At 54.6% G+C, this 213248-nt stretch overlaps 7 protein-coding genes and 2 long non-coding RNA genes across 26 annotated transcripts; 3 read left to right on the top strand and 6 right to left on the bottom strand.

Annotated features, from left to right (window-relative positions):
• Window positions 1–19615: 19615 nt before the first annotated feature.
• On the top strand, window positions 19616–35862 carry LOC122213976. 2 transcript variants are annotated; one of them, XR_006199713.1, is made up of 5 exons: window positions 19616–19721; window positions 20009–20204; window positions 28040–28147; window positions 32468–32615; window positions 35824–35862. It is a non-coding gene; the product is annotated as an uncharacterized LOC122213976 (long non-coding RNA). The 2 variants fall into 2 exon arrangements; XR_006199712.1 differs by having other exon boundaries at window positions 32137–32615.
• On the bottom strand, window positions 22708–25366 carry LOC122213977. The gene is made up of 3 exons (XR_006199714.1): window positions 24872–25366; window positions 24608–24720; window positions 22708–23112 (listed from the first exon to the last, which is right to left on the bottom strand). It is a non-coding gene; the product is annotated as an uncharacterized LOC122213977 (long non-coding RNA).
• Window positions 35863–36632: 770 nt separating the features above from the next.
• On the bottom strand, window positions 36633–39511 carry TIMM29 (translocase of inner mitochondrial membrane 29). Of its 2 annotated transcripts, none has more exons than XM_042928446.1 (3): window positions 39414–39511; window positions 38443–38556; window positions 36633–38361 (listed from the first exon to the last, which is right to left on the bottom strand). In XM_042928446.1, exons 2-3 carry the CDS (start codon window positions 38534–38536, stop codon window positions 37673–37675), a joined length of 783 nt encoding a protein of 260 aa, XP_042784380.1. In that variant the 5' UTR covers window positions 38537–38556; window positions 39414–39511; the 3' UTR covers window positions 36633–37672. The 2 variants fall into 2 exon arrangements, with proteins under 2 accessions (XP_042784380.1, XP_042784381.1); XM_042928447.1 differs by lacking the exon at window positions 39414–39511 and adding an exon at window positions 38681–38693.
• Window positions 38696–43493, top strand: YIPF2 (Yip1 domain family member 2). 2 transcript variants are annotated; one of them, XM_042928445.1, is made up of 10 exons: window positions 38696–38785; window positions 38979–39039; window positions 39440–39597; window positions 39699–39776; window positions 40719–40806; window positions 42101–42217; window positions 42331–42497; window positions 42574–42756; window positions 42860–42972; window positions 43074–43493. In XM_042928445.1, exons 2-9 carry the CDS (start codon window positions 39009–39011, stop codon window positions 42953–42955), a joined length of 918 nt encoding a protein of 305 aa, XP_042784379.1. In that variant the 5' UTR covers window positions 38696–38785; window positions 38979–39008; the 3' UTR covers window positions 42956–42972; window positions 43074–43493. The 2 variants fall into 2 exon arrangements, with proteins under 2 accessions (XP_042784379.1, XP_042784378.1); XM_042928444.1 differs by having other exon boundaries at window positions 42845–42972.
• Window positions 43494–44189: 696 nt separating this feature from the next.
• CARM1 (coactivator associated arginine methyltransferase 1) lies at window positions 44190–82914 on the bottom strand. 3 transcript variants are annotated; one of them, XM_042928441.1, is made up of 16 exons: window positions 82695–82914; window positions 58027–58152; window positions 56365–56471; window positions 55333–55437; window positions 54389–54499; window positions 53022–53199; window positions 50792–50882; window positions 50529–50610; window positions 46648–46733; window positions 46371–46460; window positions 45787–45924; window positions 45611–45700; window positions 45414–45526; window positions 45242–45319; window positions 44911–44979; window positions 44190–44748 (listed from the first exon to the last, which is right to left on the bottom strand). In XM_042928441.1, the coding sequence occupies exons 1-16, from the start codon at window positions 82912–82914 to the stop codon at window positions 44606–44608; spliced, it is 1827 nt and encodes a 608-aa protein (XP_042784375.1). In that variant the 3' UTR covers window positions 44190–44605. The 3 variants fall into 3 exon arrangements, with proteins under 3 accessions (XP_042784375.1, XP_042784377.1, XP_042784376.1); XM_042928443.1 differs by lacking the exon at window positions 82695–82914 and adding an exon at window positions 82443–82601; XM_042928442.1 differs by lacking the exon at window positions 44911–44979.
• Window positions 82915–84367: 1453 nt separating this feature from the next.
• CA2H19orf38 (chromosome A2 C19orf38 homolog) lies at window positions 84368–104658 on the bottom strand. Of its 4 annotated transcripts, XM_042928435.1 has the most exons (9): window positions 104329–104658; window positions 100022–100149; window positions 96871–96971; window positions 95463–95765; window positions 93135–93227; window positions 92204–92231; window positions 91194–91237; window positions 89976–90013; window positions 84368–84977 (listed from the first exon to the last, which is right to left on the bottom strand). In XM_042928435.1, exons 3-9 carry the CDS (start codon window positions 96899–96901, stop codon window positions 84831–84833), a joined length of 684 nt encoding a protein of 227 aa, XP_042784369.1. In that variant the 5' UTR covers window positions 96902–96971; window positions 100022–100149; window positions 104329–104658; the 3' UTR covers window positions 84368–84830. The 4 variants fall into 4 exon arrangements, with proteins under 4 accessions (XP_042784369.1, XP_042784370.1, XP_042784368.1 ...); XM_042928436.1 differs by lacking the exon at window positions 100022–100149; XM_042928437.1 differs by lacking the exons at window positions 100022–100149; window positions 104329–104658 and adding an exon at window positions 85711–85817 and having other exon boundaries at window positions 84890–84977; window positions 96871–97146.
• A 292-nt stretch (window positions 104659–104950) lies between these two features.
• On the top strand, window positions 104951–107788 carry TMED1 (transmembrane p24 trafficking protein 1). Of its 2 annotated transcripts, none has more exons than XM_042928438.1 (4): window positions 104951–105225; window positions 105897–105994; window positions 106137–106320; window positions 106910–107788. In XM_042928438.1, exons 1-4 carry the CDS (start codon window positions 105043–105045, stop codon window positions 107126–107128), a joined length of 684 nt encoding a protein of 227 aa, XP_042784372.1. In that variant the 5' UTR covers window positions 104951–105042; the 3' UTR covers window positions 107129–107788. The 2 variants fall into 2 exon arrangements, with proteins under 2 accessions (XP_042784372.1, XP_042784373.1); XM_042928439.1 differs by lacking the exon at window positions 104951–105225 and adding an exon at window positions 105580–105782.
• Window positions 107705–197043, bottom strand: DNM2 (dynamin 2). 8 transcript variants are annotated; one of them, XM_042928429.1, is made up of 21 exons: window positions 196738–197043; window positions 164531–164604; window positions 152748–152897; window positions 151210–151413; window positions 148543–148641; window positions 142726–142886; window positions 139535–139677; window positions 136256–136391; window positions 134941–135008; window positions 134176–134314; window positions 131734–131820; window positions 130032–130102; window positions 126488–126539; window positions 125539–125550; window positions 121877–121990; window positions 117271–117380; window positions 114458–114569; window positions 113772–113936; window positions 111323–111555; window positions 110072–110314; window positions 107705–108093 (listed from the first exon to the last, which is right to left on the bottom strand). In XM_042928429.1, the coding sequence occupies exons 1-21, from the start codon at window positions 196896–196898 to the stop codon at window positions 108054–108056; spliced, it is 2574 nt and encodes an 857-aa protein (XP_042784363.1). In that variant the 5' UTR covers window positions 196899–197043; the 3' UTR covers window positions 107705–108053. The 8 variants fall into 8 exon arrangements, with proteins under 8 accessions (XP_042784363.1, XP_042784365.1, XP_042784360.1 ...); XM_042928431.1 differs by lacking the exon at window positions 134176–134314 and adding an exon at window positions 132809–132947 and having other exon boundaries at window positions 196738–197040; XM_042928426.1 differs by lacking the exon at window positions 107705–108093 and adding an exon at window positions 108560–109444.
• A 1405-nt stretch (window positions 197044–198448) lies between these two features.
• QTRT1 (queuine tRNA-ribosyltransferase catalytic subunit 1) lies at window positions 198449–206849 on the bottom strand. Of its 2 annotated transcripts, XM_042928433.1 has the most exons (11): window positions 206295–206849; window positions 205991–206059; window positions 205754–205892; window positions 203299–203377; window positions 203062–203177; window positions 200398–200536; window positions 200073–200148; window positions 199834–199943; window positions 199658–199745; window positions 199369–199554; window positions 198449–198467 (listed from the first exon to the last, which is right to left on the bottom strand). In XM_042928433.1, exons 1-10 carry the CDS (start codon window positions 206535–206537, stop codon window positions 199402–199404), a joined length of 1212 nt encoding a protein of 403 aa, XP_042784367.1. In that variant the 5' UTR covers window positions 206538–206849; the 3' UTR covers window positions 198449–198467; window positions 199369–199401. The 2 variants fall into 2 exon arrangements, with proteins under 2 accessions (XP_042784367.1, XP_042784366.1); XM_042928432.1 differs by lacking the exon at window positions 198449–198467 and having other exon boundaries at window positions 198471–199554.
• Window positions 206850–213248: the final 6399 nt, after the last annotated feature.

Raw genomic sequence — 213248 nt, 5'->3', positions numbered from 1 at the left:
GAGAGAGAGAGGGCGCACTAGAGTGAGGGGCAGAGAGGAGAGACAGAATCCCAAGCAGGCTCCAGCCGTCTGTGCAGAGCCCATTGTGGGGCTCGAACTCACAAACTGAGATCGTGACCTGAGCCGAGGTTAAGAGTCAGACACTCAACCGACTGTGCCACCCAGGCACCCCTGAACTTTTTTTTTTTTTTTAATTTAAGAGAGACAGAGGGAGAGAGAGAATCTTAAGCAGGTTCCACACTCAGTGTAGAGTCCAAGACAGGGCTCAATCCCATGACCCTAGGATCATGACCTGAGCCCAAACCAAGGGTTGGATGCTCAAGCAACTGAACCATCCAGGCACCTTGGGAGTGAACTATCGATTCCTGCAACAACCAGAATGAATGAGTCTCTGGGAAATTATGCGGAGTACCAAAATCAAATAAAATAACATCAATTTCAAAAAGTTACAATGTATCTGATTCTTATATAACATTTTTGAAATGGCAACATTTTTTCAAGACCAGGGGCAGAAGAGCAGTTGGAAGAAGGAGGGAGGGGGGGTTCTAAAAGGGCAGTACGGGGGATGGTAGCCGTGTTGGAACAGTTTGTATCTTGACTGTGGTGGTGGAGATGGAAACCCACACACGTGATAAAATTGTATGGAACTTAATACATGCATGCAAACAAATGAATACAGGTAAACCCGAAGAAATCGGAGTAAAATTAATGACTTGTATCAATGCCAATATCTTGGCCGATAGGTCTCAGGACTCTAACCGACGTTTGCACATCGATGTTCCTAGCAGCATTACTTACAACAGAGAAGATCTGAAAGCAGCCTAAGTGTCCGTCAACAGATGACTGGAGAATGTGATGAATACATACATTATTCATCGGAATATGAATAATTAAACGGAAGGAAATTCTGACCCCTAGTACAACACGGGTGAACCTTGAGGACATTATGCTGAGTGAAATAAACCAGGCACAAAAGGACAAGTATTAATATGATTCCACTTCCATGAAGTAGCAAGAATCCGTAAATTAATAGAGGCACAAAGTAGAATGGAGGTTTCTAGGGGCTAGAGGATGGGAGCTGGGAAGTTGATACTGAACGGTGACAGAGTTTCAGTTGAGGAAAATGAAAACGTTCCGGAGATGGTTAGTGGTGACGTTTGCACCACAGCATAGATACAATTAATGCTACTAAATTGTACACTTAAAAAATTTTTTAATGTCTATTTATTTTTGAGAGAGACACAATCTGAAACAGGCTCCAGGCTCTGTGCTGTCAGCACAGAGCTGGACACAGGGCTCAAACCCACAAATTGTGAGATCATGACCTGAGCCAAAGTCAGACACTCAACAGACTGAGCCACCCGGGCGCCCTAACTGTACACTTTAAAATGGTAAATTTTAGGGGCAGCTGGGTGGCGCAGTCAGTCATCCGACTCTCGATTTTGGCTCAACTCACGATCTCACAGTTTGTGGGTTCGAGCCCCACGCTGGGCTCTGCACTGACTGCCCGGAGCCTGCTTGCGACCCTCTCTCTCTCCCTCTCTTTCCCTCTCTCTCTGCCCCTCCCCTGATGCTCTCTCTCTCTCAAAATAAATAAATAAACTTGAAAGTGATAATTTTATGTTACATGTTGGGCGTGTTCCGTCTCTCCTGTGCTTGTGAGTGAGTGTGCGTGAGTTAAATCACACTTCTTGTGTGGCCTTTCTGGGTCTTCTCCCCCGAAGGCGCCGCAGAGCGGCATTGGGATCTGGCCAGCACACCCATCCTCCCAGCTTCCCCTCCCTCCCAGCCTGTCCAGGATGAGGGAACACTTGAATCTCTGGTTCTGTCACACTCCCTCAAGGTCTGGAGGAACAATGCACAGCATTCTGCGGTCTGTAGAACTCACTGCCCAGCTTTTATACCACGAGCTGTGTGTAATGTCTGCTTAGTTAACCTCACCTGGCCTGTCAGTGCTTATGTGAATTGGGGCCAATGAATAGACCAGTAGGTGCATCTGCTTATCAAATGATCTCGTAAGACATGCTGGCTCTCTTCTCAGTCATAATCCTACCCCGATTGCTAGAAGAAAATGAAAAAGGAAAGAGGTCCTCCCCTCTGGAAGCTGCAGTCACATTGGGCAGCAAGACAATTTAAATTAGGGGCGCCTGGGCGGCTCAGTCGGTTAAGTGTCCGACTTCGACTTGGGTCATGATCTCAAAGTTCATGAGCCCACGTGGGGCTCTGCACTGACAGCTCAGAGACTGCTTGGGATCCTGTCTCCCTCTGCCCCTCCCCTGCTTGCGCTCTCTCTCTCTCTCTCAAAATAAATAAAAATAAACTTTAAAACAAAAAGACAATTCAACCAAAATGAGTTGATTTAGTCCTATGTATTGCACAACTCCTCTGCCCTGACGGAGGTGGTGTTCTCGAGAGATCAACAGAGAACATTAGCCTGTGCATGCTTCCCACCTTCGCCAAGAAGGCACACTGGGAAAGGGGGCTTGTTCAAAACACAAGCCTGGAGAATCTCCTGGAGGCTGAGACCCTCTCGGGTGGAGCTCTGGAATTTTTTTTTTTTTTTAATAAAAAGTACCCAAGATAGGGGTGCCTGGGTGGTTCATGATTTCAGTGCAAATACACAAACTCCCCAACTTACCCTGCAGGCTCGCCAAATCTCAGAGAAAGACAGCAGACCTCCAAGGAGGGGTTCCCAGTTAGTGTGACCACGTGATTAAAATTACCATTTTGGGGGCCGCCTGGGTGGCTCAGTCAGTTAAGTGTCCAGCTTCGGCTCAGGTCATGATCTCATGGTTCATGAGTTGAAGCCCCACGTCGGGCTCTATGCTGACAGCTCAGAGCCTGGAGCCTGTTTGGATTCTGTGTCTCCCTCTCTCTCTGCCCCTGCCCGACTCGTGCTGTCTCTATCTCTCATGAATAAATTAAAAAAAAAAAAATTTTTTTAAAGAAGAGATGAACTTGCTAAAACTGATTCTCCCTCTGCCCCTACCCCACGTGCATGCACGCTCTCTCTCAAAAATAAATAGAACATCAAAATATATATATACATATATATATAAAGTCTATTCATTTAAAAACCATATGTCTGAGGGGATGTGGGTGGCTCAATTGAGTAAGCATCTGATTCTTGGTTTCTGCTCAGGTCCTGATCTCTCGGTTTTGTGGGTCCAAGCCCCGAGTTAGGGTCTACACTGGCAGCACAGAGCCTGCTTGGGATCCTCTGTCTCCCTCTCTCTCTCTCTACCCCTCCCCCATTCACTCTGTCTCTGTCTCTCTCAAAAAAATAAACTTAAAGAAATAAAAATAGGGGCACCTGGGTGGCGTAATCGGTTAGGCGTCCAACTTTGGCTCGAGGTCATGATCTCACGACTCATGGGTTCGGGCCTCACGTCAGGCTCTGTGCTGACAGCTCAGAGCCCGGAGCCTGCTTCAGATTCTGTGTCTCCCTCTCTCTCTGCCCCTCCCCCACTCTCTCTCTCTCTCAAAAATAAACATTAAAAAAATTTTATAAAAATAAATAGAAACCATATGTCCATTGACATAACCCTCACCACACCCTATGCTATCTCGTATTATCACCCTAAGTTGTAGTTGGAAGTGAGGCACAGAGAGGGTTAATAATTTACCCAAGGTCACACAGTCCTGCAGGGCTGACCTTATTTGTAGCTAGGCCGGTGGACCCCAGCGTCCAGGCCCTTAGCCACCACACTCCTCCGTCTGCTACAAACACAACACTCCAGATGGGGTAGGAGCCGGCTGCCTGCAGGTGGTACCTAACACCACAGACCCAAGGGGAACCCTAGGCAACCATTTTCACCTGCTCTCAGTCATCTATGACAGGCAGTGCTGGAATTTGCTTTCCTTTTTAGAAGGTCTTGTCTCCCCTCTATTAGGGTTCTCTGGAGAAACAGAACGAGTTGGATGGGCACATAGATAGAAAGAGATTTGCTATGAACTGGATCGTGTCTACCCAACTTGATACGTCAAAGCCCTAACCCCCAATGTGACTATATTTGGAGATAGGCCTGGAAGGAGGTAATTAAGGGTAAATGAGATCATAAAGGTAGGGCCTTGATCTAACAGGAGTAGTGCCCTTGGAAGACCAGACACTGGAGAACTCCATCCCTCCCTCTCAATCAGTCTCCTACCCCCTCTCTCTCTTCCTCTGTCCACCATGGAGCACACAGTGGGAAGACATCTGTCTGTAAGCCAGGAAGAGAGCACTCACCAGAGGGTGAATTTTCTGGTACCTGGATTTTGGATTTCCTAGCCACCAGAACTGTGAGAAAATAAATTTCTGTTGGCTAAGCCACCTAGCTTATGGGATTTTGTTATGGCAGCCCCATTGATTTTAAGGATCCAGGTTCAGGTGATTATAGAGGCTGCCGAGTCCCAAAGGCTGGAGACACAGGAAGAGTCAATGCTGTAGTGCAGGTTCCAAGGTCGCCTGCTGGCAGAACCCCTTCCTGTTGGGGGAAGGTCAGTCTTTGGTTCTGTACAGGCCTTCAGCCTATGGGATGAGGCCCACCTGCATTATGAAGGGCAATCTGCTGGGGCGCCTGGGTGGCTCATTCCATTGAACGTCTGCCTTTGGCTCAGGTCATGATCTCACGGTTGGTGAGTTCAAGCCCCACATCGGGCTCTGTGCTGTCAGCTCGGGGCCCACTTCAGATCCTCTGTCCCCCTCTCTCTCTGCCCCTGCCCCACTCTCTCTCTCTCTCTCTCAGAAATAAAATAAATAAACTTAAAAAATAAATAAATAAATAAATAAATAAAATGTAGCATTTCTCCCCCTTCTGTTTGGGTACAGTTTAGCAGGCTGTATATGTAAGATGATCTAAAGCAGGGGTTCTCTGCCTCAGCATCACTAATGTTTTGGATCCAGTAGTCCTCTGATTGGGGGGCCGTCCTGTGACTGTAGGGTGTCGGGCAGCAACACTGGCCTCATCCGGCACTGAGGACTGCAGCCTGGACCCTCTCCTGGGGGACACGTTGGAGCTCGGGCCTTTATCCAGCCTTTCCTGTGGAGGCCTCCCCTTGTGGCAGAGAGCGCAGTGTTCTGGGTCTCTGCTCTTCCTCTTTCGGTCCTTCACCGACACTGAGCACCACGTGACTGACCATCCCACCGCTGGTGGCCGCTCACGTGATGGCTGGCTTGGTGCGTACTGGCGAAGGAGAGAGAAAGTTGGGGTGGCATCGCTCTCCTCTGTGTCCTCTCTCTGACATGCCTACCCTCTAGAACTACCCGGGTCTCTGCCACCAGGACCTGGTCATTTATTTGTTTGTTTATTAAAGTTTATTTATTTATTTCAAGGTAGGGGAGAGGGGCAGAGAGAAACGGAGAGAACCCCAAGCAGGCTCCGCACTGTCAGTGTGGAGCCCGATGTGGGGCTTGAACTCAGGAAGCGTGAGATCGTGACCTGAGCTGAAACCAAGAGTAGGACGCTTAACCCACTGATCCACCCGGCCTCCCAACCCTTGGGTCTTTTTTTTTTATTTAAAAGGCCAACGATGAGAATAGTATTCAACCACGAAAAAGAAAGAAAGAGATGCCATTTGCCACAACAGGGGTAGACCTTGAGGGCATATAAGTCAGATAGAGAAAGACAAATACCAAATGATCTCAATTATATGTGGAATCAAAAAAAAAAAAAAAAAAAAAAGACTAATCTAAAGCAAAACCAAGCTCATAGATACAGAGACCTGATTGGTAGTTGCCAGAGATGGGGGTGGGGGCAGGTGGACAGGGTGAAGGAGGTCAAAAGATACAAATTTTCAGTTACAACGTATATGTTACAGGGATGTAATAGTCACTATAGTTAATACTGTATTGCGTATTTGAAACAGTAAACCTTAAACGTTTTTATCATAAGGAAAAAAAATGGTGGTTTTATTTATCTTTTAATGTTTATTGTTTTTTGAGAGAGAGACAGAGTGCAAGCAGGGGAGGGGCAGAGAGAGAGGGAGACACAGAATCCAAAGCAGGCTCCAGGGTCTGAGCTGTCAGCACAGAGCCCAATGGGGGGCTCGAACTCACAGACCGCGAGATCGTGACCTGAGCCAAAGTCGGATGCTTAACTGACTGAGCCACCCAGCCGCCCCTATATCTCAATTTTTTAAAAAGGAAAATACTCCTACAGAGAAACAAATAAACAAGGATGAGAAGGGGTGGCCGCAGGCTCGCTACTAGCAAGTCCCTTCAGCCTCCCTGGGGGCCAGTGTCAGGGACGACCCTTCAGAAGCGTCCCCTACCCTGTCTCCCCCCTTCCCGTAGGCACAGATTCTAGGCTATGAAGCCCCTACCACTTGTGGGTGTCTGTATGCCGATGTCAGGGCAGAGACGGGGCCAAGTGAGGGTGGGACTCTCTCTACATATTGGACGTTCAGAACCTTCAGTCCATAAGACAAATTGAGTCACCACCCTTCCATGACTAGTATCTAACCTTGATCTACAACTATAAAGTGTTCTGTATTTATGTGACTTCAGAGGCTTTTCTGCAAAAACAGACACCCTCCCTGCAGTGTCTAACATCCAACTCCAACCCCAAGGGTGGAGCAGATTTTCCTATTTCTTTGTTCTGTAGGCCTACACGTCCAGGATCCTGTTTAAGGTTTTAGAATGCCTTCAATACTTGCCAAAATAAAAATAACTCCCCCCAAGGTGCCTGAGTGGCTCAGTCGGGTAAGAGTCGGGGCTCTTGATTTCAGCTCAGATCATGATCTCACGGTCATGAGGTCCAGCCCTGGGGAGGCCTCTGCTGTGGGTATAGAGCCTGCTTAGGATTCTCTCTCTCCCTCTGCCCCTCCCCAGCCCCCCCCAATAATAATAATAATAATAATAATAATAATAATAATAATAATCGTTCCCATAGGGAGGCCTGGCTGGCTCCTTCAGAAGGCTATGCGACTCTTGATCTCGGGGTCGTGAGTTCAAGTCCTATGTTGGGTGTAGAGATTACTTAAGTAAATAAAAACTTAAATAATAATGGTCATGAGAAAGAAATTCCCACTGCTCTCCATCCCCAGGGTTCTGACAACACAAAAATGTCTCCAAACACGGCAGGTACCCTTTGGGGGACAAAATGGTCCCCCTTGAGAAGTATTGATTTAAAGTAGTTTCAAACCATCGTTTTTCCTTTACTAGTTCCTGGAGAGCCATAGCAGGAATGACTGGTTAGCCCAGCCCTGGAGTTTGTATAGACACACATGTGTGTGGCCAGAGGACCATGCGGCAGGGGGAGGGTATGCCACAACCAATTGCCTGTCCCACCCGGCCCCTTTCCGTCCACCTCCTCATTGCCTCTCCTGTGCATTCCCCTCCCCGTCTTTCACTGACCTCATTCTGCAGTGCAGGTCGGGCCTGGGAGTGGCATCTGTGAGATTGTGGCAGAACAGGTTGTCCAACCCTGAACTGGAGAAAGGAGAACCTGTCTCTGCCCAAGCCGGTGTTCCCAGAATATCACCTGCACATTCGCTCACAGGGTGACCTTGGGAAAGGAACAGGGGGTGGGGCCTCAGGGGCTCTGATTCTCCCAGGAGAAGGGTTCCACTGTCATGGGTTTATCTGGCTGTTACTTCTCCTTGGGGCTGCTCACTTTTTAATCTTTCATCTAATTACTTTTTTTTTTTAAGTGTTTATTCATTTTTGTGAGAGAGAGACAGAGCCAGGGAGGGGCAGAGAGAGAGAGAGAGGGAGACAGAATCCGAAGCAGGCTCCAGGCCCTGAGCTGTCAGCACAGAGCCTGACGTGGGGCTCGAACTCACGAACCATGAGATCATGACCTGAGCCAAAGTCGGACGCTCAACCGAGTGAGCCACCCAGGCACCCCAAATGACTTTTTTTTTTTGAATGTTTATTTTTGAGAGAGAGAGAGACAGAGAGACAGAGCCTGAACGGGGGAGGGGCAGAGAGAGGGAGACAGAATCTGAAGCAAGCTCCAGGCCCTGAGCTGTCAGCACAGAGCCTGACATGGGGCTCAAATTCATGAACCATGAGATCATGACCTGAGCCTAATAAAAGAGACACTTAACCGACTGAGCCACCCAGGCACCTCTTATCGAATGACTTTATTAACCCAAGACAGTTCTATGAAGACAGAAGCAGCCTCTTAACACTTGAAAGTGACAACCACCCAACACCCCTTAGAATGGCTGCTATCTAGAAAACCGAAAACAGGGGCGCCTGGGCAGCTCAGTCCATTGAGCGTGTGACCCTTTTATTCAGCTCAGGTCAGGCCGTCATGGTTTGTGAGATCGATTTCCGAGTCCAGCTCTGTGCTGACAGCGTGGAGCCTGTTTGGGATTCTCAGTCTGTCTGTCTGTCTCTCTCTCTCTCAAAATAAATAAGTAAACATTAAAAAAATAAATAACAAGTGCTGGCGAGGATGTGGAAAAATCCGAGCCCTCGTACCCTGTTGGTGGGAATGTAACACCTGCCGTTGCTGTGGGATACAGTGTGGCAGTTCCTTGGAAAATTAGAAACAGAGTTACCATATGATGCCGCGGTTCCACTTTGGGGGGTAGAACCAAAAAAACTGAAAGCAGGATCTCAGAGATGTTGGTAACATCCACGTTCAAAGCACCATTATTCATCATAATAGCCGAACAGTGGAAACAACCCCGGTGCCCACCAACAGATGACTAAATACCAAATGTGGCTCATATTCAGACTTAAAAAGGAAGGACATCCTCACACAGGCTACGATGTAGCTGGACCTTGAGGACATTATGTTAACATTATGTTAAGTGCAAGAAGCCAGACACAAAAGGACAAATACTGTATGATTCCTTTTCGATGAGGTCCCTGGAAGAAGCAAATGGATAGAGATGGGCAGGAAAAAGGTGGGAGCCAGGAGCTGGGGGAGGGGAATGAGGATTTAGTGTGTCATGGGGACAGAGTTTCAGTTTTGCAAGACAGAAAGTTCTGGAGATGGGTGGCGGTGATGGCCGCACGACGGTGTGAATGTGCATAATGCCACTGAAGTAGACACTTAAAAACAAAGTTTGTGGGGCACCTGGGTGGCTCAGTCGCCTGGGTGTCCGACTTTGACTCAGGTCATGATCTCGTGGTCCGTGAGTTCGAGCCCCGTGAGTTCGGGCTCTGTACTGACAGCTCGAAGCCTAAAGCCTGTTTCGCATCTGTGTCTCCCTCTCTCTCTGACCCTCCCCCGTTCATGCTCTGTCTCTCTGTCTCAAAAATAAATAAACATTAAAAAAAATTTTTTTAAGTGGTAAATTGTATGGTTTGCATACTTTGCCTCAATTTGGAATAATCCTCATAAGCAGTAATAAATCCATGCCCCCCAGCTGACCTCCCCCAAGCCCGCCCGGGGTCCTCACGACCAACCCCAGGAACTGGCTGGCAGATGGGAAGATGCTCCCAATGAGAAGCATCAGGCCTGGCTGGTCATCCCCGGGGAAAACCCGAAGGCTGCTTCCTCTGGGCAGGATCACGACAGCTGTATTTATGGAGGGGGCGTGGAGGTCCTCGTCACGAAGCTGTCTGTCGTCCTCGGCCCTCCTGAGATCAATCGCTCGGCCCACATGGCAGGATGGAATTAGGAGGGCCCTGAGTCAGCGTGCACAGGCAGTAGTTCCTGCCCAGAGCCTTGCTTGGCCCACAGGGGAGGAAGAAAAAAGCCACCCTCTCAGCGGCTGGACGCCTGGTGCTCCCTTTAACAAGCATCCGCTGGCCCCTTTGCTCTGGTGTTAATCAAATCTGGCAGAATGGCCTGCCGTGCTACCAGACACTGCTAGATGCCTGGATTTGGATTTGTTTCCCTTCATCTTTAAAATCCCCCCCCACCAAAAAAAAAGAAAGAAAGAAAAATAGGAGAGGCCACGGATTATGTTTCTTTTTTTTTTTTTTTATTTTTTTAATGTTTATTTTTGAGCATGAGAGAGAAACAGAGCATGAGCAGGGGAGGGGCAGACAAAGAGAGGGAGACACAGGATCCGAGGCTGGCTCCAGGCTCCGAGCTGTCAGCACAGAACCGACTCGGGGCTCGAACCCACGAACTGTGGGATTATCACCTAAGCTGAAGTCAGACACTCAACCCAACCGACTAAGCTACCTGGGAGCCCCAGCCCAGGGATTGTGTTTCTCTTGCAAGATGAAGATAGCATTTCTTCTGAAATCAGCCTCTAGAATCTTCTTAAGCTAGAAGGACTGGACCAGTGGCTGCACTGACCTAAGCTGAAGTCCTTACCATGCCCCCACAAGACCCCTGCCCTCACCTCTGCAAGTCCCCACTCATTGGCTCACGCCAGCCACACTGGCCTCCTCACTGTCCTAACAGCCTGCCAGGCACATTTGTGCCACAGGGCCTTTGCTCCTGCTGTCTTTCTGCCTGGAGCATTCTTTCCCCCATCCCTCCGCTCCCTCAGACTTTTACTCGAATCCCAACTTCTCTAATGACTCTGTTTTGTATTACAGCGGCTCCCTCAGCACCCTGCTCTCCCAGCGCCCTTTTCACTTTTCCATTTCTCTAGGGCATGCTTTCCTTTTATCGCGGCCTCTGGTTTACTTATGTGCCATGCCGGCCATCCGTCCCCCATGGCCCTCACGTGCCTTTCCCATTAGCGTTAGAGCTCGATGGGAATGTGGGGTCTTCTTTTTGTTCCTTAGTGTGTCCCATGTGTCTGTAATAGTGCCTGGTGTATAGTGTGTGCTCAGTAAACATAGTCAAATAAACGAATTCACTTGTGCCGCCAGTATGACACCGTGTATTAGAATTTGCACAGTATTCAGTGGCCAGGAAGGATTCCCAGACTGTGAGTGATTTGTAATTATTTTTAAGTTAGCATATACTATATTTAAAAAAATTGTGGCAGGGGCGCCTGGGTGGCGCAGTCGGTTAAGCATCCGACTTCAGCCAGGTCACGATCTCGCGGTCCGTGAGTTCGAGCCCCGCGTCAGGCTCTGGGCTGACGGCTCGGAGCCTGGAGCCTGTTTCCGATTCTGTGTCTCCCTCTCTCTCTGCCCCTCCCCCATTCATGCTCTGTCTCTCTCTGTCCCAAAAATAAATAAAAAACGTTGAAAAAAAAATTAAAAAAAAAAATTGTGGCAAACGTGTGCATCGGTCAGCAGCAGCTCCGTCCCTCCAGGGGCTCGAGGCCAGTGTCTTTCACATCCAGCTTCTCTGTCAGTTTCTAATGGTTCTGTTCTGTGATGTCGTGATTTTTAAGAAATATATATTTGGCTTTGTCCCATTTCTGGCACAGAGCTCCTAAAACCCTTGGGATGTCACAAGCGGTAAGAGGGATAAAGGTGTTGGGACGCCTGGCTGGCTCAGTTAGTAGAGCATGCAACTCTTGGCCTCGGGGTTCTGAGTTCGAGCCCCACGTTGGGTAGAGATTGCTTAAAATCTTACCAAAAAAAAAAAAAAATGATAAAAGTGTCTTGATATTAATCATAAGCACACCTGGATTTATATTAATGAGGTGACTTTTGGGGCACCTGGGTGGCTGAGTGGGTTAAGCTTTTTGGCTCAGGTCATGATCTCGCAGTCTGTGAGTTCGAGCCCCGCGTCGGGCTCTGCACTGACAGCTCAGAGCCTGGAGCCTGCTTCCAGTTCTGTGTCTCCCTCTCTCTCTGCCCCTCCCCCGCTCACACTCTGTCTTTCTGTCTCTGTCTCTCTCTCTCTCTCTCAAAAATAAATAAAATTAAAAAAAATTGTTTTTAAATGAGGTGACTTTTGGAAAGCACGGGAGGAGGGGGGCTGGTTGTCCAGGGAACCAGTGCTGTGATTGGAGAGCTGGCACATTCAGTCCCTCCCCACACCAGCCTCCGGGACAGTCGAGGGACTGGAGAGTGAATCTACCGCCAGCAGTCAGTGATTTCATCAAACAATGCCTATGTCATGAAGCCTCCATAAAAACGCAAAAGGGTGGGGTTCAGAGAGCTTCCAGGTTGGTGAACCAGATGCACTTGCCTGCTGAGCCCCAGACTCTGCAGGGACAGATGCTCCTGGGTCTGGGACCTCACCCCACGTATCTCTGCATCTGGCCGTTGATTTGTATCCTTTCTTATCCTTTGGTGTAAACGGCTAATCTAGGAATTACACTGATTCTCTGAGTCCTGTGATCTGCTCCAGCAAACTGCTCAGACCTGGGGAGACGGTCGTGGGAACCTGTGATTTAAGGCCAGTCCATCGGAAGCACAGGTGACAAGCTGGATTTGTGACTGGTGACAAAGGGGCAAGGAGGCAGTCTTGTGGGACTGAGCCCTTAACCTGTGGGATCTGATGCCATCTGTAGGTGGGGTGTGGGGAGTAAATGGATCTCGTTCTCAGAGAACTGTGGTTGTCCGTTTTGACCTGCCTTCTGTCCCCACCCCCACCAAGGGCTTGCTTTCACGTCACCTCCCTCAGAGTTGTCCCAGGGCTGGGGCAACTTCCCCGGGCGGCATCTGCCAAAAGCTGTGAAGACATCTGCTACCCTCAGCCATCTGGGGCGAGGGATGGCAGAGGGGACAATCAACAGAGAGATCGAAAAGCCTGGTGAAAGGAAATGACGATGGCCTCCAGATGGGACATGAGGAAAAAGTCAATCGAACACAAAAGAAGGCAGTAACAGAGGACTTAGGAGCAAAACAGATCCAAGATGTACAGAAAAAAGTAGTCCTGTGTCTCTCAGCAAACGTTTCTTCAACCTTGACCGTGGCCAGACACTGGAGATTTAACATCCAGCAGCTTTCATTGTCCCCGGGGAAACATTTTCCTCCCAGCACATCGATGTGTGACCATATATACAGGTTATTGCTGACCAGGGAAGCGCACCCAAGTTGCAGAGTTTTTCCCGGTGACTGATTGGATCACTGGCCACATGGATCCATCAAAAGCACGTCCCCTCCCCTCCCTAGAGGTTGGGGTGATAGCACAGAGCTCAGCTCCCGCCATCTGATCACGCAGTTGGTCTTTCTGGCGTGGTCAGCCCCCACCCCGAGTCATCTCCTAGCGTAAATGATCCGGGGCCGACCATGAGTCATCAAGTCGCCGTAAATTACCAAGTGGTCTGAGGTTCCCACCATGAGTAACCAACAAGATCCTATCGGGGAAGTCCCGACGGTTTAGAGGTGACCTCCGGAGAGCCAGGACGGACACCAGACCTCTCTTTGGGTAAATCTTCACCATACGGTCTTATACCTCAATTTAAAATTTATCAAAATAGGGGGGCCTGGCTGGCTCAGCCAGTTAAGAGTCAGACTCTGCATTTTGGCTCAGGTCACGATCTTGGAGCTCATGGGTTCCAGCCCTTCACTGGGCTCTGTGCTGACAACACAGAGCCTGCTTGGGATTCTCTGTCTCCCTCTCTCTCTGCCCTTCCTTCGCTCGTGCTCTCTCTCTCTCTGTCTGTCTCAAAAAGAAATAAATACACATAAAAAAATAAATAAAGTTTATCAAAATAATAACTCCACATGTAGGCCAACTGTACTAAAACCTAGTCATCAGAGAGAGAGAGAGGACTTTAGGATCAAACAGAATAAAAGCAACAACAATCATATTGACCACTGACATTACAAAAGCAACATTGGAATTCAGAAGACAGGGAATCACATCTTTAATTCACTGCTATTAAAAAACAAGAGGGAACTTAGCACCGAAAACCATTTTCAAAATACAGCGAAAGGAAGACGTTTCAGGCAAATAAAAACTAAGAGTTTGCCACCAGCAAACCCACGTCAAAAGAAGTTCTAAAGGATGTTGTTCAAGCAGAACAGAAGAGAAGTGATCCCAAGAGGGAGAGGGCTGAGAGCCAAGAAGGAAGGTTGAGTGAAAAAAGTGATAAATGGGCGTAAATCCAAATGAAGGTCGAATTTGAAATACTCATAATAACGCAATGTATTGTGAGGTTGATACATGAACAGTTTAGAGCTCGTTTTCTTTTTTTTTTAATTTTTAATGTTTCTTTATTTTTGAGAGAGGCAGAGACAGAGCACGAGTGGGGGAAGGGCAGAGAGCGAGGGAGACACAGAATCCAAAGCGGGCTGCAGGCTCTGAGCTGTCAGCCTAGCTTGGGGCTCGAACCCACGAACCGTGACATCATGACCTGAGCCGCAGTCGGACGCTTAACCGACCGAGCCACCAGGCGCCCCTAGAACTCATTTTCTTAAAAAGCAGTATGGTGGCCAGAGTTCAGCACATGTTTCTCGAGCATAGAAGGCAGCAGCCCAGATCCCGACGTGTCCGGATGTGATACGAGAAACATAAATGCGGTGATCACTGTACGATCTCCGAGCGGCAAGTGCCCGGGACGCAGGGTGTGGGTCGGGAAGCTAGACCCCACAGGGCACCCGCTGCAGGAGCCCCAGAGAGGGGAAAGGCCGGCAGCCTCCCAGCACAGCTGGTTTCTGTGAAACCAGCTTCCGAGGTGTCGCCGGTCAGAAGTGATGGGGCAGCTGGCCACGTGACCTTCCCCAGCCGATGACCTCGTGAGGCTGGGTGCCCTGGGCCGGCTCTGTTTGCACACGGAGAGCCCAGCCCAGGTGTGTGGTGCTCCCATGTCCGCTGCCAGTGTGTGCAGGGAAGTGTGCCCTTTTTTTTTTTTTTTTTTTTTTAAAGAAGAAGGCCTATTTCAGCACAGAAGGTGGGTAAGAACCAACCTGAGTATCACCGTCACCTCGGGACACAACACGTGGCTGTCTGTTACCTAATTTTGGATGCTTCTCGCTAGCCTCAAAATAATTCCTAGGTTAAAAATATTTTCTTGGGGCGCCTGGGTGGCTCAGTTGGTTGAGCGTCCGATTTCGGCTCAGGTCATGACTTCACGGTCCGTGGGTTCGAGTTCCGCGTCGGGTTTTATGCTGACAGCTCAGAGCCTGGAGCCTGCTTCGGAGTTTGTGTCTCCCTCTCTCTCTCTGCCCCTCCCCTGCTCACACTATCTCTCTCTCTCAAATATAAATAAACATAAACATAAATAAATAAATAAATAAATAAATAAATAAATAAATAAATAAAATATTTTCTCAGTAATGCTAATCATTAGGGAAATGCAAATCAAAGCCACAATGAGATACCCCTTCACATGCATTAGGATGTCTATTATATAAAAACAAAACAAAGAAAATCACAAGTGTTGTGAGGTCCTAGAGAAAAGGGAGCCATCTCGGGGGCCTGAGCGGCTCAGTTTGGTTGAGCATCCGACTCTTGGTTTCGGCTCAGGTCACGATCTCACGGTTCCTGAGTTCGAGCCCCAAATTGGGCTCTGTGCTGACAATGCAGAGCCTGCTTGGGATTCGTTCTCCCTCTCTCTCTGCCCCTCCTGCACTAGAACGCTCTTTCTCTCTCTCTCTCTCGAAATAAAAAAATAAACGTTAAAAAAGAAAAAAAAGAAGAAAAAGAAAAGGGAGCCATCCTGCACCGCTGGTGGAAATGAGAAGTGGGGCAGCCACTGTGGAAGACAGTTGTCACACATTGTAGCAGGTGGCAGAATTTCCTTCCTTTTTAAAAAAAATTTATTTTCGATGTTTCTTTATTTTTGAGAGAGAGAAAGATAGAGCGTGAGAGGGGGAGGGACCGAGAGAGAGAGAGAGGGAGAGAGAGAATCCCAAGCCGGCTCCACACCCAGTGCAGAGCCTGACGCGGAACTCGATCTCACGACTGTGAGATCGTGGCTGGTGCCGAAATCAAGAGTCTGACGCTCAAGCAACTGAGCGCCCCCCCCCCCCAGGAGCCCCCGATGCCGTTGTTTTTATACCAGCCAGTGATACCTGATCGTTCTGCAAGCATTTCAACTCCGCAGCAGCTTTTATAAGACTCCTACAGGGTCGGGTTTAGGGGATTATTTCAAAAGCCGACAGCCAACCGCTAACTGTTTTCAGGAGGAAGAGAGACTTTTCACAGAACACCACCAGGTCAGCAAAGCCACGGATCAGCACACCAGCGGAGATAAAACAGAGCCGCAGACCCTGCACGCACCTCGACAAAGAGCAGTGCGGCCCCTGCAGGGAAGGATGAGAGATTCCCGGAGACGACAGTCCCCGGAGTGCAGTTTGAGCCAACCTACCGTAATTGCGCGAGTCGTAACCGGTCAGGGCTTGGCCGGACTCGAAACATGGAAGCTGTAAAGGTTCTGGCGTGAAGAGCGGCCAGAGGAGCTAGGTTCTCAGAGCACCCGTCCCTGTTCTTGACTCAGAGGGTTATGAGAATTTCAAATATTGTTCACTTCGTGATTTGCTACGAAGGGTTAGACGCCACTAACCGTTGTGACACAGTTCCCCCAAGACTGCCCTCATTTCTTCCTTTTTTTTTTTTTTTTTAAGGTTATTTATTTCGAGAGAGGAGGGCGAGCAGGGGACGGGCAGGGAGAGAGAGGGAGGGAGAGAATCGCAAGCAGGCTCTGCCCTGTCAGCGCGGAGTCTGACACGGGGCTCGAACCCCTGAACCGTGAGATCTCGACCTGAGCTAAAATCAAGAGAGGGACACCCAACCGACTGAGCACCCCCAGGCGGCCCTGCCCTCGCTGGTGACGTCAGCTGCAAGTTCAGGTTTTCTCAACACCACCTTTGGGTTTGACAACTCACCGGAAAGACAGAACTGACTGGAAGCTGTTACACCCACAGTTACAGTTTATTACGGGGAAAGGATGCTACAGATTCAGATCAGCCAAGAGAGAGGCGCCCAGGCCGCGTGTGGGACAAGTGCCGAACGTGCAGCTTCTCTTGTCCTCTCCCTGTGGGGACAGGACAGATTTACTCTCCCGGCATCGGTGTGTGATACGTCCGGAAGACTGGAGCATCACCAGCCAGGGAGGCTCACCCAAGCACAGGCGGTGAGGTTTGCTGGGAGCCCTAGTACGTGGGGGCATTTGACCAATTAGTCGATGGCCCACAAGGTTGATCTCAGTGTCCAGATGCACCGATGCCACGTGACCCCCCAAGCCCCCACGCAGACCCCATTGTGGGTCTTTCTGGCCCCCACCCTAAGTCATACCATTGGAGTCGCCAGTGGGACCCGAGGCCTCCCGGCAAACAGAGACCCTCCTCTCTGGCATGACATCTCAGAGATGACCTCCCAGAAGTGGGGGGACCACATGAAACCCTACTACACAGTCTCCCGATCCGTTTCCTCCAGGAAATGGTAAAGTGTGGGAGGGCAGACTAGAACCACCTTTGTCTCCAGGGACCAGGGATGTTGTCGGATGCAAAGAGTGGGGACTACTGAAAAATACAGTTCTTCCAGTATGGAAGTATTCGCGTCATCCTCGAAGGAGAGGGTGTGAATTTGCCACTGAGGAAGGTCTGAGCGCTCGGCCTTGGGGCTGCTTCTGAGCCGTTGTTCATAGAGAAGGCTCGTCCTCTCAACGTGACTGTCACTGCAGTGGGATGAATGTCGATGCCCCCTGCACTCACCCCTGTGTTGAAATCCTAAGCCCCCCACCAGCGGCTGGACCGGAATCACCTTTCCCGCACCAGGGGGTACATGTCGCTGGTGGCACGGGAGACACTTAGAAGGTATCGGTGCTGTGAGGGCGCTGCGCCCTTCGGAGTTGGGGCTGTGTTCCTTATCACCTGGCCCCCTGGCTGGCGTCCCCGTCTAACGAGGTCGTGGCAGGGCTCAGGCATAGCAGCCTCAGTGGGTAACAGGGTCCAGCTAAGATGCATCTCACTGCTGGCTTTTTAAAAAATATGTTTAGTGTTTATTTTTGAGAGAGAGAGTGAGAGACAAAAAGACAGAGTGTGAGTGGGGGAAGGGCAGAGAGAGAGGGAGACACAGAATCGGAAGCAGGCTCCAGGCTCCGAGCCATCAGCACAGAGCCCGACGTGGGGCTCGAACCCACGGACCATGAGATCGTGACCTGAGCTGAGGTCAGGCGCTTAACCGACTGAGCCTCCCAGGCGCCCCACATTGCTGATTTTGAAAACTAATTTTTAGAAATCATGGTTAAGGGGCGCCTGGGTGGCTCCATCGGGGGAGCGTCTGACTCTTGGTATCGCCTCAGGTCGTGATCTCAGGGTTCATGAGTTCAAGCCCCACGTCGGGCTCTGCGCTGACAGCACAGAGCCTGCTTGGGATTCTCTGTCTCCCTCTCTTCCTCTTTCTCTCTCTCTCTCTCTCTCTCTCAAAAATAAACAAATAAACATTTTTTTAAAAATCAAGGGCGCCTGCGGGGCACCTGGGTGGCTCAGTCGGTTAAGCGGCCGACTTCGGCTCAGGTCACGATCTCACGGTCCGTGAGTTCGAGCCCCGCGTCGGGCTCTGTGCTGACAGCTCAGAGCCTGGAGCCTGTTTCAGATTCTGTGTCTCCCTCTCTCTCTGACCCTCCCCCGTTCATGCTCTGTCTCTCTCTGTCTCAAAAATAAATAAACGTTAAAAAAAAAAAATTAAAAAAAAAAATCAAGGGCGCCTGGGTAGCTTAGTCAGTTAAGCGTCCAACTCTGGATATCGGCTCAGGTCATGCTCTCACGGTCGTGAGATCGAGCCCCACGTTGGGCTCTGCGCTGGGCACAGACTCTGCTTAAGATTCTCTCTCACGCCTCTGCCCCTCCCCCTCCTCAAACAATTCACAGTTAACATAAAATTGACCATCTTACCCGTTTTTAAGTGTGCTGTTCAGTGGCATTAAGCACATTCACACTGGTGCACGGCCATGCCCACCATCCATCTCCAGAACTTTTCCATCTTCTGAAACTGAACCTCTGTCCCCATTGAAACTAACCCTCCTTCCCCTCCCCCGGCCACCATCTACTTCCTGTTTCTATGAATGTGCCCATTCTACATACTTCATAGAAGTGGAATCACAGTATTTTTCCTTTTGTGACTGGCGTATTTCACTCAGCATAATGTCCTCAAGATTCATCCATGTTGTGTCAGAATGTCCTTTTTTTTAAGTTATTTATTAAAAAAAACTTTTTTAGGTGTATTTATTCACTTAGAGAGCGTGCAAGTGGGGGAGGGGCAGAGAGAGAGAAAATCCCAAGCAGGCTCTGCATCGTCAGCACAAAGTCCAATGCGGGGCTCAAACCCACGGAACTGCGAGATCATGACCTGAGCCAAAATGGTCGGTCAACCGACCGACCCACCCAGGGGCCCCTTATTTACTTATTTTTGAGGCAGACAGAGACAGAGAGAGTGAGAGCAAGCACAAACGGGGGAGGGGCAGAGAGAGAGAAGGAGACACAGAATCCGAAGCAAACTCCAGGCTCTGAGCCGTCAGCACAGAGCCCGACGCGGGGCTCGAACCCACAAACTGTGAGATCATGACCTGAACCAGGGTCAGACGCCTAACCCGCTGAGCCACCCAGGCACCCCAGAATGTCCTTCTTTTTCAAGTCTGAATAACATTCCATTGTATGGATGGACCACATTTTGTTCATTCATTCATCCGTTGGTGGACCCTAGGGCTGCCTCCACCTTTGGGCTACTGGGGACCCTGGTGCTGTGACCATGGGTGTGTGGCTATCTCTTTGGGACCTTTCTTTCCCCTCTTCTGGGGAAGAACCCAGCAGGGGATTCTTGGGTCCTATGGTAGTTCTGTTTTGAATTCTTCCAGGAACCGCCATACTGTTTTCCACGGCGGCCATTGTCACGTCTGTTTTTACTGTCCTCTTCTAATTAGAACAAGTGGCCCTGGCTGCCCCGTATGATAATAGTAGAACATTTCTTTCATTAGATGAAACAGACCACTGAAATAAATCTCAAAGTCCGCTGCGATGTCTGGGTGCAGAGGCCTACCCCCATCTGCTCTGACTTGGCTTCAGGCTTGTAGGCTGGATTTTCAAGGTGAGCTTTTTTTGTTCTTTGCTTGCCTGCTTGCTTTTTTTTCCTTCGCTAATGGCACCAACACTTCTCCTTTCTCCTGCTATTAATCTGGCACAAACCTTCAACAGGGGGGCGGACTGCCAGGTTTTTCTGACATTTCTTTCTGACGATCCTGCATTTACCATCTTCACGATGCTTCCAGGAGCTCTTTGCCCGTCCGTCCCTAAACACACAAACTAACCCAGACCCTGTAGGAGTCACGTGTCCTGGGCTGCTGGCGCATTAATTTCTTCACACCCTTTTTGCAGGGATAATGACTAGCAAGGCTGCAGCTAATAGAGCTAGTACCAGCTGTCTCCATGGTAACGTTGTACCATATCAATGTCACCTTCATCCCGCCAAGAACATGGTTCATAGGACCAAGCCCAGTCGTCTCCATGGTAACATTGTCCCCTATCAACATCACCTTCATCCCTCCAAGAACATGGTTGCACAGAGACCAAGGTAGAGCGGGTGTGTGTGTGTGTGTGTAAGATATTGGTGTATTTTTAATCTCCACTTAAAGAATTTTCATCTCTGTACATCAAGTTAACAACGTTTTAGAGCCGGAAGGCTCATGATGGGCTTTGACTGTATAAGGCAGCATTTGAAAGCAGAGTATCACAGAGCAATGGCCTCAGATTGTACGGGCAGAGGGACCTTCCCCCAACCACATGACAAAGTAGAACAGAATTCAAGTATGGTCTCAAGCATAGAGGCTATTAGAAATCATACTCTTTGAAAAAAAAAAAAGTAGCATAGGGGTGTCTGGGTGGCTCAGTGGGTTAAGCATCCAACTTCGGCTCGGGCCACGGTCTCGCGATTCATGGGTTCGAGCCCCGTGTGGGGCTCTGTGCTGACAGCTGGGAGCCTGGAGCCCACTTGGGGTTCTGTGTCTCCCTCTCTCCGCCCCCTCCTCCACTCACGCTCTCTTTCTCTCTCAAAAATAAATAAACATTAAAAATTAAAAAAAAAAGTAGCGTTATGATGGCAACAAATCTAAATATAAGCTATGGCCACCAGCATCTAATGGCTGGGGTCCAGTGAGTACCGGTCGTGACTCAGTGAACGGGCGGGACTTCGCATTTGCAGCCACCCAGGCTGTCATTTGAGGTCACCTCGAAGCCCTCTCTACAGAACATAAGGTGCAGGATGTAAAGTCATTCATTAATTAATGACGATCCGTAGCCTACTCAGCCTGCTGTAACCAGATACCATAGACTGGATGGCTTATAAACAGCAGAGATTTGTCTGCGGGTTCTGCAGGCTGGGAAATAGAAGACTGAGACAGCGGCACATTTGATTCCTGATGAGGGTGCGTTTCCTTGCTTGCACAAGTATTGTGGTGTCCTCACCTGGTGGAGACAGAGCAAGAGAGCGCTCCCTGGGGTCAAAAATCCCGTTCATGAGGGCCCTCGCCTCGAGATCTGACCGCCTTCCAAGAGCCCGACCTCCCTAATACCATCACTGGCGGGGTTAGGATCTCAACATGGGAATTTCGAAGGGACACAAACGTCCAGCTCGTAACCTTGACTGAGTGTGTGCTACGTATCAGGCACTGGAGAAGGGGTAGTGAACAAGAGAGACAGATCCCGGCTTCCGACCTTCGTTCAGCGTGGGGGATGGGCAGAGAAGAGACCAGCGAGAAGAACCTGGAAGAAAGGCAAAGTGGGGCATGGGGCTACACAGTGAGCTCAGACAGAGTAGTCAGGGAACACTCTTTTAAACAGGTGACCCTGGGGCGCCTGGGTGGCTCAGTCGGTTGAGCGTCGGACTTCGGCTCACGTCATGACCTTGTGGTTTGTGGGTTCTAGCCGCATCAGGCTCTGCGTTGACAGCTCGGAGCCTGGAGCCTGCTTCGGATTCTGTTTTCTCTCTCTCTCTCTCTCTGCCTCTCCCCGGCTCGTGCTGTCTCTCCGTCTCTCAAAGATAAATAAACTTTACAAAAATAATAAAAATAAAAAGGTGACGCTAAGCAGAGCCCAGAATGAAGGGATGGAATCAGTCAGGTATATGGAGGGGAGGGAGCTTTCAGGAAGAAGAAACGGCAAGCGCAAAGGTCCTGAGGTATGACCGTGCTTGGTGTGCTTATGTTCAAGAAAAGCTTTGAACTCCGTGAGCGAGTTGGGGGACAAGCAGAAGACAATCCAAGGGGAGTTTTTAGGACACGGTGAATACCTAGGTGGCTACTGGATAATCTGTGCTGCCTTCATGGGCATCTATCTGGAAAGCATGTAGCACGTTTGAGGGCTGAAGAAAAGGTCACCTTGATTCCCTTCTCCAAGGTGTTATATGCTGAAGCTTAGTTTCCTTAAATGCTTTTGAATGTGACGGAGACAGGTTTTTGTTGTATTTTTTGTTGTTTTGTTTTGTTCTTAGGCTAAGGCGCATGGTCTCACTTAACTCGTGTTACCTAACAGTCTCTTGCCTCCTGGCCCCTGTATCCTCTTACGTAACTAACCCAGCAGTCCCAGGGTGACCTGCTCCACAGAGGTGAACTATGTAGAAGCCATTGCCAAGGAGAATCAGTGGATAAGACCTCAGGTCGAACCAGGCTGCTTGCGCCTGAATTCAGGTCCTGCCACTTGCATGTAAGATGGGAACAAGGGAACAGGAACCGTATCTGTATGAACACAAGGGAAATATTAATAAAGAGTTAGAAAACCTAGGGGCGCCTGGGTGGCTCAGTCAGTTGAGTGTCTGACTCTTGGTTTCAGCTCAAGTCGTGATCTCATGGTTATGAGTTCAAGCCCTACGTCAGGCTCAGTGCTGACAGCACAGAGCCTGCTTGGGATTCTCTCTCTCCCTCTTTCTCTGCTCCTCCCCCTCGCTCTCGTGTGTACTCTCTCTCAAAATGAATAAATACGCCTTTTTTTAAGGAGTTAGAAAACCTAACAGCAAAGAAAAAAACAAAAAACCTCAAATGCAGATTTGAGCAGCCAGACGAAAGAATCAGCACAAACGAAGATAGGGACGATAGTATTTATTGAGTCTGAGGAACAGAAAGAAAAAAGAATGAGGAAAAGTAAACAGAGCCTTGGGGACTTGTGGGAAACCATCACGCAGACCAACATACTCCTCGTGGGAGTTCCAGAAGGAAAAGAATGAGACAAAGGGGCAGACGCGGTGCTTGAAATGATGGTTGCAGGCTTCCCAAATTTGGCGGAACGAACGTGAAGCGCAATGAACTCCGACACAGCGAACTCAAAGAGACCCACACCAGGACGGGTTCTTACCAAACTGCTGACAGCCAGCGGCGATGCGAATCTCGAAAGGGGCAAGAGGGAAGCAACTCATCACACGAAGGGTCCTCCAGACCGCAAGCAGATTTCTCATCAGAAACTTGGGAGGCCAGAGAGTGGCCTGATATGTTCTAAGTACAAAACAAAGAGAAGCGTCAGTCACATAGCCTACATCTGGCAAAACTGTCCTTCGAAAGCGAGAGAAAGGGGCGCCTGGGTGGCTCAGTCGGTTGAGCGTCCGACTTCGGCTCAGGTCCTGATCTCGCGGTTTGTGAGTTCAAGCCCCGCATTGGGCTCTTTGCCGTCAGCATAGAGCCCGCTTCGGATCCTCTGTCTTCTTCTCTCTCTGCCCTTCACCTGCTCATGTTCTCCCTCCCTCCCTCCCTCTCTCTCTTCCACCCTCCTTCCCTCTCTCAAAAGTAAACAATGAGAAAATTTTTTAAGTTTATTTATTTTTGAGAGAGAGCAAGAGAGAGCGTGTGGGGGAGGGGCACAGGGAGCAAGAGAATCCCAAGCAGGCTCCCCCGCTGCCACCCAGGCGACCCTGTTGATGCTTTTGCTTTTGGACACACGATGTACGACGATGTGATTTAGGGACCCCGACAACCAAAAGAAGTGGGAAGAAAAAGCTCCTGTGAAGGAGCTTTTGTTCGTTATCGTTATTAAGCTGGTATGAATCCAAATTAGTGTTCTAACTTCAGGATGCTGAATGTAATCCCCCGGGGAACCACAAAGAAAATGGGAATGTTTCACTACAAAAAAAAACATAACAGAGGTAGAAAATAAGGCACCAAACAGCAACGTGACAGAAGGAAGTCCCTCTTAGGAGTCACCCTTGAGCGGGAAGTAAATTCCAGCACCCGCTACAACATGGATGGCCCTCGGGGACACTGTTCTCAGTGAAAAAAGCCAGTCACAGAGGGGCAAATACTGTACGATTACATTCATATGAGGTCCCTAGAGGAGTCAAACTCACAATGACGGAAGTAGAAGGATGGAGGGCGGTGGCTGGGGTAGGGAGCCAGGGGGCAGTGTCAGTGTTCCATGGGGACAGAGTTTCAGCTTTGGGAAGATGAGAAAGTTCTGGAGATGGATGGTGGGGTTAATGCCACTGAACTGGACACTTAAAAACGATCACAATTATAGGGGCGCCTGGGGGGCTCAGTCGGTTGAGCGTCTGACTTCAGCTCAGGTCATGATCTCGTGGCTCGTGAGTTCAAGCCCCATGTCAGGCTCTGTGCTGACAGCATGGAGCCTGCTTGGGACTCTCTCTCCCTCCCTCTCTGCACCTTCCCCGCTCAGGCTCTTTCTTTCTCTCTCAAAAATAAATAAACGTTAAAAAAATAAAAAGAATGCATGAAAATCAAAAGAAAAAGAAAGAAAGAAAAGACACTCAAGGGGCGCCTGGGTGGCTCAGTCGGGTAAGCATCCGACTTCAGCTCAGGTCACGATCTCACGGTTTGTGGGTTCGAGCCCTGCGTCTGGCTCTGTGCTGACAGCATGGAGCCTGCTTCGGATTCAGTGTCCCCGCCCCCCCGCTCCTCCTCCACTTGTGTTCTCTCTCTCTCAAAAATAATCAAGAAATATTTTTTTAATAATCAATAAATAAACATTTAATAAACACACCCTTAAGAATCGATCAGGCACTCTGTTCCCTACAGAGCCTTAATCACACGGGGTGAAGACAGGGCATCGCTCTGGTGGCCGGTCCCACCTGCATCGGAACTCACCGGGGAGCCCTGTGCACACGTGACAAAAGAGCTCTGTGGGCAGCTGGCCACAGCCCTCGCCTCACTGTGGTCCCCTCGCCTCCAGTGGGTCCCTCAGACCAAAGAGAAACCACTGGGTTCCCACGCCATCCCCTCCTCTCCTCAGACCCTGCTTTCTTACAAAACCAGACACAAGTATCCTTGGGCACAGGGACGGTGGCGTCGCGCTCGGGGGAATCGGGGCCCGGGGCGCTTTCTCTCCCTGCTTCCGCTACGGCCGGGCTCATGTCTACAGACGGCAGGTCCGGCTGGCCCTTCCGTTCGTTAACTTCTCCGGGCGGGATTCTGGACGAAGCCCACGACTGACTCCGGCCGACTTCCAGATCAGCCCTAGCCCGAGGCAAAGAGGAGATCAACTCTAGTGCAGGGAACGGTGGAGGGGGACGCACGGAAACGGTTGGCCCGGACCTGGTGGAGGAGAAAAGGGGGGATCTGGCTCCCTCTGGTGGCCAGCACGCGCCACACACTCAGCCGCTGCGCCGCTCCCTTGCCGGCCGCCCCCACCCGCCAGGTCATCGGGGAAGTCACCAGCATGTCCTTCAGTAGGTGCGTAAATAAAGCTGTCCCATAAATAATGGGGTCTATAGCTATGTATAGAATCTGTAGAGACAGTGAAAAGAGCCGGGGTTGCAGGGGAGGGACGGGCCTGATGTTCAAGGCGGTGAAACTATCTTCTGCACGTGCTGGAGTGGATCCAGGACATTATGCCTTTGGCAAAACCCACAGAGCGTTCGACACTAAGAGGGAACCCTAATGTAAACCGTGGGCTTCAGTTAATAATGTATCAAGGGGCGCCTGGGGGCCTCAGTCGGTAGAGCATCTGACTTGGGCTCACGTCATGATGTGGTTCATGAGTTCGAGCCCCCCATTGGGCTCCCTGCTGTCAGCACAGAACCCGCTTTAGGTCCTCAGCCCCTTTCTATCTCTGCCCCTCCCCCAACTTGTGCTCTCTCTCTGTGTCGCTCTGAAAATACATAAACTTAAAAAAAGGGGGGGGGGGCGCCTGGGTTGCTCAATTGGTTAAGTGTCTGACTTCATGGGGCGCCTGGGTGGCTCAGTCGGCTAAGCGGCCGACTTCGGCTAGCGGTTTGTGAGTTCGAGCCCCATGTCGGGCTCTGTGCTGACGGCTCAGAGCCTGGAGCCTGCTTCGGATTCTGTGTCTCCCTCTCTCTCAGCCCCTTCCCTGCTCACTCGCTCTCTTCCTCAAAAATAAACATTAAAAACAATAACATTCTGGGGCGCCTGGGTGGCTCAGTCGGTTAAGCGTCCGACTTCCACTCAGGTCATGATCTCACGGTCCGCGAGTTCGAGCCCCATCGGGCTCTGTGCTGACAGCTCAGAGCCTGGAGCCTGTTTTGGATTCTGTGTCTCCCTCTCTCTCTGACCCTCCCCCGTTCATGCTGTGTCTCTCTCTGTCTCAAAAATAAACGTTAAAAATAAAAAAATTAAAAAAAAATTAAAATAACATTCTGACTACTCTAAATTCCTCCCACACAGTATTTGCCCTTTTGTGATGGGCTTATTTCACTCTGCGCGACGTCCTCAAGGTTCGTCCGTGTTGTAGCAGGTGTCAGAGGTTCCTTCCTTTGCACGGCTGAATAATAAATATTCCATTGTATGGATAGACCACAGTTTATCCATTTCTCTGCAGATGGATATTGCTTCCGTCTTTATTGTGAACAATGCTGCTGTAAACACAGGTGTACAGATCAGTCTGGGTCCCTGCTTTAAATTCTTTTTAAATTTTATTTTTTAATGTTTGTTTATTTTTTGAGGGGGGGGAGACAAAGCGCGGGCGGGGGAGGGGCAGAGAAAGGGAGACACAGAATCTGAAGCGGGCTCCAGGCTCTGAGCTGTCAGCACAGAACTCGACGTGGGGCTCGAACTCACAGACTGTGAGATCATAACCTGAGCCAAGGTCGGAAGCTTAACTGACTGAGCCACCCAGGCGCCCCTCCCTGTTTTCAATTCTTTCAGTTGTATACACAGAAGGGGAATTTCTGGGTCATGTGGTTGTTCTAAACTTTTTGAGGACCTACCAAATTGTTTCCACAACGGTTCCACTGTTTTACGTTCCCAACAACAGCGCACAGGTTCCAATTTCTCCAGCCCCTTGCTAACACTGGTTATTTTCCAGGCATTATTATTATTATGGCCACCCTAATGGGCGTGGATCCACCATGCACACATCCTTTAAGCCAGCAGTTCAACTCTGGGGAATTTATCTCCGCCCCTTCTGAAACTTGCTTTCGCTAGTTCAGTGCACACCCTGGACATCCGTCCATGTTGGTGTCTGTGAATCTTGCTCCCTTGTTAATGACTGTGGTGTTGCATGACAAGAATGGACCTGGGGTAAACTGCTGCTTCCACGTGTTCATTTTTACTGGTTTCAGTTTTTAGACGCGGCCACCCTGCAGCAAATATACCCTTTAAGGAGATACTCCAAGAAATACAGTCCTCAAAATCTACTTCCAAAACTCCAGCCTTCACTCCTTGGTTTGCTAAGCACCACTAAAAGGTTGGAGTTTGTGGGCTATTTGCTCTCAAACTGTGGTTCCGTGAGAGCTCTTGCGTAATAATTTGGTCTCTGAAAAGTCTCCTCCAAAATAGTAGAGCTTCGGTGCCTGGACCCATATTTCCCCTCAACACTTCTGCCAAGGGGACATTAAAAAGAAAACCACAGGCCCCAAATGGCATCACTTAGGTTCAGGCCCCAAGTCAGTAAAGCAAGAGTTGATACTTGACCTAACTGCAGTTCAGCCTTCCAGAAATGTCGCCTCCGGCCATTGTCTGGTTAGCTCTAGGAAAGTTACTGAAAGACTCCTGCCATTCCTCCTTAGGAGGGTGACTTTGCCTAAAACAATGGGTTCTTTGCTGATATTTTCCTTAATGCCGCTCCCTCTCTACCTCTAAAAACCTTTTGTTTTCGGGGTGCCTGGGTGGCTCACTTGGCTAAGTGTCTGACTCTTGATTTCGGCCCAGGCCATGATCTCATCGTTCGCGGGATCGAGCCTCGCGTCGGGCTGTGTGCTGACAGCACGGAGCCTGCTTGGGATCCTCTCCCTCCCTGTCTCTGCCCCTCCCTGGCTTGCATTCTTCCTCTCCCTCTCTCTCTCTCTCTCTCTCTTTCTCTCTCTTTCAAAATAAATAAATAAACTTAAAAAACTTCCCTTTTCCGTAAGTCCTTTGGAGCTCTGCTCCACTTGCTAGATGGGAATGCTGTGTGATTCTCGAATCGATTAATAAAGCCAGCTGAAAATTTACTCGGTTGAATTTTGTTATTTAACAGGCATAAAGGTAGTTTCCCGCTTATCTGGACGTCAAACCGTGACTCCCCAGCGACCCTGAACTTGGGCAGTGTTGAGGGAGCAGCGGCTGATCTCATTCTGTGAAAAACGTAAGTCGAGCCAGGCACTCAGCTGTCCTTCCCTTAACCCTCCCCCCGGTTTTGTTTGATGTTCTGTGTTTCGCTCTGCAGAATTTAAGAGATAACAAGACATATGAAGGTGAATACAGCAAACAGCCACATACCCACCTCCTAGCTTTGCCAATAGAGCGAAGGTCTCCAGCATGCACCTCCCCACTTTCCTGCCTTGGACCCCACCAGAGACCGAGACCGTTCTAAGTCTGGTGTTTAACATGTCTTAGCACGCCTTTATGTCATTACAGAGAAGTGGGTTTTGCAGGCTTTTAGATTTTACTGATTTTTTTACTTTTCTTTTTAATGTTTTTTTTTCTTTTTTTTAAACATTTTGCTCTTTTTTTAAAATTTTTTTTTTAACGTTTATTTATTTTTGAGACAGAGAGAGACAGAACATGAACAGGGGAGGGTCAGAGAGGGAGAGGGAGACACAGAATCTGAAACAGGCTCCAGGCTCTGAGCTGTCAGCACAGAGCCCGACGCGGGGCCTGAACCCACGAACTGCAAGATCATGACCTGAGCCGAAGTTGGACGCTTAACCGACTGAGCCGCCCAGGTGCCCCAATGTTTATTTATTTTTGAGAGAGAGGCAGAGGGTTGAGTGGGGCAGGGGCAGAGAGCGAGGGGGACACACAGAATCCAAGGCAGGCCCCAGGCTCTGAGTTGTCAGCACAGAGCCCGACGCGGGGCTCGAACTCACGAACTGTGAGATCGTGACCTGAGCCGGGGTTGGACGCTTAACTGACTGAGCCATGCAGGCGCCCCACTGGATGTCCAATATTTGGGTGAACCAACAAAATATGCTAGATCCATACAGCGGAATATTATTCATCCAGAAAAATGAATAAAATCCTACACTTGCTACCACCTGAATGAACCTTGAAGACATTAGGCAAGAAAAGAGGTCAGACGCCAAAAGTCACATCTTGTGTGATTCCGTTTATATGAAATATCCAGAATCAGTAAATCCATAGAGACAGAAAGCAGACTGGGGGGGGGGGGGCAGGGGCTAGAGGGAGGTGGGGAGTAGAGAGTGACTGCCTAATGGGTACCGAGCCTTATTTTGGGGTGATAAAAATGCTTTAGAAATAGGTCGAGGTGGTGGTTGATGAGGCTTGGGGTGATAGTGGGGTTCGTGGGGTCAGGAGCTGACGGCCAAGAAAGAATTCTGGAAGATGTCTATGGCGCAAAAAGGTGATTTTATTAAAACACGGGCACGACGGGGCTGCCTCCGCGCGGGTGCAAGGGTGTCCTGTGTGCATGCACACACGCGCGTCGACATGGAGATGGGGTACACTGCTCCCCGCTTCAGCCCCAGCCCCAGTTTTCCTATCCATGCAGTTAGGGACTTAATTTAAAATCCCTATTTTGTAGGTTCGCCGCCTTCAAAACACACTGCTACAACATTCTAATAAAGGCTCCTTTAACCCCCTCAAAAAACAAAAACAAAAACAAACAGGGGCACAGGACCGGCGGGCAGGAAGAGCTGCCCCAGGGACCATGAAGAGACACTAGTTACACACTTGGGAGCTGGGGGAGGTGAAGCCAAGGGGGAGTTTCCAGTGGGATTTCCACAGACTAAAGCAGACTCCCGGGGTACTGGAGGCCTAGCGGTCGTCAAGCCAAGGTTGTTTTTCCCTCTGGCAAAGCGTTACTACTAAGTAGGGAGTTCCGGGAGAAACGTTATCTGCCGTTTCCTTCTGCCTCCTTTTCCCACACCACTGGGCCTACAACCATGCGAATGTTCTAAATCCCACTGTATGGTACACCTCGAACGGGTCGACTTGATGTTATGGGGGTTTCACCTCCGTCAAAAAAATAAATAAATGGACAGCTTAAAAGCCTGGAGCCTTACCCGTGCCAACTACCCTAGCAATTTTTCCCTTATTCAAAGCGGGTCGAGTAAGAGAGAGGGGCGGGGTGGGGGTGGGGGCTGGAAGGCCTGGGACATCGCTGACAAGGGCAGCGGCTCCAAGGAACCGGTTTCGGCGGGCCCTCCGGGGCTGCCGAGGGTGTTCGCAGCGCGCTTGGGAGCTTCTGGGTCCAGCCGAGTCCGAGACGGTCCCTGGCGGTGCCTGTTCTGGCCTCAGCTGGCCCAGGGATGGCCATCGTCACAGGTGTTGTCCGTAGCAATGAGCGACTATTCGAAACAGCTGCCGGGTGGGGAAGAGGCCACAGCAGCCTTGCAGTGGCCCTCAGGGAAATGCTTAAAGGGCAAGCCCAGGACTTGTCATAGGGGAGGGCAGCGAGTTCTCCAGAAGCTCCATCTGGTAGGTCACGGTGACTCGACGGCAGTTTACGTGGGATGCTGGAGTCTCATGAGCCCCAGATACGGTGACAAGAACAAAAGTATTGGGGCGCCTGGGTGGCCCAGTCGGTTAAGCGTCAGACTTCAGATCAGGTTCAGGATCTTGTGGTTCGTGAGTTCGCGCCCCGTTTCAGGCTCTGTGCTGACGGCTCAGAGCCTGGAGCCTGCCTCGGGTTCTGTGACCCCCGTCTGTCTCTCTCTCTCTCCCCCCCTCCCCCACTAACGCTCTGTCTTTCTCAAAAATAAACATTTAAATACATTTTTTAAGTTAAAAAATAAAAAAAATCCTTAGATGAAAGGCAAAGAGGACACCTCACCCCGGAGGGCCCTGTCGGAGACAGCCAGTCATGGCATGCCTCCCAACACGTGACGCGGGACTAAGCCAAAGTACCCACCGGGAAGGGGCGTGCTAGAACCTCCCGACTAGTGGTTCCAGGCTTGGTCGTTTATTGACATCACCTGGGAAGATTTAAAATTGTGGTTGCGGGCACCTGGGTGGCTCAGTCGGTTAAGCATCCAACTCTTGATTTCAGCTCAGGTCATAATGTTACAGTTTGTGAGTTTGAGCCCCGTGTTGGGCTCTGTGCTCATGGTGCAGAGCCTGCTCGGGAGTCACTCCCTCTCTCTAAATAAATAAATGAACTTAAAAAAAAAAATCCATCTATAAATAAATAAATAAATAAATAAAAATTGTGGTTGCCTGGAACCCAGCCGACAACAAGCTGACCAGTCCCTCATGTGGGCTACATCTCAAGATGGTTAAACTCATTTTTCCAACAGGTCAAAGCTGTAGGGGGCGGGGGGGGGGGGGGGGGGGACTTCTCTAGATTAAACAGGAGTTAAAACAACCAAACAGAGGGACACCTGGGTGGCCTAGTTGGTTGAGCATCTGACTTTGGCTCAGGTCATGATCTCACTGCGAGTTCAAGCCCCAAGTGGGGCTCTGTACTGACCGCTCAGAGCCTGAAGTCGGCTTCAGATTCTGTTTCTCTGCCCCTCCCTCGCTCCTGCTCTCTCTCGAATATAAATAAATATTAAAAAAAAATGTGCATTTTGTTTGGTTCTAGATTCAAACAGATCAAAGTTTGAGAACACGTGTTAAGACTATCAGAAAAATGATCACTGGCCTCAGATGATTCCAGAGAATTACTCTAGATTTTGTTTGGTGTGACAATCACTTTGTCACTGTGTAAAAAAGTGCACGCGGAAACTATAGGGGTTTGTTGCTGCGATGTCTGGGATTTGCTTTAAAATACTCAAGCGGGGCGCCTGGGTGGCTCAGTCGGTTGAGCGTCCGACTTCGGCTCAGGTCATGATGTCGTGGTTTGTGAGTTCGAGCCCCGCGTCGGGCTCTGTGCTGTCCTTGCAGAGCCCACGGCAGATCTTCTGTCTCCCTCTCTGTCTGCCCCTTCCCCACTTGTGCTCTCTCTCTCTCAAAACTAAAAATAAACATTACTCAGCTACTCTGTCAAAGGAAACCTTAAGAAGGGACACCTGATGCAAACGTGGCTCACAGTCTTCACCGTTGAGTTGGGTGACGAGTACGTGTGGAGGTTCAGACATAGGTGTGTGTTTGGAATTTTTCAGACAAAAGAGCTTTAGAGCTTTGTTGGCCGTTCCCAAGCCTTAACGTCCTATTGGCTCTCTCCTCTTTCAGGTGTCTCCCAAATAGGTACCTCTGCTGTAACCAAATTCGGACGAGGGTGATTGGCTGAGAGCTCTTAAAAAGTCACGTGCTTCCACCTGTGGCTGTGAGCACGGACCTAAGAAGAGCTTGTGGCCTCAGGGAGGAGCGAGTCTGGAAAGCACGCTCTGGTGATCCCTGCCGAGCTTGCTGTGAGGTCTGGACTCCAGCCGAGTGAGGCCCCTCGGTCGCAGAGTTTAAGGAGGCGTTGCCTCCCAGGGGCCGCCCCTGCGCTGTTGCCCCCGGGGAGGGAGCTCCTTAAAGCCTCTGCCCTAGGCACCCCGCTTGCCTTCCGCTACCCCAGGTCCTACTGCGTTGGATGCCTCAATACAACTTCCAGAACACCAGGGGACTGGAAGGGCTCCCAAGGCAAACCAGGCGACCCTGCCAGTCTGTCCGTCCGTGCACTCCAGGAAGTCTCAAGGGGGAGCATCAGGCCTCCTGCTAACAAGGTAGGTGCAGGGTCGAGGGATGGGTGTGGCCCCTCCCTGCAGCCCTGACCTTGGCCACCATCTACCAGCGTCTCTAAAGACCAGTGTGTGCTCTAAAGGAGGGATGTGTGCCCACGGCACTACCTCCTTGGCTGCTTCTCAGAACAAAAGCTAGTGGGGGGCTAGCCGTTCCCACTGGGGAGGAGCCAGCCGGCTTCTCTGAGCCCCGTCTCCGGTGCCCTCTGCTGGTCTCTCTGATTACAACAGCCTGCTTCGAGCGCCTGGAGCCAACCCCGGACTGGCTGGGAAGGCCGAAATCATTAAAGCTTGTTAAGAATAAATTTGAGGGGCACCTGGGTGGCTCAATGGGCTAAGTGGCCGGCTTCGGTTCAGGTCATGACCTCACAGTTTGTGAGTTTGAGCCCCGCGTCGGGCTCTGTGCTGATGGCTCAGAGCCTGGAGCTTGCTTGGGATTCTGTCTCCGTCTCTCTCTCTCTCTCTCCCTCTCTCTCTCTCTCTCTCTGCCCCCACCCCCCAGCTTGTGCGCGTGCTCTCTCTCTCCAAAATAAACATTTAAAAAAATAAATTTTAAGAAAAAGCGAGAACTGGCCTCAAGAAAATGAGCCTATTGTATCCAGGTGTCTTTGGGCCCCGGGGGACAAGTCCCAGGCCCTGTCCATCCTCTGTTTACTGAGCCCTCCCCGTGGGCAGCCCTGGGCGGGCTCCATCCCTGCAGGCTGGGCTGTCTGCAAGGCTCGGGGGCAGCAGCCCTTCCAGGTAACAGGTAATTGTGGGGCACAGATTGAGAGCCATGCTCTCACCCATGAGATCCGCGGACACAACATGCAATGCAGATGCGTGCCGGGTACCAAGTGCTTTCTGGTGGCTTTTGATTTTTTTCTAACAACCCTGGGCAGAGTCCTTTCCCATTTACGGATAAGGAGCTCCACCTGTCCTAGGTCAGTCACAAAGTGTGGAAGGGGAGATTCAAACCCTGCTTTTAAAAAAATATATTATTAAAAAAAAGTGGTTTTGGGTTTTTTTTTATTTTCTTTTAGAGAGTGAGAGGGAGCATGAGCTAAGCAGAGGGGCAGAGGGAGAGAAAGGGAGAATCTTTAAAAAAAATTTTTTTTTTTTACATTTATTTATTTTTGAGAGCGCACAAGTGGGGAGGGACAGAGAGAGAAGGAGACAGAATCCGAAGCAGGCTCCAGGCTCTGAGCTGTCAGCACAGAGCCCTATGCAGGACCTGTGAGATCATGACCTGAGCTGAAGTCGGATGCTTAACCGACTGAGCCACCCAGGCGCCCCCAAAATATGCCATATTATTAACCATGGTCACTATACAATATATTATATGCCCATGACTTATTTTATGACTTGAAGTTTGTACCTTTTGACCCCTTTACTCATTTTGCCTCCTTTACTCATTTTGCCTCCATTCTCTGGCAATCACCAGTCTCTTCTCTGTATCCGTGAGCCCAGTTTTATTTTTTCTTCTTTTTGTTTTTTAGATTCCACACATAAGTGAGTTCCCCTGGCATTTGTCTTTGGCTCACTTATTTTATTTGCCATAACGTTCTCAAGGTCCATCCATGTTGCAAATGGCAAGGTTTCCTACTTTTTATGGCTCAGTAATATTCTATCATACATCCATCACATCGTCCTTATCCGATCATTCACTGATGTTTCCATATATTGGCTATCGTAAATAATGCTGCCATGAACATAGGGGAACATCGATCTCTTTGAGTTAGTTTTTTTTTTTTAACATTTAATATTTATTTATGAGAGAGAAAGAGTGTGAGCAGGGGAAGGGCAGAGCGAGAGGGAGACAGAATCCGAAGCAGGCTCCAGGCTCCGAGCTGTCAGCACAGAGCCCGACATGGGGCTCGAACTCACGAACTGGGAGATCGTGACCTGAGCCGAAGTCGGACGCTTAACCTACTGTGCCACTCAGGTGCTTCCCCGCCCCCCCCCCCCCTTTTCTTAATAAATGTTTATTTTTGAGAGTGCCGTGCAGAAGCTTTTTAGTTTGCCTTGGTTCCACTTTTGTTTTTGTTGCCTGCACTCTTGGTGCCAAATCCAAAAAATCGTCACCAAGACCGATGTCAAGGAGCTTCCTGCGTATGTTTTCTTGTTTTATGGTTTCAGGTCTCCTGTTTAATCCATTTTGAATTACTTTTGGTATGTGGTATAAGACTGTGGCCCTGTTTCGTGTTTTTTGAATGTGGTTGTCTGGTTTTCCCAACACCATTTATTGAAGAGACTGCTCTCTACCCACTGTGTGTTCTTGGCTCCTTTGTTATAAATCAATTGACCATATATTCGTAGGTTTATTTCTGGGCTCTCTGGTTCCATTGAGCTGTGTCTGTATGATACTGATACCATGCTGTTTTGAATACTATACCTTGGCAACATACTTCATCAGGAAGCATGACGCCTCCAGCTTTGTTCCTCCCTGAGATTACTTTGGCTATTTGGGGTTCCCTATAAATTTTAAGATTTTTTTTTTTTTTTTTTTCCTGTGAAATGCCATTGGAGTTTTGGTAGGGTTGCAGATTGTTTTGGGGAATATGGATTTTTTTTTTTTTTTTAATGTTTATTTCTTTAGAAAGAGAATCAGTGGGAGAGGGGGACAGAGGACCCGAAGCAGGCTCTGCATTGACCGCAGTGAGCCCGATGTGGGGCTCAAACTCACAAACCTGAGCCGAAGTCAGACGCTCAACCAACTGAGCCACCCAGGTGTCCGGGAATATGGACATTTTAACAATATTCTTCCCATCCATGAGCACCGTATATCTTTACATTTATCTGGGTCTTCAGATTTTTCATAAATGTCTTTTCACTTCCTTGGTTAAGGAAGGTCTTTCACTTTTTTGGTTAAATTTATTCCCAGGTGTTGTTTTTGATGCACTTGTAAATTAGATTGTTTTCTTAATTTGTTCATTATTAGTGTATGGAAATACAACAGACTTTTTGCATTTTGTATCTTTCAACATTAGTGAATTCATTTCTTCTATCCGTTTTTTCATGGGGTCTTTAGAGATTTCTGTAAATAATACATTATCTGCAAATAGTATCAGTTTTACTCCCTTTACAATTTGTTCGCCTTTTTTCTTAGGTAACTGTTCTAGCCCCGGTCAGTTACAAAACCAGTATGAAAGCTGAGACTTAATTGAAATAAAAAATAGGGTTTTAATGTTTTTGTTTTTGTTTTTTTTTTGAGCGAGAGACAGAGCACGAGCAGGGAAGGAGCAGAGAGAGGGAGACACAGAATCTGAAACAGGCTCCAGGCTCTGAGCTGTCAGCACAGAGCCCGACGCGGGGCTCGAACTCACGGACTGTGAGATCATGACCTGAGCCGAAGTCGGACGCTCAACCGACTGAGCCATCCAGGCGCCCCAGAAGTGGCATTTAATAACCACCTCAAGCAATAAAGCTGTGCAGTTCTCTTCCAGAACTTCTGGTCACACTAAGGAACACATCTCACTTGGATGCCAGTGTGTCTTAGAACTTTCCCTGAAGTTGGCCAATATCTCTTTAAGGAAGACATCAGGATTTAGGCCCAGAAATTTCTGCAGGTAACCATATAGGATTATAATTTAGTATCCTTTGTCTTTTGTCCTTATTGCATTTTTTTTATATTCACTTAAAATTTATTCCGTATGCAGAATTTCTATTCGTGTATTTGTTTTATCTATGGCTTGTGATAGCAACATTTAATAATTTCTAGCAGGATGCTGTTAGGATCAAAAAACAGCATCCCGAGTTCGAGGATTAAGGCTCAGGGTTGGGAGTTGCAGTTTGAATCTTGGTTCTGCCACAGTCTTGGAAAAAAATCTACTTTTTAAAATTTTTTTAATGTCTGTTTATTTTTGAGAGAAAGTGTGAGCACGATAGGGGCAGAGAGAGAGGGAGACACAATCTGAAGCAGGCGCCAGGCTTTGAGCTGGCAGCACCGAGCCTGACGCAGGGCCGGAACCCATGAACCATGAGATCATGACCTGAGTCGGACACCTAACTGAGCCACCCAGGTGCCCCAGAAAAAAATGAACTTTCTGAACCTCACTTTTTCTGCTGTAAAGTGAAGATGCTGACGTACAAGATGCTCCACTGTCCCAAAAATAAGGATATAAAAATTACTGCGTGTCCAGCACCCGGAGCATGGAAGGTCTAGAAGTACCAAAACTAAATGGCCGAACGCAGTAACACAAACATCCCAACGAAGACAGTTGTTTCATCTCACGGTTTTATCAAGCAGCCACAAACCACGCGGGTGACAGAGGTAGTCTCATTCCTGTGTCTGTAAAGGAGGGTTATCCTGACCTTTGTACACTAACACATCCCATTCCACAGGATTCTGGGTTTTCAGGGTCTCTGAAATATAAACAGAATCTATGATCCCATAGATAATTCCAAATTAAATAATGTTTTCCCCTTCCGCGTCATTTTGACATCACTGTCCTAGGGGGTAAAAAGTTTGGTGCTTGTTTTTGCAAAATGCTGTCCTGTGAAGTCTGCTGTCCTCCCCCTGCAGTCTCCGGGTTTGGTGTGGCTTCCGGTCAAACATTACCATTTGGGGTACCCTGGGGGAAGGGGGCGCAGGATGCCTGTGGTATTTTCCCACTTTCCTCTGAGACTAGTAATTTTTTAACTTCAAACAAAGACACTTAGGACAACGAAAAGAACGTTGCCAAGCTTAAAATAAAAATCTGAAGAGTCTTAGGAGAGCGCCGGAGTCCCTCGACAAATAGGAGCCCTCGGGCGAGGGGCCGTGAGACTCCACGAAAAGTTCACTCACACAAAGGGCTCGTGACGAACGCTCGCAGTGATCAACTCCGCCGTCTTACCGCTGGGCCCTCCCCACCTCCCTGCCCCAGAGGGCTCCGCAACCGCTTCAGCTAACAAGGAACAAGGGGAGGGGGAGAGGGAGAGCGGCCTTCTAGAAAGGTGGCGAAAACGCAGGGAGAGCGCGCTCTGCACAGCGTTTGCTTCCCCCGCTCGCCGCGCCCGTGCGCTCCGGGCCCTACAAGCCACCGGGGCTCGGAGCCCGGACCCGACCCAGGCCCGGGGTTTCATCTGGGCCCCTCGGGCCGCACCAGGGAGTCGGCCTGGCTGAGGGCGAGTCGGTCCTTCTTCTCCTTCTGCAAGACCTGCTCCTCCCACAGCGCCTGGTCCACCTGGTCGTCGGTGAGCACCACGGGCTCGTACTTCTCGTCGAAGAGCCGCTCGTTGGCTTCGGAGCGCAGCTGATGGGGCCCGACGACGCGCAGGTGGGCCGGCAGGTGGAGGAACTCGTCGTCGTTAACGTCGCAGTCGCGCATGCGGGCGGCCAGCACCCACCAGCGGCCCACGAAGCCCACGTCCAGGATCCGGTCCGGGAAGTCGGCCCAGCGGGGCTGCAGGTAGCGGCAGCGGGCCTGGTAGAGGCTGGCCTGGGCGTCGACGGGCGCCTCGTACACGAGCGAGCACAGGCCCAGGCTCACGTGGCGGAGGCGGCCGCGGCCCCGAAGCCACAGCAGCCGCTGCACGTGGCCCTCGGAGACGCGGTTGCGGGTGGCCGGGGCCAGCAGCAGGAGGGTCCCCGACGCGTCGAGCAGCGCCTCCTCGAAGGCCGCCTCGCCGGGCACCAGCGCGCAGCAGGCCGCCGCGCCGCCCAGCAGCCCCACGTACGCGGCCGCCCGCCCGGGCCGGGCCCGCGCCGCCGCCGCCGCGTCCCCGCAGGCCTCCGCGTAGTCTCGGAGCAGTACGCGGGCCCAGGAGCCTGGGGGGAGGGAAGCGGGACAGACGCGGTGACGGCGGGCCGCTGCGGCCACCCACCCCGCCGCCTCCCGCCGCTACTCACCCAACCGCGCCCACACGCCGGGCTTCGCGGCCGCTGGGCCCCCAGGGTCTTCACGGTTTCGGGACCAAAATCTTTTCAGAGCGGCCGCCGCCATCCTCTTCCGGCTTGGCGTCCCTGTTCCGACGAGAAACGCCGGGAATGAGAAGGAAAAGGCCCGGGGGGGGGGGGGGGGTCTCTCCTGCGGAAGCGCCAAGCGCGCCGGAAGTGGCTTCCCGTCGGAAGAGGATAGAAAACGGACCCGGTGCCGGATGTTGCTGTCTGGTCTGAGCGGGGTCGGCTGTGGCGGGTAGGCGGGCCGCGCAGGCGCAGAGAGTCTGGGCCACGCCGCCCGAGGGAGCCTCAGGTGAGGGGGGCGGGGTGCACCTGTGGGGCGGGGGCGGCGAGTTCAACCCCCCCTTCCCCCCCCACCCCCCCGCGGGGCTCGGTGCCCTTAGCTGCCAGGCTGGGCTCGGTGCTGAGGGATAGACATCGGTGGGGTGGGGGAGGGCACCGCATTAATTGGGTTGGGGGCGGGCGTCATTGGCTTCTGTCCTCAGAGCGGGATGCGGTGACGCCCCTGGGTGACCATGGCAGCGGCCGACGAGCTGGCCTTCCACGGTAAGTGCGGCCGCGACCTGGCCCGAGCTCCTACTCCCTCCGCCGGCCGGAACCTCCCACCCAGGATCTGATCGCCGTGTAAGCTGAATCCCCAGTCAGCTGTGAACCCTGACCCCGACCTGACACCCATTCCTGATTCGAACCTCGCTCCAACCCTGAACTCAGATCTCAAAGCAAAGCTTCTCTCCCAGACCTGACCCCATCCCAGCACCAGGCTTAAGTTGTAGGCGTGCGAGACCACACCTTCAAACTCCCGCCAAATTTAGGAGGCTGGGACCTTAGTTGGAGGGAAGGGTTAGGTGGCCCCGGTTGGGAGTCTTGGCCCCCAGATGAGCAATGGGCCAAACCAGACTGTCCTGACGCCTAAAACCTGCCTGTGGCTCGTATTCCTTCTCGACAGAGTTCGAGGAAGCCTCTAATCTGCTGGCCGAGACCCCAGATGCGGTCACTACCAGCGGAAGTGGTCAGCTGACCCCACAGGGGCACGTGGCTGTGGCTGTGGACTCAGGTGGTAGCTATGGAGCCGAGGAAGAGGTCGAAGAGAGCGACAAGACAGCGGTGAGTCACAAAAGTGCCCGTGCCCTGCCTCCGCCGTCCAGCCCCGCCCCCACCCTCTGCCCAGGCTGTAAGGGCAGCCACTGAAAGCCTGTGCCGCGCAGCTCCTTCAGGAGAAGCAGCAGCCTGGATTCTGGACCTTTGGCTACTATCAGAGTTTCTTTGACGTGGACACGTGCCAGGTCAGGCCCTGGAAGCTGGCGGGATGGGGCTTGGAGTCATAATGGGGTCCAGTCACTGTTCACTGAGCCCTCCCTGTGCAGCCGAGCGCTGGTAATGCCCGGGTGGGAGGTCACGGGTTCCCCCCCACCAGGCTGGTAGATGTAACTGTGGTGCGGTGTAAGGATTATGGGGTGATTGGGGCTCCTGTGAACACACGCTCTGACGGGCTAGAGTAGGGCCCCTTGGAGGAAGTGAGGAATGGGCTTAAGGCCTCGAGGAGAAGGAAGAGTGAACTGGGTAGAGTGATGGGAAGCCTATGTCCTAGGCACAGGGAGCGGCAGATACAGAGGACCCAAGGTGAGGGAAGGCACGAACTGCCACAGGAGCTGTCACTTGATCTGGCTGGAGAGGGTGAGATGGGGACAGGCAGGCAGAAGCCAGATCACAAAGGGCTCGTGTGCTGTGCTGAATTCGGGTCTTATCCTGAGGGTGCTGGGAAGTCGAGGAAAGGTTTAGAGCAGGAGAGGAATGGGTGGAATCAGCAGACCTGGTGCAAAGAAGATGGGTCAGAGGTGCCAGGGAGGGAGATGATAAATCTGGGGTGCAGGGCAGGTCACAGAGTGGAGAGAGATGTAGGCAGGAGGAGGCCAAGAACTTGAGTGTCCCCGGGCTGGGAGGGGAGGCAGTGAGACAGGCAGTTGAGGGCAGCCAAGCTGAGAGGAGGGAGCAGCGGAGAGAAGGACGGCAGGCCCGGAAGGGTCCTTCAGAGTGGCAGCACGCAGCGGGTATGGAGGCTGGCCAGGGGAAGGGGCTCCAGGCCATCCAACCCCGGGGGAACGTCTGAGCCCTTTCAGGCAGAGGGATGGGGAGTCGGCAAGGAAGGAGCCTCTAAGGGCCGGGCAGGAGCTTGGGGGGTAAGGGCCCCATGCAGGCTTCCATTCTGCACCTCACCTTGTCCCTAGGTCCTGGACCGAATCAAAGGCTCGCTGCTGCCCCGGCCCGGCCACAACTTTGTACGGCACCGTCTACGGAATCGGCCGGACCTGTACGGTGAGTGGTGGTGTGCATTCAGCTTGATCATTCCTTCGGCGTGGGTGGACTGAGTACCAGTCTCTGGAACGCAGCTGAGGGGAAGGCAGAGGTGCTCCCGGAGAGCGGGAAACACACATTCCGTGTGGGGAGACAGACCTGCAAAAGGCTCCCCGGGGCGGTGGGGCTCGGAAGAACAGTGGATGCTTTAGAGCACGAACGTTGCTGTCTTGCGTGGGTTGGTCAGGGAAGGAAGGCCCCTGAGGAGGAGAGAATGGGCCTTGTTCGGGTTGGGGAGACCTAGGGGAAGAAGATTCCAGAAGGGAGTGTAAGGCCTGTGGTGGGAACATGCCTGAACTGCAGGGCAGTATTGTCCGCGGAGCAGAGTGAGCTGCGCGAGGTCTCGGAGGTGACAGGCTTCAGAGGCCGCGGGGAGAAGGGGTCTCGGTTAAGGGCTCGTAGGCTTCCTCTGGCCGCTGCGGGGGGGGCAAGGGCAGGTGCCAGGAGGCCAGGGAGGTGGTGAGTGCCGTGGCCCAAGTGTGGGATGGTGGGGCCGGGCCCCCGGTGGAGGGCAGTGGTTGGACCGTGGAATGTGTCTCAAAGGTGGAGCCGACTAGATTTGCTGGCGCACGAGATGCGGGGTGGGAGGAGGCACGCAACGATGGCGCCTAGATTTTCGCGGAACCACTCGAGGGATGGAACTGTCAGTCAGTGACTGGAAGAGCTGGGCGGGTTTGAGGGGAGAGCCCAAGTGTGCCAGGCTGGAGTTGGAGAGGCCTAGATGTGCAGCGCGTGGAAATGTTGACGATAGGCCTATAGTTCAGGGCACAGGCCCGGATTTGAAGCCAGCTGGGGAGTCGTTAGCCTAGAGGTGACATAAGGCCCTGAGGGTGGACAAGATCACGCAAGGGGTGAACACAGATGGAGACGAATGGCTAAGGACCGGGCCCCAGCCGGGTCCCTGTCATTAAAGGGAGCGGGGCTACAGAGGTTGAGGAATTGCCAGGGAGGTGACGCGGAAGCCAGGAGCATGGAGTCCTGCCTAGAAAGCACACGTGGAGTGTTTCCAGAAGGGAGAGAGCAGCCACGGCAAAGGCTGCCGGAAGGTCAAGAGGAGGGACCGAGCCAGCACCCGATGCAGCCACCGCAGGTCATCGCTGGTGGCCTGTGGACGTGTCCGGTTGATGGAGTTGGGGGGGGGGGGGGGGGGCGGGTAGCTCAGAGTTTGGCAAGAAGCTTGGGTCCTAGCACAGTCGACTCGGGACAAGTCACCTGTCCCGGAAGAGCCGGGCCCCTCACCGTGCCCTGCCCACAGGCCCCTTCTGGATCTGTGCCACGCTGGCTTTCGTCCTGGCCGTCACTGGCAACCTGACGCTGGTGCTGGCCCAGAGGAGGGACCCCTCCATCCACTACAGCCCCCAGTTCCACAAGGGTAAGTGGAAAGGGCAAGGCCTAGCCCCGGGCAGCGCTGGGAGTGCCGCGGGGCCCGGAGCTGGGGCGGGGAGGGGGCGGTGGTGACTGCCTGCCCTGCCCCGCGCCCCGCAGTGACCGTGGCCAGCGTCACCATCTACTGCTACGTCTGGCTGGTGCCGCTGGCGCTGTGGGGCTTCCTGCGGTGGCGGAAGCGTGTCCGGGAGCGCGTGGGGCCTTACACCTTCCTGGAGACCGTGTGCGTCTATGGCTACTCCCTCTTCGTCTTCATCCCCACTGTGGTAAGTGTGGCCCGGGGATGGGGGCGGCGGGCGCCGTGGGGACGGCCCGGTAGCCAGCTGCCCGTGTCACCCCCAGGTCCTGTGGCTCATCCCTGTCCCGTGGCTGCAGTGGCTGTTTGGGGCGCTGGCCCTGGCCCTGTCAGCCGCTAGCCTGGTGTTCACCCTCTGGCCTGTTGTCCGAGAGGACACCCGGTTGGTGGCCGCCGTGCTGCTCTCCACGGTCGTGCTGCTCCACGCCCTTCTGGCCACGGGCTGTAAGGTATGGGGGCGGGCGGGCAGGAGGCTGGGCCTGGGGTCGGGGCGTCACCGGCCCCCACCGGCGCTGACCCTGGGGGGCTTCGGTTCAGTTTTACTTCTTCCAGCCGCTGCCCCTGGAGCCCCTGGCGCCTCCACCCCAGGCCACGTCTCTGCCCACAAACCTGCTGCCGCCGCCCACCCCAAGGTCCCAGGTGACCTAGGAGGGCCCGAGCCGCAGGTAAGGACCAGTTTCCGGCCGTGACTGAGGGGTCTTCCCGCCTCTCCTCCTCGACGGAGGCCTCACCGGGCTGGTTGCTCTTAGGAGTCTCTCTCTTTCAGGCTCCACACGAGGGGACGCCTCCGCCTGCCCTGCCCCTCACACGAGGACTGAAGGCCCCCTTGACACCTCGAGATCGCTCTGCTACTTTCCAGACTTTTCTTACAAAGCAAACACTTTTATTTTCTATGCAAAGGTGATTCAGAGAATTTATATAAAGGTGGGAAAGGGGCAGCCAAGCAGGGAGCTTCCGGTGTGGCCGTCGCCCCACGGGCTGCCCGCTAGGCCTCTGCTTTCCCTGGGGGGACGGTCGGGAGAGCAAAGGGGGCCACCCCCACCTCAGCTGTGCCTGCCCTTCCCGGGGTGCCCGGTCAGCAGGTCCTGGGGCCTCCTCACCTGAGCTCCACCACGGCCAAGTTTGGAGGGGTTAGAAACGGGGCAGGGGAGCAGAAGTAGAAGAAAATGGCCTGTGCTGAAACATACATTTCCTCGTTTATTTTTTTTGTTTTTTGGGGGGTGGGGGGGGTGGGGAGAGGTCCCTGCAAGGCCCCTTCCCAGGCTAGGGAGGGACCACAATGCCATCATAGTAAGAGGGACTGGAGCGTCTACAAATGTGGGGGGAAACACACAGGCCTAATGTGAGCTACAAGGGAAAAGGACGCCTTCCACGGCCGAGCCTCGAGGTGTCTCAGGTCTGCCCCGAGCGGCTGACGGTGGCCCTTTCCTCCAGGCCTGGGGCCCACGGGGCCACCTGCTCTGGCTCTCGGCAGGGGTGGGGGAGGGGACCTGCAGGGGCTCGGGGACAGGACAGCAGCAAGAGGCAGGGGCCGAGGACGGAGGGCCTTCCCGACAGCCGGGGTGGGTTGTACATTCAAGTGTGAGGTGAACCCTTTGGTGGGAGGGGGCCTCGGGTCTCCAGAGGCCTGGCCCCACCCCTGTCCCGAAGACTCGGCAGGGCTGCCCCTCACCACTGAGCCTCTGAGTGGGGGAGAGGGGCTGCTGGCTCGGCCCGGCCGGCCTGGTTTCTCAGAGGGTCTGTGGATTGACACTGGTTCTTCTCGTAAAAAAATAAAATTAAAAAAAGCAGCATGTCACGCCCATTGTGACCAAGGCCTGGTAGTAGAAGGGGAGGCCCCGCCCAGTCAGGACCGCCTTCCCCCTGGAGACAGGCAGAGGGGGGGGGGGGGGGGGGCCGGCGCCGAGGGACCCGTTGGGGGGTGGGGGGTGCGCAGCTGCTCCCCCGACCTCCCCGCCAGGCCTGCAGCTGTCAGGCCCGGACACGCCCGTTACGGAGGATGTCAAACCCAGGTCAGGGTGGAGGGCAGGAGGGGGAAACGGGGCTCCCACGACATGATCTCGTGTAAGATACGGCAGCGACACACGCTCGGGGCCAAGATGTGGGTGGGCGGTGGAGTGGGGGCGGCGGCGGCGATGTCGTGTAAAAAAGTGTCCGAGTTCCCATAGCAAAGAGGGCGGTGACCGGGTGTTTGGGCTTCTCCGGTACAGGGGTGAAAGCCGCCCGGGCAGGGGGGTGGGTGGGCAGGGTCTTCATTTGGTTTCCTGGTGCTGTCAGTCTGTTCCACGCTGGAGGGGCCTAGCTCCCGTAGTGCATGGTGTTGGTCGGGATGGACATGGGCGAGGCCATCGAGATGGCGGGGCCGCCCATGGTGAACTGGCTGTTGACCGCGTAGTGCGCACTGGAGCCGCCGCCGCCGCCGCCCTGGGCGCCGGAGGACCCTGTGGGGCGGGCGCGGGCACTGAGAGGCCAGCTCCGCCCCCTCGCCCGCCCGGACCCGCAGCAGAGGCAGAGAGAGAGAGAGCAGGCGAGAGGGCAGGCGGGTGGCCCGGGGGTCCGCACACTCACGCCCGCGGGACCCCGCTCCCGCCGCCCGGCGTTACCTTGGACAATCCCCGTGCTCATTATGGAGCCCATCCGGGAGTGGGTGTGATTGACAATCCCCGTGTTGGCTGCGCGGCAAGAGGGAGGGAGGAAGGAAGGGAGACGGCGTCACCGCCCCCGGCCCGGCCCACACTCTGGTCACTGGGGTGTGGGCAGGGTGGGCACAGCGGCTGCAGAGCGAGGCAGAGAGGAACGGAACAGAGGGCCTCCGCCAGGAGCCCCAGGAAGAGGAAAAGGTGACGTCGAGACACCGCGGCGCAGAAAAGCCCGAGCGCGCGGACGTTCCTGGACGCCGCCCCTCGTTGCCTCCGGACCCCGGGGGACACTCACCTAAAGGAATCAGGTTGTTGTGGCCCACGCTGGAGCCGCCGGCAATAACACTGCTCAGGTCGTAGGCGGTCGGCATCCCTGCGCGCAGAGAGGGAGAGGTCAGGGCCCGGGCGCCGGCGTCTCTGCCCCCGGGGGTCCCCACCGCCGGCCTCTCCCACGCGGGGCTGCTCACCAGCCACGGCCATCCCGCTGCTGAGGTTGTAGGTGCTGCCCGTGTTCCACATGTTCTCCGAGGGGGACGTGTAGTGGGAGCCGGGTGGGGGCGAGGGCGTCGTGCCTGTGTATCTGCAGCAGACAGACCCGGACGCGGGGGTGAGAGGCTGCGGGCCAGGAGGGGCGCCCCGCATTCGGGCCGAGGGCTGATCCTACCTGAAGAAGGGGTTTTTCAGATCCAGGAGGTTACTGGACTTGGAGCCCGTCTGGTCTACCTGGGCCACAATACTGATGTCATAGCTCTGTCTGCAGAGAGGGCAGGGGAGGGACAGCCATGAGCTGGCTGGGTAGAGGAACCCCTGCCTCCCCCAGCCCCAGGTGGCAGCTCACACCTTTTGTTGGCAATAAGCAGACATGTCCCTGAGAGCGTGTCCCCGGCCTTGGCGAACAGTGGTGACTGGAACAGGCACCGGACCTGGTACCAGTGGGTCAGGGGCTCCGTCGGGGCCGTGGACAGCCACACCGTCATTCTGTCGAGCGAGGACAGGCATACGCTTGACCAGGCTGGAGCCACTACCCTGTGCACCTTGAGCTCTACACGGGCACCTCTGATGGGTGCCCCGGGGGCCCGGAGCCGAGACAGGCTGGCTGCCCAGGCGTCCCAGGCACAGGCCTGCGCATACATCCAGACCCACAGGGGGCCCGCTCACCCTGATGTCTGCGCCGAGAGACCGAGACCGGGTTCCGTGAAGGACAGCCACCGAGTGCAGGGCAGACACTCCCTCCCGCAACAGTCTCTGGCTCAAAGGTGAGACCTCACTGCCTTTTGGAGGGGCCGGGGAACCTAGTCCCCGAGGCCTAGTCCTTCCTCCTAGTCCCCAGGCAGCCTTCCGAGGCAGCCAGGCCTGGGGGTCGCTGCAGGAGGTCCTGGGGCCGGGACAGCGGGGAGAGCGCGGCCTGCTCCGGTCGTACTCACATGGAGCCGATGAAGGCGACATCGAACCAGAAAGCCAGACCGTGAACTAGCCCGGAATGCAGCATGTGGAATTTGAATGGGATTTCTATCCTGGAAGGCAGAGGGCAATGATTCCTGGGGAAGTCAAACAGGCTGCCGACAGACGGGGGTGGCTAGGGGCGGTGTCCTGGGGCCCCTGCGTGCCCACCGCCCTGGGGCAGGATGCCTGAGGGCGTCTGCGGTGGCCCTAGACTCCAGCAGGAGCCGGGCTCAGGAGGAGGGGCACGGGTGCCGGTACCTGTGCAAATCTCCTTCTTTGGCTTCTAAGAAGTTCACCGTGTACTTGACAGACTTGGCCATCAGGATCCGGATGTCAAACGTATCCTGGGAGAGACCACGGCAGGACTTGGCTTCGGGCACGGAGGCCAGGCGGGAAGGGGAGAGCCGTGCCCCTCTCCCTGTCTGGCCACGGCCTCGAGGCCGTTCCGCTAAGCCCACTTCGCCCTCCCTTCTTAGACGTGTTGGGGGAGGGCGAAGCGGCACGCCACCGTGGAGGGCAGCGAGGCGACAGCCCTCAAAATCACCACCTTTCACGGGCATTAAAGACTCGTTCTGGGAATTTAACCTACGGATCCACGTGCACGTTTGCAAGCTCACACGCGTAATTAGGTTGTCTAGAGTAGAGACACATTCTGGAAACCATCTCGTTAAACCACCAACGTGCCATGCATAAAAGACTGTATGAGAACTAACGAAAGAACGAAGAAAGAACAGATGGGGAAAGATCTCCGAGATAAACCGCTAGTTAAAAAGCAAGTTGGAGAACTACGTGCTCACGTCCACACCCGGCTGTGACGAAGGCTTTTCATCAGACTAACACTCTGGGGAAGAACTGTGTGAGCTGAATAAAATACACAGGAAAACTACAGCCTGGTTTGAAAGCACTGAAGAGTCACCAGAGCAGCCACAGCTTTGGGAGCCCACATCCTGGAGAGAAGGGAGATGTGTTTTGGCCTGTGCCTTTCCCTTGGGGCAGGACCTTTCGGCAGCCTCCCTGGACGGGGAAAGCAAAACGGAGGCTCAGGGGCACCAAGGCAGCTAGGATTCAAGAGGTCAAGATACGAAACAAAAGGGAAATGTAGAAACAGGTGGATGTTCTACATGCAGTTTCACTTTGTGGCATTTGCCAACTCCTGAGCTGTGTGGGGGGCGGGGCTCAGAGACAAAGAAACAAAGCAGAAAGCCACTTATAAGACACTGAAAGAGTAAGAAAAGGCTCAGGTGCATACTGGTGCTGGGAGGGTGGGAGGAGGGACCCCCCCACCCCGGCCATGGGGCACCCACCGTGGTTACATGGAGACCACTGCAGGCGAGGCCCTAAAGCAGCAGTTCTCCCAATGTAGTCTCTTCCAGAGCACTCCCAAGGTCAAAGCTATTGTCATAATACTAAGATGTTTTCTGCCTTTTTCTTGGGTTCACTCACCTGTGATAAACACAACCGATTGAACACAGAAGCAGAATCCCAACTGTCTTCTATGAAGCCAGACATTAAAGAGACTTGCAAACTAAAAAATCCCAACTGTTCTCGCTGAAAAGTTTTGGAAAATAGTTTTTTTTCCCTTAAAAATGCTATTTATGGTAACCTGTAATGAGCTTATTGTTATTTTTTTTATTAAAAAAAATTTTTTTTTTTTACGTTTATTTATTTTTGAGACAGAGAGAGACAGAGCATGAACGGGGGAGGCTCAGAGAGAGGGAGACACAGAATCTGAAACAGGCTCCAGGCTCTGAGCTGTCAGCACAGAGCCCGATGCGGGGCTCGAACTCACGGACTGCGAGATCATGACCTGAGCCAAAGTCGGACGCCCAACCGACTGAGCCACCCAGGCGCCCCGAGCTTATTGTTATTTTTAAATAAATATATATTTTTTAATTTCTTGGGCTTAATTTTTAATACCAAGAGATATTGACAGTATATCAATAGCTAAAACACTAACAAAAGCTCTTTGGGATCCTCCATTTTTAAGAATGTAAACAGGCTAAAAAAATGTAAAACAGGTCACTGAGACCAAAATGCTTGAAAACCACTGCCTGTCTTACAGGGAAGGCTAGAAGTAGACCAGCAAAGTCAAGTCTGAAAAGCAGCCTCTAAATATATCAAGTGCCTTATAGGACCAAGGTGATCTATCTATATATGGCTAATTGCCTGAAGAAAAACAAATACTGGGAAGGAAAGACATCATCCAGAGCCTCTATAATTTTTCATTCTGGTATCCAATGACCAGGCATACCAAGAAACAGAACAAGAGAATGAGGACCAAAAACTAAGAGAATATTAACAAAAAACAAATACACTGAACACCCAGATAGTGAAAGTGACCAAAGATTTACAGTATGTACAAGAAAAAAGGTAGAAAAAATGTATTTCAGAGAACTAAAATAAAAAAAATAAGCAAAATGAGATCCTAGTACTGAAATTAAGAATTAGAAAATCAGCTTAAATGGCAAAGAGAAGATTAGAACTGGAAGATGGATCAGTAGGAAATGTGAAAATGAAGCAAACAGAGAAAAAAGGATGGAAGGAGAAAGAGAATGGGGCAGAGGTAGTGCTTAAAAAGACAGTGCCCAAGAGTCTCCAAAAACTAGTGAAAGACATCAAGTGCGGGGAAATAATGTAACCTTATTAATGCAAAAAGTAACAAAACAATTTAAAAGAACATTCAGGATAAAGAGAAAAAAAATGACAAATTTAGACCCACAAAGATCAGTAATTACATTAAATGTAAAATGGTCTCAATATTGTAATTGAAAGACAAAAATAAAAGGTCAATCTGACTAAAAAACAAATGCAAAATACATGCTGCTTACATGAGACAAACGTTAAGTAATAAGGACACAAAAAGGTTGAAAGTAGAAAGAAAAAAACATACTGTACAAAGATTAACCAAAAGAAGACCAGAGTAGCTAAACTACTATCAGGAAAAAAAAAAAAAAAAAAGATTTTACGGCAACCTGTACTACTTGAGGAAAAAAAAGGAACCCTTTTTATTATTTATTTATTTATTTAAAAAAAAAACTTTTTTTTTAACGTTTATTTATTTTTGAGACAGAGACAGAGCATGAACAGGGGAGGGGCAGAGAGAGAGGGAGACACAGAATCGGAAACAGGCTCCAGGCCCTGAGCCATCAGCCCAGAGCCTGATGCGGGGCTCGAACTCACGGACCGTGAGATTGTGACCTGAGCCGAAGTCGGATGCCCAACCGACTGAGCCACCCAGGCGCCCCAAGGAACCCTTTTTATAGTGATAAAAGGATCAATGCAACAGGAAGATACAACAGTCCTAAATCTGTATGCACCTAATAACACGATGCCAAAAAACATAAAGCCAAAACTCAGAAATGGAAAAAGAAATCTACAATCAGTGATAGGAAAAGCAGATCCCAACCTCCCCCCCCCCCCCGCCCCATTTCAGTAGAGGTAGGCAAGATTTGACCAATATGATTAACTAACGTGACCTAATTCTTAATACAACATTCTTCTCAACTGATAAACATATTTTTTTCAAGTACAGAGAGAACATTAACCAAAAGAGATCACATAGTGGGCATGAAGCAATTGTCAACAAATTTCAAAGGACTGAAATCATACAGTGTATGTTCTCTGATCACAGAAATAAAGTAGTTTGCTGATTATGCTATATTTTGAGAGAAAAAAAAAAGACTATATATATGTGTGTGTGTGTGTGTGCATATTTGTATATGCACATTTAGATATAAAACTTCTGAAAATATATCTAAGAAATACTGTTCGCCTGTAGGCTTTCAGTTTATACTTTTATGATTTTTGAACCATGGGTCTATATATCAGTTCAAAAATCTCAATTAACATCAATCAAAATCAGTTCACCAAGAATCAATTCATCTAACAGCAGTTTGCATGTATTGCACGCTTACTGTGTGTTAAAGCACTCCACACGCATTGCCACTTTATTCCCAACAACCCCTGTGTGAGAGCTCTGTGTGGCAGCAAAAGCAAGAGCTCAGAGAGGGGTGGCGGCTTTCCTAGGGCTGCAGAGCTTGCACAAGACCTAACAGGAAAGCCCACGCCCCCCTCTGGTCACCCCGGAGGAGGGCCATGCCTAGTGCCAACTGTGATAGTGCCTTGAATGCCCCACTTACCACCACAGGCTGCCGGAAATACTCGTCCACTGCAGCGCCTCGGAGGGCTGACAGGTCCACTCCATGGAAAGACGGCTGGTACCTGCAGAAAGCCCCCATTCCCACAGCAAGGTTACCAGTAGCAGGAGAGACAGGTGGGGCAGGCTGCCTTCTCTCCCAGCTGGCCCTCAACCAGCCCAAGTCTTTCGGGTTCTACTGAGGATGCGGAAAAAAAGAGAAGCGGGGCCGTCCCCGAGAAGGCAGGACACCCAGGTCACACTCACCAGAAGTTGGCCTTGGTGAACTGCTCCATGTAGAGCTGTTCATCCGTGAAGGGTGCCAGATGGACGTCACCAATGGTGGGGAACATGTTTCCTGGGAGTGGGGGGCAGGGAGGGGTGCTGACGTCAGGGTGGAACATCCCAAAGCGCCTGGCAGAGCTTCCAAACGGCCCCTGGATCCCCAAGCCTGGGACTTCCCAGCCTCTCATTCATTCATTTGTGCATCCGTGCGACACAAAGATACGGAGCACCGTCTCTGCCACCGGCCAAGATGAGCACTTGACGTGCACGGTCTCGTGAAACTTGGCCGGCCAGCCAGGGAAGCGGAAGGCCTGTCCTTGTGTTCCATTACCAGGGCTGGGAGGTGGGAAGGCACCTGCCAAAGCCTCGGGGGGTAAGCAAGTGGTGCCTGGGGTGCAGCCAGGCCTCCGGGTCCCCGCTCAGCCAGCCAGGTGGTGCCTCTCGAGTGCCGCTGTCCACGGACAGGTGCGCGGCCAGGGAAAGCGAAGCAAAGCACTCTGGACAGGGCGAAGGCAAGCCCTAGAATATGCCGTCAGCGCCTCAGATGAGGCCAGAGGCTAGGTGGGGGGGTTCAGCTGAATCTCGGCCTCCGGCAAACAGGTGAGCCACTTGGCCACCCTGGTCTGGCACGTGGGCTGACACGAGAAGGGGGGTTGGCCGCGGTTCTCCCTCCGCGTGCCTCCGCAAACAGACGGAGGAGTCCCAGTCAGCGGCAGAGAGAGCCAGGGCTTGGGAGGCCCCACCCCCCTGGGGTAGTCTAGGGCCCCAGGTCACCTGGCCTCCAGATGTGGGCCTCCCTCCCTCCTTCCATGCAGGAGAGGGGGGCCCTGAGGCACTGGCAGGAATCTGCCTCCTCTTCCAGCTAGAAGGCTCGGCTACAGCCACCGGGATGGGGCGGGGGAGATGCCTGACTGTGGCTCGGAGGCCACACTCCAGGCCACGTGGCCAGGAGGAGACTGCCAGCCCCCAAGGGCGTTACGGGAAAGTGCCCCTGCTCCGGAGGCACCTAAACGTATGTGGCTGGAGAGGGGATTCCCTTCAACCCACTGAAGAGCGTGTTGGGATGGATGAAGACACGCAGGCTGGGGGTAGGAGGGCAGTGCGGCCGGCCCGGCCCGCAGCCTCGTCACGGGCGGGCTGCCCGCCGGAGCCTGACGCCCCTCTGTGCTCGTGCCCCATGAGGAGGAGCCCATTCCGCTGGGGCACCACCCCCGGCTGGCTCAGTCTATCCTACGGGACAGGAAGGGAGGAGAGGGGGTCCAGGACACCAGCATTCCCCCCCACCCCCGGCAGGCAGCCTGGCTTCCCACACGCGCACCCGTAACACAGCCCCCAGCGGCGGGAGTACAGCCTGAGGCCAGTCCCTGCAGCCCAGACCCAGGGAGGCCAGAGGACCAAAGCAGGTGTTTCCCCACAGAACCACCCACCCCCTGGCCCCCACGAGGCCTGCCAGTCCACCAGCTTCCCGTGTTCTGTCCCACGGCAACTGCCCTGGCCAGGGTCCCCGTGCCACACACACCCACGCGTGCACACGACCCCTTGCTCGCACAGAGATACTCAAAACACACACACAAACCATGAACGGAAACAGAAATACCAGCAGACGTTCCAGGCCGGGCACATAAACCCCAGGGACATGCGTAAGTATGAACAGCCTGCGACCCAGGTGTGCGGACAGCCAGGCACAGTGACACAGACAGGAGGCCACAGAACGGCAGGCCAGACAGCGGCTCCCTGACGCCCGAGAACCCCCAGCCCGCTCTCTCACACACACGAACTCCCTCCTTCGTCTCCCTGGCTCGGCGGAGCTCAGGGGCCTGTCACGCCAGGATGAGGTCTGTGGCGCCAGGAACGAGGACGGAAGGCTGGCTCCTCGGGAAGGTGCCCGGCACAGAGTACCTTCTGCACCTGCCACAACCCCCACTCCCAGCTAGATACTGTCCCCGCGACACAGGACCTAAGACAGCAGAGGCGGCCCGGAGGCTGTCCGGGGGCAGGGCAGGCGGAGGTCTGGCCCCGCACCCCTGCAGCCACGGCCGGCGGGGGTGGGCAAGGGACTGGGGGTAAAGGCCCGTATGCCCCCGGCACCCCAGGCTGCCAAGGCAGGCAGGCAGGCAGGGCACAGGATCACAATGGTACCAACTGAGCAGCAGCCGGGGGCCCTGCGGCGGGACCCCCTGTGGCAGCCACCTGCGCCGGCAAGGACACTCACCCCCCGGCCTCAGGTATTTCTTGGCGTGGAGGTAGCTCTCGAGCATGCGCTCGTTGAAGAGCATGTAGCCCATGGGCTCCGAGATGATGATGTCCACCTGCTCGGGGAGCGAGACTTCCTCCACCTTCCCGGGGATGACCACGATGCGCTCAGTGAGGTTGTTACTCTTCACCAAGACCTGCGGGCGCGTGGGGGGGCGGGGGGCCCAGAGGCGTCATGGGGGTCCCCGTACCCAGCCACACCATGGGTCGTCACCAGACCCTTCCTCTCGGGGGCGGGCTTCCACCCACGCACGGCCACCAAACCCCCGCCTCTCTCGTCAGCATCCCAGCCACAGCCACTGCCAGCCACGGCCCGTGAGTAGCTCACGGCAACCTCAGCCCTCTCTCGGGGCCTTTCCTGCCGCGGCTCCCTGGTCCCCCGATGTCACCTCCACCCTTCGAGGACAACAGCTGATGGGAGTAGGCAGGACGAGGAGGCTTTGCTACAGCCACCAAAGCTAAACTCGGACACACCCTCCAACCCGGGGACTCCGGTGCTAAGAACGTGTCCTACACACGTCACCGCACACGAGAGGGGACAGAGCGTGGGGGGTTCAGCAGAGCACGTGTTTGCACTGCGAAGACCGAAGCGGCCCGAAGGTCGATGACAGCCCAGCTGCATCTAAACGGACAACGGTCCCCGGGGCGAAGGGATGCCCGGCAGCCACTCGAGAGGGTGAGGGAGCTCTTTACGTGGGGACACGGAAAGTCCCAGGCACGCGGCACGGGGGGCCGGAGCACGGCAACGTGGCAGTGTGCGGTCAGAGGACGCAGGCCGGCTTTCGGAGCCCCGGGGCGGCCCTGAGAGCCCCCCCCCCCAGGTCTCCCTCCCTCCAGAGCGGGGGGCCAGGCAGTCGGGAGGCAGGGTGGGGGAGGGAGGTAGCCTGGCAGTTAACCCTTCACAGCGTTTCGGTTCTGAACCTCGTGAACGAAGGTTTCAACGCACGGAAAACGAAACGAGGAAACGACAGCGTAAACGAAAGGAAAGCTTGCTGTTACCCACACTCCACAGAGGCGGGGAGTGGGGCTCGGAGCGGGGCCGCGATCCCACCCTGGTCCGTGTGACCGCACGAGCTGCCCCCCGGGGGCAAGAGGCCGTCCGCCCTCTGAAGACCTCCGACCTGGCTCCGACCCCGTCACGGAGGGCACACACCGCCTCCCGTCCAGCAAGCCCGTCGACCCGTGGTTGCGGGAGACAAGAGACCAGAACAGAGAAGCGCTGCGCCCGGGCTCCCCGGATGTGGGGGTCAAGTCTCCCGGCGGGGCCAGCTTCCCCAGGCTGGAACAGAGCTCGAGGACAAGCTGGGGTCCCCGTGGGCCGCTCACCTCTGCGTGCTGGGCCATGGTGCTGGCCTCCACCGCGTAGATCTTCCTCGCCCCGGCCTGGGCGGCGAAAAACGAGAGGATGCCAGAGCCACAGCCCACGTCCAGAACGATCTGGAGGAGGAAGGGGGCAGTGAAGAGCGGACACTAGTGAAGTGATGGTGATCCTAACGGATGAGCACGTCCCCCGGCGCTCGCTCCCCTGCCGGGTGTGCTCCGTGGCCCTTCGGCCCGCATCCCAGCAACAAAGGCCGGCCGCCCCCGGGGCTGGAGCACGTGGGCGCCCCTAGCTGGAGTCCGAAGGAAGGCGGCAGAGCAGGATTTCTGAAGGCGGCTAGGATGTTAGGACCATTACACGCCCTCAGGGCGGATTCAGAAAGGACCGGTTTGGGCTATGATCAGTCTACGCAGGCAGCGTCGTGGACTCCAGGCACGCCTTATAGCTTCTCTGGGGATGAGCACCCGCTAAGGATACCTCGGAGTCCAGCCAGGAGCCCCTCTTTCTTTTTAGGCACGAGTCTATGCTACTTGGTAACAGTAAAAAGATTTTAAAAGCGACTAAGAAAATAACCAGACAAGTTACAATACATCCGCGTGACTTACTGGCCTGTCCCAAGACCTCTCGTTATGGGGGGGAAAGGTCTTCTGCAGGAGGAGTACACAGAAGAAGATCCTATTTTGTAAATCCGTTAATTAATCAATTCCAGATTATATACGCCAATGCACGCATAGGGGGAAATCTGGAAAAAACCCTTACTGTTGGCTCTGGCTTTCACAAAAAGTAGACTTTGCTCTTGTAATCCGAAAAACTTAAAGATGAAATCAACGAGCAAAGAAAAACACAACTGGAGACAACCGACAGAGCGCGGGGGGGTCCTGGAGCCTGGGCGGAGGGGCCCAGGGGAGGGAGGAGGAAAGCAGCCGCTCCCCTGGCCAGGCCCGCTCACCTTGTCCTTGAAGTCCGTGTGGTTCTGCAGGATGGCGCGCTGGTAGGTGCCCGTCCGCACGTAGTCCTGCATCATGTTCTGCTGCTGGGACAGGTAGCCGTAAAACTGGAACAGAGACACGCCAATGGCACAGGGCACGCGGCGGCACAGACGACCGTGGCCCTGGCTGGCCCTGCGACACAGGAGGGCCCACCGTGGGCGCAAACCTCCCGTGGGAGGCTGCACCCCCTCTACCGACCCAGACCCCGCTGGCAGCTGCCGGCCGCTCCGGGAAAGGGAGTGGGAAGCCTCAGGCAGCCCCCAGGAGGGTCACCGCCACCATCACCGTGGCCAACGTGTGCAGCCGGGTGCTGCCCAGACCTGGGCGCCACCCAGGAGAAGTCAAGGTTTGCCACAGGAGGGGTTCTGGGACTGGGGGCCGCCTGCCCCATCTTAGGGTCCCCAACGAAGCAGAGGTGTAGAACAGACAGAACCCTAGAACTCAGAGCGCCAGGCGGGTGAGGTGCTGCGGGGTCTCTCTGTAAGACAACGGGCGATCGGGAGGCAGCGTGGCACCTGGGCAGGGGCACAGGCTTTGGCATCAGGCAGACCTGGCTTCCCATCTTGGCTCTGTTGCATAATAGCTGTGTGACTTGGAGCAAGTCACTTAACCTCTCTGAGCCTCAGTTCTCTCATCTGTAAAATGGGGACAATAATAGTACTTACCTCCTAGGGTTGTTGGGAGGGTCAATGCATCTGCAGGTGTAAAAGCGCTCAGACCAATGCCTGTTCGGTACGTGATAGCTGTGCTACTGTTACTCAAAACGCCTGTGAACCTGAGCTTCACCTGCACTCAATTCCTCCAGCAACCCTCCTAGGCAGACCCTGGCATCTCCGTTTCACAGATGAGGAAACTGAGGCCCAGCAGGCGAAGGAAACCTGCCCGAGGCTACGTGGCTAGTAAGGGGCAGAGCCAGGACGAGAACCCAGGTGGGCCTGCCCTTTGCTGCCCACCCGGTGGCGGCAGCCTGGTCGGGGGTGACGCGTACCCACCTGGAAATACTGCACGGCGGAGGACTCCTCCGTGCGCTCGCTGAACACCGACCGCTCCAGGGTGTGGCCCCGACAGGTTTTCAGGATGTTATAGAAGGAACAGAAGTCTGGAAGGGGGAGGCCGGGTCATCGGTGGGCATCTCGGGGGTGGGGTTCCATCTACGTGCACACCCCGACTCTCCTAGTTTGAGCATGCGTGCTTGGTGATCTCCTTGTCCCCAGACCAGTGCTGAAATTCACGAAGAAGGGCAGCCAAACCCTGCCACTTGGTGGCCGGCACGAGGCCGGGATTTTGCAGTCGGGGGCGGGGAGCGCGTGTGTGTGCTCCGCGTGGCCGGTGGGGCCGACGAGCCTGGCCGAAGCCTCGGGAGGACACGCGCCCGCTGAGCCAGGGTCAAGCCTCACAGACTGGCCCGAGCCCAGGAACCGCAAGCACCCCTACAGGGTCTGTGTGGGGCCGACTGGGAGGGTGTGGGCGGCTACCCAGCAGTAAACGTGTTTAACAACCTGAACTACACACCTAAAAATGGTTAAGAGGGTAAATTTTGTCATGTGTATTTTAACCCAGTGCCTTAAAAGTAGAGCAGTGTTTCTAAGGCAAGCTCTTAAAAAATTACAATCTGCAGTTTGGGAAGCTGAAAAAGTCCTGGAGGCGGATGGGGGCGACAACGGTGGGAGCTCGCGCGGTGTCCCCGGGCTCTACGCCCAGAAAGGGTTAAGACGTTAAATGTCTGTGATGTGTACTTTACCTCCATTTAAAAACCGGTGGAATTAAAAGGGAAAAAAGCCAACTATAAATATTCATGGAGTCGAAAAAGACTAGATTGACACCAGCTCCCACTGCTCACCCCTGGGGTGGTGTTTTAAACACTGACTTCGGGTGATTTACGTAAGTAAAGAAAGAAATGGGGCGTAAGACTGCCTCCTGCGGTGGAGGGGGTCAGTCACCTGGCTCCTTCCACCCCACCCGGCTTCCTCCTCCACCGGGGCACCGGGACTGCTGCGGGGGTGGGGTGGGGGGCTGGTGGCAGAGGGCGGGCAGCTTCTCCACCTCTCCCAGCCCAGCCACCAGGATCACCGACGTCACCTGCAGTGACCAGGCCTGGCTGCTGCACCAGTAAGCGGTCTCCAGCCCCAGGCTCCCCACCACCTGCTCTGCTGACCTCCACCTGAGCCACCAGCAGTCGCCTGGGGCTCTAAAAACCCTCCTCGGGAACCGGAAACCACCTGCATCCACTTGGATCCCGGAGCAGGGTCCGCACAGAACCCTCCCGTGGCTTCTCTACGTGCTCGGAACAGAGCTCTGCCTGCCTCGGCTTCCGTCTCACTCTCATCCTCCGCTGCCCCCAGACTCGCCCCCAGGCTCCACCAGGAGACCTGATGTGCACCCAGGCCAGGTGGTCAGGACAGGCCTCTTGCAGGAAGGGAGGTAAGAGCTGAGCCCAGGAGGACCCAAATGATTCGGCAAGGGAAGGTCTGGGGAGGAGCGTTCCAGGCAGAGAGAATGTCCTCTTCCCACGAACGTATCTCCGCATGGGAGTAATTTCTGCTGGCTCCCCGGGACAGACGGATGGGCCGTGACCGAACAGGGCTCCGGGTCCCCCGCCAGCCACGGCTGACGGATCTCTGGCCGTGTGCCGCCAGGACGGAAGGGACACGTACCATTGGGAGTGGCGAACTGGATGAGGACGCTGTTGCAGCCCAGGGTGATTATGAAGGACTGCTTGCCCACGCGGCTGCACTCTGTCTCTCGGGACACCGAGCACTTAAACACACACACATCTTCGTCTGCAAGAGGAGAGAGGGGAGCATGAGCCAAAGGGTCCCGGGGCCGGCCGAGCAAGGCTCCCCGTGGGCTAAGTTTGTTCGAGTCACGTCCCCGCCACCGCCACCCCGCTCCTCACAGCCCCCAGGTTCTTCTGAGGCTCCCTAAAACCCGCCCCGGGCCCACTGCCGCGTGTACCCCGCCTGCCCAGCCCACGCTGAGGAAGAGGGGACGGCCGATCGGGCGGCAGTGACACAGGACAAAGCATGTCAAGCGGAGAGGACCGCTGTCCACAGAGCGACCGAGGCCGAGGGTGGGGGTGGGGGGTGGCCAGGCGCCGTGGGGCCGAGCAGGACACCGGGGCGCGGGGGCACCTCTGCCAGGACCTTCCCTCACGGAGCACCTCCTGGTGCCCAGGCCCCCGCTCACCCAGTGGGCACTGAGGTGGGAAGAGGGCCGAGAGCAGGGCCACTCTGGCAGGGTCGGGGGGGCTATGGGAACCCAGCTGAGCGAGTCTGGCATTGATTCACCAATGCCCCCGTCACACGGGGAGATCACCGGCTCTCCGAGCTGGCAGGGGCGGGTGGGAGCCAAGCCAGAATGCCCGGGGGCGCCTCTGCTTCCTTCGCCTGAGCCCTTCCCTCTTGGATTCGGGTGGCGCAGTGAGTCTAAGCGGGGCCCCGGGAGCCGGACGGCCCGGGTTCGTGTCCCACACGCACCACTCGGTGTGTGATTCGTGCAGGTCACTTAGCCTCTCTGAGCCTCGGTGTTCTCATCTGCCAAATGGGGCTAACGGTGGGGCAGGCACAGGGCCCGGCACACGGCGAGCACGGCATCCACGAGCCGCCACTAATTACTGTTACCGCTCGTTCCTTCGCCCTCAGTCAAACGGTGAAACTTTGCGTCACCAGAAACAGGCCGAACCGACACGCCCGGAGGCCCTGGTGTGGTGCGGCGGGACAGACACGGCATCTGTGTCGCATTCTCGGCACAAGTGTCCACCCTGGTCCTCTTGCGACGGCTCCAGACCGTGGGGTAGTCGGTGAGACAACACGCCTGCTCTCCTCCTCAAAGCGGCAATGCCAGGAAAGAGGCGAATTTTGGGGAGCCTTTCCAGAGCGAGGGTCACCAAAAACATGTGACCCCAATGCCACCGGTGCCCCAACTGGAGCCTAATGAAACCTTTTCACAAGCTGTAAGGGACCATTGGGAAACTGAGTGCGGACCGCGGGTGTGACAAGGTTAGATGACATACGTGTGACGACAGCATGTGGGTCCACAGAATAACGCCCTCATTCTTCTAAGAAACAGGAAGTACTAAGTGAATTCTTGTCACGTCTGCAACTTGCCTTGGAGTAGCTCATCAAATAGACAACTACAAACCACAAGTACAGAGAGCAGCCCGAGTACCAATGTGGCCAAGTGTCCCCGTCGCCCCAGAAAGCCAAAACCATCTTGAAAAAGAGCAAAGTGGAAAGACTCACCCTCCCCAATCCCAAACCTACTTTGAAGGTACCATGATCAACATGGAACAGTACTGGCAAAGGAGAGACCAACGCAATAGAATCAGAGTCAAATTAAAACCTTGTTTATAATCAACTGACTTCTTTCATTTTTCTTAGCAATCTCTATACCCAACGTGGGGCTCAAACTCATGACCCCGGGTTTAAGAGTCACATGCTCTTCCGATTGAGAGAGCCAGGCATCCCCGTCTTTCAACAAGGGTGCAAAGAGCATTCAATGGGGGGGAAGATGGTCTCCTCAGCAAATGGCACAGGGACAAGTGGATGTTCACGCGCAACAGAATGAAGCTGGATCCCTACCTCACACCACATATGAAGCCTGACCTGAGTACAAGAGCTAAAAACCGTAAAACTCCTGGAAGGAAACAGAGGGGTAAATTCTTCCTGAACTTGGATTTGGCAAAAAGATTCCTCAAGGTGACATCAAAAGCAAGAGTATCCAGAGGAAAACTAGATACATTGAACTTCATGAGAATTGAAAACTTTTGTGCATCATAGGACACTATCAAGAAAGTGAAGGGGCGTCCGGGTGGCTGTCAGTTAAGCGTCTGACTTGGGCTTGGGTCGTGATCTCACAGTCTGTGAGTTCATGCCCTGCGTCGGGCTCTGGGCTGACAGCTCGCAGCCTGGAGCCTGCCTCAGATTCTGTGTCTCCCTCTCTTTCTGCGCAAACCGCACCCCCCCCCCCCGCCCCATCGCTCGCACTCTCTCAAAAATAAATAAGCATGAAGAAAAATAAAAAAAGTGAAGATGACCTAGAGAACGAGAGAAACGATGCACAAATCATATACCTGAAAAGAGCTCAGTGTCCAGAACATATAAAGAATTCATTCAGCGAAAAGGTAAACAACCCAATTCAAAAATGGGCAAAGGACCTGAACAGACATTTCTCCGAAGAAGATAGAGGACTGGCTAACAAGCACATGCAAATCAAGCCACAGGGAGACACCGCTTCACTCCCACTAGGACGGCTAGAACTTTAAACAGATAGGGGAAAATTACAAGTGTTGGCAAGGATGTGGAAAAATTGGAACCCTCACACCCTGGGAGGCATGTGGGGGCATGAAACTATGAAACAACTCAGCTGCCAGGGAACAGGGTCTGGTGGTTCTTTCAAATGTTAAACATCAAATTACCATTTGACTCAGCAACCCCACTCTTGGGGATGTACGCAAAAGAACTGAAAGAAGCAGTCAGATAAATACCTGTATGCAAATATTCAAAGTGGGACGATTTGCAAGAAGCCGAAAGTAGAAGCAATTCAGATGTCCGTCCACTGACAGACGGACACACAAAACGTGGCAGGTCCACGGGATGAACTGTTATTCTTCCATAAAAAGGAAAGAAATCCTGGGGCGCCTGGCTGGCTCAGTCAGGAGAGCAACTCTTGATCTGGGGGTCGTGGGTTCGAGCCCCACGTTGAGTGTCGAGAGTACTAAAAATAATAAACAGGGGCGCCTGGGTGGCTCAGTTGGTTGAGCCGACTTCGGCTCAGGTCATGATCTCGCGGTTTGTGAGTTCGAGCCCCGCGTCGGGCTCTGTGCTGACATCTCGGAGCCTGGAGCCTGCTTCGGACTCTGTGTCTCCCCCTCTCTCTACCCCTCCCCTGCTCACGCTCTGTGTCTCTCTGTCTCTCAATAATAAACGTTAAAAATAAATAAATAAACTTAAAAAAATGAAGTCCTGACACACACTACAACGTGGATGAACTTGAGAAACGTTACGCCGAGTGAAAGAAGCCAGACACAAAAGGTCACACACAAGTGATTCCGTGTATATGAAACATTCAGAATCAGTTAATCCACCGAGGCAGAAAGCAGATGGTGGCTGTCGGGGGCTCGGGGGAGGGAGCCTGGGGAGTGACCACTTAATAGATTCAAGGTTTCCTTTTGGGGTGATGAAATGTTTTGGAACCAGACAGAGGTGGTAGTCACACAATTACGAATGTACTAAATGCCCCCGAATTGTACACTTTTTTTTTTTTTTTTTTTTTTTACTTATTTTGAGACAGAGAGAGAGAGCGTGCACATGCACGAGTGGCGGGGAGGGCAGAGAAAGAGAGGGAGAGAGAGAATCCCAAGCAGGCTCCACGCTGTTAGCACAGAGCCTGATGTGGGGCTTGAACTCATGAACCCTGAGACCATGACCTGAGCCAAAACCAAGAGTCGGACTCGGACCCTTAACTGACTGAGCCACCCAGGCATCCCTAAAGCGGTTTGTTTTATGTCATGTGAACTTTATCTCCGTAGAAAAAGAAAAACCTTTTCAGTGCATGGATGCAGATATGAAGGGCCTATGGGTGTTCACCGGCTCTCTTGTTCTCACCCTGTGTACTCTGAGCGTGGACCCAGGTCCTGGAGGCCTCCTGGGGCCACAGCCCGGGTTCTGCCAGACGGCCTCACACCTCCAGAGCCGGGGGCCAGCCTCCTGACCACAGGCGGGAGAGAAGATCGTACTGTCAGGTGCCGCCCCAGACAGGGGGCTCCCAGGTCTGGCTGCAAGCGGGTCCCAGGAAGGGACCCTGGCACGGTGCCGTCACCCATGTCCCTCCTGGGGTGGGAGATAAGGCCAATCTGCCAGCCGCACCAGGGTAACAGCAAGCATACCAAGGAGGGCCTCTGTTTACCGAGCAGCCTGGCAACCCGACCAGCTGCCCCAGGCACCCCTGCGACCTGGCGCCCGGCAGGCAACCACGAGGACCCGTGGCCAAGGGAGCCCGGGCTGAGGGCGGCCCGACCTGTCCCATCACGGCAGAGGCAACCACAGCCCGTGGAGCCAGTCTTTTCTGACAGCCCGTCCCACAGGCCAGTCCCTGGCACACAGGAGGGAGGTGTTCAGTAAATATTTGACAAATCAAAAAAAAAAAAAAGCTGGATCATATTCTTCCGTGTATTTAAAAGACTCAGAGGGGCGCCTGGGTGGCTCAGTCGGTTAAGCGTCCGACTTCGGCTCAGGTCACGATCTCACGGTCCGTGAGTTCGAGCCCCACGTCGGGCTCTGGGCTGATGGCTCAGAGCCTGGAGCCTGCTTCCGATTCTGTGTCTCCCATTCTCTCTGCCCCTCCCCCGTTCATGCTCTGTCTCTCTCTGTCTCAAAAATAAATAAACGTTAAAAAAAATTTTTTTTAATAAATAAATACATACATACATAAATAAATAAATAAATAAATAAATAAATAAATAAAAGACTCAGAAACCCCAGCTCTTGGGAGGCCCTGCAGGACCCGTACCCCTCATTCACCAGTGGACCAGCTCCTGGCCTTTGCGCGCCCCTTTCCCCCTTTGCCCACTCTCCCCTCCTCTCACTAGGATGATGGGCCCCCAGGACATGGGTGGGGTGGCGCTCAGCGGGCCGCCCACGTGGGGCTCTGGCTTCCTCACTGCCCAGGGTCGCACGTGCCCAGATGGAGCTGAGAACGCACACCGTGCCTCCTGGCCGGCTCCACGGTAGTAGGGGGTGGCCCTGGAAGAAAGCTTCTCCCCGCCCCGCCCCCGGCCAAAGGAAAGAGGTCCAGGGCCTGGACCCAGCAGTGGCCATTAGGTGTCCCTGCCCCGCCCACACACACACAAGGAGTGGCTGCGTCCACCAGGAAACCACCTGCTAGGCTTGTCTCTCTCTTTCCTCTCAAGTCACCCCTTGATCCAGCCATCACCGGGTGAGCCATGGCAGAGACAGGAGCAACTCTGCGCGGTGCCTCCAGAAAGCAACCCAGAGCGCCAATCTGCCCTCGTCACATCGGCCAGCGGATTCAGGGGCTGTGTGCACACGGCCGAGAGAGGTGGGGGACAGGAAGCGGGATGGGGGCTTAGCAGGCTGCCGTGATGATTTAAGTGGCGGTAACCACGGAGAGGGCTGCTGGCCGGGAGGCTGTGCTGGGTTCCTGCCGATCGAGGTCAGCAGAGCCGAGGTTTCATCCCTGCAGTAATACGATCAGGTGGCGGAGCTGGGAACAGGCCCCCTCACTGGGCCGTCTTCTCCAGAAAAGCTTTCCCAAGGCAGAGTCTACACACAGGAGTGTGCAGGAAAGCAAGCCGGACTCGGGAGCATTAATCGTGCCACGAACGTGTCTGCCCTGCTCCTGGACCCGGCCTAGCACCGCGGACTGACCTCCTGCCTGCTGCAGGATGTCCAGCCGAGGCTCTGGAGCCAGGGGCTCAGGGGCCAGAATACCCAGGGACAAGCACAGGGCAAGCGTGCTCAGGGTGTGCCGGAGGGAGCCCTGGGGTAGGAACCTTCCCCCGTCTTGCTCCCCAGGAAGGAAGGCCCCCGTAAATCCAGGTCACAAATTCCGAGTTCCCATGGGGAGCCAGGCCCGGCGCCTGCCTTGCTGAGGCTGGGATAGGGCTGGGATGTCACCGGCACCAACACTTTCCGGGTGCCACGCTCTGCATTTTACACGGACCCCTCAGTGTTATCTACTGTTCCACGCAGATGAAGAAGCAAGGCTCAGACAGGTTAAGCATCTCGCTCAAGGCCACACAGCAAGCGAGTGGCAGAGCAGACTGGCTCCAGGGTCTGGGCTCCTAACCGATGTGCTATAGGACATCCCTGTGCTTCCTGGAGTAGGCATTGCCAACCTTCTGTGTGAAGGAGCAGGGAGTAAATACTTTTGGCTCTGCAGGCCGTGTGGTCTCTGCTACTACGACTCCTCTCTGCCGCAGACCTCGTGTAAGCGAGTGAGTGCGGCCGCGTGCCAATAAAACTTTACGGCGAATCCAGCCTTTGTGCCTGGGACTCCGGGTCAGAGGGGCTGGGCGCCGAGCCCCCTCCCCACCCACTTCCTCATCTGCTCACCGGACATCGAGAAGTGGAGATGCACTCCCCATCCCAAAAGGGGTGAGAACAGAGTGAGGACATTCCCCAGGTAATGGGCACTGATGCCAGGGGAACAGAGGCACGACGGGAGCCTACAGATGGCACCTGCCCCAGGCCGGGAAAGAGACTGGGAACCAATTCTCCGGCAAGAGGAAAAAAGGCACATGGGATGGCAGAGAGCAGAGGGGGCTGCGTGTGATACTGTGATTTACAGTAAACAGCTATCTGGCAGGGGCGCCCGGGTGGCTCAGTCGGTTAAGCGTCCCACTTCAGCTCGTCATGATCTCACGGTTCATGAGTTCAAGCCCCGCGTGGGGCTCTCTGCTCTCAGCGCGGAGCCCGCTTCGGTTCCTCTGTCTCCCTTCGTCTCTGCCCCTCCCCAGCTTATGCAGGCTCTCTCTCAAAATAATCAAAAATAAACTAAAACAAAGCAAAACAAAACAAAACCAAAAACCAACTATCTGGCACAAAGCTCCTAAAACTCTGGGAATGCCCTAAGTGATGAGAACAATACAAGGCGTCTTCCATGATTTCGTTCAAAGCCCCTTTCATCCACTCGAGTTTATGTCGATGAGGTCACTTTTCAAGCCCCTAAGGATGCAGCCCTGTTGCCAGGGGGACCAACCAAGTAATTAGACAGTTGGAACTTTCAGTCTCCCTCCTAAGCCTCCAAATAGCCAATGACTTAATCAATCGTGCCTGCGTAATGAAGTCTCCATAAAAATAAAACCCGAAGGACGGGCTTCGGAGAGCTTCCCGGCTGGTAAACACATGCAGGAGCCGGGAGAGGGGCGCCTGGAGACGGCATGGAAGCCCCGGCCCTTCCCCACACTGCCCTGCGCATCCCTTCCGTCGGGCTCTTCCTGGGTTGTCTCCTTCACACCAGCCACCCATCCAGTGAGTGATCTGTTCTCCCGAGCTCTGTGAGCTGCTCTGGCAAATTAATCGAACCTGAAGAGGGGGTCGTGGGAACCTCACTCAGATCTACGGCCAGGGGGCGAGACGCACAGGTGACAACCCGGACTTGTGACGGGCAGTGGGGGCGGAGGACGACGGTCTGTGGGACTGAGCCCCCATCCTGTGGGATGTGACACTCTCCCCAGGCAGACAGTCAGAACGGAGCTGATCGTGAGCCCCACAGCTGGAGTGTGGAGGCATCCATGGCAAGTCTTCAGTACCAGGGTTAAGCGTCCTACTCTTGATTTCGGCTCAGATCATGATCTCACGGTTTGTGAGTTTGAACCCTGCATCGGACTCTGTGCTGACAGCGCAGCCTGCCTGAGGTCCTCGGTCTCTCCTTCTCCCCCTCTCTCTGCCCCTCACCCACACGCGCTCTCTCTCTCAACATAAATAAACCTTAAAAGAAAAAAAAAAAGAAGCGTTCGGTAGCAGCACTGAGAGTAGGGCAGACGCGCTTCTCCTCAGAGGGTCCCGGCTGGGAGAATGAGGGGACAAAGACAGTGCAGCTGTGGCCAGGGAGGGCGCTGAGACAGACTCCAGACTGGACAGGCAGATTTGGGTCTCGAGAGGCTCAGGGGCCCAGCTGCTCCCACAGCCACGGGCAGCACCTGGAGGGACTGAGCGCTGAGCTGGGGGACAGACACAGGGCTAGAGGAGCTGTGGGCCAAGCAGGAGGTGAGGAAGGCTGGGAAGCCAGTGGCTCTCGAGATGAGGAGCCAATCAGCTGTGGTCGTTCTCCCGTTTAGGCCTCTCCGTGGCTTCCCAGAGCCTTCTAGAACAAGTACAGACTCCTTACGGGGCTCTCAAGCCCCTGTCAATGTCTGTAACCTCATCTACGACCCCAGTCGAGCCACGTGGGCCTTCGCTGCCCCTAGACCATGGGCCAGACTTCTCTCTGGCCTCCATGCCTCCTGAGATCCAGAACACCCTCCCCCCCCCCTTGTCCTGTGTCCCCGTCACCTCCTCCTGGCGGTCCTCCAGCAATTCTTGGACGAGCCTCCATCACATGGCAACTCCTTATTTAACGCCCCTGTGCTCCCCAACACACAGTGACGCACGGGCCCTGGGCTCTGCACGTGGCTGGCACACCCAGACCCAGGGGGCACTCAAGGGGTGCTGACTTGCAGGGTGGCCCAGAGGCATGGGGTCCAGAAGGCCAGGCTCCTTTCCTAAGGGCAGGAAGCAGATGGCGTGACAGTCCAGGTGTCCAGGCCCCGACGGCACATGTGGCCTCCGGAAGGTCACTTCCTGAGACGCCGGGCACTGGGTAACCACCCAGTGACCTTCCTGCTCTCCTCCCCCTTCCCCCTGGAGCAAGCAGTAATGGAAGACGCAGAGGGTCACTGGGTCCTTCAGGCTGGCCAGACCTGGGTCAGAGGGACCCAGGGGAGCAAGGACGAATGTCTGGAGTTACACTCTGCCCCCGTGGAACCTTCCAGCTTCACGCAAGGGGAGGGGAGCTGCCACCTGGAGAGCAGAGAGGTGCGGGACGAGGCAGGAAAGCAGCCACCCGCTCGGGGGGAAAAGGGGCCACGTTCCAAGTCCTTGCCTCTCTAGCAGGGAAACCATCATAGCCACCAAATGAGGACTAATTAAAGCTATTTATCTTGGCAGACTTGGGGCGTAGGGAGGTGGGGGGGGTAGAATCGCTCGTCCAAATGTGAGGTCTTCCTCCTGCCGCCAAACAAAACACAGGCTGTACACCTTCCAGAGGAAAATATTCCACAGTCAAGGAAGGTAGGTGGGAAGGAGGGGACGGCGCGGAAAAGGCAAGGCGGTTTCCTCAGCCCACCGGGCAGCAACCCTCTGCTCGGGGCTCCCGTCCCCCCCCGGGGCCTGGTGGCAGTTTACCGAGTTTGCAAAGGGTGGGGGGTGGAAGCTTCCCCTTGCTCCTGCGTGGCGTGCACCCCTGTGGCCAGGACAGGAAAACGGTCGTTCTCGGTCCCTCCAGGTGGGCAGTGGTTAAAATGACGAGCGTCAAGGAAGACCAGGGTTCAGGGCCAAACGTGCCGTTCTCCAGCCGTGTGACCTCATCCGTCGTCTCCTCATCCATCAAAGTGATAATGACACAGCCCTCGGGATGAGGGGACACGACCCACGTGGAGGGCCTGACAGACGGCCGCACCACCTGCCTGCACCCCCGACCTCGGGAGCCTGATCTTGGAAATGGGGATAAAAAGAAGGTAACCCCCCCCCCCCCCGCCCACGCACACTTGCCATGACGATCCCGTGAGAAAACGTGGACAGTAGTAAGTGTACTAAGTGCTCAGTCACCAGAGTGGCCACTTCACCCTCCATCAGATCGGTGCCAGAAAAAAATCCAACCCTGGGAAGCCTCACCCGGCCTGGCCTCCCTCTCAGCCAAGTAACCTAAGCCCTCTCCTCCAGTGCTGTCCCGGGAGACGCCTCACGCAGCTGCCCAGCCCCAGGGTGTCTGAGGACCACGAGGTCACCCTGGGTTCCTCTGGCCCAGACCGGCCCTGGGGGGGAATCCCAGCCCTCCCCGCAGGCACCTGAGGCGGCCCTAGCCCCGCGAATCTCTTCCCAAGACAATCTGTCAGAAACACCCTGCCAGCCCTTTGGGGGGCCTTATCCTATAATCCCACTTGCCAATGTCTGCGAAGGCAACCCCAGACCCAGGACCGTCCACAGCAGCTGTAAAGCAAAATCCCCACTGAATGAGTGACTGAAGATGTAGCCAGTAACAGGCCACGGACGCTGGCTTGTCAGGCTGGCCGGACCACTGTCGGGGACCGAGCTGTAAAATCTATGAGCCACAGGTACAAAATTGAGGGCAGAGGGAGGGAGGGAGGGAGCAAGGGTGCTGCCTGCCGGGGGCTTTTCTGGAAAGAAACACTGAAAACGTGACCTCAGTGGCCGCCTCTGGAAGGGAGGCACCGGCACCCCCTCTCCCGGACAGTGGGCTCCAGGGAGATGCTTGGGCACGCGTGCCTGTATGTGCCTGAAAATGCACGTGGGAAGGTCACACCGGAAGATGACGGGTGATGTGGGGGACAGGCCAGGCCCAGGCAGGAAGAAGACAAGGACTTTCCACATCTCACCCTCCTGCACGGTTTGAATTTCTACCCTGTACACAAGAGATAACCAGACAAAAGGCGATCGGGACAGCAGGGGAGGCCTGGCGGCCACTCAAATCATCCGGGTCCTCCCCAGAGGGAACCGGCATCACAGGGACGCCCCTCAGCCTGCTGGAGGGGGAGGGTGGTGGGAACGGGGCCTGTGACCAAGGGTCCTTCTAAGGTAGGAATGGAGGCATCGGCCCCCCCGAGGGACTCTGCCGGAGCAGGCCCTCGCTCACACCCCAGTTAGGGTGGGAGGAGGGGCAGTGGCCCTGCAGACTCGGGTTTAAGCCAGGGGCTGCCCGGCCTGCATTCCAGCAGCTGCCGGCGGGGGGAAGCCCTTCTCCCGGCACCAGGAAGGCCACGAGGTGAAGTACCTTTCCCAGCACCGCGGCGCACATCTCACCTGCCATCTCTGCCGCCTGGAGCCTCACACCCCCCAGCCCTAAGCCTCCGCTTTCGTGTCTAGGAAGCTAAATCACTGCAGGGCTCAGGACCGTCATAAGGACTACCGCCCCCTTGGTGTCCAGCCCAAGACCCATGTGTACACAGGGTCACTGGCACGAAACACCCACCGTGGCCGCCGTGTCCCCAAGGCATTCTGGCTGGAGGCAAAGAGCGGAGAGGAGTCCCGGAGAGAATTCTGGCCTTCTGGCCACCGGACCAGCTCGACTGGGTGCTTGCTCCTCGGGGACACAGGAGCAGCCATCTGGCCGAGGCGGAGAGAGTGACGAGGGGCACACGGTGCTGGGAACTGTCTTCGCTTCAGGCCACGCAAGCTCCAGGAGGGGTCCTTGGGCTGCTCACAGGGCCCCTTCTACGGGAGCACCGGGTGGGTGGGGCGCCCCTCCCTCCAGGTTACGTCCCCGGGAGGAGCCGAAATCGGGGAGCTACTAACGGGGGACGGTTTATTTCTTGAGGCAGGTTTACCGCATCACCCTTCGTTCCTCCGACAACATTCACAGTAACTCAACAGCACGCCGCCTCTGTGGGCAAGAAAAGGCTCACACTGGTGGCAGGCTGGCGATTTACGGGGCAGCTTAAAGAATCCGAAAGGTGAGTCTACTTCAGGAGGGGCCTTGAGGAGGAAACTTCCGGAACCACCCAGCAACAGGGTGATGGGACGCTGGGGAGGAGCATGGGGAGGGCTGAGAATGGAAGAGACTCCTGGTCTGAGAGGCAACCGTGGGTGGGGGGAGAGCAGGAACTCCCCCCGGGGTTTCCTGTCGTCCCACGGGGAAGCCAGGCCCCCTCGGGCCGCGACCCTCCCTGCAGCCACTGGGTCTGAACCAGGAGCGCCGCAGCGCCGCTCTGCACCCCGGGAAGCACCCAGCCGTCCCCCCACAGCTCTGCACTAGTGACAGCCAAACCTCCCGGATCAGCCAGCGACGGCTCGGTGCGGTCAGAGGGGACAAGGGGACTCCTCTCAGAGGGCCTGCCCATGGCTGGGTCCGCCAGGCCCTACAGGACTGGTCTAGGGGAACCTGAAGAGGAGTCTAATTGTGGGGTGTACAGAAGGGCAACCCCAAGAAAAGAAGGAGCAGACAAAGAAAGGGCCGCGCTTTTCTGAGAAAAGTACTAGGGGCACCAGTCAGCAGGGCTATTACATGCAAATGTCTCCGTCATCCACCGACTGGCTGGCGGCGGGGGCGGGGGCGGGAGCATCAGCACTTGTCTCCCCCATCCATGCTAATCAGCTGCGCAGCCCGGGGCTTTGTGAGCTACAAAAGGGACAGCAGATGTGCGCCAGGGTTCCCCGGCCCCTAAAAGCACAGGGGCTTAGCGGGTAATTGGGAGGTGGGGGCTCAAAGCATCCGAGCCCGCAGCCCCCTGCTCCACACCCTGGGCCACGGGCCTCCTCCTCCTGGCCCTTCTCTGGCCCTGACTCCGAAGCGGTGACCCACCCGGTACTGGGCAAGCAAGCGCCTAACGCCTTGGGGTGCCCCAGTTACTGCTCCCGACCACCTTCCTTTCAAGAGAGGAAACCGAGGCACATGTTCGGGGAGGCTTGGCCTGGGGACTCAGCATCTTGTGAAAGAGCCAACCCCCACCCCAGCAACCACGGGCAAGGACGTGGACTCTGGGCCCTGGCAGAACTGGGCCTGTCTGGCTGACGACAGGTGCCACCCCCGCCGAGCCTCCACTATGGGGAGGCGATGGAGCTTGTCCCCCAGGGCTGTGAGGGTCACTACGGGGCTCCCCCACCCACGACAGCAGGAGCTGGGCGGGCAGTGCTCTCTGGGGACCGAGGTGGGCAGCGGAGGCCCTTAGGGGACACACAGGGAGGCCTGGAAGGTAGGGCTGGAACAAGGCGCGTCAAGGGGCAGCAGGAGGACCCCGGGCTGTGCGGGAGCCCGACCCCTAAGTGGTGAGTGCATCGCACACTGTGGCCTCCCCGCCGCCCCCCCCCCCCCACAGGAAGCGGAGCCAGTCACAGCTGAGGAATGCGAACATGGTTCCTGGGGGTTCTGCCCTGGGGCCAGCTGAGGGGCCTCAACCAGCAGACTGGGGTGGCTCCAGAAAAGCCAAACAGGAAGAGGCAGGAGGACGGGGCAGGGGCAGCCTCAGTAGAAAATGACAGAGGAAACTGCAGCCCAGGGGCTGAGTAACTTGGGGTCCATCTCAGGCCCAGCTTGGAAGGGAAGCCTGACCACTGGCCCAGAGGTGAAGCAGGGCTCGCCACTGCTTGGAGGGTGTCCGCCAGGCCCCCGGGACTCAGGGAGCCCCTCTGGCCCACTGCCAGGCACACAGAGTACAGGATGAGAATTTGGAGGACCCTGCATGCCCCCCCTTGCCCTCAGGCTGCCTCACCAGATGTGACTCCAGATGTGCACAGGCGAAGGGGGACAGAGGCTGCCTCACCCCATAACGGACTCAGCAATGAGGCGGGCTCCAGAAGAGCCCTCCGGGGCCACTTCTCTGACACAGGACAAGGACAAAGGGGCAGAGGGGCGCCTCCTCCACACGGCGTTAAATCTCCTTCACGGACTTGTCACCAGCGCCTGAAAGGTGACACGGCTAAGTGGAGGCGCCAGAGCCAAACGTGGGTTGACGTCCCGGCCGCTACCTGCCATCGAATGCTTCAGTTTCCTCGTTTATAAACCAGAGGAAGGGGCTGTGGCTTCCGTGGCTCCCGGCAGAGCATGCGTGGCTCGGGGAGCAGAGAATGGGCTGGTTTCACCCCTACTCACGCCTCCACCCAGCACCCTTGTGCCAAGTGGCCACAGCGGCCGGCCGGCCCTTCGGGGCTGTTCTGACGGTTGGGACAATCGATGAACGTAAAGTGCCTGGCTCGGTGCCCGCCTGGCACATGTTCGTGCTGGCGCTCAGCAGACAAGATAAGCAGCGCATGGGGGCAGAGGAGGTAGGGGGAGACAGAGCCAGGCATCCTGTCCATGTCTGCCCCCTGGGGGGCCCAGCTAACACTGGGGATTCCAACCTCCGGTCACACAGAGGGCTCAGGGCAGAGCCGGGCTCCAGGCTCCGTGGAGAGGCCTCCAGGGCACATGGCACAGGTCTGGAAACCAGCTGGCTGCTGCCTTCCCCTCAGGCTCAAGGGAGAATGTGGCCAATTTTCTGGAATGTCCCTCTTGGGTCTATAAGAGACCCTCCCCCCCCCTCAGTGTGTCTTTGATTACTTACTCACGTGCCCCCTGGAGGGGATCACAAGAGCACCCCTTTCTCATCAGAGCACCCATCTGCCCAGGCCCCCTCCGCCGTCCTCGCCTGGAACCTCACCCCTGCCCGTGTGGTCAGGCAGGTTTCCACCCCTGAAACCATTCCGCTCTGACATGTATAACATACCCAGCGAACATGAACCCCAGCCACACGAACACAATTAGCGGGGAGGCAAATCCGCCAACAATCTTAAAGAAAAACAGCCCAGACCCGTTCTTGCCAAAGCTGTGGGTGATGAATCGCTTGAAAGACACAAAAAGAGGGAATAAAAGGGGGTTCCCTCTCTCGGTGCAAGGAGTGGGGGTGGGGAGGAGGCAGAGCCCCCTCCCCCAAACCAGCCTGGACTTGTTTCCAAGAATGCCCCGCCTGACAGAACAAAAAGCACCCAGAGGCTGGGGGACAAGTTCTAGGTCTGGCTTTGGGTGGCAGTTTCGTGGGTGGACACAACTGTCAAATGCACCGGACAGGATTGAAAGCCCGGGCATCTGGGGGTGTTGACTGAACAACAATTAAAATAAATAAGTCATCTAAAGAAAAAAACGAGGGCACAGAGTCTCCCCATCCAACCCCTGCAGGCCTGGGGGAAGCCTGGTCTCAATTTCCTTCATAGAACTGGTTTTCGGGAAACAAAGGGAGTGGGGGCAGGGAAAGTCGGGAACTCCAGATTCTTCAACCAAAAGTCAGAGCTGTGTACTCTGTACAAGCGCGGGGACAGGTGACGTGGTTTCTCCGGGCGAGTGTGGCGGGTGCCAACGGCCCCACCCTGCACCATGCCTGCGACCCTGAGTCCCAAATCCTTCAGAGCTAGTCCCCGAAGGGAGAAAGCGGGCAGGGGCTCCCTCCTGAGTCATGAGGCACCGGGAGGGGCCGGGCAGGATCTCAAGGCCGCCGAGGCCCCCTCCCAGCCCCACCTGTCTCAGGGCTTTATGATCGCGAGCACCTGGCTGCCCACACCTGGGGTACTCGTCCCTTCCAGACAACACAGCAGGTTTAGACCAACGACCTATAACCCTGTGTGTTATTCACCTGCCATGTGCGCTGGGCTGACACCAACCCTCTCACTGCCCTGCATCTTCCAGGAGGAGATGGAAGCGAAACAGAGATCACCTGGGACAGAGTCACAAGGTCAAATCAAGGTAAGGCTACACAGCCTATGCTAATCATGGCCTCCAGCAGCTTCCGACCCAGAGAGGGCTGCCTCGTCCGGGAGGGAGGAGGGAGAACGTGCATTCCAACCAGGGAATGCAGAGTCAGGGACCCAGGAGAGCAGCAGGGCTGGCCCAGAGATGCCGCAGACCCCACCCCAGCAGAGCCACTGCCCCCCCCCCGCCCCGCCCCCAGGAGTTCCTCCTCGCCACCGCCACCCTGTCAGACCAGGGGCCTCCTGCCCCCACGCTTAGCTCCTCGGCTGCCACTCTCTTCAGGCGACTCCTGGGCCACGTCTCCCGCAGCTGGGAGACGGGGTTTTGCTACTTTCGGCTCCCCGAGACTGGGAGTACGCCAGGGTGGGGATCGTGTCTGGCTTGAGCAGGGCTGTGCCTACTGTCCGGGCACAGATGGCCACCTCCACTAGGCCACCTGCCACCAGCTACACCCTTCAGTGAAGCCTCCCCACCGACAAGGAAGCTGAGATTCAGGCGACTGAGTCATTCGCCAGGCATCGCCCTGCTAGGAAAGGGCAGCGGACAGACCGGGCTTGAGCCCAGACACAACCACAGGTGTCACCTCCCTCCCCCAACACTCTTGGCATAAACGCCACAGATCCCCCTTGTGAGGCCTCCCCTCCCCCCTGCACATCCCACTCCAGCCACACTGGGGGCTGGCTGCCCTTGGCCACACCAGGCCCACAGCTCACTCAACTCCCGCCTGCCGGGCAGCAGACATGATTGTAAACACTTGTATTAGCCCCCAGTTCCCAACAACCCTCTGAGGTAGGTGCCTTCAGGATCCCCATTTTCCAGGCGAGGAAACAGAGGCACAGAGAAGTCATGCCCACCGAGGCGGGCAGCCAGGACTAGGCCCCACCACGCCCTCCTTCCGTCCCTCGAGCTCTAGCGCCCCCAGCAGGAGCCCTGCTGGGCCCTGATGACCCCGCCTCCCCCCTCGCCCTCCCCAGCATTTTCAGACCTCTCCTCCATTCACTTTCTTCCGCAGGACCCTGACCACTAAGCACGACAGGTCTAGGCGACGGCTGGCTTAGAGCCTGTCACACAACCCCCCGGTCGGCAAATGTGGGACTGTGTGCTTATCTTGGGCGTCACTGTATCCCCAGCTCCTAAAACAGTAACTGGCACGCAGCAGACGCTCAGAAAAGTTTTGCTAGCTGTTTAAAGGTAGACAGACGAAAGGTAACCACGGCAATAAAAAGACACCAAGTCCCCCGCAGTACGTTTGTGGTTGGAGGATGGAAAGCCAGGTCTCTCCATCTTCAAAGAACTGTTGGTAGGCCCAGAGGGCCTGGGTGAGGTCAGCCCTCCCCTCCTCCCCTCTCCTGGAGACTCCACCATCCAGCCCCCACCACCTGCCATCTGGCTGGGTCCCCTCCCCCAGCTTCAAGGGGGCTGCCCCTCCTGACCAGAAATCCAGTGACTCCGACAGACATCGCTGACCTCTTATTCCTGCCGGATGAGAGCAGGGCGCCTGCCTCTCTCCCACTGACCACCCCCGTTCCTCAGAAGCCAGAGACACCCATTCACTCCCCAATCTGCCGCTGTCCTCCAGCGATGGTCAGCCTTTCCTGTGTCACAGATCCCTCGCAGGGGGCATCGAAAGCGGGGAGCCTTTCCCCAGAAAGACACACAGAAAACCAATGGCAATGCCATGGCCACAGTTTACTGGGTACACACACAACAGGGAACTTTACATGCGTTCCCTCAAGAGACATGCCGCTGTCACCCTTTTTCCTTTTTCTCAAGGAGGCTCATTCAAGGTCACAGCTAGTGACTCTTGTCCCTCTACCCTTATGCAAAACCGCATACAATTTCAGGACATCATAGGACCCCCGAGGGCCATCGAGGACTCCAGATGAAGAGACCCCTCTCAGAGCCGCCTGAGGAAGTCCCTCCCAGCCTCCACTCTCCACCGGGAGCAGCAAGTCTGTCCCAGGTCTGAAACCTCCATTCCTCCTCCTCTGGGATGGGTGTATCTTTCCCCATTTGTCCTGGCAAATTCACCACCTCCCCAGTTGGGGAGCAGATCCCAAACACAGAGCGAGCTCCCCAGGAAAGGAACACAGCACATGCCACGAAGGTTCCCAAGCCTCTCCCACTCTGCTAAAATCCGACCCGGTCCGAGGCTTGGCACCTCAGATGACCCGTGAGTTCTCGCCATGCTCCCGTCCAAAGGTCCCGCACGCCCACCTTGGCCAGGCCCCCGCGGGTGGCCTCGGCGCTCGCTTGCCAGGTGCCACTCACGGCGCTGGCCATTCTGCACCTGTGACCTCCGATCGTGACGGGCCCCAACCACCCCGAAAGGCATGAAAAGTCAGAGTAAATCGGATGAGCAGATTAGAAAAGGCCCACGTGGCAACTCAGGTGGGATTCTGCCAACGTGAAGGGTTCGGGCCAGGTTGGTTTTGCTGTCAAAGGAGCGGCAAGCTGGCTTTCGGAACTCCTGGGTTTCCAAACTGCCAATGCAGCGCTTTGGGCCTGCACGGGTGCGGGTAGAGAAGGCGAAGGGGGGCAGGAAGGGGGGGTGGGATCTAGGACCTGAGGCCAGATCAGCTTAGGACCGGAGGTAACAGCTCCACCTCCGTGGGGCTCAGACTCAGGTGCCCAGAGGGAGAGGCCAGGAGCCGAAAGAGGGTGCCGGCTGAGGGGAAGGGACGTCTTCCCACACCCAATGGCAACCCGGGTTCAGAGAAATGCCTATTTTAAGACACGATCCGCTGCAAGTGGAAGGACCATGAAGCTTCTGTGCCGGGGCGGTGACGAGCCAGGAGCGGACTTCTGGCAAGTTCCAGAGGGGGCACTGCTACCCAGCTCGGCCTCGGGGCTTGTAAGCCCAGGGCTGCCAGCCCTTCTAGGTTTTCAGAAGTAAAAAGTCAGACCGTGACGCACAATCGCACAATTAATACGATACCCAGAGTCTACTTTTATTTTAACCACATGGTGAAGCAAACCTGAGGGCAGGTCGGTCACAACCCCCTGGCGATGGGTCATGGCCTTTGCCCTGGGCAGAGTTCACCTTTTGTTCCAGAACGCCACTTCTGGACCTCTGACACACTCCTGGGGCAGGTTAAGGTGAAACTATTCGGTTACCTTCCTGTTGCATTCTCTAGTCTGGAAGCTTCCACGGGCCCCTCACTCCCTGCTCCCATCTACACTGTAACCCGCTGCTTCAGAAATAGCATCTTATCGTGGAAAGTGGGCGGCTCCTGATCACAGGAAAAGGTCCTGTCGTTCGTAAGACGTGACTTGGGCGGGACCTAACCTTGTTACCCTCCCTTTAGCTCCTGCAGAGACCCCTCCGCCCCACACCAGGCTGCTGCCCCCTCCCCCCACCTTGAGGACGCCATAAGCCAGGAATATCCTTCCCAACATTGGCTACGTCCACATCCTACCTACTGTGGCCAAGGTGACCGCCTGACCGTCTCCCAGTCTCTGTTCTGTCCTTCCTTTCTTCTACAGAGAGAGACACCCTGAAATTCGCGGAGCTGACGGCTCAAAGACTACATTTCCCAGCCTCCCTTGCAGCTAGTGGTGCCTCTGCAACCGCCTTCCAGCCAACAATGAAAACAGAAGCGTCACAGCCAGCTCGTGGAAACTGTCCTCAACGGACACCTGGCCCACCTTTGTCCCTTCCTTTATCCTGCTGTCTGGAAACCGGGGTAGCAGCTGGACTCCAGCTGCCATGTTGATCCACGATGGCAGGACCTCACCCCAGGGATGGTGGAGGGGGGTTAGCTGGAAGGACCTGGGTCCAAGGCCTTCCTGAAGCAAAGCCTCCACGCCAGCCCTGGTCGCCCACCCTCCAGACTTTAGCGTGAAGGCACAATAAATAAAATGCCATGTTGTTTGAGCCGCTGCCACCCTGGATCTCTGTTATGCCTGAACAAATCTGAATCCTGACCCCCTTTTCTCACTGAACCACTCTGCCGTAAAACAGCAGGTGCAACAGAGGTGAATTTGAAAGCCAGCTCTCCTGCCCTCCAGCCATGTCACCTCGGTGGAGCCCTCTCACCTCTGTTTTTCCACCAATAAGATGGGAACGGTGTCCCTGACCTCCCAGGACTATTCTAAGTGGTAACACACAGACAGGGCCACACCTGTCAGGTTACCTGGCCCACACGGTCCAGAAAATGTCCTCTATCCGGCCTGAGCAATCAGGATACTTCGCAGTCAAAATAAACAGACGCACACAAAGAAAGGCTTTTTGGTTTCTCTTAAAAGCTGTGGCAGATCTGGCAGCCCTGGCTGGGGCCGAGTTGCCCCAGCACCCCCTCACCCCTCCCGCTCCCTTCACTTATCCCCGGGGTCCACAGGCTTCCAAATAAGTATTTTAGTTTTTGCAAGACACACGAGCACCAGTTAAATATTCTTACTTCAGCTGTTGGGTTTTTCTAATAAAACTTTCAAAGATGTACAAGGCTCCCTTTAGCTGTTTGAAAAAAGGCGACAGGCCCGATCTGGCTCACAGACCCTAATGCGTGTTATTATCCTTTCCCCTGTTTCTCTCAAGGTCAGACATTTTATGCAGGGCCTGGTACACAGTAAATGCTCAATAAAAATGACACGGGGCAGCAGCAACTTATGGGCACCACCGCAATGTGAATGCCCTTCCGGTGTTACTAACCTTCTGGGTTGTCGCCCCAGCTTGACTTTGAATGCCCTAAAGCCTGGGCACGTGACAAACTCTTCTGTACCCTCTGCCCCTCCCCCAGCCACCAGGGGGCTCCCAGAACCGTGACCGGAGGAAATCAGAAGAGCTCCTGATTCTGCGGCAGCTGGCTGTTCTTCACCTTGCTTCTGCAAAGGGTTTTTCTCTGGGGTTTCCGCACCCTGGCGTGCCCCCCCCCCCCCCCCCACCAAACTGAAGTTTAGCCCCTGTCAGAGCCAGGGGGCGGGGAGAGTCCACAGAACCGGGCAAAGTGACTCGCGCCGACCAAGAAAGAAAAGTGACACAGTCATCTCCAGAAAGGACACCGTGGGCCTGAGGAACCGAGAATCTGTTCCGCTCCCCACCTTGGCTGCCCCACCACGGGCTTCCCGAGAAGCTGCCTCCTTTCAAAGGGAGGGCTCCCTGCGTCCAAGAACTCCAGAGGCCGTGCCAAAGCTTCCTCAAGGCCCAGGAAGTCTGCACCTCTGCCCAGGGAAGACGGCCTGGTTTTGGTAGCTGCCATTTGGTAGCCAATGCCATGGATACGGGCCAGGGTGACTTCGGATGGCAAGAAGCGGTGGGAGGGTGGTCGTGCACGGCAGGGCGACTGGGGCGGGGCCTTCTGCGGCTGCCATCTTTCTCCCCGGGGAGGGCGCAGACGTCAAGGGACAGGGCTGTGTGTCCGCTACCCACACCCATCTCCCAGCCCCACTGCCTGGGGCAGAAGTCGCGGCCCAAGGGTCCCTCCCCCACCTGCTGGCGGTGCGAGACAGCCGGACAGCCCTGCAGCGTAAGGGGCTCCCTCCTAGAAAAGCCAGATCTCCATGCCTCCATGCCGGTAACAACACCGTCAACGACATCTACAGAAATATCGGGGCACCTGGGTTGGTTAAGCGTTTGACTTCAGCCCAGGTCGTGATCTCACAGTTGCTGAGTTCGAGCCCCACAATGGGCTCTGTGCCGACAGCTTGGAGCTTGGAGCCTGCTTCAGATTGTGTCTCCCTCTCCCTCTCTGCCCCTCCCCTGCCTGTGCGCTCGTGCTTGCTCGCTCTCTCTCTCAAAAATAAACATTAAAAAAACTTTAAAATAACATCTACTGAAACATTTAGTTCCACACCCCCATGGTCCACTTCACCCCCATTTCCAGGCCCCAAGTGGTATTATTCCCATTGCAGAAGAGGAAACTGAGGCTGTGTCCAGGTAAGTGCTGCTAGAGGTGAGGCAACAAGCTCAGAGGAGGTGAAATGGCTTGTTTCAGGCCGCACAGCTGGTGACCCACACGAGTGAGACTCCACGTTCAGAACCCCCGCCAGCACCCAAGCGCACCTCTGGCTCGCCTCCCACGGGACACACGGGGGAGATTCGGGTCTTGGCCGACCTCCCTGTCCGTACCCGCGCACAGATTTGAATCCCGGAGCGGGGACGGGGGTCTGGAATCACACACAGCTGGCAGGACCCTGCCTCATGAAGGACAGGTGAGCAGAACAGGGCTCCGGATATCTTCTCAACTGGCCAAAGCAATCAGGTCCCAGAAGGGCCCAGATTGGAAAATGCTGAGGCCAGGAAAGCAGGTTCATCCCAAGAAAAGGCCTAAAGGTCCTAGTGGGCCCCAGGTCCCCGGAGCCGCCACATCCCCGCACAGGCAGCGGCTGGACCATCTCTGACTCTCTCCGGGACGCTGGCGGCTGGGCTCCACCCGGCAGGCCGGGCCGGCTCTCAGATCCAGAGGCGGAGCGCAGCCCCCACACCTCAGCCTGGTACTCTGCACACCCCCGGCACACTCCAGGGCAATCCCTCCCCGTGGACCCCGCTCTCCACGCCTGCTCAGGAGCCAGTGCTGCCTCACCCAGAGCAGTAACCCAGCCAACTCTGAGGTCATCGCTGGCCCCAGCCTGTGATGGGAGCAGGTGCTACCACCACAGAAGTGCTAGTTTACGGAGCAAACACACTAGGTGCCACAAAGGCCCGCCGCTGCCCCCATTCCACCGATAAGGAAACCGAGGTACAGAGACTCACCCGCACCGGCAGGGCACCAATCTAGCCCTCGTAGGAGACCCTAAAATAATACATCCAAGCCCTAACTCCCTGACCTGACAATGTGACATATCTGGGAGTAAGGGTCTTTGCAGATGTAATTCAAGTAAAATCATTCTGGGTACAGGGTGAGCCTTAAATCCAATGACAGGTGTCCTTATAGGAAAAGACGCAGAGACACAGGGGTGAGGCCATGTGAAGACAGACGCAGAGCCTGGAGTTCTATTGACACAAGCCAAGCAAGGCCTGGCCCCAGAGGAAGCTGTTAGGGGTAAGAAGAAATCCTCCTCCAGGGCCTCTGGAAGGAGTGCGGCCCTACCAACACCTTCGTTTCACACCTCTGGCCGTGAACTGTACGAGAACACGTTCCTTTTGTTTTAAGCCACCAAGTCGGTCACGGCAGGGGCACCGGGGTGGCTCAGTTAGTTAAGCGTCTGACTTCGGCTCGGGTCACGATTCGAGGTTCGTGGGCTAGAGCCCCGCATCGGGCTCCACGCTGACTCTGCCGGGGATTCTCTCTGTCCCTCCCCCACTTATGCATGCGCTCTTTCTCTCTCTCTCAAAATAAAGAAACAAACTTAGGGGAAAAAAAGAAAGTTGGTCACGGCAGCCCTGAGGAATTAACACGACCCGGTTCAGCTGACTCCATGTTCTCAGCCCCACATCAATGTGACTTAAACATAAGGAGGAAAAAGTTCTCTCAGACCCCGCGAGACTGGATCATCCCCGACTGAGGATCTCAATCTGAGAAACGTGGACTTTCTCCTCTTGACAAATGCTTCCGTTAGGAATGACCCCTAAAAGAGGATGTTATCTTTATAACTAGTAACAACGTCAAGATCACCCACACAACAAAAACATAAAACGTTAAAACCCTCCTGGAGGAAGGTGCTGAGCTTAGGAGACACCAGGTGTGGAGTAGACGAGGACCCTCTGTAGTATGTTCCCAATAATTCTATAAATCAAATGCTGTTCAAAAATCAAAAGACGTTATTTACAAAAGAAAAACCCAACTCGCCTGGAACTGCTTGAGGAGTAGCCTTAGGATCCTGGTTTGAGAAATGCTGCTCATCTTTATTCTTTTTTTGTCCCATTTGTTAAAAAATGTTTTATTTATTTTTGAGGTGGGGGGGACAAGGCGCATGAGAGGAGGAGGGGCAGAGAGAGGGGGCGACAGAGGATGCGAAGCAGGCTCCCCGCCAATAGCAGCGAGCCCTGTGCGGGGCTCGAACCCACGAACCGTGAGATCATGACCTGAGCGGAAGTCAGACGCTTAACCGGCTGAGCCACCCAGGTACCTCTACTCATCTTCATTCTTTATTAATACCCGCCAAATGAACGATCATGCTCCTGATCTGGGGGATCCTGCTGAGTTTAAGGTGGAGAGCATAAGCACCTGTCCTGAGCTCTGATGCCCACCGGGGATACCTTTCTCCCCTCTCCTCTCGGCTGGTCCCAGAAAACCCAGCTCTGCCCCAGCAAAAAGAGGTGTGACGCTTGGGAGGTGGGCATAAGTTTGGTTTTTCCGGGCAGAGGTGCAGGAAGAACCCTGTGTGAACCACCTGCTCTATGCGCTTTCCTCTGGATCACCCCCTTCCCAAAGTGGCAAAAAATTCACACAGGCCAAAAGCCAGGAGAGGCCTCCTAAGTGGCTCCCCGAGCATCAGCGCGAGAAAACCTGAGACAAAGCTGAATGAAACAGAATAGCAAAATGTGAACAAGCAATCAGGAATCAAAGAGAACAGATAAAAAAGAGTAACAGAAAGAAAAAGGATGAACCACAAAGACTCAGGGGCCTTGGCAAACACATTTGTGATTTTTTTTTTTCCACTGAAATGTCAGTTTTTGAAACTAGCTTCTGAAAATGTTACCAGCTTCTCACATCCCCAAAAAGAAAGACCCGAGGACCGCGACGAGGGAGGAGGCTGTGTTACCTCTTACTTCGGAGCCGGACATCAAGAAGGGGCCCTACCCTTCCACGTTTCCACCAAGAGCACATCCAGCGGCTCGCACCACCCCGGCATGGGCCCTCTCCCCAGGTCTAGAAGTTTCCCACACGGGGGTCCAGAACGCCAAAAGGCTCCCGATGGGTGGAACCGGGTCCTCCAGGCCGCCCCAGGCCGGGCACCGCTTTCCAACTGTCCTTAGCAGTCCAGGGAGTCCCGAGAGATGGCCAAAGGCTGCCCACACCCCTCCCTCCTTCCCCTAGGGCGGCCACACCCGCCCCCGGGGACTCCCACCTCTCCCACACCCCAGGTCCCCTTTCCTCCCACCCAGCCCCCACACCCCCAGCATGCTACGAATTCACCTTCCCCGCTCGGCCCCCCGCTTCCTGCCCACCCCCTCCCAATCTCAGGGCCCTCACTCCCCCATTTCCCGCTTCCCACCGTACTCCGGGCACCTCACCTCTGGCCACCACGCACGCCCTCTTTTCTCTCTGCCCCTTGACATCGTTCCTCCTCTCGCCTGACTCGGGGGCCCCCACTCCCATCTCCCTCGGCCCGGCGCCACGGACCTCACACCAGGCCCCCACGGTTCAGGGCCCCTCACCCTCGGGGCCCCGGGCCCCTCGCCGCGTCCCTCCCGCCCCGGTCCCCCGCCCGGCCGGCCTCGTGGGCAGCCCCGGCGCGCGGCCCAGCCCCGGGGCCCCGCACTCACGGCTGTAGAGGGCGATGCCCGCCGCGTCCGGGCCGGCGCGCACCTCGAGGCGCAGCGCCTGCTGCTCCGCGTGCCGCTGGATCTCGCCGTTCGCGTCGCCGATGGTGAGGAGGCGGGCGCCGGGGAACACGGACACGGCCGCGCAGGGCCCCGCGCCGCTCGGGACCGCCGTCCCCGCGCCGCCCGCGCCCGGCCCCGCCGCCGCCGCCGCCGCTGCCATCTTAGATCCGGCTCCAGGCCCCGCCGCCGCCGCCGCCGCCGCCGCCGCCGCCGCGCCCGGGCCCAGGCCGCCGCCGCTGCCGCCGCCGCCGCCGCCGCGCAGGCCGAGGCCGAGGCCGAGCCGGGCAGCGCCGCCTGCCGGCCACGCTCCGCCTCGTCGCCACTGCCGCCGTGGCCCGGCCCCGTGGCGCAGCGCCCCCTGCTGGGCCGCCTGGGACACGGGGTGGGGGAGGAAGAGGGCGCCGGGGGGCGGGGCCGCCCCGCCCCGCGCGTAAGGTCGCGGCTTTGTGAGGTGGCTCCGCGGCCCAGGAACGGCGGGGGCGGAGCCTGAGCCGGGGGGCGGTGCTCGGCCTCGCGGACGTGCCCCTAGGACTTGGCCACGCCCCCGGCCCGACGCGGCTCGAAAGGCCGAGCTTTGTAGGGCGGAGCCGGAGCGGAGACTCGGGGCGGGGCGGAGACAGGGGCGCGCCCCGGGAGGGGGGGGGCGGTGTTCGGCCGTGTGGACACGCCCTTGGCCCCGCCCCGCGCAAACGGCCGCGCTTTGTGAGGCGGCTCCCCAGCGGCGAACGGTGGAGGAGGGTCTGACGCCCTTCCGCTACGACACGCCTCTGCGGCCGAGCTCCGCCCCCTGGCCCAGCCCGGCTTTGTGAGGAGGCACGCGGGGGGCGGGGTGCCGGTACGACGAGGCCCCTCCCCTATACCGGTCCTGCTCCCCCCCACCCCGGATGTGGCTTTGTGAGGCTCTCCGCTCACAAGGAGGGCCGGAGCAGGGGCGGGGCCAGGCTCCTGGGCACGCCCCCCAGCCTGTGGCCCCACCCCCCCACCCCGCTTTCCAGAAGGGAAAATCAGTTTGAGGTGGGACTCCGCTTCCGCCCTCATCCTGAATCTGCGGAAAGGTCCCTTCTCCCAGCAGTCTCTTCCCCATCGTCGCCCGCTTCCCCTAGCACCCTCCTCTTCCATCCTTGGCCATCTCTTCCCCCACAAAAAATTCTTGAATCCCTCCTTCTGGGTCCCTCCCTTAAGCCCCTCCCTTCCCCCCAGCGCTGACTAGCCAACGAATCCAGCAAAGCAGGATCAAGTGCCCCTTTTCACAGGGACACACACAACATAAACGCACACGCACACACATCTATCTTCCAAGACCCCCCTTGCTCCAGGGCTCCATTCTCTTCTGGAGGGTCCCAAAAGGCTTGTGGTGGCTTTCTCACCTTCTGCAGCTCCCACAGTTCTCTGGACCTCCTCATCAATGCCCCCATCATTCCACTCCCTGTACTCACCAATGCAAGGACTTTAGTAGCAAAGACCCCGCATGACACTGGCCCCTTCCTGTACCCCCAGGGGCCTCACCATATACCTTGACAGCCTGATGCATTTGGGTACTGCTCCCCTCCCGCTAGGCATCCAGTGATTAGACCCAGAGATCCTGGGCTTGAAGGATTACACTCCACAGAGACTTTGGGAACAGCTCAACACGTGTTATAATTAATAACTTAGGCATGCCAGTAGGACAGACATACAGAACATACCCCCAGGTACCCTATGCTCCAAAAACCCAGTTGGGCTGGTCGAGTCAGACGCCGCAGGAGGAGGAGGAAACTGGAAGGGTGTGCAGAGAATTCAGACCTCTTATGGCCCAGCTGAGAGCCACAGGGATCCTAACATCTCCTTCCTGGGTAGAATCCAAAGAGTGCTCCCACTTTCTGTCCAGCTTCCAGGACAATGTGGGCGACCCCTCTGTCACTCCTGCTCCTCTGTCGAGGAAGGTCCCAAGGCCAAGGATTCTCTTGGTCTCCTCTATTCAATTCCCTGAGAAAGCAGCAGCCAGAAACCCCAAAGTAGCTAGAGCGACCTCAGGCCCTCAAGAGAGGGGGCTGAATGCAGAGTGCACAGACACAGAGGGGCCCCCGATCCTCAGCCTCACTGGCAGGCCCGGAAAGTGCTGAATTCGGGGGGCTCGGGCGAGGAAGATGTGGAAGTGGGCCTTTTCCGGGGCCCGAAGTTGCCAGGTGTCTCGACGGAGCCCGAGCAAGCATCCAGCGTGGCTGGATCTTCTGGATTCATTTTCTTTGTCCATGGAGGAAAAACAGAGAAGAGTGTGATTTGGGGTTTCCGGATCTCGGGTCTCCCTACATTCTGAGACTGAGACTCCCCCAGTTCCTCAGGTCCCATTTCACACACCCCCACCCTCGCACACACCCACAGCTTTAGGACCCAGATCCTGCCTTCTGTCCTCCTGACTTCCTGTAGGCTGGGTAGGGAATGGGACAGCCTGGGTTCAAACCCCAGCTCCGCCCTGGCCTAGAAGTCTGACGTCAGTGGAGGAACCTGACCCCTCTGTGCCTCACTTTTTCCTTCTACGCAATGGGAAGAACGCTCATACGCCCCTCCTAGAGTTGCTACAAAACATAAAGGGATTAAAGAGACAGAGTGCCTGGCACGTGGCAAGTACCAACTGTTAAGTGAACAAAACTGTTACCGTCATCTCCTCCCCTCCTGCCTGGGCTCCCACAAAACCTTCCTCAGAAGTCTGTCCTTTCCTCCGCCTGGGAGGCTCCTGCCCCAAATGCCAGCCAAGAAGAGATGAACTGGGGCTGACTCTTGGCTTCGGCTCAGGTCATGATCTCACGGTTCATGGGTTTGAGCCCCGCATTGGGCTCTGTGCTGGCAGCGCAGAACCTGCTTGGGATTCTCTCCCTCTCTCGCTGCCTCTCCCCCACTCACGCAGTCTCTGTCTCTCTCTAAATAAATCAATAAACATACAAATTAAAAAAAAAAAAAAAAGAATAGATGAACTTACTAAAACCAAACTTGGTAGGTGAGAGCTGGCTGGGGTTCCATCCCAGTCCTGCACCTGCCTAGCTGGATGACCCCATTAAGGCCCATAATTAGCTTCAATGTTCTTGTCTATTAAAAAAAGAAAAAATGTCAGGGGCGCCTGGGTGGCTCAGTCAGTTGAGCGTCTGACTTTGGCTCAGGTCATGATCTTGTGGTTTGTGGGTTTGAGCCCCATGTCTGTCTGCACTGACAGCTCAGAGCCTGGAGCCTGCTTCTGATTCTGTATCTCCCTCTCTCTCTATGTCCCTCCCTGGCTTGTGCTCACTCTCTCTCTCGCTCTCTCTCTCTCTCTCTCTCTCTCTCTGTCAATAAATAAATAAATAAATAAATAAACATTTTTTTTAAATGTCAACTCCTGGGACACCTGGGTGGCTTAGTCAGTTAAGCGTTCGAACTTGGCTCAGATCATAATCACATGGTTCGTGAGTTCCAGCCCTGCATTGGGCTCTCTGCTGTCAGTGCAGAGCCTGCTTTGGATCCTCTGTCTCCCCCTCCCTCTGCCCCTCCCCCACTTTGTCTCTCTCTCTCTCTCTCTCTCTCTCTCTCTCTCTCTCTCTCTCTCTCTCTCTCAAAATCAACATTTGGGGAAAAAATGTGAACTCCACTTCATAGGGTATTATAAAGTGAACATTAACCCTTCGGTATGGTAACCCAATACAAGCTGGCTGGAGAACTGTTAGCTGCTTTATTTTTATTGCAGCCAACAGCACAGCTTCTCATGCTTCCGAAAGAAACTAGAATTGAAATCAGGGACTCAAACCGATATTTGCACACCCATGTTCATAGCAGCACAATTCACAGTAGCCAAAAGGCAGAAACAACCCAAGTGTCCCTCAACAGATGAACAAAGAAACAAAATGTGCTATATACATGCAATGGAATATTATTCAGCCTTTAACAAGAATACAATTCTGACACATGTTACAACGTGAATGAAACTTGAAGGCATTGTGCTCAGTGAAATAAGCCAGACACAACAGGATGAACACTATATGGCATCATTTCTACATAAAGTGTCCAGGATACGGAAACCCACAGAGACAGAAAGCAGAGTGGTGGCTGCTGGGGGCTGGGATTTGTTAAGAATGAGAAATTAGTGTACAGTGGGGGGGGGGGGGGCGTTTCACTTTTGCAAGACAAAGTCCTGGAGATGGACAGTGGGGAGGGCTGCACACAATGAATGTACTTAATGCCACTGAACTGGACACTTAAAAAATGGTTAACACGGTACGGGGTGCCTGAGTTGCTCAGTCTGTCAAGCTTCCAACCTCAGTTCAGGTCATGATCTCACAGTTCACGGGTTCAAGCCCTGCATCGGGCTCTCTGCTGTCAGCTCAGAGCCTGCTCCGGATCTTCTGTCTCCCTCTCCCTCTGCCCCTCCCCCTTTCTCTCCCTCTCTCTCAAAAGAAATAAACATTTAAAAATGGTTAAAATTGGGGCACCTGGGTGGCTCAGGCAGTTAGGTGTCCGACTTCGGCTCAGGGCGTGATCTCATGGTTCACGGGTTCGAGTCCCGCATCGGGCTCTGTGCTGATGGCTCAGAGCCTGGAGCCTGCTTCGGATTCTGTGTCTCCCTCTCTCTCTCTCTCTCTCTCTCTCTGCCCCTCCCCTGCTCATACTCTCTCTCTCTGTCCCAAAATAAATAAACTTAAAAAAAAGAAAAGAAAAGAAAGAGAAAGGGTGAGGATGTAAATGGCCCATTTTCACCTTTCCTTACATGTACACAAAGAAGCTACTAATGGTGGTTACCTGTATGTGTGGAGGAGACCAGTGGGTGGGCAGGGGTTAGTAACAGAAGGATACTTTACTATATATATAATTTTGACATATGGATAAATTTCATGATTTAAAAATATGTATTTTTAAAGTAGGCTCCATGCCCAGTGTGGGGCTTGAACTCACGACCCTGAGATTAAGAATCACATGCTGTGCTGACTGAGCCAGGCAGGTGCACGCCCCAATTTTTTTCTAATGTGTTTTTTTTTTTTTTTTTTTACATTTATTTATTTCTGAGAGACACAGAGAGACAGAGCACAAGTGGGGGAGGGGCAGAGAGAGAGGGAGACACAGAATCTGAAACAGGCTCCAGGCTCCGAGCTGTCAACACAGAGCCCGACAAGGGGCTCAAACTCACAAGCTGTGAGATCATGACCTGAGCCGAAGGTAGAACCCTAACTGACTGAGCCAAGCCCCCCATTTTTTAAGATTATTTGTTTTGCAAGAGAGAGAATCCCAAACAGGCTCCACACTACCATCCCGGAGCCCAACTCGGGGCTCAAACTCACGAACCGTGAGATCATGACCTGAGCTGCAATCAAATCAGACACTTAACTGACTGAGCCACCCAGTCACCGCCCCCCCCCCCAATTTTAATTAAAAAAAAAAAAACAACCTATAGAGTCACAAGAACTAAAATACTTTTTCTTTTCTTTTTATTTTTTTTTTAAGTAGGCTGCACACCCCATGTGGGGCTTGAATTCACAGCCCTGAAATCAACAGTCACATGCACTACTGAGCCAGCCAGTCTAAGATACTATTTATTTATTTTTAAAACATTTTTATGTTTTTAGTGTTTAGTTAGTTTTGAGACGGGGGAGGGGCAGAATGAGGGAGAGGGAGGATCTGAAGCCGGTCCTGGAAGGACAGCGGAGAGCCCCAAGCATGGCTGGAACTCGTGAGCAGTTGACATCATGAAATCAGACGCTTGGCCCACTCCACTGAGCCAGCCAGGCGCCCCAGGACTAAGATACTTTTTAAACTTTTCTCCTTGTCTTCATCTGTTTCCACTTGTTTCATTGTAAATGTCTTTTTATTTAATTTGTTTATTATTTTTGAGAAAGAGAGACAGAGCACAAGCAGGGGAGGGGCACAGAGAGAGGGAGGCACAGAAGCTGAAGCAGGCTCCAGGGCTCCGAGCTGTTCAGCACAGAGCCCGACGCGGGGCTCGAACCCGTGACCCGTGAGATCATGACCTGAGCTGTAAGTCGGACACTTAACTGGCTGAGCCACCCAGGCGCCATGTAAATGTCTTTTTTTTATAAAAGGAAAAAGGAAAAATCACCAGGATGGTGCCTTGAGCCACGTGGCTTCTCCCAGAAAGTTTTAGAACTTCCCTGGCTGCCGGCTGTTTCTTAACAGCACAGGAGCTGCTCCGGGAGCTGAGACCGGGGCTGAACTGGCCCTTCCCTTTCCTTGTCACATTCGAACACCAGCGACTGCCGCCTGTGACTGGGGGGGCCAGTTGAAATGTCCACGCTCCTCTCTCCGGAACTCCAGAGTCCCGTCTCCGTCTGCCCTTGGGCATCGCCCGGTGGCCTAGCCTGTCTCTCGTCCCTCCAAACCTACTGCGCCTCAGGACTCCCCCACGCCTCCCTCCTCCTGCTCCCTCCGCCCACCATCCCATCCGAAGTCAGCGCCGTGTTTCCTGCCCCCTGAATTCCTGTCCCCTGAATCTACCGCCCTGTATCTGTGCGCTTCTCCCACCTCTGCTGCCAGCACGCGGGACCAAGCCACCTACCACTTAGCTTGTCTGGACCTGCACAGTCGCCTCTCTCTGGTCCCCGCCCCCCACCTGCATCCCCGCACCCCTCCGCGTTCCGGCGCGTCCACACCCCCCAAGTCTGTCCTCCCTGCAGCCGCCAGAAGGCGCCTGTGAGCACCTGTCTCGGTCACCTCCTTCTGCTCTGAACCCTCCATGGCTCCCACCTCACTTTGGGGCAAAAAGTCAAAGTTCTCCGCGGGGCGCCCCTCGACTCCTCACTTGGCTCCGCTCCAGTTATCCTGGACCGTGCCAACCACGTGTCCGGAGCCTGAAGCAATCTTCCATAGCTACCCCCTGCTTGTCGCCGGTCTCTGAGGCTTCCTGGGGCTCCTAAGTGAGAAGTGAGCTTCCCTCTCACTCTTACCCCCGCGTGGCATCGTCTATCTCCGCCCATAGAAATTAGGAAGCGCTGAAGAATTAGAAGCCTTGTGCCGTTCTTGTCCCAGTGCTCCAGCCCGGGGGGAATCCTGCCCTTTGTCCCACAAGGCCTGGACGTGGCTGCCTGCAATCCCCTGGGATTTATCAGAGCCAACTCTTGGCTCACAAACAAAACCCTGCTCAGTGATTCTAGGCCTTTCCCAGGACCCCTGAAGCTCCGAGACATCTAGTCGACCCGGCCTGGCGGAGGCCTTCCTAAGGTTAGGACGGTCAGCAGAAAACCAGAACCAAGAAATGAAATGACTTACCGTAGAGATGGCAAACAGGGAATTGTCAAAGGTCATATCTAAAATAGAAAGAGAAAGGAAAACCAGGGGCCAGTTTAAAATCCCTGCTCACCGCCCTCCGGGGGCCCTCCCCCTAAGAACACAGGCCTCAAGTCCACCGAGATGAAGGGCTTGGGATCCGCCTCCCAGCATGCTTTGGTCCCTTCCAGCCCATTCCGCAGCGTGAACCATTCCCAGCCGCAAACTGAACGGTGTCCTTTTTCCGCTTGGAGCCCTCCCCCAGGGGCCCCTCGCTGCCCTCTGATAAATGGGTTTCTCCTCTCGACTCCCACTTTACAGAGCACCTCTCAGCTCCTCCCCCGCCCCGGGGGCTCCTCCAATCGCCTGCCCTTCACCCAGCTACTCTGAACCTGCCGGTCTCTGCTTACAACTCATTTCCCCACGCCCGGGACCACCCTCCTCACCCCAGACAGGGTCCCACATGCCATCGACTGTTTTCCCACTGGAGTATGGGCTTGTGGGCAAAGGTCGTCTGTCTTGGTCATTGAGGGACGCCCCCCCCCCCCCCAACGTTAGCACCTAGTAGGGGCTCAATAAATGTGCTGGAGAGTGAAAGAAGTAGCGGATGGAATTTCTCCGCGAGGGAGCCCTTCCTGAGCCTCGCAGAGCACAAACTGGCTGCCTCTCGCCCCCTGGTGGAAGCCTTCGGAATGACACGTTCTGGGTCACAAGGGGGGCTCCATTTAAGGGCAGTGCCAGGCATGGTCAAAGCGCCCAGCATGCCCCGGTGGACAGACGCCGTCCGTCCCCCGTGGAACTGAGCGTCCAGCGGTGGAGGCGAGTATTACATACACAGCAGGCAGTGATTACCTGTGTTTTTCCTGAGGGGTAAGAAGAATCATAGGGTGCTGGAGGCAATGTAAGTAGACAGCCCAGACCCTGTCTAGGAGTCAGGGAGGGCTCCCCGGAGAAGGTGGCCTTTAAGACCGGAGGGAGGAAGTATGTTGTAGGCAGAAGTCAGGACGACCACAGAATGAGGACGAGGCAAAGAGAGAAGGTTGGAACCTGGGGGGGGGGGGGGGGGGGGGGGGGGGGGGTTGCGGGCAGGGGAGGGTGTGTTCTTGACCCTAAGGGAAGTGAGCAGCCGCGGAAGAGGTTCAGGAGCAAGTAATGAGGTCTGATAGAGCTTTGAAGGGGTGACCCTGACCCAGCAGGAGATCGGGGTAAGAAGGTACAGACCTGTGGTGGCGAAGTTGATCTGGGCCCAGCAGGATTCTCGCTCTCTGCAAAGGGATTTGGGAGGGAGTGAGGTTTGTTCCCGGAAGCCCCTGGCTCCACACTTGGCCTTCGCTCCACACCTTCCTTTGCATCCTCCCTAAGTCCCCTCAGATGGAAATTCTCTTGTAGGAGCCCCCCTGCCAGGTGAAGTCGGGATTCGATCCCTGGGGCTGCCGCTAGCTCTATGCCACTAGGCAGCCGGGGCGGGGAGGGGGCACCCCTCTCGCAGAGAGGAGAAACTGAGGCTGGGGCCAGTTGGGACATCCTGAAAGCCCAGGAACCAGGGCCACTGCCTACAGGTTGCAAGTTGGGCACAGCAGAGCCCCAGGGGGTGCCACTCCCCTCCCCCAGCACTGGTTAAGGGATGTGAGGAAGTCTCAGCCACTTGCTCCCTGTGTGACCCAGTCTCAGTCCTGAGCCTCAGTCTCCTTGTCTATAAAATGGGGCTATTTGGGGGCACCTGGCTGGCTCAGTCCGTTGAGCACCACCTCAGCTCGGGTCATGATCTCGTGGTTCATGAGTTCGGGCCCTATGTCGGGCTGTGCACTGACAGTGCAGAGCCTGCTTGGGATTCTCTCTCTCCCTCTCCTTCTGCCCCTCCCCAGCTCACATGTGCGCGTGTGCGTGCTCTCTCAAAATTAATAAATAAACTTAAAAAAAAAAAGCCAGCTTCCTCTGCGGCTGGGAGCTATTGCGGGCTCTAGCTGCAGTGTCCTAGCGGAGGGCCCTGCATACCCCACGTACTTTGTAAATGGCCCCCGTTCCTATTAAGCGGCCCTCCCACCAGAGGGCGCTGTGTGGAATGGGGCTCCTACCCAGCCAGGGAAGTCCCCTTCTGTCCCCAGAACCCAGCCATGCCTCAGAGTCCTTAACACCCCACAGGAATTTCTGCACTATACGCCCCCCCCAACCCTTTGGTATGCATTTCCCCCAAACCACCCTCTGAAGGTCTCCAGAGATGATGGTCTCACCTTTTCTTCTGCATTTTTTTTACTTTCACTGGGGACAAAAAAAACACACAAGCATTTACTAGATTTTGGTCATGGTTGGATCCTGCTTGCAAACACACACACACACACACACACACACAAGAATCCCAAGGCCCCCTCATACGTTTGTGACCCAAACTTGCCTTCTCCTCTGTCAACGTGCCCCTCAACAGGAGAGTTACAGCAACCCCCCGCCCCTGACATAAGTAATGTGTGCGGGTAAAAACTTCAAACAAGCATGTAAAATTGTTGTTGTTGTTGTGTTAAATGTCAATCTCAGGGCTTGACAAGAGCTAAGGGAGGAGGAAAGGAGAGTTAGTGTTTAAAGGGAACGACAGAGTTGCAGTTTGGGCAGATGACGAAGTTTGGGAGTTGGACCTCGGTGATGGTCTCATAACAAAGTGAGTGTCCTTGATGTTGCTGAAGTGCACACTTATAAAGGGTTAAGATGTTAAACTTTATGTTATATGTATTTTATAATTGAAATATATCTATCGGGACCCCTGGGTGGCTCGGTCCATTAAGAGACCAGCTCTTGATTTCAGCTCAGGTCATGATCCCACCATTTGCGAGATTGGGCCTCGCATCGGGCTCTGCGCTGACAGCATGGAGACTGCTGGGGATTCTCTCTCTCCCCCTTTCTCTGCCCCTCCTTGCCACCCACTCCCACTCTTTCTCTCTCTCAAAATAAATAAGTGAACTTTAATGTGTGTGTGTGTGTGTGTGTGTGTGTCAATTTCCCCTGCCCCCCCCCCAACATTGCATTGCATTCTGGAGGATTCTTCATGGCTAAGTTTTGGAGTGAGACCTCCCCGGCCGTGTGCCTCCATACTTCTAAGAAATGGGAACATTTACATGTTCAGGGGTTGCACGCTGGCAGCTGGTGGGCCATGCTTTCTCTGCCTGCTCTTACCTCTCCTGACCACCACGGCAATGGTCACCAGCCCAGCAAGGAGAAGGAGAACTCCAGCCAGACTCAAGGAGAGTGCCAATATCCAAGTGGGCACTAGAGGAACACGAGAAAAAGAGAGAGGGGGCAGGTTACGGGGTCGCGAGGGTGAAGGTGGGACACCTGTCATTTCTCCAGATTACATGTGGGGATCCAGCCCTCCCCCCACCGTCCTGCCCAACCATTTGACGCTGGTGTAGCTGGACTGGGGATCTAGCAAACCTCCGTGCTGGTGAATTAGCATATTCCCCCACCCCCAGCCATGGTGATTAGTTCGGGGATGGGCATGTGGCCAAAGCTGAGCTAATGAGAGCTAATTCTGAGACTTTGGCTAGGCTACTGGGAAGAGAGGGTTACTCTTTTGGCCAGAATTACAAAGCTGGTAGGATATACATCTGGATCCTCTAGGCACATTTTGACACCATGAAGGAGAGGTCCTGCCTAAGAATAAGATATAGGAGAAAGCTGAACGGAGAGGTGGCACTTGATTCCTGACTTCTTTATGAGCACCTGGATCCAGCCATGCCTGAAGCCAAAACTGCATACCGACTTCAGCTCACCAAACCAGCACATTCTCTTTTGTTTCTGAAACCGGTTTGAGTCAAGTTTCCAGTGACTTGCAGCCTGAGGGTCCTGCTGGCTTCAGCTGGGTACCAGGGGGTCAGATGACATCCACCCCCAGCCCCATGGTGGACCCTGAGGTCCATGCAGAAATCAGCCACAAAAGCATGAAGCCCCAGCTTCAGAGTTTACTTCTCTGAAAGGGATTTGGCTGCCCCTCCCTGGAGAGAGGAGATCTCTCAGGGGAGACAGGAGGAGATGACCTGATCCCCATGGAGATCAGGAGCTAAGCCAGGAAGGGGAAGGAGAGACACATGCTTGGTATTCTCACACTGTTAGTCCTTGTTCATTCATTCATTTGGGGCAGGAGGGATGTTGTCACCTCCCCACTCTGAGACCACAGGCTCAAGGTGAGAGAAGGGGGCCTTTGATAGTGGAGCTCAAAGGCCCAGACTGTTCTGTCACCTCAGTGACTAGGCCTTCTGGAGGCAACAAAGTTCTCTTTTAAGTGGGGGCCTCTGCTAGCAACAAAGTTCTCTTTGCAGCTGGAATGTTCTGATTGATGGTGATGCAAAGGCTTTACCTGGAGGCTCCTCCCTCCCTCCTGCTCCGTCCTTGATCTGGAGCCCACACCCAGCCCCCTGTCCTGAAAAGACCACAGAAAAATATCAGCCTTCCCAGGGCTTCTGTCTCACTGAGACGAAAAGCCAAAGTCCTTAATGCAGCCAAAGGTGTAGCATGATCCTCCTTGCCACCTCCCTGCTCTCTTGTCCCCCGACTTTCCTCTTCGCCCGCCATGCTTCAGCCCTACAGAGGGCCTCTGTGTTCCTCAATCACACCAGGCGTGTTCCGGCCTCAGGGCCTTTGCACAGTCTGCTCCCACTGGCTGGGACCCTTTTGCCCCAGCTACCCACATGGCTGACCCCTCATTCAGGTCCTCAGAGAGGCTTTCCTTGGCCGCTCTCTGTATTTAAAATGACACCCTTGGGGCACCTGGGTGGCTCCTTTGCTTGAGTGTCCATCTCTTGATTTCCACTCAGGTCATGATCCCAGGGTCGTGGGTTCGAGCCCTGCATCAGGCTCTGTGCTGAACGTGGAGCCTGCTTGGGATTCTCTCATTTCTCTCTCTCTCTCTCTCCCCTTCGCTCTGCCCCTCCCCTACTCATGCATACACACACTCCCTCTCTCTCTAATAAAATAAAGTAAAATAAAATGACACCCCTTACCAGGCTGTATTTCATCCCTGCCACTTTATTTGTCTCCTGCTGGCACACTGACTATATATTGGACTCCTTGGTTATCGTCTGTCTGCATCCCCTCGGGATGTCAGCTGTGAGAGGGTAGGGATTTTGTTTCGCCAGCGCCTGGTGCTCTGAAGGTGCTCAAAAATGTTACGTGGCCAGGAGGGGAGGGTGAAGCAGAGTGTGGAGGTGTTAACGCCTAGATATCGGAGCCAACGGAACCCCAGCTCCGCTGCCCGCTAGCCGTGTGACTTGGGTGAGCTCCACTATCAAAGGCATCTCTGATGCCTCAGTTTCCCCATCTGCAACATGGGGAGAATGGCAGGACGCATCGCGTGGGATGACTGAGGACTGACCAAGGAAAGGTGGGTGAGCGCTGGCAAGCCGGAGGCCTGGCTTGTCCCACGAGGCAGAGGGAACAGCATAAGCAAAGGCTCAGCGGTGAGAGAATGGAGCCCCAGGCAGTGAGGGGCCCGCTGGAGGGCCTTACCTGGGAAGGAGACACTCACAGTGTCACTGAGGTCGGACAGCTGCGGCTGTTCACCTAGAACCTCGTACTGGCAGTGAAACGTGCCCCCCGGAGCCTCCCTGCCTCCGCCGGTCAAGTTGAAGGTGACCCTCAGCTGGTCCGCGGGGGCCTGCAGGAGCTGTACCACCTGCCTGCCGCGGTACAGCGTGAAATTTGCCCCTGGGAAGCCCCCGGGGGCTACACAGGCGATGTGGATGGGGTCCTCTTGGCTGCTGGGGTGTGGGGGCACCAGCAGGATGGATGGTGCTGGGATGGCCAAGGAGCCTGGAATGCAGAAAAAAAGGACACAGGGTGAGTGGTGAGAGCAGAGGCCCATCTGGCTCCGTGGCCTTGGGCAAGTGGCTGACCTGCTCTGGGCCTTGGTTTGTATTTACTACCTGAGGCTAGTCATCCCACTCCGCTGCTGTGTTCAGGGGCTTGGGTACTAGCACCTGGTTGGGGGGGACGGTCACTGTTGCTGAGTCATTTTATTATGACAGCAGTGGTTCCCGCATAGCAATGCAATTATACCCTCGGTGCTTCGATCAACGACACTCACTGTATGTCAGGCCCTGTTTCAGGGGCCGGGGACAGAGCGGCGAAACATAGACAGCTGGACATGCCTGCCTCGGGGGGGGCTGATGTTCTCAAAGATGCAAGAAACACTGTGCGCGCCCCAGACAGGATAATGGGAAGGCTGCCTTGGTTGGAGCAGCCATGGAGGGCTTCCTTGAAGAGGTGACACAGGAAGAGCTGGGGGAGAGCATTCCAGGCAGAGGGAGGAACACAGGCACATGCTGGGACAATGGAAAAGGTGTGGGGTTCTCTGAGAAGCCAGGGTGGCTGGAGGGGATGAACGGGGGAAAGAACAGGAGGAACAGAAGGCAGAGGGTTTCTCCTGTTTCCCAGGCTGTGGTGAGGAATCGGGGTTTTCGGGGTACAGTTTCCTGTAGGAGGGACCAGTGTCTCCCCAGCTGCCCCCAGGCTCCTGAGCAGAGTGTCTAGCTCAAGTGAGATCTACATTGTCCAGTCTCCGGACCTTTGCCCAGCTACTCCCCCACCCCCCAGCGGATCCTCTTGGTGCCCCAGCCACGGAGGTAGCAGCCTGTAGAAACCAAGTGGGGCTGAGTCATGGGGCGTGGGCACTGCTGTCCCCGGTGGGGTGGGATTTCTGATATCCTTGATGGGGGGGGGTTGATGAGGAGCCCGTTAAGAGAAAGCCATGCTCCTGGGGTGTTTCCAAAGCCCTGGGGCAGATCTGTCAGGGCTCAGCCTCCTCCGGCACCTGGAGAAGGCAGCCCTGTGCGGCTTCCTGCCCCCAGAGCAGAGTCAGGTGGGCAAGGGTGGCGGGAGCGGGGGGCGGGGGTGGCACAGGGGACATCAGGCTCACCGGCTGCAAAGAACAGGACAGTCCAGGGCATCTCTCCTCCTGAGCTTGGCCAGGAAATCTGGCTGAGGCCAGTGCAGCCCACAGCTCACTGCCAACTCCTCCTGTGAGGCCAGAGCAGGGAAAGGAGAACCAGGGCTGATTTGAACGAATGTTTCCTCACTGGCAGGAAGTTGCACACACACAGTTGGCTACTGAAAGGGACTCTCTCCTCTCCCCGCCCCTTCCACGGATGCACATCAGATCCTGGCACTGCTCTGCACCTTGGTGGCCACTGTTCTGCAGAGATGGGAGGAGGGACAAATGGCTAAGATGGTCAGAGGTGTGTGTGTGTGTGTGTGTGTGTGTGTGTGTGTGTGTACATGTGTGTACGTGTGTGTGTTTTCTCCTCCTGAAGAGGAAGGGCAAGGACCATGGGCTATTTGGGAAACCTATGCCCAAAACACAAACCTCAGCCCAACCAGTTCCAAAGCTGAAATGTATATTTGGGGGAAGTTGGTAAAGCACAGTGGTTAGTGTTTGGTCTCTGTGACCTCAGGCAAGATGCGGCCCTTCTTTGAGGTCTCAGTTCACTGCTCTGGAGAATGGGGCTAAGAGTAGCAGGTATTAGATCCAAGGAACTCATGGTATGAAGTGCAATGCCTAGAGACATGAGTGCTCCCAGTTTGAGGCCACAGGCTCGTCACCAGCCAGGTGAGAGGGAACCCTGGCTCCAAAATGAGGAAGTGTTACAGTTTACAGAATAAATTGCCTCCTGTTTCCAGCCCAGAAACTTCCAAATGTCTGTCTTACCAGTAAGTTTGCTTTGGTCTCTCTAAACATTTCTGTTCAGGTCAAGCGGGTCTACCTGGAGGTTTACCCCAGGGAAGGATGTAAGCATATGTTCACTGAACAACAAAAAGGGTCATTACTGTGGACTTTTCTATTTGGATACACAAAACTCATTCCAATGTCAGGACCTTTGTACATGCTGTCTCTCCTTCCTGGGACACAATTCTATTAACTTGGTAAAATTCTGGGGCACCTGGGTGGCTCAGTCGGTTAAGTGTCTGACTTTGGCTCAGATCATGATCTCGTGGTTCGTGGGTTCGGGTCCCGCTTCAGGCTCTGTGCTGACAACTCAGAGCCTGGAGCCTGCTTTGGATTCTGTATCTCCCTCTCTCTCTGCCCCTCCCCCTCTCACAGTCTCTCTCTCACTCTCTCTCAAGAATAAATAAACTTGAAAAAATTAATAAATTGTCTGGGGGGAGGTGGGAAACCCGGTAAAATTCCACTTCTGTTTCAGGTCTCAGCTTAAATATCACTTCTGAGAAATCTTTCCAGATCTCTCTGGACTTAGAAAAATTTCCTTGCTGAATTATACTACAGTGCATTGTGATGTTCTTTTATTAAACTTGGCATGTTATATTTTCAAGGAATTTGTCTATTTCATCTAAGTTGTAGAACTTATCCGTATAAGACTGTTTGTATTCCCTTATTACACTTTTAATGTCTGTAGGGTCTGTAGTGATGTTCCTTCTTTCAATGGTAATGTGCTGTTTCTCTTTTTTTCTTGATTAGTCTTGCTAGGGGTTAATCAGTTTTATTAATCTTTTCAAAGTATTAGCTTTGGGCTTCATTGTTTTTCTCTATTTTCTGTTTTTGATTTCATTGCTTTTTGTCTTTTTATTTTTCTTTCTTCTATTTACCTTGTGTTTCATTGGCTCTTCTTTTCACAGGTTCTTAAGATGGAAGTTTAGAACATTGATTTTAAAACTTTATCTTCGTGTATAAGCGTTTAAAGCTATATATTTCCCTCTATGTACTGCTTTAACTGCATCCCAAACACTCTGACATATTGTGCTTAAGTAGAAATATTTTATTTCACTTGTGAATTTTTTCTATGGCCCACACATTATTTAGAAATGTGTCAACTTCCAAACATTTGAGATAGCTTACTGTTAGTGATTTTTAATTTAATTCCTTTGTGGTCAGAGGACACACTCCATATAATTTCAGTCCCTTGATATTTATTGATTCTTTGTTTAATGGCCCAGCATATCTCAATCTACATTCTATACGCACTTGAAATGAAAGTACATTCTGCAGGGTTTTGGTATAATATTCTGTAAATACCATTAAATTAGGTTACGGTGGTTTACAAAACATGCTTGAATTTATTGAATTCATCCAGCTCTCTTCCTTCCTCTCTTCCCTTCCATGGTGCAGGGATGGGTCTGTGGTGCCTCTTGTGGTTTCACAATGCTTACCCCAGTGCTTGGCACACAGTAAACCACAACTCACTCTTTCTTTTTCTTCTCTTTCTTTCTTTCTTTTTCTCTTTCTTTCTTTCTCCTTTCTTTCTTTCTTTTCTTTCTTCTTTCTTTCTTTCTTTCTTTCTTTCTTTCTTTCTTTCTCCTCTTTCTTTCTTTCTCTATGTTTATTTATTTTGGAGAGACAGAGAGACAGAGAGACAGAGTGTGAGTGGGGGAGGGGCAGAGAGCGAGGGAGACACAGAATATGAAGCAGCTTCCAGGCTCTGAGCTGTCAGTGCAGAGCCCTATGTGGGGCTTGAACTCATGAACTGTGAGATCATGACCTAAGCCAAAGTTGGACACTTAACTGACTGAGCCACCCAGGTACCCCTGAACCACAATTATTTCTTGATTGTCTGACCTGAAAGCCAAAAAATATTCATTTAGTCTATTTTTATTGCTCTATCCTGGGCGTGTAGGAAACAGAGTTAAGAGAGATTCCTGTCTTATCTATTCTACCAGTTGTTTAGTGTGTTTCATCAAGGGCTCAGAACTTTGCTAAGTTCCAGGGACACCATGAGGAATAAAAAAAATCTCCTGCCCTCAGGATGCTCAGAGTTTGGTTAGAGAGTCAGACAAGCAGACAATGAGAGTCCAGTTGAGGAAGTGCTATAATGGAGGCAATCACCAAGGGGGCGCTCCTAACCTGGCTTCAGCAGGTTCAGGGAGGGCTTCTGGGAGGAGGTGTTATCTGACTGCAAAAGCCTGAGAAGGAGACAAGGGAAGGACACTCTAGGTGAAGGGAATAATATATGTTAAAGTCCTTGGATGAATGTTAAGGACTCCATCCTGGGAGCATTTAACGTGGTGCACGAATCTATAACCTAGAATTCTGAATTCAGAAAAACAGACACACTTACCTGTATTAGTCACAGATAGCAGCCATAAGAGGTACAACTGAGGAGTCATGGGCAGAGTGAAGGGAAATCAGCAAGGGAGGCTGACTCTCCAGGGTCAGGAAGCTGTTACCAGCTCAGGCCTGAAGTTGCTAGGGAGGAAGGTACTTGTGGAACTTGGAGAGGGCTGGAGTCGTGGGCTTTGGTAGAGCATGCAGACCAACAGGGTGGGAGCCAGAATATGTACACCTACACCTTCCTCTCCTCCGGCCCTCAGATCTCCTGCCAGAGCCAACCCCAACTGGATGTGAGAGGGAAAGGCAGCTAAGTTGACCCGGTGTGTAGAGATCAGCCTCCAGAGCAGGCCAGGAAAGGGTGGAGAACGGCCCTGGGGTGGGGGTGGGGGACACAAAGACTGCCCAGCACACACTCTCAGAATCTTTTGGTTATAATTTCGGGGGATCCGTAGCCTCCAGAAGCTAGTTTGCAAACTCCCTATGGTTGTAAGAGCCCCAGGCTGACTACGGGGCCAGTGCTACAAGGGAAGAGGGACCCTATATATGTGGCCTGCACAGCTGCTCCCATCACTTTTCTGACTACTCCCCTCCCTCCACTCCACTTCCTTGCTGCCCCTTGAGCCCTCGGAGTACCTTCCCACCTCAGGGCACTGTTCTTGTTCTCTCCACTTGCCTCCTCTCCCTTCGACTTCAAATCTGAGATTCAGTGCCACCTCCTCTGAGAAGCCTTCCCTGACTCCACCCAGGTGAAATGAGCCATCCATCTACCACCTAGCATTTACTCTTTAACGCCTGTAACTACCTGAAGGCGTCTGAGTGCTGAGCTTGTTTGAGCTGGCTCCTACACTGGGATGGCAGCTTCATGAGCACATGGACAGAGTCTGTTTTATTCACAGTGTAGGCACTCAGCAAATATTTGTTAAGTACTTGGACAGGGGAGAGTTTTTGCTCAGTCGAAGGACACAAGAGTCACCCATTCAGGCCCCAGGTGTCGGCAGAAGTTGCGGAGTTGGTAGCTCCGAGGGCCCGTCCCTGCGCAGAAGCTTTGACAAACTGAGCAAACACAGTCACAATCAACTTTATCTGAACTTTGGAAAACAGCCAAAGGTTTATGCCAACCAAGTGAACACTGAATCAAAATGAAAAGGAACCTTGAACATGGGAGGAAAGCTCCGTGGTGTTTTCCCCACCCTGCCCTCAGCTCCTTCCCAGCATGGTGGAGGTCTTGAGGACAGCAGCCCATGTTCCCAGTATGGGGCTCCAGTACCTGGGTCTCTGAGGTTGGCAGTATTGTGTTTGTCCGTTCTAACATGTCTGAGGGCTACCTGTGGGACAGACTCAAGGCGCTTTGTCTGTTGAACTCAGAATGCATTCCTGGAAAATAGTGTAAGGCAAAGGAGAAAACCCACAGCCACCTGGGGCAAAATGTTGTCACTGGGGACGACATTAACCAACGGTTTTACTAGCAAAAATGGGTTTATTCAGGAAAAGCACAGAGTTGCAACTAAGGACAAGCAAGCTGAAGCAAAAGCATGGACAGGTCTGGAGAACGAAGAAGAGGAACACTCTTTTATAGAGGAAAGGGGGGAGTCAGGAAGGCTGTTATGAACAAGAGGTCCATTGGATTAAACTGGGAGTTGGAAGTGTAGCGATGTTTCATTGGTTGAGTGGTGACAGTGTCTCATTGGCTGGGCTGTTACCAGGAGGTAGTAAAATCAGGTAGGAAACTATCAATTTGCAAGGTTTCTCTCTTCCTGTCAGGTCTGCAATGAACAATGAGTGGTAGGGTGTGAGCATTAGCCCTTCTGTCCTGATTCCATCTAAAAAGTTTTTTTCTGTTTCTTTTTGAGAGAGGGAGGGCATGAGTGGCGGCAGAGCAGAGAGGGAGACAGAGGATCTAAAGTGGGTTCCGAGCTGTCAGTGCAGACAGAGCCCAATGCGGGGCTTGAACCCACGAACAGTGGGATCATCACCTGAGCCTAAGTTGGGCGCTTAACCAACTGAGCCACCCAGGCTCCCCTCCTGACTCCATTTTAAAGGAGGTTTCCTTTTATTAGATTTTCACAATAGGCGTGCCACAAGCTAGGAGAAAAAGCTGGGGTGAGCATTTCTCTGGGTAGTTCGGACATTCAGAAGCACCCATATATCCTGGGGGATTGAGAAAGCAATGTGCATGCCCAGGGCAGAAGTGCTCAGAAAAGACTGGAGAAGACTAAGCTTTCTGGCTCATCTCTAGGCTCAGCACAAACAGGAAGTGAAGGCCAAGGCAGAGTTGTAAATGCCTGAAAAAGCATTGAGGGAGTGCCCCAAAATAAATCCGGGGAAGTTTTTGTTTTTCTTTCTTCTGCTTGCTCTCTAGAATATATAAATAACTCTTGTAACTCAACTACAAAAAGACAACGCAATTTTAAAACTGGCAAAGGACTTGAACAGACATTTCCCCAAGAGATACAAATGGCCAAGAAGCACCTGAAAAGATGCCCAACATCAAGGAAATGCAAATCAGAACCACCATGAGATTCCACTTCACACCCATTAGGATGGCTATAATGCAAATAAAATAGAAAATAGCAAGTGTTGATGAGGATGTGGAGAAATTGGAACCCTCATACATGGTTGGTGGGAATACAAAATGGGGCAGCCACTGTGGAAAACAGTCTGGGAGTTCCTCAAAAAGTTCAACATAGAGTGGCGCCTGGGTGGCTCAGTTGATGAAATGACCGACTTCGGTTATGATCTCGTGGTTCATGGGTTCGAGCCCTGCATCAGGCTCTGTGCTGACAGCTTAGACCCTGGAGCCTGCTTCAGATTCTGTGTCTCCCTCTCTCTGCCACTCCCCGACTCCTCTCTCTCAAATAAATAAACATTAAAAGAAATTAAAGCATGTGTGCCTGAATCCTTGTCTCAGCCTCTGCTTAAAAAAAAAAAAAAAAAAAGTTATATATGACCCAGCAATTCCATTCCTAGGTGTATACCCTAAAGAATTAAAAATAGATTCTCAAACAAATACACATACACATACTCATAGCAGCACTATTCACAATGTCCAAAAGATGGGAGCAACCCCAATGCCCATCAATGGTTGAATGGATAAATGTATATCCATACAATGGACTATTATTCAGCCATTAAAATGAATTAAATATTCATGCTAGGAGGAGGAACCTCCATTATGCTAAGTGAAAGAAGCCAGACACAAATGGTCACATATTTCACTTACATGAAGCATCCAGAATTGGCAAATTCATAGAGGCAGGTTGATAGTTGCCAGAGCTGATGGGGGGGGGGGGGGGGGGGGGGGGGGCGGGGAGTGGATGACGTACAGGCTTAGCGGGTACAGGGTTTATTTTCTGGCTGATGAAAGTGTTTTGAAAGTAGATAAAAGTGGCAGTTGCACAACATTGTGAATGTAATAAATGCCACTGAATTACTCACTTTAAAATCATTAATTTTAGGGGTGCCTGGGTGGCTCAGTCAGCTGAGCATCTGACTCTTGATTTTGGCTCAGGTGGGATTGAGCCCCCCATTGGGCTCTGTGCCGACAGCACAGAGCCTGCTCGGGATTCTCTCTCTCCCTCTCTTTGCCCCTCCCCTGCTCGCATTCTCTCTCTCAAAATAAGTAAATAAACTTAAAAAAAAAAAAAAAATCACCCATTCTCCACAACTACTTCAAAACGTCCAAGCAGCGAGTCTGAATGACAGACAATTGGGGAAGTGAAAAGAAATAACTAACACTGACTGTCCATGATCTTTGACGTAACCAAGTGGTGTTACTTCCCCAAGTTCTCCAAAAGCCCGAGAGGACAGCCATCAGCTGTATTTGAAGAGTAATTGTCACCAAACGCCAACCACTCCGAGGCCTGTCTTTAAAGACTCAACATTTCCATCTAAACTTTTTTTTTTTTTAATGCTAGATAGAATCATCAATCAGAGTCCGTTTCTACAGTGACTCTGCTTATCTGTCGGCTTCCCAGAGGCAGGTCGCCTCCAAACACTCTAAGCCAAACGGGGAGAAGAGGTGGGCAATAAGCCTGGAAGGTAACAGATAATATTTACCGAGGGCCTATACCGTGCTAAGCGCTAAACAAGCATTCTCTCATTTTTTAATCTTCAACAGCCCAGTGAGATAGGACGAGTATCACCCCCATCTTATGGATGAGGATACAGAGGCCCCGCACGGTGATGTCTTCAAGCCAAGGGTCGGGGGTGGTTGGAACTAGCCTTCGTGGCTCCCAGGCCCACACCCTCTTCTAACTTTCAAGCAATCTGGCTGTCGTTTTTCTTACCCTGAGCCACTTCAGTTACTCTATTTACCTGCTGGTCCCCCACAGTTTGAGACCGTTGGTGTGTAGGGAGGGCTAGGCCCCTGTACTGGCTCTAGGCCAGGAAAAATGAGCGCTAGCCCAAGGGTTCCATCTCAACTCTCACAGCCGCCCTATGGGGTGGTCGTTCCATCACTCCAACTACAGACGAGGAAACTGACAAAGCGACAGGTCTAAGGAATAAAGGGTGAGACTCTACAGACAACACAGAGCCCACATCAACACTAAAAGCTCTTCCTGGCCCAGGGGGATCATTTTATACTTGAGCCCTACGGATCGCGTACAGGCCCATTCCACCCAGACAGGTTCGCTCAACGGTGGTAGCGCGCAGCTTACTCTGGGAAAACTTCAGGGAGGGGCCTTAGAAGGTCCCGGCCCACCTCCGACTTAGTTGTCTTAACTTTTGCCTGAGGAAGATGCACCATCATGGTACTTATTTTTGTCATTTTTTTTTTTTTCCCATCATCGGTTGAGACTACAGCCGGAGGTCACTCAGGAGAAAAAAAAAAAAAAAAACCTCCAGATGATCGAGCGTTGTTAGGCACATGGGGCACTCATTCGGGCAGCTAAGCGCTCAAGGGGCCCTTCATTTTTCTCTTTGCTGGTTTCACGGAGGGGCTGCCAATGAGCTCCGCCGAGTAGCAGAAGGGGCAGGACTAGCCCTTAAAGGAACCACGACCTCTTAGCAGACCGGAGGGTGACCCGGATGATGGCGGCCGGAGCGGCCCTAGCCTTGGCACTGTGGCTACTACTGCCGCCGGTGGGGGTGGGAGGGGCAGGGCCACCGCCGATCCAGGACGGCGAGTTCACGTTCCTGCTGCCTGCGGGGAGGAAACAGTGTTTCTACCAGTCAGCGCCTGCCAACGCAAGCCTCGAGACTGAGTACCAGGTAGAGGGTCCCAGGTTGGGGAGCCAGCGAACAAGCGGAGCCTGGGTGAGGGGGCGTGGCCAGGCAGCTGAAGCGAGGCATGCGTTAGAGGGAAGGGGGAGGAGCCCGTGCGTAAGAGCGCGGGGGCGGAGCTAGGGAGGGCGAGCCGGAGCTGGTGGAGACGGCGTGTAGAGCGAAGGGGGTGGGAATAATGGCAGGAGGCGGCGCTAGAGTGAGACACCCTGAAGGGGCGGGGCCATAGGTTATAACGGGGAGCCTTTCACGGGGCGGGAACCTCCCGAGTGGGCGTGGCCAAGTTTGCGATGGCCGGAGTCGGTGGGTGTGACCAAGACGCGCCACAAGAAAGGGCGTGGTCAGCAATAGGATTTTTCAGGGGTTGGGTTAAGGAAAGCTGGGCCCTGCCCCCTCATTTGGTGTGCGGCCAGGTAAACGTCGATCAAGGATTTACGACGCGGGCGTGACCAGATGAAAGAGCCAGACCCAAAGCGGTCATATCAATGAAGACAGAGCCAAGGCTAAGGTCTACCTGGGACAGGTCGGGCAGCACCAGGTCACAGGTGTAGATGTCAGGGCTTAGGTAGCCTTCTGGTGATCTGTATGGGTCTGGCTTTCCCTGGCAGCTGCTCTTGGCCTACCCCTAGCCCTCCACCCTCTCTTACCTGCCCTCCCAGGTGATCGGAGGTGCTGGACTGGACGTGGATTTCACGCTGGAGAGCCCTCAGGGCGTGCTGCTGGTCAGCGAGTCCCGCAAGGCAGATGGGGTGCACACGTGAGTTCAGTCCCACTGTCTGCCTGGGTTCGGTTTCAGCCCTGCCCCTCCCCAGTGGCCTCAGGTTACCACCTTCCCTGCCTCTCAAGGTCCAGCTGGTGGGCCACTCAGGGTCACGTGTATCTGTGTGTCTTTCTTCCAGAGTGGAGCCCACGGAGGCCGGGGACTACAAGCTGTGCTTTGACAACTCCTTCAGCACAATCTCAGAGAAGCTGGTGTTCTTTGAACTCATTTTTGACAGCCTGCAGGACGACGAGGAGGTTGAAGGCTGGGCAGAGGCCGTGGAGCCCGAGGAGATGCTGGATGTCAAGATGGGAGACATTAAGGTGCGCTCAGACTCAACTGGGGCCACTCATCCCACATTTCCGGCTTTTGGGCAGCCGCGCTCCCGTTCTTCCACAGAGGCTGGGGTCCGCATTCGCCTGACCCAGCCTCCCTGGTGCCCCCACCTTAATTATGTTAATAGCAGCTCACAGTTAAAATAATACATTTCTAGGTGTAGGAGGGCTTAAATATCTCATGAAATCTCCACATGAAGTAGGTAGTGTGTTCTCAATGCCCCATTCTAACTGAGACACAGGATGGCTAAGGCCACGCAGCTAGCAACTGGCAAAGCGAGGATTTGAACCCGGGCAGTCTGGCTTTAGCAACTGTGCTGTTGACTACTACTAAGTACATTTTTTTCACTTATTTAGGCATGTAACTCTCACAGCAATTCGGAGGGAACAGAGGCCCAGAGAGGCCAATTAGCTTGCTCAAGGTCACATAGCCACTCGGTACAGAGAGCAGATTTAAGACTCACGGCAGCCTGGCCACAGAGTCTGTGATCTTAGCTCACCCCATTCCCCCTGGTTTTATTGGTCTCTGCTCCCTGAGAGGCGGAGGCCTGACCCTGTCCCTCTCTCTGCCCCACAGGAATCCATCGAGACCATGAAGACCCGGTTGGAGCGTAGCATCCAGATGCTGACGCTACTGCGGGCCTTTGAGGCACGTGACCGCAACCTGCAGGAAGGCAACCTGGAGCGGGTCAACTTCTGGTCTGCTGTGAACGTGGCCGTGCTGCTGCTGGTGGCCGTGCTACAGGTCTGCACGCTCAAGCGCTTGTTCCAAGACAAGCGCCCTGTGCCTACGTAGCCCCGGAAGGAAGAACGGGGAAAAGGGCAGCAGGGTACACGTGTGTGAGACATGGGGGTCCCTTCCCCAACTGAGTTTCCTTCGGGAGGGGAGGCTATACAGTCAGGGCCAGAGGTGTGGCCCTCAAGTGTCCTCTCCCTTGGAGGGGCCAGGCAAGAAACACTTGTTGGCTTGGCTGACGGACCTGGGCCCTCCGGGAGGGGCAGCTCAGTGGCTGTACCTGCTCTCCTGGAAATGGTGCACGGACGGGGGCATCGCAGCATTTGAATGCAACCCTTGGGTGTTGTGGCTCGTCTCCGCGTCCCCTGCTGTAAATGTGTGTGCCTTAGCCTGAGTCTTCCAGCACTGCACTGGCACTAGGTGTGGGATGGGGCCCGGGAAGCAAACTCTCCCTTCCCTTCCCTACTGGCCTTCTGAACCAGGTTGTGGTGGGAGGGGGCTTGCTGTTTGTAGGGCCCCGTGCCTTCCTTGGTCTCCCCATCACCCCACCAGAGGCCTGTTCCTGCTGCTGCTGGGGGTGGCTCTGGGCTGGGGGCGACTCGCTGACACCAGGGGCTGGGAAGGAGACAACAGTGCTCTTGCCAGGACAGTCACTTTATTGCGAGAAGGAGCCCAGCCCCTCAGCCCAGTGCAGGGGGGAGGCTCATGGTGAGGTCTGGTAACAGAACTCGAGGAGTGGAGACTGCGAGACCACCCGCCCCTGCTGCTCTCTCTGCGAGGGCCCCGGGCAGAGCTGAGGGGTGGCCCAGCCAAACCTTGCACAGGAGCCTCACGGAACAAAGGGTGGTCTGGCCTGGGCACTGAAGTCAATAAATTATGGTCAGAAAATCACAGAGCCTGGTGATTGGGGCTCAGGGACACCAGCTGGGACAGACCTGGCCCCAAGGGGGCAAACCAGGCAGGCGGGAGGGGTCTCCCACGAAGTTCAGAAGAAAGGTCGGGCGGGAGCCGATGGAGGTGGTCGCCTGGGCACAAGAGAAAAATCAGAAAGCAAAGTTTAACTGTGACCGGGGCTGGGCCAGCAGGCCTGGGACCTGAGGGGGAGTCCTTAGGACTACAGCAGTGGGGAGGGGTCCTGACCACTGCGGTTTGGGGTGGAATCCTCTCTCCCCTTAGTGATTCTGATGCCCACCCTAGGCCTGCATCAGGGTCTCCACACCAGTGCGTTAGGGGCCGCAGCCAGGCCCGTGTTAGTATGTGTGGAAGGGGAGTGGGGAACATTTGCCCCCACTCCTGAGGTATTAAGGAAAGAAAGGATCTTCCCTTGAGAGCATGGTTGTCTCTGGAAGAAGTGAACCCTCTCGCCAAGAGCAGAGCCCCGTGAGTGAGGTGTGAGAGCCGGGGGTGGGAGGGAGGCCTGCTGGGGGGGGGGGATGGTGAGCAAGTCCACATCCTCAGCCTGACAACACAAAAGGCCCACACAGCAGCCACTAGAAGCTTCTTCCCTTTATTTTAGTTTATTAATAGGATACAGAGTGCAGGCACTTACAGTGGTCAAACCGAGCGAGGAGCGAGAGCGAGGTCTGCTCAGTGATGGGCCACCTGGGGCCCACCCCGTGGGGGAGGCCTGGGTAGGAGCCAGGAGCCCCTCAAAGCCTCCCCACTCACTCAGCCCTGAGCCCAAGCCACCCCGGAGACTTGGGGGAGGGGGGGACCCAGGGAGGAGAGAGCGAGGCCGGCAGGGCTGAGGCTTCCGGACCTGGCAAAGGCACCTCCGGCAGCCGAGGCCGAGGAAGGAATATTTACAACTCAGGCAGGGCGGGCAGCGCTGGGCCTGCTGGGCCTGCTGGGCCTGGCTTGCTGCCGGGAGCTCCCGCTGCTGAGAAGCGGACATGCTCCTTGGGCCCCAGGAAGGCCTGGGGGATCCAGGCACTCCGGGTGCCTCTATTCTCAGCCTTTCCTGGCCAGAGAAGCCCTGGGCCAGTCCCCCACCCCGGCCCGAGTCCTCATTCGAGATGGCGCCCAGAGTGCGTTCCCTCCTCTGCTACCCCGAGGCTCCATCCCCCAAAGTGCACCACCCCGGCTCCCCCCCTCCCTGCCCGGGGGCTCCAGGGCCCCTTCGGTCAGTGCTGTGTGCAGCAGACGGGGATGGGGGCCAAGGTTAGGGAAGAGTCAGGGGCTGCCCGCAGGGAGCCTGGTCCTGGCACGCGGACGACGGGGCCAGGGGCAGCGGAGGGGCCCAGACCGAAGCTCCTGCACCGCGGGTGTGCGAGGACCCCCTGAGAACACGCCCCCCCTGCAGCCGCAGCCTAGTCGAGCAGGGATGGCTCGGCTGGGCGGATAATGGTGGGCCGGCTGGGCGCAGCAGGGGGTCTTCTGCTGCAAAGAGAATAAAGACAGACGGGGAGGGGGAGGGGGGAGATGGCAGTGAGGCCATAAGTAGGATGAGGGAGAGGAGCCCGCCCCCCGCCACATCCCCCCCCCCCCCCCGCACGGCGCTGCCCAATGCCGGATGCTCTCAAGGATCTAGAGAGCCAGGGAGGAGCTGGCAGTGTGACTGTGTGAGTCCCCCCCTCCCCCGGCCCCCCCCCCCCCGTTCTTCATGGGAGAAGTGAGGACAGAGCCTGGCCTGCAGGGTGGGGAGAGGCAGGGCAGAGGTGTGTAACGGCTCACAGCGCGTGTCCTCAAGTAAGAAAATGGTCAAAACCAGGAGCAGGGGCCCCACGTGAGGAGTCCCATCCTGCATTGCGGGCCACCTGCTCAGGCAGGGGACAGGCCTGGGAGCCCTGGAGTCACCTCGACTCTCCACCACCACTCAGTGACTTTGAGGAAAGCGACTTGGTCTCTCTGGGCCTTAGTTTTCACACCAGCCAAATGGGGATGATGATTCCATTCCCCACAGGGCGCGAGGAGAGCTTAGGGCAGGGTGTCAGATTCGAGGAGAGGCCCCAGGGTACAGGCCGGTGGCTCTAATGGCAGGCAGTGAGGGGGGTCCAGCCTTACCTGGGCACTCCAGGAGGGATGCCGGGTGGAATCCGAGCCGGCCGAGATGGGATCTGAGGCGGGGCCGAGAAGGGGTCATTGTTGGCAAACACGCTCTGGGGTCCAGGCCTGGACGGGATGGGGGGTGCGGCAAAGGAGGCTGCCGGCATGGGAATCAGGGGGGGGCCCGGGGTCGGGCCTCTCACTGCCGGGGGCCGGCCTGGGGGATGCACGCTGGATATGGGTCGGCGCTGTGGAGTGGGGCTGTGGAGAAAGGAGAGGGTGTGAGCTGGGGGTGGGGGTGGGGCGCGCCAGCCTGGCCGGTGTGGCCGTAGAGGGCTGAGGGGGAGGGAGTGGCGCAGGCAGGCACCAGCTCCCGCCCAGGGACATGCAGGGGGGCAAGGACCTGTTCCCTCCATCCACCCGCCACCACCTGCTTGGCAATGGCTGTGCCCCCACCTAAAACTTGAGCCAGGGCCCACCTGCACCCCTCCTCAGCCGCCAGGTCCTCCCGCTTCCCTCTGACCTCACTCCCACGGCCCTCTGCCCCCCACCGGCCCTGCTCGGGCCTCCGGCCTGCTTCACCTCCTCCAATCCACCCTCCTTAGCCACAGATCCCTCCAGGGCCCAGCCCTGACTGCAAGTCCAAATGCCTCCAGAGGCTGCAGGGCCTACAGGCCCCTGCCCTGGGCGCCCCACAGGCTGCCCCGTTCCCCAGGTTGGGTGCCCTCTCCCTAAGTAACCCATGGCTCCCTGAAGTCTCAGTAGGGCTGGCACCTTCTAGATTTCCCTGACCGACCCTCTCCTCCTGCCACCTGCCCCCGTCACCGGTCAGGTATCCCTGTCTGATGGTCTGCATTGCCCATGCCAGGGTCTCATCTCCATCCAACAGCTCTGGGGTGGCTGAGGGGGAAGGGGACGTGCCAGCTAAGGTTCCCAGTGGCTCCCGCAGATCGTCCCCAACCCGCCACTCTCATCTGTGCTCCAGGAGGATGGCCCCGTGGCCACCACGGCCCGGGCCTCTTGCCCTCTCTGGCTTCCACTTGGGCTCACCGCGTGGGAAGCACCAGGAGGAGACACGTGGGCCTTTAACCCAACCCTTCTCTTCGTCGCTTCAGGCCCACGCAGGGTAGCCGCTCCCACTGTGGCCAGCCCTGGGGGCCCCTCCACCCTGCCCACCCGGTGGGCTGTGCCCCGACGGGACACACGGGAGGAACTGGGAGCCCGCAGGCAGCATCCTCCGCCGACTGCGGGTGACCGGGCCTTACGGACCTGTGGCTGCTGGAGCTCTGGATCCAGGTGTCATCGACGGGCGGGGGCACGGGCGTGGACACGGTGCTGGTGCTGATGTCCCCGATGATGTTGAGGGCCTCCTTGAGCGCATGGTACATGCGCAGCATGTCGTCCCGCCTCTGGGCCTGGTCGGCCGACTCCTCCATGAGGCTGCTCTGGTCCGCCGAGGAGTACAGGTAGGCCAGCAGCTCGTGGTGGATGAAGGCCTTCGTCTGGGGACAAGGGGCGGAGAGGTCAGGGCTTCCACCACGCCCGCCTGGGCCGCTGGCTGGGAGGGCGGCCACCACACCCCGCAGGCTTTCCTGTCTTTAACTTTACTGCCGGACGAGCCAGAGGTTTACAACCCGGGCGGGGGTGGGGGGGTGGGGGGGTTCTACCCAAGTGTCTGCCGTGTCTCTCGGGGCCACCTTCCAGTGTTCTTCCGGCCCGTCTCACCAGACGCTGATGATCAAACCTACCCCGAGGACCCTGCCTCTCGCATCGCCATCTCTCCTCCCATCCGTTATCTGCGAACTGGCGTCTGTTAAAAAACTGCTAGCTCCCTCTCTTAAAAAAAGAAATGTTTAGGGGCGCCTGGGTGGCGCAGTCGGTTAAGCGTCCGACTTCAGCCAGGTCACGATCTCGCGGTCTGTGAGTTCGAGCCCCGCGTCAGGCTCTGGGCTGATGGCTCGGAGCCTGGAGCCTGTTTCTGATTCTGTGTCTCCCTCTCTCTCTGCCCCTCCCCCGTTCATGCTCTGTCTCTCTCTGTCCCAAAAAAAATAAATAAAAAACGTTGAAAAAAAAAAAAGAAATGTTTAAAAGGGGCGTCTGGGTGGCTCAGTCGGTTGAGCGTCCGACTCTTGATTTCTGCCCGGTCATGAGGCCAGGGTCCCCGAGTCAGGCTTCTCTTGCTGAGCTTGCAGGCTGCTTAAGATTCTCTCCCTCCCTCCCTCCCCCCCACCCCCCCTCCCCGTCCGCCTCTGCCCCTCCCCCACTAGCACACGCTGGCTCTAAAATAAAAAAATAAACAAACAACAACAACAGTACTAGGTTTCTGTTCATTGTATACTTTGTTCCTTCCAAAACCTCCTACAGGATATAGGAGTTTCTCAGTTACTTTTACTGCATTTCTAGGTACGTGTGTTCACGTGTACATGAGCTTCTCCAAACAGGGACAGGTTTCCCTCTTCCTTTTCAGTGTTCACAACTCTACGCGATTTTTCTAATCTGACGACATTGGTTAGTGATTCTACAAAAAAGTTTTAAACACAAGTGGAGATAGCCAACTTGTTCTTGACTTTCGAGGGAATGCCTCCTGAGCTCCCCCATTAAGGTCAAGAGTGGCTTTGGGGCGCCTGAGTGGCCAGGGGGTTGAGCGTCTGACTTCAGCTCAGGTCGTGATCCCACAATTTGTGACTTTGAGCCCCGCGTCGGGCTCTGTGCTGACAGCTCAGAGCCTGGAGCCTGCTTTGGATTCTGTGCCTCCCTCTCTCTGTCCCTCCGCCTCTCAAAAATAAACATTAAAAAAAAAAAAAAAGAGTGACTTTGAGACCGAAACACAGATTCCTAACAGAAGACTCCTACAGTTGTCCTTTTCAGAATGGATGTTGAATTTTCCCAAATGGACTTTCAACATCTCCAAAAATGACCAGGCTTGACAGTTTATTTCCCCTCCTTTTTATACACATGGAGCCTTCCTGTATATTCTGTTACGCTCCACAGTTCTTTTTCTACATTATAAATGAGTTATTATCAACCTGGACATCCTCTTCTCTCTTTATTTTTGCTTTAGACCCTGTTACATTTCGAGCTTTCACAGGCACAACATAAACCCAAAGCTGGCCTACGTAGCTGCTTCTTGGGTGCCCAGCTGAGCGGGAGGCCTGACATATGAACCCCCTGCACCCTCCCAGCAACCGAGAGTGGGAGACATTAGTACAAGTGCATTTCACCAGAGAGAGGCCTAGAGCCCTGTGAGTCTCGGGAGCCCAGGGGTAGGCAGTGCCCTCCAGTGAAGGTGGGCTGGGCCACAGGCCATCAAGAAGCCACAGCTGGGGACAGACTCAGTCTGGGCTTTAATCCCACCTCCCACTCTTCTGAGTGACTCAGGGCAGCTTCCTTGACCTTGCTGGGGCCTCCTTTTCCTGTCTAGAAAATGGGAGATGATCACAGTTCTTCTCCTAGGGTTCGTACAAGATTGAAACACTTCAGAGAAAGTATATACGTGTGGCATTTGTTTCAATTACCCAAGGAAAAGGGAGTGAGCTCCACGTGGCTTGTACCTTCTAATCTCCCAAGAGAGGCTGGGAACCCTGATTCTGACGTTTAGAAGGTCGTGACTTACTCTAATGTTAAATGTCATACAAAGGGCGTCCGGGCCCAATCTGGCCATGGCTGCCCTGGCCTCCTCCCAGGTGGCGGGCGGGCCCTGGTGGGGCCAGGCACTCACGTTGTTGATCATGAGGTGCATGATGGTCTTTGGCATGAGGTCACGGATGGACTTGTTGATAATGGCCACATATGAGTCCACCAGGTTGCGAATGGTCTCCACCTGGCGCTCCAGCTGCGGGTCCATGGAGAAGGTGTTCTCCTGGACCCCGTCCTCATTCTCTGCCTGTGGGGGGAGAGGGCAGGCGGTGAGGGGGGACTGTGGCCTGAGGCGAGGGTGGGGAGCCCCCCTTCTCTGTGAATGGCTTGCCTTGTCCTGCCCACAACCAGCTTTCTGGGGCTGTCCCCCGATGGCCGTATTGGCTTCAAGTGGCCCTGCCCGCCCCCAGCCTGAGCTGCCTGGACCTGGGGTGACCATGCCCCAAGGTGGTTGGACCCCTCACCTGGGGACTGGAACATGTTAATTTGGGGGCCGAGGGCAGCCACGTTCACTCTGCCTCAAGGACAGGAGGAGGAGAGGGAACAAAACAGATGGGGTCCCAGGCCATGTATATCCCTGTCCTTGTCTTTACTTGGAGAGCCTTCTGGACCCTGACCACAAAACCCTCTCCCCTTTTCCCCTTTGTTTGCTCACGACAGTATGGGCTATGATCCTAGAAATGACCCATCCAGGGAGACGCCAGACCCCTTTCTCTCCCAGGGTCAGCACAGCCCGACGTGTGCCGGCTGGGCAGGGTGGTTCCTTACCTGGTCCTTCTCGGGGTAGACCCCAGCTCGGAGGAATGAGGCCTTCCAGCTGTCCACGTCCTCCTGGGAGTCACAGGCCAGCTCGATCTGCCGCAGGTCCTTGTAGACGTTCCTGCAGCAAGAGGGAGGAAGAAGAGGCACGTGGTTTGACCCCGCCCATGGGGCTAACAGGTGCAGGGAGCTGTAGCGTGGGCTCTGGGGTCTCAATGACGGGGATTCACACTTGACCCGGGCACTCACAACTGGAGCCCCAGGATGGCAGTAGCACCTGCAACCGGTCGGGCCGAGAGGAGCCCCGAGTTAGTGCCTGTACAGCATCTAAAACCCTGCCAAGTGCAGCGCACATGCTCAGTGATGTCGGCATCTAGTGGCATCCGTGGGGTTTTGTTTTTGTGGGTTCGGGTGACTCCTCTCCTCTCCCCTCTTCCATGCCCTCCTGTGGGGGCCAAAGGCTGCCCAAGACACTCTCAGAAGTGGGCAGGTGTCCCCTAACACCCCTGCCTGGGGAAGCTCCCATCAAGGTTTCTCAGGGAGGCTACAGCAAAGTTGTTCAAAAGAACATTCTGGGATGGCAGAACCTGTGTGGTCAGGTGCGGTAGCAAGGAGCCGCAGGTGGGTTCTTTGCGAGCACCGGGAACGGGGCCAGGGTGACTAAGGAAGTGAATTTCAACTTCATTTTATTTCAGTCAACATTTAAATAGCTAAATTTGGGCCAGTGGCTACTGCACTGGATACTGAAGGTCTAGAATGTGCCCCGATTCCTGGGGGGGCTGGGCTGGTGGGGGGAGGGATGTGGAGGGTTGGGGCTCCCAGCTGAGCATGTGCAAAGCAGGACAAATGTGGGTCTGTGAGCAGAGGCGGCAAGAGCCACAAGGCTGGAGGAGAGACGGATGGACAGTGTTCTGCAGGCTGGGATCTGTGCCACACACGTCCTCTCCTGTCCCACAGGGCAGCGGTGGCCGAGACGGCCAAGCTGGCCCACCACCTCGGCGTGAGATCCGAGTTTGAGGTTACTCATGGCCCGTGACGGAGCTAGGGCCAACTAGCAGTCAGTGCGTGGCTGCCCTGAGACTTCTGGAAGGAGTCTCAGAGAGTGGGAGGCGGGCCTTCGTTGGGAAGGCTCTTCCTCTTCTGTTGCACTGCCTGGAATATCATGGTGGCTGGACCTCGGGCAGCCATCTTGGAAGAGGAGGAGGAAGGCTCAGGAATAAGGATGGACCTGGATGCCTTTGGAGCTGCCCCACCTGCCCCAGATGGGAACGTCATAAGACACAATAGCAACTTCTATCTTGTTTCCGTGACTATTATTCTGGGGTTCCTGAGCTCACTCGTAAATGATACATTAGGTACCATCTTCACAGGGGATCATCACGGGCCCGAGGAGGCGGGCCAGCTGCCCGCTGTGCAGCAAGGAAGAGCTTCCTGGCAGGCCTGCCCCACAACAAAGCCCAGGTTCAGCCACGCCAAAGCGGGTCCCAGAGCTTCAGGCCATTCTGTGACAAAGCAGGTAGAGCTACTCCTACACAGAACGTGACGCTGGCTCCAACCCATGGGAGCGATGGGCAGTGAGGGAGGTGGTCCCGGGGCAGCGGGGAGGATGTCGATGTCTGTTGGTCCATCGTGAAGAACCTCCAGGCCTTGGCTGAAAGCCACTGCGATTTAGGTGCTCCCTGGCTCCTGGATGAGGACGCACCACAGTCCCGCGTCCACACTCTGCCCTTCCCCCTGCTCTCGGATCCCCTGCCAGCTGGACCTCTTCCCAAGCTGAGAAAAGCATCTTTATTTTTGCTGAAGTCTCCTCCCAGTGCCCGGCGGGGTGCGTTTTCCGAGGACCTCCTGGGCCTCTCTCTTCTGTCTACACTCACCTGAGGGTCTCACCCCCATCTATGACTTTGAACGTGGCCATGCATTAACAACTCCCCAATTCACATCCTGCCTGGAGCTCATTCCCTAACACCAGACTCTTGAATGTGCACGGCTGCCTCCCTGATTCCCCACGTGGTGTCTCAGAGGCCTCTCTCCCTCAGCGTGGCCCCAACCCAGCCCCTGATGGTCCCCAAGCCTACCCTGACTCTGCCTTCCCCAGTTGATGGCAGCTCGGTCCCTGCGTGAGTTCAGGGTCACCAGAAAATGCCTTCCTCTCTTGCACCCACATCCACCAGGGCTTTGGTCAGCTCTGACTCTCGGCATCAGCATCGGCTGCCTCCCCCTCTACGTCCTCAGCCCCACCCCAGCCCAGCCCCCACAGCCTCCCACCTGGACCAGTGCTATGCATGCAACCCATCCTAGTTTCCCCACTCCTGCCCTACCCCGCCACAGCCACCAGGGGGCGCCTGTGAGCACCTGAGCAGGGGCCAGTCCCTCCTCCGCTCAGAACCTCGGCCATCGCTTCATCAGGTCTCTGCCCAGACAGGACTTTCTTGACCACACACTGGAAGCACCCACGGCCGTTTTCTGTTTCTCACTTGATTCCCTTTCTAATTTTTTTTTTTAATGTTTAATTTTGAGACGGAGAGAGACAGAGTGCTAGTGGGGGGGGAGGAGCAGGGTGGGGGGGAGGGAACACAGAATCGGAAGGAGGCTCCAGGCTCCGAGCTGTCAGCACAGAGCTCGACGCGGGGCTTGAACCCACGAACCGTGAGATCATGACCTGAGGTGAAGTCGGACGCTTAACTGACTGAGCCACCCAGGCGCCCCTCACTTGATTCCCTTTCTGGAACGTGAGGCCCCAGGGCAGGGACTTTACACAGAAGACGCTCAGTGGGTACTGCTGACTGGATGGGGACGGCCACCCTTGCCCAGTGGGCCCTCACCTCTGCTCCGTGTTGAAGATGGCGAAGACGTGCTTGTTGGACATGAAGCCCTTCTCCACGTCGCGGATTTTCAGGTTGTCCAGAGGCAGCATGTACTTCTTCTCCTTCTCCTGAGGGCGGAAAGGGGAGGGGTCACCCTGGACTGGACCCCACCTCGAGGGCCACCTGCCACAGCCTCTCATGCTGGTGGCTTTATTCGGATTAACTCACCTGCCTCGGCCCCCACCTCTCCCTTGTCCACTTTGCCCCAGCTATGCTGGCCCCCTCAACGCTCCAAGGTGCCAGGTGGGCTCATGTCACCCCAGGGCCTTTGCTGGAATGTTCCTCCTCCCAATGCCCGTGTGGCTCCCTCCTTGCCTCCTTCAGGTTTTTGTGCGGAGGGGACCCTCTCGGAGAGGCCTGCCCCGATCCCATCCCACACGTTCGCAGGCACTGTCTCCCTTGCCTTCTCCGTCCTCCTTCTCCCCTTGGTACTTCCTCTCGCGTAACACAACACCTTATCCTGCTCACTGACCTAGGCTATTCTCCGTCACCCACCTGATTCGTCAGTTCCTCAAGGCCAGGGACTCCTGTCTGGTTCACTACCACGCCTACGACCACTCTATCTTCACAATGAGCCTGTAACTGAATTACTGCTATGATCCCATCTTACAGAGAGGGAGACTGAGGCAAAGAGGGGGCAGGCAACGATTCAGGGGTAGGGCTGGGATTTAAAACTAGTCAGCTTCAGATGATCCTGGAGCTGGAAAGTGAGCCCCCTTGAGGTGATGCCTGAGCTCCAAAGCCACGGAAGTGTCACTCACTTCCCAAGGGCAGCCCTGATCAGGAAGTGCCCCACGGAGTACAGGCACAGCAGTCCTGGCGGCTGCTGGGGAAGCAGCTGAGAGGATGTGGCCCTCAGCCAGGGGCACAGGCCTGGCGAGTCACGGAAGCCAACATTCACCCACCGATGGAGGCTAAGGACCTACTGTACCCCCAGCCTGGGGCTGGGCCCCTGTGGGTGCATCATCTTAGACCTCCCTGCGGCCCAGGCCTTAGCAGTTCAGATGGGCTCTGCCCCTCCCCGGCCACGGACCCTTGGGCAAATCACTCCCTCTCTATGCCTCAGTTTCCTCATCTGTCAAAGGCAGACAGGAGTCCTGCCCTCCCTGTGCAAGGTGAGGATTAAGTCGAGCCCAGGAGACACTAGGGTTTTCTTCTGTGTGTTTGTCCCTCACTCTTATGGCTCTAGGGTCAGGTCCCAGGACTCTGGCAAAGGAGGAAGCCAGGCAGAGTGCTCCTTCCGGCCGAGCTGCAGTGAGGGGCAGAAGAAGGGCCTGGCGGCCACGGAGGTGTGAACCCCCCATTCATGCTGCAGAGGGGGGTCTGAGGAAGGAGACGGCACAGAAAGGCTCCGGGTAAGTCCCAGGGCCCTCCAACCTTCCGGAGAAGAGTCTCGGGGGCTTTAGAAGGGGCCGGGATGGGGGTTCCCTGCTCAGAAGACTGTGGAAGGGCCTCTGCTGCCCCCGCCCTGTCGTGTCAGGAGGCAGGAAGCTTCCAGTCGGCTGGCCAGGCCAAGTAACTGAGTCACAGTCCTTTTGGGCCCCGAGCGAGACGCCACATCTGGAACTGTTTATAGTGTGATTCCGCCCAGAGCGCGGCAGCTGCCTTCCTGATGCTGTTGACACGCACGCACAGAACACAAACACACAGAGACGCAGAGGCGTGTGCGCACCCCGCCCCCACCCGCCCCCCAAAGAGCCCTCTGCCTGCACACAGAGGCCGCGGACCCAAACCCTCCCTCCCGCCCACGCCCACCCGCTCCCCAGCCCCCTCCTTAGGATTTCCTGCAAACCCACAACTTTCTCCAGATGCGAGCCGGCCCCAGCCGTGCCACGTCAGACGAGAGAAGCGCATCGGCGCAGGCACCGGCCTCCCCGCCCGCTCCAAGGGGCCGGGGCGCAGTGACCCTCCTTGTCCCCCCCCCCCCTCCCCCGCCAGGGGGCCTGCAGGACGGACAGCCGGCCCCGCCCACCCAGTGTTCAGACTACCTGTTCAGGGGGTTCTGAATGTGTACAGTAGTCTGCACATTGGTTAGGCTGGGCTCGGGCAAGCGGCGCGTCGGGACGGCCACCCCTGAACTTCCGCCCCCTCCGCGGCGAGGCGGACCCGGAGGTGAGTGTCATCGCCCACCGCCCTGCTCTCCACCGGGATGGAGAGACGTGCACCGAAGCCTGGGGAGTCAAGGAGGGCCTGGGTGGGAGACGAGGTGCCAGGGAAAAGCAGAGGGAGCCGCCGCCAGCCGCGGGGGTAGGGGCTCTGGCTGAACGGTCCCCCTAGTCCCACCCCACTCTGTAACTGCTTCCTCTTGGGTTATTTTTTTAAAATAAAGAAATACGGTTCGCCTCTCTGAGAAGGTCCCTGAGCTGGGGGGGGGGGGGGGGGGTGGCGGCTGCCACGTGTGGGGTTCCGAGGGTCCCGCCCCTCCCGACCTCATTCTGCTTTGTGTCTGCAGCGCACACAGGGCCCCTTTCACGGGCCTGACGGTTCTCCTTACCGTCGGCGGGCGATCCACCCTCCTCCCGTCCCGAAGCCTCCCCTGCCCTGGGTCTGGGCCGGCGGGAGGGTCCGGGGCTGCTGCTTTCAACCCCCACATGAAGGGAAAACGAGGGACCCCTTCTCCACTAAAGAAAAGGAGCTCTTAAAACCGGACTTGCAGTGAACCGCCAGGAGGGGGTTCGGGCCCCAAGTCCCCCTACCACTGCCCAAGGCCGTCACAAAGCCTGGCACTCCCACCCTGGGCGGAGATGGCCGGGCCCAAGGTGGAGACCGGCCCTCAGCTGGCCTGGTGAAAGCCTCAGCAGACCGGCTTTCAGACTGTGGGGGCGGAAGGAGGGAGAAAATGCAAAAGCGTCATCCCCACCCCCTCACCCCGGCCATTTTGAGAAGCTGATCTGGCTCGAGGGTTCCTTAAGAAACGCCTGACCTCACCCTCGGAGAGGCTCTGTGGTCCTGGCCACGCCCTCTCCCGGCTTAGAAACAGCCACCAGACAGGGTCCTTCAGGGGGCGCAGGGTTCCTGATGCTCTTGGAAGGTTCCAGAATGAGTGGGAACAATGACATTTCACCCCTAAACACCCTCCCTCGGAGGAACCGTCTCCAGCCCGGGCCACAAGAGAGTGGTCCAGGCCAGGGCTGAGGTGTCTCTCGGGACAGGGAGCACACGCCCTATACCCACAACACAGGGACCCTTCCCCACTCTGTGACGCAGGGCGAGTCACTGCTTGGAGCCCGATTCCTTAAGAACAAATGGAGCATAAGGATTTTCTGAGGAAACTGTGGCCACGGTGGGCTCCCCAAGCCAGTGAGCCTGGCACAGGGCAGGGACTTCACAAACAAGAGCTGCGCCATCCCAGGTGACTAGGACGCACGGTGGCCATGTGACCAGATGGTCAGGGGCACGAGCAGAGCAATGCAGGTACCTTCCTCCGCAGGCCCTTCTTCCCTTCTTCAGGCTGCTACAGACCATACTGGGATGGGCAGGGGGGATATGGGACCACGGCAGGGGAGTCACACGTTAAGGTGGCAAAATGGGGAAGGCGGAGCTCGGGCTCGGGACAGCCTCCCGGCACAGGCCTGCCAAGCTCCCCAGGACACGGGCAAGACACAGACTGCCGTCTCCGTAAGTGCCTTCATTTGGGCCTCTGTCACAGACGCCTAACGCCGCCCTGGCCAACAGGGAGGGCTGGTGGGCCTTTCATGGGGCAACCCAGGAAAATGAAAGCAACACAGTGTCCCCCACTGGTGACCCTCAGAAGCCGATCCCGCCCACGACAGAGCAGCAACAGGCAGTCACACTGGAGCAGCGCCATTCCCGGGCCACTAGGCCGTGGCCACGTTGTTAAGAGAACTAAGCAAAGACATGGGCCGCTCGGGCCGGGAAGACAGGCCAGTGCCGAGGCGGAGAAGGGACCCAGACGGCAGTGCTGCCCGAGAGGCGGCCCACTGGGCTGGGGGCGCAATCGCTCACAGGGCTTGCCTGCGGGTTCCCGGAGACCACGGTACAAGGCAGCAAACAGCCCTGGGGTTTGCGTTCCTGGTGCCATTCCCAGAGGCCTCCCCAGGCCCTTTGGATCAGGACAAGTACATAGGGAATGTTCTAGACAGACACTATAGCTAAGCACGTCACAGGGGCCATTCTATCCCACTTCGTAGATAGGGAAACGAGGCGCCTGGCTGAGCCCCTTGTAGACGTTGGGCCCCCAGCACCTCAGCAACCTGGCCGGGAGCCTGAGTCCCTGACCTCAGACCGTGCCCCCTCTGAGAGCCAGGGATGCCTCCCTGTGACTCTGGAGGCTGGGGTCGGTTTCTAGCCTGCCAAGGGCTCCCTTCTCCATCTCCCTTTCCTCCTGAAGGGGAGCCGCTATCAGGCTGGACCCCTAGAGGGTCATGTGGGGCTGGGATACGCAACCCGGTGCCTAGTATGCACCGCCCCCCCCCCCAGCCCCGCCCCAGTCTTGGCCATTACCATCCTCAGGGAGGAGCTTGGGGAGCCGTTCTCGAATGAACGGGCAAGCATCCACCCACTCTAGTCCCACCGCCCTACCCACCCACCCCCAGCCACTCACCTCCTCATCCTTGTACCAGGACAGAGACTCGGCCGTCAGCACAAACCAATACTCCTTGGAGCCGCCCTTCATCAGACTGATGTTGTTGATGGTCAACCAGCCCCTGCGGATCACCTGGGGGGGAGGGTGCTGCTCAGAGGGGGACAACGCCTGCCGCCCGGCCCAGCCCACCCCCGTGCAGGGCCCAGGGCCCTCGTCCCCAGTAAGGAAGAGGGACCACACAGCAGAGATGCCTCCAGCCCTAGGCCAGGCAACCCAACTCCACCTTGCCCCCAAGCATTTCCCACTGCAAACCAACACGGGATGCCCAGGCAGACAGACACGGGGCACGCACACTCACTCACAAAGCTTGGGGGTGGGGGTGGAGGGGGCAGGGAACCGGGCCCCCGGGAGACCCCCTGCACGCGGGGTCGAGTCAGCACAGGCAAGAAAAGGTGTGCCCGGCTACAAGGGGCCTGGGACAGTTCCCGGGCTTGTATGGGAGTGTGTCACATGGGACGTGACATCGGAGGAATCACACTTGCGGGACCAAGTGCCAGGGACGCCCTCACACCCTCTGGAAGATGGCTGTTAGCGGAAGGCTGGCGAAATTGCCATGAAACGGGAGTGGTTCTTCCTCTCCCTCCTTTTGCGGCTGACCGGCAGAAGCGTAACCCACAGTGTCAACTCTGCTGCCCGCGCTGTTGGTCACCTGCCCAGCTTACTCTGGTGGACACTTGGTGGGCAATGGGACCTGCTCTGGACGGGGACGGTGGCCGGCCTCTGTCCTGGGGCTCCCTTCCCCACAGGCTCTTTCCAGAGTACAGGAAGAAGGGATGCTTCCGCCCAGAGGGCTGGGGCCAAAGGTTTGAGCTTGGGGCACCCGCCGGGGATCATGCCCCTCACTGGCCTCAAACCCGGAAGTCCCACTCTTCTCTGACGCGCTGAGGATCTGGCCTGGAAGATCCCCTGGCCGGGGCTCGTCTGCCTGCAGCTGTCATCTGAGTAGGAGGCAGAGTCCGGCCAGGTCTACACAGAGGACTCATCTGACAGCTGCATGTAGGCAGCCTGAGGGGCCACGGTCCTGTGTTCCCTGGGTCATGGAGGCATGTGTGGGCCAGAGCTACCCATCACTCTGGTCTGGGGACCCCCGGGCAGCGGGAAGCACATGGAGGCACAGGCAGGGCCACCTGCGGCCCAGGCAGCAACAGGCTGGGCCAAGCTATGCGGAGATGCGGCCAAGGACAGCTGGGATGGGCTGGTGTCGAGTCCCCACCTCCCCACCCGCCTCGGGGTGGGGAAGGGGGGTGTGGGGGGGGGGTCGGGGGTGGGATGGGGCTTGAGGGATGACCCTGGGGCTCACGTGTCTTCCTAAGGGGTAGGTCTCAGGAGGGGCTTTCTCCTCCCACTCTGACCTGCCCCCAGGCCTGTCAAATCTTAACAGGGCCACCTGCTTCCTATGGCTGGAATTAGGCTCTGAGCCTCATGGGCCATGAGGGTGGAGGCGGCCAGAGCACACCCAGGGACCTCTGCACTACACAGAAGCCCTCGCCCAGGCTGGGGACAGCATGGAATGCCACCTGGCGGCCCTTGTTAGGGCTTCCTGGTGATGACGAGACAGCACCTGGAGACCTGTGGCCACCAGGGAGTGAGCAGAGACTGCTGGCACCCGCCCAACCATGGCTGCCTGGTGGGCAAGGGGGCAGAGACCGCTGGCCCCAGTAAGGTCATGGTATCCTCCCAGGGTGCCCTGGTTTAGCACTGAAAACCTGGAGTCCTGGGAATGCCCCCAGTCCCAGGCAAAGTGGGAGCTCTGGTCACGCTGGGGCAAGGCTGGTCTTCAGACTCCGGCTCAAGGCCATCCTGCATATGGCCCAGGAAGGAGTCCCTGGCTCCAGCAACCACACCCCCTGTCCCAGAGCTGTGTGGGTCTCTGTGTTCATACCCACTCCTTCCTTCCCCAGCCCAGGGGCCAGGGTAGAGCCTGCCTCGTCCTAGCCCAGGCCAGGCAGAGTAGGCATTTCTACACTTCAGTCACCGACAACCAGGGGAAGAGAAGCAGGAAGGAGGTGGAGAACGTAGGCGGTCAGTGCTCCCCGGAAGACAAGTCTTCATGTGGTGAGGCCTCTCCACCCCGGGGCCCAGCCCAGTTCCCAAGGGGGCAGATATGCCCCCCACCTACCCCCTCCTTGGCCTGGCTCACCTGCCTGCACCCTCAGTTAGTAGCAGTCAGAGCTGGCAAACGGGGCCCTGGCCATGCTGTGGGGCATGTGGCCACAGGGCAGATGCCGTGCCGGGAATGGCCCATCTGAGTAGGCCTGGAGAAGCCTCCAAGGTCCCCTTCCCCTCGAGCTGCCCAGAGAGCTGTCCGCGTGGGAGCCATGTAGGGTCAGAGATGAAATCCCACCCTGGGGAGGCGCAAGCTGTGGGCGGCAGACACATGTGCTGAGTCTACAGGAGAAGGAGTGGCTGGCCTTCTTCATCTAGAAGCCAAATTTGTGCCCCAGGGGCCTGGCTTAGAAGGAGGGGGGTGGAGGGACAGAAGAGGCAGGCAGGCTCCCACGCTCCGGGGTGCACAGGGACAGGCACGCACACACGCCAGGGGTGGGAGGAAGGGCCACCGGGGGCAGCACGGGCAGCAGCAGGAAGCAGCAAGCTGGGGCCCGCCGGCAGGGTGGGTCAGCCTCCTCCCGGGTCAGGGTCCTTGGCCTGAGTCGCCTGGGGCAGGAATGGGAACCGTGGCCGGGAGACCCAGGGGCCCGCAGCCGGGGCGCGGCTGGCCTTTGGTGCTGGGGATGTGGAATCTGGCAGGAAGAGAACAACTAAACCTCTTGGGGTGTGAGGAGAAGCGGGCCCCTGGACTGTTTGGAGGGGGAGGTGGTGAGTATTCAAAGTGAGAACCCTGGGCGCGGCGGGAAAGGAGTGATGCCTGCCGCAGGCAAACGCTAAGGGAAGGGAGCAAGTGGCATGGAACAGTCTAACCAATCATCATATCCTGCCACGGGCAGGGAACAATAGTGGCAGCATCCAGGAGAGAGTTCCCTGATCAGCCAGTCACGCCTCTCGTGGGTGTAGGAGGGGTGTCACGTGCAAAGCTATCACATGGGGGAAAAAATTCTTTGACCAGTCAAGTCACATCTGCCACAGGAAGGGGAGTAGTGGCCTGCTCAGGAGAGTACGCCAGGATCGATTAGCCATGCCTGCACACTGCCAGGGAGGGGCACAAAGGAAAGAGCGCCGGATCGATTAGTAATGTCTGCCCGGAGTGCAGGAAGAGAACATTTCGGCATGGTGAGGCCAGTGGCGGCAGGGGCAAGAACCAGTTCCAGCAGGGCTTAAGCAAAATCTCCCCTGGCCAGGGATGTGAGGGGAGGGAAGCATGGGGTGTTAGCTGAGTATTTGCCATCCCTGACCTATAGGAACTAGCTACATGTGTCAGAAATGGGCTGGCGGGCGGGCTGGGCCTCCCACAAGGGTGGTGGTCAGGTTAGTGTCCGTGTGAGTCAGCTTATGCCCAGGGCAACACGGAGTCCAGCGGGTGTTGGCCACGGCAGGGGGTTTTTAGGTTAGCTCGATTTTTAGTTGTTCTGTTATTTGGGGGGAAAGGGACATTTACGGGGCGGCGGGGTCTCCACCACTCTTAGGTTCTCTAATGTTTGCTACCACACTAAGTGGGTACTTACCAAGATCTCCCCCTTTGAAAATGCAAAGTTAGGATTGTGGGTAAATCAAAGAAGAGCCGGCAGAGGGAAAGAAAACGTAAGGGACATGAGGGGACAGAGAAAAAGCAGGAAAAGCACAAAAATGGGAGGAGAGAAGAGCAAGGGAAAAAACAGCAAAAGAAAAAAAATTACATGCTATTAATTATATTCATGGTGTTAATATTTAATTCATTATCATCTCCCGAAACAAAAAAGCAACAACATATGTATTACCTATGGCAAGCGCAAAAAAATCATGCAGTGGTTACATCCTTCTTTTCCAGAGGGCTCTATAATCGTGCAAGATAGCAGAGCCCCCACCCCCGTCCCCGCTCCCACCCCTGTCTAATATGGAGAAGTGGGGTGAGCTCTGCAGGGATGATGTGTTTTTCTTAAAGAAAAAAAAAAAAAAAAAAAGGCACCTAACACTTGCATATATGAAGCTGTTCATATTTCACAAGGCCTCTGGCTGGGGCATGACATCGAGGTAGAGAACGCTTCATGTGGCTCTGGGTTTCTCCAGGAATGGGGCACACAGGACCCTCAGGCTCCCCAGAACCGCTGACCACCACGCGGCCTCCCGCCCCCCCCGCCCCCCCCAGATTCCGAGTCTCCTGGGGCTCGGGCTGGGAACCCAATTCGGCTGCAGACACCCATGCCCCTCTCTTGGGGGTCAAGTTCTAACCGTGGCCTTGGATGTCAGACAGGGCCTTCTGGGTGTGCAAATGTGCCCCCACAGCCTGGGCCAGAGCTTTAGTTCAAAGACAGGTTTCCTGAAACACCAAAACCTGAACAGACTCAAGAGGCTGGGAGTGGGGGTAAGGGGTCTGGCGGGACGTGTCACGAGCCAGGTACCGTCACTGGGCTCGGCGGTCCCTAAGTCCCATCCGCCCCCAAGGCTAGAGCTGTGGGCTGTGGAGGGGCGGGCTACCTGGTTGGGGATGGCTCTCTTCTTGTTCAGCTGTGTACTCCTCTGCTGGGCGCTGAAAACGAAGCAGAGAGAGGACTCGTGTGGCGACACGCTGGGAAGGATGAGGTGAGGTTCTCTCCCTTGTGGGGGCCAAGTGGCCAGCTCAGGGCAGAGGCAGAGAGGAGCGCCTTCCACACAAAGGGCTACCCAAGGGAAAGAGCTCGGGCTCATGCAACGAGAAGAGGTATTCAGTCAAACTGAGGCTTCGAGGTCCTGACCTCAGCCACCTCCAAGGGCACCAGCTATTTCCAGGGGTCAGTGGCCCCAGAGCCTCCAAGGCGGGGCCCGAGAAGCTGGACTCCCAGGTGGCTGGGAGGCAGCCATGGTGGCTGCAGAGTAACCTGACAACCAGGCTGTTTGGGGCGCAAACTGCGGCTCCTTCCCACTCTCTCTGCCCATCCCTGATCCCGGCACCAAGTCTTCAGTGGCTCGGACCACAGAGCCGGCCACCCTGGGAGATCAGGACAGGGGACGGCTGCTCACCGTGAAAACGTTCTGGATGGTTTCCGACCCAAATGCAGAGGAGAGGTAAGGTCACCAGAGGGTTTCTATAAAGTCCTTCATTTGCCTCCAGTCCCTGATCTTTTTTCTTCTTTAGCTACCCTGTTTCCTGGCTAGTTTGTGCCACGCGGATGAAGGCCACGCGTTTTGCACGTGGGCACCCACTCAGCTCCCCTGTTCATCCTATTTTCCACTGAGACAATCACAGCACCACCCGTCTGCAAACAACTGATACCTCCTATTCCTTAGGCATCCTACTTTCTTTTCTTATCGTATTGCTTGAGGAATCAGACATTCCTTTAGGAATACGCATTGTTTTAGGAACTTTCAGAATATGACAAGGCTAACCATCTTGTTACACTCCTTTACTGGCTGCCTCTGGGGCTGTACCTGAAAGTTCAAGCTGGCTGTTGGATAAAAGAGAGAGAGAGAGAGTAAGAGAGAGAGTTAAGGAAATAGGCTTCCGTTCCTAGACAGGCAAAGGTTGGAAGAGTAAGAATGGAGAAAGAACTGGGGCACCTGGCTGGCTCAGTCAGTTGAGCGTCCAACTCTCGGTTTTGGCTCAGGTCACGATCTCACGGTTTCATGGGTTCGGGCCCCACAATGGGCTCTGTGCTGACAGTGCGGAGCCTGCTTGGGGTTCTCTCTCTCTCCCTCTCTCTGCCTCTCCTCCACTCACACTGTCTCTGTCCCTCTCAGAATAAGTGAATAAAAAATAAAAAAAAATAAAAGAACGGAGGAAGAACTTGTCCAACAATTTCCCTAGCATTCAATGAGTTTTTTACAAAGCTTTTTCTCTGGGCCTGGGTTTCATATTTAGAGGGCAGTGAGAAAGCAGCCGACAACATCTAGCCCAGGAAGGAGTTCGGTCAACAGTGTCTGCGGGAGACAGGACCGATTAAGCCCCGCACAGTGATGGCTGGGTGCCAGCGAGGCCCCAGATGTGCTGCTTGGGGCTTCCTGGCTCCCGCCCTCACCCGGAAGCCCCTGTAGGTGCCCCTTTCCCTTGCCGGCTCCCAATCAGACATTTCTTGCTTTCAGGTGGATGAGGGGGAGCGGGAGGAGTCCAAAGTCCTCCCCTCAGCCTGCAGGGCTCCTCCTGGCAGTGGGGCCTGGCCTCTCACCTCCACCCTGCCTTGCTCTCCCCGTGTTCCTGTGTCTTGGGTCTCCCTTCCCTCCCTTCCCTGTCCCGACACCGTCTAGGTCTTCTGCCTGTCTGCCACCTGGCTGTCGTGACTTCCTCGGGAAGGTCTCTCCAGGCCACGTCCCTCGCTCCTCCTTCCTACAGCCCCTCACCTACTCTCCTTTCCAACTCTGGTCTTTCACGCGACAACGTGCTCGGTAAAAACACGTGTCCAGCCTGTGGGCTGTGAAAGGGCGAGGCCCAAGTCCGGCTCGTTCACCCTCCTACTCCAAGGGCCCTGCCCTGGGCCCAGCTCTGAGACAGTGCTCCACGGCTGTCCAGCGGGCCCCCTCGATGTCCACCCTCCAAGGCTGGGGCCCTGGGCCCCACCCCCAGCCAGGGCGACCCCGTTCACACAGCAGGAAAAAGGCACACAGCAGGCAATACCCACCCGGTCACCAGCTGCTCAGTATAATAACAGCTGGGGGAAGTGGGAAGGCCCAGGAGTCCAGAGGAAAGAGTGGAGTGGTCAAAGGAAAAACAGGAGAGATTGTGAGAAGGAACTGTGGATGAAGTGTGAGAAGCAGAGACATCAAGGTGAGGCACAAACAGCAGCAAACCAAAGAGGGGGACCAGCGTTTTCCGCCCACATACACCTGGCTGCTGGGGGAAGAGGCGCAGGAGGTCAGGGCCCCTCAGTCCTCCCATAGCAGGGGCAGCCCAAGTAGGGCCCTTGGCTCGTCTGGGTGTCAAGGACGGCTTCTGATCATGCCCGCCTGCCTTCCTTCCTTCCTTCCTTCCTTCCTTCCTTCCTTCCTTCCACTCACCTACCACGTGCCCAGCAAAGAACAGCTGACCGACTCTGTTGAGTGCAATGATAGATGTCCTACCCACAAGTGCTAGGTCCAGCACAGAGACCCCTGAGATAAAGATCCTTTTGCACAGCCTGCTAGCCCAAGACTCGGTTCTAACAGGCCCTGCTCCACAAGGAAGCTTCCCTGCGACTCCAAGGCCAGGCTGGAAGGCTGCCCCTTGGACTCAACACAAGCCTCACGCAGCCCTGACCCCAGCAGTGATTACCCTGGGTCTTAAGGGGTTGGCTGCGTGTCTGTCTCTGGCACGGGACCTTCCTTTGAGGGTGGGGACCTGGGTCTGTGCTTGGCACAGAGAACGCACACCAGGAATACTTGCTAAGTGAATGCAAGGAAGCTGGCTACCGATTCTTCTGTTGGGCTCAGGCAAGAAGACCTTCAGGAGGCCATCAGAACAATCCATGTGACGCCCAAGTTCGCTGAGGGTGGACCCAGGGGCTGATGGAGTCAGTGCACGATGCCTGAGGCCCCCAGCATTTACATCTAGGCCCTGCTGAAATCAGAGGCCCCTGCTCTGGCACCTTCCTTATCCACGTGCCATGGAAGGGTTTGATTTTGAATCCATGGTGTATGGATGGGAGCCACGGAGAGCCTAGACCGGACAGCACGCTTCCCAACGAGCAGCCCCCGGAGCCTGTGAGATGTTCTGCGAGAGGGCCGAGTGCAGATGGGGGAGTCTGGAGAAAGCCGCCCAGTTTATGAAGGTTCTGAGAAGTCACGTAGGAAGGAGAGCACTGAATGCCGCCAGCCTCACCCTTTCCCGAAGCGGCTGACCACAGGTCTGCCCATAGGAAGCGTGTTGAGGACAATGAGGATGGACGCTGCTATTAACCCCGGAAAGCTCCCAGATACTCTCAGATGGCTCTACGCTTCACCCCCCAGACCCTGACAGAAAGACCCTCTTGCCCCAGTCTGCTGAGGGAAGCCAACTCAACCACCTCCCTCGGGGCCTGGCTCTGAGGGCGGGCATTGGTGCCACCCACCGGCTGCTGTCCTGAAAAGTACATACTTGGCAAATCCGATAAAGTCCTCGTGGTTCGTGTTGATGTAGGACTGCTCGATGTCGATCAGAAGAAGAATCTGGAAGAAGGAGGGGAACTGTGAGTACAGAGCGGAGGTTGGCGGGGACGGCAGTGGCCAGAGCACTTCCCCAACCCGCCAGCAGGGGGAGCTGGAACCCTACGGCTTCCCAGGCCGAAGACCTGGGACCACGCGTATCCTTCCAACACAAACAAACCTTGGGGTAAATCTGTAGAGGGAAGAGGGGCACGGGTAACTGAAACTTCAGGGCCTCACAAGGAAGAAAGACGGGGCCAACAGAGCAGGGGGAGGCAGCTCGTTGTGCAGCGGTGGCTGCAGGCGCGGCCTAGGCTGACCACCTGGGCTGCAGTCTTGCCAGGCCACCGCCTGACTTTGTGACCCTTGGCCTCACGTTACGGGACGGTGGAAGGTGGAAAGGAACAAGAGGTTCAGCTGTGTAGGGTTAAATAATTCCCAATATGTCACGTGTTTAGAGTAGGGCCTGGAGTGTGGTAAGTGCTGCATTCAAACAGCGAAGATAATGTGGCCAGGCAAGGGCGTTAGAATGGAACCCAAAAACACAGGACCGCAGGAGCCAGTCAGGGTGTGATCTCAGATAAGGGACAGGCCTTCACATAATACCCTGCCCTTTCCTGGCGTTTCACTGTGCCTCTGAGCCCTCCAGCATCAAACACGCCAGGCACTTGGACTTTGTGGGGGTGCTGGAAAATGCCGGGGTGCTCTGTCCACGGGAGCCATTGTTGCTGGTTTTATAAGGCCTGCGCCCCATCGGCCAGAGCCTTGGGATGGAGCCCAGAAGTGCTGGCGGTGGGGCAACCAGGCGCCATGGCGTGTATGAAAAGGACAGCAACGTTCTTGAAAACAACAACAAAATTAAAGGGAATCTTTGAAGCTTCTGATACAACTTCAGGGCTACGGAAGCCGCACGGGAGCCAGCTTCTGCTCCACTGATGCGCAAAACACGGCGGTATCACAACCAAATACAAGGTGGAGGCTTGTGCTGGTTCTGGTCTGAACAAACACCTGCCCAGAGACCCCAGTGGACACCTGGGGGGAAGGGACGGGACCGGATGCAGCCACGTGCAGCCGGCTTTGGGCTCACTCGGCACACGGCAGGTGCGGGGACCTGTCCCGCTCTCTGTCCTCGTGTGCGCTCGGTCTTCACGAGAAAACGTCGGAACATAAAAAGCACCCACGCATCATCGGGAGCGCGAGTGGATGAAACAAGTTGTGGTCCACACGCACGAGGGAACCCTATGCGGTGATCACCGGCAACAAACTCTGCAAAACACCGCAAAGGACAGGGATGAATCCTGAACGTGCTATGCGGAGTGAAGGAGGGCAGACTCAAGGGGCTACATACGACGGGAGTCCACTCAAGTGACATTCTGGAAAAGGCAAAACTTGGGGAACAGGGAGCAGACGGGTGGTTGCCGGGACCGGCGGGCTGCGGAGGGGTAAAGGCGGGGAATTTTGAGGGCCACAGAATGGTTCTGCATCTCGCTGAGGGGGCGGTGAGGGAGGGGGGGTTACCTTCTTTTATGCATTTGTCATTACTCAAAGAAATGTATGCTCAAGATTTAAGCACATAAACTTTTTTTAGTTAAAAAAAAAAAAAAAAGATTTATGCAAATAAATGACACCTGAAAGGTAAAACAAAAAGCCAATACCTGGTCCTTGGTTCTCCCCTCCCGTTCCCGGATGTACGTGGTGACGATTCGCTCCGTCTCTTCTCGCAAGCGGGGGTAGGAGCTGAGCTGGGGGGCGGGGGAACAGAGTGGTGGCATTGGCTGTGTCCTCGTGGCACAGGAAGCGACACGACCACACAGAGAACGTGGGGGAGGGGAAGTGACAAGGGGTGGGCCCACCGAGTCCCCACCCCATTCCTGTCTCCTAGCTGCTCCAGCTGGGAGACAAGAAAGGGACGGTGGGGGAACGGTGTGCCAGAGAGAGTGACAGGGTGCCCACGCACGAGCAGAGGTGCTTTTTGAGAATGGATTCCAAGATGGAAAGTGGCAGAGAAAGTGGGCGCTGTGTGTGTCCGCTGCCCTGCAGCGATGGTGGCCCCCTCCGCCCAGCACTGAGGGCGAGGACCTGAGCATAATAATTAAGGCCACCAGGCCAGTGAGGCGGGACCTCTCGCCCAGCTCGTGAGTGAGTAGCGCCTGTTCCAGGCGGATGGGGGCGCCATCTGGGCCATCTACCTCAGAGGGACCCCCTTGCCGAAAACCATTCCCCGATCATAACCAAACCAAAGGCACAGAGAAGCCCACCTTCTGAGGTTTGGGTGAAGTCCACATGGTGGGGAAAACTGAGCGGGTGCTCAAAATCACTAGTGGAAAGCCTCTCAAACGCCCTGTGACGTGACGAACACGCAGGTCTGCGCGCTGATAGCATTTCACCTGTGGCGACAGTTTGGAGACCTGCCCCCCCACCCCCACCCGCCCTTCTCTACGGGGTCCAGGAACAGGCACTCCTGCCGGTCCCCACCGCCTGCACCTGGCTACACCACCGGCCTCCCATCCCCGTCCGAGCCCAAACTGGGAGTGTGGACCAGGTGTGCGTTCCCAACTCCCTCCCGTTCGTCTGCCACGCAAAGTTGAGGCGTCGCGGGGCGACAAGGGGCCCACAGAAGGGGGTTCCTGCTGAGGTAGAGTTTCCAGATGCGTGGGTGAAGACTAACATGGGTAGGGGGAGAAGATGCGGGACGAATGCGCAGGTGATAACAACGAAACCTTCGGTTACCTTCTCGGCACACTTTTTAATGACTGTGGCCAGTTCTGAGACCACGAGATCAACACACTTCAAACTCGGCTCTTTGAGTTTTACAATCTGTTTTTTCACAATGGCTTCAAAGGCCATGTCGGGGGTGAAGAGCCCCGTCCTGGGTCATGCGGAGGGTGGGACGAGGTAGAAAGACACCCAGGGACAGTGCAGGCCACACACGCGGGATGGGGGACAGAGAAAGAGAAGAGAGGAGAGTCAGCTGGTTAGTAACATGCAAGTAGGAGGCTGTGCCCGCATTTGCCCCGGAAGCTGCTTCGGATCAAAGAGGAGTCCTGGGTCGGAGGAGAGGCTGGGGCTTGCTCTGGGCTTTCATTACGGAAGCGCTAGGGGTCAGTGTCACGGTTCAGACAGCCGAGGGAATGTGGAGGCCTTGAATTTCCACACCTGTGACAATGCGATCTTGGATGATCATCTCTACCCCGTCTAGGTTTTTCTCTCTCTCTCTCCCTTTTCTAATCGAAGAAGCTTAAGAAGCAAATGTGGGCTTTTCCAGACCGAGACAGAAGGCTCAAGCAGAGTTTCCCTGCCTTGGAAGACCGACCCAGAGCTCTACGGCCACCGTGGACGTGCAAGCACGAACCGCCCACTGGGAAGCACTTCAGCTGCCTGGCCAAAGCGTGCTGCCCTGGGAACCAGGCCTGTGGGGGAGCCCAGCGCGTCCTGCCAGGTGGAGACAGCGGCCCGTGAACACTGGCACACGGTGCCTGTGACCTAGCGGCTCAGAGGACATGCTGCCTGGCGGGGGCGGGGGGGCAGCTCTGTTCCTGGAGGAAGCCGGGGGTACTTGGTGGAGGCAGTTAGGAGCCAAGCTGGGCACCCGAGTGTTCGTTACGCTGTTAGCATTCGGGCCTTTCTTGGTGCCTTGGGGACAGAGAAGTGGCTGGCTCCAGGAAAGCCCGAGGGTGCCAGGCGTTTGTCAAGAAAGGGTGACAGCCAGGGAGGTTCGTTCAGGGAGCCTGGCCTCCAACAGCTGACACGGGGTCCCTCTCTGCTTCCCAGAAGGCAGCAAAGCGACAGCCCAATGAAACCCCCAATTCCATCAGACACATGCTAGGCTTGATATCAGGGTCCCAGGGAGCCCTGCCCACCAGTCTGGCCAGTTCTGGAGGCCTGGCGCACCCCGCCCCCCCACACACACGCTGCGCCCAGGCCAACACGCCCCCGCCCCAGCCCCTGGGAAGAGGCCACATTCTTGGAAACTAAGGCAATCTGGGGGGAAAGGGCACCAGCGGGGCAAAGGCTGGAGCAGCACTGGGAGCCTGATACCAAACCCCCATACCCCCGCGTCCACAAGGCCAGGAGTCACCCTGCCGAGGGCCCGATACCTTACTGGTACACTGCCTAACTGTATTGATTAGCTCCTGGATAACCAGGTCGACACATTTCAGACAGGGCTCTTTCAGCTTGACGACCTGCTTTTTCACAATGGCCTCGAATGCCAAGTCCGGGGTGAAGAGCCCGGTCCTAAAACCATCCGTACCCGGGGGCAGGGGAGATAAGTCAGAGAGAAACAAAGCACGGTCAGCAATTTCATAGGCATGGGCCAGGTCCCCGAGAATGAGCCAAGGTCACAGCAAGTCTGGGGGCTGGACGCCTGCATCCACTGCCTGGAAACCCACAGGGAGTCCTGAGGACGCCATGGTGATTTAAGACTGGACAACCAGAGTGCCTACTTTTGTCGGATAATCGAGGGGACCTAGGAGTCTCACGGGAGCCCTGTGATGGGGACACATGCTGGATTCCTGTAATCGTGACTCAGGTCTGGCTCCCCCAACCCCCGGGGGCAAATCTACAGTGAGCTTTCATAGCTGGGCTCATGTCAACTGACTGGGCAGCTGAACCTACGTGTAGCTGAACCTACGGGCAGCAGATGGCCCCGTGGCCTACAATAGATCCACACGAGACAGCACACCTGCCCTCGAGTGCCCTTGGAGACCCACGGGGAGAGACTTCTAAAGCTACTGACAAACCACCCAGGAGCCCACTCCAGCCCTCACAGTCAGGGCACCCAGAGGGATGGGGGACCAACTGGCTGGAGGACGGCGCCGCAGAGGTGAAGGGAACGTGGCAGCTCTCCCCTCGGCACTTGCCTGACTCCGTGGATGTTCTTAATGGCGTAGCTGATCTCGCGCCGTAAATCCTTCTCGTCGAACTCCATCTGAGAGCAGACAAATCACTCACATGCAAGCAAGTGCCTGCGGCACCCCCACAACAGGTGCGTATTTGGGGAACATTACGTGTCCTGTGTGTGTCTGTTTTCACACGGCGGCCTATCGCACTAGACCAAAATTCTTCAAAACATTAAAACCCAATTTCAGCAAGGATGGCTTGAAATGAACACTCTCGCCCTCTCCCAGAGGTAACGTGAATTCACATGAACTTTCTTACGGGCTACTTTGCAATACCAGTCAGGACCTCCAAACACATAGCTACTTTCACGCAGTTTTAAGTGTTGTAGAAATCTACCTCGAGGAATTAATAAGAATTAGTGACGTTTGTAGAACTATTCGTAACTGCTGAAGAATGTGAAAACCACCTAAATGTCCATTGATGAGAGACTGGCTCAACGTCTAATGGGACATCCGTAAGATAAGATACTACTGTGTCATTAACAACACATGAAATATACATGACTGGTGTGGAAAGATGGCCACCGTACGAAAAAAAAACGTACAGAGACATATCCGTTTGTTTTTTAAGTATGGATGAGTATATGTGCTGTGTTTGCATATGCTGGGCACTTACCCACTCGTACAGAAATAATCGGGGAAGGACGGACACCCAGGTGCTAACAGATGTCGTCTACGGGTACTGGGATTATGGGTGTTTGCCCCCCTTTAGCTTTTGTTTTCATTGAAAAGAACTTCGCTGTTTTTTACAAAAATGGTATGTGCTCGTGGCGAAAAGGGTACAACTTCAAGCTAATTAACAAAAAAAACCCTCAAATCCCAGGGCCCAGAGCTGACATTTTTGTGTGCATCTTTGTAGATGTGTCTACATAAAGACACACATCCAGACGCGCCCCTTCACGTGGAAGGGTGCTGTAAATATTATCTACATGCCTCGCTGCACATGCTGGCTCCCTGGCCGGCTTATTTTTCCCATCGACACGATGAGGCCATTTTCCTACGAGAATTTACCTCTATGCTCTGCGTATTTTGCAAAGGACGTGTGCTGGATTTTGTCAGAGAGAGAAAATGGAGCTTTCATTCGGGTCTGCTGGATACCTCTAAGCTGCCTGCTCAGGAAACGAGGGCCCGAAGGGGACACCCTCCCCCCCCCCCCCCCCCACCACCTCTGCTCCCAGCAGGCAGACGCCTGGAGGCAGGAGGGAGGAGGCCCGGCCGGAAGCTGTGCAGAAGGGGGCCTGACCCCGGTCAGGAGGGCCCCGCCCAGCGGTGCTACCTTCACCAGCTCAAAGGGAAACCGCTCGTGGAAGATGCGATTGATTCGGGCACCCCCGGAGAGTTCTAGCGTGTCCACTTGGTCTCCAGAGCCTTCGATCCTCTTTTCGAAGTCCACCCCAAACTGCTGGACCATCCTGCGCGGGAAAAAGGAAACCTGAACGTCAGAGGGGAGGTTCTGACCCAGAATTATGTTCCGGGTCAAGCTGTGGCTTACACACTCCTTTTCACTTTTTAGCACCAAGATGCATACAAAACGAGTAAGATACAGGGCTGCCGATGGCAAGCAATCACTATGTGCCAGGCCCATTAGGATTATTCATTCACTGAATTGGAGGGGGTTGGGTAGCATTATTACTCCCGTTTTGCAGACAGCAAGAGTGAGGACGGGGGAGGGGAGGGTCACAGCTTAGCAACTTCTGCCTTGATCAGGCAGAACTGTGAGTGAAAAAGCAGCCCCTCCACACAACTCAGGTGGATTCTGCCAATGACTGCTGTGATTCCGTGGACAAGTGGCTTTGCCCCTCCGAGCCTCAGTTTCCTCATCTGCATGGTAAATCTCCGCATAGGGTCATTGTGAGGATTCAAGGAGTTTCGATTTTTTTTTTTAATTTTTTTTTAATGTTTATTTATTTTTGAGAGAGAGAGACAGAGTGTGAGTAGGGGAGGGGCGGAGAGAGCGGGAGACACAGAATCGGAAGCAGGCTCCAGGCTCTGAGCTGTCAGCGCGGAGTCCGATGCGGGGCTCGAACTCACGGACTGTGAGGTCATGACCTGAGCTGAAGTCGGACGCTTAACCGACTGAGCCACCCAGGCGCCCCTCGATTTTTTATCTACTCCAAGGAATCACCAATCCTAAGCAGCACTATTCATTGGTAACCCCACAAAAAAGAAAGAATGCAGCCAATTAGTGATTCACCTAAAGCTTCTGAGTTCAGAAAAGTTAAAATGTTTTAATTTTTTTACATATTTATTTATTTTTGAAAGAGAGAGAGACAGAGCGTGAGGCGAGGAGGGGCAGAGAGAGAGGGAGACACAGAATCCGAAGCAGGCTTCAGGCTCCGAGCTGTCAGCACAAGAGCCCGACACGGGGCTTGAACCCACAAACTGCAAGATCATGACTTGAGCCGAAGTCGGAGGCTCAACCAACTGAGCCACCCAGGCACCCCTGTTTTGTTTTGTTTTTTTTAAAGTGCTCCCATAAGGGGCACCTGGGTGGCTCAGTAGGTTAAGCGTCCGATTTAGGCTCAGGTCATGATCTCATGGTTTGTGGGTTCAAGCCCGCACCGGGCTCTGTGCTTGACAGCTAGGAGAGCGTAGAGCCTGCTTCCGATTCTCTGTCCCCCCTTCTCTCTGTCCCTCCCCAGCTTATGCTCTCTCTCATACAAAGAAATAAACATTAAAAAAGAAAGTAGTAATAAAAATAAAGCACTGACGTGGTTGGTGAAATATGTTAATACCACACATGGGTCCTGGGAACCCGGCCCAACCCTTACAAAAGTCTCTGAGTGTTGCCAATGAGCCCTGTGATCGCGTGTGCAGCAGGGAAGTCAAGTATTTATTAGTGTTTGGTTCTCCTTAGCATTTCTAGTTGCTTTCCCAGCCTCTGGCACCATCCGTCTTAATCATTCCCGCCCCCCAAACTCTTGATCTCCAGTACTGCGCACAGTCTGCCCTGAACAGGAGCTACTGTGGTCAAGGCACCGGCCTCTACTGGCCTCTACTGGCCCAAGCCCAGTTTGCTGGCGAAGAGATGTCCAGTTCTCGTGGGCGAGTCCGGCTGGTGCCGGTGAGAGGCCGGGCCTGGCCGCTGATGAATGGGTTCTCCCCGAACACCTGACAGGGGGGCAGGCGCAGGGTGTCTCAGATCCCAAGAAGCTTTTGTCCCCCAAGAGATGAACAGTGTTAAGTCTGAGCATCAAAGCATTCTCACCCCTGAACCCACCATGCAGTGCTGCGTGGCAGAGGATGGGGGGACATCAGGGTTTGGATGTGGCCACTATGGGTGGTGTTCCTCTGGTGTGTCTGTGGGAGGAGTCATACGTGTGGGACCCTCTGCCTCATGAGCTGCCAGGGAATTTCTGGATCCCACTCTAACTAAGCGCCCAGGGTTCCTTGCAGGCCAGAAACTGGGAGTACGGAGGCAGGAGAAGCCTCGAGAGAGAACCTGGTATTGTGGGGCACACCAACCCTCGCCCCACCTCACAGCTGGGTGGCTTCAAAGAGTCCCCATCAGCTCTGAGCTGGGCCAGTGGGCATCCGCTCAGGGTCAGGGTGAGAATTCCAAGAGACAGAGCATAAAAAGCTGGCACAGGGCCAGGCTCCCAACCCTGTTCCCCCATGTCTGTCCTCCCCACAGCCACCAGAGGGCGCCTGTCAACACCTGAATCAGGCCGTCCCTCCTATGCTCAGAACCCTCCCTGGCTCCCACCTGACAGCAAAAGTCTGATTCCTCCCTGTGGCCCACAAAGACCTGAATGCTCTCTGCTCTGTCCCTTCCCTGCTCTCCCCTCCTCCACTCTACCCCTCCTTCACACTCTCCTCTCACTCGTTCTGTTCTGCCACATAGCTTCCTCCAACACTGTAGGGTGCTGTCCTGCCTCAGGACCTTTGCACCTCTGGGCCCCACCCCTGACCTCTTTAGGTCTTTGCCTGACTCTCACTGTCTCAGGGCGGCCCTCTAGACCATTCTATTTTAAAAAAAAAAATTTTTTTTTTAATGTTTTATTTATTTTTGAGACAGAGAGAGAGACAGAGCATGAGCAGGGGAGGGGCAGAGAGAGAAGGAGACACAGAATCCGAAGTGAGCTCCAGGCTCCGAGCTGTCAGCACAGAGCCCGATGTGGGGCTCGAACTCACGAACCGCGAGATTATGACCCTAGCCGAAGTTGGACGCTCAGCCGACTGAGCCACCCAGGTGCCCCTAGACCACTCTATTTTAAATGGCAACCCCACGCCCATCCTGGCACCCCAGCCTCTTCCCGACAATAATATTTCACCATTTAACACACTATTCGTTTTCTTCTTTACTCATTTTCGGTCCCATCCCTTCCCTCCCTGCTTTCTGAGCATGTGGGGGCAGGGCTGGCTGGCTGCCCCACCCACTGTGGCGGCTCCAGTGCTCAGGACAGGGCCTGGCACACAGGAGGCTCCCCAAGGATGTCTGCTAAGTGAATGGATGGGTGGACGGATGGATGAGGATCGGCACCCAGCCCAGACCCAGGACCCCGCGGCCGGCCAGAGGCCCCGGCAAGCCAGGCAGAGGGTGGGAGACACGTACTGCAGCAAGGCTTTGGTTTTGCGAGTGGGGTCATCGGGCCGGAAGTTCTTGTACTCCTCCACCTCCTTCTCCAGGGACAGCAGCTGGCTCTGCAGCTTGCTCCGCAGGGCTGGCAGGGACTCCCGGATGTGGTTGGTCAGTTGCTATGGGACAGAGAGAGGCCAGAGGTCAGCACAGGCAGGATGCTGGGAAGGGGCAGGCCTGTTGCACTGGCAGGGGGCTGAGGACGAGATGGCCCCCTGCGCCCGGCGCACCCCCCGGCCTCGAGAGGAAGCAACAGGAGTCACACCCGTGCACGGGACCAGGAGAGGGGACACGTGCCGCCCCCAGCAGCGGGACGCCGTGAGCAGCCCCCTGGGCCTGCGCCGGGCAGATAACCAGGGTTTCTGGGCCACACGGCACACCGCGTGCTGACCCAGAACAGCCTCCCACGGGTGCTCCGGGGAGAGGCCCAGGGGGCCGCCAGTGGACCCACGTCCTGGAGGACTGGCCAGCGGGCCCCAGGACAACGGGCAGCTGTACAGACACAGGAACAGGTCCCAAAGCCTAAGGCAGAAACAGCTCCCCAGGGAAGGCACAGAACGGACGCAGGATGTGTGCTCCCTTCTGTGAAAGACAGGGAGAAAGTAAGAACATATTTTTAGTCGCGTGGACAGAGAGAAGGAAGCATCACAGGAAACAAATGTGGAAGAAAGGCCGGAGTGGGGCAGACGGGTGGGAAGGGGACACCTCTGCGGCCCCTTCTCTCCTGTTCTGCTTCCGAATCACGTGGATTTAAGCAGTCTCAAATTGTAAAAGGAAGCGGCACGGCAGATGAGGTTAGAGAACGAGCCTCAGGATGGGTGGGGAGAGAAAAAGTAAGGGGGAATGGTACACGGCACACAAATACAAGGTTGCTCAGGTGTCAAAAGAAACAAAGGGAAGGGAAGGCAAAGAAGGGGGGAGGGGGAGGGGAGGGAAAGGGGAGGGGGAGAGGGACAGGGAGGAGCAGGGAGGTGGGAGGAGGGAGAGGAGGGAGCTGGAGAAGGACAGGGAGGAAGGGGAGGGAGGAGGGAGGAAGGGGAGGGGGGAGGGAGGAGGGAGGAGGGACAGGAAGGAGGAGGGGGAGTGGGGAGGGAGGGGAGGAAGACACAGACACAGTGGCCTCTCCAGGCCCTGAGTGTCTCTAGAAGGAAGCCCACTTAGTGGTGACACTGGCCAACTCCCAGGAAGGGACCCACCACCAGATGGGAAGAAATGAGATATTCACTATATTTGGGCTGTGGGACTTTTTTTTTTTTCTCTTAACTATAATAAAAGAGAGAAAAGAGAGACAGAGAGGGAGGGAACAAAACAAAAAGCCATAAAAGCAGCTAGTACGCTAAAAGCGGAAAGAAGCATTTTGCCGTCATCTGTCCTACACCAGACAAGAATTTAGAGTATCCCTCAAGCTTGAAAAAAGGTGTGAGGGAGCCTGAGGCTCCAGCTCAGCACACTCTGTGGCAGGATTCTGACAGTCCCTCTGACACCCTCTGTGGCCAGGGGCAGTGTCCCAGACCCCCTGTGGGGCCTGCATGCCTTCTGGGGTGGGGATCTGAGCCACACGCCCCGCAGACCTTCCCTCTGGTGTCCGATCGCGTCTTAGAGCACGAGAGCGGCCCCGTTTCGTTCACAGGGAAAACAGGGGACAGGGGGGCCACAGCTCCCAAGAAGTGCCCCGATGCAGAGCCGCATCCCAGGAGGTCAGCCGGGCCCCGTGCCGGCTCCCACAGGAGGCCCCTGCCACCTGCAAGGGGGTTTTACTTCCTTTCCTCTCCCACAGCCCTCTGCCCAGGCCCACTGCTTCCTTTCCTGGAGGGCCCCTCCCACAGGGCACTTTCCTCTTTGCCCCTGAGCTGCCTTCTCTGCCTTCCTGTCCTGCACCAGCTTTTCATGGCCCGGCTGCTACCTAATACCTGATTGTGCATTCATCTGGTGACTTGTTCCGAATCTGTTCCCCGCCCCCCCCCCCCACATTAGAAAAATGTCTTCCCCGAGGACAGAGCCCTGCTCTTGTGTCACCACTGCATACGCGAAGAAACCATTCACTGTTGCTCTGATGCCTTCCCACCTTCCAGGAAGCTGCCACAAAGTCTCAAAGGGGAAGGTCTCGCCACCCTGGATGGGCAAACCAGGACAGACCCTGAGGACAGGCAGCAGCGTCTGTGACAGTGAGACTCCGCAATCCCCCATCAGGGACTTTCCTCTCCAGAGAAGTCGACAGGGGCACAAGATGAGGTCATTAACATGTTACTAGCGGCGGCCTCTATGCACCAGGAAGACGAGAAGATGGAGTCAGTCTCCAAAAAGAGACGGCTGAACAGACTGCATTCAGAGACCAGTATGCAGCTGCGAAAAGGAGTGAGGAAGGGTTCTTTTCTGCACAGCCAGCACTCCAGGAGATACTGCTGAGCAAAAAAATCCTCAAAAGCAAGGGGCGGGGGGAGGGTGGGGGGCGCATGGCGTCATTTACGGTAAGAAAGGGAGAGCAGTGATTCTCGGAAGGTCCTTTTCGCTTCTATGGACAGAAAGAAACGCAGGCAGTACCAACTGTGGGGCCCCGGAGGTGGAAGGAAGGGGCAGAAGGGGGCACCTCGCCGCACGTGTATCGATACCTGCGTTGTTCATAAACCCTATGAATGCATTCCGTGTAGAAAAACAAGAGAGCGGTAGAAAATGCAATACTGGAGCGGCCAGCACCTGGTACCTGCTGTGTTTCACGCAACGCACGCACTGAGCACTTAGCGGATGCCGCAGCCCTGGGGGGGCAGGGACGGTGATGGTTCCCAACTGACGAACGGACGCCAGAGGCTCAGAGAGGCTGGGCCACCCAGTCAGAGACTGGGGTGGGCTTCGGACCCAAGAAGGTCAGGCTCTACAGCGCTCCCGACGAGGTCCCGTCCAGCACTCCTGGCCACCCTGCCTCAGTGCCGGCCAGGCGTTTGTAACGTACGCAAACTTCTGGGTACGTGACTAGATCATTACAACGGTAATTAAAATAACAGGAACAGTAACCGTGACAGGAACAGTGCCACGACCCACTTACTGCATACCCACTCTCCACCAGGCCCCGAATCAGATGTGGACTGAACTCATTTTGCTAAAACGTGCGCCGGCTCTAGACCGAGGCCAGCATCACTGTGGACTGCACCTGCACAAAATCCCGGCTGTACCTGGTTCAGGGTCTTCTGCAGGTGTGGGGTGCCCATGCGGTCAGCCATGTGCCGGTAGGCTGGGTGGGAGAGGAAGAACTTCCTCTCGGCCGCCAGTGCCGTGCGGATGTCCTTCTTGCCCTCAATGTCCTTCTGGCTGCGGTTCACCACACCGATGTAGCCTGCGGGAGGAGAGGGGCAGGGGCCGTGCCAGGTGAGCCGAGGTGCCCGGGATGCCCACCGCGGACCAGGAACGGGGCTGGGCCAGGTGCAGGCACAGACAGGGACCCTGTCCCACAGGTCACTCGCGGACTGGGCCACAAGCCCCACTCATTACTCAGAAACTGGGAGAACACAAACGCAGAGTGCGGTCCTGGAAAGCAACAGAAGTATCTGCAGGAGAGGGGTGACGTCCGGCCTGATGTGAGGCGGGGGACGGAGAAAAGCTTTGGAGAAGACGAAACCCACAAACTGTGTTTTAAAGACAAGTGAGAAGGGGCGCCTGGGTGGCTCAGTCAGTTAAGCATCCGATTTCGGCTCAGGTCATGATCTCGCGGTCCGTGAGTTTGAGCCCCGCGCCGGGCTCTGTGCGGACAGCTCAGAGCCTGGAGCCTGTTTCAGATTCTGTGTCTCCTCGTCTCTCTGCCCCTCCCCTGCTCATGCTCTCTCTCTCTCTCTCTCTCTCTCAAAAGTAAATAAACACTAAAAAAAAAAAAAAAAAAATTTTTTTTTTTTTTTTTTAATAAAGACAAGTAAGAAAACCACTTCAAAAATAAGGCCAAGTTAGGAATACCTCATCTTGCCTGGTATTAAAACCTGTTACGTTTGAAAAGGTTGGGTACATTGGGGCATGTACGCCTGGAGAGATGAATGGAACAGAAAAGAAAAAAGTCCAAAACCACATGAAGGGCAGGTGGGAACTAATGGCTAATTCCTCAGAGCCAACGGGAGGAAGGTGGATCACTCAACGGCCACGGCCAGCAAAGGAACAAAGTTAGTTGTGGGGGCGCCTGGGTGACTCAATCGGTTAAGCGTCCAACTTTTGATTTTGGCTCAGGTCACAGTTTGCGGGTATGAGCCCCGTGCTGGGCTCTACGCTGACAGCACGGAGCCTCCTTGGGATTCTCTCTCTCTTCCTCCTCAGCTCGTGCACACGTATGTGCTTTTTCTCAAAAAAAAAAAAAACACATTAAAAAAAGACACGCAAAAACCCAAGCTGGGTGCCTACCGAACCTAATCCTCAAGGGATCACAGATCTATACACACACCATGAAACTGGAAGAGAACACGGGTGGTTTTCAGAGATGACTATATTTGGGTTAAAATTTTCTGAGCCAAGACACAAAGAAAATGGTAACCGTGACCATGTGAGGAATGGGACATGCAGGAAGGGCTGGGAGACCTTCTCCTTCACAGGCGGCTTTCAGTACCATTTCGGAATTCTTCACACATGGGAAACACACATGGGAAACAATATGTACCACAAAGATGCTAGCATGAAGAGAAGATCTGCCACGTTCGGACATGAAGAGAAAGGGGATGGTGTTCAAAAAGCCAGAACAGTCTCGGGTCCCTGCGTGGGGACGCGAGGCACTCAGCACACCAGCAGGGTGGGTGAGTGGATGTCACAGGACACTAAGAACTCAGCCTCGTGGCTGACCCATGGTAGGTGCTCAACAAAGCAGACGCAGGGACTGTCATTCACGACTGCTGACATAATCAGAGTCGGAGAGGTGGACTGGGGACAGGTGCACACATACGTACATCCCCCCTGCTTAGCAGCAGGCGTTGACGGTCTCCCTTGGGGGGAGGGGAGTGGTGCCTGCCTGCCTGCCCTTATTCCCGCCCAGTCTCGTGCAGGCCCAATTACTTTTCATCCTGTCCGCGTATGTCACTACGTCCATTTTACAGATGAGCGGAAGTGACCAAGGGGAGGTCACGGAGAGGGGCAGCCGGAGAATCAAGAGGGTGAACCCAGACCTGTGGGAAGCCCAAGCTCGCGATCATCCACACGACAGCAAACATGCCAACCGCACGGAGCAGAGACAGTGGCCTGGCTTGGATTTTGGTTCCCGAAGGTGCGAGAGTTCTGAGTCTTTGGGAAGCCAAGGAGAAGGTGGCAGCTCGAGAGACTCGAAAGGCCACGGGACAAGAGGGGAACACCGAGGGAGGGAGGCTGCGGGTACAAGTCGGGAGCAGGCAGACAGAGCCGGGAGAGGAAGGGCTCACCTTCTTGGACACAGACAGGAAGGCAGAGGGCAGATGCAGACAGCAGTGAGTGGGGAGAAAGGAAGCTGAGGAGGTCTGTGTCACCTGGCCCCCCCAGCGGCAATGCTGAGCCCAGGTAGCATCCTTCGGGGACCAAGATTTAGGCCTAGTGTGTGCAGAATGAGCACGCGGTCAGGGGGCTGGGGGAGGGATGGCAGAGGGTGTGAGGACACGTGGGGTCCTCTTCGGGCTTCAGCACCAATCCTTCCTTCCTAAGCCTCCAACAGTGACTCACTCTTCAGCTCGGGATCCTGGCAGCTAAATGGGTGTTTGGGTTCTGCCCTGACCACGTTCCAGCCTCCCCTGGGGGCCCCTCTCATCACTCAATGTCTCAGCAGGGCTGGGGGCAGGTGGAAACCAGGTTTTCCCCATGCCTATCCCAGACATGGAAGAGGGAATGCCTAGGGGCAAAAGAAAAGATCTACATGGTCCTGGCAACACCAACATGCCCCTAGGTGCCTACAGCTGACAGCAGATCCCGGAGGGAAGGAATGGGGCACAAGACGGAAGCAATTAAGAAAACAACCGCTTAGCGGCACCTGGGTGGCTCAGTTGTTAAGTGTCTGACTCCAGTTCAGGTCATGATTTCACGGTTCATAGGTTCAAGCCCCGCATCGGGCTCTCTGCTGTCAGCACGGAGCCTGTTTCAGATCCTCTGCCCCGTTCTCTTTCTGCCCCTCCCCCTCTAGTGCACGCACTGTCTCTCTCTCTCTGTCAAAAATAAATAAATATTGGGGCACCTGGGTGGCTCAGTCCGTTAAGCATCCGACTTCGGCTCAGGTCACGATCTCACGGTGTGTGAGTTCGAACCCCGTGTCGGGCTTTGTGCTGACAGCTCAGAGCCTGGAGCCTGCTTCGGATTCTGTGTCCCCCTCTCTCTCTGTCCCTCCCCGGCTCATGCTCTCTCCCAAAAACACATAAACATTAAAAAAATATATATATAACCAAACACCACCACCAACTAAAAGCCTAGATGGACACTCAACAACATGCCGCAGTGAAAAACAGGAATAACCTAACAAACAGGGATTGAGTAACAGCCCACACATCCTCCTAGAATGGATTCCACTGGACCCTCGGAAGTCGCTTTGAGGAAGGACCCTTGACAGTCGCCTGTCACGGGGAAATGCCCTGCTCTTCTGCTAAGTGAAATGGAAAAGTAGGTCGCAAAGTGGCATGACACTGGAGAGCTGGCATTCAAGAGCAGCTCTGTCACTTCCTAGTTTTTGAGAGCGGGAGCAAGGGATTTAGCTTCTCTGTGCCTCAGTTTATTCATCTACAAAATGGGGGTGGGAATAGAGCCACCTTGTTGGGACTGTTACCAGGATTCAATGGGCTGGTGTACATGAAGAGCACTGGGTACATAAGAGACACTTAATAAGTTTGTTTGTTTGAAAGAGAGAGAGAGAGAGAGAGAGAGAGAGCGCGCTCACAAGCATACCTGAGCAGGGGAGGGGCGGAGAGAGGGAGGGTGAGGATCCCAAGCAGGCTCTTCAGTGTCAGTGCAGAGCCCGAGGCAGGGTTCCATCTCGCAAACCATACAGTCATGACCCGAGACAAAATCAAGAGTCAAACGCTTAACTGACTGAGCCAGCCAGGTGACCTGGCTATTCTCATTTTTTGAAAATAAAAATATTTAGGCTGCTCCTGTCAGAAGATCTGAACTTGATCGTAAACCCAAACCTTATGAGACCTCCATCTCGATTTAATTACCAGTTTATAGGGAACTACAACTGGCCCAATCCCAAGTGTGGGACATGATCTGGTTTCTTACATCCACAAAAACAAAACAAAAACAAAAACAAAAACAAAAAACAGCACAGGAGACACAAAGGGGCTGGTGGGGGAGCTGTTTGACCAGAACTCAGGTATTTGTGTGTAAAATGATAGGATGCCAAGGATTTGCTTCATAATCCTCCCAGCAAGCAAATCAGGGGACATTCAGAGATCGAAATTAGCCGTGTTGGTAACCACCGAGGCTGGGTCCATGGGGGCTCCTCGTACTTCTCTCCCTACTTTCGAGAAGGTTTTTAAAAATGTTCATAATAAGGGCACCTGGGTGGCTCAGTCGGTTAAACATCTGACTTCGGCTCAGGTCATGATCTCCTGGTTCATGAGTTTGAGCCCTGCATCGGGCTCTGTGGTGTCAGCGCGGAGCCGTCTTTGGATCCTCTGTCTCCCTCTCTCTCTGCCCCTCCCCTGCTCATGCGTACTCTTTCTAAACTAAATAAACATCATAACAAAAGTGTTCATAATAGAAGGGCGCCTAGGTGGCTCCGTCAGTTGAGCGTCTGGCTCTTGATTTTGGCTCAGGTCATGATCTCAGGGTCTTGGGATAAAGTCCACCCTGAGTGTGGAGCTTGCTTGAGATTCTCTCTCTCTTTCTCTCTCTCCCTCTCTGCCCTTCTCCCCCGTTCATATTCTTTCTAAAAAATAATAATAAGGGGCATCTGAGTGGCTCAGTCGGTTAAGAGCCCGACTTCGGTTCGGGTCATGATCTCGTAGTCTGTGAGTTCGAGCCCCGCGTCGGGCTCTGTGCTGACAGCTCGGAGACTGGAGCCTGCTTCGGATTCTGTGTCTCCCTCTCTCTCTGCTCCTCCCCTGGTTCATGCTCTGTCTCTCTCACTCTCTCTCTCTCAAAAATAAACATTAAAAACAAATTTAAAAAAATAATAATAAAATAAAATTTCCTTTAGAAAACTATTCCTAATAGGGGCACCCGGGTGGCTCAGTCGGTCGGGCATCCGACATCGGCTCAGGTCATGATCTCATGGTTTGTGGGTTCAAACCCCATGTCGGGCTCTGTGCTAACAGCTCAGAGCCTGGAGCCTGCTTTGGATTCTGTGTCTCCCTCTCTCTCTGCCCCTCCTCCATTCTCTCTCTCTCTCTTTCTCAAAAATAAACATTAAGGGGCGCCTGGGTGGCTTGGTCGGTTAAGCGTCCGACTTCGGCTCAGGTCATGATCTTGCAGTCCGTGAGTTCGAGCCCTGCGTCGGGCTCTGTGCTGACAGCTCAGAGCCTGGAGCCTGTTTCAGATTCTGTGTTTCCCTCTCTCTCTGCCCCTCCCCTGCTCATGCTCTGTCTCTCTCTGTCTCAAAAATAAATTAAAAAACGTCAAAAAAAAAAAAAAAAAACCATTAAAAAAAAAAGGTTAAAAAAGTGCTCAGAAAGCAAGCATGAAAATTAATAGAAATTATGAATCCTGAGGAACTTTTTGGGAGGAGAGCCACAAAGTAAGAACTAGTGGGAGAGGCCGGGCTGTGGATGACTTTGGTTTTCTTTTCCCGTAGGCTTGTTTATGTCCCCCAAGTGAGCAGGTGTTAAAAGTGAACGTATACACGTCAGAGGAAAAAGATATGTACATGGAGGCGTGAAGACAGAAGGGTTTGTACTGAAATGGAAAAGCAGTTACTCTGGGCGCTGGGGAAGCAGGCAATGCTGAGTGTTTATCTGTGCGTACTTCCTGGCATCTGCCCAGGTTTCGGTAACGATAAGGACAAAAACAAATAGCACCGGAACATACATCCAGCCGCTCCGCCCCTTGGCCCCCGGCTCCCTGCCCAGCCGCACCTCTTCTCAAGGGGAGCAACTTGTTTTCCAGGACGTCCCTGGCGTCAGTGCCTTCATCCATCAGGTCGAGCTTGGTGATGACGCCAATGGTCCGCAGGCCTGAAAGAGCCCAGAGGTCAGAGGTCGCCGTGAGAAAGGAGTCCGGGCTGGCAGCCTGGGGGTCCCCACTTCTAGGCTGTGAGACCTGGGACGAGCCATAACGTCCCCTGCCTGGACCCCAGTTTCCCTCATGTCAAGAGAAGACAACAGCCACACCGATCCCAGTGGGGTGTCCATGAAGATCAACGTGGCTTGTGACACATGTTCTATCAGTAAATACTGGCCACCGTCACGGTCATTCCCATGATCTGCGACAGCGTCTTGCTGCTGTAGTGCCGGGGAAACCTCACGGAAACCCAAATCCCAGGTCAGTCTCCATGCTGTGCCGAGTCACCTGCCAAGTCCCAACATGATACGCAAACCCACGGCGACTGTTTCTAGGGTTACCTTTCACCTGAAGGCCAAAATTCCACTCTGGGAACCACCCCCATCGAATTCCTCCTGTCTCCGGGTCACCTAGACAAGGGAACCCTCCTAGCAAAGCTACACGCCTACAGATCAGTGCCCCTGCTGGCGCGGAAGGATCTTCTCCGTGCTAGTGCGTGTGTGGACGTGGACGTGTGCACGTGTGACGCGCGGGAGGCCCAGAGAGACCTCCGGAGGGTGCCGAGGGGGGCAGCGAGCACAGCCGTGCGCTCCCTGGGGCCCCTGCCCGTTCACATGCGGCAGTGTGAACCTCTGAGCCTCTGAGCCGGCATCACCTTTCTGGAGGGCAAAGCAGCCACAGCCGTGAACACCCACAAGGCTTGCCAGGGAGGGAGGGGGGAGGCGGACAGAGTGCAGCAGAGGGATGTGACTGGGGCTCCCACTGACTCTATTGGAAATGTCGGATTTCACCGCAGGATTGTTTATGAAAGACCAGAAATGACCCAAATGCTCAAGAACAAAGAATGGGCAAGAGTGGCCCATTCGGTGGATGCCACGTAGACGTGTCCCTATGAGACCAGAGAAACATGCACACACGTTACGGAAAAAATCAGGAAAGACCACCCCGTTTTTTAAAACGTGAGTATCCACGGAAGAAGAAACTCTGAAAGGTTATTTACCAACCGTGGCCATTGGTGTCTCTGCGGCGGGAGGGGAGCGGTCACTTTTCAGGTTCTAGATTTTACAGTGTGGACATGTTGGTAACGGTGATGAATTATGAATACTTTCGAAGCCAGAAAAATGCTCTCTTCAAGGAAGAACGCCAGCATCAAGGTCACAAGTGGCACATAACTGTACCCGTCCCCACTCTCTCACTGCCCGGTCAAGCCTCCGCGGTATGTGTCACAACCACGCTCCGTTCCGTGGGACTGGAGTCGGGGCACAGGGAAGCCGTGGAGGGCCGGGGGCAGGGGCGGCCTCTCCCGGGAGAGCGTGCCTGCCCAGGACGACCACGGGGACACAGCACGTCCTTCGCGGGACCAAGAGTCTCAGCGCGTAGCCCTCAACTCTGAGGAGCTCCCACTCCAGTGCACGAAAGGGCCGTCAGCTGCCTGCCCTCCCCGGCCGCCCTCAGGCCTGAGCAGGGCTGGAAACCAGGCAGTGGAGCCCCAGAGCCTGTCCTTCCCCAGCTCCTCCCTGGTCCCCGACTCCCTCCAAACCACGGAATGAGGCAGTCGGAGGGCATTTTCCAAAATGTATTTGAGTGTGTGTCCCACTCCACACAACCTTCAACACGCTCAGGGCACACCCAGCTGCCCACGGCAGCCACCAAGGCCACGGAAGGTCTGTCCCACCCCACCCTTGCCCCACCTGTCCTCCCTTCGGTTTGCTCTGCCCCGGCCACACTGGCGTCGTGTCCTGGGCACCCCAGGCTCAAATCGTGCCTAGCCTAGCTGGCATCGCTGTCCATTTTCCTGGGTTCTGCCTCTTTCTGTCGTTCATCATTCTGGTCTTGCCTGAAACCTCTCATCTTCAGAGGCCTCTGACCCCCCTCCCATCCCAGCTCTCTCAAACGGCCTGATTTTCCTCTGGGTGCCCACTTCTGGCTGAAACTGTCCCACTTGCTTCTTTCCTTGCTGTCTTCTGTCTCCCCCGCTGGAATGTCAACTCCCCAGTGGCAGGGACCCTGTCCATTCTGTCCCCTGTAGGGTTTCCAAGGACAAAGCAGAGCCCGGCACAGAGCAGGTACTTAACGGACATGTACTTAATAAATGGAAATGTCTGACCTGGAATGCCCCGGGCAACAGATGCCACAGTCCCCGCTGCTCCCTATCGCCCCACTGGGCTTCATTAGCTCATCACCCTCATACCCCCTCCCCCACCCCGCCTGGCCCCTGAGCAGTTACAGGGACTCTCCAATCCTCTCAGCACTCAGTAGTGCTACACGTTAGGATCGCTGGTGCCATTTTGACAGAGGGGACCAAGCCTCGGAGAAATGCCCAAATGCCACCCAAGAGCCTCCCAGGGGCAGCCCTCTAGCACTGTTGGCCCCGACGGGAGATGCTGTATCCCAGAAGGGCCTTTTCCTAGGGGTCATGTGCCAAAGGGAATACCAACAACTTGGAATCAAGGATGCGGGGCAAGTTGCCATGCTCGCAGGCACCCAGCAGGGGAACTTCCGGTGTAGGGCTCAGCGGTTACCTTGGGGGTCGACCTCCTTGGCCAGCTTGAGGGCATCTGAGTTGGCCAGGTCCATGTTGGCAGGGGTGACGGCGAGGATGAGACTGCTCTCCCGGCTGATGAACTGCAGGATCATGTCCTTGATCTGGTACTCGATATCTGGGGGCTGGTCCCCCACGGGCACCTTGGTGATACCCGGGAGGTCGATGAGGGTCAGGTTCAACACTGATAGGGAAGCCAGAGGGGAAGGTCATCAGACAGAGGAGGGGAGGCTCGCACAGCCCCACAGCTACCCAGCCCGCTTCTCCAAATGCTGGGGGGGGGGGGGGGGGGGGGGGGCGGGGGCGGGGGTGGGGGGAATCGAGCCACAGGATCCCTCCTGTCCTCCAACCAGATTACACCCTCGGATCCGGTAGGTAGGTCCTCTTCCAGGAACCCCTCCTCCAGACGGCCTCTCTCTCTAGTGTAGTGATACAGTTTTAAATCGGGACATTTGCTGGAATTGCTCTCAGTGGCTAAATAAATCCCAGCCCATCAATTCAGCCATGACCAAAGGCTGTTGTTTACCAACGTTTACCATAAAAAACAAGAAGATGCTACCCTGATAAGAGGGTAAGAGACACCCTCGGGAGATGTATCCGCACAAAAAAGTGGCAGTTTATATTATGCTACAATTTGAGTAAAAGTGGTAAAAGACACACATGTGATACACACGCATACATATAATTATTCACTTAGGCATTAAAACATAACATCTATTTGTAATACTGAGGGCGGGGAGGGATTTCACTACACACGCTTTTGTCATTTTTGAGCCATGTACAGGCATCATTTATCCAAAAATAAGTAAATGTAAAAACTCCTCTCAAAGAACTCATACTGAGGAGTTAAGAGTCTGCTGGAATATTCCCCAAATGCCATCAGAGTTAGAAATCCATGCCCCAGGGCAGTCGTACATGGCGGCAGAGTTTTTAAACTCAGAACATTTTGCAGGGAAGACTGGCTTTCTGGCTCCTCTGCAAGATCCAGAAGCCCTGGCTCCCCTGGGCTGGAGTCATTCTGTGGCCCCCATCTCCTGGAAGCCACACTGCGGCCACCCTTTTCCCAGGAGCGCACGGCTGCAATTTGCCCCAGTCACCACCACCCCCAACCATCTTCCCAGCTGAGACTGATCCCTCGAAACCATGTCCCTGTCAAAAGTGGGAAAACAGGGGTACCTGGGTGGCTCAGTCATGTAAGTAAGTGGCTGACTTCAGCTCAGGTCATGATCTCACGGTTCGTGAGTTCGAGCCCCACATCAGGCTCTGTGCTGACAGCTAGCTCAGAGCCTGGAGCCTGGAACCTGCTTCGGATTGTGTCTCCCTCTCTCTCTGCCCCTCCTCCACTCATGCTCTTTCTGTCTCTCTCTCTCAAAAATAAACATAAACAAAAAAGGGGGAAGACAGAGATCAAGAGGGCTGTGTGCGCGTGAAGAAACATGGAAGGGGTTATATTTTTCATCAGGGTGCTTTGGACCCGACTTCCCTCTGCCCCAGAGCGTCTGTGCCTGTGTTGCCTACCGTGTGGCGAGTAGACCCGCAGGTTGATGGGCACTGGGGAGATGCCTTTGTTGGTCCCCGTGACCCTGTCGGTCTCCGCTTCGATCTCCTGTCGGACTTCATCAAAGTCTGTAAACTTTTTGGACTTACAGTGCAAAAACTCGGCATATTCTGAAAAAGGAAGAAGGAAGTTCAAAATGGGAGGGAGCAGCAGTCTTGCTGTGGGTAGGGGGCAGATGGCCTTCTGGGACAGGTGTCTCATCAAGCAGGGAAAGCGTGGCATTGGTCACAGGTGCTCCAGGAATTTGGGGAACAACAGAGTCGTTCTCGCAGTGAGTACTGGGGGGGGGGGGGGGGCCGCTTCTACAGGCCGAGTCTCCCACCAGACCTTGAGTTCCTCAAGGAACAAAACCAGTGAAGATTCTGTCCCTGGGGGATGGAAACTCTCTGTGAAGTATTTTGTGAAACCACGCGTCGTGACAAACTCCAAGAAAAACAAAACAAAAAAACCAACAGGTGGGTGTAACCAGCATCTGTGATTTTTTGATGAACAGAAGAGGAAATGCCGGCATGCGTCACCGGACCGCGGGGGGTGCCCATGTGATGAAGCTTCCGCTCTGCTGTTAGACGTGAGACTGGGTCCAGAGTCATGATGTTAGAACCTCCCTTGCTGTGGGTCAAAGAGAAGCCACCGTCCTTAGAGGGGTCGAAGCTGCCAGCACTCTCCAGCTTGCCAAGAGCCCAGACGCACATCCATGGGACCCATCTGTCCTTCCTCCCCAAGGCATGTGGCACAGTATGGAAAGGGAGACACCACTGTGGCCTCACCAAAGCCCATCTCACTGTCTCTCCTCATCTGGCTGTTCACAGGGTCCCCCACCTAGACGTGAACCGCTCAGGAGAACCGCTTTCTGGGCAGGGTCTCATGTGGACACAGGAGGCCTCTTCAGGCCTTGCGAGCCCAGGGTACCTACAAGCCATACTGATGCCGAGGTGCGGGGCCACAAGGAAGGGACTACCAGTTAGCGGCGGTCCCATCAGACACGGGATAAGGCAAGAATAAAATGTGTTCATCCTAAGGTGTAGGTACTGAGCCTACAGGCGTTCGCTGTACAATTCCTCGACTTTTCCCGATGTGCGTATTTTCATAGTAAATGTTGGGCTGGGGGCGGCCTGCAGGCTCAGAGACCGTGGCTCTGCAGTGACGCCGAAGAGATGGAAGGAAATCACGCCGGCAAACAGCCCAAAGAACCGGACTGCGACGGACAGGCCAAGAGGAGAACTAGAGATCGCCTCCACGGTCAGCAGGTCAGCAGGAGACGTGGTTACACACATCGCAGCACAGACATACCGTCCGCTGCGAAGGATCGGTACAAAGGATGGGGGCGGAGCCCCACGACGAGAGAAAACCAGGCAGGTCTAGAATCTCTCCCCAGACACAAGGCAGAAAGAAATGAGCACAAAGGGGGTCGCCACCCCACCTCCGTGACCTAATAAACCGTGGCTGACATTCGGCCCCTGCTGGCTCTAGCCAAGCCCTGCGTGTGGTCCCCTGTGCCCCTCGAGAGCGAATACCTTAGGCAGGCATCTGCATGATGCCCGTTCCACAGATGTGAAAACGGAGGCCCAGAGAGGTGAAGTGACTTGGCCCAAGCTCGGTGGGGGGGGCTGGGATTTGGAGTTCAGAGAATCTGTCTCCAGGTGGTGGCTCTCAAGTCACGTGGCCTTTGTGAGGCCACCGGCAGGCTGTTAACCTCTCTGCTTCAGGGCAGGGGGACTCTGTGGGCTCGGATCACCGAGCACCACCTCCACCATGGGCGCTGGCCCTGGGGAACAGGGGCCATGAGGACACTTGCTGGAGGGTCTAGTCACAGCCCCTGCCCCGCCCCCATCAGCCGACCCAGTTCCCAAGGACAGTCGCGCTCTAGCCCTCCACAGGGACCAGAGGAAACGCTTGACTGCTCTTCCGGCAGCGGCCACCAGAAATGGCACAGTCCCCCAACCCCCCACAGCATACCTCAGTTCTCATCCGGCTCAAGGCCCTGGGCTCGGCACCCACCGGAAACGACCCCCCTTGCAGGAGCACAGCCACGGGGAAGGGACTGGGGGCCGGGACACAGGCCCTCTCCCCTGTGCACCCTGCTCTTCCAGGCCCTGGTCCACCTCCTCCAGGGCCTGTTGCCTCTCCCGGGAAGCCTTCCTAAACTCCATGCCACCTGACACTTCATCCTGCATCTTGGGCCTCCTCCCCAGTCAGGGCCAGGTCACCCTGGGATTGTGTTTATGGGACCAGGACCTGCCGGCTATGGCCCCTAGAGTCCAGGGGCAGCCTCCCCTTCTACCAACTCCTTCATTGGCAGGATGTGAGACGGTGCCAGAAAACCATAGCTTCTTTTTTTTTTTAAGGTTGATTATTCATTTTTTCAGAGACAGACAGAGCGTGAGCGGGGGAGGGGCAGAGACAGAGGGAGACAGAATCCCAAGCAGGCTCCAGGCTCCAAGCTGTCAGCACAGAGCCCGACGCGGGGCCCGAACTCACGGACGGCAAGATCATGACCTGAGCTGAAGTCAGACACAGCCGACTGAGCCGCCCAGGCGCCCTGAAAACCATAGCTTCTTCCCCAGGAAGCCAACAGGCAGCAGAAACCAAGAGGAAGTTTCAGGAGGCTGCTGGGCTCATCCCCCTCACAGCCCGCTTTACTGGGCTCCTTGTCACTTTAGAACCATGTGCTGGATTCCAGGGTTGATATTAACATTAAAAAGCTTCCACCAAAAAAGGAAAAAATAAAAGCTTCCTCCAAGCCTGATTTCCCCCACAACACTGACCCTCGTAAAGCCGGACCTCAGCCCTCATTCCCTCAGAACCATCTATGGCTCCCAGCTAACCACATCCCCGGCTCTGACTTCAACTCACTCTCCTCCAGCCACTCTGGGCTTCTGCCTCAGGGTCTTTGCACTGGCTCTTCTCTCTTCCTGCAGGCTCCCTCCCTCACCTCCTTCAGGTCTGTTCAAGTGTCACCTTCTCCAGGAGGTCTGTTCTGGCCCCCACCCAAGATGACAAACCTCTCCAATCTCTTTCCTCCTTCTCTGCCTTATGACCCTCCAAACATGGCTGCCTTCTAACAACGCTGACCTTCTCATCCTGTGTCTTTCCTGGCTCCCTATTAGAAGGGCCACCGTACAGGGCAGGGATCTGAATCTGCGCTATTCACTCCGTGTCCCTGGGCTTCCCTCTGAGTATACCTACTGAAGTGCTCAATAATTGTATGCGTGAGTGAATGACTACCAGAAAGATAATATGGTCCCTGGGGTGCTTGGGTGGCTCAGTTGATTGGGCGTCCCACTTAGGCCTAGGTCACGATCTCGTTGTTCCTGAGTTCGAGCCCCACATCGGGCTCTGTGCTGGGGGTTCAGAGCCTGGAGCCTGCTTCGGATTCTGTGTGTCTCCCTCTCTCTGCCCCTCCCCCGCTCATGCTCTGTGTCTCTCTCAAAAATAAATAAAACATTAAAAAATAAAAATAAATAATAAATAAAATATGGTCCCTGCTTCAGCTCTATAAGGGGGCCCAACTCCAAGGCCATCAAGCTGTATATATGGGAGATTGGGCAGGGACGGGGGCACTGGCAAGGCCACCTGCTGTTTTCTCCTCCCTGCGTCCCTCCCTCCCTCCGTCCCTCCCTCCCTCTCTCTCTCTCTCTCTCTCTTCCTCCCTCCTTCCTTCCCAAGCTCTTCTTGACCATAGAGGCCCAGTCCTGAGCTGGGCTCTTGGTCTGGTGGGACGATGGATGCTGCACAAGCATGTCACGGCAGGTGCCACAGACACTCAAAAGAGACCCAACACACCAGAATCTGGAGGGTGGGGACCTCCTGGAGGAGGTAACACGACTCCAGCCCCCCGCCCTGCCCTGCCTGCCCCGCCATGATGGAGGCAGGCAAGGGCAGCGGTGGGCAGAGAGCATCCCTGAGGATGCTCTGGGCCCAGGGCATCTGGGGAAGGAGGGAAGGGGAGGGGGCAGCCTCCCTGAGAAACAGGTGGGCAGGGCTTTGCCCGGGGCGCCACTGCCCTGTACTTGCCAGAATGCTAATGATTTTTTTAATGATCCCGTCTCAGAGAACAAGTCAGAGGCCTTAAGGCTGAGCTCAGAGTCTGGGATGACTGGAGACTCCCTCTCACCTCGTCCCCAGAAGCCATGCACCTCTGTCCCCATCCCAGCTGCCATGCTTGCTAGCCCTCGCTTGCTCATGCACAGATGACCCGGCCAGTCCAGTCTGGTCCCGCCGGTCCCTGTCCCCTGCTGTAGCACTGACAGCCACACACCCGCCACTGCTACCCTGCAGAGCCACACCCTTCCTCGGGAGGACGGGCAGCCCCGGGGGTTCCAGGGACCCGGCCCAGGGCCTGGAACACTCCAGGAGTGAAGCAATAACCTGGGCCCTTGTCCAGCACTCGTGCTGCTGACCCAGAGGCGCCAGCCACCCTCTCCCACCGCAGGGCTTCCCGCCAGCATCGTAACTGTGGGGACAGTGAATGCACTTCTGGCTTTTTTCTAGAAAGAGGCTCTGCCCTCCCTCCAGGACTTGTTCCCTCATCTCCTTCAGGTCTCAGCTCTAAATACCTCCTCCGGGAGGCCCACCCAGACCACCTGGGACCCAGGAGATGCCCCGGCACTTTGCCCTCTCTTCCACGGCGCTCCTTGCACCGACACACCACGTGCTCAAGTGTCCCCTGCTAAGGCTGGAGCTGCAAGTGAGCACTTAGCTTCCGTCACCACTCTCCCCGGTGCCTGGTGCCTAGTGGCTGTCTAATAAAACTTATTGAGGGACCTATTAAAAATCATTAGGTGCCACAGCCTAGGAGGACATCACTCTCTCGAGTCCCAAGTATGTCCCCATTGTGCTAAACAGCCAATCCCCACATTGGGCATCTCCCAGGCCCTTCAAGAAAGTGTCCTCAAGAGGCGCCTGGGTGGCTCAGTCGGTTAAGCATCCAACTTCAGCTCAGGTCATGATCTCATGGTTCGTGTGTTCAAGCCCCGTGTCGGACACTAGTGCAGAGCCCGCTTGGGATTCTCTCTCTCTCTCTCTCTCTCTCTCTCTCTGTCCCTTCCCCCACTGGCTCATTTCAAAATAAACTTAAAAAAATTTTTTAAATTAAAAAAATTTATTTAAAAAAAAAAAAGAAGAAGAGCCCTTAGAAGGCAGATGACGAGTACATGTGTCCACCCTCTGGGTATCAGACCACCCAGGGCCCAAGGAAGCAGCCCCATGACAGTGGCCCGGTTCCCTCAGGCCTGGCTTCGTGAGGCGTCTTAGGGCCCTCCTGTTTTATTTTTATTTATTTATTTTTTTAAATTTTTTAACGTTTATTATTTTTTTTTTTTTTTGAGAAGAGAGAGACAGAGCATGAGCAGTGGAGGAGAGAGAAAGACGGAGACACAGAATCTGAAACAGGCTCCAGGCTCTGAGCTGTCAGCACAGAGCCCGACGCGGGGCTCGAACCCACGAACTGTGAGATCATGACCCGAGCTGAAGTCGGACTCTTAACCGACTGAGCCACCCAGGCGCCCCAGGGCCCTCCTGTTTTAAAGGAGCTGGAGGAGGTCCACAGGACCGAAGAAGGCACCCTCCCCACCCCGTGGGCAGACTGTGAAATGCCCAAGTTCTGCCGGAGCAACCCAGCCTTCAGCCCAGCCCCTCCAGCCTGGAAAGGCTGAATCAGGCACCATGACGTGTGGGAAGGTGACAGGAGAGAGAGATGGGCGTGCCTAGCCCCTCCCAGCCTCGCCCTCCTCTCAGTGCCTCAGTTTCCCCAAAGGAAATGAGACAACACAGAACCCAAGTGTGGGGCTGCTACGACATCAAATCCCACACCGCCAGGCCCACGGGGACTAGCTGAGCTGCCAGTCAGGGGAGGCTGCCTCGGGGTCTCAGGAGGGCGGTGCAAGGAGGAGCCCTGCCCAGGTATTCATGGGACTTGGCCCGTCCCTTCCCCATTCTCAACCCAGGGAGGAGCGGAACTGCCAGGCTGACTCCTGATGGTGGGAGATGGGGTCTGCCTTCCCCAAAGCTGGCGTCGACAGGCATGCTGGCCCGGGGTCAGGAGGGACTCGAACGCACTCGGGCGAGCCTGAGTACCACGCGATCAGATAGAGCCAACCGAGGCGGACGGTGCAGAGGCTTCAGCCAACCAAGAAGAGGCAAAGCGTGTGACACCTCCCAAGGCTGTTGGGTCCTCAAGCTCCCTCGGATTTGAGACAAGTCGTGAAGACCTCCCAGTCTAGGACGCACGGCCGCTGGGAAGGCGTGCTACTGTGATCTACAGTAAGAAATACACATTTGGATTTCCACTCTCCATTTTTGACACCGGGCTCCTAAAATCCTCGAATCCTCGGAATGTCCTAAGTGATTAAGAGCCATAAAGGTGTCTAAACATTCATAGCCAGCCCCTCTCAATGACACATTAGTTGAATGAGGTGACTTTTGGAAAGCACTTAAGGAAGGGGGCTGTGCCAGGGGGACCAATTTATGTGATCAGAAGGCTGGAGCTTTTAGTCCCGCCCTACCCACCCCCCCACTCCGGGGAGGGGAGAGGGGGGAGGGGGGAGGGGCTCCAGGATGAATCAATCACCAAAGGCCAATGATTCAATCAATCGTGCCTGCGTAATGAAGTCTCCATAAAAATAAAACCCGAAGGACGGGCTTCGGAGAGCTTCCCGGCTGGTAAACACATGCAGGAGCCGGGAGAGGGGCGCCTGGAGACGGCATGGAAGCCCCGGCCCTTCCCCACACTGCCCTGCGCATCCCTTCCGTCGGGCTCTTCCTGGGTTGTCTCCTTCACACCAGCCACCCATCCAGTGAGTGATCTGTTTTCCCGAGCTCTGTGAGCTGCTCTGGCAAATTAATCGAACCTGAAGAGGGGGTCGTGGGAACCTCACTCAGATCTACGGCCAGGGGGCGAGACGCACAGGTGACAACCCGGACTTGTGACGGGCAGTGGGGGCGGAGGACGACGGTCTGGTGGGACTGAGCCCCCATCCTGTGGGATGTGACACTCTCCCCAGGCAGACAGTGTCAGAACGGAGCTGATCGTAAGCCATGCGGTGAATGTCCACTGAACACGTGGCAAACCCCACACCACGTACTGGAGAAAGTGACAGCCCCAGTTGGCATCCTGGCCCTGTTTCCTCATCAAGACACAAGGCCATGCCCCGAATGCTGCAGACTCTACCAGCTTTATAGAAAAGGCCCTGCCAGGGCCAGGCCCAGAGGACAGGTGCTGGAGAAAGGGTTGTTGACAATCCCACAACAAAGCAGATCCGTGCTTTCTGCCACTGACTTTTGGGGGGAGAAAAACCATTAAGAATACCGGAATGAGATGAGGCTACCTGAGGATGAACCGAGGGAGCAATGATGGGGTGGGGGGCTGGGGCTCACCCAGGGGAGGAGGAAGGGGAGAAGGAAGGTGAGGCACGATGTTCCAGGGAGGGAGCGCTGTGGGGGCAAAGGCGTGGAAGTGTGAATGGACGAGCCGATCTTGAGGGTGAGTGAGCAGGGGGATTGTGGCTCCAGCTAGGGAGCAGGAGGAGGTGAGGTCCCAGAGTTCAGCAAGGCCCTGTCGGGGTCACAAAGCTTTAAAAAGGAAGCTGGGAGCCACCCCCTCTCTGGTCCCTGAAGCAACAGTCAAGGTCAAGGGAAGGGAGGCTCAGGAGGCCACATTCCACACCAGAACAGTCCCTAGCACCCAGGGTTTACAAGGCCAGGGGTTCTTCCCAAGGAGAAGCAGGGATCACCCGTGAGCCATCAAACTTCCTGGTGGCTGTGGTCTTAGGGTAATTTTTTTTTTTTTTTTAAAGATTTTATTTTTAAGTAATCTCTATGCCCAACATGGGACTCAAATGTACAACCCTGAGATCAAGAATCACATGCTCTACTGTCTGTACTAGCCAGGTGCCCCATTCAGTCTTAGGTAATTTTTAAACTAAGCAGATTAAAAGTCTGGGGTGCCTGCATGGCTCAGTTGGTTAAGCATCTGACTCTTGATTTCAGCTCAGGTCGTGACCTCAGGGTTGTGAATTCAAGCCCTGGTGTTTAGGCTCCAAAATGGGCATGGAGCTTACTTTAAAAAAAAAAAAAAAAAAGTTACAAGTAATGGCTCACCAAGAGCAGTCTGGACCAGAAGCCAGCATCACTGGATGTCACAGGCATCAGAAAGGAGGGCTGAGGCCCAGCCTCCGAGTCACATCGTGGGACCCCAGACCCTACAGGAGGCGGCAGGCACACCAAAGCCACATGGGGTGCCAGGGCCACAAAGGGGGGTACCACTATCACCCCCATTTTACAGATGAGGAAGCTGAGACACAGAGAGAGAGGCCACCTGCCCCAGGCCCCAGAAATAAGGGGTAGCTGCCTGGCTCCGGAGTCCTGTTCTCGGGAGTCAGCGGGACAAAAGTCTATTCTCTAGAAGCAGTGCAGCCCCACGTAGCCCCTAGAGGGCCCTCTACCAATCAGCACGTCCCACACGACACTCAGCTTCCTCCCTCCTGCTAGTGGGGTGTCCCGCCTCCCACCCAGCCCAGGCACCTCTGCTGTTCATCGCCCTGGACCCCCACCTCAGGGTCACTCTAGACTGCCCTTCACCCTCACCCACAGCACTGCCCTGGGCCAGGCCTCATGACCTCTTGCCTGGCTCTAGACTAACCTCTCCCTGGCCTCCCTGCCTGCACTCCTATCTCTGCCCATCCTTCCTCCACAAGGCAGCCAGGGGCTGAGCCAGTTTTTCCCCACCCAAGTGCTCCCGGGGCTCTCACTGCCTGAATCCATCACCAGACTGCCAGGCCACATCACCTGCCTCCTGCCTCTCCCCCCAAGCCCCACCTCATAACTTTGCACATGCTGTTGCCCCGGCCCAGAATGTTCTCCCAAAGTAGATCCAATGTCCAATATACTCTCCCACACCCCCTGCCCTTTCCCCTCTCAGCCTGACCACAGCGTCCCCTGTCTGCCACTCCATGCTGCCTCCCTGGCATCCAGCTGAGGTTGAGCACAGAGTGGGCACACATCTACTGGCAGCAGTAAAAGACTGGAGGGATGCCTCAGTGGCTCAGTTGGTTAAGCGTCCAACTACAGCTCAGGTCATGATCTCACAGTTCGTGAGTTTGAGCCCCTCACCGGGATCTGTGCTGACAGTGCAGAGCCTGCTTCAGATCCTCTGTCCCCTCTTCTCTCTGCCCCACGCCTGCTCATGAGCTCTCTCTCAAAAATAAAAGTTAATGAAAGAGAGAGAGAGACTGGAGACGCCACAGTCAGGTGGGGAAAGAGGAGTATGTGAGCTGAGACACAGCTCCATATGGGACACCTGGGCCTCTCTCCCGACCTCCACCACCAGCCCAACAGGATCCAACCGTGACCCTATCTCCATAGCTGCCACCCTGTCCCTACATGTCCCCAGGCACCACTTCCATCTCCTCTGGGTCCCCTACCCTGGGCTGGCTCCCATGGTCTCTTTTTCACCAGCAGCCACGGGATCTGATCAAGTGACACCTCGGCCTCAGGGTGCACTCCACCATGTGTGTTTCAGGCTGGGCTCTCACGGTGACCCTCCTGAGTGCTCTCAGGCAAGTGGCCTCATCTCTGGAAGCCTCAGTTCCATCCTCTGTAAAGCGGGGGTGACGGGAACAGAGACGCCAGCATCAGTCCGGGTCAGGCACTAGGCTGATGTGCACCCTCAGAGTTTCTGCCTTCACTGCTCTTCACATCTACCACTTTCTGCTGGGAAGGAGAGTTCCCATCAGCCTCAGCTCCAACATCACTTCTTCAGAGATGCCCCGGGATGTCCCACCCTCCAGATGAAGTTAGTCACCCACCCCTCTCTACACACACACTCCCACCTGGTGGGGACCAGGACTGCCTGTCTCCCTGCTGGTCTCACCCCAAGTCTCCCACTTCCGTCCCCCGGCACCAATGGAGTGCCAAGGGGGCAGGTGACTGGTGGTGGCAGCAGCTTTGGTCCAGTCACTGCTGTGCCCTGGGCGTGGACCAGCCTGTGGCATGCATTAAGTGCTCAGTGGACCACAGCTGGGTGACAGCCACCGAGGAGGTGATGGGGGTGGGGGGGGCTTCCTGCCACCTTCCAGTGCAGAAAGCCATCAGACCTGTTCTCCCAGCAAGCTGTCCCAAACAGACCAGTAGAAAGCACAAAACCACAGCCACTGAGTCAGCACCACACGGGAGGACCTCGAGTGCCAGGCACTGTTCCGAGGGTTGGACATATTGAATAATGCGGTCTTCATGGCAACCGACAAAGTCGCTGCTATTATTATCTTCACTGTCCAGAAAGGAAACACATCATGAGCAGGAGTCCCTCCCCAGCGGCCATACAGCCAGTAAGCTGCAGAGTCACGATCTGAACCCCGGCAGTCTTAGCTCCCAGGGCCTACCCAGCAGGGCAGAGGTTTTCCCCGAGTGGCCAGCGGCCAGAAGCATCAGCCATCAGCTGGGAACTGCATTAAATATGCATTAAAATGCATATTCTCAACCCCCCCCCCCACCACCAAACTGCTGAAACCTGCTGAATGAGAAGCAAAAACCCACCAGGCCAAGCCTTACACGACTCTGACCCATTGCCATCTGAAAACTGGGGCTCTGCTGCGCCAGTCTGGGCCCAGCTGATCGGACCTCTGAATCCACAGAAAGCAGCCCATTGGCTTGCCTGTGGCCTATGACATGGCAGGGCTCACGAAGAGGAGGTGTGGACCAATCCGCTATCGCCTCTCATTGGAGCCACGCCTCCCCCCAGCTGGGCTGGGCGGAGTCAGAAGATGAAAGCGAGAGGGCGTGACTGGAGCACAGCAGAGAGTCAAGACAAGTGACGAGGCTAAGCTCCAGTTTCCTCCAGTTGTAAAATGGGGGTGTGTCAGCTGCCTTCCTAGTATGGGTGTGTTTAACCGGGTCGTGTGGTGAGGCTGGCGCCCAATGAATCCTGAACTGACCTACGGTGATACTCCAGGTCAGTGGGGAAGCAGCATGGAGGCCGCTTGGGGCTCTGGAGAGAGGTGAGGCCGTGCCCCCGAAAGCTCCTCTGTCCCGTTCCAGCTTCTGACCCACGATGCTTTCTAAGGAGGCCTGACTGGGTTTTATTGTGGGAGACACGCCCACGTCATGCCAGGCTTGTGTGGAAAGAACAGAAATAAACGGAGGCCACCCAGGGGAAGCCAGAAAAGAATCTCCACGTGGGCCATTCTACATTCAATGGGTGGGCCTCTCCAAAAGCCAACAGCGTGACTCAAGTGGCCATGCTGCCCTAATGAAAAGAGGAGACGGGACAATGCGGTGCAGCAGGGGGCAGATCAGAGCACTGCAAAACTAGCCAGGGAGGGTATCTGGGGGACAAGTGGCAACCTGATTATGGACTGGGCATCAGATAACGTGCAGGAATGATTACTTTTCTTGGGTGTGGTTCCGTGACTGTAGGAAGGTGTCCTCAAGGCAAGGGGAGGCGCACCGAAGCACTCCGGCTTGATGTGTCACATGCTACTGATTTTGAAAGCGTTCGTTCAGCAAAAAATGTGTTATCCACAACACAGCAAGCAGACACGGCACCTGGCAGCCTGGTCACAACTGAGGACACGAGGGGTGGGTGTTCACTGAACTGCGCTTCAACTTCTCTACACAGATGGAGAACATGAGTTCAAGCCCAAATGATGACCCAAGACCCCGGACACCGCCATTGGCCCCGGCACTCCTGCCGGGCACTGCGCCCACACTCATTATCTGCTGCAGCAGCGAACTGCCCCACTCACTGTACCTGTTTTTGAGAAGATGAGCTGCAGAATGAGAGGCCGCCGGGTGACGATTCCTGAACCTCGGGGAAGGAAGTCCCTGTGGGAGGGGAAAAGGACAGAAATTACTCAGCGGCTGGCTCGCGGGGCAGGAAGTGTGACCACACGTGTGAAGCAATCCCGTCTTGCGACTGAGGCAACCTCAGCAAAGATACCAAGATCCCAGCCAGATCTTGGAGGGTCCTGAGGCCACCGGGGGCAGAAGAGGGACTGGAATGAAGGCTGGTGGTGAATGGAACTGTTTCCCTCTGGCTGGCCGTGCTCCAGCCCCAGCATGCCCCCAGAGCCCTTTCGCTGACAGATATTTGAACAATATCTCCTGCACCCCAAAGAAATGAGTTCATTTCCTACATACATGTTTTAAATTAATTTAATGCCTTATGTATGATACGAAGACTAAATAAAAGGAAAGTAGTTGATGACAAAATACATGTTTCATGTCCCAAAAAGACAAATCGATGCAGGCAGGAAGTGAGTGGATCAATGGCTGCCCAAGGGGTGGGACATGAGGAGGGAGCTTTCTGGAAATGTCCTAAAACCTGACTGTGGTGATGCTAATATTTACTGTAAGTGTACTAAAAACCACTGCATTTGAAATGGGTGAATTTTCCTAGCATATAAACAATCCCTCAATAAAGCTGTTAAATAAAGAAACATACCCTGTGTATTTCACCATGGAAATACTCAGGCACCAGCTGGACTGACTTACACCACTACATGTGGATTCATGCAAAGCAGGACGACCAGAAGGCACTCTGGACCATTAAGAAAGGAAAGCCGAAGAGCCAGGGTCCAGTGAGCGTGGAAGTAGAAGAGGGATTTTCGGAGATTAAAGACGTGCAAAGGATTCTTTGTTGTCTCATGTAAAATGGAGAAAAGTTCCAGGTTCAGAAAGTTTCAAACAAGGCTTGCACACCAATGTTTAGATTATTTGCAATCTGTGCGGGACACAGGACTAGTGGTGCTGGGCAGGTGTGTCCCAAATACAGCAAGACAACAGCATCCTGGGGTTCTCAACCCAGGGCCACCGGCACCAACCCGCTCCCCAGTACTGTGACAGCCACAGTGCCTCAGGAGGGCACCTCCTAGCGTCGGGAACCCCTGTTGGGAGCCTGGAAGGCCCCAGAGGAGGGGTCACTGGTTCTCAGCTCATGCTGGCTGGCAGAATCCCTGGGAACGTGTTAATAACCCGGTGGGTGCTGGAGGGAAGGAGGCATACCGGGCATGCGCCACACATGACATCCTGTGGGCAGCCCCACCGCACTTCACCTCCGCTGGCTGAGCGCAAGGAGGTGGCAGTGACCACGTAAGGTTGGCCCACCGGCTCGCGCTCAGGGGGACCTGCAGCCCGGCCTTTGAGACGAGGGGCCCTCTGTGGGCCTCAGGGCTCTAAAGGCCCCACAGGGGCACAGTCCGAGCAGCAGAGTGGGGCGCTCAGGCAGACAGGCCCAGAGAGGGGTGGGGTGACGGGGGTGCCGGAGTCCGGTCATCATTCTTAGAGCAAAGCAGCCCGATGGGGGTTGGGGGACAGCCAGATTATAACTCTGTGTGCTTTTAAAGGGGTGTGGCTTTAAAAGAACCCTCTGAAGGACAGGGGAGCCTGGATGGCTCAGTTGACCGAGCGTTTGACTTCGGCTCAGGTCATGATCTCATAGCTCATGGATTCGAGCCCCGCATCGGGCTCTCTGTTATCGGCACAGAGCCTGCTTCAGATCCTCTGCCCGCCCCCCTGCCCTCCCCCACTCACGCTGTCTCTCTCTCAAAATAAATAAACCCTCTGGCGGCCACAAAGGCAAGGGTGGGAGTCCAGAGGCAGGCAAGGCACGAGGGGACTGCACTGGTCCACGTATGTGATGACAGAGGCTAGACCCAGAGCGGCAGGAACAGAGAGCAGTGGACCGACACTGGACAGAGCTGACAGCAGTTCAGGAGAGGACAGTCCAACCATGGAGGGTGGGGGGGGGCCCAAAAGAGACAGAAGAACATCCTAAGGACGCCGGTGAGCCCCAGGAGGACAAAGCCCGGGGCCCCTGGTGGCAAAGTCACCCTCTACACCTCAGGTGTTACGATGGAGGTGCTGGGGACAAAGAAGACACGCTACGGAGGTAAGAGGGCTTGGCAGCTGGCCTGGGCAGAGAAGGGGAAACAGGAGGTGAGCTACATGTAGGGGTGCAGATAGGGCAGAGCGGGGAAATGGCGAGGAGGCCCCAAGCAGGTCACCAGGCCCCAAAGTCAGTCAGTTCTTCACCTCGGCCCTCACCAGAGGGGACATCCATCCCAATGTCTCCAGGAGAGCAGAGCCACTTCACGGCAGATGCCAGGGACAGGGTGGGCCTGCTGGTGGCTGTTAACCTCTCAAACACCACACTTGGCCTTGGCCCTGGCACTCCCAGAGCCCCAGGCAACCCGGCTCAGAGGCAAAGACCTGAAAGGCAGGGACAGGAGGTCCCTTGCACATCAGAGATGTGGCATCTTGGAAACCATGGGCGCCGGCCCTCCAACAGAATCACAGACAGCAGCGGTGGCGGTGTGCACGTCCCACACCAGAATCTTCCACTCCACCTCTCCACCTCCTCCACAACAGGAACGGGTCGGGGACCAAACGATACAGAAGCACGGGAATGAATTCCCCACGCCTGTCTATGTGGTTCCTCCAAGCTGCTGTGTGTGACTGCAGGAGGCTCCTTTCCACTGCTGACCCGTGCCCTGGGGCATGGATGGGCCACTTGGGGTCTTTCCAGTTCGGGGTCGTTACCCATATAGCTGTTGGGGCGCCTGGGTGGCTCAGTCGGTTGAGCATCCGACTTCGGCTCGGGTCATGATCTCGCGGTCTGTGAGTTTGAGCCCCGCGTCGGGCTCTGTGCTGACAGCTCGGAGCCTGGCGCCTGCACTGGATTCTGGGTCTCCCTCTCTCTCCGCCCCTCCCCCACTCATGCTCAGTCTCTCTGTCAAAAATAAACATTAAAAAAAATTTAAAAATAAAAAACCAAATATAGCTGCTAGGAACATTTGCACACATGCCTCTGGTAGACACACGCCCTCGTTTCTCCTGCTGAGTCAGAGGGTGAACCTGAACAGGCAAAACTCGTCTCTGGTGATAGAAATCAGAGCACTTGGTTCCCTTTGGAGAACTGACCGGAAGGGGCACCGGGGAACTTTCTGGGACGGACTCTATCTTGATCTGTCTGGTGATTTCCTGAGTGCGTGAACTTACATAAGAAAACAAGGTCACTAGGCATCGGGGAGTGGTGGGAACACGGACTGAAGTTCACGGCGTCTGAGGTCACCCGGCCTCTGGGCCCACACCTCTGACTCAAAAGCCGCGGGCATCACCCCCGCCAGGGCCAAGGTATTGGCCCACGCTGTCCTGTGACTGTTCTGGGTGTGTCTGGGGGGGCCAGGCACCATGGACACAATGGTAACACCACAGACAACGGACGGTGAGCGCCTCGCAACAACACGAGGACCAGCACGATGCCCAAGAGAACCCAAGAGCTCCGGGCACATGCAGGGAAGGCAGCTGGCCGGGGCTGGAGCTTGGTGGTGACCGGAGGGTGCAGCCCAGGCAAAGGAGGCTCAGCCCGAGGGGGAGGAGGCCGAAGGACGAGGCCGAGCAGGCGCGCGGGGCCTTGCGCACCAGGCTGGGAGTGCCAGCCGCCCTGGGATTCCTCCAATCGTGTGTCCAGAAGCTCTCGAACTGCTGAGTGGAAAGGGCGGCAACACCGAGTGCGGACTCGGCCTGGACAGTCCCCGCAAAACCAGCTCCCTGGAAATTCCCAAGAGGCTCGGGGAGGAAGGGCCCGTCCGGCTGTGCCCTCAGGTCCGCCCAGAGGATGTTCTGGCACAAGGCAGCAGGAGCGCCCTGGGGGCCTTCCCGGCCTGGGTGGTGGAAGGAGACCATCTCCCCTCGTAACTCTGCCCAGAACACCATCCGCTCATGTGGAGGCAACTTCCAAGCCTCAGTCTTCTGCTTCCTCCGCCCTGATTCAACCCACCCCCACCCGGACTGGACGCCCAGGCTGCCCTGCGCACGCGGTGACCTCCCGCCAGCTTCCCTGTCTCTCCGGTCTGGGTTTCCTAGTCAGCGAGACGGGGTGACCCCGCCCGCCACGGAGGTCAGCTGGGTACCACACAGGCACCCCCGTGACTCACTCCCCACAGCTCTGGCCCAAATGACACCTCCCTAGGGAGACTTGCCACCCCCACTTACAACTCCAACCCCACCCCATCGCCCACCTGCCCTCATTTTCTTCCTCGTCACTAACACTTCAAGTCACTTATCTGCTTACCTGCCCCCCTCTGCCACGTAGCCCCCCAGGACAGGAGCCCGGGTCTACTCTGTTCCTTGGCACAGAGTAGGGGTTCATTGCTGCACCTGGCCTCTATCTATGGGCCTAGGCCTGGCCCACAGGATCCTCCTCCCAGGTTACCTATGGTTCTTTTTTTTTTTTTTTTTTTTTTTTTTTTGAGAGAGAGAGACAGAGAGAAAGAGAGCACGAGCAGGGAAGGGGCACAGGGAGAGAGAGAATCTCAAGCAGGCTCCACTCCCAATGTGGAGCCCAACATGGGGCTCAATCTCACATCCGTGAGATCATGACCTGAGCCAAAATTCAGGGTTGGATTCTTAACTGACTGAGCTACACAGGTACCCCACCTAAGGTTCTCTCTCTCTCTTTTTAATGTTTATTTATTTTTGAGAGAGAGAATGAGCAGGGGAGGGGCAGAGAGAGAGAGAGGGAGACACAGAATCTGAAGCAGGTTCCAGGCTCCAAGCTGGGTTCCAACACAGGGCTCTAACTCACCGCGTTGAACACTCAGACCTGAGCTGAAGTCGGAGGCTTAACCGACTAAGCCACCCAGGTGCCCCTATGGTCTCTTTCTAAAACAAAGACGAGGCCTCCAAGCCTCCGTCCTACAGAAATCACATCCCGCAGTTGACAGGGTCCTCTACCTGCACATCCTACCAGCCCCACCCCTGCTTCCTCCTGCTCTGGGATCTCTTCACTTCTGGCTTCTAGTCTTTGCAGGGACTGTTCCCTCTGCCAGGAACCTCCTCCCCACAGGCACTGCGCACCCACCCATGGGCAGATGCAGTGGACTGCACCCCTCCCTCCCAAACGCATGCCCTTTCCCACTCCCACAACATGGCTTTCAATGGAAGTCTAGCCCTGTGACAACACATGGCTTCCCCTGGCCTGGTCACTGCTAGATCTCCAGCACCTAGAACAGTGCCTGGCATACAGCAGGTGCTCATTAAATAGTTTGTTGAGTGGCCAAGAGGAATATGGACGCTGGAACCAGAGAGCCTGGGTTCAAAGCCCAGCCCTGCCCCCATGAGCTGTGTGGTCCTAGGCAGGTCTCCACCTTCTCTGGGCACTGGCACGGCCATCAGTGGGATGAGAGGATGCCACTCATCCTTCAGGGAAGGCCCCGCTGGCCTCCTGACCCGCACACATCACTTCACCCTCTCCGAGCCTCAGTTTCCAAGCTCTAAAATGGGCCACCTCTCCCTGGAAGGTAATGAGGGCTCCTGAGAAGAAAGTGGTAGGGAGTAGGGAGGGAAAGGCACAGCAGGTGGTGGCACCAGGGGCAGATCAGAAGTCCCAGCTGTTTATTTACTGTTGTTTGAACAGAGACCAAGGTCCCTCCAGGAGCCCTTTGACTTCCAGCCCCATACATGGGTGGGGATGCCTGGCTAAGAGAACAATAGAGGCTTAAAACCCAGGCTGGTAGGTGGGCAGGTGGAGGCCTTCCCAGGGGAGGGAAAACAAACAGATAAGCTGGCAGAGGATGAGTCAGAGCTGTTAAGGGCCAGGTCACCCCTCACCTGAGCAGCATGGCCTCCTTACAGGAGGCCCAGTAAGTGCCCTTGGCTGGGATCCCTTCCTCATCGCCATATACTCATGGGGGTCACTCAAAGCCTCAGTGTGGCTAGGAGACCTCAGCACAACTCCAGCCATGGAAAAAGCCCTCAGCAGGAGGCCCACACTCCAGGGACCTGTTTGTACCCAGCCCACTCTCTCAGGCTCTGATAAGAGCCCATATAGGAAGCAGTGGCTGCCCCCCTAGCCCAGCTCTAACCCCATCTTTGGCAACATCTCAGCAAACCCTCTAGCAAGACCAAAAGAATGCAACCAGGGCCAACACTCCCATTTCCCAGATAGGCAGACTAAGGCTCAGAGTTTCAGGACTTGCCCAGGCAACTCAGCAAGGAAGGAGCAGAGCTGGGATGGGAACATAGGAAAGATGTCAATGATGCAGAACCACCGCCGCTCCCTCCCCGCCCCCAATCACCCCCAAACCCCCAGGGCTTCCTCTGTGGTTTTGCTAGAAAAGAAGTAGAGTTCATCGCTGGGCCTCTGGAGCCACACTATCCAGTCTATACGCCCCACCGGTCCCCACCCAGTCCCTGCCTCATTACCACCCATCTGGATGCCATCCAACAGTAAGCACTGGTGACCCAGAGCCCAGCCCACACTCAGTGGCCCCGGGCAGGTGTCACTGTGTCCTTGTAGTCACCCCAGGAGGCAGGCAGGCTGACTCAGACCGCAGACCCAGGGCTCCTCCCACCCCTCACTGCCCACTCTGCCCAGCAGCAAGCCCTGCTGGATCCACCTCCAGCTGGGCACAAACTGGCCCGCTTCCCTGCACATCCACGGCCATGACACAGGCCACTCGTGCTTGCCTGGACCAGTACAGTTGCTGCCTCTTAGGCTACCCACCCTCGCCCCCAAAGTGGCCACATGGTGTGTATGGATGCAGTGGCTGCCTCCCTCTGTTCAGAGGCCTCCCAAGACCCCCACCTCCCTCAGGGTAAAAACCCCAAGTCCTCTAAGGCCCACAAGGCCCCGCACAGCCTGCCCAGTCACCTCCCCTCCTCCTGTTCTCCCTCTCACTCACTCAGCTCCTGCTATGCTATTCTCTGCCATGTTGCCCCCAAACAGGTGTGGTTGCCTCAGGGCCTTTGCACTGACTGCTCCCGCAGCCTAGAACTCTCTCCCTGCAACATCCACAGGGCCAACTAGCAACTCCTGGCCAAACTATCTCTTCTCTATCCACGTCCCAGCACCCTCCGAACATAAAGCAGGTGCCCATCCTGCTCGATTCTCAATTCTATTCAGAACCGGCATCTTCCAATTTACTGGTCCGTTCATATGGCTGTGGTCCCTTTCCTCCCACCTATCCATTAGAATGGCAGCCTCGGGGCGCCTGGGTGGCGCAGTCGGTTAAGCGTCCGACTTCAGCCAGGTCACGATCTCGCGGTCCGTGAGTTCGAGCCCCGCGTCAGGCTCTGGGCTGATGGCTCGGAGCCTGGAGCCTGTTTCCGATTCTGTGTCTCCCTCTCTCTCTGCCCCTCCCCCGTTCATGCTCTGTCTCTCTCTGTCCCAAAAATACATAAAAAACGTTGAAAAAAAAAAAAAAAAAAAGAATGGCAGCCTCATAGGAGCCGGGTCCTCTGCCTGGCACGTTCTCCGATCTCTCAGCTCTCAATACAGAGCCAGGCATGAGGCAAGTGACCAGTTTGTGGGATGAAGGACCCAACGAGGAGACTGGGGCTCAGGTGGACGCGGGCGGGCCAGCGTCTTGTTGGCTTTCACGGTCCCACTCTGGGGTGCCACCTCTTCACAATTCCCAGCAGGCTCCTCCCTGCTCAGGAATCCTGCAGGTTCCAGAGCCTAGCCCCACCCCTGGCACTCAGCCACAGTGTCACCGGCTCCACGGTCTCATCTGGAGGCCAGGCCAGGAACAAAAGCAGGAAGTGGCCCATGGAGACTAGCAGCCGTGGCTCTTGGGTCTGGCAGACCCCAGCGGGAGTCCAGGCACTTCCATTTATTTTCTAGACAATGTGCACAGGTCTGGTCACCTTTCTGTGCCTCAGTTTCCTTATTTGTTATTTGTTAAGTGGGGACGATGTCATCTGCCTCAGACGGTAGGCTGTTGGGAGGATATGCAAAGTTCTTACCATGGTGCCCAAAAAGAGACCATCTGCCCTACACAATCGAGGGAAAACTGGACACAATATGAATCAGACAGTGACCCTCCTCTGCTCCAAAGTCCTCCCGATGGCCTCCAAGGCCCTGAGCAATCGCCCTGTCACCTCCCTGCCCTCACCCCCACCTCACTCACTCCCTGAGCCACACAGCTGGTCAAGGTACAGCAAACAGGTCAAATCTATTTCTGCTGCAGGGCCTTTGCATGTGCTGACCCCCTGCCTGGAATGAACATCTCCTCGGAGCCTCTTCACGATCCTGGCTTCCTCTGGTCAGTCAGGATTCAACTCAGATGTCAACTCTTTTGAGAGGCTTGACTGTCCCCTACTGACACCCCTCCTCCACGTCACCCCGTTTTCCTTCTCCTGAGTGATTCTGCAAGGATGGCCTCTCCCTGCGGCAGTGCTTTCCAGAGTGAAATCCGTTAACCACCTAGATGTCCGCTCGCATGGAATTGGCCCAATCAATCTTGGAACCGGGCCAGGAGGGAATCCAGGCCACAGTGCTGAAAGCAAAGTGTGATGGACAGAACAGACTATGTCCTCCAAATATTTTTAAACGCTTGTGCCCATTTCCTGCCTGTGTGGGAACAACAAACTTGAAGGTGACACCTGGGCCCGATGGAAGTCGTGTTATGGAATGCAAATGGAAAAACTTCCTGTTTCATGGTCTCCAACATGCCTTGAATTTCAGTCTTCTGTAACTTTTTATAACTTTTGTAACAGGCAAATATTAATTTTTACCTTTGCTGTTGTACCAAGAGCGCCAAAGCAACCAGGCGGCCAAGCAGCATTTTCATAGGTGACAGAAAAGACACTGGCATTTGGGAACCCAAGCTGTCGACTCTGCCCCTCCTGGCGGGTCCCCTCAGCATCCTCACTGCTGTACCCTGCAGCAGACAGCCTGCCCCACGTCAGCTGCGTGACCCCGGTGGCAAGGTCGTGCACGTCTTGGGACCAATGTCCTCATCTATAAAATGAGGTGCGATGGGGACAGAAGACAGGGCAGGTGCCACAGGTCAGCCACATATGGATTCCTACTTCTGCGTGTGTCACCACCCAAGAGGCCCAACTGAAGCCAGAGGCAGGATGCTGGTAAATAGGCAGGAAGAAGGCCAGGCAGGGCTCCACCACGCTCCTAGCATTCCGGAACCATCCTCCTGGCAGGCTCCTTCTTCAAGTAGGAGAACGGGTGTGTGTCCTCCACAACCCTCTTCCCAGAGCCCCTCCCAGATGACGGGACGAGGAACAGTCCAGACAGACTGTTACCGCCCTTGCCCAGGTCACGTCTTTCCCACCTCCTACAGTCGATCTGTCAGCAAATCCTGCCTTCGTCCCCTGCTTGGTCCCAACCTCCTTAGGCTGAGCCCCTGGGACAGCCATGCTCCCCCAGCCCTCATGCCCCATGTGTTCTCGACCTGGCATCCAGGGACAGCTTTTCAAACAAGTCGGATCATGCTGCACACATTCTTAAAACCCACCTGTGTCTTCCAGCAAACTTGGGACACAAACGAGTGTCCTGTCTGCAGCCCACAAGGCCCAACACCAGTGCCCCATCACTTCCCTGCCGTTGTCCGCTGGCTCCCACCCCCCTCCCCGCTCCCGCTCCCGCTCCCAGGCCCTGCTGACTGCTGCCTCCTCTCGGGCTCCTTCGCCACCAGATGCCCCCAAAGAGCCCTCCACTCTTCCTCTGGACAATGGTTGGACGGAGCCTGCCAGGGGAGGTTCCCTAACTGCTTCCCCGGGCCAGGCTCTGCCTCCTTTCCATGCTTCCTTCCTGCATACTGGTCCCCACTCTAAGCCGTCTCCTTCGTTCACTGCCTGGCCCCCCACCCCCGGCACAGCGCCTGGCACACAACAGGTGCTCAGTACATGCCTGCTGAGGAGTGACCCGTAAGAGAGGCTGGCGTCTCTGAGGGCGCACACAACCAAACGCTGAGCCGAGCCCTGTGCACACAAGTCTCCATCCCCTTCTTCACAGGGGCTCTCGCCAACCCCGTGACGCAGATGGGGAAACTGAACGTAAAGACGTGTGGTCACCTGGACCAAAGGTACATAAGCTGACGGCATCCTCCGCCACCAACCCAGATGGCTTCTTCCTGTCCCGGTCTGCCGGCACCATCCTGGTCATTACACCACATGTTACCGGAACGAAGATGGAAAGGAGCCCCTGAACTCCGAGGACAAGGCGGAGAGTCACCGCTCCCTGTAGGGACAGATAGGTCCGTGACAGTGGAAAGCACAGAGTCTGCAGCTGTCCAGCTGTGAGACCTGAACAAGGATCTTCTCTTCCCCGGACCTCAGTTTCTCCATCTGTAAGATGGAGACAGTAACGGTGCCCACGCTGTCAGGCTGTCAGAGGATCAGAAGGACGAGTCCCGTGAGCCCCGGTCCCTGGCACACGTAGGGCCCTCCTCCACAAGACTGGTCGGTAGGGATGATGGCAGGAAGGGAGACATTCCTTGGCACCTCCAGGAGGACCCTGTTGCAACGGTGTCTCCTGGCACATCGGGCGAGACGATGCTAAATCTACTCCCCCCCCCAGCACAGCAGCCCCCTCCTAGGGACCAGCCCTGGGCCTAGCAGACAAGCAAGCCTGTCGCCTCACTCCCGTGGCCTGTCAGGAGGAGACAGGGAGGGGACGTGGCACGGCGGGGCTGGACCGGAGACGACCGTGCAGTCGTAAAGAGCACGAGACGAGGGAAACCGAGGGGAGTCTACAAGAGTAGCTGGGAGACGCCAGGCCCCCGCCTTCAACTGAACAAGAGGTCAACAAGGAAACACCACCCCCTCAAACCGACGAGACCTACCAAAGCTGCACAGCACCCCCCACCCAACGACAGCAGAGAACACGTCCGTATCAAGGGCACGTGCAACATCCTCCAGGACGGGCCGTAAAACAGGACTCAGTAAATGTCAAAGGGCAGAAATTACATAAAGTACGTTCTCTGACCACACGGGGTGAAATCAGCAATCAGTAACGAAAGGAAATTTGGGGAAATTCACAAGTGCGTGGAAATTAAACAACACATTCCTCAGTACCTAGCAAGTCAAAGAGGAAAACCTAAGGGAGATTAGAGAGTATCTTGAGGGGAATGAAAAAGAAGACGCAAAATGCCGAAACTCACAGGCTTCGGCAAAAGCAGCATGCGGAGGAAAATGTATAGATGTAGGCACCTATATTTATTTTTTATTATTTTTTTTAATCTTTATTTTTGAGAGAGAAACAGAACGCAAGTGGGGAAGGAGCAGAGAAAGAGGGAGACACAGAATCGGAAGCTGGCTCCAGGCTCCAAGCTGTCAGCACAGAGTCTGATGCGGGGCTTGAACATACGAACCGTGAGATCATGCATGACCCAAGCCAAAGTCGGACGCTCAACCGACTGAGTTACCCAGGTACCCCGAGCATGCGACTCTTAATCCAAGGGTTGTGGGTTCAAGCCCCAAATTGGGTATAGAGATTATTTAAAAATAAGATCTTCCTTAAAAAAAAAATTTAATGTTTATTCATTTCTGAGAGAGAGAGAGAGAGAGAGAGAGAGCAAGCACAAGCAGGGGAGGGGAAGAGAGAGAGACACAGAATCCAAAGCAGGCTCCAGGCTCTGAGCTGTCAGCATAGAGCCCAACACAGGGCTCAAGCCCAGGAATCATGAGATCATGACCTGAGCAAAGTCGGACACTCAACCTACTGGATCCACCCAGGTGCCCCAAAAATAAAATCCTAAAAAAAAAAAAAAAAAAAAAAGGTAAAAGAAATCTGAATAGACCTATAACAAGTAAGGAGACTGAATTTTTTTAAGTTTTATTTATTTTGAGAGAGAGAGCACATGTGTGCACAAGGGAAGGGGCAGAGAGAGAGGGAGAGAATCAGTCCCAAGCAGGCTCTGTACCGTCAGCACAAAGCCCAACACAGGACCTGAACTCACACAAGTGGGGTCCAAACTCACAAACCTGAGCCAAAATCAAGAGTTGGATGCTTAACTGACTGACCCGGGCTCCCCAAAGAGACTGAAATTATGCTCAGAAACTCCCCCCCTCCCACAAAAAAAAAGCACAGGTCCAAATGACTTCATGGGTAAATTGTAACAAACGCTTAAAGAAGGTTTAACACGGATCCTTCACAAACTCTCCAAAAAATTGGAAAAGGAAAGAACACTTCCTAACTTGTTCTATGAGGCCAGCATTATCCTGATACCAAAGCTAGACAAAAACCACAAGAAAACAACAGATTGATATTTCTTATGAATATAGACACACAAAAAAGTCCTCAACAAAATACAAGTAAACCAAATCCAGCAACATATAAAAAATATCATGTATCAGAGCCAAGTGAGACTTATCCCAGGAAAGCCATAATGGTCCAAAAGTGCCAAGATGAATCAGTACAACACACCATAGTAAGAGTAAATAACAAAACTATAGGACTATCTGAATAGAAAAAGCATTTGACAAAATCTACAACCCTTTCCTCATAAACCTACAACTATCACCATATTTAATGGTAAAACATTTAAAGCTTTCCCTCTAAGATCAGGAACTAGACAAGATGTCCACTCTTACTTCTATTCAACGTTGTTCTGGAGGTTCTAGCCAAAGCGATTAAGCAAGAAAAAGAAATAAATGCATCCAAAGGAAGAAGGAAACTATTCACAGATGACATGATCATGTCTACAGAAACTAAGGAATCTACCAAAAACCCCACAAAAAAACCTGTTTTTTGACAAGAAATGAGTTCAGCAAGGTTGCAGGATAAAAGATAAATATATAAAAATCAGTTATATTATATACACCAGCAATGAACAATCTGAAAATGAAATTAAGAAAACCGCTCCATTTACAAAGGCATCAAAAAGAATAAAATATTAGGAATAAATCTAATATAAGAAGTAAAATAATGTACATTGAAAACTGAAAAAACAAAACAAAACATACATTGTTGAAAAAAATTAAAAACCAGGATGCCTGGGTGGCTCAGTCAGTTAAGCATCTGACTTCAGCTCAGGTCATGATCTCATGGTTCGTGAGTCTGAGCCCTGAATTGACCTCTTTGCTGTCGTAACACAGCTTGCTTCAGATCCTCTGTCCCCCCCTTTCTCTGTCCCTCCTCCAGTCACATTCTCGCTAAAAAAAAAAAAAAAGAGAAACAAAACAAATGAAGATATGGGAAGGGGAAAAAGAGAGAGGGAACCAAATCATGAGAGACTTTTAAAGATAAAGAACAGGGGTGCCTAGGTGGCTAAGTCAGTTAAGACTCTGACCTCAGCTCAGGTCATGATCTCATAGTTCATGGGTTCGAGCCCCTCGTCAGGCTCTGTGCTGACAGCTCAGAGCCTGAAGCCTGCTTCAGATTCTGTGTCTCCCTCTCTCTCTGCCCCTCCCCGACTCATGCTCTGTCTCTCTCTCTCTCTCTCAAAAATGAGTAAATATTAAAAAAAAAATTTAAAAAGATAAAGAACAAACTAAGAGCCAATGGAGGGGAGGTGGGTAGGTAACAGGCTAGATGGGTGATGGGTACTAAGGAGGGCACTTGCTGTGATGAGCGCTGGGTGTTGTATGTAAGTGATGAGTCACTGAATTCTATGCCTGAAACCAACATGGCACTGTATGTTAACTAACTAGAATTTAAATAAAAATTTGAGGGGCGCCTAGGTGGCTCAATCAGTCAAGCGTCTGACTACAGCACAGGTCATGATCTCACAGTTCAGGAGTTTAAGCACTGACAGCATGGAGACTGCTTTGGGTTCTGTGTCTCCCCTCTCTCTGCCCCTCCCCCGCTCACACTCTGTCTCTCTCTCTCTCAGAAAAAAAAAAATGAATAAAAGAATGTTAAAAGGGGCGCCTGGGTGGCGCAGTCGGTTAAGCGTCCGACTTCAGCCAGGTCACGATCTTGCGGTCCGTGGGTTCGAGCCCCGCGTCAGGCTCTGGGCTGATGGCTCGGAGCCTGGAGCCTGTTTCCGATTCTGTGTCTCCCTCTCTCTCTGCCCCTCCCCCGTTCATGCTCTGTCTCTCTCTGTCCCAAAAATAAATAAAAAACATTGAAAAAAAAAATTTAAAAAAAAAAAAAAATAAAAAATAAAAATAAAAAAAAAAGAATGTTAATAAATAAATAAATTAATTAATTAATTAAAATTTGGAAAAAAAAGAACGACCTTGCCTAACTGGAACATTCCCCATAATGGCCAGTGTAATTCTAGGTTGTCTTAGTAAGATTTTGACTTTTTTTTTTTTTTTTTTTTTTTTCTTTAAGGTATCTACAGCTTTGGGGCATCTGGGCAGCTCAGTCGGTTAAGCATATGACTTTGGCTCAGGTCATGATCTCACGGTCCGTGAGTTCGAGCCCCTCATCGGGCTCTGAAGCCGGCCTCTGAAGGCTCGGAGCCTGGAGCCTGCTTCCGATTCTCTGTCTCCCTCTCTCTCTGCCCCTCCCCTACTCGCTGTGTGTCTCTTTCTCTCTCTCAAAAAATGAATAAACACCAAAAAATTATAAAAAAGAAAAAGGTATCTACAGCTTCTCAGACCACAGTTCTTAGACATAAAATATGCAATTGTGCCAAAAGGTAAAGTGTGCAATTATCTGAAACTTAAGGACAGCATTTCTTCAGATGAGCCTTGGGTCTCTCAGAGCCAAATACCTAAGACGGAGTGTGCCACTGGGCTGGGGATTTTGTGGTGGTTTACGGTATATCTCACCGTGCAGAATTTTTCTTGAGGTTGTGGAGGTGCCCTCGTGCCAAGCTAACCTATTCCATGGCACATTTAGGGAGCACAGGAGGCTTAGATTTAGGTGACAAAAAAATAAAAGAAAAAAGTGTTATAAAAGACAATACAGGAGTAAAGTTTCATGACCTTCATGGACTGGACAAGTAGTTCCTTGGATATGACCCCAAAACCGTAAGTGATAAAAGAAAAAACATATAAATGGCATTTCATCAAAATAAAATTTGTCTCCCTCTAGGACACTATCAAGAGAGTAAAAAGAAGGGCATCGGTTAAGCGTCCAACTTTGGCTCAGATCGTGATCTCACGCTCTGTGATCTCGCGCTGACGGTGCAGAGCCTGCCTGGGATTCCCTCTCTCCCTCTCTCTGCCTCTCCCCTGCTCGCTCACTCTCTTTCTCTCGCAAAAATAAATAAATGAACGTTGAAAAAAAAGAAAAAAGTAAAAAGACAACTCACATAATGGAAGAAAATATATTCCATAAGGGACTGGCCTTGACACCAGATATAAAGAACTCTCACAAATCAACAAGAGACAAATAACCCAATCTAAAAATGGACAATGGAGCTGAACAGACATTTCTTCAAAGATGCACAAACGGCCATCAAGCACACATTAGTCATTAGGGGAATTAAAAAAAAAAAAAAGAAAAGAAAAGAGCAAAACACCACTTCCTACCCCCGAGGAAGCTAAATTAAAGAAGACCGATAGTAACAAGTGCTGGCAAGGAGGTAGAGAAACCAGAACCCTCCTCCAGAGCGGGTCAGACATAAAACAGTGCAGTCACCGTGAAAAACGGTGGTTTTCTCTGGGGTTTTCTCTGGGGTTTGTCCAGGGGTTTCTCTGGGTTAAACGGAAGGATCACCATACGGCTCAGCAATTCCACTCTTGGGTAGCTACTCAAAAGAAATGAACACATGTGCACACAAAAATCTGCACACAAATGTGCACCGGCAGCACTCTTTCTGATGGCCAAGAAGCGAAAGAGCCAAATGTCTGTCAACCAAGGAACAAATAACCAAAAGTGCCCATCTGTTCGATGGAATATTATCCAGTCGTGAAAAGGGATAGAGTTCTCATACACGCTGTGACAAGGATGAATCTTGAACACGTTGCACAAGAAGGCAGACACAGAAACCAGGTAACGTAGGATTCCACTTACGCAAGATGACCAGAACAGGCAAATTCATAGACAGAAAGCAGATTCGTGGTTGCAAGTTGCTGGGGGTGGGGAGTGACTGCCGATGAGTACGGAGTCTTTTGGGGGGCATGAAAAGGTTCTGAAATTAGTGGTGATCATTGCACAACTCCGGGAATATGCTAAAAATTACCTAATGGTTACACTTTAAAAGGAGGAATTTTATGGTATGTGAATTACATTTCAGTTAAAAGATGCTATTTTAAAACAAAAAGCACAAAAGCAACCCATGTACCAACAAGGGAGCGAGTCCATCAACTATCTTTAAGATAAAAACCACTGCGGGGGCACCTGGGTGGCTCAGTCAGTTAAGGTCCAACTCCGGCTCAGGTCACGATCTCATGGTTTGTCGGTTCGAGGCTCACATCAGGCTCTCCACGGCCAGCATAGAGTGTGCTTTGGATCCTATGTTCCCCTCCCTCTCTGCCCCTCCCCTGATCTCTCTCTCTCTCTCTCTCTCTCAAGTGCACACATATGTACTCTCTCTCACAAATAAACATTTAAAAAATATATAAGATAGGGGCGCCTGGGTGGTTCAGTCGGTTGGGTGTCCGACTTTGGCTCAGGTCGTGATCTCGCGGTCAATGAGTTCGAGCCTTGCGTCAGGCTCTGTGCTGACAACTTAGAGCCTGGAGCCTGCTTCAGATTGTCTCCCTCTCTCTCTGCCCCTCCCCTGCCCACCCTCTGTTCTCTGTCTCTCAAAAATGAATAAACGTGAAAAAAAAAATTTTTTTTTTAATTTTTTTTTAAGACAAAACCACTGCCCACCCACACAAACCCTCCCAGAAAGGCTCAGGCCTGACTGTGGCCAGTCCTCATCCTGCCCTCCCACAGCCTCAGCCCCTCTGTGACCCTGACCTTAGTCACCACCTCCAGTTTTCTGTGTGCCTGGCTGGTGTGTACCTCCCCCACTGGGCCTAACTCCAAGGGGCAACCAACCGGGCAGGAGCCCAGGTTGTGGCGGGGCACACAGCAAGCTCAGCGGCCTCTGCGGAGTGAGGACCACTCGGTGGCTGAGACCCAAGGTTACTTTACCTGGAGACGGGTTTCTAGAGCATCGAATACACACCAGGCACCATGCAAAGGGCTGGGGCACACCCAGGAACAAGGCCCCACCAACAGGGCGCTCACCTTCTACTGGGTGGTGGTGGACAATAAACCAAATACATAAAGAGAACAATGACAGGGAGGGACAAGTGCTTCCAAGAAAAATTAAGCAGGGCAGGAGGATGGAGTAACAGGGTGGAGGCATTTTAGCAGTGGGGCCAGGCAGGCCCTGTTGAGGAGGAGACATCTGACCACAGGCCTGATGGAGGTGACAGATGATCCATCAGGTTATCTCAAGGAAAAGAGCTTTCCAGGCAGAGAAAATGGCATGTGCAAAGGCCCTGAGGAGGGAATGTATTTCACATGTTTGAGGAACAGTGAGGACCCCAGTATAGACAAAACAGAACAAGTAAGGGAGAAATAGGGGCAGATGAGGGAGAGAGGGGAGAGAGGAGAGAGAGGGGAGAGAGGTGATGGAGCGGTAGGGGGGGTGGGGGCGCAAGGAGACCATGCAGGGCCTTCGGGTGGTAGCGAAGACTTCAGTTTTCATACAGAGAGAACGGGAAGCCACGGTGGGTTCTGAGCAGAGGCAGAATATATTCTCAATAGGACCCGTCTACAGCCACTATAGGGAGAACGCCTGGGGTGGGCAGGGAGGGAGGTCGGAAGGTACAAGACTTAGGAGGAGATAACTGCCCTTGTTCAGGTGGGCAGTGATGTTAGATAGAATAATACAGAGAGTGGGGCGCCTGGGTGGCCAGTCAGTTAAGCGTCCGTCCGACTCCTGGTTTTCGGCTCAGGTCATGATCTCGTGGTTCGTGAGTTCCGAGCCCCGCGTCAGGCTCTGCACTGTCAGTGTGGAGCCCGCTTGGGATTCGCTCTCTCCCTCTCTCTCTGTCCTTCCCCTGCTCATGCTCACTCTCTCTCAAAATAAATAAACTAAAAAAATTTTTTAAAAAAAGAAGATACAGGTAGGAACACTAATAGCAAAGCTCTCCATGTACCAAGATGGAGAATTTTTTTCTTTTTGAGAAATCAACAAGCTGATTCTAAAACTTATTATGTAAAGACAAAGGAACTAGACTAGCCAAAACAATTTTGAAAGTGAATAACAAAGGATTTAAAGACTTATTATAAAGTAATAAAGAAAGGACAGACACACAGATCAATGTTAGAAAATCGGGGCGCCCGGGTTAAGTGCCCGACTCTTGATTTTGGCTCAGGTCATGATCTCACTGTTGTGAGATGGGAGTCCCAAGTCAGGCTCAGCATCGGGCATGGAACCTACTTAAGATTCTCTCCCTCTCTTCTCTGCCCCTCTCCCACTCGCGCGCACGCTCTCTCTCTCTCTCTCTCTCTCTCTCTCTCTCAGTTGAGTGTCCAACTCTTGATTTCAGCTCAGGTCATGATCCCAAGGTCGTGAGCCCTGCGTCAGGTTCCGTGCTTAGCGTGGAGCCTGCTTAAGATTCTCTCTCCCTTTTCCCCTCTCCCCTGCTCGCTTTCACGGTCTCCCTCTAAAATAAGAAAAGAAAAGAAAATAGAATCCGGAACGGACCCACGCCAATACGGCCCACTGACTTCTGACACAGGAACCTCAATGGGGAAGAGAAGTCTTTTCAATAGACAATACTCACACAATTGGACATTCATACGCAAAGAAATAACCTCAGTTTATACCTCATAAATCATAAAAAATTAACTCGAAATGTCTATTTATGAGTCACACAGAGACACGCACAAGAATGTTTCTATCAGCATTATTCATAATCACCAGGAACTGGAGACAACGCACTGTCCTTTAGTTGAATGGTTCAACAAACAGTGGCCCGGCCATACCATGAAGGACTCCTCCTCAGCAACAGAAAGGACTGAATGGCTCACGCATTCAGCCTAGATGGTGCTCCAACCTGTTATGCAGAATGAAACACGGCTCAGAAGCTGCATGAGTCCATTTACGCAAGAGTCCGAAAAAGCCAAAACCATAGGACGGGGAACTCGGGCAAGGAGCAGGTGCCCGGGTGCCGGGGGTGGAGAGGAAGTGACCACAAAAGGGCACAGGGGGACTTGTGGGGGGCCTGGAAGGGTTCCATGTGTTGACTGTGGTGATGGTCACGCACCTCTGCTGTTTGTCAAAGGAGAGCTATAGGCTAAAAATGGGCAGGGCTTACGGTATGTAAATTATACCTCGAGGGTGGAAAACAAGCCAAATGGGCAAGCTCTCTATGTGCTGAGGATACACTAAGATCTCCAAGAAATGCTGTCAAGTAAGAATCTCCCTGCTCCTAACAGCGTGTAAAAGTGTGTATGGGGGAGGAGGGAATAAACACACGCGTGTCTGCTTCTGTTTGTACCGAGCCTGGGAGGGCACACAGCAACCAGGAAGGGTGGTCAGCCGTGAGGGTGCCGGCTGTAGGGGCAGGCACATAGCAAGGCCTCTCTCTCTCTCTCCATCCTTTCTGGTGTTTTTGAACTTGGTGCCATATTGAGCTTATTACCGATTTAAATTTTTTTTTTAACATCTATTCATTTTTTGATAGAGAGAGACAGAGCGTGAGCGGGGGCGGGGGAGGGGCAGAGAGAGAGGAAAACACAGACTCTGAAGCAGACTCCAGGCTCTGAACTGACAACACAGAGACTGACGCCGGGCTCGAACTCACGGACCACCGTGAGATCATCACCTGAGCCGAAGTCGGACGCTTAGCTGACAGAGCCCCCCAGGCGCACCGAACATATTAACCAATTTAAACAATTATATTAAAAAGAACCTTTGGGGCGCCTGGGTGGCTCAGTCGGCTGAGCGCCTGATTCTTGGTTTCAGCTCAGGTCATGCTCTCACAGTTGGTGAGTTCGAGCCCTGCATCGATCTCACTGCTGTCAGTGCAGAACCTGCTTTGGATCCTCTGTCCTCCTCGCCCGCTGACCCTTCCCCCCACTTGCTCAGGCACGCACGCGCTCTCTCTCGAAAAAAAATAAAAATAAAAATAAAAAACTTAAAAATTATTAAAAAATTAAATAAAATAAAAAGAAACTTTGGTGCTTCCAAAGCATAGTATATGAAAAGAAGAGAAAGAGTTAACTACCGTAGGGAGAGCTGATCGACACCACCTTAACCAAGAGATCAAGGTCAACATCACCATGATAAGACGCGTTGATAACATGGAGCCCAAATAGGATGTGGAGAGAAGGGTTTCTGGCTTGTGTGGTATTCTTCTCCCCACACCCAGAGTGCCAGTCTAATCATGGAAATCCCAGATAAACCCAAATTGAAGGCCATTCTATTAAATGCCAAAGGCATGAAAACCAAGGGAAGTCAGTGGTGGGTGCTGTGTCACCGACCAGCAAAGATGGAGGAGGAGCGGTGACTCCAATGCAAAGTGGCACCCCGGGTGGGGTCCGGGGACAGGAAAAGGACATAAGGGGGGAAACTGGGGAAATCTGCAGAAAGTCTGCCTTTCCTTAGTGGTAACAATCTACCACAGTTAATGTCTCAGTGGTAAGAAACGTACAATGGTAAGGTAAGACGTAAGCACAGGGAAGGATGGGATACGGGAGCCCTCTGTGCTGTCTTTGCAACTTTGCCGTAAAACTTAAAAACTTGTTTATTTTCTGTAAATCAAAAACTGTTCCCAAATAAAAAAAAAATGTATGGGGCGCCTGGGTGCCTCAGTCGGTTGAGCGTCCGACTTCGGCTCAGGTCATGATCTCACTGTCCGTGAGTTCGAGCCCCGCGTCGGGCTCTGTGCTGACAGCTCAGAGCCTGGAGCCTGTTTCAGATTCCGTGTCTCCCTCTCTCTCTGCCCCTCCCCTGTTCATGCTCTGTCTCTCTCTGTCTCAAAAATAAATAAACGTTAAAAAAAAATGTATTACAAATAAAACAAAGGCAAAAACTCCTCAAGACACTGAAGAGCAGGGACTTGGCACGAGGTGGACACATTATGGCAAGACTCTGGACTGTCACACATGAGCTCATAATGGTGTCGGGGAGAATGGGGAACATTTACGCACAGAAATGCAGAAAAAGGATCTGGCAAGAGCCACACACTGATGGACGTGGTTCCCTACAAAGGGTAACAGGAACCTCTGCCTTTCTCTGCGCACGTCTGAAAGGAACGCATTTTATTTTACAATGAACAAACCTTAAATTTAAAAAGAAAAGAGGGGCGCCTGGGTGACTCAGTTGGTTAAGCGTCCGACTTCAGCTCAGGTCACGGTCTCGCGGTCCGTGAGTTCGAGCCCCACGTCGGGCTCTGGGCTGATGGCTCAGAGCCTGGAGCCTGCTTCCGATTCTGTGTCTCCCTCTCTCTCTGCCCCTCCCTCGTTCAGGCTCTGTCTCTCTCTGTCTCAAAAATAAATAAACGTTAAAAAAAAAAAAAAAATTTAAAAAGAAAAGAAAAATCAAGCTGATGTGTCGTTGTCGGCCCAGTGCCGACCGAGCCTCCCCACCTCCGACGGCCACCTGCCCTGGGCTCCCCAGGGAGCTGTGCCAGGCCCTGCCACCAAGAGATGTCAGCGGGGCAGACGCCATAGAAGCCGGACTTCCGTCTAAACAGCTTCTACCCACGTGAGGGGAACTTAGTATTGCAAGACAAGACATGCCAACCCAAACCACAGGAAGCGTCCCTCCTCAAGCTGAGAGGACGGCTCACGGTCTCTGGTCACAGCCCCCCAATCCTGACTGCTAGATCCCTAGCACTCCATCGCCCCCCCCCCCCCCAAGGTAACAGAACCACGTTTGAAGGCATCCTCCTTAAAACCGCTGGCTCCCTGGCCACAGGGCCAGCTGGGAGCCTCCTAGACAAGGAGGCTGTGACCCTCCAGAGGACCCTGTCCATCAGCACAGAACACAGAGGCCCCGTGGCCTGGGACACACAGGGCTGTGTCCCACACCCACCACGGGGGCTTCCTCCAGGGCTGGCCTGGCCGTGCCAGGGTGTATCACCCAGCAGGCGGGTGTCACCCCAGCTGGGACAGTTCCTGCTTGCTTTGCTCGCCAGCCAGCCTGCCAGTCCCTAAGACTCTTATCGCTGGGAAAATGTGTATCATGGAGCGGAGTCTCCAGGATGCCTCCTCCTACATCTGGGTGTGGGGGTGTCACCAGGGGCCTGGGGAGCTCTGCTGGCCGCTTGTCTACACCCCACGGGTCTGTGGTCTGAACAGGTTCAACTTTAGCCAAAGGAAGTCTCCCACTACAGAGCATCGGTTTTCCGTGCTGCAGCTCATGACCAGAATCCCCCTGAGTTTTAAGTTGGCCCGGGGAGGGGTCCGGCCCCGCGCGCTGGTATTTTTATGACATCTCCCCCTGGCTCCCTGTGGGAGGATGACCCCCTCGTGGCCTCCTTTCCGTTGTTCTGCTCTGGTCCAAGTGGGCACTCGGACAACCTGCCTTCAGACCTCGGGGCCCCACAGCGAATGTGTTCAACCAGCACCCAGGCACACGGCAAGAATTAAATGGGTAGCACACCGGCAGCCCGGAGGGGCCTCAGTTGCCCCAGCCCAGGGTGGGGCTCCCTTAGAGCTAGAGAAGCCAGAGCAGAGAGACATCCACGCTTGGCTGGCCTCAGGGTCTTAGCACAGTACTGTCATTACTCGGTGTCAACAGACAAATCACAGCCCTTCCTGTAAAGACAAGGTGCCTGCTTCTGTTCTCCCTAGAGCACCCCACGCCCCACCTCACCGCTGTGCACCCCAGTGATGAGTCCTGGTGCGTCCTCCGGGCCCCTTCTCAATGAACGTTGTCTGTGCAGCAAAATGAATCCAATTCTGGTTTCTAGATATATCCATTCAACAAATATGCATGATCCTACTACATAGCAGGACAGCAATGAACACACAGACACAAACCCCTGCCCGTGAGAACCTCCCATTCTGGTGGGACAGAGAGTAAACTAATAACGAAAATAAGTTCAGGTGCTAATAAGAGCTCTGAAGAGGGGCGCCTGGGTGGCTCTATCAGTTAAGCATCTGACTTTTTTTTTTATTTGGGGGGGGGGGGGAAGGGGCAGAGAGAGAGGGAGAGAGAGAGAATCCCAAGCTGTTTCCGCACCGTCAACACTGAGCCTGATGCAGGGCTTGAACTCACCAACCACGAGATCACGGCCTGAGCTGAAATCAAGAGTCAGACACAACCGACTGAGCCACCCAGGCGCCCCTGCGACCAGCTTTTGATTTCAGCTCAGGTCACGATCTCATGGTCCGTGAGTTGGAGCCCCGTCCGCACTGAAAGTACGGAGCCTGCTTGGGATTCTCTGTCTCTCTCTCTCAAATAAATAAACATTAAAAAGAAAAAGAGCTCTGAAGAAAACATATCAGGGCAGGGGTCTGAGAGAGTGCCAGGCCCCGTGTGAGCCGGGGTAGGTAAGGGACCGCCTGGCACTGAGGTGAGGTTTCAGCAGGGACCCAAGAAGACAGGGGCAGCACAGGTCACGCAGAACTCTGGACACAGAGGAGATGTGACTGAAGGCAGAGAAAGGCCACAGGGGAGAGTGAGCCCGGGGGTCTGGGGAGCAGGCCGCGTGGCCAGAGGGGTGAAGGAGGAGAGAATGGCAGGAGGTGAGGTGGGAGCCAGGCAGGGTCGTGTGCAGAGGAGGGTCGTGCCCTAACTCGGGTCCACAGGCACCCAGTGGGGGTGGGGGGCGGGGGCAGGAGCCGAGAAGGCCGGATGGAGACGACCGCTCCGGTTCAGGACGTGCTGACGTGGGGGCACCGGGGAGGACCCCCCCCCCGACCAGCCCCACGCCAACCCCAGCGAAGCAGCCGCTGGCGGCGTCTTGGCCGCCGCGGCCGGGAAGGCGAGGACTGCACACGCGGAGCTGCCACCGTCCCGTGTCCTCCCCGCCCGCCTTCCCCACAGGCGTGCCGCGTCCGTGGGCAAACCCCGGGACTAGGCGACTAGGAGGAGGCTCGACACCGGCCACCGAGAAGCCGGTCTGTGTACCATGAGCACTAGGCAGCCGTGAAGAAGGGAGGATCACGGGGGGCACCTGGGATGCGCACCGGCTCACGTACGGACGGGCCGGGTCACTATATTCTACGCCTGAAACCAGCATAACGCTGTACGCTAACCTACTGGAAATTAAAATTAGAACAGGAAAGGGAAAGGAAAGGGCCTACGGATAGGACAAGAACCTCTTGGGGCCCACTCGTGGCAGCACCCCCATCCAAACCCAGCCCCTGCTGCTTGCTCTGGTGGCCCCATTCTCCGCTGGAGACAGATGCTGGGTGAAGGAACAGTGGGCAGGCACGGGGACTTGGAGGCCCCCACCTGCCTGCCCCACCCCTGCCCCTCAGCCGCCTCATCTGTAAAACGGGACCGACCCAAAATGACCCCCAGACAGCGCTCAGTGTCGCGCTCACACGCAAGCGCATCAAAGACGCGCGAGGTCCATTCGGTGTGGGACAAAAAGACCAGAGCCACCCCGACTGCCACTGAAGGAGGCCCATCAAGCAACTGAGGGGTGCACCCGGCCCCGCAAGGACCCAGGGAAGGTCTGGATTATTCCTCCACACCTGGCCTGGTTCCAGAAATCTCTGAGGTCACTCTGAGGTACAGACAGCGCAGGAGGAGTGAAAACCAACTTGATGAAGCTGGGCCAAGGGTCAAGGGTGCTACTCTAGGTACGGGCCAACAGGCCCAGTGGGGGAGGCCTCCTGAGAAAGTTTGAGGCTCTGGGTTCAGGTTTGGCCCCCCGCAGACCCAGCATCCTTGGGCCAGCCTCTCTGACTCAGTTTCCTCACCAGTAAGCAGCGATCAAGTACGGGCCTCAAAGCGAGTAAGGTGCCTTGCCCTGAGGCCCCAGCGTCGATCATGGCACACAGAGGATGCTGTCATTTCTCATTAGGACAGTCACAGCAACTGCCGCTGGTCCCGCTCCTCCATTCCTTACCCCTCTGGGGGAGGTGGTGGGGGAGGGGGGGTGGGCAGGAAACTCCAACACAGCAAGACCTCTGGGATGTGTTAAGTGGTTGGAAAGCAAGTTGCCAAGCCACGTAAGTGGGGTGGCCCCAGTTCTAGAAAGCAGATATGCTGAAAAAGAACCAACTGCTGGCAGTGCCATATATTTGTCCCGGCAAGGACACCTGGACACAAATACGCAAGAGGGGTCTGGCAGGATCCACCCCAACCTGACCATGGCGTTCCCACGTGGAGCCAGGAGGGCGGGACAGGGCTGGCGGTGCGTTCTTCCCCATCGGTCAGTTTCCCTCTGCACAAGAACAGGGTCTTTGGTGTTTTACTCGCATAATTCAAATGCAGGGAGAGTAGGCCTCCCATGGGCACTTTCCCGACCCTCACATGCCTCCTGGGTCTCACCTCCGCCTCAGTCCCTTTTCCAAGAGGACAGCAGGTACACGGCAGGCCGGTACGCGAAGCCCTCTGTTCGTGCCCTTCCCTCTGCCTGGGACACCGTTCCCTGGGGTCTTGGAGGGGCTGGCTCCATCTCGGGGCACCCGCTGACCACCTGTCTGAAGCAGCCTCCGCCCCGCCACTCTCTCCCTCCCCCTACCATTTTCGCTGCACTTCACCTTCAGAAAGCTGTTCATCTAACCTTTCACCCGATCTCTGCCCTTCTCGGTGCCGGCCGGGTTCCGACCACCTGGCCCGGCAGGTGCCACTGAAGGCGTGCCAGCCGGGCACACAGCTAACAACCTCGAAGGGTGCCGAAAGCCAGAAGCTGCTCGCTCCGTCACCTCGGCCCCATCCACAGACACAAGTGCCACAGCATCCACCATGCACTCCACGCCTTGCCATCCCTGACGTCCCCGAGCATCTGGCTCTGGGGGACACAGTCCCAGCTAGAGGCCCGGCTCCTGAGCTCCTCCCTGTGTGACTTCGAGTCAGTTCCCCTCTCCGGCCTCAGTTTCTTCACCTGCAAATCAAGGATGCTAAGAGCAGCACCCCAGGGCTGCTGGGACTGCATGGTCCAGTGTCCCCAGGGTATGGCACAGAGGGATTCTCCACAAACGTCACCTCTTACTGTGTCATAAACATCCAGCCGCAGGTGAAACCAAATGAGCCACCCGGCTCCCTGTTCAAGCTGAGGGTGACTGCAAGAGGGAAAGCACCCAGCAGAGGCCTCCCTGCCGACACTAACAGGAACCCAGAACGCACCCAAAGCAGGAGTCTTTTCTCTCCAGCGCCTTCTTGCTTCAGAGGCAAGGCAATTTTTTCCTTTTATTCAGATCGTAGCGAATGCCCTATAAATATCTCGTTATTGGCTTGCATTTTCCCAGAGCTTTCACACAATAAGGGCTTAATTACAGCATGTGGTTAGCAACCCCAGTAAATTAAGGGTTAGCCGATGTTCCGATTTTTTTCTGCAATCGAGGTCCCTGTAATTTCGGCGTTTTCATTCAAATCTGGGCAGAAGCTTGGCAGACGTGGCCCTGATCCAAATGCAAACACCTGGAGAGACACATGGCTCCATTCCAAACAGCCCCTCCCGCGACCGGTGCCTCTGAACACTCTGAAATCCAGAGCCGTCCACAAGGTCGTCCCCTGCCCCTCACCCGGAAACGACCGGCTTACGACCGGGGGATTTCAATCTGTGTACCTAGCGAGGGCCATTATCCCTGGACAAATAACTCTGCAAAGACACCCGGCGGCCCAGATCTGAGCTTCGGAGAAATCGGTCTCCTGGGCTGGAAACATAATCCCAGCAAGCAAAACCCAACCAAGAACCACACGGGCAGACAACCCACATGCGGAGTTTGGGAGGCATATCTCTTCCCTGGCGTTATACTCCGAGGCTACAACCGCTTAGAACAAGAAGAGATCACACTTCCCCTGGGTCTGGAAACTAACAGGTCTTACACAGCTTTCTGGGTCATTAAATCCTCTTCTAGATCATTCTGAGTAGCTGTTTCCGAGCTGGCTGTCCGACGCACTGTTTGTCTAGCTAATCCGCTACTGTTGGGCATGTCTGCTCCCAATCTCCCGCCACCATCCACTAAATGAGCATCAGTAACTCTCACAGCCAAATATTTGTCCGCAGCCACCATTTCCACCTAGAAACACAGCAGTAACCGGCTCCCGCCAGCATTTCAGGATCTGGCTCACTGGCTAGTTCCGGTTACATGCTCAGAGCTAAAGCCAGAATGATGCCCGCCTGCACGGAGAGGCACTCACTCAGTGTTTGGGCTAAAATAAGCTGCTTTGGAAAAATAAAAAGTAAAAAAATAAAACAAAACAAAACAAAATAAAATAAGGTGCTTTGGGGATGCCTGGGTGGCTCAGTTGGTTAAGCGTCCGACTCTTTGTTTCGGTTCGGGTCATGATTTCATGGTTTGTGAGTTCGAGTCCCACATCGGGCTCCATCCGGACAGTGCGGAGCCTGCTTGGGATTCTCTCTCCCCGTGCCTTCCCCTCTCTCTCTCTCTCTCTCTCTCTCAAAAATAAATAAATAAAATTTTTAAAAATTTTATAAAATGAGGTGGGTTTTATATTAACAAGGTAATTATGAATTCCCTTTCTTTACGGAAAGAGTCCTCACACCCAGGGCTTTTCCAAGTCACAGGGATCTCCTATTTCACAAGGGTTAGCTCATTTGTTCCTCAGCCCGCTCCCAGGAGAGAGGGAACATCGTGATTCCCATTTTCCGGACGAGGGAACTGAGGCCCGGAGAAGTGAGGTCATTCAGCCAATGTGTGGCCGCGCAGGGACAGCCACATTCCCCCGGGCACCTCCAGGACTCTCCCCCATTCAGGCTGACCCAGGTACTACAGACCACCCAGGCAAAGCAACTTTAGGTACGCACCAAAAGAGAAACGACGGAAAATAGCAGCTTTCATTTGCAAGATCCCCGAAGGGACAAACCAGCCCAAGAGGCGGACCACGTGCCTATACCCCTCAGCCTGGCAGGGACCTAAAGTGCCAACAGTCAGTCACCTGACAAGCATTCGTCCGGCACCCACCGTGTGCCAGACAGCAGTCCCGTGGTGTAGCCATGTCTCCTGGAGGGGCCCATCACCAAAGATCAAATGGAAATGTAGCCAGAGACGGTAGAGACCCATGGGGCAGCTGATTCTTGCTAAAAGAAAAATGGCACTAGGTCATTTGTGAGTTGGCGGCTGGGTCCCGCTCACTGAGATAATCCAGGTAAAGCTGCAAATCAAAGGCGAGGGCCCTCAGCTTGCCCAGGACCAGGTCCGGAATGGAACCACCACAGCCGTCCCTCTGCTCAGAGCCCTCCCTGGCCCCCACTGGACCCCAGTACCTGCTAACCTTATCTCCCCCAACTCTCTTGCTATACTGGCCTCCAGGCACACCTTCACCTCAGGGTCTTTGCACTGGCTGTTCCCACAGCCTGGGATGCTCCCCCAGCAAATCTCCACTGGTGGCTCCCCCCCACCTCCTTAAGTCTCTACTCAGATGTCACTTTCCTAAGGAGGCCTTCCTTCCCTGACACCCCCATTTAAAACCCTAACCTCCCCCTGCCCTCTCCCTGAGCCTGCTTTTCTTTTCCTTAACAGCTTTCAACTTCAGGCCTGTTTCTTCCTTATCGGCCCCCTGCTGGAAGGCCAGCTCCCCCGGGGTGGGGGTTTTGGTATCTTGCTCAGGGCTGTGTCCGTAGCCACAGAACAGGGCCCCCGGCAAGGACACAGAGTGTTTAGAAAACATTTTTCAAGAACAATTGAAAACTGCACAGCGCTTTAAGCACTTTTCCCCTCCTAGACACCCTTCCAAGCCATTTAGTCCTCACTCCACCCTCAAGGACAGGCACCAGGTGACTTCACCTGCCCTAAGCGATGAAACACACCCAACTTATAAGGCAAGGGGCTTATAAGTGGATGCTGTTAACAGCCCCATTTCCCAGCTGGGGATACTGAGGCTCAAAGAGGAAAGGCTCCCAGGAACAAGCCCAGGCCTGGGGGATTCTCAGCTGGAGGCCTCAACCTCAGCCTCTTCCTGTTCTTCTCTCAAGGAAAAATTTCTCAAGTTCCTCCCTCCATTTAGCTGCGGAGGCTCAACGACCAGGGTCACCAGAGAGGCTCATCCGCCCCCCTCCTTAGGGCCACATGCTGTTACAGGGCAGACGAGCCAAGGGTCTGAAACTCAAAAGTTTCTAGGGCCAGGAGTCTCCAGGCAAATGTAAAACGAGCCTGGGCGAGTACTAGAGAGTAGTGGGGAGTGGGGCAGCACACGTGGCCACTCCTGATCTGACATGGCAGCCGGTGGCTGCTGCTTCTGAGATCCAGGCACTTGGTGCCAAGCAAGTCTCAGGCCCAGGAAGGCCAGAATATGATGACTAAAACGACAGCTGCCATGGGTATAGGGTCAATGCACTCAACACATGTTAACTCACACAGCCGGCCCAGGGACTGCCTAGTAGTTATCACCCCATTTTACGGAAAAGGAACCTGAGTCCACTTGGCCAAAGTCACACAGGCAAACACGATGAAGCCTGGCCTAAGGCCCAGAGCCCGTGTTATTACACCACTAGACTCTGAGGCTCTTTGGGTGTTTGCTAAGCATTGCAAAAACCTGAATTTTGATGCAAAACTTAAATGTTGGTAGCTAACTAAGAACAAAGTATTTTAAACACCATGCAGGTGAAACAAAAGACCAGCAAGCAGGCTTCAGCCCCCAGGGCCACTGATCTGCAACCCGGTACCGGCTGAGTTGGTACAGGCTGAGCTATCTCGCTTGGACCACAGTCTTAGAAAACCAACAAGGAGGAGGCAATGAAACAGAGCAGCCCGTGCTGACCCCCTGGGAACAGGCCCTGGAACTACTCTCTCATTTGTTCTTTGAAACTAGCCAAGATGTCATCTGTAAAGGTCTACAACGCAAAGAAGGAAACAGGTCCTCAGCTGCAACAGTTTGGCCAAACTCACAAGAAGGAGGAGTGGGATTCAAAGCGAGGGCCAGCCCGCTGTCCCCCTGTGGCAAGGCTTGGTAGCTAAGAAACCTTACCCACACTCGGGAAAGAAAAAGAAGTTAGCTCCATTTGAGCAACCCATAACCGAGAAGCTTTTTTAAAACTTTGGCTCTCAGGCCCTGAACTAATGCTCTTAACGATCAAGGTCACATTGCAGGCTTCTGGGAGAAGGTTGCCACAAGAGCCAGCTCGGTACTAGGTGGCTGGGTGGGTGGATAAGAGAGAAAGGCCAGGGGCAGAGACACTGAGGAGAGGCAGGCAGGGAAGAGAGACCCAAGGTCCCCAACACAGAGCCCCCAATTCCTCACTGAACAGCTCTGAGCAAGAGGGCTCAGCTGAGCCTCAGTTGTCTGCTCTGTAAAATGGGACCATAGCAGTGTCAGCCTCAGAAGGCTTAAATGCAGTCCAGTGCATAACCTGAAAGCACTTTAATTCTGATTAGTGTTTGCTGCTGATATGGGAGGGACCAGCATGGTGAATAACAGCCTGGCCGTGCCGACCTACCGTGTGCCAGGCACCGTGCTAAGTAAGCACTTTCAACAAATCAGGTCACTGCAGAATGGCAAGTTGAGGGACCATCACCCTGTTTTTAGAGGGGGGGGGGGAAACTGAGGCTCAGAGAGGCCAGACAACCTGTGCGAGGAGGTCACCAGGCAAATGAAACAGAACTTTGCTGTGTGTCCAGTTAAAGCCTGGGCGGGCAGGCAGGAAAATAACCATGCAAAGGGGCCCACAGCCCAGCCCAAGGCTCAGCCCCGGCCCAGCTGACCCCAGGTCCACACCTTTCCGCCACAGTGGACAACAGGCAAGGTGCCAGAGACAAAGCAGCAAAGGAGGAAATTCATGCCGCTGAGAGCAAAACTCCAGGCCTCTGGGAAGGCAGGGTGGGGCTGGGCACCACTGAGCACTAGCCTGGTGCCCTTGGGCCAAGGATGAGGCTTTTCTGAGCCTTCCTGCTGTGTCTAAGGTAGGGTAACAGAACCTCCACCCCTCTCACTCCCTGTGGGATCCGAGAGGCTGACAAACTGAACTCAGCCTGGAGCCTTCGAGATGAACATTAACCCTTACTGCAGATAACAACAACAACAACGATGATGACTGGGATGTTATCATTTGGCAGCCACAGGCACAAATGGAGCCGTTCCCAGAATGGAGAAGTGACAGCCCATCTGGGAGGCAGAAGGGCAAGAGGCGGGGGAAGGGAGAAGAAAGAACCAAACACCCCTGGAGGGCTCACTGCCAGTTCTCATTCATCAGCAGCTTCCTGAATCCGGGCAAAGAGTGGAGTTTGCCCACTGGATAGATGAGCAAACCGAGGCTTCTCAGGGCTGCCCAAAGGCCTGATCAGGCTCCAAAGAGGGCCCCCAATTTGCAGACTTTTGCTTGGGAGCTGACCCCAAGAGCACCCTGACAAGGGCCAGGAAAGAATCCTGCAGAAAGTACCCCCTCCCAGGGTCCTACTTCCAACCGATAGGGGAGTTCAAGTTTCATCCTTCAGCTCCCTTGTTCCCAGCATGCTCCCAGCCCAGCCCACCCCACCCAGGACCACAGCCAGACAGTGGGGAACTGCCAGGGCACTGATGGGCAGACTAACATAAGGACGGACACCCGGACAGACAGACAAAGGGATCCGTTTGGGAGAGAAGCCAGCGTTTGCCAGGGACCAAGTTTAGAGTTAGCCTGGGAGAACCAGACAACAGAGTCCCCTAGGGTACAGCCAGTCAGACGGCAGAGGCCAGCCAGGGTAACCCAACAGAGGGATGGCTAAGTCTGCGAGCGGCACGGACAGGCGGCCAGACAGCACAGGTCACCCTAGACAGCTAGCCAGGCAGCAGGGGGCTGCCCTGAGGGACTGGACAGATGGACAGCCAAATGGTAGTGGCAAGGAGTTCTATCGAGGACAGAGACAGCCAACCAGACGGCATGGGCTGCTCCAGATAAATGAACAGCCAGCCAGACCGCAGGGGTCGAACCAATAGGTACCTAGCTGGCAGGTTTCGGACAGACAGAGAGAGAAGGGGGACCTAACCCTGACCCACAGGCAACCAGATGGTAGAATTCAGCCACGAAAGCTGGGGATCTGAGAGTCGGCGACGGTCCACCGCAATTCCTGGCCCCCGCCCCCCCGTCGGCGAAACGCCCCCAAGGGTCTGAGCCGGCTCCGCAGCCCATGCAGGAAGCCCTCCGCCCAGGGCGTCCCACAGAGCCCGCCTCCCTGTCCCCGTCCCCGTCGCGGGCACGCAAGCGCCGCAGTTACGCCGGCTGCGCAGGGCGCGCCATTCCCGGTCCGCCCTCCGCGCCCTAGGCCGCCGCCCGCCCGCCGCCGCCGCCGCCGCGCTCGCTCACCGGCCTACGAAGTTCTCGAGCACGGAGCTCTTGCCGGCGCTCTGGCCGCCCACCACGGCGATCTGAGGCAGGTCCAGGTGGCAGCTCTGGCCGATGGAGCTGAAAGCGTCCTGCAGCTTGTTGACCAGCGGGATCAGCTCTTCCATCCCGCGGTTGCCCATGGCGCCGGCGGCCCCGGCCCGAGCGCCCCGCGCTCCCCGCCTGCCCCCGGCCCTTAACGACGCGGCCCCGCGGCGTCCGCGGCCGTTGCTCCCCGCCCGCCCGGGCCTCGGCGCGACGCCCGCTCCCGGCTCGGCCTCACAGTCGCCGCCTCATCCGGTTCTCAGACGACACCCGACCCGAGCGACCTCCCGCCCGGGCCCCGGGGCTGCGCCCAAAGCCCTCACACTTCCCCCGATTGGTCGGTCGCGCTGCCACTCGTAAACAGGAGCCAGTGAAGATGAGGTATAGGGCTACGGCTGAATGATCCTTCCTCCTGGGGACCTCGCGGTGGGCTCATTGGACTCAAGAACTGTCGTTTTTGTGCAAGAGCCAATAGGGTCGGGCAGCGAGTTGTCAAGGCCAGGAGGCGGTGTTTCGGGAAAAGGCAATGTTGGCCCGGCCTACTGGGGCGGGGAGTTTCCGAACGGCAAGAAAACCCAACAGTCTTACTGGCAGGAAGACCCGCCAGTCTACAGTGCAGGCCAGTGACGTTAGGGATCGATTCATAGACTGGTTTGTCACTTGACACCACCTAGTTCCCTAAGAATTTCCCATTGGTTTATATAAATATCACTCCGTGCTTCCAGCCAACAAAGCGAAAGAGGACGGGCTTTGACCTGCGAATCCTGACTTTGACTGAGAACCTGTCAATCAAAGAATCCCCCGTTCTAATGATTGTTGTAGCAGGTCCATTAGTGTCTTCTGGACTAAAGGATAAGGCCCATCGTACTCGCCGAAGAGCGACACCTCGTGGTGGGACCCGGTAATGATCGTAGCTTCAGAGTTTCCGGCCTCTAGAGAAAACTACAAGTCCCAGAATGCATCTCGGCCCCGGGCTTGCAAACCAGCTACTCGCGCGGCGTTTCAATGCGTTTTGAAGAATCTGGCGTTAGTGGTTCCTAGAGAGAGGCGGTAGCGCTGTAGCGTTGGCTCCACTTTCATTCGTATAAAGTTCCACCTCCACGCTTTTGCAAATGCTGGGCCCTTTCCCGGGAATACCTTTCGCTCACGCCCCGGCTTGGTTTGGCTCATGCCTGCCTGCAACGTTGCCCCCCCGCCTTTCTGGCTAGAGCACATCGTGATCTTTTTAAGTCCACAATGAAACCCAACAGATCCTCTCCCCATGAAATGATTATCTTCTAGTCAGTGTTGGAGGTTCTGTGAACTAGAAATCTTGTTCCTCGTGGGAAAAAAGCCGGGGATAGGTGGAAGGATCTTATGAAAAGAAGTGATTTGATCCCCAGGGGCGGGCATAGATTGGCCAAAGCCCAAACAGGAGTCCGATGGAATGGAGGTAAGAAAGTGGGCTGATGAGGCAGTTACCAGGGGAATAAAGAAACGGGGAGGAGGCTGGCAAGGCAGCCAATGGTATCTGCCTGCTCCAAGACCCAAAAGCCCCGTCTCAGAGAGATGGGCAAAAAGTCAACCGACAAGGTTTTGGCATGGTAGCCTTGACCGCAGTGACAGAAACCTGGAAACATCCTACATACCCACTCACGGGAGCCGGTTAAATAAACACTGTGAGACAGCTGTAAAAAAAGACAGGAAGTCTTCATGTTCTGACGTGTAAACAATTTCAAATATACTAACAGGAAAAAAAAGGTACAGAACGGCAGGTAAAGGACGCCACATTCATGAAAAATATGTACACGTGGAAAATTTCTGGAAGAATACACAAACTAACCAAAGTAGTTGCACTTTTATGCTATTAGAATAGTGGATCCTATACAAGTCTTACTTTTCCAATTTAAAACCCCTTATCTCCTAAGAGTACCAGCTCTGTAATTGGCCATCTCTAGGTTAGATCATGGGCCTCTGTATTTGCCAGGTGATAATGGCCGAGTGACTTCATTCCTCTGAGCCTCAGTCTCATCTGTAAAATGGGGGATGCAGCTATACATGCATCACAAAGTTGCAAGAATCAAACACACACATGACAACCGTTCAGAACAGTCCCAGGCACAGTGTAAGCACCCTGCCATATCACACCTACTGTCTTCATCACTGTGTTTGCTGACGGCAAAATTAAGCCATGTTCAAGGCTAAAAGCATGAGCTCTGGAGCCAGCCTGCCACTTCGTCGGTGGTGACCTTGGGCAAGCTGCTTCCTCTCTAGGCCTGTTTCCTCACCTGTAATAAGTCGGGGAACAAGAGTGCCCACCCTCAGGGTGACTAGGGGGGGCCAAAGCCACAGGAAAAAGGATGCAGCTCCCACACTGGGGCACATGCTACATGCTGGGCTGTGCCAGGTGGTTCCCAGGTATCAGCAGCTGCTATGATTACTTATTATTATCATCAACAGGAAGCGGGGCGGGGGGACATTGGCCACAATGACACTCAGAGGAGGAAGAGGTCCTAGACAGGTCACCTCCCCGAGAAGGCACAGATACACTCTAAATTAGAATAATAATTTTAAAAAATCCCTCAATACCTCCCATTCCCTCCCTCCCTCGCCGGAACCAGATCAACGCAGTGTGATTCCTACAGAGGCCAGGGCTTCGGTGGCCCAGGCAGGACAGAGGGTGGGGTCCCCATACATGGTGCCCATGAAGTCCTGCACGAAGTCAGGGAAGCGCTTCTCCACGATGCTGGCACGCACAGCGCTCATCAGCCGCAGCTGCAGGGGGTAGGTGCCAGCGTCAGCCCAGGAGGGGGGGGGGGGGCGCCCAGAACCCTCCCACCACCACCCTGCGCCTGGCCCGCCCTGGTCACAGGCCCACCTGGTAGGCGATATTGTGGACGGTGAGGTGGTGCAGGGCAGCGGTGTTGTCGCTGTGGAGCAGTGCATGCAGGAAGGCCCGGCTGTGCCTGCGGACAGGAGGTCGGGGCCGAGTGACGCAGGGTCCTGCACACCTCCGCACCCTCCCCCCGCCCCCGGGCCCCCCTCTTCCCCTACTTCTGGCAGGTGGGACAGGCACACTCGGGGTCTATGGGCCGGAAGTCTTTCTCATACTGTTTCTTCTTCAGCTGCAGGTTCCCGGTGGGCACCAAGGCAGAGCCAAAGCGCTGTGGGGGGTGGGGGGGGGTGGGGGGGGGGACAGGGAGTGGGTCAACCAGGTCTTCATCCTCACCGGCCCCACCCCCACCTTAACCCCCCCAGGTCCGCCCCCATCTGCCCCCTGCCCAGGGCCTCACCGCCGTCCGGGTGGGGAAGACGCAGTCGAACATGTCACATCCGAGAGCCACGCAGACCACCAGATCAGTGGCATAGCTGGGGGGAGGGCCACGGGGGAGGGAGCAGAGAACCTCACACCCTGGTCACACACCCAGCGCTCCCCCCGCACGTACGCTCAGACTCCCCGGGGACAGGGCCACATTCCCTCTGAACCGCCCCCAGAGGAAAGCCAAGTCCCCACCCATGAGTCCCCCCAACAGGCAGGGCTGGGTCATTCCACCAATACCGGCCCAGGCAGGAACCCGCTCCCCACAGGTAGGGCTCGCTCCCCTCTCCTCCACATACCCGACCCCCATCAGGTATCGTGGCTTGTCCTTAGGCAGCCTTGAGGTGCTCAGAGCCACCATCCTCCAGAACTGGCCCTTGCTCTCGCCCCCACTCAGGCCCCCGATGGCGAAGCCCGGCACGTCCCTCTTGGTCATCTCTGGGGGTACAGGGCAAGGTGAGGGGCCACCAGGCAAAAGAAAGTCTGCCTCCTCCTCTGCGACCCCAGGGCAGACCCTGCCCGGACCTCCACAATCTCTCAGGGATTGAGAGAGAGAGAGAGAGAGAGAGAGAGAGAGAGAGAGAGAGTCTGTCTGTCGGTCTGAGGGCTGCTGGTGACCTCAGCTACCACTTGTCGAGTCCCCGCTGCATGTGAGATCCCCTCCTTCAGTCCTCAGGGGAGGCCCACAGCCTGTGCTCCCTTAGCTGAAACCTAAGAGGAAGCCAGATGTGTTTCAAAGCTGAGAATTGTCCAGATCTTAGAACGGTGCACATCTTATCTGCCAGGCGACGGCCTGTCCTCAAATCCTCTGAGGGTCCTGCCACAAAACACACAGAGGACTCCCAACAACGGGGGTGAATGACCACATAGGTCTGGTCTGGCCACCAAATGAGCTCGTTGCAAATTCCTGGGTGGTGTCGTGTTTTAGAAGTGGGTCGTTAGGCTCCAGAATTGCAGAGAAGAGGCTGCAGCTCTATGCTGCCGTTGAGGTGTTCGGGGCTTGCCACCCCAGACCAGACATGGCAGAAGCTGGACTTGAACCCAGGTGCGGCCTCAAAGCCCAGGCGTGCCTTGGGCCCCAGTTGTATCGTTCGACCAGGGGAGGCCACGGCGTCGACGAAACGGACCCGGTCCGAGCGTCAGGTTTTAAAGCTGGAATGAACGGCAGAGTCCACTGGGGACGGGTTGTTCAAATGTGGCCTCCCGGGCCCCACCTCACCGCGGACTCTGACGCGGTCGTGGGGGACAAGCCGGGTGGTGCTGGTGCAGCTAAGCCTTGGAGCACAATGAGAAGCACCGTCAGGGCGGTGCCCGGCGACCTGCAGGTGGCCAAGAAATGAACTTGACGGGGCAAGGCCAGAGTGGTAGGGTTTTCTTGAATGAGAGAACACACGATACGAGAAAGTGTTTCACGCATTAGGGTAACGGTTCACGAAGCCTTGGTTTCTGCTTTCTTCTATGTCCACACATGCTGAGCTGTTACATGAAATGTATCTCCGGGCCACCTGGGTGGTTCAGTTGGTTAAGCGTCTGACTCTTCACATGGGCTCAGGTCGTGATCTCCCAGTCACGGGACGGATCCCCGCGTCGGGCTCCGAGCTCAGCATGGAGCCTGCTTGGGTGGGTGTCTCTCTCTCTCTCTCTCTCTGATCTTCCCCTGCTCGGCACACTCATGCTCTCTCTCTTTCTCTCTCAAAATAAGCAAATTAGGGCGCCTGAGTGGCTCGGTCAGTTAAGCGTCTGCCTTCAGCTCAGGTCGGGCTCTCACGGTTCGTGGGTTCGAGCCCCACGTCCGGCTCTGTGCTGAAAGCTCAGAGCCTGGAGCCCGTTCGGATTCTGTGTCTTGTCTCCCCCTCTCTCTGCCCCTCCCCCCCTCGCTTGTGTGCTCTCTCCCTCTCTCTCAAAAATAAACATTAAAAAGAAATGTTTTAATAATACGCAAATAAACATTAAAAAAAAAAAAAGAAAGAAATACAGAAATGTATCTCTGACCGGGGAGGGGGTCTCCGTTCAAAAGACTTACTAGACACAGAACTGGGCGCAGTTTGAGGACGAAAGGGATGACGACAAAGACAGTCTTTACAACAAACATCCTGATGTCAGGCGCAGGCACAACGCTTTGAACACACTTTCCCATTTGACCTCACTTTGACCTCTTGACACTGGGAGGATGTGCCCATTTTACGGAGGCCGAGCCACTTGCCCGAGGGTGCGCAGCCATGAGGCAGCAGATCAGAGGTGTGGATCCAGCCAGCTAAACGCCAGGACCCAGAGCCTTGCCCATGAAACTTTATTGCCTTTGAGTCCCCATCTCTGGCCCCCTTTTGTCTCCACGGCCACAGACCTCACATGGACCTTACTGGCACTCTTCCCTTGGGCAGATACTCCAACCTCCTCACGGGCCTTCTGCTTCCTGAATTTCTCCATGATGCCCCTTGCTTCCTGTCACACTCCCACTCAACGGCCCTCCATGGCTCCCCAGTACCCCCACTAACAGCAGAATGCCCTAGGCACCGCTCCTGACCCTGAGGAGGAAGCAGCACGGTGTCTCGGTTAATGTTGCAGGTTCCAGAGCCCAAGACCTAGGGCCAAATCCTACCTCTGCAACATCCAAGCCGGGTGGCTGGGGTAAGTGACTTAACAGCTCTGTGCTTCAGTTTCCTCTTTTGTAACCACGGGAACCTGGTAGTTCCCACCTTACAGGACGGTTACGAAAACCAAATGGGTCAGTCTGTGACCAGCACGTGGCATAGCGTCTGGTGAACAGTATGAAATTGCTAGCTTTTGAAATCACCATTATTCTGCAAACATTCTCCTGCCATGTCTGCCTCCGTGCCTTTGCTTCAGCTATCCCTTCCGCCCATTAACAACCCCCGTCAGCGCCATCACGTGCCAGGCCCGGGGGTGGGGCCCTCGGTGATGGACAAGCCCTGGATCTACCGGCTACCGGCACGTGGCTCTACCTTCAAGGCAGGTGGCCCGGAGATCCTCGTCCAGCCCGCCCTGGATGATGGCAAAGAGGTTCTGCTTGTCTGGGCGCTGATGGGCTGCAATGCACCGGTCCAGCCAGCGGATTGACCTGGAAGAGGGACCCAGTCATGAGCCCTAGGGTAAAGAGACAAGGCTCCAGGGCTATGATCCCCTCCCGGTACATGCACATACGGACACACACACACACACACACACACACACACACACACCTGTACATGGCCTCCTCCACGCGTGGCCCTGTCACAGTGCTGCTGACCACATCATCCAGTTGCATGATAATGTCGGAGCCTGGGGAGTGAGAAAAGCACCATCACTGGGGGACGTCTGGGTGGCTCAGCTGGTTAAGCATCAGACTCTTGGTTTCAGCTCAGGTCATGATCTCACAGTTCATGAGATCAAGCCCCACATTGGGCTCTGCAGTGGCAGTGAGGAACCTGCTTGGGATTCTCTCTTTCTCTCTCTCTCTGCCCCTCCCTTACTCTCTCTCTCTCAAAATAAATAAATAAACTTAAAAAAAAAAAACTTGCTTAAAAAAAAGAAGCAGCAGCACATCACTGGGAAAGCCCTCACTTCCTACTGGGGACAAGCTGGACCCTAGATGTCCCTCCTTGGGTCTTTCTGACTCCCACATAGTCCCCCAGGCTGTTTATACAATGGCCAGAGGGAACTTTTTAAAATACACGTTTGGGGCGCCTGGGTGGCTCAGTCAGTTGGGCATCCAACTTTTGGCTCAGGTCATGATCTCATGGTTTATGGGTTCGAGCCCTGCATGGGGGTCTCTGCTGTCAGCATGGAGCCCGCTTTGGATCCTCTGTCCCACTCTCTCTCTGCTCCTCCCGGTATACACGCACACACACTCTGTCTCTCTCTCCCTCTCTCAAAAACATATAAGCATTTAAAATAAATAAACAAGGGGCGCCTGGGTGGCTCGATGGGTTAAGTGTCCGACTTCGGCTCAGGTCATGATCTCCCAGTTTGTGAGTTCGAGCCCCGCGTCGGGCTCTGTGCTGACAGCTCAGAGTCCGGAGCCTGCTTCGGATTCTGTGTCTCCCTCTTTCTCTCTGCCCCTCCCCCGCTTATCATGTTCCCACGCATGCTCTCTCTCTCTCTCAAAAGTAAGTAAACATTAACAGAAATTTTAAAAATAAAAATTAAATTAAATAAATAAATAAAATGCACATTTGATCCTGCCTCACCCTGGGCAGCTAAAATCCTGCCCAGGCACATAGAATAAATCCCACTTCTGCAAATTTACCCTTCAAGAGCAAAATGTTGGGTACACAAAGTGATTCGCCAGGGTGTGGCAGGCAATAGCACCATGCGAGCCCCAGTGACCACCAACAGAGGTCTGGCTAAAAAAATCATGGTCTAACCCTTCACAGAAAGTTCCTTTCCCACAATTCCAAAATCTAGAAACTTCTCAAAACCAAAGGTTTTTTTCTTACGCTTATGGCATACCTACTTGGAAGCAAAACGAAGACAATTATAATCTTTTACGAAAATCCAATTTAGGGAGTGCCTTATTCAGTCTTAAAAAGGAAGGAAATCCCGGCATATACTACAACCTTGTGGACATTATGCTCAGTGAAATAAGCCAGACACAAAAAGGATCAATAAGGCTCGATCCAGCTGCAATAGAGTGAGACACATCAACGACATTTAAACCCATGATTTCATGGTGATCCTAAAAAAACTAAAGATTAGTTCATTACTGCTGGAGGATGTTAAGTAATCAATTCATGAAAACCGGAAAAGAAGGAAAAGGAGGAATCCCACTTTCCCTGTATGAATTGAACTACTTGGTCTCTCAGGAGTAGGTGAGGCACCTTTCCCTTTACAGAAATAATCTAGCTGATAAATGAAGAAAAGAACATTACCATTTTGGAACTCCTAATAGCATGATACTCCCAGGCAAAGAGCCTGATGGTTCACTGGGAGAGACCGGCAGACATTACCAGCTCCCGGATGGAAATATACACCCTATGAAGCCCTCTTGCCAAAGGACACAAGAACTAGAATCTGGCTCAAACCTCTAGATCTAACTACCACCTACAGTAAATCTAGAAGGCAGAAGAAAACTGTCACACAGCACCATGGGGATGTGATCCGCAAAATTCAGACCATGTGAAACACTACAGGGGAAAAGAACCCATTTCTTCAAGAAGCAAATTGCGGGGGGGGGGGGGGGGGGGGGGGGAGGGGGAGGGAAGGAGTTACAGTGAGAAACTATATGATGTATAATATATATATGTTACACTTGATTTTAGCCAAAAGCGATTACATATAATACATATTAAAAGAGAAATGTTCATTGTCCTTATCAAGGAGTGAGGGATATTGATGGAGATGGGAGGAACTTAAAGCTTCCTCACTCTCCCCTTGTTGCCCCCCTTATTTCAACATATCTTTGCCCGACTAATTTGCCATTTAAGAGAAATAACAGCAATAAAAATAATAAAAGCTACTACATGCCAGGCACTGGCTTAAGAGATTTACAAACATTACGTCATCATTCCCGGGCGCTATCCTCATTTGAGTTGGCTCTTCCAAAGCTTAGACAGCGGGAGTGACTTACCCACAGCCAAGCAGCACGTAAGCAAAGGGCCCGCCTCACCTCCAACCCCTAGAAGCAGGGGAAGAGGAGGCGGCTCGAGACTCGCTCACCTAAGGCGTTCTGGATCTCCACGGACTTCTCGGGGCTCAGAAGGGACTCGTCGCCGTCGTAAGGGGAGCGGAAGCGGACGCCCTCCTCCGTCACCTCGGACAGGGACACCAGAGACACCATCTGGAAGCCGCCGCTGTCCTGGGGGAAATCCCACCGCAGGGCCGTCAGGGGGGTGGAGCTGGAGAATCTCCACCTCTGAGAAGTGCCCTGGGATCCCAGCCCCGACTCCACCTCACCGTCAGCAGATTGTGGGGCCAGTTCATGAAGCCGTGGAGACCGTGCGCTTTCTGGATCAGCTCGGGGCCCTGGGTTAGGGGAAGAAAGGATCAGGTTAGAGGCGAGGGCTACCCTGACGGCTCGAGTTGGAGGACAGGGCTGGCCAGCTTCGGGCCCCGCCGCTCTCTCACGCCCAGTACAAGGCCTGGGCCACCGGGGGCGTCAATAAGCCTTTCTCGATTGACTTAGAGGCGTGCCCGTGCCTCGGAGGTGTCCGTGCTCCCCACTCTCTGCCGCCGCCCCACCAAGGCAGAACCCACCCACCGGCCTCAGGCCCAGATGGTAGGTGTTGCCCAGGCAGATGCGGCAACCCAGCGCGTCCAGCTGCTCGGCCGTGATGCCCTTCATAGTGGCCTGCGTGCCCACTGGCATGAACACGGGAGTGGCTACCGGCCCGTGCGGCAGCCGCAGCTCCCCTGCTCGGGCTCTAGATCGGCTGCACTCGGCCACCAGCTTCATTATCCGGGGGGCCGACTCCACGGACGTCGGGCTAACAGCTGCCGCCATCTTAGCTAACGGAACCACGTGGACACTGCAACCCCCTGGGCGGCGCCATGTTGACCAAAGTCACGTGACGCGCGGCGCGGGCTGTCCTTTTGGAAGGGAGTCCGGGAACCATGGCAACAGACGCCGGCGCGCTCGTCCCCGCGGAGTGCTCAGTTCGCTTCTGGGGCGGGGGCGTGTTACAGAGAAATAACTATGGTTATGGGTTCGAATCCCAACCCGGCCACTTACTTGCTCTACAGTCAAAGCCTCTCTAAGCGATAATCTCCCCTATAAAATGCAGCGAATAACACTGCTTCAGCATTAAAAACGTTGTAAAAGGGGCGCCTGGTTGGCTAACCAAGTAGAGCATGCAATTCTTGATCTCTAGCTTTTTTTTTTTTTTTTTTTTTTTTTTTTTTTTTTTTTTTTGATCTCTAGCTTTTAAGTTGGAGCCCCACGTTGGGTGTAGAGATTACTTAAAAATAAAAACTTTCAAAAAATAAATTAAAAATAAAACATTGTAAAGATTGAAAGAAGCATGCATATATAGAGATCTTAATAAGTTGCCTAGCACAGGCTTTTGTCTATGTTGTCCACGGATTTATCCCAAGAGCTTAGAACAGCACCTAGTATATATTAGTCTATACAATAAAAGAAGGAATTTTAGATTTAGAGGAGACTGAGGCCCAGAACCTAGCCACATTTTTCTTTCATTAATTCAGTGTAGACCTACTTATATTCACACCTCCTAGTGCCACCTTTCATGACGCACAGGAATGAGAGAGTCATAGATTTATTGACCACTAGCCTTGTTCCATTAACAATAACAAAATATGGGGTGCCTGGGTGGCTCAGTCAGTTAAGCGTCGGACTTCTGCTCCCGTCATGGTTTCGCTGGTCATGGTTTGGGAGTCCCTGGGTTTGAGCCCCACGGTGGGCTCTGTGCTGACAGCTCAGAGCCTGGAGCCTGTTTCAGATTCTGTGTCTCCCTCTCTCTCTGCCTCTCTCCCTCTCACATTCTGTCTCTCTCTCTCTCTCAAAAATAAACATTAAAAATAAATAGATAAATAACAAATATTATATAATATATAATAACTTACTGTTGAAAATGGAGCTGATTATCTGTATCTGTTATGGGCAGCAGAGGGCGCCATTGCCCCAGAATCCTGCCTCTCAGTGGCCCACTGGCCTCAATTGTGCTGATGTACGCAAGACTGACCTAGGAGCCTTGGGCTTTTCAGGGTGGAGAATCTTCACTGAGGCCATATCTGAAAAATGCCCACCCTTGAGACCCACCTCAGGGCCTTTGCACTTGCCATTGCCTTTGTCTGCAATACTCTCCCTTTCTGGTATCCCTATGGCTGGCTCATATTTTATCAACTGCTCCTGACTCCCCCAATCTTAATGATGCTACCCCCCCCCCATCATTCTGTATCATGTCACCTGTAACTCATATTGTGCTTTTAAAACATCTGTGCAATGACAGTGCCCAAGTTTTTATTCTCGGTGTAGTTCTGTCTCGTTGAACTCCTCTCTCGTCTTCCCAGATGCCTCCTACATATCTCCACTGGGTGTCTGTAGGCACGCAAACTTCAGATGTCTAAAGCAGAGCTCCCGATTGTCCCCCCAACCGTGCCTACCTCCTTCCATCTTCCTCTTCTCAGTAATAGCAGCTCAGTCCTTCCAGGAACTCAGACCAGAAATTTAGGAGTGGTCCTTGACCTCTCACTGTCTTACTCGCTACATCTGATTTGTCAGCCAATTCTGGCTGCTCTGCTTTCAAAATCTATACAGGATCAACTGGTTTACACCCCCTCCATAGCTCTCACTCTGGCCCAGCCACTAGCATCACTTGCTTTGAATATTGCAGTAGACATCTTGCGCTGGTCTTACGGCTTTTGTTCTTTACTCCCCACACAAAAACCTGAAGATGTTTTAAAGAAAATGCTTTCAACATTTCACCCTTATGTATGATGTCTACAGTAAGTTTTTGGAAGATGCACCATACCAAGTAAAGAAATGTCCTTTCAGGAACGCCTGGGTGGCTCAGTCGGTTAAGCATCCAGCTTCGGCTCAGGTCACGATCTCATGGTTTGTGAGTTCGAGCCCCACGCCAAGCTCTGTGCTGACAGTTCAGGGCCTGGAGCCTGCTTGGGATTCTGTCTCCCTCTCTCTTTCTCTACCCCTCCCCCATTCATGCTGTGTGTGTCTCTCTCTCTCAAAAATAAACACTTTAAAAATGAAAAAAAAAAAAGGTCTTTTCAATTCTTGGCCCACTAACAGATTTTTATCATAAATAAATGTTCATTGTATGCTTTTTCAGTATCTGAAATGACCATATTATTCGTCTCATTTAAAGTGCCCAGTGATGTAAATTTATTTTTTTATTTACTACTAAATTTAGTTCTATTCCTGAGATAAGCCCACTTTGGTCATGGTATCTTTTTTACATGTTATGGCATTTTACATTAATTTTAATGAGTATTTTATTTAAAATTCCTGCATCATAGCTCTGTTATAAAATATATTGGTTTAGAGTTTTCCTTTCTTGTACTGTATCTGCCTGAGTTCGGTGTTCAAATATCTATGTGCTGGACGAAGTTGTGCAAGATTGGTATTATCTGTTTCTGGGATATTTTATTGACCTCACTTGTAACCCCATCTGGCTATGCTGTTTTCTGTGAAGAAATATTTGTAGCTACTGATTTAAAGGTTTGGGTTTTTTTGTGTTTTTTTTTTTAATATTTAAAGTAAACTCTGTGGGGCGCCTGGGTGGCTCAGTCGGTTAAGCAGCTGACTCTTGGCTTCAGCGCAGGTCATGATCTCACGATTGTGGGTATAAGCCCGGCGTTGGGCTCTGCGCTGACGGTGCGGAGCCCGCTTGAAATTCTCTCTTGCCTCTCCCCACCCCCACACAGACACTCTCTCTTTCTCTCTCCAAATGAATAAATGGGCTTAAAAAAAAAAACCTCTATGCCCAACAGGGGGCTCCAACTCAGGACCCTGAGATCAAGAGTTGTAAGCTCTAATGACTGAGCCAGCCAAGCGCCCTGCCCAGGTTCTTGGAAGATAGTCTCACTGGGTATATAATTATAGGTTGACAATTATTTTCTCTTAGCCCGCTGAACATGCTCGGCTTGTAGCTTCCATTCTCACTGTTAAGAAGTCGGATCTTGGGCGGAGGCGGTAGCCGGAGTTCGGGAGCTCAGGGACACAGAGGCACAGGGAGCTGGACCAGCCAGGCCACCATGCCCTGTACTTCTGCGTGAGTGTCCCCTGCAGCGGCAAGGACTGGGCGCTGGGTGCTGTACCAGCAGATCGTACCCAGCTTTGGCCCTTCTGGGAGGTACTCACGGAGCACCCGGTGGCTACCAAGCTGGGCAAGCATGGGGAAGAGGCTGCTGGGGGTGAGACTGACAGACTCCTCCGTGAGCGGGAGGTAGCCTGGCTGCAGCAGGCAGACGTGGTGGTGGCAGAGGTGACCAAGCCATCGTCGGGTGTAAGCTATGAGCTGGATCCAGGCGTGGTCTTCAGTAAGCGAATCCTGTGCGTATTCCGTCCGCAGTCAGGCTGAGTGCTTTCAGTGATGACCCGGGGAGCAGCACGCTGCAGGATGTTTCAGGTCTTGGACTATGAAGAGGGACAGGTGGAAGCCATAATGGATGGACACGTTTTTAAAAAAGATTTATTTAGGGGCGCCTGGGTGGCGCAGTCGGTTAAGCGTCCGACTTCAGCCAGGTCACGATCTCACGGTCCGTGAGTTCGAGCCCCGCGTCAGGCTCTGGGCTGATGGCTCAGAGCCTGGAGCCTGTTTCCGATTCTGTGTCTCCCTCTCTCTCTGTCCCTCCCCCGTTCATGCTCTGTCTCTCTCTGTCCCACAAATAAATAAAAAAAAAAAAACGTTGAAAAAAAAAAATTAAAAAAAAAAAAAAAAAAAAGATTTATTTATTTTGGGGAGAGTACAAGCAGGGGGAGGGGCAGAGAGAGGGAGACAGAGGATCCAAAGCGGGTTCTGTGCTCACAGGCTCACAGCACAGAGCCTGATGGACGTGGGGCTCGAACTCACAAACCTGGAGATCATGACCTGAGTTGAAGTCAGATGCTCCACGGACTGAGCCCCCCAGGCGCCCCTGGATGGATACTTTGAAGCTGCCCCTCTGGAGCAGGTAGCTGCCTCCCCTCACCCAACCAATTGACTTAACCCTACCTTGTTATATTCTTCTAATCCCAGACACTTCTCTAGCACTCTGCCTACGTCTTAGCCCCAGTACCAAATTAAAAGGTATGTTTAAAATTCTAAAACAACAACAAAAAATCACAAACAAACAAACAAAACCCACTAGGATCTCAATCAAAATACTCTTTCCTGTGACCTGTTTCTGTCTTTCTGGTTTCTTTGGGGATTTCTTTTTTTCTTTTTCTTTTTTCTTTATTTATTTTGAGAGAGAGAGTGCACAAGTGGGGAAGAGAGAGAGAGAATCCCAAGCAGGTTCTGCACTGTCCGCACAGAGCCCACCTCGGGGCTCGAACTCACAAACCGTGAGATCATAACCTGAGCTGAAGCCGGATGCTTAACTGACTGAAGCCACTCAGGCGCCCCTCAGTGTGGATTTCTTTTCGTTTATCCCATTTGAGAATCCTTGACATTCTTGGCTCTGGTCATTGGAGTCTGCCCATAATTTTGGAAGTTCTCTTATCCTCTCTTGGAAGAGCTGCACTTGCCTCAAACAGCCTAACACAGGCAGCCGAGAGCAGGATAGGAAATTCTGGGGTGTTGCCCCTGGTGAGAAGAGATTCCCCCAGCTGGGGGCTAAGTGTGAGCAAACCCCATGTGCCCGGTTGCACCAGTATGGAGTGGAGTTGCCATCTCACTGAACTGGTAGAAGGCAGGAGGGTAGAAGATATCAAATACTGGAAACGCTCACTATTGTAACTGACTTTTCTCATAGATTTTCTTGAATAGTTGATTCCTCATTTACTGTATGCCTTTAGAACCCCTTCCAGAGACTTTAAATGGTTGTTATTTTAATACTTTCCCCCAGTTTTCACTGGGGAGGGGATCTGGGAAGATCGTCCTACTAACATGCAGAAAAAATTCCCTTTTAATAGTTCTGGATCTTTGCATTTCCCATTCAAATATTAAATATATTTTTAATGTTTATTTATTCTTGAGGGAGACAGAGTGTGAGCAGGGGGAGGGGCAGAGAGAGAGGGAGACACAGGATCCAAAGCAGGTTCCAGCACAGAGCCTGACGTGGACTCAAACCCACAAACCGTAAGATCATGACCTGAGCCGGTTAGATGCTTAACCTACTGAGCCACCAGGCGTCCCTAAATATTAAATACATTTGAAATATTACATACATCAAATCATTATTCTGTACACTTAAAACGAATATGGGGGCACCCGGCTAGCTCAGTCAGAATGAGAGACTTTGGATCTCAGGGTCATGAGTTTGAGGCTCACGTTGGCACAGAGTTTACTTAAAATAAATAAGTAAATAAATAAATAAAACTAATACAATGTATGTGTCAATTATATCTCAATAAAATGGGGGGAGGAAATCTCTTAGCCAATGTGAAAAAAGCTTAAAATGGTAAATTTTCTATATTTTCCACAGTAAAACATTTATATAAAAAATGAAAACAGGGGCGCCTGGGTGGCTCAGTCGGTTAAACGTCCGACTTCGGCTCAGGTCACGATCTTGCGGACCGTGAGTTCGAGCCCCGCGTCGGGCTCTGGGCTGATGGCTCAGAGCCTGGAGCCTGCTTCCGATTCTGTGTCTCCCTCTCTCTCTGCCCCTCCCCCGTTCATGCTCTGTCTCTCTCTGTCTCAAAAAGAAATGAAAACGTTAAAAAAAATAAAAAAAAAAAATGAAAACATATGTACACACACACAAAAACACATTAAATGTAACAAAAATTTAGAAAACAGAGGCATGTAATAAGCCTTACTTATGATTCAAACATATATATATAATATATATACATATATATATAATATATTTTTTTACATTTATTTTAAAAAGCAAGAGAGTGGGAGAGCGCACGATCAGAGGAGAGGGGCACAGGGAGAGAGAGACAATCTTATCAGGCCCCATGCTCAGTGTGGAGCCCGATGCAGGGCTTGATCCTACGACCCTGGGATCATGACCTGAGCCGAGATCAAGAGGTTCAACCCACTAGGCCACCAAGGTGCCCCATGATTCAATTTTAATTAAATAAGCTTATTTAAAGTTTTAAAATAGATAATAATGGGGCACCTGTTTGGCTTAGTTGGTAGAGCATGCGACTCTTGATCTTGGGGTCATGGGTTCAAGACAGAGATTGGGTTGGGGCGCCTGGGTGGCTCAGTCGGTTAAGCGTCTGACTTCAGCTCAGGTCATGATCTCACAGACCGTGAGTTCGAGCCCCGCGTCGGGCTCTGGGCTGATGGCTCAGAGCCTGGAGCCTGCTTCCGATTCTGTGTCTCCCTCTCTGTCTGCCCCACCCCCGTTCATGCTCTGTCTCTCTCTGTCTCAAAAATAAACGTAAAAAAAAAAAAATTTAAAAAAACGACAGAGATTGGGTGTAGAGATTACTTTAAAAGAATAATTAATAACTAAATAAAATAGATAATATATAACCACATAGTTTAAAAAATATGGATAAAATGTGTACCGTGAATTACTACGTTTCCCACTCCTGTCCCCTGTCAAAACAGTTCTTACCCCTTAATATTAAGTAACGTTT

This window comes from Panthera leo, chromosome A2 (assembly GCF_018350215.1).
Source record: "Panthera leo isolate Ple1 chromosome A2, P.leo_Ple1_pat1.1, whole genome shotgun sequence".
NCBI classification, from domain to species: domain Eukaryota; kingdom Metazoa; phylum Chordata; class Mammalia; order Carnivora; family Felidae; genus Panthera; species Panthera leo.
The sequence above is the reverse complement of the archived record's forward strand: the minus strand, read 5'-3'. Positions and strand labels throughout refer to the sequence as shown.

Excerpts from the sequence above, each read along its gene's own strand:
- TIMM29 (XM_042928446.1), bottom strand. The coding sequence starts at position 38,536 with ATGGCGGCGGCCGCTCTGAAAAGATTTTGGTCCCGAAACCGTGAAGAC. Across the intron at positions 38,362-38,442 it reads CGGCGTGTGGGCGCGGTTGG|GCTCCTGGGCCCGCGTACTG; the intron begins GTGAGTAGCGGC and ends CCCTCCCCCCAG.
- YIPF2 (XM_042928444.1), top strand. The coding sequence starts at position 39,009 with ATGGCAGCGGCCGACGAGCTGGCCTTCCACG. Across the intron at positions 39,040-39,439 it reads CGACGAGCTGGCCTTCCACG|AGTTCGAGGAAGCCTCTAAT; the intron begins GTAAGTGCGGCC and ends CCTTCTCGACAG. Across the intron at positions 40,807-42,100 it reads GAATCGGCCGGACCTGTACG|GCCCCTTCTGGATCTGTGCC; the intron begins GTGAGTGGTGGT and ends CCCTGCCCACAG.
- CARM1 (XM_042928441.1), bottom strand. The coding sequence starts at position 82,914 with ATGGCAGCGGCGGCGGCGGCGGCGGGGCCGGGCGCGGGCGGCGCGGGG. Across the intron at positions 58,153-82,694 it reads GGGCATCGCCCTCTACAGCC|ACGAAGATGTGTGTGTGTTT; the intron begins GTGAGTGCGGGG and ends CTCCTCTTGCAG. Across the intron at positions 46,734-50,528 it reads ATTTCCGGCAGCCTGTGGTG|GATACGTTTGACATCCGGAT; the intron begins GTAAGTGGGGCA and ends GGTCTCTCCCAG.
- CA2H19orf38 (XM_042928435.1), bottom strand. The coding sequence starts at position 96,901 with ATGCCCTGGACTGTCCTGTTCTTTGCAGCCG. Across the intron at positions 90,014-91,193 it reads GATCAACTTCGCCACCACAG|ATATGACCTTTGACAATTCC; the intron begins GTCTGTACCTTC and ends TTTCTATTTTAG. Across the intron at positions 84,978-89,975 it reads CCCTGTTTGCCATCTCTACG|AAAATGAATCCAGAAGATCC; the intron begins GTAAGTCATTTC and ends CCATGGACAAAG.
- TMED1 (XM_042928438.1), top strand. The coding sequence starts at position 105,043 with ATGATGGCGGCCGGAGCGGCCCTAGCCTTGGCACTGTGGCTACTACTG. Across the intron at positions 105,995-106,136 it reads AAGGCAGATGGGGTGCACAC|AGTGGAGCCCACGGAGGCCG; the intron begins GTGAGTTCAGTC and ends TCTTTCTTCCAG. Across the intron at positions 106,321-106,909 it reads TCAAGATGGGAGACATTAAG|GAATCCATCGAGACCATGAA; the intron begins GTGCGCTCAGAC and ends TCTGCCCCACAG.
- DNM2 (XM_042928424.1), bottom strand. The coding sequence starts at position 196,898 with ATGGGCAACCGCGGGATGGAAGAGCTGATCCCGCTGGTCAACAAGCTG. Across the intron at positions 142,887-148,542 it reads GTTGCTCCCCTTGAGAAGAG|GCTACATCGGTGTGGTGAAC; the intron begins GTGCGGCTGGGC and ends CTCCTCCCGCAG. Across the intron at positions 117,381-121,876 it reads CCTGGTACAAGGATGAGGAG|GAGAAGGAGAAGAAGTACAT; the intron begins GTGAGTGGCTGG and ends TTCCGCCCTCAG.
- QTRT1 (XM_042928433.1), bottom strand. The coding sequence starts at position 206,537 with ATGGCGGCAGCTGTTAGCCCGACGTCCGTGGAGTCGGCCCCCCGGATA. Across the intron at positions 203,178-203,298 it reads GTGGAGGAGGCCATGTACAG|GTCAATCCGCTGGCTGGACC; the intron begins GTGTGTGTGTGT and ends TCCCTCTTCCAG. Across the intron at positions 199,746-199,833 it reads GCCTGTCCCACCTGCCAGAA|GCACAGCCGGGCCTTCCTGC; the intron begins GTAGGGGAAGAG and ends TCCTGTCCGCAG.